This window comes from Eulemur rufifrons, chromosome 30 (genome assembly GCF_041146395.1).
Source record: "Eulemur rufifrons isolate Redbay chromosome 30, OSU_ERuf_1, whole genome shotgun sequence".
NCBI lineage: Eukaryota > Metazoa > Chordata > Mammalia > Primates > Lemuridae > Eulemur > Eulemur rufifrons.
This window is the reverse complement of record NC_091012.1, coordinates 89918151-90206508: the sequence shown is the minus strand read 5'-3', so window position 1 is coordinate 90206508 and position 288358 is coordinate 89918151. Positions and strand designations below refer to the sequence as shown.

The 288358-nt window shown below is 40.7% G+C and overlaps 4 protein-coding genes, 2 non-coding genes and 1 pseudogene across 11 annotated transcripts; 1 reads left to right on the top strand and 6 right to left on the bottom strand.

The window, feature by feature from the left end:
- Positions 1 to 3902: 3902 nt before the first annotated feature.
- Positions 3903 to 9476, bottom strand: RPS4X (ribosomal protein S4 X-linked). The gene is made up of 7 exons (XM_069464384.1): positions 9411 to 9476; positions 8354 to 8431; positions 7734 to 7914; positions 7293 to 7390; positions 5550 to 5721; positions 4672 to 4829; positions 3903 to 4072 (listed from the first exon to the last, which is right to left on the bottom strand). Exons 1-7 carry the CDS (start codon positions 9411 to 9413, stop codon positions 3971 to 3973), a joined length of 792 nt encoding a protein of 263 aa, XP_069320485.1. The 5' UTR covers positions 9414 to 9476; the 3' UTR covers positions 3903 to 3970.
- A 24668-nt stretch (positions 9477 to 34144) lies between these two features.
- Positions 34145 to 39620, bottom strand: CITED1 (Cbp/p300 interacting transactivator with Glu/Asp rich carboxy-terminal domain 1). 4 transcript variants are annotated; one of them, XM_069463800.1, is made up of 4 exons: positions 38293 to 38378; positions 37739 to 37859; positions 35402 to 35526; positions 34145 to 34767 (listed from the first exon to the last, which is right to left on the bottom strand). In XM_069463800.1, the coding sequence occupies exons 2-4, from the start codon at positions 37749 to 37751 to the stop codon at positions 34222 to 34224; spliced, it is 684 nt and encodes a 227-aa protein (XP_069319901.1). In that variant the 5' UTR covers positions 37752 to 37859; positions 38293 to 38378; the 3' UTR covers positions 34145 to 34221. The 4 variants fall into 4 exon arrangements, with proteins under 4 accessions (XP_069319901.1, XP_069319902.1, XP_069319903.1 ...); XM_069463801.1 differs by lacking the exons at positions 37739 to 37859; positions 38293 to 38378 and adding an exon at positions 39489 to 39620; XM_069463802.1 differs by lacking the exons at positions 37739 to 37859; positions 38293 to 38378 and adding an exon at positions 38930 to 39332.
- Positions 39621 to 60166: 20546 nt separating this feature from the next.
- Positions 60167 to 283487, bottom strand: HDAC8 (histone deacetylase 8). Of its 3 annotated transcripts, XM_069463047.1 has the most exons (11): positions 283296 to 283487; positions 282715 to 282767; positions 279949 to 280079; positions 279098 to 279239; positions 215314 to 215426; positions 211428 to 211505; positions 210711 to 210819; positions 186682 to 186854; positions 183610 to 183704; positions 84615 to 84720; positions 60167 to 60732 (listed from the first exon to the last, which is right to left on the bottom strand). In XM_069463047.1, exons 1-11 carry the CDS (start codon positions 283404 to 283406, stop codon positions 60710 to 60712), a joined length of 1134 nt encoding a protein of 377 aa, XP_069319148.1. In that variant the 5' UTR covers positions 283407 to 283487; the 3' UTR covers positions 60167 to 60709. The 3 variants fall into 3 exon arrangements, with proteins under 3 accessions (XP_069319148.1, XP_069319149.1, XP_069319150.1); XM_069463048.1 differs by lacking the exon at positions 211428 to 211505; XM_069463049.1 differs by lacking the exons at positions 279098 to 279239; positions 279949 to 280079.
- On the bottom strand, positions 138822 to 138962 carry LOC138379204 (U4 spliceosomal RNA). Its single transcript, XR_011231990.1, has one exon. It is a non-coding gene; the product is annotated as a U4 spliceosomal RNA (small nuclear RNA).
- On the bottom strand, positions 187568 to 187674 carry LOC138379235 (U6 spliceosomal RNA). The gene has a single exon (XR_011232018.1). It is a non-coding gene; the product is annotated as a U6 spliceosomal RNA (small nuclear RNA).
- On the top strand, positions 235260 to 235637 carry LOC138378595 (putative heat shock protein HSP 90-alpha A4). Its single transcript, XM_069463934.1, has one exon. It carries the CDS (start codon positions 235269 to 235271, stop codon positions 235635 to 235637), a length of 369 nt encoding a protein of 122 aa, XP_069320035.1. The 5' UTR covers positions 235260 to 235268.
- On the bottom strand, positions 266204 to 267310 carry LOC138378355 (keratin, type I cytoskeletal 18 pseudogene; annotated as a pseudogene).
- Positions 283488 to 288358: the final 4871 nt, after the last annotated feature.

Below are 288358 nucleotides of genomic sequence, written 5' to 3'. Positions count from 1 at the left end.
TAGGGGAGGAGGGCAAGCAGGGGAGTGGAGTGGAAGAAAAATGTTCCTGGGAGAAAAAAACAGTGTCCAAAGAATCTGAAGAGAGAAGGGAACAGGGTGAATTTGAGGGCCTAAAAGAAAATCAGAGACTACAGGAATAGAAGCACCATGGGGCGGGGGGGGGGGGGGGGGGGGGTTGTGAGGAAAACGATGAATTCAGTTTGGAATACGCTTAGTTGAGATGTCTGGGGACCTTCCAAGAGGGGATGTCTAGGTGACTATGTGGGTCTGACATCCAAAAAAGAAGTCATGGTGGTAAACAGAGAGTTGGGAGTTGTGAGCTACTGCTGTCCTTGTGTTGGGAAAATAGCTTAGGACCACACTGGGGAGGGCTTGCAAGAACAACCCAAGGAGTCTGGACTTGATTCTAAGGCACTGCTTTCAAACAAGAGGTTTTGAAGAGAAAGTGACACAATTCAAGCTGAGCTCTAGGGAGCAGGCAGCAGTGTGGGGAAGAGGGACTGGGGTGGCAGCAGAGAAAGTAGCCCACAGCAGAGGTGGCCGTGGGAATGGAGAAGGAGGGCCTGTGTGAGGGATACTGAGGTGGTACACTCAACAGGACCAGGGCAGCCTGCTTCGTCTCATACCAGCTGGAACTGGCTCATACCAGCTCACACCCCAGAGCCAACTGTCAAATTTTCAGGAACTTTCTGAGCCACTTGTTAAAACTAAAAGAAATCAATACTAACTAGGTAGTTTTTTAAGAGATGAGGTCTCACTACGTTGCCCAGACTGGAGCACTATTCACAGGCACAATCCCACTATTGGTCAGCACGGGAGTTTTGACCTGCTCTGTTTCCAACCTGGGCCAGTCCACCGCCACCAGGATTTTCTGATAAAATTGTATGTGGAGTGTGAGAAAAAAAGATGAATCATGGATGTGTCCAAAGCTTTTGGTCCCACTAACTGGCAAAACAGAATTTGCGATGACATGAGATGGGGACTATGGATAGACTGGTTGATGCAAGGCAGGGGACTGGAGGATGGTCTCACTCTATCTGTACCTGGTTTAGCAACAAGAACACAGGACTTGGATATCAAAAAATCAAAATGGCTCTGTAAACCATGAAGTACTACCTAAGTCCTAGCTGTCTGCATTACTCTTACTCAAAGCTGCGCTGTTATGCTGCTGACAGGGGTGTGAGGCCCAGCCTGCTGGAGGCAAAGGGATATAAACCAAACCCAATAAAGTTCTGTTTGCTTCATTCAATCTGTCTCATCTCAGGACCATTTGTCTGCCTCCCTGCTGAGATGATCTCTAAGGTTTCTTCCAGCTCTAAGATTTTATGAATCAAAATGGAAGCCTTAAAAAGCCTTACAAAGACATGAGCCATTCAGTTTATTTGGAAAACTGTTCCTTTCGATGATATAGGCTCCACTGGCTAAGTCCACTATTATAAGCTGGTATTAGGATGGAAATCTTCCCCACATTGGGGCTAGGGGCAAAAAAAAAAGAAAAGAAAAAAAAAAAAAACCTGTTCTAGTTTAACAAATAGATTTAAAGAACCAAAACAAATTTAAAATGTTGTTAAACATTAAGTCTCCTGGTGATGCGAGGAGACTGCAGCCAAACACACTCCAGCTGTGTGAGTTGGCTCACCATTTAGCATCTAGGAAACCACTGCATTTGTGGAAAGAACCAACTTTGAGGCTTCTCATTTTCCACATCTGCTTTGGTTTCTTAGCTAAAATTCAAATCATTTTTATCATTTGCTGAGATGAGATTCAGAACAAAGCTAGAAAGAAGCCAAGTGCAGCCAAGGGTGTGTTGAGCAGGGTAGCAGCAAGAGCTCACCATCATTCAGGGACCCTGTGCCCGGGTCGCTGGTTCCTGCCCTCTGGCCTTTTATATTATAGTTTCACCTGCTTGTTTCTCAAAGGTACCGTTAAGATTACTTCTGACCTGGTTCCTCATCAGAACCGGCTACCTGGATGAGCTCCACTCGCTTGGCAAGAGAGAACCATGCTTAAGCAAGATGTCTGGCAAGCCCACTTTCTTTGCAACCCTCTCATCCCTGATTTGGTTGGACTGAATTCCTACAGAAATTCCTTCTCCTGCACAGGCAGAGGTCCTGTGACCCTAGTTTTGACTGCTCTCAGGCCCCAGCCTGTACTTTGGAGTCTGCAATGTGGAAAACAGACAAGCCCTGTGGGGCCAAATCTGGGGTGGTGACCCCTGGGCATGCCTGTCTTTATCTGATTAGTTTGGACATTGCTAGTTCTGTGGCAAGACGGAGTACTCTAGCTCCTGACTCCAAGCCCAGGATGCAGCCAGGGGTGGAGACACTGCTCCAAGCCACAGTGCCTCAGCAGGCTGTTAAAACATTGCTGGACTATAGGCCTGGGCACCAGGGACAGCCATTTCACATGCCCAGCTAAATATGCAAAGTGACTTCACATGTTTATCATGTCTCAGATAAAGATGTTCAAAACTGATTTTCTCCCTTAAACCTGTGATGGTGGGATTATTGAGCTTGAGCAGTCTGCTGCAAGTTAAATGCAGTGTTAAATGAAGCTGGAGAGATGCAGCAACATCTATAGTGCAGTGGCTCTTAACAGAGAAGCTGCTTTCCAGGGGGCATTTGGCAATGTCTGGAGTCATTTTTGTTTATCACAACTGGGTAGGGGATGGGTGAGTGGTGGGTAGAGGCCAGCAACCTTAAACGCACAGGACAGCTACCCACAACAAATTATCTAGCCCCTAATGTCAACAGTGTCAAGTTTTAAAAGTCCTGCTTTTAAAGGAGGGCAAGAATGATTTTGTTTTTAGCAATAAGACACACTTTATAGGGTAACAGGAACAAGAGAGCTGGTTGAGGTTGAAATCACAGATGTGGTAACTGATACTCTTAAGAGATTGAGGAAGCGGTACAACAGCAGGCCCCATGAAGCAGGGGCACCTCTTCCTGAGACTGACAGGCAAATGACATGATCCTATTTGGGGAAGCAGGGACAAGTTGACTTTCTGCATGGTTTCTGGTTTGCCAAGTCCTCTGAGGAACAGTATTGAGGACTGCAGTGGCAGCTGGAGAATGATAGAGTACCACGTTCAAGAAGTACACTGCTGGCTGGGTGCGGTGGCTCATGCCTGTAATCCTAGCACTCTGAGAGGCTGAGGTGGGAGGATCGCTCGAGGTCAGGAGTTCAAGACCAGCCTGAGCAAGAGAGACCCTATCTCTACTAAAAAATAGAAAGAAATTATCTGGACAACTAAAAATATATAGAAAAAAATTAGCCGGGCATGGTGGCACATGCCTGTGGTCCCAGCGACTCGGGAGGCTGAGGCAGGCTTGCTTAAGCCCAGGAGTTTGAGGTTACTGTGAGCTAGGCTGACACCACGGCACTCTAGCCAGGGCAAAAGATCGAGACTCTGTCTCCAAAGGGGAAAAAAAAAAAAAAAAGTACACGGCTTTGCAACGTCAATAGCTCACACACTTATGACCCTTGTCTGCAGCTGGAGATTTTCACCCTGCATTTGGCAAGCTGAGAACAAGAGTGGGAAAAACAGATGAGCCAGGCTTGTGGGTGGGGCTAGTGCAATAAAGACAGGAGAAAGAAAATGAGGGCATTTTTTTTTAAAGCCAGGAGAACTTAACAGGGTAGAAGGACCTCACCTGGTCTTGGCCAAGGGAGAGATCAACACTCTGGCTTTCTTGGCTCTCTCTATTCTTTGGTTAGTTGCCGCTCCTTTCCCAAGTCTGGTGTGTTCTACCTCCCACCACTGCCCAAGAGCAGCCCATAAAAGACTGAGGAAGACTTGGATCACAGGCTGCCTAAGCATGCCTGAGAATTCAATCACTTTTCATGTTATAAAGTGAAATAGCAGAAAACTAAATTTTTTAAAAACTCACAAAACCAAGAGGCAATGAATCAAGCTGTAATCTTTTAATTAAGTACAAACAGCCTTTTATCATGTTACCTAGAGACCATTTCAGCCACTGCTCTGTTTGGCCGCCAGTCTCTTATCCCTCTCTTCTGCAATGGTGAGGCGAATACCTTTTCCTCGGGGAAGAGAAATCCACGGTTTGTTGCCCTGGAGGAGAAAACAAGAGAATCAAAACCTACACATCAATTCCATTAGCAGCTTGGTACATGCTACATTTGTCATCTCATTTAACAGAACTGAAGCCTGTTTGTGAAAGCTCTCACCATCAGCTAGGCAAGCATAAAACACTCAGATGCTGGGTTTACACCAGAGGTACCCACTGCCTGGGTTGCTGGGGTCATTCTATGAAACTTGCTGTACACCCTTCATAATTAATGTCTTAGCAGCTTATTGTGTGCATAGCAGACACTCAATATTTATTGAGGCACATCAAAATTAAGTAGTGTCTAAGGCTGATCATTAATTTCTAAGAAAATACAACCACAAATTATTAAAAAACCTAACTATATACAAGGTATATTCATTTCATTACTAGCACTTCCACCAACCAAGGTGATCGGGTGTTCCCAGGTACCCCACTGACTGTGACACTGAAAAAGCCAAGTTTGGCCCAGCCCAGCTCTGCGTGACCCCTGAGAAGCTTTGCATTAGGCTAGGCGGAGCCAGCTAGGAGCCTAGGTGCTGCAATCCCAGCAGCATCTGTCCTTACATGTTTCCCTGGGCTACAGAAGGGAAATCAGACTTACTTTGCCAATAACAAAAATGTTGGAGAGCCGAGTGGCAAAGCTGTTGCCATTGGCATCTTTCACGTGAACCACATCAAAAGACCCAGGATGTCTTTCTCTGTTGGTGATTACACCAATTCTTCCCAGGTTAGCACCTCCAGTCACCATACACAGGTTACCTAGGTAGGAAGAAATCATCTGCTTCAAGCAAAGCACCATGCAAATTCACAACAAACCATTTTAACAAACGACAAGCAGCTCAGACACAGGTGTAAACCAAATTTATTCATCCTTTCCCCCATTTGAATTTATGCCTATGGATCTGTTGCCCAAGCCAGGACTCTTGAGGCTCTCTTAAGAAATGTTTGTTTTTATACCAGACAGACCTCATCTCAGCCATCTGGAATATTCTGAGCATTTGGGCCTCTGGAAGTAAAGATACTATAAACCTGGAGGTTGGAGCAGATGGCTTAATAACAAAAGAAGAAAAACCATACTCATACCCAGGCACTGTGTGATTCATAATGATCAACTGAAAAACAACAACAGAACAGTTGGGTATGGTGACTCATGACTTGGGAGGCTGAGGAAGGATTGCTTGAGGTGGAGTTCAAGACCAGCCTGAGCCACATAGCAAGATCCTGTCTCTACAAAAAATAAAAACAGCAGGTCTTGGTGGCACACACCTGTAGTCCTAGCTACTCAGGAGGCTGAGGTGGGAAGATCACTTCACTTGAACCCAGGAGTTCAAGGCTACAATGAGCTATGATCATGCCACTGCACTCCACCCTGGGCAACAGAGCAAAATCCTATCTTTTTTAAAAAAACAAAAACTCAAAACCCCAGCTCTTATACTTCGGCCTAAAAGAGGATAACCAGGTAGCACAGAGGATGCTTACCAGTGTCAAACTTGATGAAATCAGTAATCTTGCCAGTCTCCAAATCAATCTGAATGGTATCATTCACTTTGATGAGTGGATCAGGATAACGGATGGTGCGAGCATCATGGGTCACCAGATGAGGGATTCCTTTTGTGCCCACGAAGATTTTTCTCACTTTGCACAACTTGTACTAGAAAAATACAAGGGTTAGCCACATTCAGCCTAACTCACATGCACTATACTCGAGTAGATAAAGTAGGTCTTTCTGGCTTGAAAACACAATTAGCAGCTAAAGGCAAGAATCCTATATGGGATCCATGGGCTTCCTGAACTTAATAATTGTGGCCCTGATTTTTCTTCCCACCCTCCACAAATGTATGCTGCATACAGCCCCTTTTCTAGACTACTCTTCCTAACATTTGTTTTCTTATCACTACAACCCCTCCATGTTAAGGCATTGAAGAGCCCCACTATTTCCCTAACAAGGACACTGTAACTTCCAAGCTGGTCGGATGACTGCCACCACTGATTGTCCTCCTCCAATATAAATCCCACTCCAGCTTGCCAGGCTTTTAAAGCCTCACGGGGCCCTCAGAATTCTTCCCAACTCACTCTAATCTCTAACATGTGCTCTTTCTTATCTTAATGGCTCCCTCTACATCACAACTGAGTTTTGTCTAACAAACAGCAATTGCATTACCAGTTCATCTAATCAACAAATACTTCAAAGCTTTTCAATTTTGGATCTTCACTCCAATATCCTTTAAGCAAATCAAATCACCACAGATGCCATTGGACATGCCCTCCAGCCTGCTGATAACAAGGGCAGTGCACAAGGAAATTAGGAGTCGCAGCAGCCAATCGAATTAACCTTCATTTACAGCCAGTAATTCAAGAAGCCCTAAACTTTTGTGTAAACCATCACAACAAACTGGATTAAATAATCAAAGACTGTAATCTTCTTTCTTTAATCTCAATGAGTGCCTCAAGGATTATGGTTTTCTGGCCCCGTATCCTTTTTTTTTTGAGACAGAGTCTCGCTCTGTTGCCTGGGCTAGAGTGCCGTGGCGTCAAGCTCACAGCAACCTCAAACTCCTGGGCTCAAGCAATCCTTCTGCCTCAGCCTCTCGAGTAGCTGGGACTACAGGCATGCACCACCATGCCTGGCTAATTTTTTTCTACATATATAATTTTAGCTGTCCAGATCATTTCTTTCTATTTTTAGTAGAGACGGGGGTCTCGCTCTTGCTCAGGCTGGTCTCGAACTCCTGACCTAGAGCAATCCTCCCGCCTTGGCCTCCCAGAGTGCTTAGGATTACAGGTGTGAGCCACTGCGCCCCGCTGCCCCTTATCCTTAAAGGGCCCATACTTTAGGTACCCATGAACAAGTTCCTAGAAATCATTCTCCTTGCCTCTAAAAGAGACAACCAGGAAGTCAGTATTCAACTGGAATTCATTTCTACCAAAAAAAAAAAAAAAAAAAAATCTGTTGAGAAGTTAACTTCAAGTTGGGGTCACTTAGACATCAAGCAACAGATTGCTCTACAGCTATTAGCAAGACTTTTAATAACATGACAAGAAAATTGTACATAAAATACAATCTCAACAAATTGTTAACTGGTTATTTCCAAGTATGAGATTTTAAGTAATCTTAATCTACCTATCTCAGTGCAATAAAGCAGCCCACGTGTTCAATGCAAGCTCTAACTTAGAATTAAGTCATTTTAGCGAGTAAAGACCCAGTTTGCTTGCAACACTCACCTTGGCCTCCTCAGGTGTGATACGATGAACAGCAAAGCGACCCTTGGTGTCATAAATCAGACGGAAATTCTCTCCAGTCTTGTCAATGCTGATGACATCTGATACCAAACAGTAACTAAAGTTACCACACAGTGACCCCCCCACTACCCCATGCTGAGCAACAACCACAGCTCTACAGAAAAACAAACAAAACACCCCAAAACCCTTGTGTGCTTCCCATTTCAAACACCGAGTATTCTAAAGATTAATGATGATGGCTAGATAATCCTCAATGTTTTGAAACTTTTTATGTCTCCACATAAAATTTAAGGTCATGCTTCATTTCTTAAAGGTTTCACAGGTCATGCTACAAAGCTTAGAGTCATGATCAGCATAGTATTTTGTTACCATACTCGCTTCCCATTAATCAATGTCCCCAGAGTACTTAAAACTTCCACCTACCCATAAACCCAGCAGGGTAGGTTATATCAGTTCGGACCTTGCCATCAATCTTAATGAACCGCTGCATGCAGATCTTCTTCACTTCATCTCCTGTCAGGGCATACTTAAGCCTGTTTCTTAGGAAAATGATGAGTGGGAGACACTCTCTCAGCTTGTGGGGACCGGTGGATGGACGAGGAGCCTGTAAAATTAAAAATGATATATTTTTAAGAAGAATCACTGTTGGGATTCACTCAAACCCACCTACCAGTCCTGAGATCCATTAACTAAGACACCAAGATGGCCCATTACACCCTGACTTGGGTATTTACACAAGAGGTACAGGAAGCTTAACAAAACTTTTTCGGACCTTAAAGTTTTACAGCATATCCCCCTTTAGTCGACCAAGCTCATCAAGAACTAACTTTTGAATCCTTTGTCACGTAAAGGTACCATGTGGTATGTGGGATAAATGCCAGATGGCACATGGCCTAAAAGCCAAGGATATTCTTCCCCAGCCCTGTCCCCAGATGAGTTGAGGGAGGCATTTAAAATAGTAGACACAGCAAGAAACAAGAATACAGTAATCAGGGATGCCTGACACATAAAGGAACTTACAATGTGTCCCTTAAGGTACTTACAAACACACCGGTCAATTTATCCAGCATCCAATGCTTTGGAGCTGCCACACGCTTCAGATGTTTCTTGGGACCGCGGGCCTGAGAGAAGTTTTAGATTGCAATACAATGAGATGATTTCAGGTTTCCTCGAGAACAGCTTACAAAACCTAGTGTGTAACTTCTTGAAAAGTACTGCTCTCAGTGTCCTCTTCGGCAAAATATGCACGTTAAAAGCATACAGCTCCGATGAAAGGCAGAGAAGTAAATGCACACATGGTATCTAGCAAATACGTTAAGCTCCATAATCTTCAACGAGCCTTCTCACTGTACTGAGGTTTATTGACTGCTATCTTTCAGAACCCTGCTTAAGTATTTTCCTGTTACTGATTAAAAGTGTCTGCTCACAGAAGTTAGGTCCTTTCCAGAACACCATGCTAGTAAAATGGCCAGGAGGACACAGCCAGACAGCAACAGAAATGGCCCAGAAGCCCATCTGTGCTCCTATTTGTTAATAAAAAAAAAGTTTCCGCAGTACAAGCGTCTGGTTTTGACCGCGCCCGACCTCGGCACAACCACGTGTGCTGCTCCCTTGTACGCTAAAGCCAAAAGCTGATACCAACTTTCACTTTAAACAAAAAAAAAAAAGGAAGCCTTTTTAATGCTGTGTACAGATGCTTACCGGCCACACAACGTAAAATCAGGCCGTGCCAAAAAGACAATGACGAAGAAAACGCATCTCCGCCAAGCGAACTCAGCGTCACCCGTCCCCAGGTCGCAGTCTGCGCTCCCGGCCCACCCGCGGCTCTGGCCCTGGAGGAAAAGCCGCTTCTCCCGGGGCCAGAGGATGCGCGGCCGCGTCCGAGACCGAGGCCTTACCGGCTGCGGCACCGGATCTCCACCCCACGCCAGGCCGGCGTTCGCCCCTTGCCCTGGAGCCCGCCCCGGCCTATCACGGAGGCCGCCCTCCCTTCGCCCCTGTCCGGCCATCCCTCGCGGGGGCTCCGGGACCTCGGGGAGCCCCAGCACCGGGAGGATGGAAGCGGATACATCCCAAGAGCTCACAAAGCACCGGCCTTACCATGGCTGCGCTAGGAACGGAAAGAGGACCGGCCTCTTCCGGTGCTCGGAAAAATCAGGGTCGGAGGCTGCGCGCGCCGGGTGCTCAAACGCCCCGCCCAGCGCAGCGCTTTCCTGGCTCGCGGGGACTCTATCTTGCCACCTGCTGGTGGGAGGTCGGAGGTCCAGACCTGGGGAACCGCCGCCGAAAGAGGGCGTCTCCTAAGGGGCAATTTCCTCCCTCCCCTTTTTCCACCCTTCCTCCTCCCGTACTTGCTGAACGTCTCTTGTGTGCCTGATTTTGTGCTAGGTGCTGGGAATACAAATATGAACTAGACAAGATTTTTGCCTTCAAGGAGAATTCAAAGTGAGGCTGCTTTAAGTCCCATGTACAGATGATTATATAACCAATAGAATATGTTTTAATAAATATTTAATATTATTTCTTAAACATATTTTGTCTGTCCCTTCTTCCGGGTTCCCTCGAGCCAGCCAGCCAGTCCATACTAAGAGTTGGGAAGAGCCCACAACGGTTTTTTTCCCTCTTGGCTTCTCTGCAGACTGCGGAGGGGATGGGCTGTAGTGGGTGGGAGGTAGAATCCCTGCTTGAACCCTGACATCCTCCCCCTCGCTTCCTGTACAACGCGTTTGGCACGTCTCAGGGAAGAGAGGGGACATTAGAGATAATCTGGTTCTCTAACTAAAATATAGATCTGATCCTGCTATTTCCCTGCTTCTAAACTGCCCTTGGCCCTCCATTTCCTGCCCTGAGGGAGCAGGTCTGAGCCTGGCCTCATTGCTTCCCGCCCCCTATCCCAAACTTCAAAGTCCAAGCCACTCCAAGCTATTTTGCTCTGAGGGAGCTGGCTCTTTCAAGATTGCCTGTGGACTTGATGATTCCTCAGCTTGGAACTGCCATGAACAGCCCAGCTCCCCTCCTGGACACCACCTGATCCCACTTCTCAACCTTCCAGATGCGTCCAGCTCAAGCCTCTCTAGTTCTGTGAGCTCCTGGTCCCCTCGGGCAGGGTAAATCCCTCATTCTTCCTGCCCCAGAGCCCTCTGTTCAAACTTGGTGACAGCACTTAGTGCATTGGGTAACAATGACTAATTTACTTGTGTGTACTCCACTAAGCTGAGCATCTCCAGGACAGAGCTTGCCCTAATGCATCTGGGCAGGCCCTTTGCCACCTAATAGAGAATGTGGCACTGTGTCTGGCACTTGGTAAATGCTTGTTGAATGAATAAATTGAGTCAGCATCCCACTCATTGTACCAAGTCCTACTATATTATCCCTGAGAGCATCCAGCCTGTGCCTGAATTCTTCCTACTGTGGGATTAAGCTTCTAATTCATGAAGTTCCATTTTACAAGTTTCTATCTCTACCCTCCACTTCAGTCGTCACCAATCTGCAGAGGAGCAAGAGAGAAAAAAATTGTTGGCTTTTCTCAAAGAGACAGTATAAACTAGGAGGGCAGGAACTCCTCTTATTCTAAAACTGGGGTACGATCCATAATAAAACACATCATAAATGATTATGGAAAAGGAGCAATTAATTGGAGGTGGGGATTAGAGAGAAGGAGAAGTTGATGGGAGAATGGAAGGTTGGTTCTGAGGTTTTCAGTCTGGGGGCACTGGGAAGATGGTGGTGCAGCTAACAGAAATGATGGAATTGATTTGGGAGTGAGGGATGACCATAGGATTTCCTCTCAGGAGAGAATAGGAGAAATGGCTGGTTAGAGCTACAGATCTCCCTTAATCAAGATTGCACAGCCAGCTGGGGTGAGGGTGAGGCACTGGTCTCTTGCTTCCCAAATCGGTGGTTTGTTTGTTTTTATACCACAGGTTGTCAAAAGACATGAGGGAATCCAAGCACCTTTTTCAGTATGTTTTTTTCTCTATCAGTTTGTATTTATGCACAAATGACATTCTAACAACAATAAAGGAAATTTGGAAAGAGCTAAGTAAATCACAAGCCGTACCTCCCCAAACACCCTTAACACATCATCTGTATTCATTTGTTCCTGTCCCTGTTCTCATTCTGATCTGTCTGTGTGCATGCATACTTTTACATAATTTTAGTCCTAGCATACAGACCATTTTGTATTCTGCTTTTATTATATTAGAAACACTTTCCAAGTTGCTACATAATCTTCATAATTACTGTTTTAACAGCTGCATCATATTTCATTAAGTGGATGTCCCATAATTAATAAAAGTTCTCTATTGTTAGGCATTGAGTTTTCTGTACTTTTTCTTTATTATGAATGTTGCTAGGTGAACAACTTCTTTAATACAGCTTTTTCCTTCAGTTGAATGATTTCCTTACAATAAATCTATTCCTTTAACCAACATGTATTGAGTGCCTACTCTGTGTCATGCTCTGTATTATGAACTGGGGATGCAGAGATGATTCAGATCCAGTTCCTGCTCTCAAGGAACTCACATTATAATAGGAGAGGCAGGCTGAGGAGGTGGAGAGGAAAAGCTAAGAGACGCTCATCAGAGAAAAAGTGGTGGCATAGCAGATTGAAACATGGAGAGGGTTGCTAAATCTTAAGGATCTTGGACTTTAGTTTGTGAGTAGACAATGGGGAGCCATTGAATGATTTGAAGGAGGACAGTATCAGCTTTGTGCTTTAAAAAGATAATTCTGACTCCTCCTTGTAGAATGGTTTGAAGGAAGTGTGAGTGGGTTGGAGGAGATGGGCCAAGGTTATTTCAACAATACAAGCAAGAAACAGGAGGGTGAGACCCAGATCTGTGACTGTGGGGCTGAGAAGGAGGGGGCGGATTCAAAAGACACTGCAGATGGAGTATTGGCAGGATCTGACTGGGAAATGATGAATGTGCAGGGATGAGGGACAAGGAGATAATTAGGATGACTCCTGGGTTTCTGGCTTGGTGACTCAGTGGTGCATTCATTGGAACAAGGAGGAGGCAGAGGAGAATGTTTGGGGAGAAGATGAGAAGGTCAGTCTGAGACATGGGGCTGAGGGTGCAGGGACATCAGCCAGGAGATAAACGCACAAATCTCCCTGAACACAAATGATGTGTTTAGGATATTTACGGAGGTACTGTTTATGTCTTATAAACACAGTTCTGAGCTCAGTTGCATGATTTGGGCTAGAGACTCGGATGTGGGAGAATTGGTGCGTCTGTGATTAGTTCGTGGGAGCAGTTGGCAGTAACCCTTAGAAAGGGAGCACTATGTTAGAGTCTGAATGCTTTTATAGTAGCGTATGTGTAGTGCCAAAAACCTTTCTCAGAGGATCCTTGCAATTTTACTATACTTGTGCCAGCCTGGTAATTACTTATTTTTAACTTTTGCCAATGTAATTGTTTTAATCTGCACTAAAGAAAACCACTAGTGAGGTTGAACATTTTGCCATATGCTTATTTACTCATTCCATTTTCTCTTGTGTGACATATCTCTGACCAGTTATCTTCGAGGGACATGTTTTTCAGTTAGATTGGCATGAGTGCTTTATAAAATATAGACATTAATCCTTTGTCTTATTTGAAGCAGATATTCTTACCAATTGGTCACTTTGCTTTTGGTTATATTTTTCAGTGTACAAATTTTCAAGATTTTATATAGCCAAATCTGTTGATCTTTTCTCTTGTAATTTCTTCTTGTCACTTCAAAGCTTGGAAAGGTACTATCTTTTCAAAGATCAACCAGATACTCAACTCTATTTAATAACATATATTTAATTCTTTATTAACTTGAGGTTGATAAGGATAAATAAAATAAATAGATAAATAGAAAAAAAATTCTATTTCCCCCCAAATGTTAGCTAACTAATTTTCTCACTACAATATATTGAATGATCTTTCCTTTGTTAGTTTTGTAAGAACTGCTTTAGCATATAATAAATGAACTCATATAGTACATGGTTCTATTTCTGTAAGTGTGGGCATGGGAGATGAGTCTACAGTGAGGAAAGAACTAAGACATAAGTCCCTAGCATCCTGTTCCAGATTATCAAGGAGGACCTATATGAGTGGTTTATGGTAGTAAGTTGTGCCATGGGTGAAGCAGTCCAAGCCCCTGACTCCTCATCTTAAAGAGTAGCCCTGGCCGGGCGCGGTGGCTCACGCCTGTAATCCTAGCACTCTGGGAGGCCGAGGTGGGCGGATCGTTTGAGCTCAGGAGTTCGAGACCAGCCTGAGCAAGAGCGAGACCCCACCTCTACTAAAAATAGAAAGAAATTATATGGACAGCTAAAAATATATATAGAAAAAATTAGCCGGGCATAGTGGCGCATGCCTGTAGTCCCAGCTACTGGGAGGCTGAGACAGGAGGATCGCTTGAGCTCAGGAGTTTGAGGTTGCTGTGAGCTAGGCTGACGCCACGGCACTCACTCTAGCCTGGGCAACAGAGTGAGACTCTGTCTCAAAAAAAAAAAAAAAAAAAAAAAAAAAAAAAGAGTAGCCCTTCAGGCCTGGCACAGTGGCTCACTCTTGTAATCTCAGCACTTTGGGAGGCTGAGGCAGGAGGATGGCTTGAGGCCAGGAGTTCAAGACCAGCCTCGGCAACATATCAAGACCCTGTCTCTACAAAGAATAAAAAAATTAGCCAGGGTGGTGTGTGTACCTGTAGTCCTAGCCACTTGGGAGGCTGATGTGGGAGGATCACCTGAGCCCAAGAGTTCGAGGTTATAGTGAGCTATGATCGTGTCACTGTACTCCAGCCTGGGCAACAGAGTGAGACCCTGTCTCAAAAAAAAAAAAAAAAAAGAAAAAGAAAAATAGCCCTTTCTGCCTCAAATTCTCTGATCAACTTACTGTCAGCAATCAACTAACCAACACAGCCTACTGTTTCATATCTCACATTGCTGGGAGACGGTGAGGCAGAGTGGAAAGAGCAGAGTTTGAATCCGGCTCTGTCTGACCTTGAGTGAGTCATTTCAACTCTCTGAACCACAGGTCCCTTATCTGGAAGATAGAGATCATAATCATTACCCCTTGGTTTTTCATAAGGATCAGATATGATGTATCAAATGCATAGAACATAGTAGTGGCTCAGTCAATGAATTAATGCTCCAATTGCCTCCTGGTCGCTTCTGGCTACACCCTTCTTAAGCTTATTTTTAAAACAGCTTTACTGAGGAATACTTGACATACAATAAATGGCACATGTTTAAAATATACAGTTTGACAATTTTGACACATGTATACACCAAATGAAACCATCTCCACAACTAAGATAATGAATATGTCCATTACCACCAAAAGTTTCTTCATGTCCCTTTGTCCTCATGCCAGCCCCGCTCATCCCACCCCCATTCCCAGCAACCACTGATCTGCTTTTCTGCACTAGTGATTAATTTGCATTTTTTAGAATTTTAAATAAATGAAAAATCATACACTATATACTCTTTTTTTATCTGGTTTCTTTCACTCAGCATAATTATTTTGAGACTCATCTATGTTGTTTCATGTATCAATAGTTTGTTCTTTTTATTGCTGAGTTGTATTCTATTGCATGGATGAACCTCAGTCAGTTTATCCATTCACTTGTGATAGACATTTGGGTTGTTTTCAGTTTGGGGCGATTACAAATAAAGCTGCTATGAGCATTCATCTACAAGTACTTTTATGGACAAATGCTTTCATTTCTCTTGGGCAAATACCTAAGAGTGGAATGGCTAGGTCATATGGTAGGTGTATGCTTAACTTTTTAAAAAATTGCCAAACTATGGGGAAAAAAAAGAAAAAAATTTTTTTTAATTGCCAAATTGTTTTCCAAAGTAATTTGTATCATTTTACATTCCTATCAGCTGTGTATGAGAATTCCAGTTGCTCCACATCATTGCCAACACGTATTAAGGTCAATCTTTTTAAAAAATTTTTTTATTGTGGTAAAATACACATAACATACAATTTACCATTTTGATATTGTTAAATGTACAATGCCGTGGCATTAAGTGCATTCACAATGTTGTGCAGCCATCACCACTATTCACTTCTAGAATTTTTTCATCTTCCCAAACAGAAAGTCTGCACCCTTTAAACAATAACTCCCCATTTTCCTCTGCCTTTAGCCCCTGGTAACATCTATTGTACTTTCTGTCTCTGAATCTTTTCATTCTAAGTATCTCATATGGGTGGAATCATAAATATTTGTCCTTTCATATCTGGCTTATTTCACTTAACACAATGTCTTCAAGGTTCGTCTACATTCTAGCATGTATCACAATTTCATTTTTTATGTTTGAATAATATTCCATTGTATGTCTATACCACATTTTGTGTATCCATTCATCTGTTGATGGACAATTGGATTGTTTCCATCTTTTGGCTATTGTGAATATGCTGCTATGAACATTGGTGTACAAGCATCTATTTTAGTCCCTGCTTTCAATTCTTTTGAGTATATACCTAGAAGTGGAATTGCCGGATCATATGGTAATTCTATGTTTAACTTTTAACTACTAAACTGTTTTCCCCAGTGGCTGCATCATTTTACCAGCAATGCACAAGTTTCCAAATTTCTCCACATCGTCACCAACACTTACTATATTCCATTTTTGTTTTTGATAATTGCCATACTAATGGGTGTGAAGTAGCATCTCATTGTGGTTTTGATTTGCATTTCCTTAGTGAGTGATGTTGAGGATTCTTTCATGTGTATCATATTTTCTTTGGAGAAATATCTATATAAGTGCTTTGCCCATTTTGGAATTTTGTTATTGTTGTTGTTGGTGGTGGTGGTGGTAGTGGTGGTGAGTTTTAGGAGTTCTTTATGTATTCTGGATATTAATATCTTATCAGATAAATGATTTGCAACTATTTTCTCCCATTCTGTGGGTTCCCCCCCCCTTGAGTCCTTTGATACACAAAAGTTTTACATTTTGATAAAGTCAAATGTATCTATTTTTTCTTTCATTGCCTATGAAGCTCAGTCTTTTTAATTTTGGCCATTCTAATAGATGTGTAATGTTATGGTTTTATTTTACATTTTCCTCATGGCCGATGATGCTCAACATATTTTCATGTGTTTTGTTTAACCATCCATATATCTTCTTTGGTGAAATATCTGTTAAAATGTTTTGCCCATTTTTCAAAACTGACCTGTTTATTTTCTTATTATTGCATTTGAGGGTTATTTATATATTCTAGATGCAAATCTTTTATTAGATATGTGATTTGCATATTTTCTTCAAGTCTGTGGTTTGTCTTTTCATTTTTTAAAGAGCAGAAGTACTTAATTATGGTGACGTCCAATTTATCAATTTTTTTTCTTGTATGGAGTGTGTTTTTGGTATGGTATCTAAGAGATCTTTGTCTAATCTAAGGTCACACAGATCTCCAATAATTTCTTCTAGAAATTTAATAGTTTTAGATTTTACATTTAGGTCTATGATCCAATTTTGTGTTAACTTTTATATGTAATGCAAGGTATGGATAGAGGTTCATTTTATTGCTTATGGATAACAAATTGTTCCAGAGTCATTTGTTGAAAAGACAACTCCCTTCTGGCCACTTCAGGCTACTTCTTTTTTTTTTTTTTATTTCAGCTTATTATGGGGGTACAAAAGTTCAGTTTATATATATTGCCCATGCCCCCCCATCCCCCCTCTGAGCTTCAAGCGTGTCCATTCCCTAGACTGTGCACATCGCACTCATCATGTAGGTATGCACCCATCCCCTCCCCCCACCCCCCACCTCTGTCAGATACCCAATTGGTGTTCGACCCAGCAATCCCATTATTGGGCATCTACCCAGAAGAACAAAAGTCATTCTATAAAAAAGACACCTGCACCCGAATGTTTATAGCAGCACAATTCACAATTGCAAAGATGTGGAAACAACCCAAATGCCCATCAATTCATGAATGGATTAGTAAAATGTGGTATATGTATACCATGGAGTATTACTCAGATATAGGAAATAACGGTGATATGGCATCTCTTTTGTTCTCCTGGAGAGAGTTGGAACCCATTCTATTAAGTGAAGTATCCAAGAATGGAAAAATAAGCACCACAGGCTACTTCTTTATGATACTATAAAAGTTCATTTTAGGCCAGGTGCAGTGGGTCACGCCTGTAATTCTAGCACTCTGGGAGGCCAAGGTGGGTGGATCGTTTGAGCTCAGGAGTTAGACCAGCCTGAGCAAGAGCAAGACCCCGTCTCTACTAAAAATAGAAAAGAAATTATATGGACAGATAAAAATATATATAGAAAAATTAGCCGGGCATGGTGGCACATGCCTGAGGTCCCAGCTAATTGGGAGGCTGAGGCAGGAGGATTGCTTGAGCCCAGGAGTTTGAGGTTGCTGTGAGCTAGGCTGACGCCACGGCACTCACTCTAGCCCGGGCAACAGAGTGAGACTCTGTCTCAAAAAAATAAATAAATAAAAAATAAAAAAGTTCATTTTAATCACACAAGTCACAAATGATTATGTTCTTGTAAAATATAAAATCATTTTTTACCACTTTCAAACTCAATCATGCTTCCCCTCACACTTTCTACCAAGTAACAAGTCTAACAACATCCACTTGAGGTGAATTCTTCTAGATCTTTTGCTATGTGTGGATATATGTATCCATATATATCATATTATACATTTTGTTTTGTTTAGATAGGATCATCTTATATGTATTATTCTGAAACTTTTTTTTTTTTCCTACATAACGACACCTCTCCGAGCTCTTTCCATATCAAAACGTAGCATTCTACTTCACCGGTTAGGTGTTTCATAGCACTGTATTCTGTAGTGCCACTATACCTTCCTTTGTTTTACCATCTCCTTATTGATGAATATTTAGGTTGTTTCCATTTTTTTCTGTGGCTATAAACAATGCTGAGCATCCCTGGACCTGCTTTTGTTGCACACGTGCAAGTGTTTCTCTAGGTAGATACTGAGAAGTGGTTTTTATGCAACAAACACATGTATAATACTTATATGCTGAGTGCTGTTCTAAATGCTTCACATATGTAGATTCATTTAATCCTCACAACAACCCCATGTTTTTATCCTTGATTACAGATGAGGAAACCAAGGCACAGAGAGGTTAAGCAACTTGTCAAAGGTCACACAGCTAGTCAATGGCAAGGCCAGGATTTGAACCCAGATAGACAGGCTCCAGAATTCATTCTGCTGGGTCATAGGGTATGGGCATTTTCAATTTTAAAAGACCTGTCAAACTGCCTCCAAAGAGGCTATATAAATACCACTCCCCCCAGTGGTGTATTAGAGTACTCATTTCCTTCACCCTCACCAACACTTAAACCTTGAAAAATAGCATTTATTTGGTGATAATGAATAACAGCAACACTAATACTTTTGAACACTTACTACATTCTAACACTGTACTACACACTCTCTATGCTTTCTCTCTTTCACCTCACCTTGCTTTGCTTTTCTTCATAGTACAATCTCTGCTGATATATATTAATTTGTGCCTTTCTTAATGTTAACTCTATGAGAGCAAAGATTTTGTCTGTTTTATTAATTACTACCCTCAGTACCTGGAACTAAATGTTTGTTGACTGACTGACCGAATAAATGAATTTGAAAACCATTTTATACATGAGGAAATCAAGGCTTAGAGAGATTAAGCAACTCACCCAAACTCACACTCCCAGCATGGTGGAGCTGGGTGTAGAAGCCAATCTAGTTCCAATCTTCTCTGTACTCTCAAGTTTAACTTCCTGTGATCTGTTTTCCATTACTATAATTATGCTATTTAACAAATATTATATAAATGGAATCATAAAATACATCTCCTCTAGGCACTGGTTGTTTTTCATTCAGTATAATTTCCTTCATGTTCATCCAAGTTTTTAATTCTTTTTTATTGCTGAATAGTATTCCATGGTATGGATGTACCACCATTTGTGTAACTCCTGGAAGCATATCTGGGTGGTTTTCAGGTTGAGGATCTTAGGAATAAAGATGTTAGGAACATTTGTGTACAGGTTTTTGTGTGGACATAAGTTTTCATTTCTCTGAGGTCAATGTCCGAGAGTGTAATCTCTGGGTTGTATGGTAAGTGCATGTTTAGTTTTATAAATAACTGTCATATTCTATGTCACAGTGGATGTACCATTTTACATTTCTACCAGTAATGTATGAGTGATCCATTTTCTCTGCATCCTTGACAGCATCTGGCTTGTCACTATTAATTATTTATTTGTTTGTTTGTTTATTTATTTATTTATTTATAGTTGTATATCTTTATAGGGTCCATGTGATGTTTTGATACAGGCATACAAAGTAAATTGATCAAATCAGGGTAATTGGGGCATCCATCACCTCCGGCATTTATCATTTCTTTGTGTTAAGAACATTCCAATTCCACTCTTTCAGTTATTTTAAATCACACCCTAACTTATTGTTGATTATAGTCACTTTGTTGTGCTACCAAATATTATTCATTCTTTCTAACTCTCTAACTATATTTTTGTACTCATTAACCACCCCCACTTTATCCTACCCTCCCTGCTGCCCTTCCCATCCTCTGGTAACCATCGTTCTACTCTCTGTCTCCGTGAGATCAATTGTTTTTAATATTTAGCTCTGACATATGAGTGAGAACACGTGAGATTTGTCTTTGTGTGCTTGGCTTATTTAACTTAACATAATGTCCTTCAATTCCATCCATGTTGTTGTAAATGACAGGATTTCATTCTTTTTGTGGCTGTATATTATAATATTCCATTCTGTATATGTACCACAGTTTCTTTATCCATTCATGTCACTATTTTTTATCTTAGCCATTCTGATAAATGTGCAATGATATCTCATTGTGGTTTTAATTTATATTTCCCTAATAGCTAAGTGATATTGAATTCTTTTCAGGTACTTATCTTTTGCCCATTTTCTAATTGGATTGTCTGGATTTTTACTGTTGAGTTCAGAGAATTCTTTACATATGCTAGATTCTAGCCCTTTGCTGAATATGTGGTTTGCAAATATTTCCAGTCTATAGCTTGTCTTTTCATCGTCTTCACATGGGCTTTCACAGAGCAAAAGTTTTTTAATTTTGGCAAGGTCTAATTTATCAATTTTTCCTTTCATGAATTGTATTTTTGCTGTCAAGTCCAAGGATTCTTTACCCATCCGTAGGTTTTGAGGATTTTTTTTTTTCAAAAAGTTTTATAGTTTATGTTTACAACTAAATCAGTGACCATTTTGAGTTAATTTTTGTATATGATGTGGGGTTTAGGTTGAGGATGGTTTGCATATGGAGGTCCAATTGCTCCAGCACCATTCTTTGATATGGCCAGCCCCCCTCTTTTTTTTTATTTCAGCTTATCCCCCTCTTTTTAAATTGCTTTTGCACCCTTGTCACAGATCATTTTGGCTATACTTGTGTGAGTCTATTTCTGGGTTCTCTATTCTGTTCCATCGATCTATGTGTCTCTCCTTTCACCATTATCACACTTATTGTAGCTATACAATAAGCCTTAACATCAACTAGAGTAATTATTCCCACTTTATTCTTCTTTAACAAAATTATTTTGGTCACTCTAGTTCCTTTGCCTTTCCATATAAATTTTAGAATAAGCTTGTGTATGACTAACAAAGAACCTTGCTGAGATTTTGATAGAAATTACATTAAACCTATGGATCAATTTAGATGTTCTTTGATTTCTTTCATCAGTATTTCATAATTTTCAGTAAACAGATCCTGACCAAGTTTTTTTTTTTTTTTTTTTTTTTTTTGAGACAGAGTCTCACTCTGTTGCCCAGGCTAGAGTGAGTGCCGTGGCGTCAGCTTAGCTCACAGCAACCTCAAACTCCTGAGCTCAAGGGATCCTCCTGTCTCAGCCTCCCAATTAGCTGGGACTACAGGCATGTGCCACCATGCCCGGCTAATTTTTTCTATATATATTTTTAGCTGTCTATATAATTTCTTTCTATTTTTAGTAGAGATGGGGTCTTGCTCTTGCTCAGGCTGGTCTCGAACTCGTGAGCTCAAACGATCCACCCACCTCGGCCTCCCAGAGTGCTAGGATTACAGGCGTGAGCCACTGCGCCCGGCCCTGACCAAGTTTTATACATAAGTATATATATATTTTTTGGTGATGATGAATAATACCCTGTTTTTCATTTCAATTTCTGTGTGTTCATGACTAGTACAGGTATATAGAAATGTGATTGCTTTTTGTGGGTTTACTTATATCTTTTGACCTTACTAAACTCACTTATTAGTTCTAGGAGTGTTTTTGTAGATTCCTTGGGATTTTCTACATAGGCTATCATGTCATCTGCAAATAGAGAAAATTTTCTTTCCTTCTTTCTGATCTGCATGATTTTTATTTCTTTCTTTTTTTTTTTTTTTTCTTTGAGACAGAGTCTCACTCTGTTGCCCGGGCTAGAGTGAATGCCGTGGCGTCAGCCTAGCTCACAGCAACCTCAAACTCCTGGGCTCAAGCGATCCTCCTGTCTCAGCCTCCCGAGTAGCTGGGACTACAGGCATGCACCACCATGCCCGGCTAATTTTTTCTATATATATATTTTTAGCTGTCCATATAATTCTTTCTATTTTTAGTAGAGATGGGGTCTCGCTCTTGCTCAGGCTGGTCTCGAACTCCTGAGCTCAAACGATCCGCCCACCTCGGCCTCCCAGAGAGCTAGGATTACAGGCGTGAGCCACCGCGCCCGGCCGATTTTTATTTCTTTTTCTTGCCTTACTACAGGGACTAGGACTCTCAGTACTATGTTGAATAAGAACGATGAGAGGCTGGGCGTGGTGGCTCATTCCTGTAATCCTAGCACTCTGAGAGGCCGAGGCAGGTGGATCGCTCAAGGTCAGGAGTTAGAGACCAGCCTGAGCAAGAGTGAGCGAGACCTCGTCTCTACTAAAAAATAGAAAGAAATTATCTGGACAACTAAAAATATATATAGGAAAAAATTAGCTGGGAATGGTGGCGCATGCCTGTAGTCCCAGAGACTAGGGAGGCTGAGGCAGAAGGATTGCTTAAGCCCAGGAGTTTGAGATTGCTGGGAGCTAGGCTGATACCATGGCACTCTAGCCAGGGCAAAACGAGCAAGACTCTGTCAAAAAAAAAAAAAAAAAAAAAAGGAATGATGAGAGTGTATGTTATTGTCTTGTTCCCGTTCTTAGAGGGAAACAATTTTGTCTTTCTCCATTAAGCATGATGCTAACTGTTGGGTTTGGGTTTTTTCTTTCTTTCTTTTTTTTTTTTGAGGGGGGATGCTCTTTATGAGGTTGAGGAAATTCCCCTCTATTCCCAGTGTACTGAGAGGATAATATAATCAATCAATATAATTTACCATATCAACAGGCTAAAGAAAAACCACATGATCATAGCAGTTAATGAAGAAAAGCATTATCTTTGATTGAGTTTTGAATGTTGACCCAACCCTGCATACCTGGAATAAACCCCATTTGGTCATGGTGTATTTTATATATTGTTGGATTGGATCTGCTAATTTTTTTTTTTTTTTTTGAGACAGAGTCTCGCTCTTTTGCCCTGGCTAGAGTGAGTGCCGTGGCGTTAGCCTAGCTCACAGCAACCTCAAACTCCTGGGCTTAAGCAATCCTTCTGCCTCAGCCTCCTGAGTAGCTGGGACTACAAGCATGCATGCCCAGCTAATTTTTTCTATATATTTTTAGTTGTCCAGATAATTTCTTTCTATTTTTTTTTTAGTAGAGACGGGGTCTCGCTCTTGCTCAGGCTGGCCTCGAACTCCTGAGCTCAAACGATCCACCCGCCTCAGCCTCCCAGAGTGCTAGGATTACAGACATGAGCCACCACACCCGGCTGATTTGCTAAATTTTTGTTAAGAATTTTTGCATCTAAAAAATTCACCTCACCTAAATTGAACTTCTTGCATATTTCCATCACTGACTTTGATTGTCTTTCTTTCATATCACTAATGGAGTTGGAATAAAAGAGTTGTTTGGCTATCTCTGTTAATGATGGTTGTGTTTAAGAATGTTCGTCACATTTGTGTTGCGATCTCTTATGTTATAATTAGATCAGAGACTGGTAGCATATTTTCTCTCTCCGAAAGCGCCAGTGCCCAGAGTCTGCTCGGTAATAAAATTACGGATCCAGATTGTTCTGAGAGGTGAAGATACTTGCTGCTGACAGAGGTGCAAACGAGATCCGTGTGGGGTTTATGGTGCGCACTGGGTGCTGCACAGACTTGTCAAGGTTCGCTCCGTCCTCTGGGCATCCAGGAAAGGCCCTGCTCTCCGGAGCGTTGTATATAGTGTAGCAAGAGTATTTATACATCTCACCAATCAAAACACAGCTTTATTACCTCATGCGAACTCATACAAACCAATAGAATTTGAACATGTTCTGTAGCTTGGAGTGCTCACTTACTACCTCTGAACAATACTCAGGGCTATAGTTTGTCTCTTTCTTATCTTTTTGCATCTTGTAATTAACTCTTTGTTTCCCTTCATAAAATGTAATATACATTGTAATCTTTTAAAAGAAAAATCAGGGTTGCATTTGCAACTTTTAAAAAACCGAGAGTGGAAACATTGGGTCTTAATTTAACACAGGATCAGTAAAACTGTTGTAAACACTGAGAAACATTTTGAATGTTCTTCATCTTGTTACTAATCCATGCAAAAAAAAAAAAAAAAGCGGCGACTAATTGTGATGCATTCGGATTTCAGTATTCAGTACTGTATATCTCACCCTGTGTAATGGGGACCCTCTTTCTCTCTTTTTGTATTGTATGCGATTCTGAAACTGATTGAGTCATGAAAATAATTTGTGGCGGTGATTCTAATGTATTAAAAACGTTTCGTGTTCCTTTCTAACTGGATTACACCCTGGATTGAAAAAATCTTCCTCATGGTAGTTATATGTAGTTTCAAACATGAATAAACTTTTTGCTTTCATGATAAAAAAAAAAGAATTTTTGCATCTAAGTTCAGGAGAGATATTGGCTTTCTTTTGTGTGTTGTCTTTGTCTAATTTTGTTATCAGAGTAATACTTGGGAAATGTTCCCTACCCTTACTTTGTGTAAAATTAGTGTTAATCCTTCTTTGAATATTTCACGAAACTCTCCAGTGAAAAAATCTGGGCCTAGAGATTTCTGGGAGTTCTTTTATTATAGAAATCCAATTTCTTTAATGGTTATTGGATTATTGAGATTACCTATTAATCTTAATAGAGTTTTAATAGTTTGTGTGTTTTGAGGAATGGATCCATTTCTTCTAAGTTGTCGAATTTATGAGCAGAAGGCTGTTTATAGTGTTCCTTTATCATTTCTTTAATGGCTGTAGGATCTGTAGTGATAGCCTCTGTTTCATTTCTGATATTGGTAATTTGTATTTTCTCTCTTTTTATTTCTGTCAGTCTTGCTAGAAGTTTGTCTGTTTTCCTGCTTTCAGTTTCATTGATTTCTGCTACTATCTTTATTATTCCCTTCTTTCTGCTTGATTGAAGATTATTTTGCTCTTATTTTTCTTAGTTCTTCAGGTAGGAATTTAGAGTATTGATTTGAGACCTTTCCTCTTTTCTAATGTAAGCATTTAGAGCTATAAATTTCCCTCTCTGCTTTAGCTGCATCCCACAAATTTTGATATACAGTATTTTGATTTTCATTCAGTTCAATAAATTTTCAAGAAATTTCCTTTGAGACTTTCTTTTTGACTTATGGATTGTTTAAAAGTACGTTGTTCAGTTTCCAAGTGTTTGGAGATTTTTCCTGTTCTGTTATTTATTTCTGGATTGATTCCATTATAGCCAGAGAACACACTCTGCATAATTTCACTTCTTTTAAATGTATTAAAGTTTGTTTTATGACCCAGGATATGATCTATCTTGATCAATGTTCAATGAACACTTGAAAAGAATGTGTATTCTTCTGTTGCTGGGTGAAATGTTCTACGAATGTCAATTAGATCCTCTTGGTTGATGGCATTGTTGAGTTCTTCTGTATCCTTGCTGAATTTGTTTAGTTGTTCTATCAGTTGCTGAGAGAGGGTGTTGAACTCTCCAACTCTAATTGTGGATCTATTTATTTTGCTATTCAGCTCTCTCAGTTTTTGCTTCATGTATTTTGAAGCTCTGTTGTTTGATGCATACATATTTAGGATTGCTAATGTCTTTTTAGCAGATTGATCCTTTTAACATTATATAATGGTCCCTTTTCCCCCAGTAATTTTCTTTGCTCTGAAGTCTACTTTATTAGTAGATATTAATATTAGTAGATATTAATATAGCCACTCTTGCTTTTTAAAAATTAATGTTTGTATAATACATCTCTTTTCCATCTTTGTACTTTCAACCTACATATGTTGCTATGTTTGAAGTGTGTTTTCTTTCTTTCTTTTTTTTTTTTTTTTTTTTGAGACAGAGTCTCGCTCTGTTGCCTGGGCTAGAGTGCCATGGTGTCATGGTGTCAGCCTAGCTCACAGCAACCTCATACTCCTGGGCTCAAGTGATCTTGTGCCTCAGCTTCCCCTATAGCTGAGACTACAGGCATGCACCACCATGCCCAGTTAATTTTTTCTATTTTTAGCTGTTTGGCTAATTTCTTTCTTTTCTTTTCTTTTTTCTTTTTTCTTTTTTTTTTTTTTTTTTGAGGCAGAGTCTCGCTTTGTTGCCCAGGCTAGAGTGAGTGCTGTGGTGTCAGCCTAGCTCACAGCAACCTCAAACTCCTGGGCTCAAGTGATCCTCCTGCCTCAGCCTCCCGAGTAGCTGGGACTACAGGCATGCGCCACCATGCCCGGCTAATTTTTTCTATATATATTTTTAGTTGTCCAGCTAATTTCTTTCTATTTTTGGTAGAGACGGGGTCTCGCTCTTGCTCAGGCTGGTCTTGAACTCCTGTCCTCGAGCGATCCTCCCACCTCGGCCTCCCAGAGTTCTGGGATTACAGGAGTGAGCCATTGTGCCTGGCCTGAAGTGTGTTTTCTATAGACAGCATATAGTTGCATAATGCTTATTTATATGTTTGTTTATTTAGAGACAGCATCTTGCTATGGTTGCCCAGGCTGGATTCAGCCTCTTGAGTAACTGGAACTACAGTTGTGTGCCACCATACCTGGCTGGGTCATGCTTTTAAATCCATTCTGCTTACCTCTTTCTTTAAATTGCTATATTTAGTCTATTTACATTGAAGGTAATTATTGACATGTCAGGGCTTATGTCCCCTATTTTTTATTTGGTTTTTGTTTGCTTTCTCTGTTTCTCATTCTTCTGTTCATGTTTGCTTGACTTCTTGTGAGTTACTTGAATATATTTTAGGGTTTCATTTGGATTTATATATGATTCAGAGTATATTGTTTTGTATAGTTTTCTTAGTGGTTGTTGTAGGTATTTTCATATGCATACATAATTTATCACAACCTACTGGTGTTCAAGTGAGTTCAGATTGAGTAAATTCTGTTAATCTGTCTTCAAGTTCACTGATTCTGTCCTCTGTCATCTCTATTATTGAGTCCATACAATGAGTTTTTAAAATTCAGTTATTGCTTTTTTCAAACAGCATCTACTTTACAGTTTTATTTTTTGATATATGTAGTTTTTAAGAAAATGATTTATTGTTTGACTCCCCACTAGAATTTAAGGTACAGCAAGGAAGATATTTTCATCATTTTTGTACAGTCTTGTACTACAGTTTCTAAACAATGCTCGGCACTAAATGAACAGTTGAAAATATAAATCAATTAATTTTAGATAGATAAAGTGCATGTCACTATTTATATGAATCAGTTCATTAATGTCTAATTTTTCTTTATATCTGTTTTATTGGCTTTTATACTTTATTAGAATTACCATTGTCTTATATCTATAGGTACATAGGAATTTTTTAAAACTATTCTATCACTAATGCTAAAAAATTCAGTTATTTTTTTACTCCATAATTTCCATTTAGTTCTTTTTCGTTCTTTCTTTCTTTCTTTCTTTTTTTTTTTTTTTTGAGACAGAGTCTCACTCTGTTGCCTGGGCTAGAGTGAGTGCTGTGGCATCAGCCTAGCTCACAGCAACCTCAAATTCCTGGGCTTAAGCGATCCTCCTGCCTCAGCCTCCCGAGTAGCTGGGACTACAGGCATGTGCCACCATGCCTGGCTAATTTTTTTTCCATATATATTTTTAGCTTTCCAAATAATTTCTTTCTGTTTTTAGTAGAGACGGGGTCTCGCTCTTGCTCAGGCTGGTCTTGAACTCCTGATCTCAAACGATCCACCCGCCTTGGCCTCCCAGAATGCTAGGATTACAGGGGTGAGCCACTGCGCCTGGCCCATTTAGTTATTTTTTATAGTTTCTATTTCTTTGCTGAGATTTTCAATTTTTCATATATTTCAAGTGAATTTGTAATTGATTGTTGAAAAGCTTTAAAACCCTTGTCAGATAATTCCAACATCTGATTCATCTTGGTATTGATGTCAGTTGATTGTCTTTTCTCATTCAAATTGTGGCTTTCCTGGTTCTTGTTATGATGAGTGATTTTAGATTAGCATCCTGAACATTTTGGTTATGTTAGGAGACTCTTGATCCCATTTAAATCTTCTATTTTAGCAGGCAGTCATCCTGTTTAGGTTTAGCATGTAGGTTCTGGTCTACTTTTGTAGGCTGTAGTTCTAATGACAGTTTAGTTTTCTGAGCCCATGCAATGTTATTTTGGTCTGCTTTGTTTTCCTGTTGTTCCTGGGGCTCCTGCTCAATCCTTGCTGGTTCTGACTATGGGGCAGAAGGCTCTTCTTCCATGAGCTGCCTGTTTTTGCTGGGTGATCTTCTGGGGTAGGGGGTTGCTGATGCATAGTGGGTCTTCTAATGCCATTGGGTGGAGGGCAGGGAGGCACATGGTGTTGCTGCTGCTACTGCTGCAGACAAATTGGTTTGCTTGCTGGTGCCCCAGTTCTCGAGTGGGGACTGAGACAGCCCGGGCTTTGCTACTGCAAGTAGATCAGACCATCCTCTGGGGCTTTGGTTGTGAAGCAGAGTTTAGGTCTCCCCACTAGGTCTCTGTCGGGCTTCCTTTCCCAGTCTTTTGGCCAGAAAGAGTAGACATTTCTCTCTCTCTCTCTCTCTCCTCTCTCTCGGTGTGTGTGTGTGACTGTTGTTTTCAGGTTACATACCTGTTTGGCACCTGGTCTAGGGATGTACTGGAGATAAAAGAAAACTGAGGAAACTTGCCATGTTATCATGCCTCAAGTGTTGAAGTTCCTAGCCAGTCCGCCCCCTTCTTTCCTCCTTTCAGAGTCCTTTTATCATTGCTTATTGAATAATTTTCTATGGTTTATAGTTGCGTTTGAAAGAGAGGAGCAGGGAAAAGTGAGTATGCATCATCTTGTTCCAGAATCAAAAGCCCCTAACATACTTTAAAATTGCATTTCTCTTATTATAATATGAGTCAGGTTGAGCATCTTTTGCTAAGTTTTTAAATCATTTTAATTTCTTCTTCTGTATCTCATTTTCTGTGAACTATCTATTGATATTATTTGCCTATTTTCATATTGGTCTGGTGGTCTTTGATGTATTGGTTTGTAAGGGCTGTTTTCATATTTGCTATGAGTTGCAAGTATTTTTCCTAGTTTAATGTTTATCTCTTGACTTTGGCTTTGTTTATGGTATTTTTTGCCATGTAGTTTTTTTATGCAGGTGAATATATCAATCTCTTCCATAGCCTCTGTGTTTTGTGTAATTCTTTAAAAGGCCTCCCCATTTCAAGATTTTCTTTTGAAATTCTCCATTTTTTCTTCTAGTACTTTTATGATTCATTTTTTGTTTTTAAATCTTTGGTCCATCTGGAATTCATTTTTGTGTGAGGTAGTGTATCTAGTTGTTCCAAAGCGTTTATTGAATAGTCCATCATTTCCTCACTGCTTCGAAATGATGTTTCTTGTTTTTTAAAATTTTATATTGTGCTAAAAACACAACATAAAATTTACCACCTTAACCATTTTTATGTGTGCAGTTCAGTAGTGTTAAGCATATCACACTCTTGTGCAACAGATTTCTAGAACCTTTTCATCTGGCAAAACTGAAACTCTATCTATACCTATTAAACAACAACTCTCCATTGAAATGTCACTGCTTTATCATAAACTAATTTACTGTCTTCATTATTCTTGCCTGGACCGCTGTAACAGCTTTCTAGCATCACCATAATTCCAATTTGTCATGCACACTATTGCCTGATTAATTTTCCTCAGGCAAGCTCTGACCACAAGACTCCTTTATTTAAAACCTTCAGGCTGGGCTCGGTGGCTCATGACTGTAATCTCAGCACTTTTGGGCCCAGGAGTTGGAGGCTGCAGTGAGCTGTGATTGCACTAGTGCACTCCAGCCTGAGTGAAAGAGCAAGACTCTGTCTCTATATAGCAGCACAATTCACAATTGCAAAGATGTGGAAACAACCCAAGTGCCCATCAATACATGAGTGGATTAATAAAATGTGGTATATGTATACCATGGAGTTCTACTCAGCTACAAAAAACAATGGTGATCTAGTGCCTCTTGTATTATCCTGGATAGAGCTGGAGCCCATTCTACTAAGTGAAGTATCACAAGAATGGAAAAACAAGCACCACATGTACTCACCATCAAATTGGTTTCACTGATCATCACCTAAGAGCACATTTAGGAATAACATTAATTGGGTGTCGGGCAGATGTGGAGGGGGAGGGGATGGGTGCATACATACATAATGAGTGCGATGCGCACTGTCTGGGGGATGGACACGATTGAAGCTCTGACTGGGAGGGGGGGTCAAGGGCAATATACGTAACCTAAACTTTTGTACCCCCATAATATGCTGAAATTAAAAAAAAAGAAATAAAATTAAAAAAAAAAAAAACGTGAGAGGTCCTCCCTCATACTGCAGTTGAGATTAAACCCCCCATTACACTCTTTCATAGCAGCCTGTATCTTTTCTTCCTATCACTTCTCATGATTTGTAATTTTAATTGTCTGCATGATTATTTGATTGCTGTCTACCTCTTTGCTAAACCTGAAGTTTCATGAGAGTAAGGACCGTGTGCTCACCACATATTCCTAGTGCTTAGTGTTGTGCCTGGCACATAGTAGGTGCTCAGTCCATGTTTGTGGAATGAGAGGTTGTCCCTCATCTGTGGGGTAAAGTAAAAATTACTGCAGTATCTGATTCCAAACTACCTTCTCTTAATCCTCTGCCCTTGGAGGAAGTCAGGCTGCTGGACTTTCCGCCCATCCCTGAGAAAGCCATGGGCTTTCCAATGTTTCATTCTAGTTTTACACCATGCCTTGATTTTATCATTTTGTTTGTGCTCCAGTTGCCCCCCTGCCTGGAGGCCATGCCCTCCCCTCAACCCCCACCGCACCTCCAGCACTGTTGCCTTATGGAAATCCAATTCATCCTTCAAGCCTATAGATATCTCCATCAACTGAACTGTAAGTTCCTTGAGAGCAGGGACAGTGTCTCTCTTTCTCCCTAGGATGCAGCACAGCTCATGGGCTCTAGGAGGCGCTCTTTGTTAACATCTCCATCTGTTCCAGGCTGCAAACTCCTTGAGGGTAGGCAGTGTTCTTACCGGTGTGCATCAGGCCTCCTAGTCCCCAGGGCCTATCCCAGGCCAAGACTTGGAGTTGGCTACAGGAATCTTCTGGTAATCTAATGACTGTATGTGTCTGGTTGTGCTGTTAGGGGTCTGAACATGAAATGGCGGGGCAGGGACAGAGCCTTGCCTGCCTTGTCCCCACTGTGTTCTGTGGAGTTTCCTTGGCTTCTTCTCCCCCAAGCAGGGCCCTGGCTCTGCCTGCAGGATGCCCTCTGCCTCATCTGCCTCCAAGCTCTCTGGAGAGGAGGCTGTTCAGTTGGCCATGCTTCTGGCCGCCAGCACCCGGAGGCAGGGTTGCCATGCCAAAGTTCCTGCTCTCCCCCCTCATTCAGAAGCACCTTCTCTAGCTGTGATAGCTATTTTAGGTGTCAATTTGACTGGGCTGAGGATGTCCCATAGTTGCTAAAACATTATTTCTGGGTGTGTCTGGGTGTTTCCAGAAGAGATTAGCATTTGAGTCAGTGGACTGAGGACAGAAGATCGCCCTCACCAATGTGGTGGGCATCATCCAATCTGTTGAGGGCCCAAACAGAACAAAGGGGCAGAGGAAGGGTGAATTTCTGTCTGAACTGGGACATCCATTTTCTCTTGCTCTTTCACATCAGCACTCCTGGTCCTTGGGCCTTCAGACTCAGAGTAAGACTTACACTATCACTACTCTTACCTTCTCAGGCCTTTGGAAACTGGCTTTCTTTGTTCTCGAGCTTGGCAAACCGTGGGACTTCTTGTCCTCCATAATCTCGTGAGCCAAGTCTCCTTTCTCTCTCTCTCTCTGTCTATATTTTATATATATATACACACACACACATATATATAATATATGTATATCTTCTCCTGGTTCTGTTTCTTTGGAGAGCCCTGATTAATACATAGTAGGTGTCCATACCATTCTCTGCTACCACCTGCCTCCCAACTGCATACCTGTCACTTCCACAATTCCAAGACAGCCCCTTCCCCTTATGAAGGCACTGGTCCCTGGCTCCAGCCTCTCTATACCCCAAAAGCTACTGCCACCCTGAGAGCTCCAGAGCTCACAGAGATCAGGGGTGGCAAGCTGGGGATCAGGCACCAAATCCAGCCTGCTAACCTGTTTAGTTTTTCCGGAATCATGTTTTTTTGACAGCCCCAGCAGGGGACGGACCCCAGGAGCCTCCAGCCTTTTAGGATTCAGCTCCTTTCACATCCTGCCACTCTCCTTCACACCCCACCCCTGTGCCCACATGCTGTCCTTGTGTCTTTCCAAGCTGTGTGAATTCTTTTTTTTTTTTTTTTTTTTTTGAAGCTCCTGTCTCTCCCCTGCTGCTCGCTATGTGGATTCTGAGCCCCAGCGGCTGACCACAGCTCCCCTCCTTCCTCTTCCCTTCCTGCCTCCCCCAATCCTGTTCTTGTGTTTTTGTCCTCACAGACTCCAGGCCCTAGAGCCCCCCTCCTCTCTCGACCTTCTCCCAGGCTTCCTTTCTTTCCTTTCCATTTTCCTATCCCTGCTTCACCAGTCCCCTAAAACCCATCTCCCTATTTCCAGCCTTACATGAATCTAACTATCCGCTTTTAGTGGAATCATCCTAAAAATCAAAGCTGGTTGATTGTTTGCTTTCCTACAACCTCCAGAGATTTTCCCTGAGCTGCAGGACTTGGGGCACTGAGGATGCAGGCATGCTCCCAGAAGGCTGTGCCCTCTGCCTCTTGCACCTTCTCCAGCTTCATCCTCTCCTACCCCCTCCACCTGCCTGCATGCTCAACTCCTGGGTTTTAGCCACTGTGGCCCCTTTCATGAAGCTGCACCTGTGTAACAGCTGTTCCCCTCACTCATTCTTCCCTTGGTTGATTCAAGTCTTATTTTAAAACCCAATTCTTTCTATAGGTAGATATGTCTTTATGGAAAGGCATAGTAAAGCCAGCAAGGAGGCACCACAAGCAGATAGACAGTTGCTACCTCTATGTTGGACCAGAGGCAATCAGGATTGAGGGAGAGAGTTGGTCAAAGGGTACTTTAGCCTTATCTAATAAAGTTTCTACTTTTTACAAGGAGATTGTATCATGTATTTATTACCTGTGAGATATAAAAACAAACAAACGAACCAGTTCAACACCAGGAAGTTTTCCCCAGACTTCCCAGGCAGATGGAGCTGTTTCCTTTTCTGAGATGGAATAGCACCTTCCCGCTGCGTTCTAGGAAATACTGTTTTGTTGTGCTTTGTTTGTGCCTATTTCTCCCTGAGATGCGGAGCCCCCTCAAAGGTACAAATATGGTCTGATTCATGCTCCCAGTGTCTAGCAAAGTGAATGGCCAATAGCAGGTATTTAGGGGGCACCAAATCCAATGAAGCACCTTTGCTAGTTGGCTCTTTTGAAAGAGCTCACTATGGAGCAGGCCTGATGCTGGTCCTGGGGGGCCCTGATTAGTCGTTTTCAGTGTTCAAGGAAGAAAGTCTCCAAGGGTCTGAAATGTGGACAGAGTCTCCAGGCCATTGGGCTGTGACAGCATGAGGACAGGGCTTTATCAGGGCCCTACAAGGCCAAGATCCAGTGCAGTGCCACTGCCTCCTCAGCAGTTAATCAGAGGGATGTATCTCCGAACACTGAACTTGTCAAGCCCAGTCCTGATGTTTCTCTAAGCTGGAGAGGCCAGCTTAAAGAAACAGGGGGAACCAAGGAGGTAGGAGCCAAGGGACACTCTGAGCTTCTCTGAGTGCCCCAGGCTTAAGAGGGCTGAGTAGCTGTGTGAGGGGCTTGAAGAAGGCACCTTGAATCCCACTTTAGTGATGGGAATTTGTAGCTTTCACAATTTTCCAGAGAAATCTGAGCTCCCAGGTCTTAAGACCCTTCTTAGGTCCTATTCCACATAGGCAAAACTTGGGGCAAGAGTGGGTGGGGGTGGCTTTTAGAGTTGAAGTGTGTACCATGTAGCCAGGGATGTCTTTAGACTTGGATGTACAAGTGACAAGGTGGCAGAAGATCTGCATCACTCTCTTCCAAGAATACCTCCAACCAGCCACTGTATTCAACTCTGAGCAGAACAGTGTTCCTGTGGTCTTAGGGCAATAAGCCTAGGTACTTGGACTCCTGAGAACAGGAGTGGTGGTGGCAGCGGGAATTCGGCGAACAGCCCTCTCCACCCCTCACTCTTCCTCCCCTCCCATTTGGCCCCTTGCCAGCTAGCTACCTGCAACCCCACCCTGGGCCTCAGAATTGCTAAAAGGACATCTGACCACACTACACACCTTTAGATCTCAATGAAGGACACCTCTAGTTGGCCCATCTCTTTGTAAGTAACTTTTATTTTTATTTACAACAGAATTGGTGGCTTTATTCCTCCATCTTTACGGACATTGGCATCAGCAGCCATACGGGAAGTCCGAAGTGAAGTCAAACTCATTCTGCCCCAGCCACAGCTCTGGAAGCTCATCAGCTCGGTCCAGTCCCAGTTCCACCACCAGCGACATCAGCACCTCCTCATCCACCTCCTCATCCACCTCGTCTGAATCCATGATAGGAGGACTCTGGGCACCGGTAGGAGGAGAGAGTGACTCTGCCCCTTCTGCCTGAGCCCCAAAGCCCCAGTTTGGAAGGGGCTCTGCCTCCCCAGGCTGGTCGGGAGTGGCGGCAGCCATCTCCTGATACTGGCTATTAAGTTTCTGCAGCTGCATACTGGCCAACAGGTGAGGGGCAGGGTGCAGGTTGAAGGGTGGGGTTTTAGTGGGAGAGGTGGAGGTAGAAGAGCCTATCGGAGATGGAGATCCCAAGGGACTAGTGGGAGCCCCACTGCCCTTGATGGTTCCATTTGAGGCTACCGGGGGGTGGTAGTGCAGAACGGCCACTGCTTTGTGATCTTTCACCCCCAGGTTAGAGTAGGCCAGAGAGCTCATCTCTTGGTTGGCATCCTAGAAGACAAAAGAAAGCACACCATAGTACCCCTGTTCTTGGCTTGTCCCTTACCATTTATCAAACCCAGAAGGCGGAATGCAAAAAAAAAAAAAAAACCAAAAACAAAACCAAACCAAACCCAGAAGGCTCCCATCCCACATGCACTTTATTTGGGGCTGGAGGTGAGGAGGTAGCAAGAGGACCCCCTGGAAAATTAGGGTCCTAGCTCAAGTATCCTTTTGCTACTATGGCTCTGAGCACTGAGGTCAGACCCCAGTTCTAGTGCTGGGGCACCTGCCATCCTAAGTGGGTTCACTGCTTTCATCCTCTCCTCCCCCACCCTCCAACTCACCATTCTAAAAAGGGCATCTCTTTGTCCCTCTTCTCAGCCTCACTTTAATCTCTTCAACAGAGTGATCTTGTTCTGGTTTTACTTCTCTGCTCCCTCCCCTGCCATCTCTCAACACCCCTAGTGGGTTTAATTTGACCACATTTAGGCAGAAGCTATTCTCATTCTCCCCAGAGAAAGCCCTGCTGTATCCTCTCTGCTCAAGGACACTAGATATCACACCTAGGAGGATCTAGCACATGACCCCAGAAAAGTTTCTTTCCCTGCCTCAGTGTCTCCATCTGTAAAATGGCAAAAATTACCTCCTCCACAGATGAGGTGCCACCCTTGACATCAAGTGCAGGCCTTGACATTGTTGGCATTTCAGAATCTTGGCAGAAGTTGGATAAATTGTCAGGAGATGATGCTGCCAGCTGGCACTGTTGTCCTGTATGTGAGGGAGAAGACATGGTTAAGGGCAAAGAAAGCACTAGCAAAGCCCGAAGCAGGGCAACCCCACGTGGCTACAAGGCAAGGATGGTGACAGGGTTAAACACAAGACCAGAGACCATCTGAGCAGAGGGAGGAGATCAAGCTGGAACTTTTGCCTGAGGCAGGAAAGGTGCTGCCCAGGCAGCCAGCTACCCTCACTGCCAAGAGGGGACACACATGACTGTTTCCTCATGCAAGTGATTTGAGTCCCAAGTTAGGTGTGTGGGGGGGTGGGGTGGTGATGCTGTTCCTGGTTCTGAGGGCAGAAATGTCCCTGAGTAAGTAGCACACTGTCTCAATGGGCTACTAAGCATCTGGGCTGGAGAGCTGGGCCTCCATGGGCCTGAAAGAATGTGGGAAGAAGTCAGGGCAAGGAAGACCTAGAAAGCTGGAGGCTGCATCACAGGTAAAGGACAAGCAAATGTCGTGGGGCTCTAAGCCCTGCCTTGGGCATGCCTGCAAGAAGTCAGGCTGGTCAGGGTAGTCTGGGGGCTGAGGCAGCCAAGGCCAGACAGAGCAGCTAGGAATGTCTCACTTTCTTGCGCGTCTCAAGCCCCCTCCAAGACAGCCCCAGTACTGGGCTTTCCCAGGACACCTGCCCCAGAGCTCTGAGCCCAGCCACACCCATCTCTAGTAATAGGGGGAAGTATTCTTTCCAGAGGGAAACTGAGGCAAAGAGATTCAATCTTTTTCTATTTGGATAGCAGTGGTTCTGGGAGCAGGATTTTGCACTGCTATGCCCGCATGCCTCACCTGATCACTGGCCAAATCATCATACCTGGAATGACTCAAATGGCTTTCAAAGAAACCATTCCCCAGCTCAAGTGCCAAAGGATAAGGAAATGAGGGCAAAAGAATACCCCAAAACCAGAAAATAAAAAGCTCTGGAAAACTCAAGTTATTTTCCTAGAAGCTTTTTTTTTTTTAAAGCCCCATATATTCTAGCCTTAATAATCAATGAGAGATATAGAATTTCATACTTATAAATACCCCCCAGTCCAAAGAATCTTGAGGACCTTAAAAAGAATCTCTAATCTTTCCAAGGAGACTAGAATTCTCCATGACCCCCTCCCGCCTGAGTGGTCATTAAGAATCTGCTCAGACGCTTCTAGAAAGTGGCCACTTACTACCTCTCTGCACCATCTTAGCACCACTTACTTGGAGGGGGGAGGCAAGAAAAATAGAGAAAGAAAGGGGGAGGGGAAAAACCATGATGGGGGAAAAATCAGTTGCTAGGTCCTGCACCACTGCTTGATTGGAGCCCTGTTCCTTCTAAGACAACCCTAGAATATTTGAAGCAAGTGATCACCAGACAAGGAGTCTAACGCATGTCATCTTCAAGAGCCCTAGTACCATCAGTATCAAGCAATTTTCCTGTCCTAAGAAAAATGTCTGGGGGGCCCTGCCCATCTTTTCCCGTTCTTATCCAGCCTTCCCTCTCCTTTGCACCTCGAGGTACACGAATGCATAGAAGAAAAACAACAGCAACAACAATAACAAGAAAACAAAAGAGAAAAAAAGGAAGAGAAGGGGAAAAAAGGAGAGATCGAGAGAAAAAAGTATCTCTGTTCCGATATCAGTTTGTGGGGAAGGCCATTTTACCGTGTCTCCCCCGCTTCAGGCTAGGAGCTCCCCTGGGAGGTACGCTGTCTCCATTCAGATCTGTAGCCTCCCTTCATCGCCCGACCACCCGCCCTGACCCCCCGCCGCCTGGGTCTGTGCTCCATAGGCGCTCAGTAAATGTTGATGAATCTGCCTAAAGAGGCGATCACATTTCGATTGGTATCCCTTGGCCTTGCTTCTCCAATTTTCTGTCCTTCCCCAATGCCCCCTAGTCCATTGGAAGGCAAAAGGCGGCAGCGCGGAAACGTCCCAGCCCGCTCTCCAAGCCGCGAGCTGACCACTGCGAAACGGCTGCGAGAGGCGGCTGGGAAACCCAGAGCAACAAGTGCCTCTTCGCCGGCTGGTGCCTCGTGGATCCCTAGCCATCATCAGTTCCCAGTCCCGCTGCCGGCCCTTAGCAGCCCACTTGTCCTTGGGCGGGCAGCCCCCTCCCGCCTAGATGAGGGTGGGAAGGGGAGAGGAAAAAGATAAGGGAGAGGTAGGTGTGGAGGAGGGGCCCTCATCTTTTAACCTGTTGGGGGACCAAAAGTTAAAATGGCACCAACCGGATGGCTCCATCTCGATTGCTATTTTCTCACTCAGAAGGAGGAATTTAAAAATCCAAACAGTACTGCGGCTTGTCTTGGACGCGCTCTAACCAGACCAGTCAGTCTCGCCACCTGAAAACTAAAGGCCCGTTGTTTGCGGACAGCTCGGCTGCCCTCCTCGCCGCATCCCAGATGGAGCCTCCAGAGCTGGGGTCGGCCGGGAGCATCCCGGCACGGTGGGCGCGAGCACCCGGGCCACCAGGGCCCCGAGCGTCCTTTCCCGTAAGTGCTGTATCAGGAACTGATCGCAGGGACAAGGACGGACAGGCGGGAAGGGACGCGGGGTCTCGGCCTCAGAGGCGAGTTTGGGGGCCCGGGGTGTTTTTGCGCGCGGGGACGCACTCCGGAGCCGCTGGCAGCCACTCCCGCGCCTCACCGACACTTACTGAGCGCCCGCGGAGCACCCGACGCGGCCGCGACCCGACCCTACCCCCAGCCAAGGCGCCCGCGGTCAGTGCTACAACCCCACGAGGAGAAGAGTGAGAGAGACCCGGAGAGGTGCGGTAACTTGCCCAAGGTCACAGCGCTAGAAAGTGGCAGAGCCGAGATTCGCAGCCACGTCTGACTCCAAGTCCGGCGCTCCACGAGGCAAGGACTCAGAGCGCTGCTCGGCCGCCCTCATTTATAGAGAGAGGGGTGTGTGCGCTGGGGGCGTGTGTGGGCGTGTGGGGGGAGGGGAGGGGACGTCGCCTGGGTAGTAGACGCAAGTTGCCCGAATTTGCTAACTTCCATCCCGCAATTCCGCTGAACTCGGCCCGAGAGCCCCTCTTGCCTCCATTCCCCGAAGGAAACCCGAGCTTTGTGCAGCACCGGAGCCGGAGCGTCCAGATGCGGTCCGGGCGATTAGCAAAGTAGGTGGAAGCCAAGCTGGAGAAAGCGCGGGCGCGGGGAGAAAAGGTGCTGCCGTCTCCCAGGGAGAAGCGGGTGCCTGGCCCGGCGGGCCGGCAGGCGGGCGCGCTGGCCAGCGAACCGGCGCGCTGGCGGCGAGCGGCGGCAGCCCCTCGCCCCCAGAGGAGAAGCTTTCAACAGAAAACAAGTCTTCCAGAACCCCCCTGGCCCGCCTGGCTGCCGCCCGTTCCCCACGCCCGCTCCACGGGAGTCTTCGGCCCCGCCGCCCAGCCCAGCGTCCTGCCTGGCGGCCCGGCTTACCTCGGCGAAGCCGCCTGCCCTGGAGAGAGGGAAGCGCGGAGCCTGGTGAGCCGCGGGAGAAGCGGCGGAGCCCCTTGCCCCTGGCACGCACGCCGCCGCCGCCGCCGCCACCGCGAGCCGGTCGCGCTCAGTGCCCGCGGCCGCGCGGGTGGCCACCCGACCCCGGGGCGCCTGGGAAAAACACGCACCGCTGCGCCGCGCCGCCGCCGCACCGCACCGTGCCGCGCCAAGCAGCCCCGGCCCGAGCCCGTGCCCGCCCGCCGCCCGCCCGCAGCTTCGGCGCCGGACTCCGGGGCGGTGGCGGTGGCGGCCACCGCGCTCCCTTCCCGGCGCGGGGGACCCGGCTCTCAAGCCCCCATTGCCGCCTGGAGAGCCCTGACGCACACGCAAACGGCAGCAGACTGGCCTCGGCTAGGAATCCCAGGAAGGACAGACCCTTTTTTCCCCCCCTTTTTTTTCTCCCCCCAATTTCCACGTCTTTATAACCGGCTTAGGGCATTATTAGCACATGTCCTGGCTCGTGGGCGAGTTGGTGACAAAATCTGAACTGGATACTCACGGAGGGCCCGAGCCGGTGCTGTGCCTTCCTCTGCCCTCCTCCTCCTCCAGGAGAACAGCCCCTCGCCGACAGGCTGAGAGAGGCAGCCGGGCGGAGCGAGCCTTCTCTCGGCAGCTCAGCGGTGCCCCTTCTGCAGCTGTGCCGCCGGGAACATTTTTTATAGCGGTGGCTGGCGCGTGTGGCCCTTTAAAGGCGCTCGAGCTGGTGCAGTCACCGCGGATCGTGTGAAAGCGAAGGGCCGGCTGGGGAACGGAATCCGCGCGGCCCCGCCGGTCCGGCAACCCTGGGGACAAGCCACGGCTCCCGGGGTGGGGCTGGCGGAGCCAGGCCATGGGCACCCCTTGCCCGGAGCCCTGGCCGGTACCTGGGCTTCTAAAGCTGTCCGGGCCCGGGGCCCGGGACATGGGCTCTCCCCACCGCCCTGCATGGACTTGCCCAATAAATTCCACTTAGTAATTTCACTGAGGCGAGGGAGAGTTGTAATGTCTGTTTTCTGACCTAAATCTAGCGGGTGGCCAGAGCGGGCTTCAAGGGGTTGGGGGGAGAACTTTGGGCTCAGGGAATGGCCCGGAGGAGGGGACGAACACGGGACGGGGCCGGCGGGGTATGGTCTTAGTTTTCTGCAGGGCTTTCTTGGAGCCTGTCTGCCCTCTTTGGGCTGCACCATCTCCCTCGCTGAAGGGCGGAGGCAGGGGGTCTCATTCCCCCTAAAGTCGCCAGATTCTGGGCAGAGCTTTATGGGGGGCCTATAGAGCAGCGGTGGCTTCCCTGAGCTGGGATTGGGTTCGACAGTTTCTGTCCTGTGATCATCCAGGACAGGAGGTTGACATGATGCGACGCCGAGAAATGCTACTGTACCGGACCGTGGGGCCAGGTGCAACTCTCGAGGCTCGCAGAAAAGCCAAGAACCGGCAGCGGGGTATGAAGAGCTTGCCCCAGGGTTCGCAGAGATTTCTCCTGCCTTCCCGCGATGTCAGGTTATTTTATTATGATTATATAATCATTCCCATCTAGCAAGAACAACATTTTGCATTTGGAACACATCTTTCTTGGGATGGGACGTTATCTTACAAATCCTTGCTGAAAAGAGGTCTGGGTCTTCACTCTTATCTCAATTCCTGTTCTTTGTGGCCAACAAATTCCCACCTCGCCTCTTACAAGAAGGCCACCAGGATTATCCCCTATCAAACTCCCCCCCCCCTTTGTTGCAGCCTTTCAGCAACAGCTACTCAGTTTACACTGTTTATAAAACACACTCTTAAAAAAAAGGTCCTGATGTTAAGAAAAGGGGGGGGGGATGTCATGAAGTCATTTTCACTACGTATGTATTCTGTCTTCTTAATTGGATTTGAAGACCTGAAGGTCTTTTTCTTTTCTTTTTTTTTTTTAGTAGCCCCACGTGCCCTGCATTTGCTCTTCTAACAAAGTTCTGTTTGTTGACGGACTAACCGGCTTACTGACATAAAGATGGGGAGCAAATGGAGGGACTGATCAAGCCCCTTCCTGGGCATCTGGAAATGCCCTGGACGCGTAAACCCATTTTCCAGCCCCAAAACCTGGGGAATGGATTTACCTCGTCTCCATTCCTTCCGCCTACCCCGCCCCAACACAAACCCTGGTAACAACTACACCCCACACGTCATCGCTGCACTTTCTCACTTTGCTCAAAGATTGTGGGCCCTGCGCAGTTTCCCTCTGGTAAAGGCTGGATCTGTCGGGACCCTAAAGCCCTACTGGGTTAGCATGTGAAATACACTCTCGAGCCTTCTTGCTATTTGCCTGGGGTGGAAAAAAAAAATATTTCTGTGGTGGAGAAGGAAGGAGCAGCTCTACGCTTTCGAATTGTATGTTGCCAATTTTGGACCCCTGACCTACCCTCCCCGATAGCCTCGGCTCAGGAGCGGGTATGGAAACCGCGGCAGCGTCTCCGCTGCAGGCTCCGGATCCGGGAGGTGAGGATCCGCCCTCCAGCTATTGGATGGCTCCCAGGCCAATTGTTAGAAAGAGGCATATGTTCATCTCGGCTTCTGGAGTGTCTCCGGAGCAGTTGCTCAACAGCCAGCCCCCTCCCCCATTCGGACCATTGAAGGGCAGAAAAAGGAGCGCCCTCCGCCACATTTCTCTGTGCCCACATGCCAGAAAGGGCCTCCCCACGGGTGACTTCCTGTCATCTCCATTGCCCACCTCCCGGGGAGCAGAAAAGAGAGGGGCTTCAAGCACTCAGCTTTGGAGCACAAAAGCCACCCCTTTCCTTTTGGGGGAGATGAGAGAGAAGATTAGTTGCAGAGGCTGAGAGGGAGCAAAAGAGACATTTGCATTTCTCTGTAAATATGCCCTCATCACTGACTTTCCAGTCGGCTCCACGCGAGCTCAGAGCTCTCCGCTGAACTCTTATCTCCAACTTGACAACTAGACCGCGAGCTTGCGAAGCAAGCAGAGGACTGGGATGGTCACCCACCAAGAACCTTCTGTATGCCAGCATTGGGCCTGGCATGTTCCCATTCATCATCTCATTTTATTCCCAAGACAGCCCTGTGAGGTAGGGTTTACCAAAGGTGAAGCAGAGTCTCAGAGAATTGCCCAAGTTCACACAGCCACGTGGCTGGGTGTTTGAATCCGGGTCAGACTGACTGCAAAGTCTTTACTCTCACCCCTAATTCCCCACTGCCAGGGAGAGTAAGGAGGCTGGCTAGAATGTAGGCTCAGGAGTCTATCTGGCCTGGGTTTAAATATCTATTCTGCCATTTACTAGCTGTGTGGTCTTCGGCAACGTGGCTTCATTCTTTGGGCCTCAGTTTTCCCATCTGTTAAATGGGGATAACAATGGAACCCACCCTGTGGAGTTGTAGCAATCATAAGGAAAGGCGTAGCTTGTTTGGTGCCCGCATTGTAGTAAGTGGCCAATAAATGCGGGTATTGTCCTGGGCCTTCTGATTCTTTTCTTTTTGCCTCCTATCTCTGCCTCAGCTCACACACTTCAGGTTCTGTAATACTTGCTGACTGATTAATTGAAAAACCAGACTGACAGGAGATGAAGGAGGTCTATAAATTCAGAAGGGAGGGAGAGGAAAATGCAGATTTGTTCTCAAAATCCCACCCTCCAGAAGCAAGGGCTGCCTGAGCCATTTGAGGGGAGTAAATTCCGGACCAATAAAAGATGGCCACTTTTCACAGGTCAACCTATAAACTTATGGAGTAGTCTCCAGAAACATATACTCAATATGTGTGTGGAAAAGTGAAAAAAGCACACGTTTCTGTTCAAGAATGCTTGGAGCCGAATTGTTTATAATAGTGAAACATGAAAAGCAACCTAAATGTCCATGGTAAGGAAGTGTCCTTTGGTAGCTTCACACACACACACACACACACACACACACACCCCACATACACAAAAACCATGTAACAAAAGCATTTGTATTCCCTTGATGTTTTGAAATTAAAAAAAATCCTGATTTAAAAAACTCTTTATTCATGGGAAAATGTTCACAACAAAATATTAAATAAAAAGATGCTGGGTACAAAGTTGCATAAATATGATACCGAGTTGCAAAGGGCAAAAGGGTACAAAATTAAATACCCACTATGTTTCCAACCATATATGAATATGTGTATAAAGCAATGGTCAGGAAAACACCAAAATGATAACAGTGCCAGGAAGGTGGTAAGATTATGAGGGATATTTTTTCTCTTTTCTCCATGTTATGCAATATTCGTCTTATGAGTAAATATAAATTTATAGTTAATAAACTCCATAAATAATATATTCCCACTTTTGTTAAAATTGTATGTACACAGAAAAAATATTGGAAGCAAATACACCAAAATGTTAACAATCATTATAATTGAGTAGTGGGATTATGGGTGATATTTTTCTCTTCCTTTTTAAAAAATATAATCATATTATTTTCCTATAATTAAAACAGATTCATAATTTTAAAAGTGCATAATCAGGAGGATCCCACTTGGGTTAAAATTATGAATGTAAATTGAAAAAAATGGGAAGAAAGTATACTAAATATTAAGTTTTTAATATTAGGTGGTAAGGGATTGTGGGTAATTTCCTACTTTATTTTTCTGTAATATGATTTTATTATTTTTACAATTAAAAGAAAATGATACCTAAAAATAGCATATACAATATTATCTCTCTCTTGTTAAAAATGAATGTGCTCCAAATGCTGTGAAATCAAGAAAAAAATGAATATGTGCATAGAAAAAATAATAGACTACTTCAAAATGTGGTTGTTTCTGGGTGGTGGGGTTATGAGTGAGTTTTGTTTTCAACTTTATACATGATTTCTTCATATTCCAAATTTTCTACAGTCATCATGTATTATGCTTTACTTGTGAAAAAATTATAATGCACTTCAATAATGAAGTATTTATGGGAAAAAAAGAACATGTCTGGGTGGGGTTTGCTTTAAAGTATTCTGGTGGGGGTTGGGGAGGAAGCGGATGGGCGGATGGGCGATAGAAATTGAATAAGATGATAATTGTTGAAGATGGGTACATGGGGCTTCATTATAATGTGTTCTTTACTTATGTATATGTTTAAAAATTTCCATAATAAACATTTTTTAAAAGCAATTTTTGCATACATTACCTCTTTAATCTTATGCCACCCCTGTGGGGTCAATTATTTCCATTACAGAGAAAACTGAGATTCAAAGAGGTGAAGTCACTTGCCCTGGGTGCACAACTGGGAGGAGAGACAATGGGCTTGACCTGGGGGTCCTTACTCCAAGCCCAGGGCTCCTCAGCATTATTCAGTTGCTGCTGCTTTTTTATTTAATGATTAAAAATAGGCTGGGTGTGGTGGCTCAGGCCTGTAATCCTAGCACTCTGGGAGGCTGAGGCGGGTGGATCATTTGAGCTCAGGAGTTCGAGGCCAGCCTGTGGAAGAGTGAGACCCCCATCTCTACTAAAAAATAGAAAGAAATTAGCTGGAAAACTAAAAATATATAGAAAAAATTAGCTGGGCATGGTGGAGCATGCCTGTAGTCCCAGCTACTTGGGAGGCTGAGGCAGAAGGATTGCTTGAGCCCAGGAGTTTGAGGCTGCTGTGAGCTAGGCTGACACCACGGCACTCTAGCCTGGGCAACAGAGTGAGACTCTGTCTCAAAAATAAATAAATAAATAAATAAATAAAATAAAAACTGCCAAAAAAATAAAAATAAAAAATGATTAAAAATAATTAACATTTTGTCTGATTATTATAAATGTTTTAATTGTTCGATGCACAGAATTTGGAAATAACAGAAATAGCACCTAGAGGAAAACATAATAATCAACCCAACTGCATCGTATTTAATTAACCCTTTGGTGTCTGGCCATGCAGACTTCATCTCAGTTGCCTTTTACTCCTGACGTATTGTGTGCTGCAAACACCTTCTCAGTAAGAGTGGTTAATCATTCCGGAATGAAGCTGCAACTGTTTGGGGCCCTTTCACGTGTTGAGGCTTGGGAGTTGGTGGGTCCTGCCCACCCCTATCCTCCTCCCCCTCCCCCATTATTCCCCTGTTCCCCTATCCTCCTCCCCCTCCCCCATTATTCCCCTGTTCCCCTATCCTCCTCCCCCTTCCCCATTATTCCCCTGTTCCCCCTTCACATACTTCAGCCTGGACCACAATTCTCTTTTCCTATATCCCTCCTTTCCCCGTACAGTCACAGGAATGGAAATCCATTTGGGGAAGTCCCAGTGGCCCTTCTCTGCTTTGCCCCATGTGGAGACCCTGCCCAGGAGCCCCCTTAGGATGCTTTGAGTCTGCAAGCACTGCCAGTGTGCTTGTGCCTCCACTTCCCCATCTGGAAGATGCTAGTGAGAATAGCAGACCGGTCAGCCCCTGCCAGGGAGTGATGAGCTAACGTCTGTAGTGCTTTCCAGCCCCTCAGAGCAAGGTGCTGGAACCTTCCCGGCTCTGCGCCTGCCGCTGCCAGCCTGAGTGAGCGCCTGGGCCTGGCCGCCCAGAGTAGAGGGAGCGGCCACATTCCTCTGCCCCAGGCCAGAGGGCTTGGACAGGCACTCGTTTTTGCTCCTGTGTTCCAAAAAGAAAAAAGAAAAAAAAAAAAGAAAAAAAAGAAAAAAAAAGAGGAAGAAGAGAAAAGAAGATGAAGATAAAGAAGGGGGAAAAGATCACTTACTAGAGGAAAGGACCTGGAGAAATAGAAAACTGAGAACAGAGAGATTAACAAGGCATCCTCCGGCACCCCAGGCAGCCACCTAGATTCTAGCCCTGGTTTCTTGTTTACTGGAGTGGGGGTGGGGTGGGGGAAGTTTGCTCAGAAAGGGCCAAAAACTGGGTCCAGTTGAATTGATTCCCTACTTGCTTTCCTGTTATTTATGCATAATGGGAAAACCGCAAATATACAAACAGCCCGGGCCTCGCGTATCCCTGGGCACTATCTTCATGGCTGTGCCCATTCCAGCCTTCAGAGATATCATTCCAGTGTAGGCCCTTTCTCTGCGCTCCCTTCTAGCATTAAACTTCATAAGAACCTTGGGAAGCCAGCACTATCACGCCCATTTTAGAGAGAAAGGAATGGAGGCACAGAGATGTGAAATAAGGCCAAGATGGCCCAGCTAGTGGCAGCAGAGCTGGCAGACACAGCCAGGTCTGACTCACTTCTGTGGTCAAACTCTCTCCTCTAGGTGACCTGCTCCTCTGTTATCTGTGTCTCTGCTTTTCTTTCTTCTAGAATGGATGTTCCACCACACCCATTGCAGTAAGTGGTCAACACCCACGTGGCCAGAACGTGAAGCATGGCCCAGGTTGAGGGAGATTCCTGAGGGAGGAGTGCAGTAGGGGCTCGGGCAGCATCCTCTAGGGATGAGCCTCCAGGTGGGAGGGGCTGCAGCCTGGGGGATGGGGAAGACAACCCTGGAAAAAGTTACCCAGGGAAAAGCCCAGGGCTCAAAGGCAGGGAAGGAGAGAGGTGCTGGTGTAGGGCCGAAGGAGAAGCAGCCAGGCAGGCCCGGACCTGGGTATTCGGGTGTCAGCAGTGAGGCTGGAGGCCTTGGGAAGGTGTGAGGCTTTGTGGGGGAAGAGAAACTCTGCTTTAAGCATGTTTAGTTTAAGCTGTTGGCAGAACATCCAAGTGGAAATAGCTTGCACACAGCCAGGAATATAGGACTGGAAAGAAAGTGAGGTTGTGTCAAAAAGAGCAATCGGCAGGATGACTTTCGGCCAAACTGTGGGGAACTTTCCCCTGCCTCTGTCCACTGCACAGAGAAGGGCTTTTTCCTTAGGGTCCCAGGGACAGGGACACTGGCTTTTCGCAAGGCAGCCCTCCCTCCTCCGCCCCTCCCCACCCCCTCCAGCCAGGCACAATCATGGACACGTGCTTCAAATTCCTAAAGGGCAGTGTGAGGGGATCTCAGGCCATAAATTTCCCTATGCCAGGGAGTGACAGGAGCCTCAACTCACTTTGCTAAATACATTTTGGCGAAACCTCAGGCATGACAGGCCTTCCCTGGTTTCACTTCAGCTTCTAGAACACAAGCTTTTAGGGTCTTGTTTGCTTTCCCTTTTCGGCCACACGCCATTCTCAGGCCAGCACAGTGTCTCCCAGCTTACTTCATCCTTAGAAAGATGAGGCCGCTTCAGTCTGGCCCTGCTCCCTTCAGCAGCAGGCTGAAACTGCTTCCCTTGCCTAAGCCCTGAGTCCGTGTCGCAGCCCTTTGCCCCCTGTTGCATCTCCATGCTCGCGGCATTTCCCTGCACTCCGGGTTGTTGGGCCCTGCCCTCCTAGCGTCCCGCTCCCATCTCAGCTAAAGCCTCACCTTCCACTCACCCATGACCCCACTTTGCCTCCAATCAGAGTCTCGGCTGGTGTGGAGAAGTCTCCGAGCTTGGACCACTAGCCCCTAGTTCCTTTCTTGGCCCTTAACTTTGGGGCTATCTGAGTGAATGTGGTCAGGATTCACTCCACTTGCACAGCCTGAGAGACTGGAAATATTTCCATGGATCCCCACAGCCACAGAGACTTGTCCTTCTGGGGATTGGCAATCAGAACTGGAGATGGATTGAGAATCTGGAGTATCTCAGGGGGTCAGGGTGCAGGCTCTGCTACCAGGCAACCAGAGAGGACCACAGGCCTGCTTACCCAAAGTCCCTCTCCTGCCTAGATGCAGAGACAGTACCTTAAACTAGCACATATAGTATCCGTATACTAAGTACAAAACGGCACCCCTTCTGGAAGGAGCAATTAGAAACAGGTGCTGCTTCCTCGGGGCTTTGCACAACCCTCACCCTGGGATCCACAGCTTTGCAAGAGGAACACAAGCTGAATTTCAGGGCACAACCTGCACAAGCAGGTTGTGTTTGAGGCTCTACAAAGAGATGAGCCTGAACGACCACATGGCTTATGTTCCTCTAGCGGCCCAGCACCCCTAAGTACGCAACCAAGGGGAGTATTATTCCTACCAGCTCTGAATAATAACATCAATGAGAGCCTTCACTGAGCACTTTTAAGGTGACAGATCCTTGACGTTCTTAGTGCTCTGTGCTTAATCTCTCATCTAATCCCCACAACAACCTGAGGTATTAGACCAGTACTACTATCTCCTCAGCCCTATTTTACTGATAGGGAAATTGAGGCACAGAGATATTAAGGCAGCTTATCATACTTATACATCCTATATGTTTTGGGCTGAGGATTTGAACCAGACCAGCTGGCCCCCGAGCCTCCACCAGTGACCACTGGGCCTCACTGCCTCCTAAGTAATGCCTGTTGGGACTTGCCCGTTGTAGTTCATAAAGGTCTTTCCCAACCATAAGCAAGGTCAATTCTCATCCCTCTTCCTCACCCCCTGGACGGTTGTCACTGTGATTACCAATCCCATTTTATAGATGAAGGAGGGAGGCTCAGAGAGGTGAGGTGACCTTGCTGAGGTCACACAGCTAGCAAGTAAAGATGCTGGGGGCCAGGGCGGTGGTTCATGCCTGTAATCCTACCACTCTAGGAGGCTGAGGTGGGAGGATCTCTTGAGCTCAGGAGTTGCACTCTAGCCTGCGTGAGACTCTGTCTCCTCCGTCTTCAAAAAAAAAAACCCACAATGCTGGGATTTGAATCCAGTTCTGCCTGGTTAGATCTCCCTTTTCCCACTCTCTGTCTCCCGTCCCCTTCCCCCCAAGATTCTCTCCTTTCCTCAAAACTGAATGTCAGAGCTGGTGGGGACTGCAGAGATGCCCTCATCCGAACTTCTTACCCCGCGTTACAGAGGAGAAAGCTAGCACTCTATGGATACCTGGTTAAAGTCAGGGGGAAAAAGACAGACTGAGCAGGAATAAAATGTATTCAATGGACAGAGAAAGGAAGAACGAATGAGAGGGAGAGAAAGATAATGATGGAGAGAGAGCGAGAGAGAGTGCAGGAGAGAAAATATGCAGGCGCTTGGGAAGAAAACAAGGTAAGGAAAAGAAATCAAATGGGAAAGAAAAGGCCCAAAGTGGGGTGAAGGCATAAGTGACCGGCCATCTGGAAGCGGCACGGAGCGGCGGGGGCGTGTGTTTGTGGAGCAGGGGAGCTAGACCGACAGGTGCGAGGGCCCAGCTGCTGCCAGCCACAAACTGTGGGCCCAGCGCTGACTGGAAAGAAGGCATGGCCCCCACAGGAGCCCTCCCCAGGGGGATGTCAGCTAGGGGAACACGGGAGGAAGCTGCCCTCTCCTAGAGCGGGGGCAGACCCACGGCAGGCCAGGTAGAGCTTGCCTCTGAGCAGCTCCTGGGGGTTGGGGGAGGAAGTTTCCCCGGCTCTCTTTGGACTTCTCTTGCATTTTCTTCAAACCTCTCTCAAGTGTTACCTTTGTTTTGTTTTGTTTTGTTTTTTGTTTGTTTGTTTTTTGAGACAGAGTCTCACTCTGTCACCCTGGCTAGAGTGCCGTGGCATCAGCCTAGCTCACAGCAACCTCAAACTCCTGGGCTCAAGCAATCCTGCCTCAGCATCCAGAGTAGCTGGGACTATAGGCACATGCCACCATGCCCGGCTACTTTTTTCTATTTTTAGTTGTTTGGCTAATTTCTTTCTATTTTTAGTAGAGACGGGATCTCGCTCTTGCTCAGGCTGGTCTCGAACTCCTGAGCTCAAACAATGATCCACCCGCCTCGGCCTCCCAGAGAGCTAGGATTACAGGCGCCCCTGGCCACCAAGTGTTACCTCTGGAGTGTGGAATATGGATGATGTCCTGCTGTGTTTGAATCCTAGGCTGCCTGGCCCTGGCCTAGAGCAGCTTGAGGGGATTAGTAAATGTCCATTCATGCTACCATCAGCTGAAACCCAGTAGGAATAGGTGGGGCAGAGGAAATGGCTGCCACCTCCCACCCAGCTCCAGGCATGGGCTGGTCTGGTAGTGACAACATGGGCTCTGCCATCAGACTGACCTTGGTTCAAGTCTCCAAGCTTCCACTTCCGACCTGTGTGACTTTGGGCAAGTGACTTTGGCTCTTTGGGCCTCAGTTTCCTTAGGTGTAGGGTGGGGGAAATAAGAATGCCTACCTCATGAGGCTGTGCCAGGGTTGAATGAGATAATGTCTGTGGCTATAAACTCTCAAGTGCTGTACACATGTGAGTAATTACTCTTCCCTGACCCCTGTTCCCTGCTGCTTGGGGGATGGAGTCAGCCTTCCAATCTGAGTCCAGTTCCAAGCCTGACTTCACCTCCTTGGCCCTGTTTTCCTCATTGTCACATATGACTGTGTGGGAAGTCAGGCCTCCTGACCCACCGGGGTGGGCTCAGGGCTGGCTGTTCTTCCCACACGGTGTTTCATTCAGGCCACAAATATGAGCTGAGTCCCTACTTGGCCCTGCTTTGGTCACCAAGGCCTCAGAGGGGCCAAGGCATCATTGTGGCCCTCAAGGAGTTCCCAATGTAGTGGGGGAGATTGAAAAGCAGACAGTAATAAAATGAAGTGGGAGATAGCAGGAGGTGACAATCTGAGCTGAGGATCAGTATTCCACAGGTGCTGGGGACAGCATGGGCTCAGGCACTGATGGAAACTAGGAAAACAGCACAGGATGGGGTTTTGTGAGGTTACAGGAGCCAGACTTGGATGCCATGTTAAGAAATTCAGCACTGATGTTGTGGTCACTGAAGGTCACCTTCAGTGACATGGGCAGATATACATGGAGCCTGCTATAGTTGGTTACTCAGTAAAGCATGCTCATTGCCTTGACCTTCTCTCCCCACCTTATAGCCAGGATCCAAACCACTCCTCACCCCTTCCGCAGCCACTACCCTGGGCTGAGTTGCTCTTGTCTTGTATTATATGAGTGTCTCCTGTGCTGGTCTCTTTGCTCTCTGGCCCCTGTTTCTCGCAGAGCAGCCAGAGGGATCCTGTCCTCCAGTGGCTCTCCATCCCCCCCAGGGTAAAAGTCAAAGTCCTTACAGTGGCCCATATGACCTGGTCCTTCCTGCTGCTCCACTCTCCTTTCCTCCGACTCTCCCTTCGTTCCCTCGGCTTCATGCACACTGGCCTCGCTCTTTCTTGGATGTGACAAAGTGGTTCCTGTCTCAGGCTCTTTGTATTTGCTGTTCCCTCTGCCTGGAACACTCTTTTCCTGATGGCCACGTGGCTAGCCTCCTCACCACATTCAGGTCTTTTCTCACTGTCACCTCCTCAAATGGGCCTTCCCTGGGTAGCCTTAACTCTTACCTTGCTTGATTTTTCTCCATTGTACTTATCACCACTTGCCATATTGTGCTTACTATCTATCCAAACAGAGTGAGCACTTCATGAGGGCAGGGATTTTTGTGTTTTGTTCATGTCTGTTTCCTCAATGACTAACTAGTACTCTGTCTGGCAAGTGTAGACCATCAATAAAGATCTGTTGAACGAAGGAATGGTCTAGCTTCTGGGTGTTGGAGGGAGAAGCGGCAGGAGAGTCAGAGATGAGATGAGGCTGAGATCAGCCAAATGGGCTCAGTGGATTGTGAAACAGATTCTGCAGAAAAGTCCCTAAAAGAGAAAAAGATATGAGTAAAAGCCAACTGGAGGGTGGCAGAGGAGAACCCAGTCCCTCACGGACAGAGAGGGTAGGGTTGGAAGGATGGTGGTTTTCTCTCCCTCCAGCCTTCTAGGCTGCTGGCAACCCCAGGATCACGCCATGGGGCTCACTGGGGCGCCTTCAGAGGAGGTAGCCAGGGCTGGCAGGAAAGCTTCAGGGCAGTGAGTGGCAGTGAAGTGGGCCAGAAAGGATGGTCACAGCATGGAGAGGGGTAAGGGAGGGCACATGAGACGTGCTGGGTATAGGGCACTTGATAAGCCTTGAGAAAGGGCAGCTCCCACCCCCACCCCCATCAGCATGCAACTGTGATTTTGTGGTTTCTCTTCAGCCTGTCTCCATTCACGTACACATGGCACATTAGTCCCACTCGCTAGCTCACCTGTCATTCCTGCCCTTATTCTGCCTTTATCTCCACTTCCAACTAGTGCAAACCCATGCCCTCCATGCCACCCACAATGTGATTCCCAACAGAGCATTTTCAAAAGGCATTTAGGTGACTTTTGGGGGAAGATTCCTTAAGATTGCACCGAATGCCTAAGAGCTAGCCTGAGCTCCCGGGAGAACCAGGAGGGCTTATAGTCACTGCTGTTCCCTTTAACTCCTCCCAGCATTTGCTGAGGTCCTACTACATGCTGGACCTGAAGAGACAGGAAAGGTCTGGAATGCAGTGGAAGAGAGAGTTAAATAATAACTTATTATTAAACATCTAAAAACATGCCCAATCTCACTAATAAAACCAAAGAGATGAAAATTCAAACAATGAGGTATTTTTTCCTCTTAGATGGGCAAAGGCGAAGTTGTAGGGAGGGTGTGGGAACAGCAACAGTCACACAGTTTTAGCAGGTCTGTGAATTGGGACACTTCTGGAAATCAAAACCATCATCTTTTCTGTGTGTGTGTGTGTGTGTGTCTGTGTGTGTGTGTGTGTGTGTCTGTGTGTGGTTTTTTTGTTTTTGTTTTTGTTTTTGTTTTAGACAAAGTCTTACTCTGTTGCCCAGGCTCGAGTGCCGTGGCATCAGCCTAGCTCACAGCAACCTCAAACTCCTGGGCTCAAGCGATCCTCCTGCCTCAACTTCCCAAGTAGCTGGGACTACAGGCACGTGCCACCATGCCCGGCTAATTTTTTCTGTTTTTAGTAGAGACGGGGTCTCGCTCTTGCTCAGGCTGGTCTCGAACTCCTGAGCTCAAACGATCCACCCGCCTCAGCCTCCCAAAGTGCTAGGATTACAGGCCTGAGCCACCGGGCCCAGCCTCATCTTTTCTGTTCGTGTTTGTTTTTAATGTACACGTCCTTTGACTCAGCAGTTCCACTTCTACAAATTTATCATAAGGAAATAGTACAACAAATGTGCAAGGGTATAAGTGAGAGGGTCTTCACTGCAATGTTTTGGGTTTTTTTTTTTGAGGTGAAATTAACACCACAAAAATTAACAATTTTACACAACACAAAGAAAAGACAAATGTTTGAGGGGATGGATATTCCAATTCCCCTGATTTGATCATTACACATTGTATACAGTTTTCAAAATACCACATGCACCCCAAAATATGTACAACTTGTATGTATCAATTGAAAAAAGGAAAAAAAAAAGAAAATTAACCATTTTAAAGTGAATCATTCAGTGGCATTTGGTACATTCACAAATGTTGTGCAAACACCAGTGTTATCTAGTTCCAAAACATTTTCGTTACTCCAAAAGAAAACCTGTACCTTTAAGCAGTTATTTCCCATCTGCCCCTCTGCTCAGGCCCTTATAAAAACCAATCTGCTATCTGTCCTTATGGACTTGCTTATTCCGGATTTTTCATATAAATGGAATCATACAAAAAGTGACCTTTTATGTTTGGCTTCTTTCACTTAGCATAATGTTTTCAAATACTGTCTTAAGTATAGGTGCTTCGTTCCTTTTCATAGCTGAATAATATTCCATCATATATCTATGCCACAATTTGTTTATGCATTCGTCCGTTGATGGGCATTTATTTGGTTATTGTAGCATTTATTTGGCTAACTTTTGGCTATTGTGAATAATGCTGCTATGAACACTTACGTATAAATATTTGTTTGAATACCTGTTTTTAATTCTTTTGTGTATATAATTAAGAGTAGAATTGCTGGGTCATATAGTAATTCCATGTTTAACTCATTGAGGAACCACCAACTGTCTTCCACAGTGGCTGCACCATTTTACATTCCCACGGCAATGTAGGAAGGTTCCAATTTTTCTACATCCTCATCAACACGTGTTATTTTCTGTCTTTTTATTGTTGCCATCCAAATAGGAGTAAACTGGCAACTCATTATGGTTTTGATTTACATTTCCTTAATGTCTAATGATGTTGAACATTTTTTCATGTGCTTGTTGGCCATTTGTATATCTTCTCTGGAGAAATGTCTAATCAAGTTCTTTGCCCATTTTTTAACTGGGTTGTTTATCTTTTTATTGTCAAGTTCTTATATATTTTGAGTACTAGGCCTTGATCAGACAAATAATTTGTAAATATTTTCTCCCATTCTGTGGGTTGTCTTTTTACTTTCCTGATAATGTTCTTTGCAACAAAAAAGTTTTTAATTTTGATGAAGTTCAATTTATCTATTTTTCCTTTTGTTGTTTGTGCTTTTGGTGTCATATCTAAGAATCCGTTGCCAAATCCAAACTCATGAAGATTTACCCTATGTTTTCTTTTAAGAATTTTATAGTTTTAGTTCTTATATTTAGGTCTGTGATCCATTTTGAATTCATTTTTATATATGGTATGAGAGAGTTTCAACTTCATTCATTCTCTTGCATGTCGAAATGCAGTTGTCTTAGCACCAGTTGTTGAAGAGACTGTTCTTTTCCCATTGAATGGACTTGGCACCTCTGTTTAAAACCAATTGGCCATGGATGTATCAGTTTATTTCTGTACTCTCAATTTTGTTCCATTGTACCTATATGTGTGTACTTAGGCCAATACCACACTATTTTGATTACCGTAGCTTTATAGTCTCAAGGAATCTTCCTGCCTCAGTCTCCCAGTAGAGTAAGCTGGGACTACAGGCGTGCGCCACCACGCCCGGCCAATTTTTCTTTTCTTTTCTTTTTTGTAGAGATGGGGGTCTCAGTCTTATTCAGGCTGATCTTGAACTCCTGGCCTCAAGTGATCCTGCTGCCTCATCCTTCAAAAGTGCTAGGATTACAGACGTGAGCCACCATGCCCTTCCTCCTCTGGAGTATTTTAAAATAAACCCCAGATATATTATTTCACTTGTAAATACTTCTCTTTGTATCTGTAACAGATGAAGATTTAAAACACACACACACATATACATAGCCATGCTGTCATTGTATTTAACAAAATTATCACTAATGACTTAACGTCACCTATCCCATGCCCAGTGTTTCCTCACTGTCTTAAAAACATCTTTTTACAGCTGGTTTGCTTGAATACTGTCCAGTATTCTGTGTTCCAGCAACACTGAACTGCTGTTGCTTCCCTAAATTTCCTGTACCTTCTTGACTTTATGCACTCCAGTCCCTTTGCCTGGAATGCCTCCTCTCATGTCTGGCCCAAGATTCAGTTTGAGTGTCACTGCCCGTTCTCGTAGCCTTCATGATTGCCTCAGTCTAGATTGCCTGTTCCTCCTCTGTGTCCCATAATATCCAGAGTATGAGGCATTGCTTTGTCTTATTACATAGTGCCACCATTCCCTAATTATGCATTGAATGCTACTTGGTGCCCCGTATAGTGCCAGGTACTGGGGATACAGCAAAGTTCCATGGGAGGGGAGGTGGGGAGGAGGGCGATGGTGGAGAGGAGAGAGAGAGGGGGGGGAGATGAGGATGGAGGGGGAAGAGAGAGAGAGAAATAGTGGGAATAAATAACAAACGAATAAGATAATGATACATGGTATTTTGAAATTGGGAGGGCAGCGTGGCTATGTTAGATGGGACAGCCAGGGTATTTAATTGAGGCTGAGAACTGCATGAGGAGAAGGAGCCAGTCTGGGGAAGATCTGGGCATTCCAAGGAGAAGGACTAGCATGTGCAGAGACCTTGAGGTGAGAGACCCTGTCCTAGAAGGCTCTATTTATTATGTCTGTCTTTACTTCTATATGTGTAGATCTCATCCTTTTTGTAATCACAAAACCCTTTTGAGTGTTGAGAATCTGGTAATAGCTATGGCTCCTTGCCCCAGAAAAATGTGCAAATGCACAGCCATTTGTGTGCCATTTTCCTAATTCCTGAAGCCAGGGAATCTCAGGAAGTTTCCCTAACCCAGACAAGGTTCACATTTAGGGCAGAAACAGTGTCTACTACCACTAATAGCTAACATGCACTCTACCATGTTCTTTTCTGCATTCTCTTTGGCCCCTTGCAACCACCCCATGAGTTAGGTACAGGCAGAATCCCCATTTGATAGATAAGGAGACTAAATCTCAGAGAGAGGGAGTTACTCGGCCAAGGTCACAGCTAGTGAGTGACAGGGAGGGGGCTTAAACCCAGGCAGTCTGAGGCTAAAGTGCATATGTTGCACTCCAAGGCACAGTTTTGGGCCCAGCACTGAGCAGGAGGTTTGGGGACCTGCCCCTGGCAAATGCAGGGGAGGGGTAGCAGCAAGAACTTTCTGTGTAGGGCTTTAGAGATGTCCAAATACGCTGGGTCTAGAGGACTGCTTTTTTCTTTCTTCTGCTTGTCTAGTCCTTCTCCTTTTCCTCCTTTTCTTCCTCTTCTTCCTTTTTCCTTTTTTTGTTGAATAACAATACTTGATTTTCTTTTTTTTTTTTTTTTTTTGAGACAGAGTCTCACTCTGTTGCCCAGGCTAGAGTGAGTGCCGTGGCGTCAGCCTAGCTCACAGCAACCTCAAACTCCTGAGCTCAAGCGATCCTCTTGTCTCAGCCTCCCGAGTAGCTGGGACTACAGGCATGCACCACCATGCCCGGCTAATTTTTTCTATATATATTTTTAGCTGTCCATATAATTTCTTTCTATTTTTAGTAGAGATGGGGTCTCGCTCTTGCTCAGGCTGGTCTCGAACTCCTGAGCTCAAACGATCCGCCCACCTGGGCCTCCCAGAGTGCTAGGATTACAGGCGTGAGCCACCGCGCCCAGCCTGTACTTGATTTTCTTATAAAGATTTCTTTCTGCCTTTTAAATATAGAATTGGAAATGTACTGCTCTGTGACAGTGCACAATGAACACAGCAGAGGCAGATCCGCTCTCCCCAAAGGTAAACTGGCTTGGGAATTTCCCGTTGGCTTTATTTTTATTTTTAAATTTTATTTATTTACTTTTTGGGGGACCAGGTAATTCATTCACATGGTTCAAAATTCAAAAGGTACAAGAAGGAAAATAGAGCAAGTCTCACTTGCTCTTACTCTCCTGCTACTTGCCACCTGGTTGCCCTGCCTGGAGGCAACCGAGGTGTCCCAGTTTCTTGTGTATTTTTCCAAAGACGTTTTATGCAAATATATGCATATCCAATATATATATATTCTTTTTAAAATGGTTATTTTCTTAACCCTTGAGTTATACTTACAGCCTAAACTTCTCTGTTGGTCTCCCTGGCCCTGGTGAGTGCTTCAGAGACAGGGAAAGCCTTTGGGTCTCCTGGACGCACTGGGTTTTCCTCAGAGGTAAGCCTTTCCTGGCCCATTTCTATGTCTTCCACCTCTGATAATTCATCAACCACTCACAATCTCACACCCATGAGGTGCAAGAATTATTCACCGCATTTTATGAGCAACGAAACAGACCCAGAAAAGTCCAGTAACTTGCTGAAAAGCACACAACTAATGAATGTCGTTGTGTGGTGAAGGCCCAGGAGCAGCATGTGGCTCGGTCCAGTTTGGACTTTGGAAGCAATAAGAATGTTGTTTACTCCAAAGTCACAGTTTAAAAATATTCTAGTGGCACTTGTATGGGGCCCTGGAAAAAGCAAGGGAACTTGCAGTTCCAGCTGGGTTTGCTTCCTGGCTCTGCAATTCACAAAGAGGAAATGTACTTCATTGTTTGTAGCCTCAGTTTCCTAATCTATGGGGTGGGGATGATAATGCCCACCCAGCAGGGTGAATAGTGATATGTTAGAAGTAAAACAGACCTGCAAAGTGGGGCATTTGCTGATGCTTACCCTGCCATTGTTATTATAGTTACTGTGGCTAGCTCCTTGAAGACACAAAGGGGAGGGTGTGTATGTGGGGATGGGCAGCAGTTTCCCAAAGGGAAGACAGGCTCCGGGCTCCCGCCGGGTACAAATTGGCCCTACCCTCAAGTCAACTGATCCTCAAAGACCCTCTGCTGGCCTAGTGAATTGTAAATCAGGAGCCCTCCCAGGCTGATACAGCTTCCCAGGTGGCTTGGAGCCTCCAGGGCAATTAGAATAGCCCTACAGCCTGAGCACAGACTCTTCCTCTGTGGGTGTCTTGAACTGACTTTGATCTGTAACTTTGCCCTCTGCAGATCAATTCTTTTTTTTTTTTTAGCTTATTTATTTTTCTTCTTATTAAAGTAAAACGTGCTCACTAGAGAAAATTTGGAAAATATTAAAAAGTAGAAAGAAGAAAATGAAACCATCCTTATACTTTTCTCTTCCACAAAAGCACACCTCAGTTAATATTTTGGTGTTATTTCCTTTCCGTCTTTTTTTCCCCTATTCACTTAAGAAGATAATTCTGGGCAGAGCAACTCATAATCTGTCTTGCTGGTTTTGTGAATGTTGTGGTTACCTTTGGGGTATTTCAATGTTAACTTTTAAATATTTAAAATTATTCCTAGTTTTATCTATGGGATTTTTTTTTTAAGCCCCTAGCATTTTCAACAAGAATCCAATCAAAAGGAATCCTGGAAGCCATTGAGGTAGTGCCCTCTCTCGGGAGCAGGCCCTACCTCTGGGAGGCCTGGAGTGGGTCAGTGCCACAGCTAGCTCTGATACTTGTCGGGCCAGAGCTGAGGCCGGAGCTGAAGCAAGAGCTGGGGCTCAGACAGGCAGTGTTGGCCTGGCGAGGAGAGGTGGCATTGGCTCCCCAGTGAAAGAGGGCTCCCCTTGTGCCCGGGCGCCCTCTGCCACTCTCCACCACCACGTGGCATATCCTCACCCAAGTGCATTGCCATTGAAAGGAAAATGGGGCACCAGTTATCTATCACTCTTTACCAGGTGGTTGCCTTTCAGGGCTGAGACACTCACAGAGATTTGGGTGACAACTTTGGGAGTGTGCCCCCTCCAGAGGACTGGGATAGGGGAGCTAAGCAAGCTTTGGAGACGGAGCCAGCAAACCTTGGCAGGTGGTCTCCCATTTGCCGGCTTCCTGGCCTTCCCCAGCTCTGACCTGTCCCATTTAGTGCCTCCCCACTTTTCTATTTTTTAAAAATTCCCCTTATTTTTGGTATAAGTAAAACGGCCCTTAAGTCAAAAGTGTGTAATTAGAATAGTGGGCATTTGAAGTGACTGGTATTCCTAGCCGACCAGATGCCCTGATGTTGTTTAATAAAAGCTTGGCTATTCCCATCCCAGGACACGTTCAAGGCTTTTTCCACTCCCTTCTGCGGAATGCCCTTCCCCCACAACTCACCCTACAAGGCCTGGCTCAAATATCATCCCCTTAGAAATGCAAGGGGGGATGCCTCTGTTGCAGAATGAGTTGCGCCCTCTTTTGTGCTCCCATCGCTCTGGCTTCATGTTGGTAACAGAGCTTGAAACGTGTTGGGATCTGCCTCTTTTCCTTCTTCCTTACTTTGTCTGGGAATTCCTAGACAGCCAGGACCAGAACGGGGCTGTGTCCTTGTCCCCCATCCCAGTCCCAGGAGTTGAAGAAGGTTCATAAATATTTAGTAAATAAAATTACAAAATCATGATATTTGGTTGCCCCTTCCTCGTCCTCATCTCTCTTGTTATCCCCCATCTCCATCTTTCCATTTTGCCATCTCCCCCAGAGGTTAGGGTAACATCAACGCATTACAATCACATCCCCTTTTCAATATGTGTGCTGATTGTCTACACTTGGTGGGGGGAATATCCTGTCGATGCATGGAAATGACCCTTTTATTTTGTTTTATTTTTTGAGACAGGATCTCACTCTGTTGCTTGGGCTAGAGTGCAGTGGAGTCATCATGGCTCACTGCAACCTCAAAATCTTAGGCTCAAGTGATTCTCCTCCCTCAGCCTTACAAATAGCTGAGGTTACAGGCGTGCACTAACATGCCTGGCTACTTTTTTCTTATTTTTTGTGGAAATGAGGCCTCTTGCTATGTTGCTCGTGCTGGTCCCAAACTCCTGGCCTCAAGCAATTCTCCTGCCTCGGCCTCCCAAAGTGCTAGGATTACAGATGTGAGCCACCGAGTGCCCAGCCGAAATGCCACTTTTAGATCTGACATGCCAACCTGCCTTTCCCATTCCTAAATCCCCCCCCTGGGCAGGGGCAGCTTCTCCGCAAGGTGCCAGCAAACCCCTCTCCCAGGTTGCAGTGCAGGTATTCCCATGTGCCTTCCCCCTCCCCCCCATGGACAGGCATCAGAGCAGGGCTTGGGGTGGGACACACTAGCTCCTCAGCGGGATCCAGCACTCAGGGTCAGCTTCCCTGGTGGGGCCAGAGCAGAGGCTGGAAGCAGCAGGGTTATTGATACTTCAGCAAGAGGAAAAGTTCAGAACCATGTGTACTGTCAGTGGCAGTTTACAATGAGGACAATGGGACAGAGAAGAGTTTTTCAAAGATTTTATTAGAAAACAAAATAGGTACATAATCCTAAAGCAACAACAGTGAACTTTTCCCCATATCCCAGTTTGCTGATCAGTCCTCTCTCCCCCGGGGCTCTACTTGGAAGGTCCTGAGGCCCGAACCCTGCCTCTCAGCTGTCGCTTGACACACAAACTTGTGACCAAAGCTCCCTGCTCTCCTCCTGCTTCTGATCTGTCCCCTTTAAGAAAACAAAAATACCCCTCCTCCCCAATTCATTCAAAAATAATTTTCAAAGATTATAAACTGCATTTGTGTGTTTTCAAAAATAAACACTTTAAATGTTGGGTATCTCCCTCTTTACCTAGGCCTAGTCGAGGACTCTGGGGTGCCTGCCTCCTCACCCTAGGAGGCCAGCTGCTACTTGGTGCCCCTTGGAAATTTTCAGGAAGTAATTTCTTCCAAATTTCCCCTGAAGTCACAAATTCCACAAACTGCTCCCATAAACACGCTGTCTTCATTACAGGCATTGCTTCTCAGCTCTGGAAACCTGATCTCTTCTTGTCAACTAGATCACATGCTTCAGATTCCCTGCAAATAGGAGAGAAAACAAAATTCAAATTCAGGTAACATATGTGAATTATACCCCAATAAAGCTGTTAGGAAAAAAAGTACTTGCATTTTGGGGCTTGTTCTCTGCTGCTTTTTGGGAACCCTGTGACCTCACCATATGAACAAGCCCAGACTAGCCTGCTAGATGATGAGAGACAAATGGCCCAGATACCCTTGTCACCCCAGGAACCACCAGCCAACTACTGGACATGTGAGTGAAGCCTTTGACAGCAGCTGACTGCAGATGCTGGGTGCATCCAGCCAAAACCAGAAGAACCATCCAGCTGAGCCCAGATCAACTGCCAATCCAGAGTAACGAACTAAAAAAAATGGTTGTTTTAAGACACACACACACACACACACACACACATTCAGGTAATACTTTTCAGAGTTCACACTTCACTAACTGCATCAAATTCCCCTCCCCTTCCGTCTCCCCTTAGCAAGGCACAACCCTCCTAGCATTTTCTCTTGTGAGTACATATGAAGTATGGATTGAAGGCTTCCCCCTGCCCTCAGCCCTAAGGGTCTTTGAGAGAAAAGCGATCATTTGAAATCCTACAGGACTGGACTCTAGGGATGAAAAGTTTGCTTACTTGGTCCCTCCACAGTCTTCTTGCTCCACATCCCCAAGTAAAAACACTGGGCACCAAACCCTACTGACCATTTCTCCTCTGAAACAGGAAGAGTGCTCCATGAGGGCAGAGACCTGGGCTATCTTACTTTTAGTTGATCTCCAAAGTCTAGCACACTGTCTCACACATAGTAGGGGCTCAGCAAATGGATGAATGAATGGATGAATGGAAGGAAGGACGGAAAGAAGAAACAAAGTACTTGCCTATCTATTTTTATTTTCACTTTTAAATTAACCTACAATAAAATTGATTTTTTTGTATGTGCAGATCAATGATTTTGAAACACATGTATAGATTCAGGACAGAGAAGAGTTACATAACCCCCCAAATCCCCTTGTGCTATCCTTTTGTAGTCATATTCTCCTCCCTCCCCCACCAACCTGGCAAACACTGATCTGTTCTCCATAGCTGTAGTGTTCTTTTTGAGAATGTCATATAAATGGAATCAAATAGTATGTAACCTTTTAAGATTGGCTTTTTTCACTCAGCATAATGCCTTTGAGGTTCATGCAAATTTTGCATGTATCAATAGTTCATTCCTTTTTTTTGTATTTAACTTTTAATTTTTAAGTAATTATAGATTTGTGGGAAGTTGCAAAAAATAGTACAGAGAGGTCTTATGTACCCTTCACCATGTTTCCCTAAATGTTAACATTTTACATAATTATCAAAACCAGGAAATAGACATTGGTGCAATTTACAGATCTTACAGATTTCACTAGTTTTACATACACTCATTTGTATATATATAAATGTATAGTTATATGCCATTTTATCATAAGTGTAGATTCATGGACCTGTACCACACTCAAGACACAGAACTTTCTACCACCACAAAGATCTCCCTCCGGCTACCCCTTTATGATTACTCCCACTCCTCCCCCCTCACCACTCCCAAGCCCTAACAACCATTCATCTATTCTCCATCCATCTCTAAAATTTGGTTTTGAGAATGTTATATAAATGGAACCATGAAGTATATAAACTTTTGTGATTGCCTTTTTTCACTCAGCACACTGCCCTTAAGGACCATCCAGGTTATGGTGTATATCAAGTTTATTGCTTTTTATTGCTGAGTAGCATTCCATGGTATGGACGCAGCACAGTCTGCTTAACCAGTGGAAGGATATCTGAGTTATTTCCAGTTTTGGGCTATTATAAACAAAGCTGCTATGAACATTCATGTACAGGTTTTTGTGTGAACATAGTTTTCATTTTTCCGGGACTAATACCCAAGAGTGCAATTGCTGGGTTGTACGGCAGTCACATGTTTAGTTTTATAAGAAATTGTCAAACTGTTTTCCAGAGTGGTGGTGCCATTTTACATTTTCACCAGCAATGCTTGAGGGATCTAGTTTCTTGGCATTCTTGCTAGCATTTGATGTTGGTTTTTATTTTGGCCATTCTGATGGATGTATAGCCATATCTAATTGTGATCTCAATTTGCATTTTTCCAATGGCTAATGATGTTGAACATCTTTTCACGTTCTCATAGGCTGTCTATATATCCTCCTCATGTCTTGTCTTTTGCCAATTTTCTAACTGGATTTTTTTTTTTTTTACTGTTGAGTGGGGAGATACACACACACACACACACACACACACACACACATATATACATACTTTTTTTTTTTTGAGACAGAGTCTCACACTGTTGCCCAGGCTAGAGTGCTGTGGTGTCAGCCTAGCTCACAGCAACCTCAAACTCCTGGGCTCAAGCGCTCCTCCTGCCTCAGCCTCCTGAGTAGCTGGGACTATAGGTGCATGCCACCATGCCCTGCTAATTTTTTCTATTTTTAATAGAGACGGGGGTCTCACTCTTGCTGAGGCTGGTCTTGAACTCCTGACCTCAAGCGATCCTCCTACCTTGGCCTCCCAGAGTGCTAGGATTACAGGTGTGAGCCACTGTGCCTGGCCTCTCTATATATTTTAGATACAAATCTGTTGTTAGATATATGATTTGCAAATATCTTACCTCACTATGTAACTTTTCATTCTTTTAACAGGGTCTTCTACAAAACGAAAGAATTTTGATGAGGTTCAATTATTTAGCATTTTTCCCCCTGTTTTTGTATCATGCTTTTGGTGTTTTTAAACCTCTAAGTTCAAAATCTCTGGATCATCTTTGATTCTTCATCTCTTAGTTCACGCCTCCTCCACATCTTATGAGTTGCCAAGCATAACCTCAAGATGTCTCTCAAATCTGTCCCCTCCTTTCTGTTCCGCTGTCTCCACTTTAGTCACATCTCTTATTACTCAGGTCATTGCAACAGCCTTTTAACTGGTGCTTCTGCTTCTGGAGCTGTCCCCCACACAATTGCTAGCTGTGATCACATCCCTTCCCTGCTCCAAAAACCTCAGCAGCTCCTGACTGTCTATGAATGAAGTCCAACTCCTTAGCTTAAACAGGTCGCATGCATGCTTTCCTGTTTCTACACCTTGGCTTGAGTTGTTGCCTCTGATGAGGACAAGCTAAAGGGGATGCTGGTGCTGAAGCGAGGGTCCTTCCATCCGTAAGTATATAGTCAGAGCTTGGGGAATGAGCGAATACATAGTAAACAAAATTCGATGTCAAAGCATTCCAACAACACATGTTCACACAGAGGAAAGGTGGGTGCTGTATTCCCTGCTGCTCTGTCTCACTCTCCAGTTACATTTGGAGGCAATTAAGAAAAACAACAGAAATAATTTCCACCAAAAGTTGAAGATGAGCAATGTTGAATTTGGGTAACAGTAAAAATGCAAGCTTAAATAATGCCCATTGTTTTCCCTTCACATCCAGCTTTTGCAGCAGTGGGTGGCAGCCTGAGAAAATCCTTAAGGCCAGTGTGGGCTGGGGCCTGGGGAAACAAGGAGTTCAGACCAGAGGGGGCAAACTCAAATGCCTAGAGAGGCCAAGAATATACTGCATGTAAAGCGGGCCGTGGGCAAGACATATGGAGCCCCCTTGATTCTTTTTTCGTTTTCCTACTTTGAATCATGACATGAGTATAAGAAATAGTTTCCTTTTTTCTCAACTCTACTACAAAAGAAAACAAAACCAAAACAGTGTAAGTGGAATGGTAAACGGAAACTCACACCTGGCCTAGAATAAAAGCTACAAAAGGGAGTGGTGGGGCCTGTGGCAAACAGGAAGGTACATGTTTGCAAAGTGGCCATCCTTTTCAGACTGGCTTCTTTCCCTTAGCAAGATGCATTTAAGTTTCCTCTATGTATTTTGTAGCTTGATAGCTCCAGGCATTCACCACATGCAGGCATGTGGGCCCAGTGTGACCAGATCTTTCCATTTTCCAAGAGAAGCCCAAAATTCACATTTTAATGCAAAGTTTCCACAGTGTTAAATGTGGGAGATTGATTGAAAATTTTAAAGAATATTGTGTGGGGTATCGATGTGAGGGGCCAAAAAAACAATTTTTGAGGCAAGATGTGGCTGGCTCATGGGCTCCCAGTTTGTGATTTCTGGTTACTTCTGAGACAGTCTTGATTTATACCTAAGGCACTCCATATCACTCTCAAATATCCTGGTTTGGACAATAAGTTCTGTTGTCACCTACCTCTGATATATAAGGAGTACTGAACTGGGACTCAGATGGCCTGGGTTCTATTGATCCATCAATTGACTCATTTGTTCATCCATTTATTCAATAGGCATTTATAGAGTGTCTACTCTGTGCCAGGTACTTTGCTAGGTGCTGGTGATTCCTCTCGTCAGTGTTTCTTTTTTTTTTTTAATTAATAGACTTTATTTTTAGAGCAGTTTTAGGTTTACAGAAGAACGAAGCAGAAAGTACAGAGTGCTCTCATATATTCCCTTCTTTCTTCCCCTGCAGGCAGTTTCCCCTATTAACATCTTGCACTAGTATGGTACATTTGTTACAGTTGATGAATGGTGATACATTTTTATTAACTAAAGTCCACAGATTACATTAGGGTATAGTTCTATGAGTTTTGAAAAATGTATATGTTTTGTATCTACCATTACAGTATCATATAAGAATAGTTTCACTGACCTAAAAATTCCCTGTGCTCCACTGATTCATCCCTCCTTTCCTTCCCCTGAAGCCTGGCAACCACTCATCTTTTAATGTCTCTGTAGTTTTGCCTTTTCCAGAATGTCATATGATTGGAATCATACAGTGAGTAGCCTTTTCAGACTGGCTTCTTCCACTTAGCAAGATGCATTTAAGTTTCCTCCATGTCTTTTTGTGGCTTGATAGCTTATTTCTTTTTGGCACCAAATAATATTCCATTGTCTGGATGTACCACAGTTTATTCATTCACCTACTGCAGGACATCTCGGTTACTTCCAAGTTTTGGCAATTCTGAACAAAGCTGCTATAAGCATTCATGTGCAGGTTTTTGTGTGGACATGAGATTTTAACTTATTCAGGTAAATACCAAGAGGATTGATTGCTGGATCAAATGAGAAGACTATGGTTAACTTCGAAAGTAACTCTTGAACTATCTTTTCAAGTGGCTGTATCATTTTGCATTCTCATCAGCAGTGAATGAGAGTTCCTGTAGCTCTACATCCTTGTCAGTATTTGGTGTTGTCAGTGTCTTGGATTTTAGCCATTCTAATAGGTATGTAGTGGTATCTCATTTATTTAATTTGACGTTTCTTAGTGACACATGATATTGAGCATCTTTTTACGTACAGTCTCTGACTTGCGATTTTTCAACTTTATGATGGTACGAAGCACACTCCTCAACAATGTCTGGATAAACCCACTATAAGTTGAAGATACCGTTGGTTAAAAACATACTTTCTACTTATATTTTCAGCTTACGCTGGGTTAATTGGGATGTAACCCCCTCATAAATCAAGGAACATCTCTACTTTCTTGCCATCTGTAGCTCTTCTTTGGTGAGCTGCCTATTCATATCTTTTGCCAATTTTTAAATTAGGTTATTTTCTTATTGTTGAGTTTTAAGAGTTCTTTGTATATTTTGCATACACTTCCTTTACTGGATATGAATTTTGCAAATATTTCTCCTAGTCTGTGGCTTGTCTTTTTATTTTCTTAATCTTTAGTCTTTTTAATGTAGAGCAGCATCATACAATAGAACTACTCAGATTATGGAAATGCTCTATATCTATCCTGCCCAATATAGTAGCCACTAGTCACATGTAGCTATTGAGTACCTGAAATATGCCCAGTGCAATGAAGAACTGAATTTTAAATTTTATTTAATTTTAATTAAATTTAAATAGCCACATGTTGCTAGTGGTGACTGTATTGCATAGTGCAGACATAGAACAGTTCTCTTGTGCCTTTTTTCCCCTTCATGACATTGATGTGGAGGTCATTTTTATTTCCTCCTCTCTTTACAGCCTTCCTTTGCAGTCCATTGGCAAGTCCTATGGAGTCTACCTCTAAAACATATTCCAAATCCACCCACCTCGCTCCATCCTGCACTATAACTTCACTCCAAATCCTCTTACGGATGATTCTAATAGCCTCAAAACTGGTCTCCGTGCTTCCTTCCTTGTCCCCTACAACCTATTCTCTATATAGCAGCTAGAGTATTTTGTTAATACATAGGTCAGACTGCATCACTCCTATGCTCCAAATCCTCTAACAGCCTCCAATCACACCTAGAATAAAATCAAAGCTACTCACCTGCAGGATCTGGTCCCTTGTTTCCTAGTCCCTCCTTGCTTACATGGGTCTTCTTTGTGTGGCTTGAACACAAAAATCATTTTCTCCTCTTAGGGCCTCCCCCTTCTTTGTACTTGCTGTTCCTTTTGCCTGGAATCCTCTGTTCCTGGATAATCTCATTTCTCACTCATCATCTCTGTCACCTTGAGTTGGGGTCTCAACTCAAAAGTCACCTCGGAGAGGTCTTAGGACCACCCAAGCTAAGTAGCTACCTCTTTTCCTTTTCTGTCACATGATTCTGTTTTATTTTCTTCAATCCACTTAACACACTGAAAATATCTTGTGTGCTTATTTGCTTGCTCTCTGTCTCCCCTCACAGACTTTATGTGGGCAGGGACTTTGTCTGTCTTGCTCATTACTCTACTGTTAGCACCCTCAACAGAGCTTGGCACACTGTAGGTGCTCAATACCTATTCATTTAAGGAACAAATATCTGGAGAGCTACAGGGAGGCTGATCAAGCACTTTCCCATTCAATACACAGAGGCTTAAAGCTTGGTCATTGCTCTTAAAGACCTTATAAAGGTGGCTGAGGTGAGCAAACATACGCCAACAAAAGGAGAATCAATGCTATCAGGCTAGGTGGCAAATGAGTTCTGAAGACAGTGTCATAGCTGTTTGGAGGAATGCTGGAGTGATCCCAGAACCCTTGAAGGCTGAGTGGCACCACAGAGGAACAGAGAAGTGAATTTAGGACCACTGAAAAGTGTTTCCAAAACTACTGTCATATAAGTACCTCTTCTAGGAATGTTGTCATATCTTCTTAACATCTGTATTAATAGTCATCTAATATTTTTCTTTGTATCAACTCACTTTTAAAACTTTAATGTCTATTTTGGCCTCATCTATCATAAGCAGAAATAATAATAATAAAAAAATAACAGACTTGATATGCTTTATTACATTTTAAAACATACATCAAAATAAATAGGGCTATTAAAACAAAAAATGTCAGCTAGGCACAGTGGCTCATGCCTGTAATCCCAGCACTTTGGGAGGCTGAGGTGGAAGGATTGCTTGAGTCCAGGAGTTTGAGACCAGCCTGGGCAACATAGTGAGACCTCGTCTCTACAAAAGTAAAAAAAAATTAGCTGGGCATGGTGGTATGTTCCTGTAGTCCCAGCTACTTGGGAGGGTGAGCCAGGAGGGTCACTTGAGCTCAGGGGTTTGAGGCTGTGGTGAACTATGATTGCATCATTGTACTCTAGCCTGGGCAACAGAGAGAGACCCTATCTCCAGAAAAAAAAATTCAAAATGCCTTTGTGTCACCTCAAATTGTCTCTCATACAGAGGAACATGAGGCACAATTTGAGAAAAAATCACTGTAGGGTTCACTCCTGGGCAGCTGGTGCCCAGGCTGCTCTCCCACCGTCAGCCTCCAGTATCTGAGAATCTTGGATGGTGCGTGCCCCAGCCTTCCAGCTCCCTCAGCCCAATCTGGTCCACTTCTCTACCCATTTATTGTCCAAGGCTTTACTCATGTCTACAGTGGCCTAGGCCCTGTGTGGGTGCTGAGGTTGCAGAGAAGGACGAGACACAGTTTTTGCCCTCAAGGAGCTCTCAGTTTAGTGAGGCAGACATATATGGAGACAAGCACATCATAGTCCATAGCAACAAGGTAATAAAATACCAGTATGGGCCGGGCGTGGTGGCTCACACCTATAATCCTAGCACTCTGGGAGGCCGAGGCGGGAGGATCGCTTGAGGTCAGGAGTTCAAGACCAGCCTGAGCAAGAGCGAGATTCCATCTCTACTAAAAAAAAAAAAGGAAAAGAAATGATCTGGACAGCTAAAAATATATATAGAAAAAAATTAGCCGGGCATGGTGGCACATGCCTGTAGTCCCAGCTACTTGGGAGGCTGAGGCAGAAGGATCGCTTGAGCCCAGGACATTGACGTTGCTGTGAGTTAGGCTGATGCCACGGCACTCACTCTAGCCCAGGTAACAGAGTGAGACTCTGTCTCAAAATAAATAAATAAATAAATAAATAAATACCAGTATGTACAGAGTGCTGCGGCAGAAAAAGAGAGGGCATAAGAAGCTTCACAGAGCAGGGGGCATCTTGAAAGGCAAAGAAGGGAATGTTCTGGGCAGTAGGAACAGAGTAGGCTGTATAAAGAAAACTGTAAAGTTTTTGTGGCCCGGATGCAGGATGAAGGTCAAGGAGGGGGCAATGAGGCTGGAGAGTTGGCCAGAGGCCATATCGAGGCCATGGCCTTATCCTTGAGGTCGTTGGGAGCCTCTGAAAGATTTTAAGGCAGGGAGGGGATCTGGTGTGATCCAGAGCTAGAGCAAGCTTTCCAGCTGCTGCCCCATCATGGCCTGGTTTGAGGGTCTCACTTTCTACCTGGGAACAATGGCATTACGAAGGATTTCTGTGAAACCTTGGGCATGTGCTGATATGGATGGCTGATTTAATTTTTAGCTCTTAATTGTCAACTGCATTGCTTGCCTTGGAATGTCGATCCCTCCTGTCATCAGAGAGCCTTTCAATGACAATTAAGTATAACCACCAATTACCACTTGTCTGCCTCTGACCTGAGTTAGAACCTGAGGTTGTGGATTAATCCCACTAGGCTTCTGGCATTTACAGGATATCAGCACTTAGAAGATATTATCCCAATGGTTAGATGCTCTCTGGTCTGAGCTTGCAAGGCACTACTGCAGTCTCAAACGGAATTGAAGCAATTTCTAAAATAGCCTATGATTCATTTTTTCTCCCCTCCTGTGCCTAAATCTGCTGGCTCCATGTGGAGGGATGGGCACAAGTAACTGTAGAGGTGACATCACAGGAGTGGGCTGCTTGCCTGCCAGCCAGCTTGTGGAGTTGGGCCTCGGCAGTTGTCTATCTGCTGGGCTAAGCAGTGCCTCCCAGCCGTTTTGGAGTCGCATCTCCCGGGTTCTTTGGTTGATGTACCTTCTCCACATTTCTTTTTCAGACAAAAATTCTGGGTTGAGAGATCCAGGATAATGGGAATAGCAGCAGTAGGAAGAATAATACAGCCTTACATCTGTATAATACTTTAGAGTTTTGAAAGCCATTTGCTCCATTTTGCTCCACCCAAACACCAGTGGGAAATGGAAGCTGGGATTTTTGGCTTGAGCTGGAGACAAACTCTGGCTGTCTTACACAAAAGAGCTAAATGCTAACATCCCCCATTCACTTCAAGGCACATCATGATTAGCCCTTGGACGCCCCCAAAAGGTGAGAGAGACTCCCTTCAGCTTCTGGGTGCTTCCTGGAAGATGAATTCTGCAGGACAAATTGCCTGGCAGGCACAGTCTATTAACTATGCCATCCTAATTGAGCCAGCAAGTAGTGCCAGTCTCAGCACTGCCAACTCCTTCTGCACACCCTGGTTTACAGTCCCAGTGGTCCCAAAGACCTTTACCGGAGCCAAAGGCATGGCCGCTAACTGTGGAGCCCTGAAGGTAGGGTGTGTCATGAATATCTGGAAGTGCCAACCACTGCCAGAGTAGCTCAAAGGCCTGTGAAAGGAAAACCCACAATTCAAGTCACACAGCCATCACTGTGGATCCTCAAGTGAAGGGTCACTGAGCCCAGCCAAGAACAGCTGAGGAGTGAGATGGAAGGATTCTTTCTTGGAGGAGCCATACAAATAGTTCTGTGGAAGTCTCCTATTTGCTCTGTGATCTTTCAACACCTGGGCCCAGCATGGCTTGGTGTCCGCAGTGCTCTATTGCCACAGTTGACCTGAGAAGTCTCCCCTGACCTAGCTCCTCTCCCGTGATCTTCTCTAGAATCATGGCTTCCAGGCTGAAAGCCAAAGGGGTGGCATACTCTTGCTTGGCCCTCTTGGTTTTAGATTTCAGCGTCATTATGTGTAGGGGAAGTGGGATGGGGGATGGAAGCAGTGAGCCACAGATGTGCAGCAGCATTATGAGAGAGTGGCAGGTGCTCCTGCTGTTGCTGCTGCCATAGCAGCCACCATCACCACTGGCACCAAATGAATCCAGAATGACCTTGTGTAAGACCATAGGTGCTGGTCAGTGCCATGAAAACGTCACCTGTGTAAACCAAGATGCTTGCACTTGGGCAATTCTGTCTGTTGGAAATCTTGGCGGGGTATAAAAGTGACCCTTCGAAAGTTGAATCTGTAAACCTATAGGCGGAGAGTGACTGTCAGAACAGAACATCACCATCTTCAAAGCAGAGAGGCCTCCCAGAACTTGTTTTCCAGCTCACAGAGGAAATGTGTGCCTACGAAAGTAGATTAAGGATCACCATCTCAGCCTATTTTAGAGATGTGAATAAACATCTTGGCTTGGGACTGTCTCCTCTCTGGTTGACTGATTTTTCAATTGATTTGTATTTATTAGCTAATGAAATTAAAGTTGTAAAAATGATAACAGAAACACAATAAATCTCTCCCACAACTGGCTGTTTCTATGTCACTATAGTGCATTCCTCACTTTGATTACTTCAAAGTCTATTATTTTGTTTTCAATTATTCTGTTTTTCTGGCACTGGAGAAAATCAATTTGTTTTATTTTCTCTTATTCATGCACTCAATTATGCTCTTCGGGTACATTTAATCACTTTGATGTTTTCATTTTATGGCCCGTCTCTAGGCACTTCAGCTGCATTGCTGCCAACGGGCAAGCAGGACTAATTTGCATGTCACAATAGACTTGAAATTCTAACTCAATTTAGAAATCTTTATGAAATCTCCCTCCAAAATATGCTTGGAGCTGCAAAGAGGTAGAGGGATGTAGGCAAACCAGGAGCCTAAAATGATGCCTTCTTTCCTCAAAAGACTGTGAGCTCCTTCGTGGCCTGATCATGGCTTGGACATGTCCCTGTCCAGCTATAGCAGAGGAGTCTGTGGGATGGGCTATCTGCAGAGCTGCCTCTGGAACTCTGTGGTGAGAATCCTGCAGCAGCTGCCCTCAGTGGCAAGGCCAGGGAGGCTGGGCCCACTTACTCTGGCAGAACCTCCACTCAGCACTGCTGGATTTGGCGGCTGCACTCAACACAGCACCTGAATCTCAGTTGGTTAAAGGGCCTCGGGGTAGACTGAGAAAATTGTCAACAGTTAGGCATTCCAGAACCCTGAGTGGTTTACCTTATTTTCTTTAAAAATTTCCAACCTTCCCTTTGCCTCTTGATCATTTTAGAGCTAGAAGCTAGAGGGGAATGAGCAATACAATTGCTTTGGGCATGTACTTTGGGCACACGAACAAAAAAATTCTTAATTAAACACACTAGAGGCCTCCAACAGCTCTTCAAAAATTCTTGGTTTGTTGTAAGCAACAATCAATCAGCAGCTCCACCGGGCAGAAGGAAAATGCCATATTTCCTCTTCTAAGCTTTGGGTATGACCCTGAGCTTCTCAGTGCAATTCCAGCTTCCCCACTTACCTGCTATATGACCTTGTACCAGCTAATTAATTTCCCTAAGCCTCAGTTCTCTCATCTATTAAATGGGGTAATAAGATTATCTACCTCAGAGACAGATTTGCTTCCTAAACTTTAATACTGTCAAGAGTTTGGCCATATTCACATACCACTTATGTGGAAAGTTTTCTTATATAGATTCACTTTTTTTTAAACACTTTGTCTCATCCTAAGCAATAATATCTATGAAATAAAAGAATTTGATGTGATGGCTGTATTTCTAATACACATTAAAATATATACATTAGACACACTAAATCCATTCTTGCTGGGTCTTTGATCCTGTTCTTCTCTTCATCTAGAATGTTCTTCACCCCAATTTTTGTAAAGCGTCTTCCCTTATTTCATTAAACTCTATTCTCAAACGTCACCTCTTCAGAGAGGCCTTTACTGACCATTCTATCTAAAATAGCACCTCCGGCTGGGGGCGGGGGCTCACGCCTGTAATCCTAGCACTCTGGGAGGCCGAGGCGCAAGAATTGGTTGAGCTCAGGAGTTCGAGGCCAGCCTGAGCAAGAGTGAGACCCCGTCTCCACTAAAAATAGAAATAAATTAGCTGGACAACTAAAAATATATAGAAAAAATTAGCCAGGCATGGTGGTGCATGCCTGTAGTCCCAGCTACCCAGGAGGCTGAGGCAGGAGGATTGCTTGAGCCCAGGAGTTTGAGGTTGCTGTGAGCTAGGTTGATGCCACGGCACTCTAGCCCAGGCAAGAGAGTGAGACTCTGTCTCGAAAAAAAAAAAAGTATAAAAAAAAATAAATAAAATAAAATAGCACCTCCCCTGAATTTATCAGTAACCAACATTAAATATTGATTTATCTGTTTATTGTTGATCTTCCCTACTAGAACATAAGCTTCATGATGGGCAAAGACTTTATCTGTCCTATTTACTTCTGGATTTCCAGTGCCTGGAATAGTGCCTGGCACATATTAACACCAAATACATATTTACTCAAAGAATGAAATATTGAAATAGAAAATTAGCCTAGCAGGCTCCTCTTCCACCCCACCAGGGTGGTGTCAGGGGAGGCAGAATAGAAAGCCAGGACTTCATCCCTGCTCATTGGCAAGGAGGCCCACCCACTGCTGTGTCAGTAGAGGCCACATGGGAGAAGTTAAAAGGTGCCACTATCATTCCTGGCCAGAGTTTTATCAGTGAAGTTTTAGCTGGGAGCTTGAATTTCCACTCCTGCCCAGCAGTAACGAAGTACCCTTCTTCCCCCCAGGGTGTCAATGGTGGCTGAGTAGGGAACCTAGACTTTAACGCCCCCACCTGGAGGTAATGGGGTAGTGTCCCTCTCCCCTGCCAGCAAGGTATCAGAGGAAGCCTGCTAAAATGGAAGATTTAAATAAGATCCAGAGTTTCATGACCTCATACCTAATATGTTCAGGATACAATAGGAAATCACTCATCACACCAATAATGGGAAACTCTCAACTTGAATGAGAAAAAGACAATCAACAGATGTTAGAAATATTTGAGAAGGAATTTAAAGCAGCCTTCATAAAAATACTTCAATGAACAATTAAAAATATTCTTAAAACAAATTAGAAAAGGGAAATCTTAGCAAAGAAATAAAGAAAAACTAAATGGAAATTTTAGAACTGGAAAATACAATAAGTGAAACAAAAAACTCAACAGATGGGCTCAACAGCAGAATGCAGGAATAGAGGAAGAATCAGTAAATTAAAGATAGAATAATAGAAATTACCCAATTTAAAAAAAAGACAGAAAATAGACTGAAAAACTGAGCAGAAACTCAGGGACCATGTGGGACTATGATAAAAGATCTAGTATTCACATCATCAAAGTCCCAAGAGGGGCTAGGTGTGGTGGCTCATGCCTGTAATCCTGGCATTTTGGGAGCCTGAGGCAGGAGGATCACTTGAGGCCATGAGTTCAAGACACTATCTCTACAAAACATAGAAAAATTAGAAAAATTAGCCCACTGTGGTGGCCTGTGGTCCCAGCTATTTGGGAGGCTGAGGCAGGAGGATGGCTTGAGTCCAGTGAGCTATGATGATGCGTCCCATAAGGAGGGGAGAAAGAGGGTAGGACTGAAAAAATATTTGAAGAAGTAATGGCTAAAGATTTCTCAAATTTGGCAAAAGAGATAAGCCTACAGATTCAAGAAGCTGACTTAACCCCAAACAGAACAAACCCAAAGAATCCATGCCAAGACACATCATAATCAAATTCCTAAAAACTAAAGAAAAAGAAAAAATCTGGAAATCAGCTCAAGAGAAATGAAATCTTACCTAAAGGTAATTGACAATTCATTGATAATTCAAATTACAGTGGATTTCTCAAAAACCATGGAGGCCAGAAGGAAGTGGTACAATATTTTTCAAGTACTGAAAGAAAATAACTGTCACCCAGAATTCTATATCCAGTAAAAATATCATTCAGGAATGAAGGGACAATAAAGATTCTTAGAGGAAGGAAAACTAAGAGAATTTGTTGTCAGTTCACCTACCCTAAAAAAGAATAGCTAAAGGAATTTCTTGAAATGGAAAGAAAATTATTAGAAAAAAAGGAATCTTGGAACATTAGGGAGGAAAAAAAAGAACAATGGAAAGAGTAAAAATATATGTAGATAAAGTAGATTTTCCTTTTCCTCTTGAGTTTTCTAAATTATGTTTCATAAATTGAAGCACAAATTATAACACTGTTTGATGTGGTTCTAAATATACATAGAGAAAATATTTAAGACAGATATATTATAAATGGGGGAAAGAAAGTGACTTAAAAATTGATAGGGTTTTATACTTCACCCACACTGGTAAAATGTTGACGCTAGTCATATACCATGACCAAGTAGGATTTATTTCAGTTATACAAAACTGAATTAATATTTGAAAATCAATTTAATTCACCATATCAAAAGGCTAAAGTGAAAAAAAATCACATATATATCAATATTATTATCAACTGATGCAGAAATAGCATTTAACAAAATTCAATACTTATTCATGATAAAAATAACTCTCAGAAAAACTAGGACATATAGAGGGTACTTCCCTACTTGATAAGGAAAATCTATAAAAACCTACATCTACAAAACCTACAGCTAACATCATACTTAATGGTGAAAAACTGGATGTTTTCCCTCTAAGTTCTGGAACAAGGCAAGGATGTCTAAAATCACCACTCTTAAGACAAGAAAAGGAAATAAAAGGCATAAAGATTAGAAAGGAAGAAACAAAACTGTCTCTATTTGCATATGAATGATAATCTATGTAGAAAATCCCAAGGAATCTACAAAAAAACCCACTTAGAACAATAAATGAGTTCAGCAAGGTCCTAGGATACAAGATCAATATACAAAAATCAATTGTATTTCTATATATTAACAATGAACATATGGAAACCCAAATAAAAAATACAATTCTATTCACAATAACTCAAGAAAATATAATGTATGAAACTTGTTCAGGATCTGTGTGCTAAAAATTACAAAATGCTGATGAAGAAAATCAACGAACATCTGAAAAACAGAGAGATATACCATGCTCATAGATTGAAAGACTCAACATAGTAAAGATGTCAATTCTCCCCAAATTGATATATAGGTTTAATGTAATTCCTACCTAAATTACATCAAGATTTTTTGCAGATATAGACAAGATTATTCAAGCTCATATGGAAAGGCAAAGGAACTAGTACAGCTAAAACAATTTTGAAAAAGAAGAAACTAAGAGGATCACTCTACCTGATTTTAGGATTTATTATACATCTACAGTAATCAAGTCTGTGGAGGAAGAGACACATAGATCAATGAGCAGGAGAGAAAACCCAGAGAGACTGAGGCAAATGCCTTAGAGTGAATGGAAATTTTGGAAAGGAAGGCTGTTCTAGGGAGGTACCTGGATTTTCTGCTCTTCTACTAGACAGAAGAGGCTTTACATTGTGCGTCAAGGGATGGTTTGCTTTTCAAGACACATGGAAACACCCTAGAATCCCTAGAGGTATCTAAGAAAAGAAACAGATCCTAGGACATAAAAAATACTCACCTTCTAATCCCTTATATTTTCAGGTATCTGCAGGTGTGGTGACCAGATTTTGTAAACCAGGAATTGGAACATAAGGTCTGACAAAAGACTATTGTCTATGTATCAATAAAAAAAATTTAAAAAAATCTAGTGCAAATGCAGATTTCTTATCAAAGCTAGCAAAAACAAACACATTGATGCAAAAAAAAAAAAAAAAAAAAAACCCCACAAATCTAACATGTTTTACTTTTTTCCCTTGACTACAAAAACAATACACGTTCATGGTAGAAATTTTTGAAAAATACATAGAACAAATAAAAATTACTCATAATTCCAATCCTAGATAACTACTGTTAAAGTATACTACTTTGGTAAAGTGCCACCAAAGATAACTACTGTTAACATTTCCTTCTAGTGCTTTTCTGTGCATATCCACACACTCACTCATTCACACACACTATATATATAGTTACAAAATTGAGACTACATGGTATTAAACGATTTTGTATCCCACTTTTTTCGCTTACTGTTGTAATCATGAGCATATTCTCATGTCATAAAATTATCTTTAAAAATTTGCTTTTTAATTGGCTATAACAAAATTTTTCATATAGATGGACTATATGGAATTAGTACCATACCTCAAATTTAATATATCAAAACAGAACACATCAAATATATGTATCTGTAAAACTATGCCCTACGCCCTCCCGATAGCTTCCCATCCTAGCTGGTATCCAGGCTGGGAATCTCAGTCATTTTTATTTCTTCCTTTCTCCTTGATGCTCTATAAATGACCTACCTCCAAGTGCTGGTGATGATACTGTCTTCATAACAGGAATGTGGGGAGCCATTCCTCCTTAGCCCGTCACCACTGTTCCCACCCAGGCCCTTGCAGGCTCACTCTTGGACCGCCATCACGATCCATCCCAAATACCACTGCATTGTGTTGTGTCCTAATTCCAGAACCTAGAATGGCTCCCACTTTACTGTATCCAGTATGGACTACTGAGCCTGAAATTCAAGGGAACCTGTGGTCTGCTCTGGTTTCCTCATTCTTCTGAGTTTCCCTTGCTTATGAGCACATTCCCACTTAAATCTACTCAAATCCTCTCAGCCTTGCAAGAGCAGTCTTCCTAAAGTTCTACTGCCTGGTTTCTTCTACACAGTGTCAGCCCTCATTATATCCTGATCTGTCCAAGGGGTTAGTTTTGTCCCCTCACCTAGATTTCTCAACTATTTATCAGAAGCAGAGACCATGTCTTGAACTTCTTGTGTGTCTCCCATGGCACCAAGCACATGGTGGTGCTGGGGTAGGAGGGTTCAGAAATATGTGTTGATTAATTGAGCTGAGCTTTAATGTGGAGATACAATCATACCTCTTAAAATTTGACTTTGGGAGCCCATGTAGGGTGGAAAGGGTTTACTATGGGTAACTGGAAAAAAGCAGATGGAAGATGATGAGTAGGCTTCAGAGGGCAATGCTGCCAAGGGGAGGAGGCCACCAGGTCTGGGTTCAAATTCCATGTTCACCACTTACTTGTTACAGGACTACGGGATTGTTACACAATGTCCTCGGGTGCCAGTCTCCTGCCTCACAAGGAAGTTGGGAGATTAAATGAGATTGTGTATGTGAAGCACCCAGCACAGGGTGTTGTGCTGTATGCTTTAATAATAGTAGCTCCCACTTCATGGATTTAGGTAGAAATTTCAAGTCTTCATAAAAATGATCTGCCAAGAGTTTTCTTTTCTTTTCTTTTTTTTTTTTTGGGAGACAGAGTCTCACTCTGTTGCCTGGGCTAGAGTGCCGTGCCGTCAGCCTAGCTCACAGCAACCTCAAACTCCTGGGCTCAAGCAATCCTCCTGCCTCAGCCTTCTGAGTAGCTGGGACTACAGGCATGCGCCACCATGCTCTGCTAATTTTTTCTATATATTTTTAGTTGTCTGGCTAATTTCTTTTCTATTTTTTAACAGAGACAGGGTCTCGCTCTCGCTCAGGCTGGTCTCAAACTCCTAAGCTCAAAGGATCCACCTGCCTCGGCCTCCCAGAGTGCTAGGATTACAGGCGTGAGCCACCGCGCCCGGCCTGCCAAGAATTTTCATGGTTGGTTAAAAGCTGCCACCTAAGTTACTGTAACTTTGGGGAGTAGCCTCCATTTTTACTTTGGAATCTGTAAAACTTTTAGCATGACATTTTAATAACTTTTTTTCTGTTTAGCAACAACAACAAATCTTTCTGGCTGGGCGTGGTGGCTCATGCCTGTAGTCCCAGCTACTCGGGAGGCTGAGGCAGGAGGATTGCTTGAGCCCAGGAGTTTGAGGTTGCTGTGAGCTAGGCTGACACCACGGCACTCTAGCCCAGGTGACAGAGCGAGACTCTGTCTCAAAACAAAACAAAACAAATCTTTCCATTTCTTATCCTCTTTAGTGAAGCAAGAAAGAGAGGAATCTGCTCAATGGGGAAGCCCAGGCTGGCGGTAGGCTCCTGGAAAGGACCGCAGGGAGATGGAAAGGAATAAAGACAGGGCAGGGGACAGGAAGAAGAGAGAAGGGACAGACATCACAGATATTTTCACCGGAAATCTTGCAAATTGGCTTAGGGTATTCTCCATGATCCTGCTCCAAAATCCTTCCAAGAAGCCCGTAAGCAAACGGTCAGTCTGTCCTTGGGACCAACCCAGCCTTTCAATTTATACTCATGGCTTCTCGGGAAGCAAGAGAAGGTGTGGAAGGAAGCTGAGTTTGCAATGTAGAGTCTCACCACACAGGAGCGCTGCTTCGAGCTTGGGACTCTAGTAGGCCTTGAACATGCCCAGACCTGAAGCCCCAAGTGCTAGCCCCTAGAAGAATATCAATCCCAGACTTCAGGCTGCCAGATGAGGTACTGCTGACACCCAGCACAATAGTTCTTCCAAGAATATTACCAGCAGATGTGCAAAGGGTCTCAGCTTGGGGCTGTGGAACTGTAAATGGCAGACTGGGGCTGGTGGCCACAGCACCCTTCAGGCAGCAGGAGCTGGGTAAGCTGGCTGCTTCTACCTTCTGTCCCTCTCTTTTCCTTTTCTACTCAGCTTGAAATGGAGCTGGAGGCTTCAGATTACAGCATGGTGGGGCGTTAAGAAGGGCTAAGAGGCCTATGTCAGGGGCCAGAATTTCGAGGGTTGCCCACAGCTGTTTTCCTCCCATTTCTGGGGAGACATGAGATTTCAGATGCTTTGGATCAGCCACATGGAAGGAGCTGGGTGTGCAGTGTGGGGTGGGAGGGTTTATCAGGGTTTACTAGAAGACAGGGGATTATTGGATTTGACAGGGCAACGCTGCCAAAGAGAGGAGGGGCGCCAGAAAGGTCACCCAGCCTGACTCCAAAGCTCCACTTTGGACAGTCCTGGGTTCAAATGGCTGCTCCACTACTTATTAGCACAGTGTGTGGCACATAGTAGGTGCTTAGTAATTACTTGCTGAATGAATAAATAAAGATGGCCTTGGCCAAGTCACTTATCCTCTCTGAGCCTCAGTTTCCCTATCTGCAAGATCAATTAGTAGCTATTATTCTTATTATTTCACCTGTGTTTTCTCCCCCCACACCTGTATCAGTTTGTTGGCCCATCTGCCCCACCCCTGCCTTGGAGAGGTTGCCATACTAAGCCTCCTTCGTTAAGGGTCAGAAAGGGCAGATGTACTCAAGGTCTTTCTTTTCCCTCTTGTGTCCTCCCCCTCCCCTCCCCTCCTCCTCCTCCTCCTTACCTCCTGACCACATTTGCTTCTTTTTGTCTCCAGGCAAACTAGGGATATAGTTCTGAGAACTCAGAGCAAGTGCTGAAACCTCCATTTATAACTCCAACACACACTCGCAAATGCACAACTCACCCTCCTCCCTGCCCCGCTCCACAGAGCGTTGGGCCTGGGCTGCAATGTGGAGCTCGGAGCCCCCTAGGGACCCCTACTTGATTCAAATGTCATTAGTACCAGAAACTAGAAAACCTCCTACCTCTCCCCCTATTACCCCGTGCAGAGCTAGCCAGGCTTGGGGAGTTAGCCCCCTCCGGGGATTAATCACATGAGCACTGTTCCAACTCTGGAAGGTTCATTGTGAGCCAATTCTTCTGTAGTACATTAACCAAAGGAAAGGCAACCAACTTTGAGCGTATGAAGATGGTGGGAGGATGATTTGACACTAGTAGTTATGAGCTGAGCTGAGCCCAGCTCTCTAACCCGCACTTCCTTGTGAACAATGACACATACCTTCAAGATAGCTCATTGGCATGAGAAGAGCTTTTCCTTGTATGAAACTAACAGCTTGAATGGACTCTCCATGGTTTTATTTTTGTCTTCTTTTTCTCTCAGAAAGACTAATGGGCGGTAAAGATGGGATAAGATGAGGTCTAAATTTGCCTGTCCTTTCAGTCATCTTGTGGCATGTGGAATGCATCTCTATAACATCTCTAAACCTTCTCAGGTTTGATTTCCAATAGGCTAAAATCTCATCTTTTGTGCTTCTAAGGGATGCGGTGAAAAAGAAAAAGCCAAAGTTCAAAGCTTGAACAAATCCAACTAGACATGCTGGCTAAACTCCCTTGCATAGAGAGGAGCTGAATCCATCCACTCCCTCATTGTCATCTCACCTCCCCAAATCAATCCGTGTCCCCCCACCTTTGTTTTTAATAAGGTGGGGATGGGGGAGGGGAGGCCCAGTATGGGCAGCTTCACCGAGGTTTTTATATGCAAGAACAAATGACAGTCTTGTAGACAGGTTCAGGAAAATCTTTTAGAATTCAGAAAATTCAGCAGCCTTTCCACACTGACCATTGTCATGGCAACACACTATCTGATGGCAGCATGCGTCACCAGGCTGGAGGGGCACAGTATCAGTATAGCAGGTTAGTCTGGCCATTTTTAGCAACATTTGGACTTCTTTCTAGCCTCATTTCTTCTAGGGTTTAGCTGAATTTCTTTTCGGTTCTGAGCTCATGCGCTCTGCTAATTTGCATGGCTAGAACACAAGACTTTGTCAAGTGAAAGAGATGGCTAAATGGAAAATCTGAACATTCCTAGTATTCTATAGCTGCTCTACTTGCTGTCTGCCCTCCCTGGCTCCTCCTCACCCACTCTTAGCCACTTAGTTTCTTTTATTCTCCCCATCAATTCTTTCCTACACACAGCATTACCTCCCCCAATCCAACAACTGTGACTCATCTACCAACCCCTGTACTCTCACCATATTCTTTTTATTTTATTTTTTCTATTTTCTCATTGTAACATACAACATTCTAGGATCTTAGGGTTGGAAGGATCCCTAACAATAATTTAATCTAATCATCCTCCCCCAAGGCAGGAGCCCCTCTACAATATGACAGCCTAGAGATTGTCTAGCCTCTACGTTTATATCTCTAGTGACAGAGACCTCATTCCTTTCTGGGTGGTCAGTCCACTTTGGAAAGCTCTAATTGTTAGAAAATATCTTCCTTCTATTGAATAAAAATCTGCCTTTTTATAATATCTGCCCATGTGTCCAGCTCTGTGCCTTGTAGCCACATAGACCCTTTCTATGCCCTCTGCTCCTGGATAGCCTCTCAAAGATATGAAGCAGAGACCACATCCCCTAAGTCTTCTCTTCTACCCAAAGCCCCAGCTCCTTCAACCAGACCTCTTGGAGCCTGGGCTCTAGTCTTCTCCCCAGCCTGACTGACCTCCAGGAACATGTTCCTATTTGTCTAGAGCCCTTTTAAAGTGAGGTCGTTACTGCATCAGCATCTCTTGGAGGCCACCTTGCCCTGGTGACTCATACTAAACTCTGTGTCATCTGAAATCCCTAACTCTTTCAGACAAGATGCTGCTATGCCATGTCTTCCATTTTGAATGTGTCCAGTTGCTTTTGAGGATACAATTCCTGGTCTATATGTTTCTCCCAGTTTAATTTCATTTTTTTTTTTTTGAGACAGAGTCTCGCTCTTTTGCCCGGGCTAGAGTGCTGTGGCGTCAGCCTAGCTCACAGCAACCTCAAACTCCTGGGCTCAAGAGATCCTATTGCCTCAGCCTCCCCAGTAGCTGGGACTACAGGCATGAGCCACCATGCCCGGCTTATTTTTTTTATGTATATATTTTTAGTTGTCCAGCTAATTTCTTTCTATTTTTTTTTAGTAGAGACTGGGTCTCGCTCTTGCTCAGGCTGGTCTTCAACTCCCGAGCTCAAATGATCCTCCCGCCTTGGCCTCCCAGAGTGCTAGGATTACAGGCGTGAGCCACCGTGCCCGGCCTTTAATTTCATTTTGATACAACCTTTGCTTGAATCTGTTAGGATCTTTAAAAACCTTGATTTCCATGTCCTTGAATATCTATTATTTTTTCACCAACACTTATCCTAGCGTTTTTTTGTCAAGTCTCTTTTTGACTTATTCCTCTTTTAGGTTTCTTACCTTTCCTAGTTCTCTCCCCTTTGTATTACCTTCTTTATGTCTTCTCTTGCTTGTCACTTCCATTTCCTCAATAGTGAGATGTCACCATTCTCTGGAGCTACGTGCCTGGATATGTGTGGAGGGCAGCAAGGCCATACACATATCTGCACATATGAGGTGTGAGCAAGTAGCTGCAGAGGCTTGTTTAGTTTTCTCTGTTTCTATTGCTTTGTCTGTGCTATACCAGAATTTAGAGCCTGGATGGGGGAAAATGGCAAGATTGAGGGAAGAGGAATAAGAGAAAGTGGTCCAGGATCAGTCCCGAGGGACATAGGAAATGTGTCCTGGGTCTGAGGGGAGCAGGAGAAATTAGGGCAGGATGGTTGGTGTTCATCAGGGGTGTGGCACAGTGAAAAGGACTGGAGAAGCCCAGGAACTTCCATTTTGGATTTTTAAGGATTTTGAAGGCCTTAAGGGTTGGACAAGGGAGGAGGATTTGGTTAGGAAGTGAGGACTTGTGGGGTGGTCAGTAGTCATTGAGAGGCTGGAGGGAGATGGCTTGAAACTGTAGGGTTGGGGGAAGGATGAGGGGCATGGGACACCTCAGAAGGGGCAACAAGCAATGCTGTGAGTATAACCTTAAGAGTCTACGACTTATTAGCTTAGAAAACTTTCTCTGGTGAAAGGAACCCGGGACATGGAGACTTTGCTATTGCTACAGACTGGGCCCTGCTAGTTAGGTAGGGGTCTTAACATAACCCTCAGCAAAGACCCTCAGGACACAATGTGTTCCCTTGGACTATCTCCAGTATAGAACAGACCTCCCTTTCATGTTGGATTATATTCTAATGAGGGAGTCAAAGGTAAGAGAACTGGTGGTATCTTGGTCATTTTACGAATAAACATGGGAATTTCACTCTCCAGGATGGGCAATATGATACCCTTGGCTTCTTAACTCTGGCAAATAATTACTATAGGAGCCAAAAAAACACACACATGTACATACAAATTCAAACAGAAAAGTGGGTGCCCAAAAGACTTAACATGAATGGTAGATGAAGTGAGTTGTGAAGCAGCAGCTGGGGTTGGGAGTGGGGCCCTACTGGAGAGCCGAGGGCAGTAACCTCAAGCAGCCAGTGGACAGTGGGATCAAGAGGGCAATATCCTGGCAACTGTCACTTCCTCTCTACCCTGAAGCCAGAATGATTCTAGGGCAGCCTTAGGGAAGGGAAGGAGGATAGGGCAGCAGCCCGGGCTCCATTGCTCTGGATGACACAGTGGAGCCTACTCCTGGGGCATCAGAGTCCCTGACTACTCGTTATAGTTCTACAATCTCTCAAGGCCCTACCAGACCAAGGAACCACAAATACTGGAACAAGATGTGTGCGAGCCTCCCCAACCCCCTCCAAATCTGAATCGACTTGAACTTCCCTCATCTTAACGAGGGTTTCACCGTTGGCCTTTTGAAGGAAAAAGGGACCTAGGGCATACTTTAGAACTGGTTTTCCTCTGGAGGTGCCTGAAGTTGAAACTTTTGTCCTTCTGAAGGTGACATTAGCCAGCCAAATGACAATCCCAACCAGAGTGGCCAGTGTAGAATTCCAACTACAAGCTGTCAAGCCAAGAAGAGATTTCCTTTCCAAGTCAGTGAAACAATAAGTCACCAAAAGACAAATGGTATTTGAGGACGCCCCCACTGACGGGCCACCACAAACTGGGTGGAACAAGGAGGGCAGGCCTCGAGGAGTGGTACTCACCTTTGATGTAGTTGAGGATTTGCTGGATTCGGCGGGGCTCATTGCGGTCTGGCCGGCAGCTTGGCGTGATTTCCAGCACATAATCAGGACCATATGCTGTGAAAAACTGTAAGGAAAAGGGAAAGGCCAAAAAACAAACTAAAGCACATAAAACCTCCAATCCAACCACATACAAACAGGACAATCAAAAGAAACTCGCCACTACTGACAAGGCGAGGGAGGCGGGCTTGGGCAGAGCAGGATGATATAGCAGGAAGCCCTGCCCTGGTGGTATCACTCCCCTTGTTCAGACCTTCAATGACAGTCCACTGGGAAATTTTTTAGCTTGCTGTTCAAAGGTCTCTCTGCTCAGGTCTCAACTTTTCTCTCCAGCCTTAACTCTCACTGCTGCCCTGTTCTCTGGCCACATTAGACTGCTCGGTGCTCCCCCCAATCCCACCACGCTTTGTCTTCTCTTAGTATCTTTGCCATTGCTCTTTCCTGGGGCCTGCAAAGGCCCTCCCCCAGTCCCTGCTGCCTGTGAGAAACCTCCCCATCTTTCCAGGTGCAGCTCAAGTGTCCCCTCCTTCACAAAGCTGTCCCTCATTCTCCCCTAACCCTCAGAGCATTCTGTTGGTACTTCTCTCAGGGCCCTTGTTCAAATAGACAGGGCTTGCCTTCATGTCACATGCAGGTCACTATGCTGGCTGCAGCGGGGGCTATAAAGATGGATGGACCTCCTCTGGGGTCCTTTAGGTGTTCAAAAGCACATTCTGCATTGGATAGAGATTTTTCACCAGTGATCTGATTTCCCCCTACTGGATTCCCAGCTTCCTGAAGGCAGGCAGCACCGGTGTCTTACTCATCTCCTTGGTCCTCGCAGACCATGGCAGCTTTGGTTGCCTTGAATTCCCTGGCCCAGGAATGGGCAAACAAGTCTAGCTTCTCTACTTTAGTTTCCCTTTCTCTTCAGTAGAGTTTATTTGTTTTTAAACTCAGGGAATCAAAATAAAGGTTTGTGGATTCTATTTCTAGCTCTCTAGATGACTCCTTGTGACCTTTGTTAAGTCACAATATCTGATTCAGCTTCTCTGGTAGGGCCCACTTAGGGAAAAACACTCTATGACAAAGGGAATCATTCAATTGAGATAAGTCTTTGAATGAGAAATATGCAAAGCTACTATTTCTGCTTAGTTTTTAACAGAAATAGTATTTGTGCACACTCTCTGGAGAGGGAGCATATGGTCCTTAACATTATGTGCTTTCAATAGTGATATTGTTAGGTGGGAAGTAAATCAGGGAAATTCAACTTCCATGAAAAAAAGTGGTCCAGAGGGCATGAGAAAAGGGATCTGGATATGTCCTGACTTTGACGCTATTCAAAGAGCTTCTTAAAAATAATCCAGGGTTATTGCCATTGCCACCAAATTATCCTTGTTAAGAGTCTAGATGTACATCTGGCACCGTGGGAGATGTTATGGAACAATTTCTAGGGATTCTAACAGTGTCTTTGTGGGATCCATGGGAGTAATTTTATGGAGAGATGGCTTTTGCACATCCACAACAGAAAACTCTACGTTTAATTGAAAGGAAAATGTTCAAGACCGTGCCAATGCTTATACTGCCCTTTGTGCGTGTGCACACATGCACGTGTGTGTGTGTGTGTGTGTGTGTGTGTATGTGTGTGTGTATTGACTTAGACGGAGAGAGGGACTTAGGTTCTTCCTGCTGGAGTTATTACTCTCTGATGCCTGAAGCCCTGAGTTCTAGAGAGAGAAAAAGGCCTTGACTAAAGATCATCTTTACCAAACCCATACGTGGAACGGACAAGAGGGGTTACCTGGGGGACACATCCATAACCAGCCCCCACCCCAGTCATGCTTAAAGAAACTTGAGAGGCTTGTATTTTTAGCCAAGGAAGTCCCCGTCAGTTCAAGCCTGAGGACCTTGTGGGGTTGGCTCTGGAAGAGAAGGCTTCAAACAGGTGTGGTGCTCTCTCCTTAGGCGGCCTCTTCTCCAGAGCATATCAAGTGGTGCACTCATTTCATGGGAGTGGAAAGACAGGCTTAGAGAGCACAGCAGAAGAAAGGCAGCTGCAATGAAGCAGCCCCTCTGGGAGACCCGAACCCTTGGCATCAAAGTGCTATAAAAATCAGGGGCATGGTGCCTAGCTGAAGTATAGGAAGAGGGAATGTTCTGCCTCCATAGGCGAAGATGACACTGCTGATCCTGTATCAGCAAGACATGTCATGAGCTGCTTGCTTAGGACTGTTTGGAATAACATATCCTCACTTGTGAGTGCCTACTACGTGGCCACCCACACTGTCCTACTTTAGTCCCCTCACTGATCAAGAGCACATGGTTGCAAGATGGTCAGCTGGGGCCAGGACTGACTGCCATGTGACAGAACTCAGGTCTGTTGGGATTAAGCCTCTTGTCCTGGCTTCATTAGTGCCTGGCTTTAACTAACTGAACCATACAGTGGGCAAAGTCATAAATAACCTATTCTTTGCTAAAGCAGGTTGGCTACAGGTAATAGCCAAGTCTGGGTTCCTAAACTTCTACCCACCTTTGCCAATCAAATATTATTTCCAGGTTGTGCTTATTTGCACTATTAGGCTAGGAGACTCAGATGGTTTAAGAAAGTCCCTGTTGTCAGCCAGTTCCACATGGCAGCTGGCTGGCCCCAGCCTTGGGAGGCTCTGCTTGCGGCTGTATCTAAGGCAAAGGTGGTAGCCTGTTTTCCCTCTCTGGCTCTGTCATGACATTACTCTGTTTCTGTGTTATATTTTTTATTTTTACACTTGTTAAATCTTTTATACTGGAGTATGAACTCTGCAAAAGCAGAAACTTGTGTTCTGTTCTCTTTGCATACCCTGTATAGTCAGACTCAAGTCATCACGCTTCCCTTAAATGTATGTTGAATTAAATTAATTCACCAAGGGTTTAGCTTGCTGTTCAGTTAATTGTGTGGAATAACTCAAAGAGTCAACCCATAGCATCCACAGCTTTTCTAGACTCTTGAGGCAGCATGGTGAAGTGGAAAGAGCACTAGCTTTAAAGTTAGGGAGAGCTGGATTTTGGGGCCTGAATTTAGCTATGTGCCTTGGGTAAGCTTCTTAACCTTTGTTCATCATTTCTATCCAAGGGATGCTAAATGCTGACCTGATTGGGTTGTTAGAAACTAGTGAGAACATCTACAGAAGGGCCTAGCACAGGGCCTGAAACATAGTAAGACTTCAATAAATGTGAATTCCCAAAAATAAAAAAATAAAAAAATAAAAAATAAATGTGAATTCCCTTCTCCTGGGGCAAGAGGCCCGTGCCTAACCATGTGACTCATTCATACCCTGAGGGATGTCAGGTGAAGTGCTTGGGGCTGAGATTTAGAAAGAAGAGCCTGTTCCTTCTGCCAGATCAAGGCCAGTGGCTCCAGTGTCCCTCCCCATTTGCTTGAGCCATTAACTCAGCCTAAGGCCTGTGGAGAAACTGACTTCTCTCATAGTTTCCCATCCTACAGTCCTGCCACTTGTTACTGACTGGTGAGGTGGAAAGGAAATATGATCATGTAACGCAAAAGAGATGTTGGGGTGGAGGGATTTGGCCAGCACTAGAAATAGCTTGAGGCCCCACCCTGAAACTGCCCTCCAGCCCTGAAGAGGAAAGAAAACGGGCAAGCAGCAATCCGTTCCCAGACAGGTGGAGCAGGGGATGAAAGAGGCCAGCCGACCTTCAAGGGAAAACGTTGGCTTTGATCTTAGAAAAGGAAGGAGGGAGGTGCTAACCCCTCTCCACCCTTTCCCCTTTCCCCCTCAGCACTCCTTTTGCTTTTTGGGTTTCAGTTTATATACTTTTGAGGGGAACATGGTCCTGGGAAGGGCGCAAAAGGAAAGTAGGAGATGGGGCAGAGGATGGGTGTGGAAGGTCATGGCTACTTTAGGGTAGACGGTCCCCTCTCAACCCAATAGCTCTAGCTCCGTCCAGCTTAACTCAAACACTCCTTTCTCGCTCACTCATCTTCAGCTCTTGCTCACACAATGACAATGGTATACAATTAGTATTTGGTCAAAAAGATATTCAGAAGAAGCCTCAGGGTTGCTGTTATTCCTCCATAACTATGTTTAGTCACAGGAAATCAAGCCACAAACCCGAACCAGCCAAGCCAATCATTTAATCCTTGGCTCAACACTTAGTGAGTACCTACTATATGCCTGACTAGGTTAGTCATTGGGGTACAAAGACAATAAGGCATGCTTAATAGGAAGGATTGTTATAGAGCAGTGTGATGAGTGGTATAATAATACTAATATTAAAAATCATAGTGATAACAGTTAACATTTATTAGTGGCCTATTATGTGTCAGGTACCTAAAGTATGTAAGCACTTTTAATGGACTAAGTAAATTCTCACAACCAACCCATATGGTAAGTACTATTATTGTTTCCATTTGAAGATGAAGATCTAAAGCACAGAACAGTCAGATAAATTGACAGAAGTCACACAGTTGGTACGTGCAGAGCTGAGATTTGAACTCAGGTCATTCTGGAGATTAGTACCAGCTACTGTAGCCTATAAACTACCCCAGAAGAAGCGACTGTGGGAGGTAGAGGGGAGGGATCCCCAACAGCCTGGGCAAAGGCAGGGAGTATGAAACAGCACAGCACATTTTAGGCACCAAAGTGAATTAGATGTGGCCAGGAGGCAGGCATGCGTTTCGTGGTATGCCCTGCTAAAGCATTTGGACTTGTCCCAGACTAGAAGTTCCATGAGGACAAAACATTGTTTTGTTCCCTGCTCCATTGTCAGTTCCCAAAACAGTGCTTGCACCTAGTAGGTGGCAAATATTCATGGGGTAAGTGAGTGGAAGCTTGGGGAAGCAAAAAAGATATTGCAAACTTTTAAATGAAGGAATGAACAGGTCAGCTGTGCATTGTAGAGGGCTCAGTGGCTACAGTGTGGAGAATGTACTGGAATTTGAAGGGAGGAATGCAAGTAGGGATACCAGTTAGAAGGCTAGTGCTGTAGCCCTGAGGAGTGGTAATAGGGCTTGAACCAGGATGGCTGCGGGAGGAATGAAGAGAGAGAAAACTTTCAAAGATAGCATTGATAGGACTAGACAGTGAGTTGGATGTGGGGAGTATGGAAGAGGGGAGAGGCAAGGATTTTTGGCTGTGTGGGAGGAGCATGAGCAGGATGAGGGATACAGGTGGAGGAGAAGGTTTGGGGGTAGGGTGTCTGTGTGCGATGGGGGAGTTCAGTCGGGGGCATGTTGAGCGTCAGGATTCTGATGATCTAGTGGTCTGTATGATAGCAGGCCTCGTTGAGGACAGAGATTGAGCCTTTAATACGATACGTGATACAGATTTGGGAGTTACCAACGACATAAAGCCAGGGAAACCGACGAGATTGCCATGGCTGGTGGGGCGGAGGGCAGCTTACTCCAGAGTGAGAAGAGAGGAGAGGCAAGGACAGAATCATGGGGAAGAGCAACACCTCAGAGGTGGGCAGAGGGAGTGGAAACAGTTCTGGCAGCAATTTGAAATCTGCAGAGAGGTTAAAGAAGAGGAGGGCTGAAAAGCGTCTTCTGATTTGTCGGCTGGAAGGAGACCTTTGCTGCAGCAAAGAAAGTGGAGGGTGTGGACAGAGGCCTGACTGGAGTGGGCTGAAGATTCTGCTGGGAGGAATTGGAGGTGAGAATGATGAGAACACAGTAGTCTCCCTTTATGTGCAGGGGATGCGTTTTAAGACCCCCTGTGGATGCCTGAAACTGTGGATGTTACTGAACCTGATTGTGGTCAATCGGAACACTTTTCTGTTTGTGTCTTCCACCCACAAAGTTAATGCCTTTTCCTTCTTAACTAGGCATTTATCACACACTGTGGCCATAACTTTTGGAGTACGAGGTGCAACAGCAAAATCAGCACAAATTTCTTTTTCCTTCTTTGTGATTTCATGGATAGAAGATTTGTTCTTTTTTTTATTTCTACTTTTTTTTTTTTATAGAAATGGGGGTCTCGCTCTGTCACTGAGGCTGGAATGCAGTGGCATCATCATAGCTCACTGTAACCTCTAAGTCCTGGGCTCAAGGGATCCTCCTACGTCCGCCTCCCAAGTAGCTGGGGACTACAGGCGTGAGTCACTGTACCTGGCTCGGAAGATTCGTTCTTATAGTAGACTTTAGCAATCTCAGCATACGATTTTTTTCTTTCCTTATTAAGTCGAGAACTTTTAACTTGTCACTTAAAGGAAGCACTTTATGGTTTCTCTTTGGCATATCTGAATTTCCACATCACTACTCTTGTGCTTTGGGGCCATTATTAAGTAAAATAAGGGTAATTTGAACACAAGTACTGCGATACCATGACAGTCAGTCTGATAACCGAGACAGCTACCAAGTGACTAATGGTGGGGAGACGTTGGACAAAGGGATGATTCACGTCCCAGGCAGGACAGAGCAGGACAGCATGAGATTTCATTATGCTACTCAGAATGGTGCACAATTTAAAACTTACAAATTGTTTTTATTTCTGGAATTTTCCATGTAATATTTTCGGACCATGATGGACCATGGGTAACTGAAACCAAGGAAAGTGAAATTGCAGATGAGGGGGTGGGGACTAGTGTACACTGCTTTTCTTTTTTCAAGGAGTTTGATACAGGGGTGGGGCTAGGGTAGAGTGGGTGTTTTAAGGTGGTAGGGTCTTAAGTATATTTGCAGGCTGAGGGAAAGAGTCCATAGGATAGGAATCAGAGACAGCCTAGTAAGGATTTAGAGTTAGTTATGTCTGTCCTTCTGGCCAATTAGACAGAGATGCAGAAGGGAAGAATACTGTTTTCTTCACATTTATATTACCTACAGCTCCTAGCATAAGGCCTGGGAAATAACAGGTGCTCAATTCATGTTGTTGATGAATGAAATAAAATGTGATTGGGATTTTGAGGAGATCCACATTCAGTAGGGAGAATTAGGGCCTTGAAGGATGAGGGTGATTGCAGACAGGAAGGGATGGGGTGTGTGTGGCGGGGGTAATCAGAGGAGGAAAGAGACTGAAGGACAAATTTGGGAACCAGCAAGTGCTGTAAGTGGGCTAAAGTTGGAGAAGGAGAGCATGGGAAGCCTTGACTCCCATGTTGAGGAGACAGGACTTGATGTGACAGGCACTGGGGCAGGGTCAGGACTGGAGCTGTGCCTTATGAGAACTGGGAACAGCACAGAGAGGCCGAGTGACCAGTGTGGAGGCACCTACAGTAGTCCATGGGGGCAATCAGGGCTTGAACCAGGGTGACCGCTGTGGGCATGGAGTGGACAGGAAAGAGACGGTGTGAAGGTAGACTCAGCAGGACTTGGCAATTGGTTGGCTGTGGAAGAAAAAAGAGAGCAGAGAGAAGTTGAAGTTCACTCCTAGATTTTGAGTCTGGGTGAATGGGAGAATCTCAGTGCCACTGACAAAAGCTGAGGTAAGTTAGCAGGAAGAGCAAGTCTAACTAAGGGAAGATGATGGGTTTGGGTTTAGTTGGGTTTGAGACGACAGGAGGGCATCTGGGTCACAATGTCTAACAGGTAGCTGGATATGTGATGATGGTTTGTGGCAGTGAGGTCATGTTAAAGTTTATATAGTACTTAACATACATAATACAAATTTGAAGCATGAAATTTAAAAATAAAAATTGGCTGAGGACTAAGGTAAAAAATTAAGAGGAAGGTCTACATTTAGAAGGTAGTCAGGGGATAAAAATATCAGTGAATAGAAGGAAAAAGAGCAAGTGAAGTGGAAGAAATAGAATAGTAAAGTGAAATCTCCCAGGACCTTAGGGATGAGAAGCAGCATAAGGAAGATGCTTAAAGTCATACATCTGCCATGCTGGCAATATGGCCCTGCGGCTAAAGTAGCCTCCCTCTCTCCTAGTCAGTTAGGGATACAATGATTCTGCTTCTGTCCAGCCCCCTTTCTATAATATTCCAAGCAGCGCTCAAATTTTTTATTGTTAACTCAAAGTCAACCTTTCCCTAAAAATTATATTTGATTCTATCAGGACAAGCCCAAGGTCACTGCCAATCTCTTTTACAGACCCCTGAGGCTTTACTCCGTCTTTAGTTGGGGGAGTTGTGCCTGTGATTGTAATGTGGGCCTTGGCCAGGAAGAGCATTTCTTGTCCTGAAGTGCACTTTGAACAGAACTCATCACAGCCAGAATAACATGGCACTAGCACTTTGAACCGTAATGATGGTTCTCCACTTCTCCTATATCATCAATTACTTCATCAAAGAACATGGGCCCAACCATGATGGAAACAAAAAAGCCCTCTTTTTCCCAGAAAAACATTTTTGTTTACAGGAAATTCAGTTATTACATATGTCATTTATGGTACATTTTAAGGACATAAAATTGCAGTGGTATTATTGGGAGTAAATTTTATTGCTGTGGCTTTACAACACAAACAAAAATAATAACTCCATTAGTTGTTGGATTGAACCGGCAGGAAGTGGCACATCAAAGGTATTGCTAGCAGGCAGGGGGATGGAGGATTAAGAGCATCCAGAACATGACCAAGAGGTCAGGGAGATATGGGCTATTGGAGATAAGATGTTACATGTGGAGGTGGACATAAGGATGGCAGAAAAAGTGAATTCTTAGTTGTTGGAATGGAAACCTGGTGTCCTGTCTACACTACATCCATATCCTACCTGTGGAACTCATCTTACCTCCTGAACACAGAGCTGGTACTTAGGAACTGCTTGATGGTGAGGCTTATACACCAGTGCATAGTTGTACCAAGAACTGATTGAGTGGATGAATGAATGAATGATGAGGGCACAGCAATAGCTTTATTATTCAGATGTTGTTTTTTTTTTTTTGAGACAGAGTCTCACTCTGTTGCCCAGGCTAGAGTGAGTGCCGTGGCGTCAGCCTAGCTCACAGCAACCTCAAACTCCTGAGCTCAAGCGATCCTCCTGTCTCAGCCTCCCAAGTAGCTGGGACTACAGGCATGCACCACCATGCCCGGCTAATTTTTTCTATATATATATTTAGCTGTCCATATAATTTCTTTCTATTTTTAGTAGAGATGGGGTCTCGCTCTTGCTCAGGCTGGTCTCGAACTCCTGAGCTCAAACGATCCGCCCACCTCGGCCTCCCAGACTGCTAGGATTACAGGCGTGAGCCACTATTCAGATGTTTTAATGGTATTTTAACTATTGGCATAAAAAAAGATTATTAAGCAAAATAATCAGGTAAACCAGGGAAATGTTATCTTACTTGAGCATCAATTATATTTAAGAATATGCTCAATATTAACACATCTTATTTCATTAGCTCAAGTACTTAAAGGCTTTGTGAACACATATGTGTAGCCCTTTTGTATATCATCTAATTAGTAGTTTTCCTGTTAGCTAATCCACAGTAGTGTGTGTGTGTGTCTGTGTGTGTATGTGTACACCTGTACACACATGGGAACATGTTCTATTGGGTGCTGAGCATCATTCTAGGCCCTGGTGGCAAGCTGAATACAAAAAAAGAATAAGGTCTGGTAACTGCTTTCAAGGAGATAATAACTAAATATAGAGAGAAAGATATTTCATATAATTACAGGAAAGGCAGAGGAATAAATGCAAGCTAAACTGTGTGGTATTGGTTAGAGTACAATAAAATGCATTATGATCTTGGGCAAGTTAGGTGACTTGCCCAAGATTATGATGCTAATACTATGTAACATAGTAATAGATGTGAACTTGAATCAATGGCTTTGGACTTTCAGCCCAGTGGGCTTTCCACTACATAATGAAGCAATAACATAATGGCTAAAGACTGAGATTTCTGGAGTCATATGGGATGAGCCCTAAATCTTTGCTCTACCGTTTACTAGCTGTGTGACCTTAGGCAAGTTGCTTAACTGTTCTGTGCCTTGATTTTCTTGTTTATAAAATGAGGATAATAACAGAATCTACCTTATAGGGTTCTGTTCTAACAATAAATGAGTCAATTCATGTAAAGAACTCAGAACAGTGTCTGGCTCATTGTAAGTGCTTGGTAAATGTTATTATTAAATGCTATTGTTCTTGTGCTTTATCAACTGTACAGAGAAACGGAGTTCTTAATGTAATGGACAGTAGTAAAACCGGATTTCCTTACAAATGCCTTTGAGGACCAAATGAGGGTGAATTCTGAAGAGCTTACCCTATATCTGAAAACCCTGAAGCCAGAAGAGGGGCAGAGAGATCAAGAGGAGAAGGAACCCAAGTAAAAGTGACTAAAAAAATGGAAGAGAGGAGGAAGAAATGACAAATTGGAAGTGGTGGGAAAGACAGGCAGGGGGACAGAGGTGGTAGAAAGGAGGAGAGGAGAGGAAAATGGGGGGTGGGTTAGACTGGGGAGGGGAGGAAGGAAGTATAGAGGAGGAGGCAGGAGAGACAAAGGCAGGGTGGCTGTCACTTCACTAGGAGTCTCCCTGCAGGCCCATGTTTTCCTTCAGGGTGTGGTTTCAGGGGGTTTGGGGAAGGGCCCTGGCCAAGACTAATACCTTCTCCACATCACTGTTGATCTTCAAGTTTCCACTATTAGAGAGAATTCCTCCGTCATAAATATGTGCAGGGCCAACTGTGGTTATACCATATGTCTCTGCTAATCAAATGAATATTTTGGAAACAAGCCTACATATGAAGCTTTTTCACATCGAATTTTCCTTAAGCCAAGGGTGGGGATGGAAGAAGGGAGAGTATACGGCTATTGCTTTACCTGGTTTGTTGTTGGACAAGCACTAAGATGACTTTGAAAACTGATTCTACTGGAGGATTAGTAAGTATTGCCTTGGCATGATCCTTATACTATTCCTGAAACTGCCCTCTCTCAATCCCTTTATTGCTAGACTTCTTGAAATCTCTCTTTTCTTCACCACCTTGACTGCCTCATTTCTCAGACATGTCTACCCAAGGCAGTCTGGCTTCTTCTCCACACCTCCATTGAGCCATTTTTTAGAATGGAGATGGCAAAGAGATTTCAGCTTGTTGGCAACTCTGATTGGTAGCAGTTGCTTGGACTACTGTGTTGAGAAGAATTCCGAGGCTGTGTCTAGGTTCAGTGGGAAAGTGTGCCATAATCAATTTGTAATGTACCCACAGGAGTACACAGTAGGCAGTGTGGGGGCTGGAGGGATGTAGTCATATGTGCCCTATAATTGCTATTCCTGCTTTAGGAGACCAAGGGTGACCTCCTAATTGCCCAACCTAAGGTCTTCTTTTCAGTTATCACTCATCCTATTTGATATCTCTCCAGTGCATGTTATCAACCACGCCCTTCTTTTTGACACTATCTTCTCCTCATCACCACTGGTCTCCCTGTTCCCTCTCAGTCGCGTTCCCTGGATCCTCTGCCTTCATCTGTCTCTGAAATGTAGGTGCCCTCAGGTTGGACCATCAGCCTCTTTTCTTTCTCTCTGCAAGAGTTCATATTCTCTTGTAGATTGTAGATTCATATCTCTACACATGTCTGTGTAGAGATCCTACATTTCTGGGTCCAGTTTGTCCCCAGCCTCTGACTTGCATTTATAATTGTCTGCTGGACATTTCCACCTGGAAAACTTGAATTTTCAGTACTTTATGCTTAATGTGTTCCAAGTAGAGCTAATTCTGCATAAGTATTTCCAAAGAGAATGCTCATCTTCTTTTTTGTTCACTCAGCACCACAGGTGAGTCCCAACATGTAATAAGCTCCTCAGCAAAGATTTGTACTTACTACCCTGAATGGGTTAACGTGCTTGTGCTTTGTTTAGAGGCAATGGATTTTGTGCTTTCAAAATACCTAAAATGACATGGTTTAGAGGATCTCCATTTCTGTGATATTCTCACTGTTTGATGAACAATAATTTTTTTCTCAATATTTGTCAAACAAAGAAAAACATATCTAACTGTGTGCAAGAAGGTAGAAAGAGGCATAGGGATTTTTGGATTTGGGATGCTCAACCTATATTTGAAAATACTTACTGGTTATCTGATGGGGCAGGATGTAGCATGGTAGGTGCTAGGGAGACAATGATGAAGCAGATACAAGGTTTTACAGTCTGGTAGGGAGTGCAGACAGGTACAGGAGTAACTGATGGGAGGAATGTCAGAGGTGAATCATTTCTCTAGGGCTAAGGGAATTCTTAATTCTGAATGTGGGGGCTGGGTAATGCGTAAGGCTTCATGGAGGAGATGGGAGGCAGTTGAACTGGCCTTGAGGGATGGATAAGATTTAAATAGGAAAGAGAAGGTACGAAATGCAGAAGAAGCAGAATGAGGACAATGAAGATACATTCTAAACAAGTCATCAAAAATTAATTCACAGGGACAGAACAGAGTACTGGGTCAAAATCAGCACCCACACAGCCTTGTAAGCAACTTTCTTGTCTTCTCTGAATAATGTATCTTTCTTTCATGATGGACAATGATAGATTGATGGGCTTGGCAGAGAGAAGGAAAAAGACATGGAAAGACTTGATACTCTATCAGAGTAGGATTTATCTCTGATATATCCATCAGAGAGGTTACTTGGGGGCAAACTGGAGTTGTGTTTGCTTACAACCTATTGATTCATTTGTTCACTCATTCATGTGATACCAACATTTCCTGAGCACTCCTGTGTACCAGCTCTGGCCACAGGTGAATGAGACTCAGCCCCTGCCCTCAAGGAGTGGATGGAGAAACAGCTGTGCAAATGAGCAATTATAATGCTCTGTGGCAAGTGCTGTAATAGACGTGCAGGCAAGGAGCTCCTGTAGTCCAGAGGGACGACAAAGCAAAATCAAGTAATGCATTCTGAGTCAGCTTCTAGCTGATTTCCCTGTCTTCCCTCCTTTCCCAAGTTTTCCATCAGAAATTCAGATCTGATCATGTCATTCCCCCTGCTTAAAAACCGTGGTCAGCTCCCCACTGACTGACTACAGGACCGAGTCCAAACTCTGAAGGAGGACAAAGGCCTTCAGTCTGGCCCAACCGACTTCTCCAGCTTAATCTCTCACAACGGTCCCTGCTATAGCCCCTAATCTGTAGCCACACTGACGTGTGCTGTCTCTTCCCACTCCTCTTTATCTGGCCAACTCTTTTGCTTCCCTTGAGCCCCTGCTAACTGTTGCCTTTCTGCTGTGCTGTTCCCAGCTCCCCCAGATGCAGTAAGTTCCTCCTCTGTGTTCTCACAGCTCATGGCTAACCTCTTTATGCTAGCTCTTACACGTCTTAGTGTAACTGTTTTTTTTAATTTTTTTTTTTTTTGAGACAGAGTCTCACTCTGTTGCCCAGGCTAGAGTGAGTGCCATGGCGTCAGCCTAGCTCACAGCAACCTCAAACTCCTGGGCTCAAGCGATCCTCCTGCCTCAGCCTCCCGAGTAGCTGGGACTATAGGCATGTGCCACCATGCCCAGCTAATTTTTCTATATATATTTTTAGCTGTCCATATAATTTCTTTCTATTTTTAGTAGAGATGGGGTCTCGCTCTTGCTCAGGCTGGTCTCGAACTCCTGAGCTCAAACGATCTGCCCGCCTCGGCCTCCCAGAGTGCTAGGATTACAGGCGTGAGCCATCACGCCCGGCCGTAACTGTTTGTTTATATGCCTGTTTTCTCCACTGGGCAGTGTTCTCCTCAAGGGTGGAGACTGGGCCTTATTCTTTTTTTTTTTATCCCCAAGATTGGGTATGGGCCTGGCACATAGTAGGCGCTCCATACATTTTTGCTGGGTGAATGAATGACTCTGATATGTGGCCAGTTGGGCCCGGTCATTGTCAGCAGGTGGCATTACTTAACGTGAGAGATGCATAAAAGATGAAGGGCAGCCAGAGTAGCTGAAAAACAGGCAGCTCTGGTGACATCATGAAAAAAACAAAACAAAACTGGAGAAGGCTGAGACAACACTCCCACTCACCCACTCACACTTTAACAAATGACTCTCGCTTCTAAGCAGCCCCTTTTTGTCTGTTCTCCCATTCACTTTTGAAAATCCAATCACTGAAATGATTCTAATTATTCATGGTCAGTGACATATTCAGGAAACACTTAGTTTACAAGCAATTAAAATACACTAAAATGGATTTATGCAGGTTGAACCTGATCTTGCTAGTAAGAAGGGAGTAAATGACATATCTTGGAGGGGTATTTGCTCTCCAAGGTAGCTCTTTATTACTCTTTATCTACTATTCTAGTTTGGTGCCAACATGGCAAACATCCGGAGGTACTTCTGAGGGCAAGGGTACTGCGAACATAGCAGGGAGCCCGTTCCACAGTCGTTCTACAGTCATAGATTGGTGCTTCCTTGTGGCCAGCTGTCCTGTAAGTGTGTGAGTGCCACCCAGGGAAAGGCTGGCTCAGCAGCAGGCAGCACCAGACAGCACGAAAGCGCCCCAGCACTGTGAGCAGGGGCTTGGTTTCCACTAACACTGGAACCACTTGGAATCATTTAACCCTTCAAGTCTCAGTCTCCGCATTGATCAAATGGGGACAGGAATTTCCACCCCGCCAACCTTAAAGGGCTGTATGTGAGGATCACAGAAAGAAATTTTGTGAAAAGCTGTAGAGGCTAGACAAATGAAGGGGGTTTCACTTTCATTACAAAAACTCCAACTTGTGGCTGTTGGGCCCCTTTGAGGCTCTATCTGTGGCCAACACTCATCAACAGATTAGCAAAGGCACACTTAGGCTCGTCCCCTAATAGTTTATTTAAGAGTTCACACAAGGATGATTCATTGCCTTGCCACACTCAAACCAACAGTGTTTCAATGTCCCTCTACTGAAGACAGCAGTCCGCAGCTAAACAAACACGTCATTCGGTTGAAAACAGACATGGGGCAGCAAAAGCCTAGCACATGGAGTTCAGGTGTCCTCAAAGGTTTTGTGCCATGCTTCCCCACAGAAAGCTCTGCTTTCCTGGGTTCGACTCTAGGGGAAAAAAGTCCTCCTTTTGCTGCTCCAAGAAAACTGGAATAACATATAGCTAAGCCATTCAGTGGGCCAGTGTGATTGGTACAAAATGTAGAATGAAAAAAATGAGATAGCATATTTCAGCATCAGCTTTTCAGCTAAGTTCAGAGGACTGCAAAAAGGCCAAAAGGCGGCACAAAAACAGGGCAGAAAATCAAAGGTCATGACAAACCAGTCAACTGGAGTGATGGTCCACCTTGAGGTCTGACCTTAAATTATTAAGGCCATGAGATACATTAATGGAAATTCGTTACCCCTACATCTGCAAAAGGATCCTGGGTTCCTTCACGCTCTGTCACACCTCCCTGCCTTTCCGTTCACCATTCCCTTTGCAGAGAATGCCCAGCCCTCCCTTCTAAGCCTAGACCTACTCAGCTTTCAAGACCCAGCTCAAATGTAACTCTTTGAAGTCCTCACTGACTCCTCAAAGGCAGAGCTCCTCGTTCCCTCCCCTGTGCCTCCACGAGGCCTTTTACAGCCCTCTGGCCCACTCTGGCCTCTTTGTTTATATGCCCTTCTTCTCCACTGGGCCGTGAGTGCAGCTCTTAGGAGCAAGAACCACATGGCACAAAGATACTTTCTTAGCGCAAAGCAGGACACAAAATGGCACTCAATCAAGGCTGGTGGAATGAATGAGTGAGCAAACATGCACTGAACTCGTTTATTGGATCTGGACGGGATCCAAAGGGAAGTTTCATTAGGCAATGATTTGATATGTTATACATGCTTCTTCAACACTGGTCTACCTGATTAGTGACTACCTCGATGCTGGCAAACAACAAGAAATCTGCTGGCAGAGGCATAGCCTGATGATACACAGATGAGGCAAGGCCTGCGGTGGCTTCCTGGCCCAGGCTCTCAGCTCATCTCTCACAGCTCACAAACACGAGCTGGAAAAGTGCTGCTCCTCCCACCCACCTTTCAACTCTCCTGTGCTTGCTTCACAGGAAGTTGCCCAGCAGCACAGACAGCATCGTTTAGTACATTTGAAAATTGAAAATGCATCCATTACCAGAGAGGAATGCCTAACGGATGGAGCCTGACCTGGCCAGGGCTCTCACGGAAGCTCCGGCTCAGCATCCACAGCCTCTGGTTCTCCTTCTGGTTCTGCTAATGATGAACTCGATGACTTTGGACATATCGGCTCATTTCACATTCCCCATCCCCAAATGTGGAAAATAATGAAGATGTTGCATGGATTGAGTCAATAAGAAGCTTGACTGAGATCCCTGTGGACAGGGGAAGCAGCGGTTGATACCAGCAGAGCCTGCAGGGTTATGTTGTTTTGGTTGTTTCTGTTTGTAAGTGTGAATTGCTCCACCTCAAGCCCAGATGTGCAGCCCATGGAGAGTAAGGGCAGGCAGGCGGGCACCTCTGGCCTGGGCTGCAGCACAGCCAGCACACCCGGCAGTGGATGGGACAGGACGGGATGGGATGAGATGGGGCAGGGCTGGGTGGAAAGGGATGGGATGGGACGCTTAGCTGTGGACTTGCCAACAGCTGATCTCCTCCTCCCCAGTAGGGACCAGGAGCAACAAGCTCTGAAGGCTGTGCCTACTGGAGCTGTTTAGTACTGAAATCAAATAAAATTCGTGACAAAGTCAATCTGACACATCTTTAATGATACACATAATGATTATTGTGCTGTACTGTAATTAGACATAATGGTAAGCAGCTCCCAGGAATGGCTGTAATTACGATTACATTTACACAGCTGAACTAAATATTTCTGAGGCCAGCCAGGATGGGGGTGGGGATTGCGGGTGGTTGGACAGGAGGTAGAACAGAAACCTGGTTGCAAGGTATTTCTCTGCTTCTCCTTCTCCCCACCCTACCCCAAGGCAACAGTCCCTCCACTCCTTATTGGGGAACAGAAAAAAAGATCTGATGAGAGGGTTGGGGCTTGAATTGCTAGCTCCTTTCTCCAGCCAGGGAGAGGTCATGCTGGAGCTTCTAGGGTTAGGGAATCTGGGATGTCCAGAGGGGCTTCAAGCTGATTAGTCCCCATTTTTCCGTGAGGACCGAAATCCTACCAGGTAGCCTTAAGCCTAAAAAGCATATGCCTAATCCCCATGCCTTGTTTGGAGCCTGACTTGAACAAATAAATGTAAAAGATATTTTTGAGACAATTGGGTAAAATTGAACAGAGATGGGTATTAGATGATATGAAGGGATTATTAATTTTGTTGAGTTTTATAATGGTATTATGGTTAAGAAAAGGTCTTTATCTATTAGAGATACATACTGAAATATTTACAGGCCATCAGCTGTGAAATGATATGATACCTGGGATCAGCTTTAACATTCTGGAGGAAAAAAATGGAGGATAGAAGAAATAAGAATGGTAGAATGTTGACAATTGTCGAAGCTGGGTGATGTGTACATAGGGGTTCATTATACCCTTTGCTTTATTTATGTTTGAAAGTTTCTGTAACAAAAAGTTTTAAAAATCATATACCATAGACTAGTCTGGAAGTGAGTCATACATTAGTGAAAATTAGTTTAATCATGTTCCAACACTCAGCAGGTGAAGGCAGCTAGTAGGAACAAGATTTTGGATGAGCACAGCCAGAAGGGTGGGCAGGTGTATGTTAGAACACGAGCCACTTTTGGGGAGTGGGAAGTCCTGGATGGAGTGGAGAAATGTGCGTGAGGAATGGGGAATGTTGAACTGTCAGAGGATGGTCTGAAATTCTGGGAGAGAAGGCAGGAAGCGAAAGAAGAGAAGAGACAGAATGCAATAGGTGCTTATGTCCTTGTATTAGGTCCCCTGCTAGCCTGTAAGCTCCTGGAGGTTGCAACCTGTATCTTGATTGTCTGTCTCTATCTAGGGCTCCCAGGGCATTAGTTTATTCATTTTATTTCACTCATTCATTTAAGAATATTTAGCCGGGCGCGGTAGCTCATGCCTATAATCCTAGCATTCTGGGAGGCCGAGGCAGGAGGATCGCTTTGAGCTCAGGAGTTCCAGACCAGCCTGAGCAAGAGCGAGACCCTCATCTCTACTAAAAATAGAAAAAAAAATAGTTGGACAACTAAAAATAGAAACGAAAAATTAGCTGGGTGTGGTGGTTCACGCCTGTAGTCCCAGCAACTTGGGAGGCTGAGGCAGGAGGATCGCTCGAGCCCAGGAGTTTGAGGTTGCTGTGAGCTAGGCTGATACCACGGCACTCACCACGGGCAACAGAGTGAGACTCTGTCTCAAAAAAAAAAAAAAATATATATATATATTTATTGAGAGCCTACTATAACCACGCAATCCAAACACAAGCATGTGCTAGGCAAAGGCAATACAGCAGTGAACAAAACAATGTCCCTGCCCTCAGGGAGCTCATATTCTAATGGGAGGAGACAGACAGTAAATAAACAGGTATATAACATGTCAGCTGGTGATAAGTGCTGCAGAGAATAATGAAGTAGGGTAAGGGGGAAAGGGAATGCTGGGTAGTTAGTTGCTCAAGACCAAACTTGCAGGGCACTTGGGCCTTTAGGAGATTTTTCAGGTCTCCTCTGCAACCTGGCTTTCAGTCATGTTGGGCTCTGTGCTATTTGTTCCTAGGGTTTCACCAGGGGCTCCTGGTCCTCTCGGAATGTATATATACTTTAACCTCATTCTTGACTTAATTCTCCCCTCCTACACCTGACTAATCCACATTTCTCTTTTGAAACCCTCTCCAGGTACCACTTCCCCCAGAAAACATTCACAGGTGCTTCCCTCTTCCTACCTCCACACTATCCCCTGGGTCTTCTCTGCTTCCACAGCACCCTTGCATAATCTCTATGACAGCACTCACCAATGTGGATTTTAATTCTCTTCCTGACTAGATGTTCAGCTCTTTGAGGATAGTGAGTATGTCTTTTTAACTCTATATAGCACAGGGCCTAGAACACAGTATATGCTGTGTATGCTTGATGAATACGTGAATGAAGGGATCAATGAAAGAATGAATATGTTCTCTAGCAGAACGTCAGAGACTTGGGAAGCATCTCATTCTAAATCAAATGCTGGGGAAATGGAGTTGCTAGTGTGTGCTTGGAAACTAAAGGGAGAGAGGAGATCAGTATCCTTGGATATGTTTTAAACTCTGTGATGAAGATGTTAATAATTCACATTCAACATTTATTGCATACACTTGGGATCCTGACTGCCTGGGTTTTAATTTTGGCTCTACCATTTGCTAGCTGTGTGATTTGGGGCAAGTTACTTACACTGAAACTGCCTCAGTTTCCTTATCTGGAAAATGAGGAGGATGATGATACTATGTATTAAACGAGATAAAGTTCTGCAAAGCTCTTAGAATAGTACCTGGTATACAGTAAGTGCTATATAAGGGTTTGCTGTTATTTATTACCATGAGCTAGTGACTATGCTAAATCCTTTATTTATTCATTCATGTATATTGAACACCTGCCAGTTCTAGGCCCTAGAGATAGAGTGCATTTGTGGAGCTTGTATTTGACCTAACTTTATCCTCACACAATACAAGGGAGGTAGTGTATATATCCCCATAATATGCAAAAGAAAAGTGAGACTATTAAATAACTTGTCCAAGGTCACAGAGCTCATATGTTGAAAACTAGGATTTTATCTCCAGTCTGTGCAACTCCAAAAATCATTTCTCCAGACCAGGGATCAGCAAACTACGGGCCCATGGGCCAAATCTATCCCTCCACCTTTTTTCCCCTTGAGATATCATTTGCCCTTTTAGAGTACACGATTTAGTATATTCACAAGTAGTATATTTACAAGGTGTGCAACCACTATCTAATTCCAGAATATTTTCATCACTCTAGAAGGAAACCTCATACCCATTAAGCATTCATTTCCTATTCCCTCAGCCACTGGCAACCACTAATCTATTTTCTGTCTCTATGGATTTGCATATTCTGGACATTTCATATAAATGGAATCATACACTATGTTGCCTTTTGTGTCTTTCTTTCATTTAGTATAACATCGTCAAAGTTCATCCATATTGCAGCATGTATCAGTACTTTATTCGTTTTATGGCTGAATAATATTTCATTGTATAGATACATATTTTGTTTATCCATTTATCAGTTGATGGACATTTAGGTTGTTTCTGCATTTTGGCTATTATGAATACTACTGCTATGAAAACCTGTGTACAAGTTCTTACGTGAATATATGTGGTTATATACCTAGGAATGGAATTTCTGGGTCATTTGGTAACTATTTAAATTTTTAAGGTACTACCAGACTGTTTTCCAATGTGGCTGCACCATCTTATATTCCCACAAGCGATGTATGAGGGTTCCAATTTCGCTACATCCTTGCTAACACTTGCTATTGTCTGTCTTTTTTATTATGGTCAAACTATTAGGAGTGAAGAGATATCTCATAGTGGTGTGGGATTTGCATTTCCCTAATGAGTAGTGATTGTTGCACATTTCCTCATGTATTTATTGGCCACTTTTATATTTTCTTTGGAGAAATGTCTATTGTCATCCTTTGCCTATTTTTAAACTGGGTTACTTTGCTTTTATTATTATTATTATTACTTTTCTTGAGACAGAGTCTCACTCTGTTTCCCGGGCTAGAGTGCCACGGCGTCAGCCTAGCTCACGGCAACCTCAAACTCCTGGGCTCAAGTGATCCTTCTGCCTCAGCCTCCCGAGTAGCTGGAACTATAGGCATGCGCCACCATGCCTGGGTAATTTTTCTCTATATATATTTTTTAGCTGTCCATATAATTTCTATTTTTTTAGTAGAGACGGGGGTCTCACTCTTGCTCAGGCTGGTCTTGAACTCCTGACCTCGAGCTATCCTCCCACCTCGGCCTCCCAGAATGCTAGGATTACAGGCGTGAGTGCTTTTATTATTGAGTTCTAAGTGTTTTAAAAATGTATTCTAGATACAAGTCCGTTATATATTATTTGCAAATATTTTCTCCCATTCTGTGGGTTGTTGTTTTTACTTCCTTGATAGTGTTCTTTGCAGTATAAAATTATTTAATTTTGATGAAGTCCAATTTATCTATTTTTTTCTTTGAGTTAATTTTTGTATATGGTATGGGGCAGAGGTCCGATTTCATTCTTTTGCATGCGGATATCTAGTTTTCCTAGCAGCATTTTTTTTTTTTTTTTTTTTTTGTGAGACAGAGTCTCGCTCTTTTGCCCGGGCTAGAGTGCCATGGTGTCAGCCTAGCTCACAGCAACCTCAGACTCCTGGGCTTAAGCAATCCTTCTGCCTCAGCCTCCCGAGTAGCTGGGACTACAGGCATGTGCCACCATGCCCGGCTAATTTTTTTCTATATATATTTTTAGCTGTCCAGATCATTTCTTTCTATTTTTAGTAGAGACGGGGTCTCGCTCTTGCTCAGGGTGGTCTTGAACTCCTGAGCTCAAACGATCCACCCACCTCAGCCTCCCAGAGTGCTAGGCTATTTGTTTTCTATATGTCTTATGCTTCTTTTGTTCCTCTATTCCTCCATTACTGCCTTCGTTTTTATTAAATAGGTATCTTCTAGTGTACCAGTTTTATTTTCTTGCTGTTAGTTTAAATATATAAATGTATTATATACATATGTGTATATATGTATGTGTATGTATATGTGTGTGTGTGTGAGAGTGTGTGTGTATATGTACATGTTTATTCCCTCAGTGGTTCCCTGGGGATTATAATTAACACTTTAACTTCTAACAATACGGTTTGGATTAATATCAACTTAACTTCAGTAGTATGTGCTATGGTTTGCATATGGTTTGTTTGTTTCCACCAAAACTCATGTTAAAGTTTGATCCCCAATGTGGTGATGTTGGGGGGTGGGGCCTTGTGGGAGATGTTTGGATCATGGGAATGGATCCCTCGTGAATGGCTTGGTGTCATTCTTGTAGTATGAACTCTTGCTCCAGCAATACTGGATTAGTTTTCATGGTAATGGATTAGTTCCCACAAGAGTGGGTTGTTATAAAGCCAGGATGCCCTTTGCACATATCTGCTTTCCCTTTGACCTTCCACCATGTTCAGCACAAAAACCCAGAGGCCAAGCAGATGTTGGAGCCATGCTTCTTGAACTTCCCAGCCCGAAGAACCATGAGCTAAAGAAACTTCTTTTATTTATAAATTACCCAGCTTCAGGTATTCTGTTATAGCAGCACAAACTGGACTAAGACAGTACGCAAATACTTTGTTCCTACACAGCTCCATTCTCACACCTCTCCTTTGTGTTGTTATTGTCACACAAATTACGTCTTTATACATTGTGCACTTATCAAAGTAGATTTATAATTATTGCTTTATGTAGCTGCCTTTTAAATCATATAGGAGAAAAAAAGAGTTATAAGGAAAATACATTTGTACTTTTATACTTACTTATGTTGTTACTTTTACTCTAGTGGTCTTTATTTCTTCATGTGGATTCAAGTTACTGTCTAGTGTTTTTTTTCATTTCAGCCTTAAGGATTCCCTTTAGTATTTTTTATGGGGAAGGTTGAGTATTTCTTATACCAATGAATTCTCTCAGTGTTTGTTTATCTGTGAATATCTTAATTTCCCTTTCATTTTTTGGTGAATAGTTCTGACAGATATAGGATTCTTGATTGACATTTTCCTTTAAGCACTTTGAATATGTCATCCCATTGCCTCTGGCATCCATGATTTCTGATCAGAAATGTTAATCTTATTGAAGATTCCTTGTATGTGATGGCTTGTTTTTCTCTTGCTACTTTCAAGTTCTCTCTTTGGCTTTGGCAGTTTACTATGTGTCTCAGTGTGGATCTCTTTGAGTTGATCCTACTTGGAGTTTGTTGATCTTCTTGGGTGTATAGATTAATGTCTTTCATCAAATTTGGGAAGTTGAGCCATTATATATTTAAATATTGTTTCTGCCCTTTCTCTTCTCTCTTTCTGGGATTCCCATTAAGTGTGTGTTGGCATGCTTAATATTGTCACACAGGTCTCTGAAGCTCTGTTCATTTTCCTTTTATTCTTTTTTCTTTCTGCTCCGTAGACTAGGTAATATCAATTGATCTGTCTTCAAGTTTGATGATTCTTTCTTCTGCCTGCTCAGATCTGCTGCTGGTCCCCTCTAGTGAATTTTTATTTCAGTTATTGTACTTATTCTTATTTTTTTTTTTTTTTTGTAGAGATGAGGTCCCCAGGCTGGTTTCAAACTCCTGGGCTCCAGCAATCCTCCTGCCTTGGCCTTCCAAAGTGCTGGGATTACAGGCGTGAGCCACCATGACCAGCCCAGTTGTACTTTTTGATTATAGAATTTATATTTAGTTCTTTTACAAATAATTTCTGTCTGTATCAATAGTCTTTATTTGGTGAGACATTTTCTCATATTTTAATTTTTTGTACATATTTAAAATAGTTCAAGTCTTTGTCTAGTAATTCTAATGTTTCAATGTCCTCAGGGACAGTTTGTTGATTTTTTTCCCCCTGTGTACTGGCAATACTTTCTTGTTTCTTTGCATATCATGTATTTTTTGTTGAAAACTGGACATATAAAAAATTATGTAATGTGGCAACTCTCGGAATCAGATTCTCTCCCTCCCCAGAGTTTACTGTTATTGCTGGTGCTGTTTATTTGTTTTCTGAATTAATTCTGCAAAATCTGGATTCTTTGTCATGTGTGGTTGGTCACTGAAGTCTCTGCTTGATTAGCTTAGTGGTCAGCTAATGATTGGACAGAGATTTCCTTAAATTCCTGGAGTCAGTAAGTCTTTCAGTCTTTACCAAGATGCTGTGTGTGTGTGTGTGTGTGTGTGTGTGTGTGCATGTGTGTGTTGGGGCATGCCCTCAACATTCAGCCAGGCAGGTGACAACTCTGCCTTAGTACTTCACTTGTGCAGAGCTTGAAGGTCAGCCAGAGGTGAGAACTTAGGCCTTTCTCAGGTCTTTTCTGAGCATGTGCGCAGCCTTCTAGATTCCCAGGAATGTGTTAGAGCTTTTCAAAGCCCCTATGGACATCTCATTCCCTAGCATTTACTTTTAAGCTTTTGGGTTAGCTTAATGTTTGCCCCGTTTGTTATCTACTACTACAGGCAGTTTTGAAGTTAATCATTTGTCCCTGATTGTTTGTGACAAATACCCAAAGAAAAATTTTTCCACACTGAATGTACTCTTGAATCACATCTAATAAAGAAAGCCTTGCAAGTGGGGTCTTCCAAGGAACCACCAGACAGGCAAAATAATAATTCTCTGGAAATGAGGCTTAGAAGGAGCTCCAACACTATTCAGCCCCCTCTGGTGGCTGCCAGGCTGCCAGTTTTCACCATGATTGTAGGCTATTTTCAAGGCTACCACTTCTACCTGTTTTTGTAAATAAACTTTTATCGAAACACAACCACACTCATTCATTTACATATTGTCTATGGCTGCTTTTGAATATGACAGTAGAGTTGAATAGCTGGGACAGATATCATACGATCTGAAAAGCCTAAAATATTTATGATCTGGCCCTTTATTGAAAAAGTTTGCTAGTATTGCTCTAGACCAGTGCTGTTTGATAGAAATATAATGTGAGCCACATATATAATTTAAAATTTGAGTAGCTACATTAAAAAAGTAAAAAGAAACAAGTGAAATTAATTTTAAGAACATATTTTATTTAACCTACTATATTTAAAATATTAACAATTCAACATATAATCAATCTAAAATTGTTAATATTTTACATTTTTTCTTACTAAGTCTTTGAAATATGGTGTTTATTTTACACTTGCAGCACATCTCAATTTGGACTAGCCACATTTCAAATGCTTAATAACCACAAGTGACTAGTGGTTACCATATCAAATAGCATTGCTCTAGATCCTTGCTACTCAAAATGTGGTGCCTCGACTGGCAGCATTATATCACCCAGGAACTTGCAAGAAAGGGATAATCTCAGGCTTCATCCTGGACTTACTGAATCAGAATATGCACTTAACAAGCCCTAGGTAATTCATACGCATATTAATGTTTGAGAAGTATAGCTCTATACCATTTTGCTATACTGCTTCTCTTTGGGATAAAGGCCCAGATATACCCAAGGTATTATTCTAATATAAAATATGTCCCTTTGGTTAAGTTGTCATTCTCTTCATAGACCATGGTTGAATTGTCTGAAAATGAATCAACTAAGATGACAGTGTGCTAGATTCTGTACTAGGCACTGTGGGGTTTGCTGAGCTGAAGAGGACATGGTCCCTGTTTTCAGGGAACTTATAACTGCCCAATGATGCCTGGAGAATAATACTCTGCACAAGAAATCCAGTCTTATTCTTCACTAAAATCCTCTAACCAACTTTTCCATATCAAATGTAAATGTGGCAACCAGGCACTGGATTGCTCAAGCAGGCATTCAACTCAAGAGGTTCATGGGACAGAAACAAAACAGTTTCACTCCATTTGAAATTGGCTCACGGCAACGGTCTGAAGCAAACACTCAAGCTTTAGGACATGAACTCAATGGGTTCTTCTGAAAGGGTAGCAATCCTGTGTTTGTATAACAGGAAAGTTATAACATTCATCATGCTCAGATTCAGGAACTGTGCACTCAAGTCAAGAGAAACCTGACAGTCTGATTTCCAGGTTCCAGTGACTTAGAATAGGAATTCCTATTTAAAGCAAAGAAAATAAGAAATGAGGAAGTGCCAGTCCTTGTTTCTCTGTGTAGGTGTTGACAAGCTATTAAATCATTAGGCTGTCCCTTGCCAGAAGCAGCAGAATAAATCTTGGAAGTTGACAAATGGTCAGCAGCTCTGTGTGTGCCTGCACACTCAGAGGCACACACAAAGGGCACACTGTTTCCCTTGGTTTATCTCCTGGCTGTGTAAATATTTCATCTGACATTTGGATTGGATTCTGAGCTAGTTTCCCACCAAGCTGATGGTTTTTTAATCTGCTTTCATCAGCCTACAATAAACTGTCTAACCTGTCTGCACAGTGCAGTGTACTCTGCCCACTGGCAAACAGAACAAATGGAACCAGGAGATCTCTGACATACTTTTCTCAGATGTCTGAAGATGAGGAATTGCACCCAAACTCTGCCCAAGCCAGAAACACGAGCTATGAGGCACTTGCCTCATCCCGTTATACCAGCACCCGTGAGCCCTTCCCAGACTAGCCCAGTGCCAGCAGGTCACAACACATAACTTGGGCCTGCCATCCTCTTAAGACAGATCTTTGGCTCAGCACAATTGTGCCACTGCCAAAGATGAGGATAGCTGTAATCTCATTCATTCTGGGTTGTATTAATGCTGGCTTCTCTTCAGTTCAAGATGAGTTCCTTCAGTTGTCCAAAATGTAGGAAACGCTATGATAACCTAAACCACAAATTACTGGCTCGGAAAGTTCCTATGCAGTAATAAAAATAAAGGAAGTAGTGATACATGCTACAACGTGGATGACCCTTGAAAACATTGTTAAGTGAAAGAAGCCAGTGATAAAAGACCACATATTGTGGAATTCCATTTATATGAAATGCTCGGAATAGGCAAATCTATAGAGACAGAAAGTAGATTAGTTGTTGCTAGGGGGTGAGGGGAGAGGAGACTGACTGCTAGTGGGTATGGGATTTCTTTTAGAGGGGATGATAACATACTGGAATTAGGTAGTGACAATGGTTGCACAACTTTATGAATATACTAAAAAACACTGAATTGCACACTTTAAATGGGTGAGTTGTATGGTATGAGAATTATATTGTGATAAAGCTATTTAAAAACAATTAAGAGTCATTAAATGATTTTTTCCTTCTCCCTCTAAAAAAGCTCCTATAGATCTAGCTCAGCTTTGCTATTCTGTATTTTACTTATAGGAGAAAGTAGCAAAGGAAAGGCAAGTAAGCCAGTACTAGGAAAGCTATGGGATCAGAAATGTCTACCCAGTCTACTGCTACAGCCCCTATCATTCATTTATCCATCTATTGAAAGTCTGCTATGTACTAGGCACTTGGGATATGGCGTGAATAAACTCTGCCCTTTCTATTAGGAGCTCAGGATAATACTCTTTTTTTTTTTTTCTTTGAGATGGTCTCCCTCTTTTGTCCCAAGTAGAGTGCAGTGGCCTGATCAGCAGAGCTCACTGCAACCTCAAACTCCTGGGCTCAAGCGATCCTCCTGCCTCAGCCTCCCAAGTAGCTGGGACTACAGGCATGAGCCACCACACCCAGCTAACTTTTTGTTTCTATTTTTAGTTGACTGGCTAATTTTTTCTCTTTTTAGTAGAGACGGGGGGGGGGTCTCACTCTTGCTCAGGCTGGTCTCGAACTCATGACCTCAAGCAATCATCCTGCCTTGGCCTCCCAGAGTGCTAGGATTACAGGCGTGAGCCACCTTGCACAGCTGATAATGATATTCTTAACACTCACCCTGAGACCCTCTGGATTCATGAATTGTCTTCTGAATCATCAATGATCAAAATGTATTAATTACAGTATTAGTGTTATTTGTATTCTAATTTTATTCTTTTTGAAATTGGAAATTCATGGATGATATACTTCTCTAAAAGTTTCTATATCTGAAGTGTAAACCACGTTAGGTAATTTATACTAATAGTAAAGCAAAATATTTAAGGAACAAGGAAGGATGCAAACTTCCTGTTCCCCTAAGGTGTTGTAAGCAAGAATTTTTGACAAAAATAGCCAAACCAGAAAGGTGACAGCATGTACTTCGAGGTTTCCTCCTTTAGAAAGAATTGCTTTGTGAATCCACAGGCTTTATTAAGAGGTAGCCTTTTCCTTTTTGTCTCAATGTAGATGAAGACACATATCTGCTGGTAATACTTCTGGTGTTAGTGTGGGGAAAGCTGGTACAAAGGAACTCAATTGTTCATTTCTTCAGGCAACGTGTTGGATGGAGAAATAACGTTTGATCTTTGGAATCAGGCAGGCCTGGGTCTGAATCCTAGCTCACGTTTTAAATTCAGGCCCTCATCGTCTCTGAACAGCTTCTGAGCTGCTCTTCCTATCTCTAGTCACATCCCTCTCAAATTCATCCTTTATACAGCAGCCTGAGGAAACCCAAAAATACAAACTGGATCTTGTCACTCCCTTAATATAAATGCTTTAGGTACACCACAGCTTTGATATGAGGGTCTAAGCTCCTTAGCATGATTCAGAAGAGGTTGGCTCCATAGCCTGGCCTCAAAATGCCTCCCTAGCTGCATCTCTTAGCATTTCCCACCTTGCAATTTTCACACGACTGTTTGAAGTTGCACACAGACACCCACATGCATCTACTCTACTCAGGCTGTTACACTCTCCTAGAATCACTTTATACCCTTCTGTGCCTGGTTAACAGAATCATTCTTACATTCCTTGCAGGTGGGCAGCACAGCTACTAAAAGCACAGGATCTAGAGCCAGATGTTAGCCTACTTCCCTTGACTTTGGAAGCTAGATTAAAGGCAGCTGAGAGGCTATTGATAGTAATTGCAGAAAGTCCATTAAGTTCTAACATAAGCTACTTCAAAATTATTTTGTTAAAAAATTTAAGTAACATAGGCATACCGTTCAAAACTCCAAAGGTAGAAAAGGATATTCAGTAAAAGAATAAGTCCCTCCTGTGTCCTAGATACCCAGTTCCCTTACCAGTGTTTTTATGACTCTTTTGAGAGACAAACTGAATACGTCAGCATAAAAATATCATTTTAACACAATATAGTAACAAACTCTACATAGTGTCCTATACATGCTCTTTTCATTTAGCCATATTATCTTGGAGATCCTTTCACATGTATTATATGTAACCAATCCTCTACTGGTAAGCATTTAGATTGTTTCTAAACTTTTATAAAGCTACTTTTTCAGACCTCTTTCATTATTGTTGCAGTGTTCCTACTTATCAGACGGAAAATTCTCGCCCCCCAAATCTCAGTTCGTTTACTTTTTTATTAAATATTACATTTATTGCGATTGTTTTCTAATTACAAAGGCAATATATTTCATTTGTAGAAAACTTTGAAAATATAAAAAAGCACAAAGAAAAATGATCATTGATATTTCAACACTGGCTAACATTTTTTTTTTTTTTTTGGGGACAGAGTCTCGCTTTGTTGCCCGGGCTAGAGTGGGTGCCATGGAGTCAGCCTAGCTCACAGCAACCTCAAACTCCTGGGCTCAAGCAATCCTCCTGCCTCAGCCTCCTGAGTAGCTGGGACAACAGGCATGCGCCACCATGCCCGGCTAATTTTTTCTATATATATATATTTTAGTTGGCCAGATAATTTCTTTCTATTTTTAGTAGAGACGGGGTCTCGCTCTTGCTCAGGCTGGTCTTGAACTCCTGAGCTCAAACAATCCACCCGCCTCGGCCTCCCAGAGTGCTAGGATTACAGGCGTGAGTCACCGCACCCGGCCAACACTGGCTAACATTTTGATGAATGTTTTTCTAGTATTTTTTTCTATTCACATATCCATACTTTACCAAAGGTCTACTCTCAAATTTGATGGGGAAATATGTGATAAAACATAGTAAAAAAGAATAATAGCTTACCATATTTCAGTCACTAAAGTATCTTCTCCCATTAATCCACACAACAACCCTGAGGTAGGTACTATTCTCTTCATTTTACAGATAGGGAAACCAAGGCACAAAGAATTGCTCAAAGTCACCCAGCTTGGGGTTGAACCCAGATTTATCAGACCCTAGTCATGTTCTTACCCATTGTACTCCACTGCCTCTGCCAGGTCCACTAAAATTGAAGAAGCACAGACTCTATGACCCAGAAATTCCATTTGCAAGTCTGTGCTCTACAGAAACTTGCACATGTGTCCAAGAGACAAGTACAAAAATATTTATTGTGATGGACTGTGGTGGCAAACAGCACCAAAAATCAGGACCAATCCAAATGTCCATAAAGATGTGAATGGCTAAATAAAATACAGAATATCCATATGATGAGATACTATTAAACAGTTAAATGGACTGAACTGGATCTATGTGGATAGATCTTCAAAATAACATTGAATGAAAAAAGCAGATTGCAAAATGGTATGTACAGTATGGCACCATTTGTGTCAATTACAAAAACCACTAACTGCGCCCCCCCCATTCCAAATCTTGTTTCTGATCACTGTGAGAATGGACTGGAAAAATGCATATCAAATTCATGACGATGGATGCCTTGGGGGCTTTGGGAGAGGACTAGGACTAGGGATGAGGGTCACAGGATAGTCAACTTATCTATGATAATTTGTTTTTAAAAAAGACTTAAAGCTAAGAAAAAATCTTTTTTTTTTTTTTTTTTGAGACAGAGTCTCATTTTGTTGCCCAGGCTAGAGTGAGTGCCGTGGCATCAGCCCAGCTCACAGCAACCTCAAACTCCTTGGCTTAAGTGATCCTACTGCCTCAGCCTCCCAGAAATCTTAACATGTAATTTCTGAATGGTGAGAATAAGTACATTTGTTATATTCTTCTCTGCTACTATATTTAAAAAATAGTACCAGCTAATGTTTACTGAGCACTTACTATGTACCAAGCACAGTTGTGTTTCATGTGGATCAACTCATTATATCCTTACAAGCATCCTATGAGGCAGGTGCTATATTAGCCCCATTTTACAGATGAGGAAACAGACACAGAGAGGTTTAAATAACTTCCCTCGGTCACATAGCTGGTAAGTGATGGAGCTGGAGTCCAAACCTGGGTGTATCTGGCTCCAGGAACCCTGCTTTTACCCTATATTGCCTCTCCTCTTCTAAAAATTCTCAAAATCAGCTGGTCCGAAAGTAGTGAGTTACCTCTTGATCAAATGAGTTATCACTTGATTGTTCATAGTCAGTTACAGATTGAACTCCTTGTTCTATGCTTTGCGCCCTTCTCACTACTACACTTGACTAATCTTTAAAAAAAAAATTCTCAAAATCTAAGCAAAATAGCACAAAACCAAGTCCCTAATTGCTGAGGGAATGCAAAGTGGAGGAATGAACACAACTGTGCATTGTTGCCCTCAATGCCACTTTCTCTTTCTACCTGCTATATTAGCCCAGGGGTGGTGGTGAGGGCTCCACTCAGGAGCAGAGCTAGTTCCAGTTCAGAGTAGAACAGCAGGGACCTTTTTTAAGGGAACGAAAACCAAAAAACTCCACTCCTCCTCAAAAACAAAAGAAAAACAAAATGACAGGTAGAGAGCACAATGAGATAGGCTCAGTTGTGGACATTATAGGACACACCCTCAATTTGAGCCTGTGTATGAACTGGAGTTCCCAGGATTTAGCTAAGCCTAGTTCCTTGGCTACAAAAGGTCAGGCAAGGAGGAGCTGGCAGCCAAGTAGGGTAGAAAAATGAGACTGGGAGGAAAGAGGGAAGTTCTTTGGCTTCCTCCTGGGGCTGTTCCTCTCTCCCTACAGAAGGATGTGGGTACATGGTGCTTGAGGAGTGGAGTAGTAGGAGAAAAGGGAAGAATGGAGGCAGGCAGGGAGGTTTCTGTAGCTCTCTTCCTGCTGAAGCCTCTGGCTTTAGTAGAGTAATTCCCTTGCTTCCTGATATCATCATCAAAGCATCTCCCAAGCTTCAAGTAAATGACAGACAGGGAAACAGTGCTCTGCTGGAAAGAGTCTAAAAGGCAACAGTCAGTCATTCAAGCAACAACCACTGAGAGCCTGCGCAGGGTAGAGGTGAAGAGCTCAGACTCCAGAGCCAGCTTGCTGGGGTCTGAATCTTGGCTCTGTCACTTATTCATTCTGTCAACTTGGGCAAACCATCTGTGCAATGGGGATAATAACAGAGTTGTAAGGATACAGATGAGTAAATGCATCTAAAGCCCTTATAACAGTGACAGGCACATAGCAATCACTCTTTGAGGGCTTGCTATTATCATTATCATTATTATTATTCTTTCTGAGTACTTACTTGTTTCCAGGCACTGTGGTGGGAATTGGGGATGAAGGGAAGGATCAGACACAGTTTTTGCCCTTGAATTTAGTTTAGTTGGAAAGACAGATGAGTAAATGAATTACAATACAATATGATAAGGTCTCAAATAACTATATGTCAGGTACTATAGATTTCAGAGAAAGGACTGATAAACTATGGAGGGGAGTGGTGGCAAAGCAGGACTTTACAAACAGATGATATGGGAGTTGAAGCTTGAAGGAAGAGTAGGATTTCATCTGGCAGTCAAGCGGGAGGAAGGACATTCTTGGTTGAAGGAATATTTTGGTCAAAGGCATGGCTGGAACCATGGTTTAAGGCAGGGGCAGGATTAGCATAGTGGGAAAAATAGATTAAGGCCCCATCTAGAAGGATCCTGTCTTCTCTGCTAAGAATTTTGGACCTATAAGTGCTAGGAGGGTCTGTCTCTTTCTTTCTGTATGAAGTAGGTAGATAACATGATTAAATTTGCATTGTTCAAAAATAACTGACATGAAGGATGGATTATGGATGGCAAACTGGAGGGAAACCAGTTGAGTTGCACTGATCTTCCTATCCCTTCCCCACAACTCCTCCTCCAGTGTTTCTTTTATCAATTAACCATCCACCCAGTTGCCCAAGAAAGACCCCTGGAGTCCTTGGTGACACTTTCCTTTCCTTCATCCCTATATCTATTCCATCAACAAACCTTGTTGGTTCTACTTCCAAAATGCATCTGGAATCTAGATGACCACAACAGGCTCCTAACTGGTCTTTCTAGTTCTACCAGTGCCCCTTTCTAATCCTTTGTCTACACCATTGCCTGAGTGTTTTAACACATATACACACACAAAACACACACATTGCTATGGACTGAATTGTTCCCCCCTCCTTCCCACATGTTGAAGCCATAACCCCTAGTGTGGCTATATTTAGAGCAAAGAATTAATTAAGGTTAAATGAGGTCATGAGGGGCTCTGATCTGATAAAATTAGTGTCCTCCTTATAAGAACAGACACCAGAGAGATCACTCATGTTCTCTCTCCATGCATGCACTGAGGAAAGGCCATATGAGAATGTGGCAGGAAGGTGGCTGTCTACAAGCTAGGAAGAGAGCCCTCACCAGAAACTGACCATACTGGTGCGTTGATCTTGGACTTCTCAGACTCCAGAATGTGAAAAAAAAATTTCTGTTGTTTAAGCCATCAGGACTATGGTATTTTGTTATGGCAGCCTGAGCTGATGAATACACTTAGTTTTAGCTACATTATTAAGACTTGTTTATATAGTGTCTTGTGTAATTTTTCTCTAATTGGTTGTTGGGTGCAGCTTCTGCCTTTCCACTAGTCTGTAAGTTCCTAGAAGTCATAGATCATGCCTTTTAAATTGCTAGAAGCACCTACAACCAAGTTGGGCACACAGTGGTAGGAGATAAATGCCTATAGAAGGAACACATACAACTGGACAGAGTGACATGCTGAGTGTTCATAGCTAGAAAAGGATATTGAAACTCTGGATTTGGTGTTAGCTTTGTCACAGATGTCCAAAGTGTCTCTAAACAAATTAGCATATTTCTCCCTGTCTATCCATTTGTTTCTTCATCCGTGTTGTTTCTTTTCACCCTTCTGGAGTTTTAGTGAGGCTTAAATATGATCTAGTATTTTCAGAGCCTTTGTGAGGAAGCAGAGAGCCTAGGTTTTTGTGTTAGAAAGACATGGATTCAAAATCTAGCTTGGTCACTTACTAACTCTGATTGGAGCACTGACCTCATGTGAGGTGCTTAATGTACATTGATGCATTCAATCTTCACAGGCACCCTACAACATGGATATGAGGACCAGCATTTTAGGGATGAGGAAACTGAGATTCTGAGAGATTGGGGAAATTACCCAAGGTCACACTACTAAAGAATCAGAACCCCAAACTATTTAGCTCAAAAGCCCGTGTTTTTTTCTACCATGCTACAGGCTCCAAAAGAGGACAAAGCTTAATGTCTAGAAAGAATAACCCTATACCAGATTTAACAAGTCCCCATTCTCTGAGGACAAAAGTTCTTGCCTTTCTTTGGGGAAACAGGAAGTTGCCACCCTAATATTTAAGTAATGTAAGAGCAATTAGAATCACATTTTCAAAAGGGACCATGACTCCAAAGAGATTATGAACTATTTCACTAGACTGAGAGTGTGAAAGTACCATGGGGGCAGGGATGTAGCTGTATTATTTTTCCTTTTATTATTATTTTTAATCGACACATACTAATTGTGCATATTTATGGGGTATAATATGATATTTCAATACATGTATACAATGTGTAATGATCAAATCAGGATAATTAGCATATCCATCACCTGAAATATTTATTATTTCTCTGTGTTGGGAACATCCCAAATCCACCTTTCTAGTTATTTGAAAACATACAATAAATTGTTGTTAATTATAGTCACCCTATAGTGTATACTTATCTTATTTACTTCTGTATTCTTAGAACCTAGCACTGTGCGTGGCGCAGGGAGGCACTCAATGATTATTTTTGGAATGAATTTACCCAGTGTAGCTTGGGTGCTGAAAGATACTATGTTCTATGGTCTGGTATTGTGGCCATTAAAAAGGTGTAGCTACAGAGGTTAGGCCTGAATGAGCCAGTCACATAGCCACCAATGTTTAGAACTGAAGAAATATATTTTTGTACATTTCAGAGTCACAATGAAACAAGATTCCCTGATGGGAATTTTCCCAAAGACTGGATCCAGACACCCAATAAAAGGGTTACAAGTGTACTTCCATATAATTTGCGAATGGTTTATGTCTAACTACATTCTCTGTCATCTATTCCCTGGTGATTTTCAAGGAAAAAATTTATTAGTACCCTAAAGATTATTGCATAATTTATAAAAATAATAAAAATTTATCTTCTCTTTCTTGAAAAAAAAATAACAGGCAGTACCACATTTCGCTGTCAAGGCTGTTCAGAGCAGACAACTCATATCTTTATTATTGCCATATAAAGTGTTTGATCAATCATATTTAGGTCCTACTGTAAAATTTAAAATGTGAGGTATACCTATTCATATTAGCCAGTATCACTAACATTCCTAAGACACTAACCCCTATGTCATCAACATGAAGACTGTCCTGTTCAAATGGCACTTTTTTGATTTCAATTATATAAAGGCCCTTGAAGTAGAAGTCAGGCTTAGTGAGAACTCTAAGGGCAATTTTCCCTGCTTCTCATAAACATAGTGAAGGTCCAGTGGCAGAGTCACTCTTCTCTAGAGAGGAGACTGGGGTGACAGAGAGCAGAACTGTGAATACTTATTCCTAACTCACGGGCAGAAGTTTTGCTTTGTAAGCTGATCCTTGACAGAGCAGTAATTTATAAATGGAAAGAGATAGGGGACTCATCATTCAGCAAGCATTTATTGAGAGCCTGCTATGTGCAAGACACTAGATAAGCATCATAGCTTAATAAGGAGAGCTTTCAAATCTATCAGGGCTTTTCTTGTCATTGCCTTAAAATATCATGTCCTGTATTTAAAAATGGCAATGTAATCATAAGGAAAACATCCAAACTCAACATTAGTACAACTTATATTTGCCCTCTCAAGTGATGGTAAAAAGAACTCTTTAAATGCTTTAATGAGCTTTTGCACACGCTGTTCCCTCTGCTTGGAATTCTCTTCCCCCTTTCCTGTCTGCCTGGTGAAATCCTACCCACCATTTAAGATATAGCTCAAATGTCATCTCCTTTGTGAACCCTTCTGATACCTCCTGAGCGAATTAATCATTCCCTTCTACACACTCACAAAGCTCTTTGCAAGGAACCTCTACTCTCATACTCTATTGTAATTTTTTCTTTCTCACACTCTACTCTGAGCTCTACAAATCAGGGCACAGCTCTGATTCATCTTGGTATCACCAGCACGCTGCCTGTATATAGTAGTAGTTAGTAAATGCTGAAATTCCCCGGCCACTTTGAAAAAGAAATCTATTAACACATTACAGAGAACTTTATAGAAACCTAACAAGGCTTTGCACATAGTATGTGCTTAATAAAGGTTTTCTGACTTTGAATGTAGTAAAAATGGTGCTACTCTTGGGTCAAGTCTATAGATAGCAATTCTTGCTGGCCCCTTCATGGTGCCATAACAGCAGGCACCAGTTCTATACAGACAGAAATCCTTGTGATGTTCCAGGTACTGAAGGTTATACTTGTCCCAGACCATCCACCCCTGCTGGCTTACCAGACGGCACAAAATGTCCCATTACTAATTACTTCTTGGGGTTAAGGCATTTGCTACAGAAGTGCCCTGTTGGATTGCTTTCAGACTGAGGAAAAATATACCAGAAGCCACCTGAAAGACTTCACACCTTTCAGAGGACCTGGAGATCATTCATGCCCCCCTCCTTCCAACTATAATCTGTGCTCCAGAGAGAACTCAGAACACAGAAGGTTCTAAAATGAGTCAAGATCAAGCACAATCTAAATTGTACCTTGTAATCAGAGTAGACAATCCCTACCAGCTTAGAATTATAACTTTGCTACTTGTAAAAGTGCTGTGAGGCACAAATCTAAAGAAGGTAAAAAATCAGTATATATTATTTATATCAAAGCACTAAAAATTCCAAACTTTGGATTTTAATAATAGCCATTTGCAAAATCCTACTCTCTTTTCTCTGGGTGTGGGGAAGTAAAACCCTTTTTCCATTCTGAAATGCGATGTGTAGAAGGGAACTCATTTTTTAAAAGGTCTATGGGAAATATACCTATCTTGTAGCCCTTCAGTATATAGTCATCAAAGACTTTTTCTTTTGTGGCCAACACAGGCAGAAAATGGTTAATTAATCCTATGTTAGCTAGAAACCAGTTAGGCAGATACCAGATTCCCTAAGCATTCTATTAATAGTTAAGAGCAATTGAGGTGATCTTTCCCTAATTTTCAAAAACCAGGATGTTTTGTGACTCATTGATTACTTCGGGAGTTCTTATTTATTCCACGTAGGTAGTTTAATAAATTAGGCAGAAGATCAAAGCTAAAATCTATTAAATTTAGCTGAAACAAAGATTAGTCCTGCTTCCAAATCATCACTAGTGCTGTTTGAACAGTAAAGTGCTCAAGAGCCCAGAGGTAAGCAAAATTTCTCAGCACAATCCGCTTCTACCTCTGTTAGCTTGGGAGGTATGGGGGTGAGAGAGGGACGATGCCAACACAAATGGAATTGTACAGTGAAGAAAGCACAGGAGGGCCAGAACAGTGGGTGAAAAGTTATCTTACTTCACTTAGACTACCATATTAAAACCAGATGTATCTAAAATGTTGGATGAGAAAAACTGGTGTTACTGATAGCGTGAACAAACCTTTTGTGCTCTCCTCCCAATACAGTATCATTACAGGCTGCCAGAGGTGTCATTTTCTTTCATTCCACATGTAGCACATTCTCAACAAGTTAAACCGTTTCTAATCTTGTGTAATTAGATAGGTCTCGCTACATCCCTCAGTTGAAGGATTTTATGAGCTGCCTTGTTCTGTCTCCCTTTTGTGACAGCTTCTTTGGGGCTGGAAACTAACATTTGCTAACATTTCTTCTCTTCTGGCACCTGTCAGCTGGATGGGCTCTGGGAAAAGGAGGATGGGGAGGGAAGGAATGTAGCATCTCCCCCACCCTATGCCCTTGTATTAAAGCCATCTTTGTCTCTACGTAGGGATTACTCTGTTCTGGAAAGTTCTGTTAAGTACACATTCAAAATAAACAATGGGCAGATGGGTGAATGGAATGATGAAGTTCTTGTTTTTAAATTTAATTTTATCACAAATTTCAAGTTCCTTTGTTTACTAAACATAGAGCCTGGGTTAGGTACTAGCCAGAGGCGGAAGTGCTTTAATACAGCCCAAGGTTGACCCACCCTGCAAAGTGGATGCGGCTTGGCTTTTGAATCTCACCATCCAGCTAATCTGGGCACAGCCCCTCCATTGGATTCAGCGACTCCAGTATGACTGCCTTCTCCTTACTTCACAGCAGAGTCATGAGGAGTCATCAGATATTTGACATCAGAATCAAAGGCTACCCAAACACAAGGGCTTTTACGCCAATGCAGAAATAATAATCGCATTTTGGAATTGAGAGCTTTTTGTTGAAAAGGCTTTAAAGCTATCCCCCTTCAAGAGCTTTCTTAGGGTCATTTCTTGACCATTCTATGATGCCTTTGTGAGGTCCCTGGCTGGCAAATGCTCTCCATGTGTAGACAGGGAAATCCAGAATTAAGGCTGATTTCTTCTTCTATGCCTTGGGACTTGTACATGATTGATTATATGCAGGGCCTGACCTCTCACCACAAAATTCTGTGGTTTTTGTCCAATAATGAGGAAAGACAACTGAAGGAGTGCAGTATACAAAAGAAATGAGTGAGTGACAGGGCCACCTGACATCCCCTAGTACTTTACAGTTTATAAATCGCTCTCAGAGTTGCCCTTTCATGGATAGGCAGCATACACTCCTATTTCACCAAAGCAACTGGACGGTGGAAATAAGAGCCAGGGTGCTGGCACAGTCATGGAGGCCCTGAATTTCTCACGCTGGGGGCGGGGCAGCGTGTGGGTAAGCACTTCGCCTTCCAGGAATAGTACTGCTCTGAGACTCCTCTGTAGACTGCCTGGAACGGAGATTAAGCTCAGGGTTCTCTTTGCATTCCATTTAGCAGTTTGCTCATGCTTTCACTACAGATCAGGCTCAAGAATTCCTCTGCCAGCTGAGAATCTGAATGTTGCTTTGGCTGTAAGACAGTATCTTATTTATTCTCATAAATCCCCTCCTCCTCTTGTCCCTGATTATTTTCACCCTAAAATGGAAAGGGGGGCAAATTATGTGAGCATTTGGGTGCTGGACTGCAGCCACCCTTGGCAATCTTTGTTAATCTTTGAGATTCTCATTAGCATTGAGTAAAGAACAGTGACTCACCCAGAGTAACACATAGTCCCTCTTGCTTTTAGAAAAGAAGTTCCTCAAAAGTGCTGCTAAGAAAAACAAAACAAAACAAAACCAAAACAAAACAACTCTAGCTCAAAGGGAAAAAGTGCTAAGAGCAAAAGATTACTTTCAACAAGGCTAGAAGATTTGGAAGAAGGAGAAGGTAATTATCTGCAAGTGAAGTAAAAGTGGTTTGCACATTTTAGATTTCCTTTCCAGTTCCAAATTTGAGGCTTAAACATCTTTTGTCCAGGGGAAGTCAGGAGGTGAGGAAGTTAGGTTACCTCAGCCCCAGCTCATGATTTGAAATTTCCCAGGAGCTATGAGCAGTTTGCAGTTCAGCACCCCTGGCAAGAGGGGTGGAAGGGAGACAAAAATTGGGAAGAAATAAAAGTGAGAAGCAGCTGGCACAAATGCAGCCTAGCCCTCCCCTCATTCTAGCCAGCTGTATAGACAGCTGTCCCTTTAATTTAACCCTTAGTCCATCCCCAAAATGACAAAGCTCATTTTGCACACAGAAGTCTCTTCTAGTAGGTATTGCGGTTGTTATAAAGCACAGGAAAAATGTATAGGTAAGGGAGGTTATGTGAGGAAAACTTGAAAAAGAAATTTTTTTCCCCTCAAAATTTGTGCACAAGGAAGAACACATAAACAGGGCTGCGTACAAAGAGATAGGAACCACTGTAATCAAAGGCAGTCTGGAGGAGGAGGACAAGCTGCACAGGCTTGAAGGACAGTTTTGCTTATATTAATACTTCTATTTATATTCTCAAGGCTAATTGTGCAAATGGAAGTTTCTTATTCAAGAATGGCCATTTGTAGATGCACATGGGCTTGTTTTTCTACATTTCCAGAGAGCCAATTTGGTGATACTTTCAACAGCTCTGATCAATAGGTAGGAGCTTAATTACTCACTAATCTGGAGATTAGGAGTGTAAATATGCAAACTGTTTTCCCCTCAAGTGGACTTAGAATAAGAATCCTTGGGTGTTCAGGCTGGAAGCAACTGTAAAATATGTTCTAGTTAAACCCTGAAGAGGATTGAGGAGGAATTTGAGCCTGGAGGAGCTCATGCCCAGGGTCGCATGAGCTAGTGGAAGATACTAGTAGAAAGAAACTAGGTCTCTCTCCACTGGCCCAGTGGTTTCTGTCCACCCTCTCACTCCCCACCTTCAGATACTCCCAAATGTAGCCACCATGGCAAAGTCTGTTCATTTTTCTCCTGGCTATTTCAACTGCTATCCCATGACAATGCTGGCAGGCTCAGTGACTGAGCACACCCTTGATCATAAGAGTGGGCGTGCTTATTCCTGTACTCCTGACCTAGCTGGGGAAGAGCCACACTGCCGTCTGCAGCCTTTCCTTGGCTCTAAGGGGCAGGGTGGGGAAACCAAGGAGAACTGTACTTCCAAAGGCAACACTGCTGCTGTGAAGGAATGTAGCTGCCTAAAAGGATCTTTTAAAAAAATAATTATTTAAACCAACAAAAAATTGTATATATTTATGGTGTACAATATGACATTTTAATATATGTATACATTGTGGAATGAGTGAATCAAGATATAATTATATCTCTTGGGGCTGGGGGAAGAGTGGGTAGATGTTGGTCAAAGGGTACAAAGTTTCAGTTAGACGACAGGAATAAGTTTTGGAGATCTACTGTATGGCATGGTGATTACAGTTAACAATAATGTACTGTATACTTGAAAATTGCTAAGAGAGCAGATTTTAAATGTTCTCATTATAAAAGTATCTTTATCTCTTCTGCAGGTCCCAGTCTGAAAGACTTAGAAAGAGAGAATTCCTCTCCATTCTTCATTTTAAACGTGATGCAATTGATACGTACAAAATGCTTAATATTAATATATGTAAATCATTTGTATGTCATTTCTACACATAAAATACTTAATATATATGTAAGTTATGAAGCCTAATAATAGAATAAGCACCTGTGAACCTACTGTCAACCTCCAGCAACAGAACATGACCAGTACCATTGATGCTCCATGTACGCTTCCCCCCTCCCTAGGGGGTACCCTGCGTGTCTCCCAGAGCTACCCACTATCAGGAACTTTTAAAAATCACTTCCTTGAATTTCTTTATAGTCTTCCCACACATGAGTATCCCTAAGCAATATACTTTTTAGTTTTGCTTGGTTTTGAACTGCAAATATTGGTATCATACTAAATTTTTCTTTTCTTTTTTTTTGAGACAGAGTCTTGTTTTGTTTCCCAGGCTAGAGTGAGTGCCATGGCGTTAGCCTAGCTCACAGCAACTTCAAACTCCTGGGCTCAAGCAATCCTTCTGCCTCAGCCTCCTGAGTAGCTGGGACTACAGGCATGCACCACCATGCCTGGCTAATTTTTTCTATATATTTTTAGTTGTCCAGCTAATTTCTTTCTATTTTTAGTAGAGACGGAGTCTCGCTCTTGCTCAGGCTGGTTTTGAACTCCTGACCTCTAGTGATCCTCCCGCCTCGGCCTCCCAGAGTGCTAGGATTAGAGGCATGAGCCACCTCGCCCGGCCATCACTAACACTTAGTATTGTTTAAATTACATTATTTTTCTAATCATGGATTAAAATGGAATCTCATATTGGTTTTTTTTTGTCATTTATTTTGGTTTTAATTTACCTTTCCCTGATTACCAAGGAGGTTGAACATTCTTTCATGTTTTTTGGTCATTCAGATTTCCTCTTCTGTGAAAATCTTGTTCATATCTTTTGTCCGTTTTTCTTCTGGATTGCCTTTTATGTATTGGTATATAGAACGTAGTAGATTCTGAATGTCAGTTATATGAGTGCTAAAAATGTTCTTACACTTTGTGGATTATTTTTCACTTTATGGTGTTTTTGGTGAACAGAGGCACTTCATTTTAACATAATTGAATTTATTACTCTTTTATGGTTAGTGCTTTTTGTGTTTCTTTAAAGAAATTCTCCCCTATCCCAAGATCAGAGAAATTTTCCTGTATCAGTGTTCCTCTCTGTGTGTGGTTGTGTGTGTGCGGGGGAGGAGGGAAATAACTAGCATTTGGGACAGGGCAAGTAATGTGGGGCTGGCTCTTACATCTAGGGACACCTAACATCAGTGGCCCCCGGGCACTAAATGCCTTTAGCACTATTCTTGTCATTATAACAACCCAACACACCTCTATACATTTTCAAATGTTGTCTAGGTGGTGGTACTGCCAGTTGAGAACCACTGAATTATATTTTCTTCTAAAAGTATATAATATATCTAGAATTGAATCTTGAGTTTGGTGTGAGGTAGGAATCAATTTTTTTCTTTGTGATAACCAATTTTCCCAAAATGATTAAAGAGTTCATTCTTTTCCCCACTGATCTGCAATGCTACCTATCATATATCAAATTTCCAAATAGGTATAGGTCTATTTTTGGGTTTTCTATTGTGTTCCATTAGCTCATTAACCCCTGCACCAATATTACACTGTTCTAAGTATTATAGCTGTATGATAAAACTTAATATCTAATAAGAGTAAGTTATTTCTATCTTCTTGCTCTTAAAGAATGCTTTGGCTTTTTTTTTTTTTTTTTTTTTTTTTTTTTTTTTTTTTTTGTTGAGACAGAGTCTCACTCTGTTGCCCAGGCTAGAGTGAGTGCCGTGGCGTCAGCTTAGCTCACAGCAACCTCAGACTCCTCGGCTTAAGCGATCCTACTGCCTCAGCCTCCCGAGTAGCTGGGACTACAGGCATGCGCCACTATGCCCGGCTAATTTTTTCTATATAGATTTTTAGTTGTCCATATAATGTCTTTCTATTTTTAGTAGAGACGGGGTCTCGCTCAGGCTGGTCTCGAACTCCTGACCTTGAGCGATCCACCCGCCTCGGCCTCCCAGAGTGCTAGGATTACAGGCGTGAGCCACCGCGCCCGGCCTGCTTTGGCTTTTTTTACATTCCCATATAAATTTTAGAACCCAGCTTGTCAAATTCCATGAAAAACTCTGTGGGATTTTGATTAGAATTACAATGACTATATTGATTGATTCAGACTATATATTGATTGTAATGGATATCTTTACGATATTGAGTCTATGAACAGGACATAGTTCTCCATTTTAATAAAGTTTTATAATTTCCTCCATAAAGCATCTCTGGCACATCTTTTGTTAGATTTATTCCTAGACACCTTATATTTTTATTCTTACAGTATCTTTTTCAAGATAGCTTTTTTGATTCTTCTTCTTGTATAGAAATGATATTTATCTCTTTACATTATCTCTTAAATGTATATCAATCAGACTTTTCCACTTAGCTCCATCAAAACTTCTCTTGGCAAGGCCACACATGACTGCACTGTTGCCAAGTCCAATGGTCAATTCTCAGCCCTCATCTTACTTGATTTCTCAACAGCATATAATACAGTTGGTCCTCCTTGAAATACTTTCATCACCTGGCTTCAGGACAGCATAGTTTTTTGATTTGCCTCTTACTTCACTGGTTATTTTCTCTCAGTCTTCTTTGCTAGTTACTTCTCATTTCTCCAACATCTTGATGTTGGTCTCGGGGATCAGTCCCTAGACATCTCTACACACATTCCCTTGGTAATCCAATCCATTCTCATATTTTTAAAGTCTATCCATATGTAAACTCCCAGTTTTGTAATGATAGTCCAACCCACTGTCAGGGTCCATCCATGTTTGCTTGCTTGCTTGCTTCCTTCCTCCCTTCCTTTTTTTATTTTCTTTTCCTTCTATTTCTTTTCTTTTTCCTTTCCCTTCCTTTCTTTTATTTCTTTCCTTTTCTTTTTCTTTCTCTTTCCTCCCTTTCTTTCTCTCTCTCTCTCTTCCTTTCTTTTTCCCTCCTACCTACTTGACATCTCCAACTGAACATGTCCAAACTGAACTCTTTATCATCTGAAACTGTGCCTCCCACAATCTTCTCTATCTCAGTTCCTCACTCCGTCATTCCAGTTGTTCAGAACAAAATCTCTTGAGTTGTCTGACTTCACTACACATATAATATACAGAAAATCCTACTCACTCTACCTTCAAAATATATACATATTCCTATCACTTCTCACAATCTACACAGATAGCATCCTAGTTCAAGCCACTATCATCTTTTAAAAAATAGCTTTATTGAGATATAATCTATGTACCATACAATTCACCCATTCAGAGTGTACAATTCAATGTCTTTTAGTATATTCATGGGGTTGTGCAACCATCACAATGACCTAATTTTAGAATATTTTGGTTTCCCCTAAAAGAAAGAAGTACTCATTAGCAGTCACTGTCCATTGTCCCCCTTCCACATGTTGCCCTAGGCAACCACTAATCTAATTTTGATCTCTATAGATTTGCCTACTCTAGACATTTCACGTGAATAGAATCGAATGATACAGTGTGTGGTCTTTACTTCAGATCTTTCCTCTTTATTGTCAAGTAATTTTCTATTGTATGGATATACCACATTTTATTTATGCATTGATCAGTTGATGGACATTTGGGTTATTTTCACTTTGAGTTAATATAAATAATGCTACTATGAACATTTGTGTACAAGTTTTTGTGTGGACATATGTTTTCAATGGGTATATACTTAGGAATGGAATTTTTGATCATAACGTAACTCTCTGTTTAACCTTTTGAGGAACTGCCAGACTGCTTTCCAAAGCAGCTGTACTTTTATGTTCCCATTGGCAATGTATGAGTGTTCTGTTCCTTCACATCTTCACTATCACTATCTGTCATTTTGACTGTAGCCATCCTCGTGAGTGTGCAGTGGTATTTTATTGTGGTTTTCATTCGCATTTCTGTAATGACTAAGGATGTTGAACATCGTTTCATGTCCTTTTTGGTCATTTGTATATTGTCTTTTGAGAAATGACTATTTAGATTCTTTGTTCATTTTAAAATTGGGTTATTTCTCTTTTATTATTGAGTTGTAAGAGTTCTCTACATATTCTGAATACAAGTCCCATATCAGATATATCATTTGCAAACATTTCTTCCCATTCTATGGGTTGTCTTTCCACTTACTTAAGATATCACTTACAGTAGAAAAGTTCTTAATTTTGATGAAATCCAATTTATCTATTTTTTCTTTTGTTGCTTGTGTTTTTGGTGTTGTACCTAAAACCACTGTCTAATACAAGGTCATGAAGATTTACATCTATGTATTCTTCTAAGAGTTTTATAGTTTTGGCACTTACATTTAGGTCTTCAATTCATTATGAGTTAATTTTTATATGTGGTATAAGGTACAGGCCCAACTTCATTCTTTTGCATGTGGATAACCAGTTACTTAAGCATCATTTATGAAAAGACTATTCTTTCTCCACTGAATTGTCTTGGCACCCTGATTCAAAATCAATTGACCATAAAGATGAGGGTTTATTTCTGGACTCTTAATTCTATTCTGTTGTTCTATATGTCTATCTTTATGGTACAATAACACTGAATTGGTTACTGTGGCTTTGTAAGTTTTGAAATCTGTTAAGTAATAATGGCCCCATAGAATTGTTGGAAAGTATTCCCTCCTCTTCTATTTCTTGGAAGAATTTGGAAAGATTTCTTTTGATTATTCTTTAAATATTTGGTAGAATTCACCAGTGAAGCCATCTGGTCTTGGGCCTTTCTTTGGTGTAGGCTTTTTGATAACTAATCCAATCTGTTTAATTATTGTAGACCTATTCAGATTTTCTAATTCTCCTTGAGTCTTAAGTATTGGCCTTTTGTGGCTTTCTAGGGATTTGTCCATTTCATCTAGGTGGTGTAAGTTGTTTGCATACAATTATTCATAGCATTCTCTTATAATCCTTTTTATTTCTGTAAAATCAGTACTAATGTTTTCATTTCCATTTCTGATTTTATTAATTTGAGTCTTCTCTTTTTTTCTTAGTCAACCTACCTAAAGGTTTGTTAATTTTGTTGATCTTTCCAAAGAACCAACTTTTGGTTTCATTTTTTTTCTATTTTCTATTTCATGTATTTCTGCTTGAATCTTTGTTATTTATTTTTCTTGCTTTGGGTTTAGTTTGTTCTTCTTCTTTGAGTGCCTTAAGGTGGTAGATTAGGTTACTGATTTGAGATCTTTTTAACAGGAATTTATAGCTTCAAAATTCCCTCTGAGCACACTTTAGCTGTATTCCATAAATTTTGGTGTGTTGTGTCTTCATTTTCATTCATCTCAAAGTATTTTCCAATTTCCTTTGTGATTTCGTCTTTGACCCATTGATTATTTATGAATGTGTAGTTTAATTCCTGCATATTTGTAAGTTTCCCAAATTTCCTTCTGTTATTGATTTCTACTTTCATTCCATTGGATCAGAGAACATACTTTGTATAATTTCATTCCTTTTATGTTTTAAGGCCTAGCCTATGGGGCATTTTGGAGAATGTTCCATGTGCACTTGAGAAGAATGTATATTCTGTTTTTCAGTGGAGTGTTCCATAGAGGTATGTCAGGTCTAGGTAGTTTATAGTATTGCTAAATTCTTCTATTCCCTTGAGCTTCTGCCTAGTTATTCCATCCATTATTGAAAGTAGAGTATTAAATTCTCAAATTATTGTTTGTCTATTTCTTTGTTCATTCTCTCAGTTATTGCATCATGTATTTTGGGGCTCTGTTGTGAGGTGTATATATGTTTATAATTGTTTTCCTGATTGGATTGATGATTTTTATTATAGTTAAATGTCTTTTTCATCTCTAGTAACTTTTTTTTGTTATAAAGTTTTTTTGATACTAGTATAGCCACTCCAGCTTTTTATAGTTGCGATTTCCATGGCATATCATTTTTCATTCTTTTACTTTAAACCTATTTGTATCTATGAATGTATAGTGTGTTTCCTGTAGACAGCATATTGTTAGAGCTTGCGTTTTTTAAAAAAAAACCCCACCAGACAATATCTGCCTTTTGATTGAATTGTTTAACCTATTTACAATTAATGTTATTATTGATATGTTTGTATTTACACTGCCATTTTGCTTTTTGTTTTCTATATGTCACATGCTGTTTTTATTCTTTGATAATATTCTTTTGTATTAGGTGAATATTTTCTTATATAGCCTTTTTAATTCCTTTCATCATTTTTAAATTATTTGAGTGATATGCTTAGTGGTTCTCTAGGGCTTACAATATACATCTTAATTTATTATAATGTCCTTCAGATTTATACTGACTTAGTGCCAGTGAAATAGAAATACTTTATATAGCTTCATTGCCTCCTTTTTTGGTATTATTGTTATACATACATAATATATACTTATATCTATATATGCTACAAACCTAACAATATATTGTTACAATTATCACCTTATATAATTTTGTCTGTTAAAAATACTGAGAGAAAAAAGGAGAGAGAATATATATTTTTAGTGTTTGTTGCACTAATATTCTTATTTACTCTTCTGGTTCTTTTCATTTCTTCCTCTGGATGTGAGTTACCATCTGGTGTCATTTCCTTACTCCAATATAGCTTTGCTCCCATCCCCTTCCTTTGTGCTGTTATGATTAAATATATTATATTTCTACATGTTTATAGTCCTAACAATACAGTCATATTCATATTGTTCTATGAAATTACTTTTTAAATCAGTCAAGAGAGGAAAGGGGAAGAAATGTGCAATAATATCTTTTCTAATTAACCACATAATTACCTTTACAAGCATTCTTTGTTTTTCCATATCGATTCAAATTATTGTTATTTGTTTCCATCCTGAAGAACTACACTCAGTATTTCTTTTAAGGAAGGTATGCTAGTAATGAATTCTCTCAGTTCTTTTTTAAATCTGAGAATATCTTTATTTTATTTTTATTTTTGAAAGATATTTTTGCTGGATATATGATTCTTGGTGCCATGTTTTAAAAAAACTTTCAGTACTTTATATCATCCTACTGCCCTCTTGTCTCCGTTGAGTCTGATAGGGAGTCGGTCTTATTCGCTTATATGTGATGAGCCTTTTCTCTTCCTGCTTTCAAGTCTCTAAATTTGACCTCTGTGTTTACCTTACTTGGGATTAATTGAAATTATTTGGTATATAGATGAATGTTTTTCTTCAAATTTGAGAGGTTTTCAGCAATTATTTCTTTGAATATTTTTTTCTGTCCTTTTCATGCTCTCTTTCTAGTATTCCCATTATGCATATGTTGATATGCTTAATTGTGGCCTACCTTTCTCTGAGGCTCTGTTCATTTTTCTTCATTCTTTTCTCCCCTCTGTTCTTCAGACTGCATAACCTCTACTGATATATCTTTAAGTTGGCTGATTCTTTCTTCTGTCAACTCAAATCTATCTATGAGCCTCCTCTAGCAAATTTTTCATTTTGGTTATTGTAATTTTCAACTCAAAGAGGTTCTTCTTCTTCTTTTTTTCTTCTTTTTACAATTTTCATTTCTTTATTGACATTCTATATTTGTTGAGATATTGCCACCATACCTTTCTTTACTTATTTAAGCATTGCTACCTTTAGTTCTTTGAGCATACTCATAATAACTGCTATGAAATCTTTGTCTGCCAAGTCTACTATGTGGGCTCCTTCAAAGACAATTTCTTTCTTTCTTTTTTTTTTTTTTTTTTTTTTGAGACAGAGTCTCACTCTGTTGCCCAGGCTAGTGTGCCATGGTGCCAGCCTAGCTCACAGCAACCTCAAACTCCTGGGATCAAGCAATCCTCCTGCCTCAGCCTCCGGAGTAGCTGGGACTGCAGGCATGTGCCATGCCCGGCTAATTTTTTCTCTCTATATATATTTTTAGTTGTCCATATAATTTGTTTCTATTGTTAGTAGAGACAGGGTCTCGCTCTTGCTCAGGCTGGTCTCGAACTTGCTCAGGCTGGTCTCGAACTCCTGAGCTCAAACGATCCATCTGCCTCAGCCTTCCAGAGTGCTAGGATTACAGGCGTGAGCCACCGTGCCCGGCCAAAAGACAATTTCTATTGTATATCTTTTTATTCCCCTCTGGATATGAGTCACACTTTCCTGGGGTTTTCTTTTTTTTGCATGTCTTGTAATGTTTTGTTGAAACTTCAACATTTTGGATAATATATTATAGGAACTCTGGTTAGTGATTCCCCCACCCCACCCCAGGGGTGGTGGTTGTTAATTGCTAGGTCATTTATTTGTTTAATGACTTGACTGAACTTACTCTGTGAAGTCTATCCTCCCTGCAGTGTGAAGCCACTGATGTCCCTGCTCAGATTTTTTCCCTTTTTTTTTTTTTTTTTTGCTTTTAGCCCAACTACATAGGGGTCACTCCTGGGTTAGCACAAGCCCTTTATTGTCAAGGTTGTGTGTAAGCCTCCTAAACCAGTTAGATTTTTACCCTTTATCATTAAGTGTTTATAATTTAGAGGCTACTGTCACAGTTCAGGAGTTTATATTTTTTTGCTCCTTGTTCAACCAGGGACTAATAGTTTGGAGGTTTCCTCTCTGATGGCTCCTGAGAGGGTACAGCTTGGGGCATAAGCACAGTCTTCTTGACTACCAGGGAGGAGGGTGATTTTAATTTTAAGCCTGGCTTCCTAGGAGTCACTCCTGGGTCAGAGTAGCTTATTGTTCAGCCAGTGTTTAGTTAGAAGTTGTGTTTTTAAGCCCCTCACACCAGTTAAGCTTTTGGCCTGTGTTGATGTGTCAGTGTGCAGTTCAGGGAATGTTTTCAAGTCTGCCCCATGACCTACTCTGAGGGGGTGCACTCCTAGCACATGTGCACGACTTCTCAACTCCCAGAGTCAACTATGACACCAGGAGGCCTATTCTTACTTCTGGCTGCTCTGCTATTTTACTTGTGTCATGGAGCTACCAGTCAGTCTCCTCTTAATTGTTCTTCACCACAATTTCCATTTTTTTTTAAGAATACCAGGAGGCATGGAATTCTCCACTCTCTGTTCCAAATAAAGTCAGTCCCGTCAGGCAGAGCTAGGTGTTCTTCATCCTTATGGCCTACCTTTCTTCCCTGGGCAGAACTCCTGTGTCACTGCTCCAGAACTGCACATAGCAATTCACTTTTTCATGAGTGATACTCTGCGTCTATGAGTGGGCACTGGAGGGTGGTGGCAGTCTCTGGTCCTCTTTGATTGCCTCTCCTGGTGTGGAACCTCTGCCTTATGGGTAAGCTGAGGTGGGGGGTGATCAGGGCCTCAGTATTCTCAGTTTGTTGTGCCTAGGGTAGAGCTTCTGCCCTATGGGAGGGAGCTGGATGGAGAGGAGAAACTTGGTTGTTTTGGCCATGCCTGCTTGGAATACTGCTTCTGCAATACAGGGCTGGGAGAGATGAGAAACACTAAAAGCCTGTCCCTCTCTCGGTGAAACCATAACTCCAGACTGGGAAGTGGGGGGAGAAGGAGCCCGTGTCGTCTTGGCTGTACCTGCCCAGAGTAGTGTGTTTGGGTAGAGCTTTTGTAAAACAGAGTTGTGGGAGTTGTGGTAAAAGACTAGGTCATGACTCAAATGCCACAGACTCTCATTGTTCTTTCTGAAATTTAGTAATTTGTCTTGAATGGATGTTTCTCCATTTGCTATATGCCCTTAGGACAATTTCCAGAGACTTTAATGATTGTTTTTTAAAAATAATTATCACCAGTTATATTGTTGTTTTGGATTAGGTCTTCAGAGATCTTCTCTCTGCCATTCTGCATGTCTTTAACCCATCTTCATTTTTTACATGGATTATCGAAACACCCCCCTGACTGGTCCCCCTGTTTTCACTCTTGCCCTTCTGAAGTCTATTCTAATGTGGCAGACAGGGTGATCACATTAAATGTAAGTTAGTTTATGTCATCAGTCTGCTCAAAACTCTCTAATGGCTTCCATTTTTTTTTTTTTGTCAGAGTAAAAACCAAAGTTCTTAGAATGGTCTATAAGGCCCTATGCCTCTGTTAAATCTCTGATCTCATCACCTACTTCTCTTCCTCTTATTCATTCTGCTCCAGACACATTGTCCTTGCTGTCCATCCAACAAGTGAGGCATTCTCCCAATACTGCCCTTGTGTGGTTTTGGTGTTAAGGTTATACTAGTTCCATTGAATAAGCTGGGAAATGTTCCATTTTTTCCCCTACTGTTTGGAAGAACTTTTAAAAGACTGGAATTAATTCTTCCTTAAGTATTTGGGAAAACCATCTAGACTTAGTATTCTCCTTGTGGAAATATTTTTAATTACTGACTGAATTTCTTTAACGGTTACATAACTAATCTTTTTTTTTTCTTCTTGCATCAGTTTTGGTAGTTAACTTTTTCTAGGAATTTTTCCATTTGGTCTACATTTTAAAATTTATTGACATGAAGTGATTCAAAATACAGTAGTCCTCCTTATCCTTGGTTTTGCTTTCCATGGTTTCAGTTACCTGTGGTCAACCAAGGCCTGAAAATATTAAATGGAAAATTCCAAAAATAAACAATTCATAAGATTTAAATTGTGTGCCATTCTGAGTAGTGTGATGAAATCCTGAGACGTCCTGCACCCTTCCACTTCACCCTGCCCAGGCCATGAATTATCCTTTTGTCCAATGTATCCACACTAATTAGGTACCCTCCTGTTAGTCACTTATTAGCTATCTCAGTTATCAGATTGGTATTATCTGCAGTTTCAGGCATCCACTGAGGGCTTTGGAACATACCCTCCAGGATAAGGGGAGACTACTGTATTTACTTACCAAAATTTTGTCTTTTTTTTCTGTTTTTTTCTCTTTTTGACTTACTAAAATTTTAATTTACTACATTTGTAGGACTATCCCCCTTTTCCAACAATGTGTTTTGGGTCCTACTTCTTTTTTTCTTAATCAATATTTTCTGAGGTTTGTCAATTTGTTTATCTTTTTAAATACAGTAACTAATTCTTGGTTTTGATGATTTTCTCTACTTACCTTTGTTCTATATTTTATTAATTTTTGCTCTTGTGTCTGTTATTTCCTTCCTTTTGCTTTATTTGAATTTATTCTATTGTTCATTATCTAACAAGTTGAATGCTTAACTCATTAATTTTCAGCCTTTTTAACATATTAATTTAAGGCTATAAACATTCCTCTAAACACCACATTAGGTGCAATGTCCAAGCTCAATTTCTAAGTATTTTCTAATTTCCACTGGAATTTTTTTTTTTATTTCAGCATATTATGGGGGTACAAAAGTTTAGGTTACGTATATTGCCCTTGCCTCCCCCCGCACCCCCGGAGTCAGAGCTTCAATCGTGTCCATCCCCTAGATGGTGCACATGGCACTCATTATGAATGTATACACCCATCCCCTCCCCTCCACTGGAATTTCTTTTTCACCCGAAGGGTTATTTAAGAAGTGTTTTAAAATTTCCAAAAGGTGTATTTTAAAGAAAAAGCTATGTATTTGGATTTATTTATATTGTGTTATTTTGTGCTATATGTTCCATTTTTGCCATATTTTGCTGTGCTGTATTTTTGCTACTTTTTGACATCTTTTGAATAATTAAAGTTTATGTTTCCTCATTCCATTTCCTCTCTGTGGAAGATACTCATTCTTTTTTCTATTCTTTTAGTGACATTTTAGTTAAAATATCTCAACATTTTAACATGCTTACTTAATTTAATAAAGTCTAGAGTTAATTAATATATTTAATCTCTTTTCAAACAATATGGGGACCTTAGAATGCTTTGACTGTACTCATAGACAATATGAGTTGCTATTGTGAAGCCTTTAAATTCTGTGCTTTTTGTTTGTCTTCTTTTGACCCCACAAGTTATGAATTATTATTTATTTTTATCAGTACCTAATAGTTGTATATCTTTATAGGGTACATGTGATGTTTTGATACAGGCATACAGTGTGACTTAATCAAATCAGGGTGATTGGGGTATCCATCTCAGGCATTTATCATTTCTTTGTGTTAGGAACATTCCAATTCCACTCTTTTAGTTATTTTAAAGTGTACCCCAACTTGTTGTTGATTATAGTCACTTTGTGGTGCTATCAAATATTGTTCATTCTATTGAACTATCTAACTATATTTTTGCACCCATTAACCATCCCCACTTTATTCCCCTTCTCTGCTACCCTTCTCAGCCTCTGGTAACCATCATTCTATTACTACTCTGTCTCTGTGAGATCAATTGTTTTTAATGTTTAGCTCCCACATATGAGTGAGAACATGTGAGATTTGTCTTTCTGTGCTTGGCTTATTTCTCTTAACGTGATGTCCTCCAGTTCCATTCATATCGTTGCAAATAGCAAAATTTCATTCTTTTTTGTGGCTATATAATATTCTCTTGTGTATATGTACCACAATTTCTTCATCCATTCATGCATTGATGGACACTTAGGTTGATTCCAAATCTTTTTTTTTTTTTTGAGACAGAGTCTCACTTTGTTGCCTGGGCTAGAGTGAGTGCCATGGCGTCAGCCTAGCTCACAGCAACCTCAAACTCCTGGGCTCAAGCGATCCTACTGCCTCAGCCTCCCGAGTAGCTGGGACTACAGGCACGCGCCACCATGCCCAGCTAATTTTTTCTATATTTATTTTAGTTGTCCCTATAATTTCTTTCTATTTTTAGTAGAGACAGGGTCTCGCTCTTGCTCAGGCTGGTCTCGAACTCCTGACCTTGAGCGATCCACCCGCCTCGGCCTCCCAGAGTGCTAGGATTACAGCCGTGAGCCACCACGCCCGGCCTTCAAATCTTGGCTATTATGAATAGTGCTGCAATAAACATGGGAGTGCAGGTATCTTTTCAATATACTGAATTCCCCTCCTTTGGATATATATCGAACAGTGGGACTGTTGGGTCATATGGTAGTTCTATTTTTAGCTTTTTGCGGAAAATCCATACTGTTCTCCACAGTGGTTGTGCTGATTTACATTCCTACCAACAGTGTATGAGGGTTCCCGTTTCTCCACATCCTCACCAGCATTTGTTATTGCCTGTAGTTTTGATAAAAGCCATTTTAACTGGGGTGAGATGATATCTCATTGTAGTTTTGATTTGCATTTCTCTGATGACTAATGATGTTGAGCATTTTTTCATATACCTGTTGGCCTTTGTATGTCTTCTTTTGAGAAACAACTATTCATATCCTTTGTCCATTTTTTTTTTGAGACAGGGACTTGCTCTGCTGTCCAGGCTAGAGTGCTGTGGCACAATCATAGCTCACTGCAACCTCAAGCTCCTGGGCTCAAGTGATCCCCCTGCCTCAGCCTCCCGAGTAGCTGAGACTACAGGTGTGTGCCAGCACACCTGGCTAAACTTTGCCCATTTTTTAAATCAGATTATTTGATTTTTTTCCTATTAGGTTGTTGAAGCTCCTTATATATTCCAGTTATTAATCCCTTGTCAGATGGGTAGTTTGCAAATATTTTCTCCCATTCTGTAGGTTGTCTCTTTACTTTGTTGATTGTTTCCTTTGCTCTGCAGACACTTTTTAGCTTGATGTGATTCCATTTGTCCAATTTTGCTTTGGTTGCCTGTGCTTTGAGTGTTTTACTCAAGAAGTCCTTGCCCAGATCAACGTCCTGAAGTGTTTCCCCAATGTGTTCTTTTAGTAGCTTCAGAGTTTCAGGTCTTATATTTAAGTCTTTAATCCATTTTTTTTTTATTCAGTCTCTGTAGAGACTGTCAAAAATTGCCAATGCCGACTATATTTCAAGTCATCATGGTTCGGTATTGGGAAAAGTTTTCAATTAGCAATAATCGCGCCTCAGATAAACCTCACTGGCTATGGTACTGCCACTGCACAAAGCTAATCCATTTTGATTTGATTTTTGTATATGGCAAGAGATAAGGGTCTAGTTTCATTCTTCTGCATGTGGATATCCAGAATCCCCAGCACCGTTTATTGAAGAGACTGTCCTTTCCCCTATGTATGTTCTTTTTTTATTTTTGTATTTCAGATTATTACAGGGCTACAAATGCTTTGTTTACATATATTGCTTTTGCACTGCCTGAGTCATCCAATATATGTTCTTGGCACCTTTGTCAAAGATAAGTTCACTATAGACGTGTGGATTTATTTCTGGGATCTCTATTCTGTTCCATTGGTCTATGTGTCTATTTTTATGCCAGAATCATGCTGTTTTGGTTACTACAGTGCTGTAGCATAATTTGAAGTCAGGTAATGTGATTCCTCCAGTTTTGTTCTTTTTGCTCAGGATGGCTTTCACTAATCTGGGTCTTTTGTGGTTCTGTATAAATTGTAGGATTATTTTTTCTATTTCTGTGAAGAATGTCATTGGCATTTGATGGGGATTGCACTGAATCTGTAGATTGCTTTGGGTAGTATGGACATTTATGCAATATTGATTCTTCCAATCCATAAGAATGGAGGATCTTTCCATTTTTTTATGTCCTCTTCAACTTCATTATAGAGATCTTTCACTTCTTTGGTTAAGTTTATTGCTAGGTATTTTATTTTATTTGTAGCTACTGTAAATGGGATTACTTTCTTGGTTTCTTGTTCAGATTGTTTACTGTTGGCATATAGACATGCTACTGATTTTTGTGTGTTGATTTTGTGTCCTGAAATTTTACTGAATTTATCAGTTCTAATCAATTTTTTGTGGAGTCTTTAGGTTTCTCAAAATATAAGATTGTATCATCTGCAAACAAGGATAAGTTTGGATGCCCTTTATTTCTTTCTCTTGTCTGATTGCTCTAGCTAGAACTTCCAGTACTATGTTGAAAAACAGTGGTGAAAGTGGACATCCTTGTCTTATTCCAAATCTTAGAGGAAAGGCTTTCAGTTTTTCCCCATTCAATATGATACTAGCTGTGGGTTTGTCACATATGGCTTTTATCATGTTAAGTTCCTTTTGTACCCAGTTTTTTGAGAGTTTTTATCATCAAATGATGTTAAATTTCATCAAATGCTTTTTCAGCATCAGTTGAAATGATTATATAGTATTTGTCCTTTATTTGTTGATATGATGTATCACATTGATTGACTTGAGTATGTTGAGCCATCTTTGAATCCCTGGGATGAATCCTACCTGATCATGATGAATAATCTTTTTAAAGTGTTGTTGAATTTGGTTTGCTAGTATTTTGTTCAGGATTTTTGCATCTATGTTCATCAGCGATATTGGCCTATAGTGTTCTTTTTTGTTTTGTCTTATAAATTATTAATATTACTCACATGTTTTACTTTTTGTCCTACTAAGAGTTCTTTCTTGTATCTCAGAATTTGCTTTTAGGATAATTTATTTAGTGGGGAAGTATTGGTGGTAAACTCTTTAAATTTTTTAATATTAAAATGCTTTTATTGTGTCTTTATTTTCCAAAGATAGTTTCACAGAATATATAATTCTAGGGTGAAAATTATTTTCTCTCAGCACTTTCAACATGATATTGTAATCTGGCTTCTGTTGTTACTTATTGAGAAGTCAACTATCAGGCTAAATTGTTCTTTTGTTGATGATCTACTTTTTTTTCTAGCTTAAGATTTTGTCTTTGTCTTTGGTGTCCTCTACTATGATGTATGTGGACACTAATTTTTTTGTATTTATCTTGTCTGAAATTTCTTAAGCTTCCTGAATCTGTGGATTATTTGTTTTGAAAATTCTGGAAAAATTTCAGCTATAATTTATTTGAATGTTTCACCTTCCTATTATTTCTTTCTAGAACTCTAAAGAGATAAATGTTGGACCTCTTTGCTCTATCCATGTCTCTTAACCACTCCTATTTTTTCCACCTCTTTTTACCTCTGTGCTTTATTCTGTGTGATTATTTTTCAGACCTATCTTTCAGTTTACTAATTTCTTTTCAACTAATATATAAACTCTTCATTGAGGCTTTTATTTTATTATTATTATTACTTTTTATTTTTTTCTTTAACTCATCCTAGCTCCTGTGTAGTTTTTTTTTTTTTTTTTACTTTTTTTCTCATTGAGGCTTTTAATGTCAATTATTTTTCATTTGTAGGTACTCTATTTAGTTCTTTTTCAAACCTACCAGGTCATTTTTGATCATCTCTTGCTCTTTGATCTATACTTTTTTCTTTCTTTCTTTTTTTTCTTTTGAGACAGAGTCTCACTCTGGTGCCCAGGCTAGAGTGCTGTGGCGCCAGCCTAGCTCACAGCAACCTCAAACTCCTGGGCTCAAGCGATCCTCCTGCCTCAGCCTCCCGAGTAGCTGGGACTACAGGCATGCACCACCACGCCCTGCTAATATTTTCTATATATATTTTTAGTTGTCCATATAATTTCTTTCTATTTTTAGTAGAGACGGGGTCTCATTCTTGCTCAGGCTGGTCTCGAACTCCTGAGCTCAAACGATCCACCTGCCTTGGCCTTCCAGAGTGCTAGGATTACAGGTGTGAGCCACTGCGCCTGGCCTTTTCTTCCTTTCTTTCTTTTTCTTTTTTCTTTTTCTTTTTTTTTTTTGAGACAAAGTCTCACTCTGTGCCCTGGGTAGAGTACAGTCGTGTCATCGTAGCTCACAGCAACCTCAAACTCCTGGGCTCAGTGATCTTCCTGCCTCAGCCTCCTGAGTAGCTGGGACTATAGGCACATGAGACCATGCCTGGCTATTTTTTCTATTTTTAGTAGAGATGGGGTCTTGCTCTTTCTCAAGCTGGTCTTGGACTCCTGAGATCAAGCAATCCTCCCACCTCGGCCTCCCAAAGCGTTAGGATTGTGTGAGCCACCATGCCTGGCCTGTATTCTTTTATTTATTTAAACATATTTAACATATCTATTTTATATTCTGTATATGATAATTTCAATACTTAAAAATCTTTGAAAAAAAATCTTTGTGGGCTTGGTTATATTTTGTCTTTTTTTCTCTGTTGACTTCTTTTTACTTGTAGTTAGTTTTCTTATGTAAATTATGATTTTTGATTGTGAAGTAATGCTTGTCAGAACTCTGTGGGATTTCCATAAGGTCTAGGAATATGGGTACATTTTTCCATGAAAATTTCTATCTGATTTTCTCTGGCATTACAGATATAGGTCTAATCTAAATTAAAATTCTTGGCTTGTGGCTTTTTAGGCCATTCATATAATATATATTCAGGCTCCTACCCAGTTGCAGGCTGTTGTCACAAAATTTCAGGGAGATTTTTCAGTTTTTTTTTTTTTACTTTTATCCAAAGCTAAAGCTAAGAAAAGAAATTTTCCTTGCTGTCTGTCCCTTCCTCCCAGTCCTGGGCCTGTGCTATCTAATACAGTAAGCCCTAGCCACATGTAGCTAGGGGTTACTTTAATTTTAACTTTAAGTTTAAATTAATTAAAATAAAATTTAAAAATCCAGTTTTTCAGTTTCACTAGCCACATTTAAGTGCTTGAAAGCCATATGTGGCTAGTGGCTACTATATAGGACAGTGCAGATACAGAACATTTCCATAATCATAGAAAGTTTTATTGGATAGTGTTGCTCTAGAGCATCTGAAACTATATAGACCCCACAGGTGTGTGGTGGCTTCAGAGCTAGGTTACACCCTTGAACAAATTTTTGTCAATCTGTGTCTTAAGTCTGTACTCCACAAGGACCATGTGGCAGATAGAATAATGACTCTCCAAAGACGTCTAAATCCTAATTCCCAAAACTTATGAATATGATACTTTATGTGGTAAAAAAAATATTTTGCAGATGCGATTAAGTTAAGATTCTTGAGGTAGGGAGATTATCCTGGATTATATGGGTTAGCTCAGTGTAATCACAAGGATCCTCATAGGGAAGCAGGAAAGATAGTCAAAAAGGTAGTATGGGCCAGGTGCAGTGGCTCACGCCTACAATCCTAGCACTTTGGGAGGCTGAGGGGGAAGGATCGCTTGAGCTCAGGAGTTCGAGACCAGCCTGAGCAAGAATGAGACCCTATCTCTACTAAAAATAAAAAAATTAGCTGGACGCCATGGCATTCACTTGTAGCTACTTGGGACATTGAGACAGGAGGATCTCTTGAGCCCAGGAGTATGAGATTGGAGTGAGCTATGATAATGCCACTGCACTCTACCCAGGGCAACTGAGTGAGACTCTGTCTCAAAAAAAAAAAAGGGGAGTGTGGTGATGGAAGCAGAGTTGGAGTGATGCATTTTGAAAATGGAAAAGGAGTCATGAGCTAAGGAATGCAAGAGGCCTCTAGAATCTGTAAAATGCAAGGAAATTGATTATTTCCTAGAGCTTCCAGAAGAAGTGTAGTCTTGTGGACCCATTTTAGACATCTGACATCCAGAACTGTAAGAGAATAAATTTATGTTGTTTTAAACTACTAAGTATGTGGTGCTTTGTTACAGTAGCAATAAGAAACTAATACAAACCATGAAAGTGGCCAATTAAGAAAGTCTCTGTTAACGATCCCAAACCCAGCAGAAGGCGAGAAATTATTAAGATCAAATCAGAATTAAATGAAAAGGACAACAAAGAAACTATAAGGGAAATTAATAAAACAAAAAGTTGGTTCTTTGAAAAGATAAACAAAATAGACACACCCCTGGCTAGACTAACCAAGAGCACAAAACTAAAATCTCTAATAACCTCCATTAGGAACATGAAAGGAGAAATCACAACCGATGCTACAGAGATACAAGATATCATCTATGAATTCTACAAAAATCTTTATGCACACAAACTGGAGAACGTGGAGGAAATGGACAAATTTTTAGAAACACATAGTCTTCCCAGGCTCAACCAGGAAGAAATAGAGCACCTGAACAGACCAATATCAAGAACTGAAATCGAAAAAGCAATAAAAAAACCTTCCCAAAAAGAAAAGCAATGGTCCAGATGGGTCCACACCTGAATTTTACCATACATACAAAGAAGAACTGGTGCCCATCCTACATAAACTATTCTCCAATATTGAGAAGGATGGAATTCTCCCCAACACGTTCTACCAAGCCAATATAACATTGATACCAAAACCTGGAAAGGACGCAACAAAAATAGAGAACTACAGACCAATTTCTCTCATGAATATAGATGCAAAAATTTTCAATAAAATACTAGCAAATCGAATCCAAGTACTTATCAAAAAAATAATCCACCACGACCAAGTGGGCTTCATCCCAGAGATGCAGGGGTGGTTCAACATACGTAAATCTATAAATGTAATTCACCACATAAATAGAAGCAAAAACAAAAACCATATGATACTCTCATTAGATGCAGAAAAAGCATTTGACAAAATTCAACACCCTTTTATGATAAAAACGCTTAACAAAATAGGCATTGATGGAACCTACCTAAAAATGATACGAGCCATATATGACAAACCCACAGCCAACATCATTCTGAATGGGGAAAAATTGAAAGCACTCCCACTTAGAACTGGAACCAGACAGGGCTGCCCACTGTCTCCATTACTTTTCAACATAGTATTGGAAGTCCTTGCGAGAGCTATCAGGCCAGAGAGCAGAATCAAGGGAGTCCAAATAGGGAAGGAAGAGATCAAACTCTCACTTTTTGCTGATGATATGATGTTATATCTGGAAAACCCCCAGGATTCAACCATGAGACTCCTGGAATTGATTAATGAATATAGCAAAGTCTCTGGCTACAAAATTAATATACACAAATCAGAGGCATTTATATATGCCAATAACAGTCAATCAGAAAACCAAATTAAAGACTCAATACCCTTCAAAATAGCAACAAAGAAAATAAAATATCTAGGTATATACCTAACTAAAGAGGTAAAGGACCCCTATAAGGAAAACTATGAAACACTGAGAAAAGAAATAGCAGAACTTGCAAATAGATGGAAAAATATACCATGCTCGTGGATTGGAAGAATCAACATTGTGAAAATGTCTATACTACCCAAAGTGATCTACAGATTCAATGCAATCCCTATTAAATTACCAACATCATTCTTCACAGATGTAGAAAAAATAATTATACACTTTGTATGGAACCAGAGAAGACCCTGTATAGCAAAAGCAATTTTAAGCAACAAAAACAAAATGGGAGGTATTAATTTGCCAGACCTCAAACTATACTACAAGGCCATGGTTCTTAAAACAGCCTGGTATTGGCACAAGTTCAGGGACACAGACCAGTGGAACACAACAGAAAATCCAAATATAGAACCATCCTCATATAGTCACCTAATTTTTGACAAAGCGGGAAAGAATATACTCTGGGGACAAGAATCCCTATTCAATAAATGGTGCTGGGAGAATTGGTTAGCCACTTGTAGAAGACTGAAACAGGACCCACAGCTTTCACCTCTCACAAAAATCAAATCACGGTGGATAACAGACTTAAACCTTAGGCGTGATACAATCAGAATTCTAGAAGACAATGTAGGAAGGACTCTTACAGACATTGGCCTAGGCAAAGAATTTATGAAGAAGACCCCCAAGGCAATCACAGCAGCAACAAAAATAAATGAATGGGACCTGATTAAATTAAAAAGCTTCTGCACAGCCAAAGAAACAGTCACGAGAATAAACAGACCACCTACAGAATGGGAAAAAAATTTTGCATACTACACATCAGATAAAGGACTGATAAGAATCTATTTAGAACTCAGGAAAATCAGCAAGAAAAAATCAAGCAACCCTATCAAAAAGTGGGCAAATGACATGAATAGAAACTTCTCGAAAGAAGATATAAGAATGGCTAACAAACATATGAAAAAGTGCTCAACATCCCTAATCATCAGAGAAATGCAAATCAAAACCACAATGAGATATCACTTAACCCCAGTGAGAATGGCCTTTATCAAAAAAACCCAAAACAACACATGTTGGCGTGGGTGTGGAGAGACAGGAACACTAATACACTGCTGGTGGGACTGCAAACTAGTGCAACCCTTGTGGAAAGCATTATGGAGGTATCTTAAACAGATTCAAGTAGACCTGCCATTTGACCCAGCAATCCCATTACTGGGCATATACCCAAAGGAAAAAAGGTCATTCTGTAACAAAGACACATGTACCCGAATGTTTATAGCAGCACAATTCACAATAGCAAAGATGTGGAAACAACCCAAATGCCCATCAATACATGATTGGATTAGTAAGCTGTGGTATATGTATACCATGGAATATTACTCAGCTATAAGAAATAACGAAGATACGACATCTCTATGGTTCTCCTGGAGAGAGTTGGAACCCATTATATTAAGTGAAGTATTCCAAGAATGGAAAAACAAACATCACATGTACTCACCAGAAAATTGGTTTCCCTGAACATCACCTAAATACACATCTAGGAATGACACCAATCGGATATCAGACTGAGGTGGGGGGTGGGGGAGGGGATGGGGGTATGCCTACACAATGAGTGCATTGAGCACCGTTTGGGGAATGATAACACTTGAAGGTGCTGACTCGGGAAGGGGGGGTGGGGAAAGGAGGGATATATACCTACATGATGGGTGCAACGCGCACTACCTGGGGAACAGACACGCCTGGAGCTCTGACTTGGGGGGAAAGGCGGTACATGGGCAATGTATGTAACCTGCAATTCTGTATCCCCCACAACAATAAGATGAAATAAAAAAAAAAAGAAAGTCTCTGTTTTAATATACCAGAAACCTGTGGCTGCCCAATGTCATTGAGTTATCATTCTTACATCTCATTTCCCCTTCTTACATTTCTATTTGGCTCTGAGGGTCCAGGGCCTATGGCAAGCAGAAACTTTAGAAGAGCAAATGATAGGGGAACCTACACTTTCATTCATTTGCTGATAAATATAATATAAATATATACTGAGCGCTTATCATGCCCCAAGCACTCTTCTACGTGCTTGACATACATTAGTGAATAAAAGAGAAAAACTCCTGCCCTGAAGAATCTTCCATTCTAGAGGAGGGATCAAATTGATAAATAATAAACCTAATAAGTATGTAAATTACACAGTATATTAGAAGATAATTAGTGCTATGGGTGAAAAAAATAGCAAAAGCCTGATTGGGAGTGGCCAGGGAAGGGGGAATGGGCAGCGGTAGGATTAAATATGGTGGTCAGGGTAAATCTCATTGAGAAAGTAACAATTGAGCAAAGACCTGAAGGAAATGAGGAAGTTACTTATGTCAACATCTGGGAAAAGCATTCTAAGCAGAGAAAACATCCAATGTAAAATATGAAGGAGGGGGTATGCCTGGTACATTCCGGAAACAACAAGTAGGGCAGTGTGTTAGAGGACAGAGTAGTAGGAAATGAGGTTAGAAAAGTGATAGGAGGCAGATCACGTAGGGCCTTATAGGCCACTGCAAGGACTTAATCTTGGTATTAAGGAGGACCGCTGATTTTTAGGGTATACAAGAATACAATTAGCATAAGACTCAGAATATAGAGGAAGAGATACAGCTATTAGAGAATGGATGAATTTCTAGATGCTAAGTGGTAAGCTGACTTTCTTCTGAGTACCACATTTTTACATCCATTTGCTTCCTGGACTTTTCTACTTGTATATTGGTGACTCAAACTCAAATTGCCCTAAAAAAAAAAAACCTCAAAATCTTTCCGCTTCCTCCTCTTCTGTTCCCTGTCCCAGTTAACGGTATCCCAAGTCAGAAATCTTGTAGTCATCTCCTGGTTCTGTTTTCTCCTGCTCCACCATGTCTAACTAGACTCCGAGTCCTGTCAGTTTTACTTTAGAGTTGTCCTCTTCTCTGTTCCCTCTGCCTTCATCTTAGTTCAACTGTTCATCTCTCAGTATACCATTGTAATCACCTCCATGAGCCTACAATCTACCAACTTCACTGCAGCTGCCACAGTGCCAAAACTGATCAAGTTACTCCCTCTTTTAAAGATCTCTACTGGCTCCCTAATGCTTATAGAATCTTGTCCCAATCTTTCCCTCCAGCCTCATTTTCCAATATGCTTCTCTACCTTCTCCATGCTCCAGCCATCCTGAACTTCATACTGTAATCCAAGCACATTCTGCCCTATCACGTGTACCTGAAAAACCCACACATGATAGCCATTATTTTCACTTAACAACAGGTTCCTTTTTCTAAGAATGCCTTTACTCCTTTCTTCAATTGGAAAAACACTTAAAAACCCTTCTAGTTAATTCAAATGCCACTTCTTGTGTGAAGTCTTTCTCAATTCCCTCGATAGGGTTTTTATTACTTTCTATGTACACCTCTAGCATTCTGTATATATAGTGTCTGTAACACTTAATACAATGCATTGTGATTATTTGATTACAGGCCTGTCTCTCCCATCAGTCTGTAAGCTCCTTAAGGGCAGGGACCATGTCCTACTGATTTTCTTCATCCCTTGTGGCTAGCACAATGCCAAGCCCAAAGGAGATACTCAATCCTTATTTGTTGAAATAATCAATGAATGACTGAAATGATTCAGGACAAATATCTAACTGTGCTAGTCAAGAAAAAATAATAGAAGGGACAGAATTTCAAGCACAAGACAGCTGCCCTAAACACTCAGAGGAAGGAGGGGTAGCTCTGACTTTACCGAGCTACAAAAATGCAAAAGATGGAAGGTGTGGGTTAGGTTACAATGGGAGACAAGAGTAAACAGGAAGGGCTGGGTGGAGCTAGTTGAGGAAGTGCTGTGAAGTCACTGCCCAAAGTTTAGATTTCCATTTCAGTGAGTAGGGAGTTGCTGAAGGGTTATTAGAGACACAGGTGCATTGAAGCCATAAAAATGGCCTGCACTGAAAAGCTGGAAGGAGGCAGGGAGGCCAGCCAGAAAGCAGTCACAATAACCTGGAGCCGACTGGGCATGGCAAGCCAAGGCAGGATATTTGGGGAGGTGCAACACAGGATTTGGTGAATGACTGCACATGGGAGAAGACATAAAAGTAGTGAGAACTGCTGAAGATTATGAAAGGTAGAGTAGGTGCAGAGAAAGAAGATGAGACCAGTGGTTAGGAAATCAGGGTTCAATTACAGTACAAAAGTTACCTCTTACCAACCTGGCCTCTCTGTGCCTTCCTTTCTAGGCAGTAAAACTAAGAGGTTCTACATTCAAATGATTCACAAATCTGTCAATTCTACCTCAAAAATATTTCTTGAATTACTCTCTCCATCTTCCTTGCCACCACCCTAGTCCAGGTCCCCATCAGTTCCCACCTGGACAACTAGACCAGTCTATACAGTGTATCCTCTCTTGTCCCAGTACAATACAGTCTCCGCACAGTAGTCAGCATCATCTTTTAAAAATGTCGATTAGATGATATTACTCCTCTGCTTAAAAATTCTTTGGCTCCCACTGCACTTAGGGTCAGATCCACGCTCCTTAACCTGGCCTACAAAGGGTCCCACATGATGAGGCTGCTGCTTGCCTCTCTGATCCCATCCCAGCTTACTCTCCCCTCTCACTCAATACACTCTAGTCACACTGGCACTTTTGCTTTTCCTTGACCATGGCCAGCTCTTTCCCACCTTTTTATATGCTGTTCCCTCTGCCTGGAATGCAGCTCTCTGTCTGTTAGGGTTCTTTCACATCTTTCATACTTCAAATCTAGAGTTGACCTCTTCAGAGGGGTCAGTCTTGACTTCTGTGTGATCGGTTTATTTTCTTCTTAGCATTTATCACAATCTATACCTATTTTAATGTGTGTTTAATGTTAACCTCCCTTTAGATTACAAGTTCTAAAAGGCGGGGACTAATCAGTCTCACTGTTGTATCTCTAGTATCCAGCATCTAGTGAGAGGTCAACAAACATTTGTGAATGAATGAATCAATGAATGAAAGAGGCAATGGAAGCAGAGTCCACCAAAAATGTAGTAGTGAAGAAAGAGGAAGGAAAAGAGATTTTCAAAAGAGTTCCATTGAGAGGCCAGGCACGGTGGCTCACGCCTGTAATCCTAGCACTCTGGGCGGCCGAGGTGGGAGGATCACTTGAGGTCAGGAGTTCGAGACCAGCCTGAGCAAGAGCGAGACCCCATCTCTACTAAAAATAGAAAGAAATTATATGGACAGCTAAAAAAAAAATATATATATATATAGAAAAAATTAGCCGGGCATGGTGGCACATGCCTGTAGTCCCAGCTACTTGGGAGGCTGAGACAGGAGGATTGCTTGAGCTCAGAAGTTTGAGGTTGCTGTGAGCTAGGCTGATGCCACGGCACTCTAGCCTGGGCAACAGAGCGAGACTCTGTCTAAATAAATAAAAAAAGAGTTCCATTGAATTCTGAGAACAGCATTATCTAGTTTCCCTCAACTTGTAGTATAAAATATTAACAGGAGTTGCAAACCGTAGACATAGGACTCAGGCTCCAAATCAGGGAGAATCTCAGAAACTGGGGCCAATGGAATTCAGTTCAATTCACCAGAAATTTGTTGAGCATTTCCTATGTAACAGGCTCTATGCTGGGTGTTTGCTATGGGGAATATAAAGATGAACAAGTTTATACTTCAAGAAACCAGAAATAGGAGATACGAATATACAAATGATAATAAAAGGCAGAATTTAATCAAACAAAGGGCTCTGGGGATTCAGAGGAAGGAGTTTAGGGAAGGCTTCAAGGAAAGTTACTCTGACCCTAAAATTAACAAGTTTCAGTCCACAATGAAATAAGAGCACAGACATTCCCTTCTGCTCTTCCTCCAAAAATACTACTTCTTTTTTTTTTTTTTTTTTTTTTTTTAGACAGAGTCTCACTCTGTTGCCCCGGTTAGAGTGCCATGGCATCAGCCTAGCTTACATCAGCCTCAAATTCTCGGGCTCAAGAGAGCCTTCTGCCTCAGCCTCCCGAGTACCTGGGACTACAGGAATGCACCACCATGCCCCACAAAATTTTTCTATATATATTTTTAGTTGTCCAGATAATTTATTTCTATTTTTAGTAGAGATGGGGTCTCGCTCTTGCTCAGGCTGGTCTCGAACTCCTGATCTCGAGCGATCCTTCTGCCTTGGCCTCCCAGAGTGCTAGGATTACAGGTGTGAGCCACTGCACCTGGCCCAAAAATACTTCTTAAGAATAGGATGGAAAGCAAAATATTTTTGAAGACGACTTTTGAGGTGCTGAATTAGAGGGGAAATAACTAGGGTTGGGAGTTTTAATAGTGGGGCTCTGCCACTCACTATTTGGGCGACCTTGGACACTTTGCTCATTTCTTTTTACAAATGGTTATTGAAGGCCTATTACATGCCAGGCCCTGTGTATTAAATCATTTATCTTTTCTAAGTTTCAGTTTTCTCATCTCCCTTGAAATTCAGCAGTCTAGATTTCTGGTTCCCAATTGGTGCTGAGTACAGGCTTGCAGGTATTCCTTTCTTATGTTGCCCAGGCTGAAGTACAGTGGCTACACTGTGGCCTTGAACTCCTGGCCTCAAACGATCCTCCCGCTTCAACCTCCTGAGTAGCTGGGACCATAGGAACACACCACCACATCCAGCAGGCTTGCAGGTTTTCCTTCCTGCCTAAGGGTAGCACCCACATTTCTGCACTAGAGCAACAGACTGACTTTTGGTAATATCTTACAGGCACTTTGGATAGTGTCTTTAGGATAGTGCACTTAGAATGCAATTTGGCTATTTATGAGATGGGGAAAATGGATGAGTAAGTTTAAGAAATGAAGCATAAGGGTTTTTTTTTTTTTTTTTGGCACCATTGGATGAGCAAATTTTGAAGTGGTGAATAATGGGCCCTGCCTGCCATGGTAACTCATTGTATATTGGGAAATGGAGATATTAAGGTGTCAAGAAATGACCACACTAAATTGTTACTAATGTTAAGATAAACTGTAATGTGGGAAATTGTAACATGACTGTCTCGAGGTAATCCCGTAAAGACAGATGCTTTAGATGACTGGCAAATTGAGATGAGTGGAGAACAGAAAATCTGTCAGTGTGTCCCCAGGAATGATCATGGAGAGGGTTGTCTATTACTAGATGATGGCATCTTTGCTTCTTTAGACAGAACTATTCCTAGAATGGAGGAGGGCAATTTATCAGGTACCTAGGTTTGATTAAAAAACAATCTCTGGAGAATATCCAACTCCCTTTGTTCTAATTGTGTGCTTGCCAAGCAGCCTTCTGGTTTGTAAATGGTTCCTTGACCGGAATGACCTGCCAGCCAGGAGGGTCTTATGCAGATGATGAAAGCCCTGTCTTGCCAAATACATCGCTCACTATAATGACCTCCTTGAGTTCTGCTTTATAATCAGTCTCTGTGATTTTGGCAGCATGGATTCACTCCTCAGAGACTCCTCAACCCATGATGGGACTGAGAATGGCAGAGAAACGTGTAGTGGCAAAATTACAGAGCATACTGGCCTGGGGTTTCAAGCACGGCTCTCCTATGAGGTGTGGCCTGAAGCAGCCACTGGCTTTACCCATTAAATTACAGCAATAATAACCCCTTACATTTGCTCAGTGCTTTTAACTTTCAAAGCACTTTCATATATGTTATGTAATTTTATAATTTTATCTATTTTACCTTCTTTAGTTCATAAAAATACATTTGTAGAGCAGAGGCAAAGACACCAAAAGAAGCAGTAACTTCTTTACAAAGCAGTAACATTGTCAATGTGTTGAAAAAAATCTGTCTATGATGGGGCTTTGGCAAAATAAATCAAACTAAGGAAATAAATGTAGTCAGAGTCTAGACTGCAATAAGGTGATCCCATCATTTGGAGATAGGCTTAGAATAATTGTGAGAGTGAAATAACACAAAGGCATGGTTGTAGATGTATTGCTGATGGAGACTTGGGAAATACCCAGTGTAATAATCAAGGTGATCAGGGCATATCTGCAGGACTAGAATGTGTTCAAAGAAAGTTGCAACCTAATCAACTTACTGTAAGCTGTGTGAAGAATAATGTGTTAAGGAAAGGTAGTGTACAAGTTATTTGAAAAAGAATTAGATAGTAAACATATGTTACTGTTTATCTAACACCTCCCACCCCCAATTGTGTAGAGTGGTGGAGAGGGATTGGAGAGGGAGGTGTGTCCATTTGCACAGTGGCTGGAAAGCAGATGGAGTTGGGTAGACCATGCATATGATGGACACAAACATTGTGGTTCCTAAGGATACAGGCTTGATTATGAAGCAGACTTCTGTATGCATGGGCTTCACCATTGCGCTTCCTTCACTCTGACTCCATGCTCATCAAGTAACTTTCTGACCTGCTATTTCAGTTTCCTAGGTTCCTTGATCCTGGAAAAGAAATGTACTTAGAGGAGATAAGACTATTGTGTGGTTACCTGACAGGTATATCTGTAAATTAATATAATTGCAATATGTTTTATATGTGTCTTCCCCTCTATTTTATTTTGAAAACTTTCAAATCTATAGAAAAGCTGCAAAAACAGTAAAATATTTTCACTTACTGTTAAACTAAATTTACCAATTTGCTGATGGATATCCAACTGCTTCAACACCATTTATTGAAAAGGCTGTCTTTCCTCCATTGAATTGCTTTTGGACCTTAGTCAAAAATCAGTTGGCCATATTTGTATGGGTCTATTTCTGGGATCTCTCTTCTGTTTCTTTGATGTGTCTATTCCTTTGCCAATGCCACATAGTCTTGATACTGTGGCTATATATTAAGTCTTAAAATTGGTAGAGTGATTCCTCCTACTTTATCATTATTTTATAAAATTGTTTTAGCTATTCTAGTTCCTTTGTTTTTCCATATGAATTTTACTATAATCTTGTCTATATCTTCAAAAAATCATGCTGGGATTTTGATAGCAATTGTGTTAAATCTGTATATAAATTTCAAGAGAATTGACATTTTTACTATGTTGAGTTTCAATCCATGAACACAGTATGTCTCTCCATGTAGTTAGATCTTCTTTGATTTTTCATCAGTGTTTTGTAGTTTTCAGTGTACAAATTTAGTACATGTTTTGTGAGATTTATACCTAAGTATTTCATTTTTAAACCAATTGTAAATAGCACTATTTAAAATTTTGATTTCCATGTGTTAATTGGTAGCACACAGAAATATGTTCATTTATAGTATACAGAATTAATTTTTGTATGTTGATGTTGTATCCTGCAACCTTGCTGAACTAATTTATTGGTTGTAGGAGGTTTTTGTATTAAATAGATTCTCTGAGATTTTCTATGTACACAATCACGTCATTTGCATATAAGGACAGTTTTATTTCTTCCTTTCTGTTTTGTATGCTCCCGAGATGCTGCCTGCTGTGTCTTTCAGATATGAAAAGCTGACAGCAGAGACACTGGTATTTTTTTTTTTTTGTAGTATATTTGTCTGGTTTTGGTATCAGGATAAGACTGGCTCAGTAAAGTGAATTGGGAGGTGTTTCCTCCTCACCTATTTTCTGGAAGATTGTGTAGAATTAGTGTGAATTCTTCTTTAAACGTTTGGTAGAATCTCCAATGACAACCATCTAAGCTTGGAGAATTCATTTATTGGGGAGTTTTTAAATTACAAATTCAATTACCTTAATAGCTATAGGGCTATTCAAGTTATTTCATATTTTGTGAGTTGTAGTAGTTTGTGGTTTTGAGGAATTAGTCCATTTCATCTAAGGTTTCAAATTTATGTATTTAGAGTTGTTTGTTGTATTTTGTTAGTATACCTTTGATGTCTGCAGAGGCTGTGGTGATATCCCATTTCATTCCTGATATTGGTAATTTGTATCCTCTCTGTTTTTTTGTCAGTCTTGCAAGAGATTTGTTAATTTTATTGATTTTTTTTTTTTTTTGAGACAGAGTCTCACTCTGTTGCCGGGGCTAGAGTGCTGTGGCATCAGCCTAGCTCACAGCAACCTCAAACTCCTGGGCTCAAGCAATCCTCCTGCCTCAGCCTCCCGAGTACCTGGGACTACAGGCATGCGCCACCATGCCTGGCTAATTTTTTCTATATATTTTTAGTTGTCCAGCTAATTTCTATTTTTAGTAGAAACAGGGTCTCGCTCTTACTCAGGCTGGTCTCAAACTCCTGAGCTCAAACGATCCTCCCGCCTCAGCCTCCCAGAGTGCTAGGATTACAGGCATGAGCCACAGTGCCTGGCTTTTATTGATGTTTTCAAAGAACAAACTTTTTGTTTCATTGAGCTTCTCTATTACTCTGTTTTCAGTTTCATTCAATTCTGTTCTCTATTATTTCCTTCCTTCTACTTGCTTTGGGTTTATTTTGTCTTCTTTTTCTTGCTTGTTAAGGTGGCAGCTCAATTACTGATTTGAGACTATTCTCTTTTTAAAATTAAGGATCTAGTGTTATAAATTTCCCTCTTAGCACTCTTTTAGCTGTGTCCTATAAATTTTGATATGCTGTATTTTCATTTTAATTAAGTTAAATATATTTTAAAATTTTCCTTGACATTTCCTCTTTGACCCATGGATTATTTAGAAGTGTGTTCCTTAGTTTCCAAGTGTTTGGAGATTATCCTATTATCTTTCTTTTATTGATTTCCTGTTTAGTTCCAATTTGATCAGAAAATATACCCTGTATGATTTCCTTCTTTTAAATTTGATGAGGTTTGTTTGATGATTCATGATGTGATCTTCCTTTATTTTTAAATAATTTATATAGTAATATGCTAAAATATGTAAGACATAAAATTTGCCACTGTGACAATCTTAAGTGTACAATTCAGTGATATTAATTAGAACATGGTGCAACCATCATCACTATCTATTTACAAAACTTTTCCAGTACCTCAAACAGAAATTCTGTACTCATAAAGCAATAACTCCCTAATTGCCCCTTCTCTAAGCCCCTGGTAGCCTCTAATCTACTTTCTGTCTCTATGAATATGCCTATTGTAGATATTTCATATAAGTGGAATCATACAATATTTGCCTTTTTGGGTCTGGCTTGTTTCACTTTGCATAATGTTTTTAAGTTTCACCCATGTTGTAGCATATATCAGAACTTCATCCTTTTTATGTATGAATAGTATTTCATTGTATGGCTATACCACATTTTGTTTATCCATTCATCTGTTGATAGATATTTGGGTTGTTTCTACCTTTTGACTATTTTGCATGATGCTGTAATTAACATTGATATACAAGTATCCGCTTTTGATTCTTTTGGCTATATATCTTGAAGTGGAGTTGCTGGATCACATGGCAATTCTATGTTTAACTTTTTGAGAAATTGCAAACCTGTTTTCCACAGAAGCTTCACCATTTACATTCACATTCCCCACCCCTACCAGCAATGCACAGGGTTCCAATTTCTCCACATCCTCACCAACACTTGTTATTTTCCATTTTTTTGACAACGGACATCCTAATGGGTATGAAGTGGTATCTCATTGTGGTTTCTAACCATTTTTAAGTTGACTTTTTCTTGATTTGGCATTCATTCAGTTGCTGTACACGTTTGACTGTTTTCCAGAATTCCAACAAAGTTGTTTCTGATGGTTTCTGCTTGTTTTTTTATGTTTCTATGGGGTAATAGGAGCTTGTAGTTGCCTACTCCACCATTTTCTGATATGGTTTAACTTGGTATGTTCCATGAACACTTGAAAAGAATGTGGATTCTGTTGTTATTGGGCGGAGTGTTCTATAAAATGTCAATTAGATCCTCTTGGTCGATGGTGGTGTTGAATTCTTCTTTATCTTTCCTGATTTTATGTCTAGTTGTTCTATCACACCCACAATAAGAACAGATAAACCAACTTCTTCTTCCCAATGAGTGTCAGAAAATTTAAGGTAGCTTAGGGAAGGATGTAAGTAGGGGTTTCTATGAATTTTCAAGAGTTTGATTTCTTTCAATTGCAGGTCCATCTTTGTCACTTCATCTCCTACCATCCCCTTAGATGTCCTATAGACACAGTAAACTATTTATAGTTCCATAAGAACCTGTGTTCTTTTACTCCTCTGTGGCTTTGCACATGCAATGCCCTTCCTTGGCATGTCCTTCCCCTTGAGTACTTTTAAAGATTCTGCTAAAATATTATCTCCTTTGTGAAGCTTTCTTTGATTGCCTAAGGCAACTTGAACATGTCTTTCTTTGGAGGCTGATTTACCATGAAGCTAATCATAAATCCTCAAAGCCTCTCACTGGACAGACACCTCCCAAGGTCCTGTCAGAGGTTGTATCATTGTTTTTTACAAGGTTATATACTTTTTTCTAATATGCAAAGTAAAGTATTTAACTACATTTGGTTAAGTCTCTTTCCAGTCTGACTTTTCTTCCATCAGACTTCCCCCTTGGGTTGAGTGCCACTGGAATGGCAAAGAGGAAGTTGAGTCTGGGTTTAGTGAAACACATTTATGTGGTTTGCAGTCACTTATTGTGTATAGTTAACTTATTGCTAATGGTGTAGGAATGGTCCCATAATCCAATGTCCTCACTTATCCAGCATCCTTACACAAAAAGGGCAGAGCCAGAGGTAGTATTATGATATGAATGTATCCTATGGCATCTGATCTTAGATATATTGGGTAGTAGAGGAGAAACAAAGTTTAAAACGTACAAAGTTCAAAGTTAGACCATGTAAAATTCTTCCAATCATCACATTAAAATTGTAAGTGGGGGATTTGGGTTTTAACAATGCCTAGTCAAAATGAAAGTTTTCTCCATTTAAACATATAGTCAATGGGGGTGTGTGTGGATAATGACAAATTACTTGACGGGTACAGTGGACATTTATTTGGGTGATGGATACCCTAAAAGCCCTGACTTGACCATTATACAATTTATGCATGTAACAAAATTGCACTTGTACCCCATAATTTTATATAAATGAAAATATAGCCAATAATGTAGCATATATAACTATATACAAACGATACTATTTTTATTTTTTCATAGGAATTGTGCAGAATAGGATTTATCATATTAATAATTCCTATTTTTGAAGGGCCCAAATCTCCTAGCAGTATTATAAACCATGAATATGGCTGTGTGTGTGTAGTCACATGTTTTATGCATCCCATCTGCTATAGACTGAACTTTGTTGCCCTAAAATTCATATGTTGAAGCCCTAACCTCTAATGTGACTGTATTTGGTGATAGAGCCTTTATGAGGTAATTAAGATTAAATGAGGTGGTGAGGGTAGGGTCCTAATCCAATAGGATTGATGGCCTAAGAAAAGGGAGAGAGAGGGAGAGAGAAAAAGAGAGAAAAAGAAAGAGAGGGAGAGAGAGAGATTACTTTCTCTCTCTGTGTACATTCACAGGATAGGAAAGGCCATGTGAGGACATAGAAAGAGGAGAGTCCTCACCAGAAACTGAACCCTGCCAGACCTTGACTGGGACTTTCAGCCTCCAGAAATGTGAGAAATAAATGTTTGTTGTTTAAGCCACCTAGCCTGTGGTATTTTCTTATGGTAGCCTGAGCAGATTAATGTACCATCTATCAATAATAAAAAACACATTTTGATCAAACATGCTAGGGGATCCAGTGCATTATTTTTCTATTCTTTATATAGAAAATGACATTACAAAATCATGGTCAAATGAAGAGGTGATTAGAGCATATGTAGCCAAAAAATGTAGGAAAAAAGTACTATAGATGCATCATGCATTTAATTAATAAAACACACATTAGAATTGTTTTGGATTTTATGTTGTTTGTAGTACCTTTCAGCTTTTTAAAATCTATAAATTGTTGCAGTTTCTTTTCTTATTCTAAATATTCACTTGTACCTAATTTTATATTCATAATTTTATATTCTTTTTCTTAGGTAGCCCCTTGTCCCTGCCTGCACAACTGTGTAAGTTTGGGCCTACAAAACCCTGGATCTGTCAGTGCCTTCTATAACAACATTTAAACCAATGACTCTATGGCTGTGGCCCCGCTTTCCAGAGCAGGAATAGAGTCTTCTTTACCTTTGTTTTTCTAGTGCCTGGCAGAATGCTGACACATGGTAGTCATTTAAAAAATGATCGTTGGTTGAACTAATGAACCAAAAAATGGGGACAAAGAACAGAGGATATATGCTAATTAGTGGAGGAAGTGAGTGGTCTGGAAGATTAGCTTGGAGGATTTGAGAGAAGGAACATAGAAGAAAGAGGGGAGTGTCAAAGTGACCAAAAAAAGGCTAGTTCCTTTTTAAAAATGGTGATTAACTTTACAGTCTAAGGTCATCCGAGGAATAGAAAATGGCTGCCCACTGATACAATGAGTCTTAAAGGAAACCAATCCTTTAGTTTCAGAATGGGAGTAACAGGGATTTCCTCTCTTGCCCAAGTATCTTCATTGATCATCCCTTACTCCCCTCTCCTATTCACTCAGTAGCTGGGGCCTTCAGCCAATGAGTTAACCTCTTTGAGATATAGTTTTCTCTCCTATAGATGTAGATAAATACCTCACAAGGTTGTTATGAGTATTAAATGAAATAAGGCCCATGGAAGCATCTAGCAAAGTACCTGGCATGTAGTAGATGCTCAATAAATGTTTGTTTCCTTTCTTATTTTTTTGCTTCTTTTCCATGAGGTTTAATTCCCTTTAAAGAGGCAGAGTCCCCTCACCTTCCTTTGCCCTTGTCCTTCTGTTGTATTCCTCTAAGGAGACATTATTTTCTTCCTTACCTTGGAAAAAACCCTATTTCTTTACAGGGATACTCTTTCTCATTTGGAATTTCTTTCCTGGTTATTAAAAAAAATCCCAAAGTTTATAAAGCCGATGTGTGATCTAGCAGGAAATATAGACATTTTTTACATCAATAGGAAAGGACAAGGAGTCCAGTTTCAATTTGTGCAGACATTTTGCCACCTTGGCATGTGCTTAGAGCAGAAACAGGAAAGCAGTTAAGTGATGGTCTCTAAAATGGTTTTTAATTAATTCCTTTGATTTTGCCAAATGGTACAATTTGAAGGGTATTAGGCATAAAGCATCTGGTAGATTCCCAGTGCCTGAGTGTATCCCCTGTTATGTTCCTAGTTGGGCTAGGTAGAGATGCTACCTCCACACCAATGTCAGAAACCCTTATTTCAGAAGGTATACTTCCTGGAGGTGCATGCCTGTGAGAAGTGATTGTGGGATAGTGTCCCAGAAAGGAGGAGGTGCTTGTTGCAAAGGCCAGGACAGAGCATGATGCAGCCAAATGCTTTTGAGTCCTTTAAAACATCATAGCTGCTGCATGGACTGCCAATTGTCCCATTCAGAAGTGGGCAAAATTCAGGGTGAATTTTGACCCCTGCTTCATGGGGTATGTGTGTAGATTGGAGCAAAAGAAGATTGGAGTGGGCAATAGGGCCTTATCTAGCAACCAGCTAAGAACTGAAAGTGAGAGCAAGTGAGAAGAGGTTGCTCCTCCCTGTCACAGTCACCTGCTGCCACTGCAGTAATCAATACCCCCTTTCTCCAGGTATGGAAACAAGGGATTGGAATCTCTCTATTTCTGTTGCATACATTTCACCAACAGTTGGCAGCTCCATCAGTTGTAGGAATCAGCTCCCCAAATAGGCTGTACTCATATGTTGTGAACATCTTAAGGAAATATTCTTGGTTTATTAAAGTCAAGAAAAATTGCCCAGACATTGACTTCTTTCCTACTTTTGGATGCAAACTATGTTTACTTTTCATCTTTTCTTTTTTCCCCTCATTTTAGAGAAAGGGTTATTTTGCTTCCTGTTCAGGAGTAAACCCCTGACCTGGGCTCTGAATTTTACCCTCCTGCCTCCTTCTCTGGAACCTTGAACTCTTGATTACTTCCTTTCCTCTCAACAACCTTAGACATCTCTCACTTCATTACATACTTACTTCTCAGTTAACAAACCTGCACAACTTGTTTTCCTTAAAACAAATAAATACTTTTTCTTGAACCTATTGCCCCTTGCAGCACTGTCTAGGAAAATAAAAGCAAAAGCTTCTTTGTTGTTCCTCTTAAAATGTCATCTCCTAATTTCCTGCTACTTTCTTTCAGTGTTAGAAACTAAAAATTGGGTTGTGAATAGCTTTACAGGAAAGCCTTCTTTCACTCTCTCAGGCACTATTAGTCACGCCTCCACTGTGTTCTCATAGCACATATGGCTATTATCATACTTAGCAACTTGAATGGTAGTTTATCTGTTTACCTGTATTGCCATTTATTTCTTTGTATTTTTATCACTTCTGCTAAACCATGAGTCCCTAAAAGGAAGTGAATTGGCCTTGATCTCAGTGTCCCCAGAAAAGAATGCTTCATATTAGGTGTCCAGTATGTGCTGAGTGGGAGAGAAGGGGGCTAACAGCTGTTGAAGCATGACCATGTACCGATTTTTCTGTGAGCCAGATGCCATTATACTTGTTACAGATGAGGAAACTGAAGTTTATGAGTTCAAGGAGCTTGCCTAAAGTCACATAACTATTTGATATCAGATCTGTAATTCAAATTCAAATGTGTCTGATTTCAAAATTCTGCACCCTTTCTACCATGCTGCCTCCACTGTCTTACACTTTGAGCTCAGGTTCTAGTCCTACCAATTCTCTTGTGCCTTCATCCCACTGTTTCTGCTCTCTGATCTCATGGAGACACCCCAGTCTCCTGATCCTGTCTTCTCCCTGTTTGTCTGCCTTCTCTTGGCCGCACATCCAGCCTAGACGACATGATGATATACTTTGAACCCTCTTTCACCATCACCTTCATCACATTCTGCCCCATCTGCCTGGAAAAATCACCACTTCAGGTCACCCGCTTCCACAAATTGCCTTCTCCTGTCTGTCATGATTGAAGAAAACTGTGTCATTGGACAGACTGGTATCATGGACTGAAATCCATGGTTTTCAACTTGAGATGCACTTTGCAGGCTTCTTCATTACTTTTTCACTTATCTCTGGTCAGCTCCCTCTCCCATCCTCCTGAATTACTGTTCCAACATTTACCACTTTCCCCAACCCTCCTTCTGACCTCTGATCCCCTCACTCTTGGACATTTTGGATAGTTTTTATTTTCTGTCATAAACAAAGCTAAGATGAACATTCTTGTACATACTTTTTTCCCACTTGATCAAGATTTTTTTCTTAAACAGCAAGCTTCTTGATAGAGTTAGCTCTACCTATTGCTGCCATTTTCTTTACTTTTTTTTTTTTTTTTTTTTGAGACAGAGCCTCACTCCATTACCCTGAATAGAGTGCCGTGGCGTCAGCCTAGGTCACAGCAACCTCAAACTCCTGGGCTCAAGCGATCCTCTTGCCTCAGCCTCCTGAGTAGCTGGGACTACAGGGGCACACCATGATGCCCGGCTGATTTTTCTGTCTTTAGCAGAGATGGGGTCTTGCTCTTGCTCAGGCTGGTGTCAAACTCCTGACCTCAAGTGATCCTCTTGCCTCAGCCTCCCAGAATGCTAGGATTACAGGCATGAGCCACAACGCCTGGCCTTCCTTACTTTCTATTCACTACTCAGCCTACTATTATCTGGCTTCTGCCCCCTCCGCTTTGTTGAAATTCCTCTCATCAAGGTCACCAATAGCCTCCATTTGGCCAAAAATCTAATCCATACTTGAGAGTGAGTCCTAGTTTATTGAATCAGGTGCATTTGACACATCTCAAAATTCTCTCCATCTTTTAAACTTTTGACTTCTGGTTTTCATGATCCTACTCTGGTTTTCTTCCTATAAATATTAGCTAAAACTTATTAAGCATTTATCAGGCACTATACTAAGGGCTTTACATGTATCACAAGTACATTTAATCTTCAAACAACTGAGGCTTAGAAAGGTGAAGGAATTTGCCCAATGTTACACAGCCAGTATGTGGCAGAGCCCGGAGGATATAAACCCATACAGATTGGGTCCCAAGTCCATGATTTTAACCACTGTGCTATAATGCTTATCCTTGTGAACATCCTTTTCCAGTCTTCTTAGTGAGCTTGTTTTTGCTCGTTCCTTCGACACCAAAATTCTCTAAGATTCTCTCATTGGCCCTATGGTATCCTTCTTACACACTGTACATGGGTAATCTTATGCTCCCTCATGATTTTAACCACATCCTACGTATTTTTAATACTCAGACCTATACCCAGTCATTACTTATCCTCTGAACTTCAGACTCTCATATCACATCTTGGGTGATGTGATTCACCTGGGTTTTCCATTGGCACCTTGTACTCAACATAAAAAATGGTTCACCTCCTGTATTTGTTATATAATAACATCATCCAGTCACCCAAACCAGAAAACATGGTGACAGCCCAGATTTCTCCCTCTCTTTTGCTTCCAGAATCCATTAAATCACCAAGTTTGTGCTAATTCTACTTCCTAAATGTTTCTTAAATCTTTCTTTCGTCTCCATCCCTACTTCAAACTCTCTTCATCATTTGCCTAATGTATTGCAACAGTCTCCAGCCTGGTCTCCTTAAATCATCCTGAGTCATCTCATTAAAGCACAGATCTGACCATGTCAATGACCTTCCATGACTCAGTACTGCTAACAGGTACATTTTCAGTTCTTTAGCATGTCACTTAAAACTTTCTGTGGTTAATTAAGTGCATGGGCTCTGGAGTTAAGCTGCCTCATTTGAATCTCGCTTCTGACAGTGTATAACTTTGGGCAAGGTACCCACTCTCCCTCTGTTTCAGTGTCCATATTTGTATTGTAATGGTGAGGATTAAGTGGAATGCACTTAGTACAGTGCCTGGCATATAAGTGCTCAGTAATTGTTAGCTACTGTCAATATTATGTATCTAGTTTCATCTCTTATCATTCCCTGTCCTCAGGTTTATGTTCTAGTAATATTTCACTATTTATAGTTTCCTGAATACATCATGCTGTTTCATGGCTCTGTGTCTTTCTATTCCTGTTTCCTTCATCTCTTACGCTTTCACACACTTGCCTGGCTAATACTCGTCTCAGTCGTTAGCTCAGACATCATCTTCAGGATACCTTCCCTGACCTCCCACTCCCTTGGCTCAATCAGACTAATTGGCTCTCTTCTGTGACTTTATAGACTCTGTGACTTAGCACTTAACATAGCCAATTGAAGTTGTCTGTTTATATGTCTTGTTTCCCCGCTAGGCTGTAAGCTCTCTGAGCAAAGAGATCTGTCTTTTACTTCTCTGTACTTTCAGCACTTAGCACAGTGCCTAGCATACAGTAGGTGCTTAATAAATTTGTGTTGAACTGAGTGGCTTTCCTCTTCACTGCATAACTAGTTTGGTATCCACATCTGTGGCTCACTTCACCAAGAATCTCTCTGTTTCTCTTTTACCAAGTTGGTCTTTCCCATTTCAATAAATCACTCCATTGTCCATCTAATTGTTCAAGTCAGAAACCTTGATTCTTCCCTTCCCCTCCTCAACATTTACATCTGATTCATAAGCATGTATGTCAATTCCATCTCCAAAATATATCATTCTTTCCATCTCTACTGCCACCACTGTCATCTATCAATTAAAATCAGTCTCCATACTTCCATTCTTGCCGCCACTCCCCTCAACAGCCAGAGTAGTTTCAAAACGTACATCATAGCCTGGTACCTCTCCTGTTAAAAGCCTTCAGTGGCTTCCCACTCTATTAAAGAATGAGATCTTTCCTGCTTTGTCAAAAATTAGGTGTCTATATAAGGATGGTTTTATATTTGGATTTTCTGTTGTGTTCCACTGGTCTGTGTCCCTGCACTTCAAACACTGCTGGTGGGACTGCAAACTAGTGCAACCCCTGTGGAAAGCATTATGGAGATATCTTAAACAGATTAAAGTAGACCTGCCATTTGATCCAGCAATCCCATTATTAGGCATATACCCAAAGGAAAAAAGGTCATTCTATAACAAAGACACATGTATCCGAATGTTTATAGCAGCACAATTCACAATTGCAAAGATGTGGAAACAACCCAAATGCCCATCAATATATGATTGGATTAGTAAGCTGTGGTATATGTATACCATGGAATATTACTCAGCTATAAGAAATAACGAAGATACGACATCTCTATGGTTCTCCTGGAGAGAGTTGGAGCCCATTATATTAAGTGAAGTATCCCAAGAATGGAAAAACAAGCATCACATGTACTCATCAGAAAATTGGTTTCCCTGATCATCACCTAAATACACATCTGGGAACGATACCAATCGGATATCAGACTGAGGTGGGGGGTGGGGGGAGAGGATGGGTGTATGCCTACATAATGAGTGCATTGCGCACCGTTTGGGGAATGGTCACGCTTGAAGGTGCTGACTCAGGAAGGGGGGGTGGGGAGGGGAGGGATATATACCTACATGATGGGTGCAACGCGCATTGTCTGGGGAACGGACACGCCTGGAGCTTTGACTTGGGGGGACAGGCAGTACATGGGCAACGTATGTAACCTGAAATTCTGTATCCCCCATAATAAGATGAAATAAAAAATAAATAAATAAATAAATACTGCTTTGGAACAGGAAAAAAAAAAAAAAAAGAATGAGATCTCACTCCTCATCATGGCCTACAGGGCCCCCAGGGGCTGGTCCCTGCCCATTCCATGTCATACGTCTTGTCTCTCATTCACTAGCCCTAGTCACAGTAGACTTCTTTCAGTACCCAAAATATACCAAGCTCTTTCTTGCCTAAGCATCTTTGTACATGGTTGCCTACTCTGCCTGGAACACTTGCCCTCTAGTTGTTGTTGTTTTAACCTGCCTGACTCCTTCTCACTCCTCAAGTTCTAGGCTTACATGTGACATTTTCAGAGAGGCCTTCCCTAGAGACCTAATCTAAATCCCTTTGATAGTCTCTATCTCCGCACTCTATGTGCTTTTTTTGTGGCATGTATCTCAGGTTATAAGTCTTTTGACTTATTTTTTACTGGTGCTTTAGTCTTTCTTCATCACTTATAAGTTCCATGATGTGGGAACCACATCTACACTGTTCACCATTGTAGCCCCAGCACTTGGCAGAGTGTCTGGCACGTTGTTAGCATTCAATAAATAGTCACTGAATGACTTCATAAGTCATCATTCAATCAATAAAGCAGGGGGGCTATATAAACATTCTTTTTGATCTTTTAGGTAATAAAATTATACATATATATTTTTTTGAGACAGAGTCTCACTCTGTTGCCCAGGCTAGAGTGCCGTGGTGTCAGCCTAGCTCACAGCAACCTCAAACTCCTGGACTCAAGCAATCCTACTGCCTCAGCCTCCCGAGTAGCTGGGACTACAGGCATGCACCACCATGCCTGGCTAATTTTATATATATATATATTTTTTGGTTGTCCATATAATTTCTTTCTATTTTTAGTAGAGATGGGGTCTCGCTCTTGCTCAGGCTGGTCTCGAACTCCTGACCTCAAGCGATCCTCCCTCCTCGGCCTTCCAGAGTGCTAGGATTACAGGCGTGAGCCACCGCACCCAGCTAAAATTATACATATTGAGCTAGTAATTTAATTATTGAGATGAACCCATCTTGCTCAACCCGGTTGAGCAGTTTTGTAGGAGACCTTAACCAACCAAGAAAAGTATATTCTTTAAGAAAGGTGGGTTCTTAGGCCCTTTATGCTTGTGAGTGACTCAAGAGTGATGATTGTAATTACATAACCTAGTGGTGCTCATCAGGGGCAATTCTTCCCTGCCCCCCAGGACATTTGGCAATGTCTGGAGACATTCTTGGTTGTCAAAACTGGAGGAGGGATGTACTACTTGCATCCAGTGTGTAGAGGCCAAGGATGCTGCTCAGCATTCTGTGATATACAGGATAGCCCCTCACAACAAAGAATTATACCACCAGAAAAGGCAATAGTGCTGGGGCTGAAAAGCCAAAAGAGAAATAGGACTACCTACCATCTACTTTGTTAAACATAATAGAATGGTCAAATATAGGTGTTAGTGTTCTAGAGGATCTGTAAAACTCAATAATGAAGTGTTAATAAGCTCTCTTATTTCCTAAGATTTACTTCTGTTCCTTAGAGCAGATCTCTGTTTGTTTTAAACAAAGAGTCCATTGATGTGCTGTAGGAAATTGCTGAATGTTTTGAAATTGTATGCCAAATTGTGTGTATATATGTACTTATCTGGGAGGAGGAGCTATGAGATTCTCAAAAGGGTCCATGACTACCCAAAAGATTCAAAACCACTGGTATGGGGAGACCTTTATGTTTCTGGACTGTACTTTTTTTAAAAATCATGTTTTGTGGAATGAATATTATGCAAAATGTTTAGAAATGTGTCCTGAAGGGGTATCCTTTAGAACTGTCTTGGGAGGCAGGCAAGTGACAGCTCAGCTCAGTTTCTTCCTAGTTGTCAGGATAATACCAGTTTCTCTGGGCTGTTAGGAGACCATGTGAGGTAATTTACATAAGCCCTACTGAAGTGTTAGGCACACAATAGGTACCCACTAAATGTTAATTCTCTTCCTTCTCATATAGTTGCTGTGAGCATTGAATAAAATAATGCTTTGAGAACTAAATGAAATAATGGGTGGCACAATGTCTGGTCAGTAGTAGATGTTTAATAAATGTTTATTTTTTTCCCTATGTGTTCCTTACACCAAAATCCTGGGTCCTGTCACTGAAAGTAGGAAAAAGAGGGTAAGTCCCCGAATTGGACAGATTTGGGTTTGAATTACAACTCCGTTATTTTACTAGTTGATCCTGGTCAAGTTACTTTCTGAGTCCTACTTTTCTCATTGGTAAATGGGGGGTATGATGCCTACTTCCCAGGGTTGCTGAGAAACATATATGAGATAATATACATAAAGGACTTAGCAGATAGATACACCAGGGATATAACTGGTGCTTAATAAATGTTAAGTTCTTTTTGCATTAAAACAGTTCCTAAATCCTACTTATATGAAGCTTTCTAAACACAATAGGAGGATACGTTTGCTGAATGACTGGTACTATGACTTTATCTAAATATAAAACTCAAATATACAATTTCTAGTATTTGTCTTCACTCATACTCACCTCCACTCATATAAGACAATAATATTTCACTTTGATATGTTTTCAATGTTTCATTCCAATAGCAAGGGCTGTCAGGCAAAGCCACATAGCACCCAATACAGCACGATGTTCAGTTTTTTTATTTATTAGGCATTCACTGGGTATCAAATTCTCAGCGCTGAGGGACTAAGAGGAAACTGGTCCCTAGTTGTGAGGAGTTTTACCAATGTTTATTAATAATAATAACATCTAAAATTTATTGAGTGTTTACTATATGCCAGCCACTGTTCTAAACAGTTTAATTCAACCAACACATTTAATCCTCACATTAATCTCCATTTTATAAGTGAGGAAACTAAGGCATATAATGAACAGTGAGTCTTGACTTCTGGCTTCTGGCAATGATGGAATAACTTCTATCAGACTAATACTTATGATAAATTGTTTGAAGGTATTAGAGAATAATCGAAACTAGGCAGAAATAGGGGGAATTCAACCCTTGAAAGAAGGCAACCACACTGGATGAGAGTCACATTTAAATGTATTTTGTGTGGTGGGTGGTAGAGCTCAACCAGAAAGCTGCAGGCCTATTAGCCTGAGGAGTCAAAGCACAGAGTTCAAGGTCACCAGAATCTTGTAGGACCCAAAATCTACAGGCCCCAGTAAAAATTCACTTATTATACCAAGAATCAGAAAAATATCAATTTGAATGGGAAAAGACAATCAATAAATGTCAACATCAAGATGACACATATGTTAGAATTATATGACAAGGACTTTAAGGCAGCCATTGTAAAAATGTTTCAATGAGCAATAACAAGCACACTGGATACAAAATGAAAAACATAGAAAGTATTAAGAAAGAGAAAACATAATAAAGACCCAAATGGAAATTATAGCTGCTTCTTCCCCCCCTGCCTTTTATAGAGATGAACTCTCACCATGTTGCCCAGGCTGGCCTTGAACTCCTAGGCTCAAGTAATCCCCCCACCTCATCATCCTGAGTAGCTGGGATTACAATACTGGAATCACACACCATTGTGTCCCCTACATGGAAATTTTAGAACTGAAAAATACAATAACCAAAATAAAAAACTTACGGGATGGGCTAAATAGAAGAATGGAGATGACAGAGAAAAGAATCAGTAAACTTGAAAACAGAACAATAGCAATTACTCAATCTGAACAATGGAGAGAAAATAGACTGAAAAAAAAAAATGAAGAGTCTCAGGGTCCTGTGTGATAAGAACAAAAGCTTGAACATTTATGTCATCAGAGTTCCAAAAGGAGAAAGAAGGTGGCATTCAAAAAGTATTCAAGGAGATGGCTGAAACTTCCCCAAATTTGGTAAAAGACATAATCCTACAGATTCAAGAAGCTGAATGAACGAACCCTAAACATGATAAACCCAAAGAAATCTACTCCAAGACAAATTATAATCAAATATCTGAAAAATAAAGACAAAGAAAAAAGTCTTGAAAGAAGTTAGAGAAAAATGATGCATTACTCACATGGGAATAATAATTTGAATGACAGTGGATTTCTCATCAGAAACTATAGAGGCCAGAGATACACATATTTGTAATTAGAGTCTCAGAAAGACAGGAGAGAGAAAGTGGGGCAAAAAAAAATGAAGAAATACTGGCTGATAATTTTCCAAATTACAGATCTAATATCCCTAATGAGAAAATCCAAAATATAGGCCAGGCAGGGTGGCTCACACCTGTAATCCTAGCACTCTGTGAGGCCGAGGTGGGAGAATCGCTTGAGGTCAAGAGTTTGAGACCAGCCTGAGCACTAGCGAGACCCCGTCTCTACTAAAAATAGAAAAAACTAGCCAGGTGTGGTGGCATGTGCCTATAGACCCAGCTACTTGGGAGGCTGAGGCAGGAGGATCGCTTGAGCCTAGGAGTTTGAGGTTGCTGTGAGCTAGGCTGATGCCACATCACTCTAGCCCAGGCAACAGAGCAAGGCTCTGTCTCAGAAAAAAATAAATAAATAAAAAAAATAAAGGAAAAAGATAAAGAGAAAATCCAAAATATGATATTTTTTGAGTGCTGATATGACATGCAAAGGAAATTCTCATTGGAACATTTTGGATTTCAGATGTCTGGCTGGATTAGGGATGCTGAACCAGTAAATATAATGCAAATATTCCAAAATCCAAAACACTTCTGGTTCCTAGCATTTTGGATAAGGTATACTCATCCTGTGTATCAGAAATAGCAACCCACAGATCTAAGAACTCAGGGAAACCCAAAAACGATAAATATAAACAAAAGTACACTGAGGCATATCATGGTCGAAGTTCTGAAAACCAAATATAAATTTATAAAGCTAGAAGGAAAAAAGATACACTATATACAGGGAAACAATGATAGAACAAGACTGACTTCTATCAGAAACAATGGAAGACAGAAAAAAATAAAAGCTATGAATCTAGAATTTTATATCCAGCAAAACTATTCTCTAAAAATGAAAGCAGAAAAAAATGAAGGCAGCTAAGTAAAGGACTTGAGCCTGTGGCCATGAGGGAAAAATTACTTTCCCTCTAGAAACAATTGGAAAATTGACAAAATATAGGAAACATCTATTTTCAGAAATTGGACAATAAGCAATACAAGATAGTGATCCCTCAAGAGAAAAGAGATACAAATGAGGTGAGTCCTATCATCCCCTAGGCTTTCTGCCTAGAGGTAATCCCTGGAAGGGGGAACCCAAACAGAGCCTGGCGATCTCACTAAGTAGAGGAAATAGAGATTGGAGTTCAGAAAGGCCAAGGTGGTTTGACATTGTGGAGATGGAGCTAAGCCAAAAAAGAGTAGAAATATGCACAGAGGTCCTCTTGAATTTTTTGATGAATACCAATATGAACATGTACAGGGTAAAATTTCATAAGAACAGTCCAGAAAAACTTACAGGGAAATAATTACTGAGGATTTATAAGATGAACAATTCTAGAGCTCATAAAGGGCCAAAGTGGAGAGACCTCACTGAATATATAGGGTATCAATAGAGACATCAGGTAATACTTTCAAAGTGGGCTAAATTAGCCCTAGAATAAAAAGACTATGCAAGAACTACTCTAAATGAGCTGAAAAACAAACCTTGAAGGGATCAAACTGATCCACAACAGCTATCAGAAAAAAGTACAATAATCTTGAAATCAATTTACAAAAAACTCCAGCACTTAACAATGTAAAATTCATGATGTTTGACATCCAATTAAAATTTACTAAGAAGTAGGAAAATGTGACTTATAATCTGCAGAAAAATCAGTTAACAGAAATAGATCCAGAAATGACAGAAATGATGGAATTCGTAGACAAGGACTATAAAACAGCTACTATAAATATGTTCCATATGCTTAAGGATATAAAGAAAATATACACTCAATGAGGAGAGAAGTGAAAGATTTTTTTTCCCCGGGCTAGAATGCAGTGGCATCATCATAGCTCACTGCAACCTCAAACTCCTGGGCTCAAGCAAATCTCCTGCCTCAGTCTCCTCAGTAGCTGGGACTGCAGGTGTGAGCCACTGCACCTAGTCAGAATATATTTTTAAAAATGGAAATTCTACAGATGAAAAACAATATTTGAAAGGAAAATTTCACTGTATGGGACTAACAGCAGGTATGCTGCAGTAGAAAAGATCAATGAACTTGAAGACAAAGCAATAAAAACTCTCCAAAATAAATCATAGAAAGAAACAAAAGACTGAAAAAAATGTAAAAGGTCACAGTGACCTATGGAACAACATAATTGGTCTAATTAGGTTTAGCTGGAGTCCTAGAAATAGAACAGAAAAGAAGTAACAGAAAAAAATTAATGGCCGAAATATTTCCAACTTTGATTAAAAACTATAAACCCACAGATCCTAGAAGCTCAATGAACCTCAGACAGGATAAATACAAACAAAATCACATGAAGCCATGTTATAATCAAGCTTCTGAAAACTAGTGATAAAGAGAAAACTTAAAAGCAGCCAGAGAAAAAAGGCACATATTATACAAAGGAACAAAGATAAAAATTTATCACAGACTTTTCATGAGGAAATATGCAAGCAAGAAAACAATGAAATGACATATTTATAGTGCTAAAAGAAAAAATTATCAACCTAGAACTCTATAATAGTGAAAATATCTTTCCAAAAGTAAGATAAAGGCCAGGCGCAGTGGCTCATGCCTGTAATCCTAGCACTCTGGGAGGCTGAGGTGGGAGGATCGTTTGAGCTCAGGAGTTCGAGACCAGCCTGAGCAAGAGTGAGACCCCATCTCTACTAAAAATAGAAAGAAATTATATGGACAACTAAAAATATATACAGAAAAATTAGCCGGGCATGGTGGCACATGCCTGTAGTTCCAGCTACTCGGGAGGCTGAGGTAGGTGGGTCCCTTGAGCCCACGAGTTTGAAGTTGCTGTGAGCTAGGCTGACGCCATGGCACTCTAGCCTGGGCAACAGAGTGAGACTCTGTCTCAAAAAAAAAAAAATAAGATAAAATAAAGACTTTTTTTAGACAAAGAAAAGCTGAAAGAATTTGTTGTTAGCAGATCTATAAGAAAAATGAACTGAAGTTGTTAGAATGCAACTTGTACCAGACGGAAACCTGGATCTACACAAAGGATTGAAGAATTCTGGAATGGGTAAATATAAAAGATATCTTCTTATTCAACTTATAGTTTCTTTAAAAAACAATTTAGGGCCATATTGGAAGCAGCAGGTCCAGCAGTGGCTGTCTATGTACTGAGTTGAAAGGAGTGCCACTGAAGGCCAGGGAGGAGCAAAGCGGGCTGTCAGCCTGGTGGCAGAGAGTAAATGGAGAAACACAGAGCAGCCAAAAGGTGGTACAGCCCAGTTGGGGATGCAAGAGGTGCAGTCCAGGGCTGCTCACAGCTGGTGCATTCTAGCCGAATCATTGCGTACCCTGGCTGATATGAGTAGCTGCCTGGCTTCCCTGAAACCCTTGCTAGGACCCATACAACAGGTGCCCCTATTATGAGAACTTTTGCCTGGCTGGGCTCTGGGTCTTCTCTTCCATCCCTTCCTTCAAGCTTCTCATTCTTCTCTTCTGAAATCCTGGTACTATGACCAATGGTCAGGCTCCCTGACTGCACTGGACAAGAGGGACATGGAAAAGCTGTTTTTAGTTATACCTGCTACAATCTCTGTAATTTTGTTATTGTTTAATAAGCCATTATTTTGAAATACCAGAGTTTTACTTCCACCTAGATAGAAATAGACAAATATGGATAGGTAGATTAACAGAGGGAGATTAAAAGATTTGCTTTCTAAAACCAGAGCTATAACATCTATGTTTACAAAAGCTGAAAAAGATTAAACTGACACATCAGTAAGGGTTCTGACTCATGGAAGGAAGGGATTTACTTCAAAGAAACTGAGTGAAATTGTAAATAAGTAATGAAATATGATCAAAGTTATCTTTATAATGTCATTAATTTATCTTATAGTGTCAAGTAACAGAACATTTTTGAATAGTTTCAAAGTAATTCATTGTTTAAATTGTAGCATCATTTTCAGACCATTCATTCATAGTTAAAGGAAAAGGAATTGAATATATTAAGTGTAGACATGATGAGCTCATTAAAAGCTAAAAATTGTTTGCTGTAGTTTTACAAAATAGAAATGGAAATGCCATTGAAGCATCTTATAGGTAAGTTATTGTACTGCATTGGTTGGAGAATTACACATGATAGCTTAGAGATTAATAAAGCCTTAGACAGTTGACATTGTTCACTGCCTACTGGGTGAAAAGTTAGTAAAATAACTTAAAACACTGCCTTTTCTCAATGATACAGTAACTTGTTTATTTAAACATTTAGCTGTAAAATAAAGACTTAGTTAACATCTCATTTGCAGAATTTTACTCTCACCTTACAAAGAGACAAATCTACAAATGTGGCTGGACTTGCTGTTGTGCTTGCAGTCAGTCATGTGGTAACAGCATCAACTAATCTTTGAAGACCTTCTTTTATGTGATGGTTGGCAACAAACACGAGTAGTGCTAAAATATTCAAAGTGCTTGAAAAACTTGTTTGAATCTCATGGTTTATGCTGGAGCAACTTTGCTTATATTTGCATGGAGGTGCAAAAGCAATCGTGGGTAAAACTACTGGCACCATGGTACAAATTAAGGTAATAGTACCAAAGTATATTGGCAGTTATTGTATTCTTTACTGCCATGTACTTATAGTGAAAAAAAAATCCAATTTCACTTAAGAATGTCCTTGATAAAGCACTAAAAATTATTAATATTATTAAATGTTGATGCTGGATTTAATATTGTATGTGACAAAATAGAAGGTATATATAAGATGCTTCTGGTCTAAACTGTACTGTGGTAGTTGTTTTGAGGAAAGCATGTCTGCTAAGTTGTGAGCTTAACTAGCTAAATTTTTCATGGAACGTTTTTGCTTGAAAGAACAAAATATAGTCAAATCATGATTAAATACTTGGATATCTGACAAATATTTTCTCAAAAATGAAGTGAGCCTATCACTGCAGGGTAAACAACTGACAGTATTTGTTGTCAATGATAATATTCACATTTTCCAAGTGAAAATTAGAATTTTGGAAAACTTCATTCTGCCACTGGGAGCCTGACAGCTTCCCAAAACTCAAACTTTTTTCCAATGAGATCAGTGGTGGTATCAATGAATGTGGTTTTTTGATATTGCATAAGATGTGTTAACATTTGGAATATTTGTATAACTTAGTGAACCAATATATTCCAAATAACCAGAATGTATAATATGGGTCAAATATCTATTCAAAATAGAAGATGACCAATGAATTTTAATGTAACAGTACATAAAAAGTTCACTGATATGGTTTCAGAAACCACACTGCATTAACTTTTAAGAAACTACCATTTACAAAGTTTTAGTGTAGCATCAAAGAATACTCATAATTATCTGAAAAGGTATTAAATGTTCCTCCTTTTTCTAACTACCTATCTATGTGAAGCTGGATTTTCTTCATATATTAATACTTCAACAAAAACAACATATCAAAACACATTGAATGTAGAAGCAGGCATGAGAAGTCAGCTGTCATCTACTAAGCCAGATGTTAAAGAGATGGGCAAAAGTGTATAACTGTGGCATTTTTCTCATGAAATTTGGTTTTCTCTTGGAGAATACAGTTATTTTTCATCAAAACATGGTATTTGTGCTAATATGTACTGGATCTATTGTTCTGATTTTAAATGAATTAGTAAATATTTAAAAAATTAAAAAACATAATTGTTGAAAGCAAAACCAATAATAATGTATCAAGGGAGTTATAACATGCAAAAATAAAATACATGACTACAATAGCACAAAGGAAGGGAAAGGGAAAAATGGAAGAACACCACTGAAAAGGTGTTCTATATTATATGAAGTAATGTAATACTATTTGAAAGTAGATTTTGGTAAATTAGAAATGCATACCGTAAACCACAGAGCAACCACAAAAAAATCAAAACAAAGAATTATAGCTAATAAGCAAGTAAGGAGATAAAATGGAATCATAAAAAAATTCATTTAATTCAAAAGAAGGCAGGAAAAGAGAAAGAAAAGAACACAAAACAGATGGGACAAATAGAAAACAAATGAGAAGACAGACTTAAACCTAAATATATAAATAATTTTTTTAAGTATAAATGGTCCAAGAACCCCAACTAAGAGGCGGAAATTGTCATACTGGATAAGAAAGCATGACCTAACTATATGCTGTCTACAAGAAATCCACTTTAAATATGAAGACGGAGATAGGTTAACAGTAAATGGAGAGAAAAAGATATATTACACAAACCATAATCATAAGGAAGCAGGTGTGACAATATTAAAATCGGATAAAGCAGGCTTCAGGACAAGGAATGATATTCAATATAAACAAAGATATTTCATAATAATAAAGGAGTCAGTTCATCAAGAAGATATAACAGCCCTAAGTGTGTGTACATTTAATAACAAAGTTTCAAAAATATATGAAGCCCAAACTGACACAACTGAAAGCAAAAGTAGCCAAATCCAAAATTGGAGATTTCAACTCTCTCAGAAATTGACAGAAAAAGCAGACAGAAAATCAGTAGGGATACAGAAGATGTAAACAATACTCTCAACCAACCTGACCTAATTGATAATGACAGAAAATGCCGCCCAATAATAGCAGAATACACATTTTTTGTAAGCTGCACATGAAAATTTACCAAGATAGATCAGATGCTAGTCTATAAAAAATTTCAATAAATATAAAAGGACTGAAATCATGCAGAACATGTTCTCTGAGCACAACAAAATTAAATTAAAATTAAAAATAAATAATAGGAACATATCTGGAAAGTTCTCACATATTTAGAAATTGATTTAAGACAATCTATACTTCTAAATAAGTCATCAAAGAAGAAAATATTTTAAACCAAATGAAAATGAAAACAACATATCAAAATTTGTGGGATTCAGCTAAAGCAGTGCTTAGATGGAAATTTATAGCTTAAAATGCTGATATTAGAAAAGAAGAAAGGTTTAAAAATCAGTGAATTAAGTTTCTATCTATGAAACTAGAAAAAGAACTAAAAACAATACAAAAGAAGCAGAAGGAAGGAATAACAAAGTTATAAACAGAAATAATGAAATAGAAAAGAGAAAAATAAAGTCAATGAAATTAAAAGCTAGTACTTTGAAAAAAATTACATGTCAGTAAAATTGATAAACCACTAGTTAAAATGATCAAGTAAAAAGGAAGAAATCACTAATATCAGGAATGAAAGAGGGTATATCTCTATAGATTCTATAGACATTTAAAGCAATAATGATAGAATATTATCAGTAAATGGGCAAATTCCTTGAAAGACAAATTACCAACATGAAAATAAGAAGTAAAAATCTGAATAGCCACAAAACTACTAAACAAATTAAATTCATAATTAAAAACCTTCCCATGAAGAAAATTCCAGGCTCACTGGTGAATTCTATCAAACATTTTAGGAAGACACAGTATCAATTCTACATAAATTCTTTCAGAAAACAGGAGAGGAGGTGATACTTCCCAAGTAATTTTATAAGATCAGCATTGCCATGATATCAAAACCAGACAAAGACATTACCAAAAAGAAAAAAAAAAAACCCACAATAGGTGAATATCCCTCATTCACATAGACACAAAAAGACACAAAAAGCCTTGATCAGATTTCAGCAAACTGAATCCAGCAATATATAAAAAGTATAATATACCATGACCAAGTAGGGTTTATCTCAGGAATGCAAAGTAGGTTTAACATAAAAAAATCAGTATAGTTTACTGTACCAACAGAATAAAGGAGGATACCAAATGATTGTTTCAATAGGTGAAGAAAAAACCTTTGACAAAATTCAATACTCATTTGTGAGAAAAAACTCTCAGTAAATTAGGAATAGAAGGGAGCTTCCTTAATCTAATAATGGACATTTTTGAAAAAACCTACAGCTAAGGTACTACTTCATGGTGACAGATTAAGTGCTTTCCCTCTATGACTGGGAACAAGACAAATATATTCACCCACCACTTCTACTCAGTATTGCACTGGAGGCCCCAAGCAGTGCAATAAGGTAAGAAAATGAAATAAAAGGCATTAAGATTGTACAGGAAGAAGCAAAACTCTCTTTATTCACAGCTGACATGTTTGTATATATGGATCATGCTAAGAAATCTGCAAAAAAAATCTACTAGAGCTAATAAGTGAGTTTAGCAAGTTTACATTAGTCAAAATCAATATAAAAAGTCAATTGCATTTCAATATTCTGGCAACAAACAATTGGAAATTGAAATTTAAAAATACCATTTACAATAACATGAAAATCATGACATACAGTATTTAGGGATAAATTTAAGAAAATTTGTGCAAGAATTGTTTACTGAAGAGTATAAATTAAAATTTGGAATTAAAGAAGACCCAAGTAGATGGAAAGATATAGTAAATTTATGGCTTGAATGATTAAATATTGTTAAGATGTTATTCCTCCTGAAATCAGCCTATAGATTGAGTGCAATCTACAGATTATACTGAAAGACTGTTTTATATCAGTAACATATGCTTGTATATAAATTGACTTAATTCTTTTTAATGGCTAGGTATATTCCTTAATATGATTAAAATATAGTTTATCTAGTCAGTCTATAAAAAGTAGTCTGATTAAGTAGTGTAGTGCAAATATTTTTTGTTAGTAAACATACCCAATGATACATATGTGTGTGTGTGCCTTTATCTTAGATCATGGGATCTAAATAGTATTACTGGACTACAAAAAATTCTTATATATAATAGCCCAGGCGATTGTGCTAAATTAGCCATGTCCTGGTCTTTTTACGGGACCATGTCACCTTTAGGTTTTCTGTATGGTAAAGATACCTTGGCCAATCATACATGCAGGCTCCATTCCTCTCAGCTTTCTAGTTGGGCTCAAAACTCTTCTTCCAGCTGGGACTGCATCCTTACTGCTTGCTTGGCTGGCCAGCCTGGCTCTCCAATGCCTGGGTTGAGACTAACTCCCTGATCACTGGCCATATGGCATCATTGGTTTTATATCTCGTGAGGGCTATGCTTGAAGTCCCACCTATAATCACTTCTAATATTTGTGCTGGGATTTTGCCTTCCCAACTCCCTTCCCTGCATTGGTAATCTACTGTTTTCTCGTGGATCCACCTATTTCCTATAGCTGGGATACCTGGGTACTTCTTGAAAAAGAATAGGAAATTGCTTCTGGGGTTAAATTGCATTCCCAGAGAAAGGCTATATTATGCTTCCAATTCTTCCATCTTAAAAATAGAAATTTCCCAATGTGAATGTTGAGACACTTATTCAAACACTCATTTATTCAGTTGTTCACTTAACGAATGAACACCAAGTAGATGGGTGATTAACACTCTGCTAAGCACTGAGGAGGAACATAGACAACCAAAACACAGATGACCAAATGAATAATACAGACTATAAGTGTTTTAGGAGTATACTTTAACCTCTTAACAAGTCTGCCTGTCTCAAGTCTCTCCCCTTTGTGATCTATATTTCATGCTCTATCAAGTAACCTTTCTGAAAACCAAAGCTACCCAAAGATTCTGCAATGAGACTACTGGAATTGATAAACACATTCAGCAGTCTCAGGTTACAAATTCAATGTACAGAAATCAGTAGCATTCCTATACTCCAACAACAGTCAAACTGAGAACCAAATCAAAGACTCAATACCCTTCACAACAGCAACAAAGAAAATAAAATACCTAGGAATATATTAAACTAAGGAGGTAAAAGACCTCTACAGGGAGAACTATGAAACACTGAAGAAGGAGACAGCAGAGGACATAAACAGGTGGAAAGCCATACCATGCTCATGGGTTGGAAGAATCAACATTGTTAAAATGTATATACTACCCAAAGTGATCTACAGATTCAATGGAATCCCTATCAAAATACCAATATCATTTTTGACAAATGTAGAAAAAATAATTCTGCACTTCATATGGAACCAGAGAAGAAAAGCAATCTTAAGCAAAAAGAACAAATTGGGAGGCATCAATTTACCAGACTTCAAACTATACTACAAGGCTATAATAACTAAGACAGCATGTACTGGCACAAGAACAGAGACATATACCAATGGAACAGAACTGAGAACCCAGATATAAAATCATCCTCATATAGCCATCTAACCTTTGACAAAGCAGACAAAAACATACACTGGGGAAAAGAATCCTTATTCAACAAATGGTGCTGGGAAAATTGGATAGCCACATGTAGAAGACTGAAACAGGATCCTCACCTCTCACATCTCAGAAAAATCAACTCACGATGGATAACAGACTTAAACCGAAGGCATGAAACTATAAGAGTTCTAGAAATAAATGTTGGAAAAACTCTTATAGACATTGGCCTAGGCCAAGGATTTATGAAGAAGACCCCAAAGGCAATCACAGCAACAAAAAATAAATAAATGGGACCTGATCAAATTAAAAAGCTTCTGCACAGCCAAGGAAACTATCACAAAAACAAAGAGACAACCTACAGAATGGGAGAAAATATTCATGTTACACATCCGATAAAGAGCTGATAACTAGAATCTATATAGAACTCAGGAAAATCAGCAAGAAAAAAATCAAACAACCCTATCAAAAAGTAGGCAAAGGAAATGAACAGAAACTTTTCAAAAGAAGAGATAAACTAATGGCCAACAAACACGTGAAAAAATGCTCAACATCTCTAATCATCAGGGAAATGCAAATCAAAGCCATAATGAGATATCACTTATCCCCAGTGAGAATGGCTTTATCAAAAAGTCCCAAAATAATAAATGTTGGCAGGGATGTGGAGAGATAGGAACACTCATACACTGCTGGTGGGACTGCAAACTACTACGACCTCTGTGGAAGGCAATATGGAGATACCTCAAAGAGATACAAGTAGAACTACCATTTGATCCAGCAATCCCATTACTGGGCATCTACCCAAAAGAACAAAAGACATTCTATGAAAAAGACAACTGCACTCGAATGTTTATAACAGCACAATTCACAATTGCGAAGATGTGGAAACAACCCAAGTGCCCATCAGTACATGAGTGGATTCATAAAATGTGGTATATGTATACCATGGAGTTCTACTCAGCCACAAAAAACAATGGTGATCTAGTGCCTTTTGTATTATCCTGAATAGAGCTGGAGCCCATTCTACTAAGTGAAGTATCACAAGAATGAAAAAACAAGCACCACATGTACTCACCATCAAATTGGTATTAACTGATCAACATTTAAGTGCTCATATAGTAATAACATTCATTGGGTGTTGGGCAGGTGAGGGGAGGGGATGGTTATATACACACCTCATGGGTGCAGTGTGCACTGTCTGGGGGATGGACGTGCTTGAAGCTCTGACTTGAGTGGGGCAAAGGCAATATATGTAACCTAAACATTTGTACTCTGGTAATATGCTGAAATACAAAAAATAAAAATAAATAAAAAACAAAGCTCATCTGTTTTTATAGAAAAACTGTGTAAGCTCTTTTAGTATAGCATTTAGGGCTCTTCATAATCTGGCCCCAATTTTCATTCAAGCCTTCCTATTCTCTTTCAAAATCTTGTTGAAATATTTCCCCTATGTTCCTCATCCGTCCTGGATTTGAGCACATTGTGCTGTCATTTTTGTTAGATGGTGAGATTTTCTTTTTTGAGATGGAGTTTTACTATATTGTCCAAGCTGAACTTGAACTCCTGGGCTCAATTGATCCTCCCACCTCACTCTCCCAAGTAGCTGGGACTACAGATGCGTGCCACTGTGCCTGGCTAGATGGTGAGATTTTTGACGGCACTGGGTTAATCTTGTTAGTCTTTGTAACTCTGCATCCAGAGATAGGGCCTAGTAAGCAGTAGGAGACCAATGAATATTTGTTAAGTAAATGAAGTAATAATAAATAAACAGAAGGAAGAGCTCAAAGGGGCTTGGTACATTTAGGTAAGGGTTTTTGAAAGGCACAGGCCTTGAAGCTGGACCTAGGAAAACAGTAGAGAACTGGGGAAAGGGCATTTGGAGGAGGAGGATTATTATTCTAGGAGATGGAGGAACAAAAGCCCAAGACACAGAACAGAGAGTGAAGAAGTCAGCCAGGTTGCAGCTGACTGCTGCAATATACCTTTTCAACTGCTAGATTTCTCAATCATATTTTCAGCTCCTGGAGAGCAGGGTATTTTGTGTACTCCTTTGTATCCCCTTTCTATTTGATGTACAACTCCATAGTCACTGTTCCTACTAACTACCTCATGGTTCTTTTTCTTCTCTGTGTTATAACTATCTATGCATTCGCATGTCTCCCTAGCACTTGCACCATCCCTCTCCTCCCAGCTGCTTGAGGTAGAGGATAAGGTTTTATTTTGCATCTTCCAAGATACCTCGCATAGTGCCTGGCACATGATGGGTGCTCAGCAAATATTTTTCATCTACCATTTGTTGATCTAATTTCAGAGTACCATAAGGATATTTGTGTGCAACTGTGTATTGTGACACAAAACTTATATATGCCTTCATACTGTGTAGTCTATTTTTGGCAATTTTCATTAAAATGTTATCTTATTGTACCTGGAAGACTGTCATTTCAATTTTATTCTTTGTTCCTTATTGGATGACTCACATCTCTTAAACCAGAAGGATATGACAGAAGGGATTCACAAAGGGTTTGGACAAATTTATGAATGACATATCATAAATGTCTGGGTATAAGACGTCAGGAGCCTGCAAAGGGGAATGAGAGAACTTGCATTTCAAAAGTGCCTATTAGGTGCCAGGAACTATGTGTTAGGTACTTGACAGACATTGTATCTCATTTAATCTTGCAGAGTATTTCAGTATAAAGACAGAATACCTCTCTATCTATAAGGACAAGCTCACATCCATTCAGGCACATAGCTTCTCCAGGTACCAGAGGAATATTTACCTTTATTAAAATTTATCAATCTTTTACACAGATGAATCTTTGGATTGCTTTTGCTTCTTAGGAATAGAATATTCATTCTCAATTCATGCTTCTATAGCTTAAAACTCCTTTCTGACATAACTTGATCAGTTTTTAAAGTCCCAGAGCTTTAAATTACAATGCAATCTGAGATATTCCCACAGCAATAACAGTGATTACATTTGTTCATAGCACTTACCTTTGTATTTCATTAAGCTTCCAAAATACTGAATAAAGGTAAGCCAAGTCAAGAAAAGAGACTTCTATTAACCCTGACACCAGCAAATTGTCTCAAATTATAGTGTGTCTTCTATTTGTATTCTAGACATATTGAATGGTTTTTCTAAGATACATATTATACCTTACCAGAGGTTAGAAGAAAATTGGTAGAAAATTAGTTTAAGTTGTTCTAATTTTTTAAAAATAATAGCAACTTTAAAAAGCATAATGCTCCCAAGTATACAGCTTCTGCATCTGGCAGAAATCATAACATTAATCTTTGGGAAATAGCTTGAAAAGGTGGAGTTCCATGTACTGGTTTGTTATTTTAAGTTACCCAGTCTAAGGTCTGTAGCTATACATCCTGATTTGTGATAACATGCTTCCTGTTGTGGTGGGGGACGGTGGGTAGGAATAAAAGGGGTATGCCTTTGGATTAAGGATTAACAGCACACTTAAAGGTCCCAGACAGCTTTCTATTTACTTGTTTTGGGAAAACTAGAACAGACATCTTTGCTTTGGAAAATGTAAAGCCCATCACTTATGACTAAAGAAAATGGCAAGGGCTCAAATGACATGTTTCACATTTTGGATGGTCCTGTCCCAACCTCTGTGTTCCACAAATTGCTAGAAAAACACCAGACCTGTCTTTGTAGTGATTATGTATTTCTTAAATTTTATATTAGTCAAAAGAAAACTGAGAGACCAGGACTACCACCAAAGAACATGTGCTACATACCACCTATGGGACTTCTAAAAAATACATGAGAACCCAGCTTACACATTTTAAAAATAGCCCCTTCCTTTTTGAGGGGATGAAATACGCACATATTCCAAAGAGTTCTTTGTGTGAACAGGTGACTCCTTCCCACAGTCTCTGTAATTAATTGAGAAATTAAAGTTGCTTGGCCTTTGAGATCTCTTGTAAAAAAAAGGCAGAAGGTCTTGGATATTTTGGAACAAGAGTCCACTATTCTGCCAAGACAGTATGTTATTGTTATTGAAGTGTCTCTCAACAAAACAGTATTGAGTGGTGAGGACGTGATTTTGATTAGGTGGAATGACTCAGCTCTTCCCCTTAAAGAAGAGAGGACTTGTCAGAGCCTTACTTACCTCATGATCTGGGATCTCAGAGGATAGTGTTTTCCCTAGGATGACCCCGGTCAAGTATGTCCAGCATCGAGCCGTGTTGGCAAGGTTATAGCCTCCTGTCTCCATCAAGAATTGTGAAGTTAGGAAAGAATAGTCACAAAACAGCAGGAGAGGGAAAGGGGGTAAGGAAGGAGAGAAAAATGTTTTAATAAAAGGGCTAAAAAAACACAACTCCAACTTGCAGAATTTCACCTAAATATCAATTTATGATTTTCTTTTTTGTAAAGACAGGATCTTACTATGTTGCCCAAGCTGGACTCAACTCCTGGGCTCAAGCAATCCTCCTGCCTTGGCTTCCCAAAGTGCTGGGATTACAGGTGTAAGCTACCATACCCAGCCCCTTTATGATATTTTAAAACTACCTAATAGGTAGTCTTTGGTGGACAATCAGATCATGCACAGTGTAGAGCTGAGAAGTCCAAGTTCTATAAAGATTAAAGAGACTCTCATAAAGAGACTCTCATCTTCCAACAAATATGCACCCGAGGAATCCAAGGTCCACAAATTCCAACAAGAGACATTGGCAAGACTGGGATTCCCAGAAGCCAGATCTCTTGATGTGACCTACCCAATGGAAAGAGTTCTGTGATGAATTTTGCAACAATTCTATAAAATGACTGCTGGATGTGATTTGTATTTTAAAGCGATTGGCAGATCTAGCCCTAAAAGCATCCAGGAAAGAGAAAAGGAAAATGCTGACAGAAACAGACTTCCTTCTTTTAATATCAGCATTCCTTTTCACCACAAAACATAGGCCTGGTGGTAGAGATCAAAGAAAGTGAGATGAGGAAAGGACTGTTGATTGACACTCTGACCCATCTCGTCAGGTCCTGTCACAGTCACCCAGCAGTCATATTATATTGGCTAATAATCAGCATATTTTTGTGCTGAATAGATGTGCTCTGCCATGCAAGCACTAGAACAGTGGCCTTTAGCTAAATTCCAACAGTGTAAGGGTAAAATGGAATGATTTCCTAACCTCAATGCAGCCTAAGGGAAATAGAATCTGGTCTATTTTAGGTAGGGTGACCATACAAATTATCATCCAAAATGGTATACTTTCAAAAGTAAAAGAGGACACTATTAATCATCACACTGGGATAACATGTATAAACGGGGACATACGATCACCCTTTTCTTAAGCGTTTCTACCACTTGGAAGGTCAGGGATGCTGGGGCTTTTAGAGTGTGTCTTTTAGGCTTCAGTGGGGTCCACTGTGTGGGCATCTCTACTGATTGTCTATGTGTTAATAGTAGCTGAGAATTTCAGTTAAATTGTATAGGTATTACTTTAAATATTCCTGACATGGAAAAACGTGAATTTACAAGATAGACTGATTTGGCATGATTATTTAATTTCAAAAAGAATCATTATAGGTTTTGCTTAAGTATGAGCTGTCTCTGGTGTACATATAATATGACTTGATTTGCAAAAGTTTGATTAATGCACAAGGATTTTCAGGAATACACATATTATATAAGAAGAGTTATATATTCAAAAGCCAAAACTTTGGGCTGAGAAAGCAAAAAAGCTTTAGAAAATGCTAACAGGCTCCTTAACTAAAGGTTGTAGCCTCAAACAAAAGATGTATGTTGTAAAAAGGTATTTTCTTTCCCCCTAGCTGTACTTGTATCATAATCACCATCCTTAGTGCCTGCCATCAAGGAAAGTAATATGTCATGTAGTGCTTATCAATTTTATCTTTTTCTTGAGTTAAAGTTAATATATTTCTTGCCAGCTTTTCATAAGAGGTTGTCTCTTATAAGCACCTTTAATTTTGATCCCTCTAGGGTTTGAGGCTGTCAAAATACCAGGCTTGTGCATTTGTGTTGAATGCTCACTTATTTACACAAGGCCGCCCTATGATTTCCCCTAATTTGATTTTTCCAACAGGTTGACAAAGCAACCAACTATTAGCTCTTCTATAATGTATGCATTTTAAGCTCAATCTGTGTGACCATGTTATTTTAATACATAAGTGCATTCATCCAATGAAATAAAGATTGTTCCTGGTAGGTAGACAGAGGAGTCTAAGCAGGGCATCTTCAAAGGTCATTGTGAAAAGTTCCTTTCTCAAATGTATAAATGCTTCTATTGAACAGACCCAGCTTTCTGTTGGTTAAGTAATACAATTATTAGTACACACTAAAGGCAAGAATGTCCAAGAAACTCTTTGGATCTCTCAACTTTGCTTCAAATCCATGCTTTTTGAGGGGAGGATCATTCTTGAATTCAGCTTAGGTATTTGATTAATTCACGTGTTTGCTACTTATATGTGAGTTGAGTTAGAATTTTAGTAGTATGTTTCCAAAAGATGATTATTAGAATGAGAATCAAAGACTACATTGAGAGAAGATGGATCAAAGTCTATTGGGGTTAACATCCTCTATTCTTTTTTTTTTTTTTTTTTTTTTGAGACAGAGTCTCACTCTGTTGCCCAGGCTAGAGTGCCATGGTGTCAGCCTAGCTCATAGCAACCTCAAACTCCTGGGCTCAAGGGATCCTCCTGCCTCAGCCTTCCAAGTAGCTGGGACTACAGGTATGCGCCACCATGCCTGGCTAATTTTTTCTGTATATATATTTAGTTGTCCAGATAATTTCTTTCTATTTTTAGTAGAGACAAGGTATCACTCTTGCTCAGGCTGGTCTCGAACTCCTGAGCTCAAACGATCCACCCGCCTCGGCCTCCCAGAGTGCTAGGATTACAGGCATGAGCCACCACGCCCGGCCAACATCCTCTATTCTTAAGATCTGATGTAACCTTTAACCAAAGGACCTTTGCTCCAGGAATTGAAACTTAGACTTCAGAGGGCCAAGGAGTCAATGCACATGCCAAGCTGAGGAGAAGTGTGTCAGAGTACTTCCTCATATTGAACTGTGGAGGTGGCAGATTTCATTGACTCAGGCTTCTGGGCCACAGGCAGGTTGGTATTATCCAACCTGAGAAAGCCAAGTGTTCCAAGTTCAGTGCCAATGGACAAAATGTGGAGGAAGGTCAACAAATTCTATTGGTAACCTTCCTTTGTACTCACCTCCTCCCAAAATGAGTGTTGCCAATTGCCACTGAAGGATGTATTTAAGACACTTGCCAATTCCCACAGGAGTCATGTTAAAGGAGCACATGGGATCTCCAGCTATTGTATCAGCTCCCAGCTGTAAGACCACTGCTTTGGGATTAAAGGCTTGGTATACTTCCTTTAGTATGCTGTAAAAAGGAGAAAAGATACAAAATATCAGAAAAAGATAGGCCAGTTTTGTCTAGGGGTAGTGGTAGTGGTGGGGTGAGTTGGAGGTATAGTTGAATCAGGAAATAGTTGAAGAAAAAAATCATAACCTGTCAAACTCATCAAATTTTCTATCTAAAATGGGTGAATCAGACTATATAAAAATGATACTTCAATAAACCTGACTTACAAAAAAAATTCCCCCTACCTCGACCCTCACCAATGAACAAATTTGCCCTTCTGTTTTAAAACTCAGACTTCCTTGAAATATTCATGTTAATTTAACTTCAACAGCCATAGGACATAGCATACACATTTACTGCATTTTAAAATCTGGGAAAATAAGACATATGCATTAAATAGTTATTAAAGATTCTTTCTGATAACTTAAGATTGTGATCATACTTGGAGTTTAACACCTGGTTATCAGTGGGGGCTGGGGATGAGGAGTATATGCTTTGAAAGCATAGATTTTATCAGCTTACTTTTTATTATGCAAAAGGACTAAAGGGTTATGAAATACAGTCCTCCCCAGTGCATATGTAGCCAGGGTATTATAAGGAAGGGAACTGTAACACCTGATCTAAAATTATAAATCTGAAAACACTCTAAAGAACAAATTGTAGTGGGTAACGAGTATAATTTTGGGTAGAATCATTCAATGCTATTCAATCAACCTAACTGTTTTTTTTTTTTAAATATGGAACGCTTCACGAATTTGCGTGTCATCCTTGCGCAGGGGCCATGCTAATCTTCCCTGTATCGTTCCAATTCTAGTATATGTGCTGCCGAAGCGAGCACCTAACTGCTTTTTTTGATAGTTAGAAACCTTATAGATGGAAAGGAAGATGTCAATGTGACAGATGACCTTAGTCAGGATTCCAATATTATCATTAATTGAACATTGACAATGTCCAGAGTGCATTCCTAGGAGTTATAAGGTCCCTACTCTCAAGGGGCTTACAATCTACTTTCCAGACAAAACATATACCAGTCCTCAAGGGCCTAAGTAACTCTTACAGAGACATATAAACAAGTGCAAATTAACATGCTTCAGAGTTGAGAAAATACAGAGTCAAAAAGTGATCAAAAATGTTGAGGTTAATGACCCCCTCATAATCAACATGTCAAATTACACCAGTGCAGCAAAACCAGAAAAATCCCAGATCCTTCTGAAACTGCAAAAGGAATTCAGGAACATAAAATGCTGTCCTCCCAAATTCATATGTAACTAGGGTATTGAAACTATTGAATAGTGCTCAGCCACAGAGGCATTCTTTGACTCAAAGGACTGTTTTGTTTTGATTCCTCATCTACACAAATATTGAGTCATCGTAGAGATTATAAGAATATTATAAACATTATGACATATGATCCTTAATACAAGGATACTTGGGTCTATTCTCTCTTTCATGTGCTTATCTCCTGGGTGCAGAGGGAAGATAAGCCACCTGAATAGTTTAGACAAGATTTATTGAACATCTACATGTACAGAGCACCCCATAGCTACTGTTGGGAGACACAGAGGAAGGTGTGATGTGTGTTCTAAAAAGGTTTCTAGTAAGGGAGAGGAGAGGGAGGCAAGCAAGACTAATGTTCTCTTCATTCATTCTTTCCCTCACTTACCACACATTTACTGAATGCCCACTGTGAACTCAGCATGTAACTGTACCAGATGCTGCAGGAATAAAGATGAATATGGCACAGCTCCTATCTTCATGTAACCCAGAATAGAGGGAAAGACACAGACTATGTCAATAAATAATTAAAGTACAATGATAAATGAAGTATCAGAGATGGCACAGAGGAGGGAGTAATCAACTTTTCCAGAAGATGTTAGAAAAGGCTCTACAGAGGTAACTCTTGACTTAGGTCCTAAAAGATGAGAAGAACTACAATGAGCCAACTCTCAAGATGGCTAAAATGAAAACAATGGTAACAACAATTCCTGGTGAGGATGTGGAGAAATTAGATCACTCACATATCTTGCTGGTGGGAATGTAAAATGGTATGGCCACTCTGGAGAATAGTTTGGCAGTTCCTGTCAAAACTATTCATAAAAATAGACTTACCATATGACCTAGCAATTGCACTCATGGGCAATTTATTCCATAGAAATTAAGACTTATTTTCATGTAGAAACTTGTACATGAATATTTATAGCAGATTTGTAATAGCCAAAAACTGGAAACAACTCAGATGTAGCTCAACAGGTACATCCATACCATGGGAATATTGCTCATCAATAAAAAGGAACAAACTATTGATACATGCAAAAAATTTGGATGGCTCTCAAGGGAATTATGCTGGTGAATAAGGCCAATCTGAAAAGAATATATATTGCATGATTCCATTTATATTACATTTGTGAAATAGTAACTATAGAGATGGAGAATGGAATAGTGGTTGCCAAGGGTTAGGGATGGGTGTAGCTATAAAGGGGTAGCACAAGGCAGCCTTTTGATGGTGGTATAATTCTGTATCTTGATTGTGGTTGTTATGAAAGGCTACATGTGTGATAAAACTGCATAGAGCTGTTCTCTCTCTCTGCTCTCCCCCCGCTGCACACACAAATGCATGTATAACTGGTGAAATCTGAATAAGCTCTATGGATTGTACCAGTGTCTATTTTTTTGATTTTGATGCTGTACTGTAATTGTGCAAGATGTCAACATTGGAGGAGGCTGGAAGAAGGAGGCATGGGACTTCCCTGTACATTTCTTTGGAACTTCGTATGAATCTGCGATTATTTTGCAATAAAAGGTTTTTTTTTTTTTGAGACAGAGTCTCACTCTGTTGCCCAGGCTAGAGTGAGTGCCGTGGCGTCAGCCTAGCTCACAGCAACCTCAAACTCCTGAGCTCAAGTGATCCTCCTGCCTCAGCCTCCCGAGTAGCTGGGACTACAGGCATGCACCACCATGCCCGGCTAATTTTTTCTATATATATATTTTTAGCTGTCCATATAATTTCTTTCTATTTTTAGTAGAGATGGGGTCTCGCTCTTGCTCAGGCTGGTCTCGAACTCCTGAGCTCAAACGATCCGCCCACCTCGGCCTCCCAGAGTGCTAGAATTACAGGCGTGAGCCACCGCGCCCGGCCAAGGTTTTTAAAAAATGTATAGCAGTCCATAGGCACGTGGGGTGAAGATAGGGGAGTTGGAGGCAGGGATGGTTGTAGGGGCTACTGGTGGGGGACAAGGTTCAGAGAGGGAAGTGCATATGCAGGAGCAAGAGGGCTTGAAACAGGAAGCGGTGGGATGAGGCCAGAGAAGCAAATGTGGGCTACAAATGCCAGGCAGGTGAATGAGTTTGGACTTTTGCTTAAAGGATATGAAATGTTTCAAACGTGTGTGTGTGTGTATGTGTGTGTGTGTGTGTGTGTGTGTGTGTGTGTTGGGGGGGGGCGTGATTACATTTCCATTTTAAAGATACTAGAGTCCTAGTGTAGTATACCTACTCTAAAGGTTGATCAGGGCTTTTGCAACAATATAGGCCAATGACAGCAAGGATAGGGAGGAAGAGATGGATTTGGGAGATATTTCCAAGGCAGCATTGCTAGGGTTAATGTAGAGTGACCCACAAGAAAAGCATATGCATATAACATTTATGAGTGTTTGGTAATTGGGAGAAAGAAAAGGATAAAGGCAGGCAGGTGTTTCTGGAATAGTTGTTTTAATTATAGCCAGTTAGGGAAAACGAAGGAGTTCTGATAAAGAGGGCTCTGGATGTGTAGAGAAAAGGTTAATTATAATAGAAGCTTTGAAAAAGGTAGGGCATTTTATACATAGTGCAAATTTCAAAGCAACTGAAGTAAGGACAGACAGCTTACAGAGGGCTGGATGGTGGACATTCTTGAATTCAAGACTGGAAGTTTTCATTTGGTTTGATAGTCAAATGGGAGCCACTGGATAGGTATGAGGTAAGTACTGACATTGCTAAAAAATTATGCTTAGGAATATTGCTTTTTTGCTCGCATGTAACGCCAAAGTGAGAAAGTCTGGAGGCAGAGAGGATTGACAAAAAGGGTATCGAAGCATTCTAGGCATGAAGGCAACAGGAAGCAAGGTAAGGTAAATTTGGAAAAAATTTACAGAGCTAGGTGACTGAGTAGGGATGGAGGGTCAAAGGAGAAAATACACTGTGCCCATTCCTCCAGAATTCCCAGGAGAAGAAAAGTTAACCTTTTCAAGAACTGCTAGACTATTTTCAATAGTGGCTACACCATTTTACGTTCCCACCAGCAATGTATGAGTGTACCAATTTCTCCATATCCTTGCCAACACTTGTATTTTCTGTTTTGATCTATTTTGAATTAATTATAGCCATCCTAGTAGGTGTGAAGTGGTACCTCATGGTGGTTTTGATTTGCATTTTCCTGATTATTACTGAAGTTGAATATCTTTTCATGTACTTATTAGACATTTGTATATCTTCTTTAGAGTAGCAATATCTATTTCAGTCTTTGGCCCATTTTAAATGGGCCAATATATTAAGAGTTCTTAATATATTCTAAATGAAGTCCCTTATCAGATATATGATTTGCAAATATTTACTCCCATTCTGTGGGCTATCTTTGCACTTTCTTTTTTTTTTTTTTTTTTTTTTTTTTTTTGTTGAGACAGAGTCTCACTTTGTTGCCCAGGCTAGAGTGAGTGCCGTGGCGTCAGCTTAGCTCACAGCAACCTCAAACTCCTGGGCTTAAGCGATCCTACTGCCTCAGCCTCCCGAGTAGCTGGGACTACAGGCATGCGCCACTATGCCCGGCTAATTTTTTCTATATAGATTTTTAGGTGTCCACATAATGTCTTTCTATTTTTAGTAGAGACGGGGTCTCGCTCAGGCTGGTCTCGAACTCCTGACCTTGAGCAATCCACCCGCCTCGGCCTCCCAGAGTGCTAGGATTACAGGCGTGAGCCACCGCGCCCGGCCTGCACTTTCTTGATAATGTCCTTTGGAGCACAAAAGTTTTTAATTTTGACAAAATCCAATTTAATTATTTTTTCTTTTGTTGCTTATGCTTCTGATGTCAGATCCGAGAGACCATTACTTATTGAAGGTCATGAAAAGTTAAATCTGTGTTTTCTTCTAAGAGTTTTATAGTTTTAGCTTTTACATTTAGGTCTCTGATCTATTTTGAGTTAATTTTTGTACATGGTGTGAGGTAAGAGTCCAACTTTATTCTTTTGCATGTTGATATCCAGTTGTTCCAGCATCATCTGTGGAAAAGACTATTCTTTCTTCCACTGAATGGGCTCAGCACCTTTATGTAAAATCAATTGACTGTAAATGTGCTTTTTTCTAGACTTGGAACTCTGTTCCATTGATTTATATATCTGTCCTCATGCCAGCACCATACTGTCTTGATTACTGGAGCTTTGTAGTAAGTTTTGAAGTTGGGAAGTGTGAGTTTTCCAATTTTGTCCTTTTTCAAGATTGATTTGGCTCATCTGGGTTGAATTTCCATATAACTTTTAGGATCAGCCTGTCAATGTGTGCAGAAGTAAGCTGTGATTTACAGCTCCATTTTGACCATGCCAAATCTGTCATCTTACCTCTTCTATTCCCTATCTCTGTTAATGCTATCCATTTTTTCAGTCACCCATCTTCAAAACTATGAAGCCTTTTTTTTATTCCTCCCTTTTCCTGTTCCTGTTCAATTACCAGTCTTTCACCAATCTCTCTTCCATTCTTTCCTCTCCACTCCCACTATTGTACTCTAATCTAGCTCTTGTGACTTCCTTCGTGGATCACACCAATAGCTTCCTAAATAGTTTCCCTGCCTCAAATCTCTTCCCTTCCCAGCCCTTTACACAACTACCATCAGATTTTCCTTAGGGACAGTTTTGATCAAGTCACTTCCTTACTCAAAAATCTTCAATGTCCCTCGGTTGTCTTTAGATAATGCTTAAAATTCTTAGGCTATGATCCAAAGACCTTCATGATCTGACTCTGGTCTAATTTTTAAATCTTATTTTCTTTTTTTGAGTTTTCAATTTTTATTTTTATTTTATTTATTTATTTTTATCTTTTTTTTTCTTTTCTTTATTTCATAAATCTTATTTTCTGATAGCTCCTTAACCTATATTATTCTTTAGGCAAACTGAACTCTCTCCATTGTTTACCTCACTCACCTTGCATTTTCCTGCAAGTAAGCTTTTTGCCCTGTATTTCCTTGTGCCTGAAAGTCACCTTTGTACATCTTTACCTCATAGCCATTCTTTAAAGCCTAGCTCAAATTTTATCTCCTCCATGAATGAAATGATAATAATGACAACAGTAAAATTTATTGAGCACTTTATTTAAAACAGAGCACTGTTCTATGTACTTTATATGAATTATCTCATTTAACCCTCATAACAATTCATAAATGGTATGGTTTAGATATGACTTGTTTGGCCCTGCCAAGTCTCATGTTAAAATTTGATCCCCAAAAGTTGGAGATGGGGCCTGGTGGGAGGTGTTTGGGTCATGGGAGTGAATTCCTCATGAATGGCTTGGTGTCATTCTCATAGGAGTGAGTGAGTTTTTGCTCTTAGTTCTAGTGAGACCTGGCTTTTTTTTTTTTTTTTTAGACAGAGTTTTGTTCTGTTTCCCGGGCTAGAGTGCTGTGGCATCAGCCTAGCTCACAGCAACCTCAAACTCCTGGGCTCAAGCAATCCTACTGCCTCAGCCTCCCAAGTAGCTGGGACTACAGGCATGTGCCACCATGCCCGGCTAATTTTTTCTATATATTTTTTACTTGTCCAGCTAATTTCTATTTTTAGTAGAGACAGGGTCTCGCTCTTGCTGAAGCTGGTCTCAAACTCCTGAGCTCAAGCGATCTTCCTGCCTCGACCTCCCAGAGTGCTAGGATTACAGGTGTGAGCCACTATGCCTGGCCTGGTTGGTTTTTTTTTTAATTATGTAAAAGCATGTTTAATCATTTAAAATGGGATGTCTGTACTAGCAAAGATGTGAAATCAACCCAAGTGCCCATCAATTCATGAGTGGATTAATAAAATGTGGTATATGTATACCATGGAGTACTACTCAGCCATAAAAAAGAATTAATACCTTTTGCAACAATCTGGATGGAACTGAAGACCATTCTCCTAAGTGAAGTGTCTCAAGAATGGAAAAACAAACACCACCTGTACTCCCTATTAAATTGGAACTAACCGATGAACAATGCACATGTGCACAGAGGGAAATGAAACTCAGTGGAAATCAACCAGGGGAGAAGGGGGAGGAGGGGAGGGGCAAAAACCTACCCAATGGGTACAATGAACACTATTTGGGTGACGGCACACCTTTAGCTGGGACTCAAGCATTATAAAAGCGATCCATGCAACCTAAAACATTTGTACCCCTTTAATATTTTCTTTTTTTTTTTTTTTTGTTGAGACAGAGTCTCACTTTGTTGCCCAGGCTAGAGTGAGTGCCGTGGCGTCAGCTTAGCTCACAGCAACCTCAAACTCCTGGGCTTAAGCGATCCTACTGCCTCAGCCTCCCGAGTAGCTGGGACTACAGGCATGCGCCACTATGCCCGGCTAATTTTTTCTATATAGATTTTTAGGTGTCCATATAATGTCTTTCTATTTTTTTAGTAGAGACGGGGTCTCGCTCAGGCTGGTCTCGAACTCCTGACCTTGAGCAATCCACCCGCCTCGGCCTCCCAGAGTGCTAGGATTACAGGCGTGAGCCACCGCGCCCGGCCACCCCTTTAATATTTTGAAATAAAAAAAGAGATCTGGTTGTTAAAAAGAGTCTGGCACCTCCCTCCCCTCTCTCTTGCTTTCTCTCTCACCATGTGATCTGCACGCGCAGCTCCCCTTTGCCTTCCACCATGAGTGGAAGTAACCTGAGTCCCTGCCAGCAGCAGATACTGGTGTCAGATGCAGACTTCTTGTACAGCCTGTAGAACTATGAGCCAAATAAACCTCTTTTCTTTATAAATTACCCAGCCTCGGGTTTTCCTTTATGGGAATACAAATTAACTAGGACAATAAGAGAGGTATTATTTTAAATTCTATTTTATAGATGGGGAAACTATAACACAGAGAGGTTAAGAAATCTGTACAAGATCACACAACTATTAAGTGGCAGAGATGGTTTTCAAACCCAGGCAGCCTGGCATCAGAGTCCTGGCTCTAACCCACTACTATATACCTGCTTCCACAACTTACTGAGCTACTGTGCATCAGGTACTGTGCCAGCCTCTTCACCCACATTAGTTCATCTAACAGCAGCAGCAGCCACAGCTTTACTAGGAAGAGTGTTGATCTTGCCAAGCAAGCTTTCATTTTATTATTCCCTCATTTTAAAACCTTCAGTGGCTCCCCAAATGCTTACAGAATATGGTACAAATTTTCGTGGATAAGAATTCCAGCTTTTCCATGATGTGGTTCCCACCCACTTTTCCAGTCTTCTTTGCAACTTCTCCTGCTCATGCATTTTACAGTACAGCCAAACTAAACCATTGCTATCCTTTGTATATAGCTTAGCCTCTCCTGACTTTGATCTTGCTGTACCCTCTGTGTAGAACATCCTTTCCTACAATCTCTGTATATTCACTTGACCCAGATTTTATAAACACACATACACATTCACACACTTCACACACTTTGTAAAAATATAGTAATTAGCTACCCTTTAGAACCCAGATCAAATGTTACCTCTTCAATTAAGCCTTTTCCTGAAGTATTTTCTCCCTTTGAATGCCCACAGCATTCTATCTCTTATGGTTCTTACAACTTTCTATGTTTTATTTTATTCAAATGTGTGTGAATATGAAAATCAACCTCTATCTTTCTATCTATCTAACATTTTAAAATTTCTGCTAACTTCCTTGAGGGTCGAATCAATACTTTATACACAGTAGGCATTCAATAAATAGTCATTAAATGAATAAATGAATGAAATATCACTCCAGATTGCTTTTGGGAAAGTTCCCCTAACCACTGTAACAGTACTGTTTGCTACACTGCAAATCATTAATTTTAGGTTTTGTGAAAGTATAAAATCTCTTACCCAGAAAGGAGGGGGAGGACAGGCATCTCATTACACTACATTAGTAACTTCCCTATAAACACACAAGATACTCATTTGAAATGCAGTTTTCTTGACGAGAAACCAGATCCTTCGGTATTCAGTAGTCTGGTTTTCAGACAAGGCTATGCAAATGAGGAAGAGAAGCTGCGGCAGCTTTTTCTACAGGCCTGGATTTGGGGGCGGGGGTCGGTGCTGAGGAGGATAAAAGCCAGGGGTGATGACATTAATGGTGCTTTTAGATAACAGAAAAGCCCAAGAACAAAATTGTAGAGTTAATCTCTTTTCTTTTATTCCAGCAGTGTAGACCACAGCTTCTAACTATGTGCCCTTGAGATCACTCAGTGGTGCCACTTTACCTTAATAACAGGGGCTGGATGTGTTTTGTTTGTTATGCAGATAATTAAAATCCTAAAAGATTCATCTCAGGGCAATGGGATGGATGCCACAGTGATGGCGTGGCAGTTACCCTGGTAAGTCTGGTTTCCCCAACATGTCCCTCGAGCCAGACCTCTGATGGGTACGTGCTCCCAGCAGGCTCCATTTCCTGACTTTCTAGCTTGTGTATCAGCCTAAACCAGCCTTGTCATCTTCACGTTTTCCAACAAGCACTCTCAGCACCCTCTAGAGACTCCTTCAATAGAGTTTGAAGAAATGAGAAATTCAAAGTTGAAAAACCAAGAAGGGTAGGATGCAGAGGGAGAGAAGAAAGAAATATTTGCTACTAATGCTTTGAGCTCCCAAAGTCAGCCTGAGAAAAGTTATTGCCAGCAGCAAAACCTCTTTCTAAGATATAAATTTTAAACCTATTGCATTTGATAGGATTCAAAGGGGGATTGTGTTAAGGACCCAAAGTATCACTAATCAGTCCCAAATGGGAGCTGTTCAACTTTTCATAGGTATGCTTTCTCTAAATTCACTCAATCCTATCTCAACTCAGGTACTGCTGACTCATTCTGCAACAACTCAACCTGCTAGGGGACGCAGCATATGGTAAATGCCTCAGTGACTCCTGAATATCTATTACAAATGGTTCAGAGATGCAGGGAATTGTGGAGGGGGGTGGTGGTGCTGGGGATCCCTGCAGTGGAGGATGATGTGTCATTTTGCTGGGGGCCATAGGTGCTTCTTGGAAATATCCAAAAGACATTCAATTTCCTATAAGTTTCTTTTTCTGCTTTTAGCATCAGATAAGCTTTACTGGTTCCATAAACAACTAAAATATGTAAAACAAAAAATCCAAACCCATAAAATAAAAACAAACCTCAAACCCCTAAACCAACCAACCAACCAACCAACCTACCAGCAAACAACCTCACATCCCTCTTGCTGTTTTAATTTTCACAAGGTAGTTTCTTAACATTTTAAAGGGGCATCTTTTCTCTCACTGCTGAGTCCATTAGATAGAAACATAGATTCTAATTGGCATCTCTTTCTAACACGCTTTGTAGTAAGTAATTCTACTCATCAATTATATGTCACCTTGGCAACAGAAAGGGCTGTGCACTATTTTTAGCATAGTATTACTTATCTCTTGCTATACCTCTTGGAAGTAAACTATTCTCATTCACACAAGGGAAAGTGAGTCATCCAGAATTAAAGGACCTTACCAGTGGCCTGGAGTGAATCGTCAGAGCTAGAATTAGAACACTAATTCTAATTCGAATTCAATGCTCTCGTCACTAAATCCCAATGCTCTCTGGCTCTCTTCATTTTGAAAGGCCAGAAGCCCCAGCAAGCAGAGTATACATTATCTGGGCAAGGGGTAGGGTGGGTGGAGAGGCAGGCTGGTTTGGAGAGTTAAACTAAAAAACAAAACAAAATAGAGGAAGACTTAAAGAATATGAATCCTAAGGCTAGCTGTGGTAATGGACCTTTATTTGATCTGGGGTAGGTAATTGCACTATGCTCTGTAATCACCAGGACTGCTCATAGTGCAGATTGCATTCTGCTTTGTGTCACATCATTTGAGCATATATGTCTCATCTGTCCACCTTTGCAACTCCCATAGCACCTAGTTCAGTGAGAACGCTAGACTTGGAGTCAGATGAACTTGGACCCAGTGTTTGTGTGGCAACTTGGACAAATCACCTCTCTGAACCTCAGTTTCGTTCTCTGTCAAACAACAATAATACTCTTTCCCTCACAGGGTTATTGTGAAGATTAAATGATATAACATTTGTGAAAGTCTTCTCCCAGCACCAGGCGTATAGTAAGCACTCCACAATGTTGAATGAATAAATGAATGGCCTTAAGTCAGTCCCTTTGAGTGCTATGTTAATTCTTTCAGCCCACTAGGATACTGGTAAGTTCAGCACAGCACACCAGAGCAGTGACTTCCTGAATAGTACTCTAATGGTCTCCAAAGGCAGAGAGAAATTTCATAGTGTCACTGCCCGGTTATACCTGTTCTGGGAATACAGTAATTCATTTTCCAGTGCTGCCAATCTATTACCTTTCACCAAACACAAAATTCACTTTAAGAAGGGGCAGAAATACAAGTGCCTTTCTGTTATATAGAGGTTGGGAGAATATATTATTAAAATTGAAACCGACTTCTCTGATTTCTTAGGCAAAAAATCAGATTGGAAGCCAAACAGCTATTTGGCCTTTGCAGACCCTGGATAGCGATGCCCTTGGGGGAAAGGGGAGACCTGGAGTCATTCCAAACTGTAGTTACAACATTTGTGTGTATATTTACTGCTCTTGCTGATGCTCTCTGCACTTAGTTTTTACTCTCTAAGCCTTGAAGAATTCACAATTTACCCAGAGTACAGTTTAATACATATGGATAGAAAATATAGGCCTATATCTCTGTTTCTCATTTCCTAATCATATTTTCTACCCTCCATATATAAGTGATACTTCTTCTTTTTCAATTCAATTGCTTGGCTATTCGAACTTAGGTGGACAATAATGATTTGTTAACAATAAACATGCCCCTAGCCCTTCCCTCACCCTTCTTTACCCCTGAGGGCCTCCCTAAGATTCAAAGCTGAAATCCTGCCATATAGTTAGCACCTGGCGCAGCTCATCAAAATATAATATCCTTTCCCAGATGATTGGAAATCTCTGCAATGCCGTCACACAATGAGGTGTGCAAGAAAGAGTTTGGGGATTGATTTTCATCATTAACTTGATATTGCATGGTTTTTGTGGGACTTAAAAAGAAATGCATTTTTATTACTTTTAAGTACTGCACACAGAGAAACTCCAGCTCATCATATTTTAACAGTTATTTTGCTGGGGCAGGATGTATTTTAAACATGCCTATGTTAGAGTGTCTGGTGGATCATTTAGGATCAGTGTCCTGTTGCTTGATGAAATCCAGATCACTTCAATGAAATCCAGATGGGGAAACTGGATCTCTGGCAATGGCTGCCAGATCTTCTCCATATGAAATCTCTCTAGTCTGTATGCAAATTCAAAACTCCGTATCCTGGAAATCCCAAACCAATCAAGTGGCGCTCCGCTTCTTAGTTACTGGACTAAACACAGGGAAGCGATTCATTCTTCCCTGAGGAAATAAGCATTTCTTACATACATCTATCTTGGCACAAAAAGGGCTGGCTAAGCGAATTAATAGTGTAAACAGGACTGCACTGGGGAATGTTTGTCCTACTTAGGAGAATAAACTTTTTATGCACTTTGTGCACATCCACTTACATACAAATAATTGATATGCTAATTACAAATGATTCTTAAAGCCCCTTCCCTGAGGTGCTGTACTGTGCTGTTAGTCTAGTTTGAATTACTAGCATGTCCGGTGCTTGAAAGTAATAAAAATGCATTTAAAAATATCCCATGATTCAGACTGGCTTTCCTCTAATTAGGCTGAGTTAGTGAGGCTTGCCTATATTTAGATAGGACAGATATTTTTCCACTTCACCACTAACATATTTAAGACGGTCCCCCACCCCTCTCCATGCCCCCCCATCCCTCTCCATTCTCCCCAGGACACTTGTGCATGGAGCTGGCATGCACAAACCCCTTTGCCTCTGGCTCACTACATGAGGGCACTTGCATCATCTGTAGGCAAACAAGCTGTCATTTGCTTCTTAACTTGTTAGGTGGTTATTTGATACAGCTTTTTTTGAGGAGTTTTGTTCTTTAGTCCTTCTTTAAGTACCAATGGGCATGACTCTTTCCTGATAGCACAATGGATAACAGTGCACACAGAGCAAAGTCCAGCCAAATGGAGTGTCAGACTTTTCCATCAGGTGCTGGATAGTAGATTTAACTAAATCACTGTACAGTCCATGTCAACAGAACACAACGGGGCAGCTCATCAGTCCTGGCAGCTGCTAGGTATACGCAACATCAGGCACAGTTGTTCACAGCCACAACATGTTGAAGCATATTCTAAACGGTAGTTCCTCTAGGCTAGACTGAAGGGACAGAGTAGTGACTAAAGAATATAAGAGGAGGATTAGGGCAGGGGTAGGAGGGGCTTGGTGGAGAGCAGAGAGAGGAATAATAAGAATTTTGATGTTAGAACATCCTATAAAACACAGAGTCAAGTTTGTGATTCTTTTCATGGCAGCCCTATGTTAAAGGGTGTAATTCTCAAGATTTCCATTTAGGAGCAAGGTCTTCCTGTCTCTAGAGAGTTTCAGAACATGGTCTAGCACCAGAAACTACTCAACTGCTGCCAAAGAATCAGGTCATTTTCTCCAGGGGGCAGTGATCAGTCAGCACTAAGACAGCAGGGAAGATGTACATCAGAGGAACAGAACAAACCCACAGAATTCCAGAAGATTGTCATCCTTGATGCAAATGAAAAAATATCACCTATGAAGACCTGTTTCCTTGGGGTAGGGAAGGGGGGATGACATGGTGGCAGTGTAACAGAGGGAACGGCCTGATAAAGGGTAAAATGTTTTACAAGTTGTCTCTTTAAATACCCCTCCAACTCTTTTTGGGAAATAAAACCTGCATTCTTGCCCAAGGCCAATGATCAGAGGGGCAGGGGAGTGTCCTTTGTACCACATGAGATGGCTCAAACAAACTGGGCAGAGGTCACAAGATTGTCTTCACCAGAGATGCCACAGTTAATCAGCAATAGCTCAAAGCTGAAAACTCCCTTTACAAGCTCTGTATTTCTCCTTATAGATAGGACAATGGTACTTTAAGATGAGAGTCCACCATTCTCCTCATTTGCTGGCAAACTGATAAACTTCTCTTTCCTTTTCCTGAAACCACTTGTCTTCATTCTTCTGATGCGGCCTTGGGGACAAGTGCTGAACTTTTGGTAACAGCAGGGCTACTTGGTGTAGTTCAGGAATTGGTTATGAAAGACATGGGTTGAGAGGGTAGGAGAAGAATATTATAAGAATGGTCCCTCTAACCATCTGAATTTAAAGCCTTAAGGATTAGGTGAGGGAAAACCCCAGTTCTCCACTGCAACCTTAAACAAGTCTAGAGGGCTGGCAAGGTGAGCTCACTGACTGAGGGTTCAGGACAACTCAGATAATGAAACACAGTAACCCCCTCCTCCAAATTAGCCTATATTCAGAGGCTCTTAATGCCTTTTGAATTTAATATGTTAAAAGACACATCAAACTAGGAATAATAAATGAATGGCCCACTTTGGCCTCATTTCCACCTATGGTTAACATTAACAGTGAATTTAATTAGTGTCTGAGTCATCCATTTTTCAGAAACAACAGGTAATTTTACATCTGCCATACCACAGAGAGGCAGGATAGAAGTTTATAAAATAGAACAAAAGCATTTAACACAAATACCTTACAGAAGGCTGAGTTCAAAGTGCAAGGCTTATAAAATGAATTAGCAGCTTCTTTCACCTTTATCATTGGGCCAAAGTGAGCTAGTGATTATCAAGGTAGTGTAGCTGTGATCAACTGAAGTGAAGTAGAATAAGTTTGTAAAGAATTTTTACCGGCTCTCAGATTGTAATGAAAATGAGGATGAAAATGGAAAGCTATATAACTATTTGTTCTCAAATGCAAATTTCTAGAGAGTTCACCCCTTCTCATCAAATGAAAGAATTTTTTAAAATTTGTATTGCTTAAGATATTTATGTATGAATATGCTTTTGGCACATTAAGCCAAAAGGAGTAAATTATAATTGTTGGATTGTCCTTCACTAGGGGTCTACCTGCTTCTAAAACTGAATGATAAGGAGTCTGAGAGTCCCAGGTAGAAGACAAATTTTAAATGACTTATTATAATGAAAGCAAAACCTATCATCATTAAAACATCTCTTCTTTAAATATTAACATTAAAAGTGAATAGTAGGCCGGGCGTGGTGGCTCACGCCTGTAATTCTAGCACTCTGGGAGGCCGAGGTGGGCGGATCGTTTGAGCTCAGGAGTTCGAGACCAGCCTGAGCAAGAGCGAGACCCCATCTCTACTAAAAATAGAAAGAAATTATATGGACAGCTAAAAATATATATAGAAAAAATTAGCCGGGCATGGTGGTGCATGCCTGTAGTCCCAGCTACTCGGGAGGCTGAGACAGGAGGATCGCTTGAGCCCAGGAGTTTGAGGTTGCTGTGAGCTAGGCTGACGCCACGGCACTCACTCTAGCCTGGGCAACAGAGTGAGACTCTGTCTCAAAAAAAAATAGAAAATAAAAAATAAAAGTGAATAGTGGTATATGTATACCATGGAGTACTACTCAGCCACAAAAAACAATGGTGAACTAGCACCTCCTGTGTTATCCTGGATGGAGCTGGAGTCCATTCTACTAAGTATCACAAAAATGAAAAACAAGCACCACGTGTACTCACCATCAAATTGGTACTAATTGATCAATACTTATGAGCACATATAGTAATAACATTCATTGGGTGTTGGGCAGGTGGGAGGAGGGAGGAGGGGATGGGTATATACACACCTAATGGGTGTGGTGCACACTGTCTAGCAGATGGGCACACTTGTAGCTCTGACTTGAGTAGGGCAGAGGAAATATATGTAACCTAAACATTTGTACCCCTGTAATACGCTGAAATAAAATAAATAAATAAAAACACCAAAACAATAAAAGAAGTCAATAGTGAAAGGAAACATTTCCCTTAAATGTCCTTCAGTGATGTCCCTTGGTTCTAATTTTATTCAATTAGTACTGGTTGAATAGCTTATGGTGTGGATAGAGAATCTCTACCCTTTATGCAGATATGGCCTTCTGCAAGCACCAAGAGTAAAAATTTTGCCTATAGTTGGAAAAATGTATAATATTAAAAATATTTAGCCATACTACTATAAAAAAAGCACATGAAAAGGATGTGAGTCCATGAGAATATCTCTATAAAATGACATGTGACACTATTCCCTTTCTAAAGCAGGAAGTCAGAATCTTCTCCATTGAAAATGAAAATGAAGGGAAAAGAGGATTTATAGAATCTCTATGTTTCCAAACTTTAATTAGGAATTTAAAACCTAAGAAGTAAATTCTGGTGATATTTATTCTTGTATTCTATCCATAAAATTACAAATCAAATCCTCAGTATTAAGAGATTCTTTTTTTGGAAAAAATCTAAGTTGCACTTTCACAAACACGATTATGTATGCTATAGATCATGTGGTTCATTTGCAAAGTTAAGTGGTTTCTTTTCTTCAGGGATTTTCTGCAATCTCCTGAGATAAAATTTTCCAAAAAGTCTTGTGGATGGTAATTTTTTCTTTGTTTGCGACAATTAAATTTCATATTTCCATGTTACACTTTAGGGATGATATAGTCAATGGCTAAGAGGCAGACAGAGGTGGGTTCAAACTCTGGCTTTGCCACTTACTCATGGTGTGACCTTAAACAAGTGAATCTTTTCTCCAGTTTTCTCATTTTTAAAATGGGAATAATAATACTATTTTTGTAGGTATTGTAGATTACAGATTGTTACAAGGATCAAATGAAGCAATGTAAATGTTTAGTGCAATTCCTGGCATAGGTAAGTGCTCCCTAGGAGCTAGCTGCAGGGTGTAGGAGCCTCATCTGTCTTGTTTACCAACACCAGTGCCCAGTACAGTACCTGTCAAAGTGTGGAGTGTCTACCCATAGATACTCAATATATTTTCGCTGATTGCATGAATAAAATAGTTTCATTACATTTAAAGATACACACATAGTAATGCATGTCAAATGCTAAGCACAGCACCAGGCACAACAATAAACTATATAACTTGGTAGTTCCTCCTCCCTTCCTTCGTCTTGTTAATTAAAACCCTATAAAGTGATCTGAAGTGCTCCATTCTTTCATAGGAAGGTCAGAGAGGCGAATTTTCACCAGACCCACAGGAACTGATCCTATGCTTAAAATATCACTGACTTATATTTCAGAGGCAGTGCCAGAGTCTAAGGAAAATTCTTGTGCAATAAACATGTACTACAAAGATACTACAGTAAGTAGTGATGTGTTTTTTTCTCTTCCTTGTTGGGTATCAGTGGGGCTCAGTATAGCTGGACAAAAAGATTCCACTGAGGAATTAAAAACTTAGGCTTAAATGAGCTATATTCCTTTAATGACCCTGCTGTTGTCCTAAAGAACAAGTTCTTTCTGGGTAGGCTACTCTGGTTAGCCCATTAACAGAATTAATGTTCCAGAAATGCAGTTGAAGAACTATAAAAGAATTATTTAAAAATAGAAAAGTGAAAGTCTTTATTTCACCCTCATATACAAAACTTAGTTTTGCAGGATACAAAATTCTAGGCTGGCCATTATTTTGTTTGAGAAGACTGAGAATGGGTCCCCAATCCCTTCTGGGTTGTAAGGTCTCAGTTGAGAAGTCTGCAGTTAGTCTGATGGGTTTTCCTTTGTAAGTTACCTGATACTTTTGCCTTATGGCTCATAGGAGAGCCTCTTTCATTTTATTTTGGCTAGTTTGATGACCATGTGTCATGGAGTTTGCTTCCTTGTGATGAATCTCCCAAGAGTCCCTTGAGCTTCTTGTACCTGTATATCTAGATTTCTAGCAAGGCCAAGGAAATTTTCCTCAATTATTCCCTCAAATAGGTTTTCCAACCCTTGTGTATTTTCTTCTTTGCTCTCAGGGATGCCTAGTTTTCTTATGTTAGGCTTATTTACATAATTCCATATTTCTTGTAGGGTTTGCTCATTCCTCTTGTTTCTCTGCTCTATCTCTGTGACTGATTTGTTTAATTCAAAGGTGTTGTCTTCAAGCTCTGAGAGTCTTTCTTCTGCCTGATCTAACCTATTCTTAAGGCTTTCCACTGTGTTTTGTATTTCCTTGAATGAATTTTTCTTTTCTAGTTTTGTTTGATATTTCTTTAATAATTCAATTTCTTTAGTGAATTTTTCATTCATTTCCTGCATTGTTTTTGTGGTTTCTTTGTGTTGGGTTTCTATTTTATCTTGTATTTCATTGAGCTTCCTTACAATCTATGTTCAAAATTCTTCATCTGTCATTTAAATATTCTGATTTTGGTTGGTATCCATTGCTAGAGAGCTGGTGTTCCCTTTTGGGGGTGTCCTGTTGCTCTGATTCTTCATACTTCCAGAGTTCTTTTGCTGATTCCTCCTCATCTGGAGTAGCTGTTGCTTCTTATTTTTGGATTTTCTTTTGTTTAGATAATGACATATCCAGTTTCATCTCTGAGCCAGTAGTTGGTACTTGTGGGTGAGACTCAACCACACCCTGTGTGACTGAGTAAATGGTATAAAGGGCATGCAAATTGACCTCCCTGTCAGTAGGTAGTGCTTTCCAGAAGGAACAACTGCTGGTGGGACTGTAAACTAGTACATATTCTATGAAAAGCAGTATAGATATACCAAAGAACTAAAAGTAGAACTACCATTTGATCCATCAATACCACTAATTGGTATTTAGCAAAGGAAAAAATTACATTCTATAAAAAAGACACCTGCACACAAATGTTTACAGCAGCACAATTCACAATTGCAAAGATGTGGAAACAATCCAAGTGCCCATGAATACATGAGTGGATTAATAAAATGTGGCACATGTATACCATGGAGTACTACTCAGCCATAAAAAATTGGTGAACTAATACCTCTTATATTACCCTGGATGGAGCTAGAGACCATTCTTCTAAGTGAAGTATTACAAGAATGGAAAAACAAACACCACATATACTCACCATTAAATTAGAACTAATCGATCAACACTTACGTACACATATGGAAATAACATTCATTGGAGATCAAGCAGGTGGGGGGCGGAGGGGATGAGTAAATTCACACCTAATGTATACAATGCACACTATCTGGGGGATGGGCACACTTATAACTTTGACTCAAATAGTACAAAAATAATTTACATAACCAAAACGTTTGTATCACTGTAATATTCTGAAAAAATAAAAAAAAATAGAAAAGTATAATATTTCTTTCATAAAAGGAAGGAGGTAAGATATTAAGTTGTTTTTTAAATTTCTGGGGTCTCTGATTGAATTTTCCTTTTGGTCAATGGTCTTTGAAGGGGGAAAAAGTTTCTTTCAATTTTGAGCTATACAATATAAGCAGAACTCAAGGTAAACAGAACTCAAGGTAAATAGGCCAAGGACCAAATATAAGTAGATTCTTACTTTAATGAGTTCATTAAAATAAGGTTATTCCTTTGGCAGGGTCAATAGCTCCAATTAGCAAGGTTTTGCATATAAAGACTGCTACTGAATGAGAACTCCAGTTTAATAGAGTCTTTCATGAGTATTATTCATTGAGAAGTCTGTTTAACAATATGTCTTCCTTTGGTGAAATATTTATACAATGTCTGTACTTAATTATCTTACAAACTTGAATAGCTGACTATTCTTAATGTGATTTTTTACAAAACTTTTCAGGATGCATATACTGTGATGACTTCATACATATTATGAGCATCATATATATAATTTTCCTGTGAGATATATGCTAATCAGATATTTAGGAAGAATACTTCCTTACTGTTAGGGCTATAAAATGATGGGTAGTATAAGAACTAAGAAGTATCAGCACAACTCTGAAATTTTTTACTCAAACTCCATATATGTCATGGTAATTCAGAGTAGGAAAGTAGTTGGGTCATTTATAAGATTTGAGGTCTCAGAGTGGTGCCCTACTATTTATCAAACCCTCCCTTGAGCCAAGAGCAAAGCAATACTTGTTATTGTCCTTCCCTCTCACAGCCCTTAACTATAAATTCTCCCAAATTCATCAACACAGCATTTTAGGTAATAAACATGAAGACTATCTCAGAGTGAATTCAAATATACTTAGAGAGCAAACAGGTTATACATAGGCAGAGCAGTATTTCCTCTTCCGGGTGACAAAGTATGGGAACTAGCAAACCTTCCCTTTCACAGAATATCCTCCCTCTCCTGGCAAACTTTGTGGGTATATGTGTGTGTGGCATGGGGGTGGGGTCGGTAGGCCTTCATGTAAATCAAAAATATAATATACCTCTGTCATCTCTATTCTGCTGTCATAAGCTTCCACTTGAAGGAGTCAGCAGCTTGCTTATGAGAGCAATGTCCGTGGTCCTTTATGCTTGTTAAAACAGGGCTCTACTTGTAATACCAACTCTGGTAGCTCCCATGGAAATTATGGGAAGCCATTGGGAATTAGTGGCCGTTGCCCTTAGTATTCAATGATCTAAGGAGATCTAACTGTGACATTGTTATTTACATAAAATGGGACCCAAGGTCTTTTGGTTCTAGGAAATGTTCATGTAAAAATTCCATATCCAGTCTATTACAAAAAGAAACTCTAAGCCAATTTTTTAATAAAGGAGTACTCAACCTCAAGTTGAAACCATTAAGTTTCTCCTTCACTAGCTGGCAAAGTAAAAAAGGTTATGGCAGGAGAAAAGGGTATCTTATTTAAAAAGAAAACAAGGAAGGAAAAAAGGAAGGAAGGAGGGAGGGATGAAGGAAGAAGAAAAGGAGAATAGCTTAAGTAAATCCCACAGGGAGAGGCAGTTTAGGAGCAAACTAGCAATTGGGCGGCAAATAAAAATGAGAGCATCTTGAAAGTGAACCAGCAATAAAAGTTCCTTTATATATCACAAATAAGGAATGAGCCACAGAACCAGTGGGATCATGGAACAAGAAGGATGAAAAGGAGACAGTAGATATACTGAATGACTTTAAAAAAGAGTAAGCCATTCCCATGTCTAACATATCCTTTGAGGTAGGCAGAAAGGTCAGGGTAATGATGGCAAATGTGTAAGAGACTCTGGTTCCAAGCCACACACCAGAGTAGTCAAAAGCATAGTGACTGGGACCGAGTGATAAAGTTACCAGAGCTGGCCCTCTGCAAAACTGCTTAGTTGGCAAAGATTGTTTTGGGTTTTTGTACCCCTTTCCATGTACTGCCCCACTACCCATCTCTTGCCCCTCTGAATATTCAGGGAGCTCAAGTTCTAACACTTTCAAAACCTGCTGTCAGGAAGGGTTCTGTAAAACTAAACACCTATGGCAGAGTAGGGGTGATGAGGAGAAGCTGTGCCCAAATTTCATTTTAAGGCCTATTTCTAACTAGAATAAAAGTATGTTTCCTGTTAAAGGAATTTCAGGTATTAGTCCAACAGATGGGAGAGATGTTTGGGCCAGGAAGCCTTTCTGGCACCCGCCCTGACCAGACTTGACTTCTGAAGGAAATCAAAGGAAAAAAATCATTGTACCTCTAATGAAAACCTGGATCCTGTTACTCTGGATGATCACTGTGTGGATTGCTGGTGTGGCTCCACAGGCAAAAGGGGCCCCCAGAACTATAAACTGATGAGTGTCTGGTTCTTTAGTAGGCAAGCTGGAAGAATCTTTAATAAATGCTAGCCTCCTGTACACAAAAGCCATCAATCTACTAGGGTGCGGGTGGCCAATATGGTTTCTGTAAAGGGGAATCATGTATAATCTTCTAGAGATCTTTTCCTTATGGCTCAACTTACTCTTTTTTTTTTTTTTTTTTTTGAGACAGGATCTCACTGTGTCACCCAGGCTGGAATACAGTGGTGCTATCATAGCTCATTGCAACCTCAAACTCCTGAGCTCCAATGATCCTCCTGCCTCAGCCTCCCCAGTAGCAGGAACTACAGGCATGCACCATGCCCAGCTAATTTTCTTTAAATTTTTTGTAGAGATGGGGGTCTCACTATGCTGCCCAGGTTGGTCTAAAACTCCTGGCCTCAAGTGATCCTTCCACTTCGGCCTCCCAAAGTGCTGAGGTTACAGGCATGAGCTACTGTGCTAGGCCTTAAATTTACTTTTAAAATGCTTCTAATTAAGTTTGATACCAAGGCTAACATGAATTACCATGGGATTTAAACTATTTTACAATGATGTAGTAGGAACTGGTTTATGTGGGAAAAAAAGAAAATATAGGGGAGAAACAAACATTTTTCTGACTGAAGAAAGATAAATAGTAGACCTCCTTGGGGATGGACACTGGGAAATCCTCAAATCTCTATATAATACTCAGCTTTTCCAGGCAGTGAAATGCCAAGTTGATGGAGGATAAAAGACAATCTCAGGAGGCTTCATGATAGGCAGATGAGTTTCAATAGGGACACATGTAAGGCGATCTATTTAGGGAGGGCTACATATAACAAATTATACTTGCAGGATGATGAGTGCTGACCTTTCAATTAAGATCCAGGAAAGAGCTCTAGGAAACCCTGTGGACAGTGTACCGAAGAGAACAACCTTGCCTGCTATGACAAAAAAAGGGCAACAAAATGTTGGGCACTGTCAAGAAGGGGATTAAAAGAAAAACAAAACAATTCTCCTTTTACACAGAACCACAGGACATCTTCATTGGTAGAGTTACATAAGCAGCTCTGATCTGTACATCTCAAGGACAGAACAGAGCCTAAGGGGAATAAAGAAGGGCAATTAAATCATCAATGGAAGGCTCCAAAAAAACAGTAAGTGTTTTCTAGTCTGACAATACAGAAGTAGCTAGGGGACATGATCAAAATCATGAAGAGGCTAGTGCTGCTGAATGACTGAATGATGACTTGGCTGCCAAATCTCTTGAAATAAGAGGCACTTCTGAAGCATAAAGTTTTTATTTTTTAATAGTTCTACTTTGTTTATACAACTGCCAGTGATGACAGCCAGAGCAGGCAGACTCCTTTGGGAAGTCACTGTTTTCTACCAAAGGTTGGGAGAAATCTGAGTTGAATGGGGGAGGGGTACCTCAGTTCCCACTACTTACCTTCAGCAATGTTCACTGGCTGACTTCTAGTCAGACCCGCTTTCTCTGCTGCCATTTTCAGCAGTGAATTTGTGCCTGACCAATCTCAATTTTTATGAATATGAGTTTAGTGCTCTCCCCATTCCGTAGGGCTTTTCAACCCCAAAGGTTTATACATTGGCACCAAACTGTCTGCCTGCAAGTGTCTGTAATCTTAATCCTTAGTGTAGAAAAAACAGATTTCTGACTCCAATTTTAACACAGTGGATAGAATTCAAGAACCCATGATAAATAAAAATAGTCAACTCTCTAATATTCACACCAGTGGAGAGGAGCACAAGTCTCCATAATGAACCCTGCTAGGCTAATGAAATTGCACACATGCAGGTTTCTTTAGCTAAGAAAGTAGCAGACAAGGGATTCCCCAGGACAGCCTATGAGCTCTGTTCTTGGGATGGCCTTAATAGTACTAGATAGCAGGTCAGATCAAACCTGGAACATGGCTCTGGTCTAACCACTTGACTCTCCCAAACAGGGGATGGCCAAATAAGCATAATGAGCAGTATACAAAAGCTATGTGGGTATATAGTGGTTTTCTTTTTCACATTATTCCTTGAAAATAAGAATTCTGTGACATGGGGGCAATTTCATCCTGTAGAAATGCAATCCACTCATTATTGGCTCAGTGTTACTGCTGTACCTTTCACAGATGTGGTAATATTTCTCATCCTGTATGCCATCCTGAATGGGCACATTTATACTGTAGTACCGTCCCTTCCCTAGGCCAACATCAGACACATCACCTGTTCCTGTAAAAGAGAAGAACAACATAATTAGCTATTAAGGATATGAGAAACTAGAAAACTTAAAGGATTCTCTGATAGGAATTCATAAGACCAAAAAGGTCAATTAGGAGAACAATCCTGAGTTAGTGATGGTTTCTAAGGTATTAAATTAAGACAAACAATACGGAGAAGTAACTATTACAAACAAGATGTTGGAGAAGCATGCAAACCTTAAGGAAACTGAAAAGCCTTAGTTTCCATCTTATTGGATCAAATAAAAAATAAGAGATTAACTCCTTTGCTTGACTTTTCATGCTTCCTAGGTTGATGTAATATCAATATATCTTTGCAATTACCAGGATGTTAGGAGTTACATGGGGTATCTGATAGTATATAGTAAGCATAAATGATCTGTCTATTGACAGTCCATAAAAATCATCTGGCAGAGAAAAGTGTTATTGTCATTACTCTTGTTATTGTCACCTGAAGTGACCTGTGTTAAAATTTTGCATAGAATAGCACCAATACGGTATTAACAGCATGGAACTCTCCAAATACAGGATATAAGAAATGTATAGAAGAACCGCAGTGTTTATTCAGCAAATGTAATACTGAGCACATAGATCACTTGCCTGGGAAAAATCCCGGGGAGAATTTGTGCAGGGACACAGTCATGACTTTGGAGGTGAAACTGAAGGCATCTTGTACACCTACCAGAGAAACAAACATCAGAAGAATCACTTCATCATATATCTGAAAATCTGGAAAGCAGTAGTCGGGGGGAGGGGAGATGAGAAGGCAGCAATAATAAAGCCAACATGGTGAGGAATAAAAGTAATATAAACTTATGGTCTCTGTAATTATAAGATGAGGTAAAATTTTGGCCCCAAGTGAAGTTTGGGGGTTACTTTTCAAATTCACGGCAAACTATAACCCTTTCCAAGCAATGGGATGTCTGGGTTCTCTTTGATAACTTGTTCTAAAAGTTGAGGAAGGCTGAGAGCTCAAAATGAGGCATTATCAACAGAATTGAATAAAGCAAATTGGCACCATCTTGGAAATTTTATGTTTTGTTTTGTTTTGTTTATGCGGTTCTAAATTCTTGGGATTTTTTCAAAGAAGTACGATGTGATAATCCTTTGAAAAATATGACCAATACAAACATTAGGCATTAAATAGTGAAAACCTAATTATAAAGTGCCTCTCTATAATGTAGATTTGGTTATAAATGCAGGTCACCCAAAGTTCTATGTGTACTAAGTAACTTATAGTACTTCTTTCTGGCTTAAACAAAGAAGGCTGAAAACAGGCCATGACCTTGTCTCTTAATAGCACACTTATAACAGAGTTTTAAAGCCTGAAGAAAGATGGGGGAAAATCTTTTCTAGAAAGGGGTCTCCCTTCCACTTAAACGGTGTCAGAAACTAATTAGAGGCCTGGGAGATACTATAAAAGCTGGGATTTAAAGTAACCTGTACAAGTCACTACTTACATAGAAATACACACTGCCCACCTCTACTCCTTTCCTCTCAAAATCACATGTAGTCATACTAAGTTCAGATAATCAGTCTATATAATGGAAGGACTATCGGCAATCTCAGGTACTATCCTCTTTTCTACTCAAACAAAGAAATTGTCTCTGTGTTTACTTAATGTTTTCAGTCTTCATTAGAGGACAACAGAGACCTTAAAAAAATATTAACTCTATTTGTATATAACAGGTATGTTTGAATTTCCCAAGCCTTATATTTTGCCCTAGGGAGGCAGTTAAAACCAGTTAAAGGCTCCAGGCACAAAGCATGAAGTAAACAAAATAAAACAAAACAAAATAAATGAAAATAGCATTTCAACTTAGAAACTGAAGTCTAAACAAGGATAATTCATGAAAATCCTGATTATTTATCCATCCAGAAATGTTGTACCAATTTACATTTCAACCAGTCATGTATGAGAGTTCCTATTTTCTCACACCTTGACTTGTACTGGCTATTATTCTTTTTAATCTTAGGAAGAAAGAATGTTCTTGTTCTAATTTGCCTTTTTCTGAGTATTAGGGTATTGAGCACCTTTTCATAAGTTTGGTAGCCATTTGTACTTCTTCTCATGGGAAATACCATTAGGCATGGTTATAAAATCATACTTAAAAGAGGACATAGACAGATAGGTGGAGGATATGGACTTGGTGGGAAAGAGGAGAGTGGTTAGGTAGATGGAAAAAGGTGAGAACAGGGTAGGAGTGGCCAGTGAAGCCACCACAGGATTCCAGTTATGGAATCATGGAAGATTTAAAATAAACCAAATGTGTAAGAGTTTGGGGGTGGGGCAGGGGTCACTGGAAGGGAGGTGCTGAAGAGGGGAAATAAACTGAAATGAAACACACCATAAAAGTTGGCTAAAACAGGAAACTCTAACGGGTGTAGAAATAACATTGCAAATGGAAAGAACGGTTTCAGGTGACAGTCTTATTTCATTCTTATGTGGCTCTATGGAACTGATTCTATTCTTGAACTCTGATACTAATAGTTTGAATTTCATAATCAGCCATTCATTCAACAAATACTTAACTGAACTACTACTATGTGCATAGTACTGTTGGTTCAAGGCATTGTATAGGACAGAAAGAAGTAAACAACTTGATCTCTGTTCTGAAGGAACTTAAAGTTCCTATGGGAAGAGAAGACATAGACACATAAAAAATTAATTAACAATATAAGACAATATATAATTAAACATCAAATTGGCAAAACAATATAGGACTTGAAAGGAGGGAGAGAACACTTGGGCTGGAGTGGTCAGGGTAAATTTGCTACTCTTGGAACTTGAACGAATAGGTAGAATTTGGGGGAGGAGAAAGCAAAATTAAATTAGGAAAAAGGGAGGCAAAGTCAGGGAGATGGGAATAGTGAGATATACCATGAATAGTGAGACATGCTCATCGAGTAGAGTAGCCTGGATAGTTGGTAATGACAGATACGGCTGGAAAGATGGGGTGAGGCCTATTTGAGGTAGGCCTTGAATGACAGGTAAAGAACGTGGACTTTACTGTTTTTCAAAGAGTGGCCTTAAGAACAGCTGGGGTATTGTTAAAATGTAGAGTCTTTGGTTCCATGGCAGACCTACTAAATCTAAATATCTGGTGGCTGTGGCCCAGCAATCTGCACTTTAAAACAAACTTCTCCAGATCATCCTGATTCAAGTTTGAGAACCATTGCTCTAGGCCAGGGGTCAACAAATTAAGTGGCTAGATAGTCAATATTTTAGGCTTTTGCAAACTATTAAGGTCACTATTGCATAAACATGCAATTTTTTTCCTTTATAACCCTTTTAAAATGGAAAAAAAAACACTCTTAACCATTCTTAGATCATTGGCCATACAAAAATAAGCCACGGGTCAAATGTTGCCCCTTGTTATAGGCAATAGGAGCCTTTGAAGGTTTTTGAGCAAGGCTGTGTTTTGTACTCACTGAATATGCAGATATTCAACAAGCATGGTTCTCGAAGTGGTATGTTGGTTGTTTTAATCCTCCTCTCTTCTGTTACCTTTAATTTTCTCTCATTGTTCCATGGTAGCCTCCATGCATGTAAAGCTCCCTGGGGAGGTTCTCCCCACAGTTTCTTCCTTCCTTTTTTGTTTTGGAAGCAGAGCTGACTTGAATCTCAGACACATATTATTCTTTTCCTCCTTATGCCTTGATCATGTTATTAATAGTTTGTCTCAAAAAAAAAAAAAAATCCCTGGAGAAGCAGCAATCACTGATTTGGGGGAGGGGAAGGGATATCCTTAACTAATAATTTACTGGATAAGTTCCTAGATGAATGGAAATACTAGGCGTCACAGACAGGATTTCTCAAAGAAACAGAATATGGCAACTGTCACCAGAGCTCTACATTCTAGATGGAAAATACATAGGAGGGTTGGATAAGTCCTTTCAGCGGAGTCTTCTAAGAGGGGGGGGGGATTAATGAGTTAAGGCAAACTGTTAAGAGATTCTGCTATTAAAAATTAGGGGAGATGTCCTGGGATTGTGCAGGACTAAATATTTTAGTAACACAAAGAAAATGGCACAGATTCTGATCACTACATGGGTTGGTAGCTTATTGATGAAAAATTCAGAATGTTAGCCCATCATACATCCATTTTATCTTGAGAGAAGCATCAGTGAGAAGAGATAAGGCTGTCATCCCTAACCACAGATTTTGCTTAGAATCAATGGAAACAGCCTGAGGGAGGGTACTGAGCACAGGAGTAAACACTAGGTAAAAGTTCCACTTAACATTCTCTACTATAGAGCTTCGCTATAGGAGGAGAAAAGAGGAAATTATAGGAGCCTGGCTTGGGCAGCAAAGCAGAAATTGCATCAGCTAGAGGAATCTCTATACTACCTACTTTAGAATTCTCAATTAGGAAAATTTCAATTGCAACAGACATTTCTCCTTTTACCAGTTGCCTAGAAGCAGCTTAACTGATAAAAACCTGCTGTCCTAGCAGCAAAGCATCTTTGAAACTGAAGGGCTTACCATCTCCATGGTGCAGATCCAAATCCACATAGAGAACACGGTCAAATTTCCGTCGCAATCGTAATATTCCCAGGACAGCATCATTGAGATAACAAAAACCAGATGCTTCATCTCTGCAAGAAAACAAGTTGCTACAGCCAACAGCCAAAAAGCAATCCAAGGGTGTCTTTACGGCCAAGGATCTAACCCTTTAGATCTAGTCTTTTAAAATTTCCCCTTCCTTTAAGAAAAATAAAAATCTACCTACAAAGATTATGCAGTAAATGGCTCAGAATGATCAGGGAATGGAGTGTTTTGGTAAAGAAAATATTCAGGTAAACTGGTAACATTTTCCATGCAGGGTCCCAGGTTTTCAAAGCATTGGAACATTGTAACTATATTGAACAAGACAGAACCTTTCTCTGAGGATTTCAGAATCACTTCAAAGAAATTTGTAGTACCCTGGGTCATCAAAATGAACACTGATTAACACAGTATACTTAAGAAGGCTAGATTCTAGAAGGGGCCTTTTCAGACAATCTTGCTCAGCCAGATGGAGAAGATGTTGGAGACTGGATTCTCTGTACTGACTCTAAGACATAACTTAGAAGTTTTTTTTTTTTGAGTAAGTCTTGGCACTTGTTGCTCATAAAAGCTGAGTGTCAAATGTACAAATGCACAACCTCCTGGGCAGTACGTGTGCCTTTCTGTAAATGTAATTATTACAATGAAGGGTAAAGTAGTCTTTTCTAAAGTTATTTTGTTTCCTTCAGTAGAATTGTCTTCATGGACTTCACTAGTGTTCTCTAACTTTGTTGCTGTTGGTGATACCACATCACTGGAACCTCTTGGTCAATGTTAACCTGCTCTTTTATTACACTTTCATTAAATCTTGCTGATTAGATGTAATAGAACATTCTTTATCATCAAGAATGCATTATAATTTATTTTTAAGGCCTCATCCTAAATGCTTCATTTCTTTTGCTTCCACAGACCTTTCAAATATCCAACCCATTTTTTCTAAATTCTCCCTGAAGTTTTATTAATATGTGAAATAGAATTCTAGGCATAAGCAACAGTTAAAATGGTATCTTTGCTACCATGAGACTGTGAGGTCTTTCAAGTGCCTACACAATATATAAGCTTCTTCATGAAATCGCTTCCATAATAACATCTCATATTCTAAACAATGCCCTGGTTCACAGGCTGAACCAATGAGACAGGTATATTGGCAATCAGGAAGTTGGCAAAAATACCTCTAGATACTGATTTTGCTGCATGAAGGTGAACTCAGCAATCATCTAGCCAAAGAATAGCTTGGCTTTAGGTATACAACCAGGAAGAAAACAATTAAACAAAATGATTTGATCATTTATGAATTCTCTGTAAATAACTAAATATGTGACTTTGAAAGTTCTTGGAGGTGAATGTTATATTCCAATTATGAAAAGCTTACATTTTATAAGTCTACTGCCTTAGCACATCAAAAAAAAAAGAGATAATCTGTGCTCCTACTAAACATCAATAACTTTTGGGTAGATGGGACAGAACACTAAGTGCTAGGCAAAAAGAGGAGGATGATGGGGAGGAGGAATACAAATCAATACAAGGCATACTTCCTTCCCTCAGAGAACCTACAATTAAGTTAGGGAGACAAGTCATAAGCACAGAAAAACAAAAGCCAAAACCCAATCATCTAAACAAAAAAAGCGACTGGAAATAATATGGCATACAAAGGAGAATACAGAGAAATTCTATAGACAAAATTGATAAAGTAGACTCATCTCATTGACAGTACTAAACTTTATCTGAGCCCTGTGCTTCTGGAAAGCACTGATGGTTAAGAAACCCTCCTCCCTTTTGTGTTCCAAGAAACAGTGAACTGCAAAGTACCACGTTATCCTGACATATTCCTTGTGTGAATGTCTAACACTTTCCTACTTCTGGATGGTATCACCAAATGAGATTATAAAATTTCTTAAAGGATCTCTATTCTCATTGGCTTATAGAAATAATAAGTGTTTAGATAAATAGAATATTCTTAAAATTCCCAGAAAATAAAGGAAATGAATTTTCAAGACTTTCAATGTGCTAAAAAAATGTATCCCTATAAAAACAAAGTCAAATGTTTTAAGAATTCAAGTTCACATAATTTAGGTAAATCTTTGGCAAATAAGACTAATTTAGCAATTTTGGTTTACTAAAACTAGCTATGTATTTTCTGATTTATCAGTGTTAGGTATAATACACAGGTAGATTTTTATTCTACTTGGGCATGTTCTTCCTAAACATATATAGATTTACTGATTGAGTAAGCTAATATTACTCTATTAAATGCTTAAGATTATGAAAAATGAAAATTTGTTTAACCAAGTTGAATCATTATTCTGACAAACTTTATTTCCACAGTAATTATGTTTTATAATATATCAGCTTGAAGATAATTTATAAGATCTTTAGGTAACTAAAAAATTTGGGCTGATACTAAAGCAGATTAATTAATGAATATTCATTAGCTACCTAGACCATTCCCCAGTAAGAGAATGCTGAAACATTAATTACCATGTATAATTTTGGGTTGATGTGCTTGTGCTTATTTTTACATGTTACAAACAGGATATATGTATATGTGTGTGTGTGTATATATATTTGGGTCTATTAATGAACATGTTCTTTTTTGCCACTTAGGGAAGTTGTACTATAAAGAATATGTATGGATATAGAAAACTGTAGAGAATTCATAGAGAGGGAAATTTATTTGTTGAGGTTAAAGCTGGCTAAGGTTTGATGAGTTTATTTATAAAAGTTACAAAAAGAACTTTAGTATCAAATATATTGATGCAAAACTAGAATTTGGTTTTCTCACTGTTAAAATGACAAAAGTTTTTTGGATTATTGGTTTGTCCTTAATAGCAGGTTGTAAATGTTTTGCTTTACCTTCTGAATAATCTTCCCTAATAACAAAGATTCTGTAATCTTTGTAATCTTCTATGGTTTATATTGACTTTATTATGTCCTTGATTATTTAAGAAAGCAAAGTCTTCCTGCTTAGGAAAGAGCTAAGGATTTTTACAATCATGTTACTTCCTATGTTTACTTTTAAAATCTTTTTATTGTCACTTTGGTAAAATAGAGAGCCAAGCATTATTTTTCAATGATTCGTGGTCCTGTCTTAATCATGTCCCAGAAGGCCCATGGATAATCACAAAGGATTTGATCTTTCACCTTGTAAAAAGAGAAGTGCTAAAAATAATTAGGTTTATTTGATATGTTACTATTGATGAGTTACATGGGAAGAATTGTCAAATCAGAAGAGATGCCTTTTCTAGCTTAAATTGGTATAGGTAAAATGTTACTTATTATTATTTTTTTTAAAGATGGAGTCTCACTATGTTGCCCAGGCTGGTCTTTTTTTTTTTTTTTTCCCCAGGCTGGTCTTGAACTTGTAGCCTCAAGCAATCCTCCTGCCTTATCCTCCCAAGTAGCTGGGATTACAGGTGTGAGCCGCTATGCCTGGCTGTATAGGTAAAATGTTATTAACATAGACATTTCAGGCCGGGCGCGGTGGCTCACGCCTGTAATCCTAGCACTCTGGGAGGCCAAGACGGGTGGATCGCTCGAGGTCAGGAGTTTGAGACCAGCCTGAGCAAGAGTGAGACCCCGTCTCTACTAAAAATAGAAAGAAATTATATGGACAACTAAAATAAGCCGGGCATGGTGGCGCATGCCTGTAGTTCCAGCTACTCGGGAGGCTGAGGCAGTAGGATCGCTTAAGCCCAGGAGTTTGAGGTTGCTGTGAGCTAGACTGACGCCACGGCACTCACTCTAGCCCAGGCAACAAAGCGAGACTCTGTTTCAAAAAAAAAAAAAAAAAAAGATAGACATTTCAGAAATTGTAAGCTGTATGGGAAGTTTCTACAAATTCATCAGTGCCCTCACTGACCAAGGATATCTTTCTATTTGTTGGAGTTCTGGTGTTGCTTTGCCAGATATTAGACAACTACAGTATAGTGTTTTCAGTCATAATTTTAGCTTTTTTTTTTTTTTTTTTTTTTGAGACAAGGTCTTGCTCTGCTGCCAAGACTGGAGTGCAGTGGCATCATCATAGCTGTACCCTCAAACTCCTGGGCTTAAGGGATCCTCCTGCCTCAGCCTCTAAGTAGCTGGGACTACAGCACACACCACCATGCCTGGCTAATTTTTTCTATTTTTTGTAGATACGGGGTCTCACTATATTGCTTAGGCTGGTCTCAAACTCCTGGGCTCAAGGGATCCTCCTGCCACGGCCTCCCAAAGTGCTGGGATTATAGGCATGAGCTACCATGCCAGGCCAATTTCAGGGTTTTTTTTGTAGTGTTAACTTGTTCTCAACTTTGTATTTTATTTTGAATCTACTAATAGCACCTTCCTAGTCATTAGTTTTCAATTGGGGATTCCCATCTCTTACCTGTGAAATTTTATTAATGTACAAATATTTAAGACCTATTCCAGATTGTTGAATCTCTGTACTTGATATTCTTGATATATTCTGGGTATATTCTAACAATATGCTTGGTATATTCATGGTATATTATGTCAGGATTATTATATATCTGAGTTATTTTTTCTCTATAAAAGATCATGTTCAGACATTTTTATAAATTAGATACAATACCTCCTCTTCTTTTAAAATAGGGTTAATCATTATGTTCATAGATATTTTGTCTAAAATTTTTTGGATTGACTTTTATCTTGTTTTGCATGCCACAGAAACAACTACATTTCCTTGTCAGTTGCAGTATTATTCTTATAATGAACTCTCATCAAGTTTTTCCCTTTTGAAAATGATCAGTAATAAGTTAACCACAGCTATTGTAAGTCTTTTATCATCTACAGCTAGAAAGCTTTTTATGTTTTATTCTGATGCTTCCCTGAAAGCATTTGCAATCAGCTACAAGCTAAAGGGCTTCATCTTAAACAAAGAAAAACTCTCTCAGAGCCATGTGGAAAATAACTATGCCTGGTACTTCTGTGTACAGGCTTATGATGAGATGGTTTAAACAACTTTGAGACTACACTAGTGAACTGAGTCAGGATTTTGAGAACTCCAGTTGAGAAGTAGGTGGGTTAATAAGACTGCTAACTCAAGGTTGAGTGGAACAAGAGCTAATTACATAGACCTGAATGAACTGATGAGGGATGATTGTGGGTTTTGTTTGGAATACTATTTTAATATTCTATTTTCTGGATACATAAGAAACCTGTAATATTTTCCATCTCTCTTTTCTCTTATACTATATATAACTCTTAACTGTTTAGTAGACCATGCTTTTGTAAACAGAAATGAACCATTTATAAATGATGTTATTCCCCCTGCCTGGGTTCTTCAGAAACTCTCGCTGAGTGTTCTTATTTTCATAGCAATATAATTATCTGCATAGGTTCAATAAAAATCTGTCTGTCTTCCTTGTGCATATGATTGGAAACATTGGTATGTAACCAAGGCCTTGCCTGGAATGTCATATTTGTGAATGATGCTCCTTGAATCAGATATGATCAGACACTTTTAAGGAACTAAGACTGACTTTATGGAGCCAATGCATACAAAGCTCTCTTGGGAAAACTACCTTAGGACCTGGCTTATAGGGTTCCCAGCCTTACAAGTGAATAAGGAAGGTTATTTCCTGGCAGGCCCTGGAAGCTTGGGATATTTTGGAGACCAAAAAAAGAGAACAATTCTCCCAAATGTATAGGTACTACAGGTAAAATCATCTTAGCTTGGCTTCCCAGCCTCAATAGACTTTTAAAATTCCAAACTGAGATTCCTTATGAAAACTTCCAGCAGAGCAAGCTTAAGGTCTATCTGGTAAATTGCCATTCTATGTAGATAATCAGGTTAAATCTAATGAGACCTAATTTTTATTTTAAAATATTTTTGATATAAAATTCATGTAACATTAATCATTTTAAAGTATACAATTCAGTGGCATTTAGTACATTCACAATATTGTGCAACTTTTACCTCAATCTAGTTCCAAAACATTTTCATCACCTCAAAAGAAAACCTCATGCTCATTAAGTAGTCACTTTCTATTTCCCTACCCTCAGCCTCTGACAACCACCAATCTGTGTTCTGTCTCTATGGATTTATTTATTTTGGATATTTCATATAAGTGGAATCATATATCATCTTTTATGTCTGGCTTCTTATGCTTAGTATAATGTTTTCAAAGTTCATCCCTGTTGTAGCATATATCGGTACTTCATTCTTTTTATGGCTGAATAATATTCCACCACACATATACATAAATACTCCTCCCCCCACATTTTCATGAACGGATATTTGTGTTGTTTTAACTTATGGCTATTGTGAATAGTGCTATTATGAACATTTGTGTACAAGTATTTGTTTGAGTACTTGTTTGTAATTATTTTGGAGACATATACTTATAAGAGGAATTATTAGGTAATATAGAATTCTATGTTTAACCATTGAGGAACAATCAAATTGTTTTCCATAGTGGCTGCACCATTTTACATTCCCATGAACCATGTACAAGGGTTCCAATTTCTCCATATCGTCACCAACACTTGTTATTTTTCAGTTATTTTTCTTGTTGTTAAATTCTAGCCATCCTAGTATGTATGAAGTAGTATCTCATTGTGGATTTGATTTGCATTTTTCTGATGACTAATGATGTGAAGCATCATTTCACATGCTTGCTGGCCATTTGTATATCTCCTCTGGAGAAATATCTATTCAAGTCCTTGGCCCATTTTTTTTTTTCAAGAGACAAAGTCTCGCTCTGTCACCCAGGCTAGAGTGCAGTGGTATGTTGATCATAGCTCACTGCAGCCTCAAACTCCGGGGCTCAAGGGATCCTTTTGTCTCAGCCTCCTGAATAGCTGGGACTACAGGTGCATGCCACCATGACCAGCTAGTTTCTTCTTATTTTTTGTGGAGACAAGGTCTCACTATGTTGCCCAGGCTGGTCTCGAACTCCTGGCCTCCAGTGAGCCTCCCACCTTGGGCTCTCAAGTGCTGGGATTACAGGCATGAGCCACTGCACCTGGCCTCTGCTAATTTTTTAATTGGGTATTTGTCTTTTTGCTGTTGAGTTGTAAGAGTTCTTCATATATTCTGCATACCAGACCCTTATCAGATATATGATTTACACATATTTTTCTCTCATTCTATAGGTTGTATTTTCACTTTGTTAATAATGTCCTTTGAAGAGCAAAAGCTTTTAATTTTGATGAACTCCAATTTATCTACTTTTTTCTTTTGTTGTTTGTGAAACCAGTGTTATTTTGAGTTCAGGAATAATTTTTCTTTGAGATTATTTTTGGTCAAAAACGGAGTGACTGTAGAGAGAAATTTTGTGTTTTAATGGAAAACTCTGCCTCATCTATAGCACATTATTCCAGAATATCAGGCTCTAGCCCTGTTCCTTGTCTTTGAGCTATTTTTTACCTTTTTAAATAAATTTCAGGTTACTGATGGGTATGCAGACTTTGTCTTGTCTAGTGGAGATAAAATTGGCTTCCGTTTTTTTCTATGGCAAACTAGTTTTGGTACCTACTTGTAAATCAAACTGGATTTATTTTTACCTTGCCCAATTATCAATATTTGCCAAATTTTCAGTTCTTCCAGGTTTATTCAATGTCTAGCTACTAATTTTCCCAATTGTTTTTCCTCCCACTTGACTCCAAGTCACTGAGAACTAAAATTTGACTGCTCAAATCCCTATTAGGACCTTAGGTTGTCTTGCAGCTTGCCCTGTTATCTAGGATCTGAAATAGCCCTGTAAACTAAAGCCCAATGACTTGATATAAACCTAGAAGAACACAGCACTGCAGCAGACCATATATGACTGGAATTCTCCCTCAACAAGCTACTGCCTAGACTACTATGGAAGTCTGTAGAAATGCTTGGATCATGCACATCTTTATATGAGAGGTAATTGTCGTACTCCATTTAGTGTTACTATAGCAAAATACTGGTGGCTGGGTAATTTATAAAGAAAGGTTTATTTGGCTCATGATTCTGGTGACTGGAAAGTACAAGATTGGGTAGTTGCATCTGGTGAGGGCCTCCCTCATACTGCTTCTACTCATGGAGGAAAGAAGAAGGGGAGTGAGTGAGCCTGCACAAAGAGATCACGTGGCAAGAAAGGAAGCAAGAGAGAGAAACTGAGGATTCCAGACTCTTTTTAACAACTAGTCTATTCCCATGAAAACAAGAACTCACTCACCCCTGTGGGAGGGCATTAATCTATTCATGGGAAATCCACCCTCATGACCCAAACATCTCCCACTAGGCCCTACCTCCTAGCACTGCCACATTGGCAATCAAATTTCAACATGAGTTTTGGCAGGGACAAACCACATCCAAACTATAGCAGTAACCAAGATGGTGAACAAAAAAGATCACCAAGGCACTCAGGGCTTAGCTCCATGAGTGGTGTTGCAAAATGTAATGATTTTCTTGGCCAGGCATGGTGGCTTATGCCTGTAATCCCAGCACTTTGGGAGGCTGAGGTAGGAGAATCACTTGAGGCCAAGATTTCAAGACCAGCCTAGGCAACATAGCAAGACCCCATCTCTCTAAAAAAAAAAATGAGCCAGGCATGGTGGTATGTGCCTGTAGTCCCAGCTACTTAGGAGGCTGAGGTCAAAAGATCCCTTGAGCTCAGGAATTCGAGGCTACAGTGAGAGCTGTGATCTGGGTGACAGAGTGAGACCCTGTCTCTAAAAAAAAAAAAAAAGTTTTCTTCCACTGATATCAGATGTCTTGGAATCCGTTATCCATTTTACTGGTTACCTTCAGGATTCAATTCTTGCCTCTTTACTATAACTTAACCTGTTGTATTAATATTTCTTTTTTCACTTTAACCATCCTTCTTTTAAGATGCCTGATCTCTAGGACCCTAAAGCAAATGACCTTTGCCACCACTCTGAACAGATCGTTCAACTTGTTTTACAGGAACACCACTAACAAGAGTCCTCGAGAGACTATTTGTTAGACCTCTGTTTCACCCCACTGAGGAGGTTTATGTTTGTCTCTGAGTTGCTCAGTGATGAATGATATTTGTCTAACAAAAGAGAGAAATGATAGTATTGAAGTTTATCTGAGTCCTGTGTACCCCAGAAAGAAGTGATGGTTAAGAAATTCCTCCCACCCTTTTGTTTTCCAGGAAAAGTCTAACCACAAGTTACTATCCTACCTTGGCACATTATTCCAAGATAAGACCCATCTCCATCCTTACTCATGACTCCCATAAGACTTGCAGATGATTCCCTTGTTTACCTGCCTCTATAAAACCCTAGGCCTCCTTCCTTTTCTTTGTACTGGTCCTCATTAATGAATGTTCTCCCTATTGCAATAGCTGAGTAAAATAATTTCCTTACTTGTCTGGTGCATTTTGTTTTTCACATCATCAACACAAATGTGTTCATGGAAGAGACTAGGTTCAGCAAGTATTTCTGAAAACATATTTCTGAAATGTGTCTGCAGCTTTGTGATTTGGCAATTGTTTTGTTTTTGTTATGTTTTGTTTATTTTACCAAATATATCTAGCTTCTTAAATGCCCTGGTGAAGTATAAAGCACAAAGTCAATCTTTAAAAAAAAAAAAGCGCAGGGCTCAGTCAACTACACCTGCTTATGTGCATTGCTGTTTTTAGGTCCATTAAAGGTCAGGGGCTCTTGGATTGCAACATTAAGACATTTATGTAAAATATCAGGTGGCTATCTCACCCAGGCAAAGCCAGATACACTGTTCAACAGCATAATTGTTACTGACAAAGATTTTGTGACAATCTTCTTTTTATCCCAGTTCTGGTATCAAAAGTTAGCATTAGGGTGTTCCAATGTTTTCTTATTTGAACGTTTCTAAGACTTGCTCAGATATCTATTTTCTCTTTCAGTGTTAGCATACCTCTTTATAATTCTTTATTTTCATTACAGCTATTTGGTATGATAGTATCATTTGGCTTTCCTCTGTTGTTGGCAAATAATAAAAAAAAATAGCTAACATTTATTGAGTGATTACCCTGTACCAGGAACTGTACTAGGTGGTTTCAATATTGTTAACTCAATACATTTTCACAAGAACCCTATGAGGTAGGTCCTATTATTATTCACATTTTACAAATGAGAAAACTAAAACATAGGGAAATTAAGTAACTTATCCAAGGTTACACAGCTAGTAAGTGTCTGAGCTTGAATTAAAAATTTTTTTAAACAATTTTATTCAGGTCTGCTATGGTTTGAATGCTTACCCTCTCCAAAACTCATTGAATATTAAACTCCAATGTAACAGTATTAAGTGGTGGGGCCTTTGGGAGGTGATTCAGTCATGAGGGCTCTGCCCTTATGAGTGGATTAATCCATTCATGGACTAATAGATTAATGGGCTATCAAGGGAGTGGGTTAGTTACCATGAGATGGGTCTGTTACAAAAGCCAGTTTGACTGTCTCTTGTGAGCCCCCATGCCATGTGATGTTCTGAACTCCCTTGGAACTCTGCAGAGAGTCCCCACAAGCAAGAAAGCCTTCACCAGATATGGCCTCCTTGACCTTGGACTTCCTAGCCTCCAGAACTGTAACAAATAAATTTCTTTTTCTTTATAAATTACCCAGTTTCAGGTGTTTGTTTATAGCAACAGAATACAGACTAAGACAACCTATGACTGACATACAAAAATCTGTACATAGTTAATATATACAAGTGAATGAGTTTGGATATAAGTATTAATATATATCCATGAAATCATTGGCACAATCTATGTCATAAACCTATCCATCACCTCCAAAAGTTTTCTCTTGCCATCTTTATTATTTGTGATAAGAACACTTACCACTTGCTCTACCCTCTTAGCAAAATTTAAGTATACAATACAGTATTGTTAACTATAGGCACTATGATGTACAGTAGATCTCTAAATGTCCATCGATTGATGAAAAGATAATGAAAGTGTGGTATACAAAATGGACTATTATTCAGCTGTTAAAAAGAAGGAAATCCTGCCATCTGTGACACCATGGATAAATCTGGATGACATTATTTAATGCTAACTGAAATAAGCCAGACACAAGGACAAATACTACATGATACTACTTATAAGAGGAATCTAAAATAGTAAAACTCATAGAAGCACAGAGTAGAATGGTGGTTGCCAGGGGTACAGGGGAAGAGAAAAATGGAAAGTATTTGAATTTGGATTTAGGCAGTCTGACTCCTCAGCCCACAAGCTTAATCACTATGCTAAAATGTTTCAGTACTCTATCTATATCTGTTGCTTCCCCAGCCCCCTTGTTATTGTAACAGAGGGAACAGCCTGAAAAAGGGTAAAATGTTTTACAAGTTATCTCTTTAAATCCACCCCCACCTTCCTGGGAATTAAAACCTGCATCCCTCTGCCCCACGTCAGTAATCAAAGGGGCAAGGGAGTGTTTTTTGTACCACAGGAGATGGCTCAACAGAATTGTCTGGGCAGAGGTCACAAGATTGTCTACACTGGAGATGCTATAGTTAAACATCAATAGCCCAAAGCTGAAAATTCCCTTTAAAAGCTCTGTATTTCTGCTTATAGATAGGACAATAGTACTTTAAGACAAGAGTCTGCCATTCTCCTCATTTGCTGGCAAATTAATAAACTTCTCTTTCCTTCTCCTCAAACCACTTGTCTTCATTCTTCATTTGGCTGCAGGGACAAGTACTGAACTTTCAGTAACAGAATTTGGTGTCTGTGGGTGGGCCCATTGGTGTCCCGGTGGAACGGCACCCTGTGACTGCTAGGAGAGTCAAGGAGCAGCCCCGGGTCAAGCTGAGAGTAGGAGGATCGCCTTTTTGGTTAAGACAGTGAAGGACCGCCCCAGCAGTTGCTGGAACTTGATTAGCTCTAGGGCACTCCCATTTCCCTTCTCTGAATTAGAAGCAGCTCCGACCAACTTTAACTTCGTTGAGGAAAAGGAAACGGATTTGGGAAATGTCATAATGCCTTGGTCATTTGTTTGAGTAAGTTCCCTGGTGTGCATGCTGAGACCCTTGACTCCACCCATTTTGGGAAGGTTTCAGACCTTCTTGCTCTGTGGCAGGGCATTTAGTTTAGATTTGTTTGGAGGCATTGTATGGGGGTGGAAGTCACGGTTGAGTGAAACTAGGGAAACTGGGGGATTCATCCCTTTTTGGATTTGGAGCTCATTTGTACAGTTCCTAGGGAACCTGAGGAATTCATTCCCTTTTGGATTAGGAGATGTTGGTTCCCATTTGAGAATTTTGTTTTCATTTGGATGGTTCCCATTTGTTGGAAGGCCTTGGCATTATTGTTTCATTGTCTGTGTTTGTTGCTACTGAGTTTTGTTTCAACTAGGGAAACTGGGAATTCATTCCCCTTTGGATTGGGAGATGTTAGTTCTTGTTTGAGAATTTGGTTCTCATTCATCCAGTTCCCATTCATTTGGTAAGGCCTTAGCATTAAGATGATTTATATTGGGAATTCCCTGTATTGTCTGCTTGTCATGTTGTATTCATCATTGTTGTTTGTCAACATGGGAGGCTCTGTTTTTATTCCATCTGAAAGCCCCTTGGGGGAGAATCTTGGCTGAATGGCCAACTTACAGCTATAAGTCTATGTCTAAAAGAGAATGATGTTACTGCAACCCAATGTATGTGCTGGAGTGTGAGGAGAAGTGGCTGTTGAATGAAACCTTAAATTATGATACTATCTTACAAGAGGAATTATTTTGTCAAAGGTCAGGTAAATGGGACAAGATCTCATATGTAACCAGGTTGGATCCCATGAGCCTTTTATCTGCTGCTCTGACCACTGCAGGCCTTTGTGATGCTTTGTTTTAGCTGGACAGTCAGATTCACCTGGTCTACACCAGTTCTAAGTTGGCTGCTGGGAGCCTGCCAAAGTGAGGTGCCACGTGGAACTATGGCTCCTGAGGCAGACCCAGCAGGAGAGGCCCAGCAGCTGCAGCCCACCAGCAAAGTGGAGTAGCAAAGTGGAAACAGGGTGAGTGGGGAAAGGCTCAATGTCCAACTGCCACCATGGGCGTGTGCATGAGATGGCTGGGAGGCACTGGAACCTACTGGGCTCCCTGGGGGTGGCCACAATACCTGCCACAGCTGGGGCGATCCATGGGAGGGGCCCAGACTGCATTCAGAGTCACCATCTTGGCACCATGCCATGAGGAGGCTGGGGAAAGTGCAACTAGTACTAGTTCTTCAGTCCCATGCCCACTAGGTTATGACTTGGGGGTGGGAATTGTCTCTCCTTCTAAGACCCTGCAGGGAACTCAATTTGGCCAGAGGGCACCCACAGCTGGGGCAGGGAAATTTCCATTATGACAATATCAGATAGGGGGCTTGAATGTACAAGGACAGCTGGCAGGGTCCTTTGAGACAGTCAAAAGGAAAGGGTGGAAAAAGTTGCCCCAGATTCATGTACAATCAGTGTGCTTTTTGTAAAAAGAAAGGACGTTGGAAAGAACATTGCCCAAAATTGCAAAGGGTTCCAGATAACAAGAAACTCCTAGGAGAGCAAAAAATTTTTTTTTTCAAGATTCAGATGACGAAGGAGGGGGCCTGGGGCCTCCTGCCTCACTAGTGGCTCCAATCCAAATGTTTCCCACAGGAGCCCCAGGTGAAACTGACAGTGGGGACTAGATTGGTGCCAAGCCACATGGGCATAAGTGGTCCAGGCTGGGCAGCGGTGAGGCAGCTGTCAGCAAGTGACAGCTGAGGAACACGCTGCAGTGGGCCCAGGAGGTAGATCCTAGAAAGCCACAGCCAGAGCTGGAGCCACTCTCACCACTGCCTCCACCACAAATCCAGCGGACCTGGGCGAGCAGCGGGAGCAATGGGAGCTATTCCAGAAGTGGCAGATGCTCACCTCTGAGGGCTCCACCAAGCTCCTGCTGGATGAATAACAAGGCCTGGTGAAACATGTAGGAGACTGCCACTGTGGAGCAGTTCACGTTAAAGTTTGAGCCTCAACAGACTGGCACATCGTTACAGCATTTGCAAAAAAAAAAAAAAAGCTACGAAAAGTGAGTAAGGCTATATAGGCTGATGGGACCCCGGGACATGCAAAAAAGTTTAAATTCCCCATATCAGTGAGTATAGATTCATAAAAGATATACATGCCATTAATGATATTGTACAAATGAGTATGAATAGTATTCAGTCATATTTGAATGACAAGATCCTGGGACTAGAGTGGCCTCGCAGCACTGCGGGACTATGTTGCCTCAGGGGTTTAAAAAAGGCTCTCCTGCCCTGTTTAATGAGGGCTCAGCAGGGGACTTGAAGAACCTGCAATTGGACAGATTTGCAAACAGCAGGTTACTTATCTGGGATTCCAAATTAACAAGGGAACCCGTGACAACTGCACGGGTTCCTAGGAATGACAGGGTTCTGTCACATCTGAATCCCAAACTTCAGACTAATAATAGCAAAGCCCTTATATGAGGTCCTTAAAGGGACAGATATGGAGTCCCTGATCTGGATCAGAGACTGTCAAATTGCCTTTAAAAAACTAAAACAGAGTCTTATGACCACCCCCACTTTGGGGTTGCCTGACTCACAAAAAGAATTTAAATTATATGCTCATGAAAAACAAGGAATGAGCCTTGGAGTAACACATACCTTTTCAGGCTGGGTAGACTTATCCTACCCGGTTGGAGAGAGCATCTGAAGTTACTGGAATCCTTCTGAAGGAACTCACTCTGAGATGGCCTCCTACCAGAAGCTGCTGGCCCGGGACAGGGCCTTTGCTGAGTTCCTGTGTGCGTACACCAGCACAGAGCAGGAACAGGCCTCAGAGGATAGTGGGATGATGGGCAACTGCAATCCAGGGAAAGAGGCCAAGCAGATGGAGAATGGCATGCTGGTGATGGACGCCATAGGCAGGCAGCTGCAGAGACAGCTCAGCAGCTCCTCCTTCTACAGCAGAGATGTCAGAAGACACCACAACATGGCCAAACTACAGAAAGCCAGGGCCAAAAAGGAAAAGACATAGAAGCTGATAGCAGATAGGGAAGGTCAAGCTGTCTGTGTCCTGGGACTACATAAGGCCATTGGACTGTTCATCTCCTTCCTGAGCATCTTGTTCTTCTTGCACAACTACATTACCACCTTGGCTTCTCTAACTATTGGCTCAGTCTCTGGACAAATGACCCCATTGTCAACAGGAGCCAGGAGCACACTAAAGTCTGTCTGAGCATCTATAGAGCCCTGGGTATTTCACAAAGTTATCACCGTGTTTGGCCACTCTATGGCAGTATCCATCAGGGGTGTGTGTGTGTGGGGGGTCTTTGCTTCTTGCCATCTATACTTGAATCTGCTGCAAAATGTCCTGTGGTTGTCCATGAGCCTCTTTGAGTGGACCCCCACCTCCCGTGGGAACCTGGTGAACTGCTTTTCCAAGAAACTGGACATTGTGGACTCAATAATCCCACAGGTCGTCAAGATGCTCATAGGTTCCCTTCCTCCATACAGAGTGATAATAAACCCTCCTTTATATTGGAGGTAACCCAACAAGTTAAACAACACTCTACATCTAGAATAGAAATTACATGCATCCTGAAATTGATACAGGAAACCCATCTAAAGTGAGATAGGGTGTTGCTGCTTGCCATCCTCTGGATAAGGATAGCCCCTAGAAACAGGCTTAAGTTAAGCCCCTAAAAAAATAGTTTATGAGAGACCCTTCCTAGCCCTGTGAGGTAAGTATGGTACTATAACCATGACTGAAAAAAAAAAACAAACAAAAAACAATAAAACAATATGTCAAACATGTGGGTCAGATACTAACCACTATGCATGAGTTTGCCTCTTTCAGGTGCCTGCCCCAGTTGGAAGCAGAGAAGTGGAAGAGACCCTATGAAATACCTCTAACAATTAAAATTGTCGGAAGTAAAAATCTTGGGTCCATCATACCAGAGTAAAGAGATATTCCATGAAAAAAGAGGACCCAAGACCCCAGTGGATCGGCCAGCCTTTAGGCAATCTAAAGTATCTGTTTGAAAAAAATAAAAATGTTGATATTTTCTTTAACCTTTCTTTGGTTATTTGTTCTGTCTATAGGATAGAGAGACAACTCCTTAATGAGACTTTCCCTGGGCTATCAACTCTTCTGCTGATCTGTCTCACTATTGGGTTTGTCATCCTAAACCTCGTTCAGCACAAGTATTCCTGTATGTGATTTCTGAATTTGCAAAAGCAGATCTCTCAGATCATATATAGGGTACAAATAATAGCTCCGCACTCAGAGTTCCCATATTTCTTTCTTGCCGAGCCCTGTATCAGCCATTATAAATTAATACAAGGCGACAGCAAGGACCCACAGTCCTATTGGTGTCTTAGATACCAAGTGGGATGAAATCTGTCTTATCAGGTATCCTCCATTTTACCTTGTCAATCCTCAGAGTTGTAGTTATTGCTTAGGCCCCTTTTCACCTGGTAATCTGCTACATTCTTTATTTTTGTAAATCTACTGCCAAAGCATTACAATGACATATATAAGTATAAACCTTCCATCTAAAACATTGCCCCAATTCAGCAGGAAATAGCTTGATGACTACTTTGCCCCTCCTCTCATAGATATGGAAGGGTAAAATTGACAGTGGGAAATATGTAACAGAGGGAATGGCCTGAAGAAGGTAAAATGTATTACAAGTTGTCTCTTTAAATCCACCCCCACCTTTCTGGGAATTAAAACCTGCATCCCTGCCCCACGCCAGTAAACAGAGGGGCAGGGGAATGTTCTTTGTATCATAGGAGAGGGCTCAACACAATTGTCTGGGCAGAGGTCATGAGATTATCTACACTGGAGATGCTATAGTTAAACAGCAATAGCCCAAAGCTGAAAATTCCCTTTAAAAGCTCTGTATTTCTGCTTATAGATGGGACAATGGTACTCCAAGACAAGAGTCTGCCATTCTCCTCATTTGCTGGCAAATTAATAAACTTCTCTTTCCTTCTCCTCAAACCACTTGTCCTCATTCTTCATTCGGCCTCAGGGAGAAGTACCAAACTTTTGGTAACATTATTTCTTCACCTTCTCCTTCATGTCTACTCCCCTTTTACCATTTCAATATTGTAATAATTGTTGAAATCAGTCTATTTTGTTGATTTTTTTCACCTCTTTACTTGTCTTTTCCCATTTACCACTTTACCACTTTTTTTGTGTTTGCCTATATCCCCTTTGCCATTTCCTGAATGTTTGGATATAAGAGTTTTTTGGTTACTAAAATGACCAACCACAGGTCCTTTTTGTAATAACTTTTATCTCCAGATTTCTCCTATAATAACCTGCTAAACTTTAATCAATTCAGCTTTCAGGTTATTTGGATTTGGGATAAATGGGTTTTTTAAATTCCCCCAAAAGGCAAGTAAATGACCCAGGGCCAAATTCACACAAATTGACTTTCCAGTGGTCCTTTCTGCCATAAACTCAATTTAGTTACTGACCTAGCATCTTTGGACTGAGAATTTATACAGGAACATGTGTGAAAAATGATTAGGTCAATAAGGCCCTACTTGTTAACAGAAACAATTTCATTAACTATGTATCAAAACTACCAAAAATGCTACCCAGGAAATAAAATAAATGCGACAGCAGCATAACTCTACACAGTTCTCACTCTCTCAACATCATCTGGCATGATAAGCAGTCACTACTGATGACAAATGAAGGCTTGGAAAATTAAGGAACAAGGTAATATTTGCCTGAAAATGAATCAAGAAAACTATGGGTCAATTATGGTGAAAAGTGCCAGAAGGCCACTTTTAGGATCCACAGGCCATGTTTTCCTTTGGATAATTATATCATCCAAGGCACATAAATGGAAAATGTATAAAGTAGTTCTATTTACCACCAAGAATCTTAAATAGTTCATCAGCAGAACCTAACATTTGCACTACAGAAGAGTCCAAATGGTGAGTGGGTCCCTGAAAATTGCTGTAAGATTAATTCAGCTAGGGAATAAATTGAATAGACAGGTCATGATGAACTAAATTCACTGGTTGTTTCCTTTGGATGTGCAAGGTCTCATTTTTTCTGGCTCTACGCTTCTTTAGCACATTTTTCTCAGATGACATAGGTAGAATTTTCCTGCTCTAAAATATGTTTTCATTCAGTAGAATGTAGGTTAGCAAATCAAAGTCTTCACTTGGCTAGTGAATTTTTCTTTTATGTACTCTGCTTTTAGGGAAATAAGCAAATAATAAGAAACCAAACAGGTTTCTAAAAGCAATTTCCCACAGTACACCTGGGTTCAGCACAGATTTAGTCAATATCCTCCATCCCTAATGATCTTATCCAATAGAAACTAGGATACAGAAACACAGGATAACTCTTAGTGATAGCAGCAAGATTCAATCAGGTCCAGTCTATACTGTGCTTACTTAGGCAGAAATGTATAGGTACATTTTTAAAAGAGGTTAAAGAACATGGATAAAACAAAGAAACAAAAAAGTCTGTCTGGTGTAACTGTCCACTAAACCAGAAAATTCAATTAACCAGAATACTTCATTTCTCCAAGCACTCTGGTTAATTGAAAAATATCACTTTTTATTTTAAACTCTCATTTGATGAACTTAAAAACCTCAATGTTCCCCTCTATCAACATCTCTAATCATCAGGGAAATGCAAATCAAAGCCATAATGAGATATCACTTATCCCCAGTGAGAATGGCTTTATCAAAAAGTCCCAAAATAATAAATGTTGGCAGGGATGTGGAGAGATAGGAACACTCATACACTGCTGGTGGGACTGCAAACTACTACGACCTCTGTGGAAGGCAATATGGAGATATCTCAAAGAGATACAAGTAGAACTACCATTTGATCCAGCAATCCCATTACTGGGCATCTACCCAAAAGAACAAAAGACATTCTATAAAAAAGACAACTGCACTCGAGTGTTTATAGCAGCACAATTCACAATTACAGAGATGTGGAAACAACACAAATGCCCATCAATACATGAGTGGATTAATAAAATGTGGTATATGTATACCATGGAGTTCTACTCAGTCACAAAAAACAATGGTGATCTAGTGCCTCTTGTATTATCCTGGATAGAGCTGGAACCTATTCTACTAAGTGAAGTATCACAAGAATGGAAAAACAAGCACCACATGTACTCACCATCAAATTGGTATTAACTGATCAACGCTTAAGTGCATACATAGTAATAACATTCATCGGGTGTTGGGCTGATGGGAGGGGGAGGAGGGGATGGGTATATAAACACGTAATGGGTGCAGTGTGCACCATCTGGGGGATAGACATGCTTGAAGCTCTGACTTGGGTGGGGCAAGGGCAATATATGTAACCTAAACATTTGTACCCCCGTAATATGCTGAAATAAACAAATAAACAAACAAACAAAAAATCCCAATGGTTCAGACATCAATACCAGGTAGAGGAATTAAATGTACTGTCTTTCTCCACAAGAAAAATAACATTTTATGTATAATTGATAGAAATTGTGCCTGTTCAACCTTTCCAGTTAAATAGAGAAAACACAAAAGCACTGGCAAAAGCAGATATCCCAGGCCTAATACATATGTATTTGTATTTCTGCACCTGGTCCTGGCACACTAGACGAATGTCTCAAGAGCCAAAGACTTTATGTGCTTGCATCCCCAAACTATGTAAGAGATCCCATTAAATTGGCTGGAGTTTATATTAGGTGTGGATAGGAGGAAATGCCATTGTGTTCAGTGGACTGATTACAACCTCTGCCAAGTCAGGAGAGAGAGAAGAGTGCTTGCTTTAAAAATGTAGGGAATGCTTTCAGACTTTCTTGTTTCAGTTGATGCAAATCCAAGGTAATTTGTGACATACAAGAAAAACATATGGATGCTCCTCTAATATCCTTTTGGCCATAGGATTAAGCCTCTCTACAAAGTTTGACCACATATTACTGAAATTGCTCAAAACTTGGATTAAAAACGTCTAGGCTGGACAGCAAACATGGAAAGAATTATGAAAGCTCAAGCCCTAAGAGACAACTCGATGATGGGTTACATGGCAGCAAAGAAACACCTGGAGATAAACCCTGACCATTCCATTATCGAGACCTTAAGGCAAAATGCAGAGGCTGACAAGAATGACAAGTCTGTGAAGGATCTGGTCATCTTGCTTTACGAAACTGCATGCCTGTGTTCTGGCTTCAGTATGGAAGATCCCCAGAAACATGCTAACAGGATCTACAGGATGATCAAACTTGGTCTGGGTATTGATGAAGATGACCCTACTGCTGACGACACCAATGCTGCTGTAACTGAAGAGATGCCACCTCTTGAAGGAGATTATGACACATCACGCATGGAAGTAGACTAAGCTCTCCCTGAAGAATGACTTGTATATGTGTTGAATACTTCATTCCCTCCGATAATACATTTTCAAGGATTTTTTTTCTTTATTTTTAACATTTAAAAAAATCTGTATGGCATGACAATAACTACTTTAAGGGGAAGATGAGATTTCTTTCTACTTCTAAGTGTGCTACTGTGATACTTTAGGCACTAAAGCAGAACTAGGAATGCTTTTCTGGTTTCACATTGGCTTATTTTAACAGATTGAGGTAAAAAGTGTTGTAAGATGTATCTAACTTCTGTTAACTTTGTGGCCTAGAGTGTTTAGCTATCAAGCCAGATTCCTCAGTAGACCAAATCTTCTGTCACTGAGTATTCCAAGATATATCTTGATGTTTAGAAGAAAAGTATTTGTTAAAATGAGTTGAGTTCATCTTCTAGAATCTACTTTTTAAACTTTTCATCCCCTTGTAGTTTCTGCATGTACTACTAGTCCTCTAGAAATAAGTATGTTTAAAGTGAAGCAACTTGATGAAACTCTACACAAGGCTTGTTTTCCAAAGAAAATGTATTGTTTAGAGGAGCAAAATTATAAGCCCTACCCATACGTGTTGTAAAGCTGTTTTGAAAAGTGAGACTTGTGAATGGAAATGTAGTGCCTGAGTCACAAATACAGATAAGTTAAAAAGTTAAAAACAAAACAAAACAAAACAACCAAAAACAAACATCTAGGGTCTTGTCATGTTATATCTACATTAATTATAACACTAGGTAGACAACATAAAATTATGGGCATTCTTTCTAGACTTTTTCTGCAAACAAACAACTAGATAAGTTCTGAACGATTATTCATAGTAAGAATATATCTATATTCTACCAGTGGACTGTGACTTTCTAGCAAAATGGTAATGATTTCTACCTTATAGAAAAGGAAATTTTATGAGGTACCTCTTATATTTACAGGGAGGTATTGTGCCAAAGTCAGGAAGTAAAGTGGCCTTTCTTGGCACTCCTAGGCCTGGTTGAACAAAGCTTAGAATCATTTTGGCCACTGGTAAAGTATAAACCTTGAAATACTACATTCCCACAAGTCCTCAATAGTACTGTGGCCTTCTCGTGATGCCTCAGTCTCAGGCAGTCTGCCTAAGAGGGGACACTGTAGGCAATCAACCTGCATTTGGGGCTGAGGACTCATTCAGTGCTCTGCCTTTGTGCTAGGGGTGTGGCCAATGCAAAATGTCCTAGGATCCTGCCCTTGAGGAGTTTACAATTGAGTTGAACCAAGCTGTAAGACAAGATACATATTTTTAAAAATCCATAAGATGTACATGATTAAGTATTCAATTATATGGAATAGCCTATGCTTGTCCATGCCTTCAACCACCAAGCCCTAACCTGGAAGCTATCTTCTAAGAGGCTCAGAGGACTTATGATTTCATGAATTCTCATTAGCTCCATGTGAAGTAGGGGAATAAAAGGCTATTCTTCTTTTACAACTGGGAAACAAATAGGATTTCTACCCCAGGTTACTTAAGGGAATGGCCAAATGCTGCAGAACCTCTAGCAGTCCTGTACTCCTCCCACTGTCCCCTCCTGGGTCACACATTTTACACTGCTCATTAGAACTTCCTAAAGCACAACTCTGACAATATCACTGCCCCGCTCAAAAGCCCCTCAGTGTGTCCCTATGCCTATAGGAAGAAAGGTCTTTCCTTTAGTATAGTATACAAATCCCTTCATAATTTTTTCCCTGCCTACTTCTCAGGCCTCTTTTCATTCCCTTCAAGTACCCAAAGCTTAAACACACCAAACTTTTCTCTCAGTCCTAAATATAATATGTTCTTCAAGCCACTGGGCCTTTGTACATGCATAGCCTTGGACCTTCAGAGTGACTTCCATCTCTTCTGATCACCTCCTACTCATCCTTTCAGACCCAGCTGTGAAGGCATCCCTGAAGTTCTAACTTCCTTTCCCAGGCAGAGAAAACTGATCCCTTTTTTTGTGCTCCAGCAGTTTATTCAAATCTCTACCATAGTAGTTCTCAAACTGGTTTGCGATGATTACTTCCTATACCTGTCTCCTCCACTAGACTATAAATTCTTTGAGAGAAGGACTGCATCTTATTCATCTTTATATTTTCAGTACCTAGCATAGTTCTTTTTTTTTTTTTTGAGACAAAGTCCTGCTCTGTCACCCTGGCTAGAGTGCTGTGGTGTCAGCCTAGCTCACAGCAACCTCAATCTCCTGGGCTCAAGCAATCCTTCTGCCTCAGCCTCCCAAGTAGCTAGGACTACAGGCATGCGCCACCATGCCCGGCTAATTTTTTCTATATATTTTTAGCTGTTCAGATCATTTCTTTCTATTTTGTAGTAGAGACGGGGTCTCGCTCTTGCTTAGGCTGGTCTCGAACTCCTGAGCTCAAACTATCCGCCCACCTCGGCCTCCCAGAGTGCTAGGATTACAGGCGTGAGCCACCGCGCCTGGCCCTAGCACAGTTCTTGACACATGGCAGGCTCTCAATCTTTGTTTTCAATTTTAAAGACTTTAGAGGAAAATATTTGTATTATTTACCTTGAATCAAAGAAAAATAACCTTTAGATTATACATTTACAAATTCAAATGTGATAAACTAGAAAACCATTGGAACAGATCATTTTAAAAATAGACTGGTCAGTACCCAAATCAGGAAAATTTAAGTGTCCATGACCCATTGCTCAGCTGTCTCCCCCACCCCAAACAAACAGAGAAACAAATTATGGATTTAGGTAGAGGTTAGTTCTGGGTCTGGAACCTTGCCATTAGCCTTTTTAAATAAAACGTGATAGAATAGGGAGCTTTTCATTAAATATGTCCAAAAATAAAGTTAGATGTGACAGTGTTGTTTGGTAGACACACTTAAAATCAAAATGACTTGAATCAATTGCCAAAGTAGGTGGATATCACTAGGGTGAAATTTAATACTGAAACTCACAAGGTAATCCACTGATGTGAAACCAATCAGAAGGGTGGAAGATATGATGAAAAGTCATATCTGAAGTGGTCCTGAGTACTACAGTATAGCAATAGACTGGTTGGAGACCACACAGACTATCTTGATGTGGTACATCAAGATGAATCTATGAAATAAATAGCTTCTTCAACTTATAGATACTGCCTGAAACCAATAGACAAGGATTAAATGTAGAAAGAACCACTTGGTGGTACATTTGTCTTTGTAGTAATAAGGCACATGCATAAACGGTGATTGTTCAGCCTGGGCAACATAGTGAGATCCCATCTCTATAAAAAATAAAAATAAAAAAAGCCAGGCGTGGTAGTGTGCACCTGTAGTCCCCACTACTCAGGAGGCTGAGGTAGGAGGATCACTTGAGCCCAGGAGATTTAGGTTACAGTGAGCTATGCCTAGGTGACAGAGTGAGACTCTGACTCTAAAAAAAGATGGTGATTGCTGTCAGTAGGGTCATCTTTAAATATTGAAGACAGGGATAAAAACAGCATGAAGGAATATCAAGAGAGTGACTTCTTGATCACTGAGCATGTTCAGGCACAGGTTGGATCAGCTGTTTTCAAAATTTCTTAGGCAGCACAATGTTTTTTTTAATGAATTTTTTATCTTTGATATGTTCTTTTATTTTTAAATTAATAGACTTTTTTTTGAAGAGTTTTAGATTTATAGAAAACTTGAGTGGAAAGTACAGAGAGTTCCCATAAATTCCCCCTACTCCCAGTTTTCCCTGTTATTAACATCTTGCTTTAGTGGATATATTTGTTATAACTGATAAGCCAATATCGATACATTATTATTAACTTAAAGTACATAGTTTACATTATTGCTATTGTATAGTCTGTGGGTTTTGACAAATGTATAATGACATGTATCTACCATTGCAATATCATACAGAATATCTTCAGTGCAATACAAATTCTCTGTGCTTCATCTGTTTGTCTATCCTCCCCTCCTAAGAATTCCTTGCAAACACTGAACTTTTTTACTGTCTCCATAGTTTTGTTTTTTCCAGAATGTCATATATTTGGAATTATAGAGTTTTTAGCCTTTTCAGATTGGCAGATTTTTTCACTTAGCAGTATGATTTAAGGGTCCTCTACACTCTAGGAATAATGATGAAAGGATAGATAATACTCTATTCTCAAGGATCTCTCAGTGTAAGGGGGGGTATGTGGAACAGATGATAAATAGGTAAACAAACAAGAGAACAAACAACACATTATGATAAGCAATACTGCAAAAATAACACACAGGAATGTAATAGAGAGCAATGGGGAATGTGGGGCTTAGATAGGTCGGTCAGGGCAAGCTTTTCTGAGTAGGTGGCGTTTAAACAGAGACCTGAAAGGTGAAAAGAAACTCACCCATACTGAAATGGAGAAGTCTTCCAGTCAGAGGGACTAGCACTGTAGAAGCTCTGAGGCAGGAAAGAACGTCCCTGGCCTGTCTGACAAACTGAAATGTGGCCAGTGTGGTTGGAACACAGTTAATGAAGGAGAGTGGTACAAGAAGAAATCTGATGGGACCACAGGGGCTTGTAGGCCATGGCAAAGAGTTTGGGTTTTATTCTCAGTAAAATGGGAAGCCATTAGAGGGTTCTGAGCAGGGAAAGGATAGGATCTGATGTCCATTACCTTTTACTCTACAAAGGATATTGTATGAGCGATCACTAGCATGAGGCAGAATGGGCTAAAATGCATCAGGAGAAATTTGGTAAGACAGAAGGAAATTCAGAAGACAGAAGAATTATTGCCAAGAAAGGATAAAGAGTTTTATTTAATGGTATAAAGCTAACTTCTTGGTGTGATTTAACAAGTAGCCATAAACAGGATTTCTTTAGCTTACTTACAGCTGTCAGCTTTGACAATTTACCCTTAGTGTCACAGTCACTGGGAGAGCTGAGGCCCATATTTAAAGTCTTCCGACTCTCAATGCTCTTTTCACTAAATTAATTGCTTCTAATCGCTTACAACAAAGCAGTAAAAGAAGACAAAAGGCAGAAATACAGCATTTCCTTTCTTAAGGGCTCCTGAAAATTCCATTTTTCTCTGTAAGAACCTACCTGAGTACTTATGAGTAGGTTTAACATGGTTGGTTTTCTCTTAGTATCCTCACCTCAAATCCCAACTTTAAATGTGACTCCCCATTTTCTCTGCTTTCCAAACTAGGATGGCTAAGTGCTGATGGAAAAAGAAAACTGTATAACTGCAGACACACACTATTAAACATTTATGGTTCCCATCACAGGTGGGCCTTCAAAGATGCTCAGCAATTCTAATTGTCTCTTTCTCATTCCTTACAGTGGATATTACAAACTTACTAAGAACCAAGACCCCTGCTCAAAATTCCATCATGTTTACAATAAAATCCAAAGTCTGACCATAGTCTACAAGGCCTTGCATGATGTGGCCCCTTGTCAACTTCTCTGTCCTATGTCACTGTCTCCATTACTCTGTTCCAGCCACATTGGTCCTCTTACTGTTCCTCAGAAACAGCAAATGGATAATGCCAACCATCTGCAGTTATACAGTTTGCTTTTGAGGAACTGCCAAACTGTTTGCAAAGTGGCTGCACCATTTTATAGTCTCACCAGCAATGCATGTGGGTTCTAATTTCTCCATGGCCTCACCTACATTCGTTATTATCTTTGTGATTTTAGCCATCCCAGTGGGTATGAAGTAGGATCTCATTGTAGTTTTAATTTGCATTTCTCTGATGACTAATGACATTGAACATCTTTTCAAGTGCTTATTGGCTGTTTATATATTTTGGATAAACATCTATTCAACTCCTTTGCCCACATTTTAATTGGGTTGTCTTTTTATCATTGAGTTGTAAGAATTCTTTATATATTCTAGACACATGTCTCTTATCAGATATATGATTTGCAAATGTTTTACCATTCTACTGGTTGTCTTTTGACTTTCTTGATAATCTAGTTTTAGAACATTTTCATCACTCCAATAAGATCTCTCATGCCCATTTACAGCTAATCCCTGTTCCTATTCCCAGACCCAGGCAACTCCTAATCTACTTTCTGCCTCTACAGATTTATCCTTCTAGACATTTCATATAAATTGAATTATATAATATGTGTTTTCTATCTGACTTCTTTCACTTAGCATAATGTTTTTTAAAAATTAATAGTTTTTGGAATCATTTTAGATTTACAGAAACATTGAGCAGATAAGAGAGTCCCCGTATATCTTCTCCCCCCCCAATTTTCCTTATTATTAACGTTTTGCATTATTGTGCTACATTTGTTACAATATTGATACATTACTATTAACTAAAGTCCATAGTTTACATTAGAGTTCACTCAGTGTTATATAGTTCTATGACTTTTGACAAATGTATGATGTCATTCATATACCAGTACAGAATCATACAGAAGAGTTTCACTGCCCTAGAAATCCCCTGTGCTTTACCTATTCCAACCTCCTCCCTTGTCCTTCCCTTCCTTCCAAGCCCCTGGAAACCCCTAATTTTTTTTACTGTCTCTATAGTTTTGCCTTTTCCAGAACGTAAAAAATAGTTGGAATCATACAATACATAGCCTTTTCAGATTGGCTTCTTTCACTCAGCAATATGCATTTAAGTTTCCTCCATGTCTTTTCATGGCTTAATGGTGCATTTTAAAAATTGCTGAATAACATTCCATTGTATGAGTGTAAACAGTGTTTATCCATTCACCTTCACCAAGATGGACACCTTGGTTGCTTCTAGATTTTGGCAATTATGAATAAAGCTTCTATAAACATTTGTGTGTAGGTTTCTGTATAGACATATGTTTTCAACTCAACTGTGTAAATAACCTAGGAGCCCAATTGCTGAGCATGTTTTTGAGGTTCATTCATGTTGTAGCATGATCAGTATTTCATTCCTTTTTTTATCCCTGAATAGTATTCCATTATATGGTTATACCACATTTTATTTATTCACGCATATGATAGACATTTATGTTGTTCCACTTTTTGGCTATAATGAATAGAGCTGCTATGAACATTTATGTGCAAGTCTTTTTTCAGAGGTATGTTTTCATTTCTATTGGATAGATACCTAGGAGTGGATTGCTGGGATATATGATAAATTTATGTTTAACTTCTTAAAAAACTGTCAAACTGTTTTCCAAAGTAGTTGTACCATTCTACATTTGCACTAGCAATATATTGAGGGTTCTTATTTCTCAACATCCTTGACAACATTTATTGACTTTTTGATTATAGCAATTCTAGTGGATGTGCATCTCATGGTGGTTTTAATTTACATTTCCCTAATGATTAATGACACTGTGCATCTTCTCATGTGCTTATTAACCATTTGTATATTTTCTTAGAAGAAATGTCTATTCAGATCTTTTGACCATTTTTAAATTGGGTTGCCTGTCTTATTAATATTATTGAGTTGAAAGAGTTTTTTGTACATTCTGTATACAAGATTTTTATCAGATATGCAATTTACAAATATTTTCTCCTAGTCTGTGGTTTGTCCTTTCATTTTCATAATGGTGTCTGTTGAAGCATAAGTTTTTAATTTTGATGAAGTCCAATTTATCAAATTTTTGTTTTATGGATCATGCTTTTGTTGTTACATCTAAGAAACCTTTGCCTCACCAAAGTCTCAAAGGTTTTCTCCTGTTTTTTTCCTAAAAGTTTTATAGGTGTAGCTCTTATACTTAGGTCTCTTATCTATTTTGAGTTCATTTTTGTGTATGGTATGAGGTAAGGTCTTATTTCATCTTTTTTCTTTTCCTTTCTTTTTTGAGACAGAGTCTCACTCTGTCGCCCTGGGTAGAGTGCAGTGACATGATTGTAGCTCACTACAAACTCAAACTCCTGGGCTCAAGTGATCCTCTTGCCTCAGCCTCCCTAGTAGCTGGGACTACAGGTGTGAGCCATGATGCCCAGCTAATTTTTCTATTTTTAGTAGAGATGGGGTCTCGCTCTTGCTCAGGCTGGTCTTAAACCCCTGAGCTCAAGTGATCCTCCCACCTCCCAGAGTGCTAGGATTACAGGTGTGAGCCACCATGCCCGGCCCTTATTTCATCTTTTTGCATGTGCATATCCAATTTTCCCACCACCATTTGTTGTAACTCATCTTATATTTTCATAGGCTTTAAAAAAAACCATTTTTTTCCAACTTTTTATTTTGAAAATTTTCAAACCTATAGAAGAGTTGAAAGAATAGTACAACAAGCAGTCATAATCTTTTGCCTAGATCCACCAATTGCTACTAATTTACCGTGTTTGTTTCTCTCTCTTCTCTTCCATACTTTTCACTGAGCCATTTGAAAATAAGCTACAAATATGGTGACAAATATGAGGACACTTTACTCCTAAATACTTCATCATGCATCTCCTAAGAAAAAGAAGACTTCTACAGTACCATGCCTAAGAAAATCCACATTAATTCAATAATATCATCTAATATATAGTCCATAGTCAAATTTCCCAAATTATTCTAAAAATATCTTTAATAATTGTTTATGATTTCCCCCCATTTCAGAATCCATATTGTTGATACATTGCATTTGATTGTTAGAGTTGATTGCTTTCTAAAATCTAGAATAATTCCTCTACCTTCTTTTGTTTATCATAATGGCTTTCTGAAGAATCCAGGTCAGTTGACTTGTTAGTTGTCCCGCACTCTACGTTTGCCTAATTGTTTCTTCATATTTAGACTGAGGGTAAACATTTTTGGCAAGAATATTTCATAAATGCTGCTCTGCACTTCTTATTACATCACATCAGGAGGCACGATGTCAGGTTGTCCTGCTATTGACAATGCCAAGTTTAATCACTTATTTAGCCTGGTGACTGCTAAATTTTCCCATTGTAAATGTGCATTTCCCCTTTGTAATTAGTAAGGAATCTGTGGGGTGATAATTTGAGACCGTGTGAATATCCTGTTCCCCAAGAACTTTTTGCTTAATAGTTTTAGCATCCATTTGATCATCTTTGCCAGAATTAATTATTATACTGGGGGGCTGCAAAATAGTGATTTTCTATTTTATCTTCCTTCTACATTTATTAGCTAGTATTCTGCTCTAAAGTTCTTTCTCCCTTTTTCCCCCTCTCTTCTCTCTCTTCAGAATATCATTATGGACTCATAGTTTTCTTTTTTAAAAAAACTGCCGTAACCGTTTCCATCAGTATTTGATAATTTCTCTCTGTCTCTCTTTCTATATATGTATACACACACACACACATACATACGTACATACATACATATATTTCCTAGCTTGGTCTACAGAAAAGGCCTAAAATCAATGCATGCCATTATCAGTGAATATATCTAATACTTAGACTATGGTATTGAAATACCATTCCCTACTAAAAGTAACCAGGGCTCCTAAGAGAAACAGCTGATTCCAGGGCTGGAAGAGGGAAGTTCAGAGAACAGGGGAAACCTTGTTCACCAGAAAACAAAGATGCTAAAAAACAAACAAACAAACAAAAAACCCAGTGGGGTCATATCAAAAACACATAGGAGCTGGCTTGAAGGCCAAACTTGGGACAATTTGAGCACTAAAAAGAAGTGCTTTTAAAATTACCCATGTTTACTATCATTCTTCCTCTCTCGCTCTCAATCTGTCTCTATCTCTCCTTTGTCTTTCTCTCCCCACCTTTGTTTCCTCATTGTTCATTTGCTCCTCAGTCAGCTCTTTTTACACCACTGAAAATATACCAGTGATATTTTGATTGCCAAATCCAACAGACCCCTTCTTGGTCCTCAACATACTCAACTTCGTTGTCATCAATAACCCCTTGCCCTCCCATACTAGGCTTTTTTCTCTTCTCATCCAATCAAGGACAAACAGTCCATATCCACATTTTATCCATCTTGGTATTGTCAGGGCTTAACCAGTAGGTGGAGCCCAACAGGCAAACACAAATGTAGTTCACTCTCTGGGACAGAAGCAAGCCACTTCACCTCTCTGAGCCTCAGGTTCCCCATATATACAGTGGGAATGATAATACCAGTATTAAAGATTGTTTCAAGAACATTTATGTACATATATACTGTGAACTCTAAAGACCATTCAAAAGCAAGAAATGAAAAAGTCTATAACATCATCTGTTTGGTATTTATTTCCCCCTCCCCTAAAGTTAAACTTCCCCTGACTCTGTATCCCCCTCAAGGAATTGCCCATTTCTTTCCTTCTGTTTACTACAAAATGTTTTGCTTTCTCTACTTCCTTATTTCTTATTTACTCTGCAACTATCTGTTCCACTGAAACTCCTTTCACCAGGCTCACCAATGACAGGCAATTTTTAATCTTCATTTTACTTGATAAGCATTTGACACTGATAAATATACACCTGTTCTTTCTTTTCTTTTCTTTTTTGAGATGGGGTCTCGCTCTGTTGCTCAGGCTGGAGTGCAGTGGTGCGATTATAGCTCACTGTAGCCTCCCAGCTCCTGGGCTCAAGTGATCCTCCTGCCTCAGCCTCCCCACTAGCAGAGACTACAAGGTGCATGCCATCATGCCCAGCTAATTTAACTTTTTTTTTTTGGGTAGAGACAAGGTCTCCCAATGTTGCCCAGGCTGGTCTCGAACTCCTGGCCTCAGGGGATCCTCCCATCTTGGCTTCCCAGAGTGCTGGGATTACAGGCATGAGCCACTGCTCCTGGCCTACACTGGGCCTTTCTATTGTTTTAAACAGAGTTATTGTCAGTGGTGTGCCAGAACCAGCTGGTGAGAGCTGATCACTAAATATGTAAGAATTTTGTGAGCCCTGGGGAGTATTTATATCATCAAAATTGGCAAGTACTACAAATTGGGGCTTTATTTTTTCAGAGAGCTGGTTTTCCAGCACAGTACTTGTTATTGTTTCTATAAAGCAATAATACTCAGTAAAAAATATCCAACTATTCAAACTTTAACAAAAAAATGCAATGACCTGGAATCTCACTACCCAAAAACAAACAAACAAAAACCCCCACTCTTTGCTAGGAAACAATGTTTTATTTAATTCGGATGTTGTTACCCTACTGCTTTATAACCTTTATATAATATGTTATGGACATCTTTCCATGTCAATAAGTGTAGAGCTGTGTCATTATTTTCAATGGCCATGTAGTATTGCATCGTGTCTATGTGCCTTAATAATTTTCCTATTGTTCAATATTTTAGGTTGTTTTTGCTATCATGATGCTGGGACCAACGTCATTACTGTGTATTTTAAAAATACATTTGTATCATTTTCTATCTCCTTTGGGGTAAATTCCCAGAAGTAAGATTGCTGTCTCATAGAATATGCTTAGTTTTCATTTTGATACATATTACTAGACTGTCCTCTGGAAAGTCCAAAAAAACTTGCATTCCCACCAATAAGTACACAAGAGTGTCTGTTTCCCCACAGCCTTGGTAACATTGTGTCAATCTTTTAAATCTTTGGCAACCTCATAGACAAACACCAAAAACACATGATTTTATTTTCATGTCTTTGATTGTCAGTGAAACTGAACACCTTTTTATAGGTTTATTGTTCATTTGTATATCTTTTGATAACTGCCTTTTCATGTCCTTTGACCATTTTTCTAATGTGGAAGACCTTTGCTTCTCACTCTTCACTTGAAAAAGTTTCTTTCCTTCCATTCCTTTCCTTTCTGGTTCTCCTCCTACAATGTTGCCAGTTCCCTATGTTTCCTTCTCTAGTTTCTTCTCTTTGGTTTGCCCCTTAGATATTGACGCTCTCTTCTCTTCTGCTATACCCATTTTTCCTCAGTAAACCCATCCACTCTTCTGATCTGAATTAAAATCTATAACATGAACAATCCCCATAGTGACAGTGACATCAATAATTAGCAAACATTTATTGAGCACTTTTTATGTGCCAGGTACTGTAATTAATGCTTATATGGAAAATCTCAGTTATTCCACACAGTAATCCTGTAAGGTAGGTAATATAATGAATCTTCATTTTACCGATAGGGAAATGGAGTCAGGAAAGTTGAACTGATTTGTCTAAAATTAGTATGTAAGAGTTTGGACTCAAACTCAACTTTTGTCCGATGTCAAGTGACTGTACCATTCACATCAGGGGTCAGCAAACTACAGCTTGCAGGCCAAATCCAGCTGGTCATGTATTTCTGCAAATAAAGTTTTATTGGAACACAGCTATACTCATTCATTTAAATATTGTCTATGGCTGCTTTGAGGCTACCATGGCAGAGTTGAATAGCTATGACAGAGGCCTTATGGCTTGCAAAGTCTAAAATACTATCTGAACCATTACAGAAAAAGTTTGTCCACCTATAATCTGAACACAGATAACTCCAAAAATCTATATCTTCATCACTGACCTATCTTCTAAGCTCTCTATTTACTTATTGACTGTACATCCCCAGCCCATAAGTACTTCAATCCTAATATGCTCAAAACTGAACTCTAAGGCACCAGCTCCTGCCATTCTCCACTTGACAGCCCATGCTCTAGTCCGGGGATGTGGCATGCATGCTGCCATTCCTCATTCTTATACCCATGGGAGACGTTGCCAATTGATCACAGTACTCTTTCCTACTAAACCCAGACAAGGCCTCAGAATATTTCTTAATACAGCCCTTCTGAAGGCCTGACCTGAGATTGGGAGTGGGAGGGTCACAGAAGGGGTTGTAGTCAAGAACTATTTAGGTGGTAGAATTAGCAGGATATGGTGATAATGGAGGCCTGTATATCTAGCTTTTGTCTGGGTAGATGATGATACCTGCGATTGGTAGCTACTACCAATCAAATGGAGTTAGCACATGAGATGAAACCTATTTGTCCCTGTAGCTTAGCTTCTCTCTGGAACCAGATCAAGCCCCTTCACAATTCCGCATCCCTGTGTACATGATTCTTTACCTCAGAATGCTACACTCTCCCTGTTCTGCCTGGTAACCCCCTTTTCCATGTCTGATAACCAGTTCAAATGTTACTACCATGAAGCCTTTCCCCACTACTTCATGTGGATTAGCTAGTTCCTACATAGTACCCTTACTAGTTCTGAACTCTCTCATAGCGCTAATATATAATACATTATACCATCTCTATATTTTCATAGGTTTGTCTATCCCACGAGACTGAGAGCTTTTTAAGAGCAGTTCATATATCTTAATTCTCTTTGCAAGCCTGGTGTATAACAGTATCCAGGACACAACAGATTATCAGTATGCTAGGCAGAAAGGAGGATAAAATCATTGCAGATATCACTACTCAGATAAAAACTTGGTACATAGTTTTGATTTCAGTGCCTTCTCTGTACCTCCCACTGCCAATACATAGGTCAGGCCTTCATCATTTGCATCTTGGATTAGTGTCACAACTTTCTTGCTTCTAGTATTGGCCCCTAACATTGATCTCCCACACTAATTCCTTCCTTCAACAAATATCTACTGAGTGTCTACTAAATGCTCTCTGTATTGGGCACTGAGACAAAATCACTGTCATCATGGAGCTTATGTTCTAGGAGGGGAAAATACAACCAGAGTGACCCATTTGCATGCAGCTTTGACCATGTCACTCTGTTTAAAACCTTTCTTAGCTCCCCATTGTTTACAGTCCAAACTACCTGCACATGGAGTATAAGGCCTTCCATCACTCTTCCCTTTAGGTATTCTAGTTTCATCTCTTGTATTTTGTGCTCTAGCAATACTGAAATGCCTACACCATTTTTTCTTGCCTCCCTCACTTTGCTTTTGCTGCCCCCCCTTTGTCTGGAATGCCTCTCTCTCTCTCTCTCTCTCTCTCTTTTTTCTTTTTACATAGTTAACTCCTATTTCTTCCTCAAGATTTTGCTGAGACGGCACTTAGCCTGGAAAGCCTTCCCTCTTTTCCCCCAGGTTAAGTGGGCCTTGTCAATGCTCCTGTAAGAACATACTGTGCACACCTCTCTTGCTGCACTTCTGCACCGCTGTTTCATGGTTTGTTTCTGTATCTGTTTTTCCTTCTAAGCTGTGCTCTTGGAGAGCAGAAACTGTCTTATTCATCTTGGTAACTCAAGGAACCTCAGGAAGTTCCTCCAGTGTATAGCACATGCTAGGCACTCAATAAATATTTGTTGAATTAAGAACTGTTACTTCCACATGTCATTCTCATTCATGCCCAGACCACTGCCGCATTCCACTCTTTTTTTTTTTGAGACAGAGTCTCACTCTGTTACCCGGGCTAGAGTTCTACATGTCAGCCTAGCTCACAGCAATCTCAAACTCCTGGGCTGAAGGAATCCTACTGCCTCAGCCTCCTGAGTAGCTGGGACTACAGGCATGCGCCCCCATGCCCGGCTAATATATTTTTAGTTGTCCAGCTAATTTCTTTCTATTTTTTTTTTTAAGTAGAGATGGGGTCTCGCTCTTGCTCAGGCTGGTCTTGAACTCCTGAGCTCAAACGATCTGCCTGCCTCGGCCTCCCAGAGTGCTAGGATTACAGGCGTGAACCATCATGCCTGGCCTGCATTCCACTTTTATGACCACTTGCTTACCAGGCATCTTTCTACGTCTCAGGTACCTCAAAGATACCATGACCAGCAATGACCTCATTGTTGCTCCCTGAAACCCTCTCTTCCTCCTGTATTCCTATCATCATTTCTCAAACCGGCAACCTTAGAATCAATTTTGATTATTCTGTCTTCCTCTCCCTGATTATTTTACTTCATAAATCCTCCGGCCCCTCCTTCCTATTTCCTCTGCCACTGCCCTCATTATCGCCCCCCTGGCTGACTGTACCAGTCTTCCTGCCTCTAGTCTCACCCCCTGGGTTTCATCCTCCACACTGCTGCCAGAGTTATTTTTGTCAAAGAAAAATCTGATTGTGTCACTTCCCTGCTTAATGATCTTTTCTGGCTTCCCACTGCCTTCAGGATAAAGTCCAAACACTTTAGTACAGTACACAAGGTCCTTAAGGATCCTTGTTTAAGTTTCCAGCCTCATCTCCTGCCACTGACCCATATAAACTTTCTGCCTCAGCCATACTGAACTCTCAACAGTTTTCAACGTAAGTCTTATTTTCTCTCGCCTTCCCACCTTTGCATGTTCAGTTCCCTTTGCCTTACCCTTTTCCTCTGCGTCTCAGGCTAACACTTCCTTGCCACTTAAGACTCAGCTCAAGAACCACAAAAGCCTCAATATTTCAAAAAAGTCTGCTCTGAACACAACACCTCCCCACAGCCCAGTCAAGTTTATTTACGTTCTTCCCTAATACCCTGTGCCGATTACTACTATGAATCACATTATGCTAGAACTCTAGTTTACTTGTCAGTCTCCCATTGACCATGAGCTTCTTGAAGTCAGGGATAGTGTCAGTGTGCTCTATCTCTATCTCCAGTGCCTAGCTTCACTGCTTGGAACATAGTAAAAATTCAACAACTGAAACAAATGTTTAAATATGTGAATGTCTTCTTAACTTTGCAGATGCTGATCTCTCTGCCTGGCACACTCTGCCTGGAAGAATCCTAGGTCATTATTGTATCTTTAGCATCTAGCAGAGTGCTTGACATAAATATTGAATGAATGAATGAGACCAGGCTGAAGTGCCAACTTCTTGACCTCTTAGCCCTAGGGTTAGCTGGTTGGTCCCTACCCCCATCTCCCCACAGCACTTTATATCTCTTTCTCTTTCTCTTAGAACACTTGCTACATTGCACTATTCACATGGCTATCTCTTTGCTATATTGGGAGCTCCTTGAGGACGGAATTTTGTCTCCTCATCTTTATCTCAAGTCCGTAGCACAGCACCAGCCCTCCAAGAGATGCTCAGAAAGTATTTGTTGAATGAATAAATGGATGAGAATTTAAGATTTAGGGGAATCTCTAGGAATACATGGCTGGCTGGCATGGGACTGAGAAAGTAGACTATTCTATGTGGTTGCAGCAGGCAGAAGAGCTAGGAAGCACAGTGGCATTATTTTAGCTCAATGGAAGAAATAATTTAATTAACTTTTAAAATGGCTTGAGCATCACATGGGCTGCCCCAGGGGGAAGTGAGCTTCTGGGGAGAAGAGGCAAGCAATCAGAAGCTGGAGAGTGCTTGGCAGTAATGCAGGAGAGGGAATTTCAGAAGCAGATAGGGTGGTGAAGGTGGGGTCATGGTTGGGGGTGATGGTGGTGGTGATGTCAGATGACCCCTGTGGTTCCTTCCGGAGGGGGTATCCATTAACCTGCTCCCCTCAGAGGTACCTGTGGACCAGGACACTGCTTCTCTACCAACCAGACCATTCTTAGCCAGCCCGGGCACACTTAGCTACGCACTATTTCTCCTCAGGGGGCAGAAATACCTTACTTATGTCCTTATCTTTAATAACTAATGAGATATCTGGCACATGGTAGGAGCTCAACAACTATTTGCTGAATTGTATCTGACTATCTAGATATGCCTTCTCTGCCTCAATATATATTTGTTGAATGAAGTTAATCTAAATTCTATTATGTGACAAGGTGTGGCTCACAGCATTCATTATTTACCTGGTATCTATTATATACCACAAGCAAGGCCACATACTAGGCATTGTGAGGGAGAAAGCAACATGGACCCTGTCTTCCAGGAGTTTACAATGTAGCAGAAGAGAAAAGCTATGAACACAATAAATGTATCACAGGTATAAAGTGCCTACCTAGCATAGTGCCTGCTATGTAGTAAGTACTTGTAGAAAGCTGAATAGTGGCCCCCAAAGATGTTAATGTCTTAAAACCTAGAACCTATGAATGTTACATTATATGACAAAAGGGACTTTGCAGATATGATTATACTGAGGATCTTGAGATGGGGGATTATCCTGTGTGGGCCCAAAATGTAATCACAAGTGTCCTTGTGAAGGAGGCAGAGGGATATTTGACATGGAAGAGAAGGAGGCCATGTGATAGAAGCAGAGTGAGGGAGAAAGAAGCTACACTGTTAGCTTTGAAGATGAAGAGACCATGAGCAAGGAATATAGCTGCAGACACTAGAAAAGGCAAGGAAACACATTTTCCCTAGAGCCTCCAGAAGAGATGTAGCCCTACCCAAACTTTGATTTTGGCCCTGTAAGACTCATTTCAGACTATTGGCCTCCAGAACTGTAACAGAATAAATTCCTTTTGTTTTAAGCTACTAAATTTATAGTAATTTGTTACAGCAGCAAAGGGAAACTAATACAACATTCAATAAATATTTGTGAATAAGTGGATTTTTTTTAAAGTTCCATGAAAGAGGTAAAGATACAGGGATTCCCTACCAAATGGAAGAAAGCATAAAAGCCTTGAAAATGTTCCAGAGAGTCATGGCTCACTTTTCCCTTAACTAGGCTGCCTTGAGATTGGTAGTGAAGTTTACCACTTGCCCACCATAGTGCTGAGAGTTGTTAGCCTCTTAGTGCCACTTTGGAAATCTACTCAGGGGACACTTCTAGGGCTCTTGGTTGCCTGAAATGTTGTGCCATGCAGCCCCAACTCCTGAGATGTAGGAATAAGATATAGCTTCCTTTTCAGTGGATTCTGATGGCAATTATAATCTACTTTAAATTGTTGAATATTATATGCTATTTTATGTTGGTTTTTAGTTACAGCATACATCTGAGTCTTATCCCTTTTATCTCATCAGATCCTTAAGGGCAGGGACCATTATGTATATATTGGGATCTTCCATGATACTATACATTCCCAGAGGGGCTCAGGAAATACTTATTGCTGATAATCAAGCCTTGAGTAGGGGGAGCAGGAGAGTGTTACCTTGTGCTTCCTTTCCTGGACCACAACCAGCTAGCTCACTTTATTCATCTATGTATCTACCTATCAATGAATCAATCGGACTTTAATTGTATTTTACCACAGGTCAGGCTTGGTGCATTCAGTGCATATAGAAGTATAAAAATACTCGGTTTCTGCTTTCAATGGCAAAAGACTGCTAAATTAACACATTATACTATAACATGATAGGCTAGAGGCAAAAACAAATACTAGTAAAACAGAGGCAAGAGGAATTAATTCTGTCTATAGGAATCAGAAAGAACACCACTAAGGTGACAATTAAGACATGCCTCAGAAGGAGAAGCAATTTTCCAGGAGGAGAAGAGGTGTGTAGGACATTGTAGACAGAGGGAAAATGTGGGAAGGCTCAGAAGAGTTGTGAAATGAAGAATCAGCTAGAGCTGATTCTTTTGTATATCTTCTTTTGAAAAACATCTATTCAAATCCTTTGCACATTTTTCAGTTGGGTTATTGTTCTTTTTACTGTTAAGTTGTAAGAGTCTTATATATATATTCCAGGTATAAGATTCTTCCTTATCAGATACATGATTTGAAAATATTTCCTCACATTCTATGGATTGTCTTTCTACTACCTGAAAATATCATTTGCAGCACAAAAGTTTTTAACTTTGATAAAATCTAGTTTATTTTTTCTTTTGTTACTTGTGCTTTTGGTGTTATATCTAAGAAACCACTGCCTAACCCAAGGTCACTAAGATTTACTCCTAATTATCTTCAAATAGTTTTATAGTTTTAGCTCTTACATTTAGGTCTTTGATATATTTTGAGATAATTTTCATATATGGTATGAAGTAAGGGTCCAACTTCATTCTTTTGCATGTGGTTATTCAGTTATTCCAGGACCATTTGCTGAAGAGACTATTCTTTTCCCTTTGAGTGGTCTTCATTTCCTTGTCAAAAACTGACTATGGATGTATGGGTTTAATTCTCAACTCTCCATTTCATCCCACTGATCTATATGTCTGTCTTTGTGCCAGTAACAGATTATTTTGATTATGGTAGCTTTGAGGTAAGTTTTGAAATTGGGAAGTGTAGTCCTCCAACTTTGTTCTTTTTCAGAATTGTTTTGGCTAATTCTGGGTCTTTTGCATTTCCATATGAATTTTAGAATCATGTTACTTTCTGCAAGAAAGACCAGGCCTGGATGGTTTCATTGGTGAATTCTACCAAACATTTAAGGAAGAAATAATACCAACCATCTACAATGTCTTCTAGAAAACAGAAACAGAGGGAACACTTCTCAACTCATTTTATGAGGTCAGTATTACCCGGATACCAAAATCAGACAAAGATATCATAAGAAAACTACAGACCAATGTCTTTTCCTTATGAATACAGACACAAAAGTCCTCAACAAAATACTAGCAAGCCAAATACAGCAAGTATATTAAAAGGATTATATACCATTACCAAGTAGGATTTACCCCAGGAATGCAAGTTTGGTTCAACATCCAAAAATCAATGTAATATACCATATTAATAGGATAAAGGATTAAAAACACATCAGCATTTCAACAGATTCAGAAAAAGTATTTGACAAAATCCAACATCTTTTCATGATACAAACACTTACTAGGAATACGGTACTTCCTCAACCAGATAAAGGGTACCTACAAAAATTCACTGCTAATATTATACTAAATGGTGAAAGACTGGATACTTTCCTCATAAGATCAGGAACAGACAAGGATGTTTACTTTCACCACTTCTATTCAACATTATACTGGAGGTTCTAGCCAGGGCAATTAAGAAAAAAGAAATAAAAGGCACCCAGAGTAGAAAGGAAGGACTAAAACTCTACTTACAGATGACATGATCTTGTATACCAAAAATCCTAAGGATTCTAGTAAAAAAAACTATTAGAAATGATTAAACAAGATTGCAATTAAGTGATTAAACAATCATTGCAAGATTGCATGATATGAGATCAAAATACAAAGATCAATTGTATTTCTACAGAGTAGCAATTAACGATCCAAAAATGAAATTTTAAAAATCCTACTTATAATAGCATCAAAAGAATACCTAGGAATAAATTTAACAAAAGAAGTATAAGACTTGTATACTGAAAATCACACAACATTGTTGAGAGAAATTAAAGATGATCTAAATAAATGGAAAGAAGTTATGATTCTTGAAATGCACCTTTTCAAGGGGCCTGTCCTAATAGAGTTAGGGATGGTAATTCCAGTACTTGATGTATGCTGATTATTACATGAAAAGATGAAGAAAACAGCTGATGCATTTTCTGATGTGGGAAGATGCCCTTTAAAAATTTATTCATTTCATACATTTTGGGTGTTTAGCTGCAATTAGCTAGAAGCTCTGAAATGTCTTTTTATAATTCTGTCCACCATTTTCTACAGAGCTACGCTTGTTGGAACTTCTGTAAATTTCCATGGTTGTTGGCAGATCAGGACAAGGGCTGTTTTCTAGCTGTAACTTTGACATTTAAGAGCACTCCCACCCAAGCCTGTAGCCTTCATGATCCAGGGTTATGCTTAACAAATTGCATTCTTACTTTCAAACAAGGTACATTTTTTTCCATATTTTCAGTACTAGCTGATCAAACCTCTTAAGCTGTTCCGGGAATGTGGTATTGGTGCTTCTATTGTTGCTTCATTAAATGATGCTATTTGTATCCTTATGGGTAATTTCTATGTTTAAGAGCTGGAATGGTTACAGGAGATCAGCAGGGGAGAAAAACTCAACTGACTGGTTTGAGGTGAGAGGCACACTAGAGATGAGAAGCAAGATGGCATTCCCAGAAATTGGAAATGGCCAAAATTTTCAGTGTTCTTTCTCTTTTTATATCTTTTACCCATCTAATTCTCATCTTCTTTTAGTACCCTTGTGTCTCTCCTTCTCTCTAAACTGTACTCATAAACCCGTTTTTATGTATTGTCCTACATGTAAATCTATACAGCTCATATGGTGCTACAAAAAAACCAGGAGAACAAAATTCTCTGAAATCTGCTCTTTACTTTATGTTGGTACATAGACTATGTATTGTAAAATGTTTATATTTTACAAATAGTAATAGTAAGGTAAACCTTGTAATAGACACATTTCTGAAAAGCCATGTGATAACTATTTGTAAATCAGATCTTGAATTTACCAGAGAAGTTAATTTAAGGAACTAAGTAGGTAAATTCTGTCATAGTGAAGACTCCTTCTATAAAATGAATGCTCTATTCAATATCCTTGTATCTATCAGTTTGGCAACCTGTACTCTTTTTTTATTTCCTGAGTTTTGTTAAATTGGAGCCCACCCGTACTTCATCTTTAGGATAGTGCTGAAATCCATATTAGAACACATTAGCTTTCTTTTCCTCTGTGCTGGGTATAGCGATCTAGGGAAGGAAAAATGAGCTAACAAGTCCTAGCTTGTGTCATTATAGCTTATGACTGGTTAACATATTACGTAATCAGATGTTTCCATGCCTAATGTACAAACCTTGTTATGATACCTTCTGTGGGCTCCCTTTCCTAACACTCCGGTCACCACTCCGGCAGCTCAGTTCACGTTGCTATCAAATACATAGCTCTCTTGTGAGAGCGGACTCAATGACTTTTACAGATCAACTTTGTGTGTTTGTAACTGCATTATTTCCTCTATCAATGAAGAAGACTGAAAAACCAGAAATCCTTCTTCTGTTTGATTTCATACTTATGCCCAAGTCCTCTTTGAGACTTATATTTCTGATGATAGAAACTGGGGTAGGAACCAGGAGACCCAGGTCTCAGCTTCAGTTTTTTGTCTTATCCTAAAGTCCCTAATCTTACCTACCTCCTTCACTGGAACGTTAGCATGCTAAGTTTAAAGGCACTTATAAAAAAAATCCAAACTATTGACTATTCTAATTATCCAACTCACAGTTTTTCTTTCATTAAGACCCCAACTCAGATTTAATACATATAGCTAAATAAATCAACTTTGTGCACACCTGCTTCTCTTCACATAAAATATGCATGCACACAAAATACATGCACCTGATTGTGGGAAATCAGAAATTAGTTCCACATAATGGATTTTCTTTTAACCACCCACTCTACATTTATAGTCCACTTTAAGGGCTCTGTGCCTAGAGTTGGCAGCTCTAGGAACAGTGAGATCAGTTTGTCTATAGTTGTTCCCAACCTTTTTTGGCTCTGGTACACCTACACTTGCTTCCAAAAATATACCCCACAGTCTGGTGCTCAATGGAATGAAAATCTTTCCTGAGCTAATAGAATATAAAACAGAGAAGGCAATGGACATAGTTTTGCATTTTAGGTACTCATAACAACACAGTGAGGCAAACCAGTGTAAATGATGCAATTGACCCAGAGCTGAAAGAAAGGGAGTTTTGGGCTGTTTTTTCAAAGATGGGATAGAATTATATTTATCAATCTACATTTCCCAGCTTGACCTCCCTTGTGACTGAGGATGCGCTTTTGAAGAGATGGCTGGCCAAGGGAAATGGTGCAGCTAGTGGTAGAATTAGAGTAAGTGAAAACTAACTGGTTTGTACAAGGACTAAAATCATGGTTTTGGCATGATTAACACTATATTCTAACTACCTGTGCTAACTAGCTACAGATATTGCCTGAAAGAAAACCTACCTTTAATCAGAAACAAAAACACACTCAAGTACATGACACAGATAAATCGTTCAGTCTCAATGACCTGTATTTGATGCTGAGCCTATACCAAAGTTGCCATCTAATGAAGTAAAAAGAACGTTTATTTACCTGAATAGTTCTAAAAGTTCCATAATTTTTACCATTACTCCCAATAATTAATTTTATTTCATATGAATGACTTGAATTCCAACTACTTATACCATGTTTCTTATAATTCACATGCATTTCTGAGAAATTTTTAGTAAGTATTGCTATTGTTCATTATGAAATAAATCTCGAGAGGCAAACAGAAGTCTCTAAAGTTCATTGGGGCATCTTCTCTATGGATGTATACCCCTCCTATACTTTTTATGGATGTATATACCTACTCAAGTTTTCTCCTATAGTAGGGATTCCTGCCCAAGGCATTAATAAGCTTTAAGATACTTTTGAGAGGAAGCTGTAATAATCTTAGAGAGATTTTGCTAAGTTTTCTGGAATAAAGTCTATAATTGCCAGTTGACTCAATCTACCTTGTATGTTTTATTATTACTGTTATAGTAAAGTACATCAGTCAAGACTAGTGATTTAGACTCCTCTCAGTTTATGCCTTACCTCAATTTGCCCCCAGTCTCCAGAAGAGTTTAAAGAGCCATTTTTACTAAATTCCAAAGACAGTACATAAAAGTCATGGAAAATAATGATTCTCAGAAGAAAACTTCACTGAATTCTAGTGAAGACCAGTTAGGAAGTGAATGCAGCTTACTAGCATTTCAACTAAATTTAGTATATCAGTTGTATAAGAATCTGCGTGGGCAGTTGGATTAAATATTTGAAAATATGCTGGGAAAAAAAAAGAAAGCTGAGTTTTATCTTGGTGATAATACAGTCATATTAAAGACAATTTGGGGTAGAAAATTACATTAAGGTAAAGCTGTGGAACAACATGTGGCTCTATTCAACCTATTCCCTCTTCTTTTTTCCCCACAGAGCCCTTGATTCTTATATTTAAACACTGAAATTGAAAATTAAGACTCTTACTACAGTTCAGACATTAGAAAAAAAAAAAGAAAGCAAAAGCTCAATTAGTTCTAGATACATATTTTGAGTTTTCACCTTCAATTTCCATTTAAGTTTTCTGAGAAAAGAGCATATCAGTATGGGTTTGGTGACTCTGGACAACAAATAGGCTTACTCTGCAGTGTACACTGTACTAGACAAATTCACCAATGCTATAGACACTTTCTCTCCTCTAGCAAGGACCAGCTTCAGGAACTGTTCAGATTTATCATAAAAATAGGTACTGAGAAGAGCAATAAAAATGGGTTGTATTTCTTAGGCTACTTGAAAAGATTCTATTAAATAGATGGAAAAATACATTAAAATACATATGATAGATGGGAAAATACATAATACTGAGTATTATGTCTAGTGTTTCTCAAAACTGTGAGGGTCAACAAAAACAAGGGAAGTCTGAGAAACTGTCACAGCCAAGAGGAGCCTCAGGAGATGTGACGACTAAATGTAATATATTGTTCTAGTGGGATCCTGGGACAGAAAAAGGATACTTTGTAAAAACTAATGAAAAAATAAACTATGAATAACTATAGACTATAGTTAATAATAATGTATCAGTCCATTAATTGTAACAAATGTATCATATTCATGTAAGATGTTAACAACAGAGGAAACTGTATGTGGTGTATATGGGAACTCTATACTAGCTGATCAATTTTTCTGTAAATCTAAAACTATTCTAAAAAATAATGTTGATTAAATTTTTAAAAAGGGTTACATTTGTCAGGCCATTTGAAATGATTCCATTAATGAAAAGTTCCTATTTCTGAGGGCCCAGTTTATGGGCCTGGATCAAGGGCAGTCAAAGACTGCAGCCATCAGATGACAACGGGACAGGGACTACTCCACACCCAGATGGTAACCCAGCTCAGCCACAACTCCAGATATCCAAAATCCCTTCAGAGAATTTCAATGGGAATGATGGATTATTATGACAATATGCAAAGCCTCTTTAACTTTCTTCATCCCAAACAGTCCTACAGTTCTAAAGCACATTGTGGACAGCAGGTTCACAAGCAGTGAAATCTCCATGTGCAAAGGCAGAGCTAACAATTCTGTAGGGTCCAGCAAACCCAGGGGAACTACATCCTTCATCAGTTGCCATCCCTGCCTCAGGGAGGGAGGAGCTGGTGGGAGCAGAGGCTTACCTGGGGTTTTAGTGACTCCTAGCTCCAGCCCTACAACATACACTGTTGTCTGACACTATTAAAGCACACAAACTCCAAGTCTGACTCTTTTCCTCAAGAATTGTGAATGTTATATTTATCAGTTAGGTTGATAAACCATCTGAAGGATGGTTTCTTAATGGAAATACTGACCATAATTAAATAGTAAAACAAATTTCAAGGTGAAAATCTGTTGATTCTAAATATTCATTCTTTCATTTAAATTATAAATATTTATTGAAGACCTATTGTGAGCCAGATACTGGGCTGATGAAAAGAAATTAGCACAGGAGAACATTCTGAACTGATGAAACAGTTTAGATGAACATCAGATCAATAAATAGAAATGTGAATGACGTGAATAGAATTTCATTAAGTGGAGAACATTCTTGATTTAACCTTGCACTCCCTCTAGTGGTCTCTTGGTTAAAGTGTGAAGCTTATATTAAATATCCACTGCATGGTAATTAATGTTCAATATGCTGGAACTCTGACGTTCTGACTGCTTATCTGACTTTGTGAGCACTTTAATCTCTGACTGCTATGTGGAATCTCTTTCTCTCTCTCCTGGTTCTGATAATTTTATAATAGCTATCAAGATGTGACTATTGATTCATTTGACAAATATTTATTGAGAACCTATCTTAAGAAGGCATTAACTAATCCTTCCAATTTAATAACTTCATTTCTCAAACATTTTTTCTTTTTTTTCTGTTTTTTTATTTCTGCATATTATGGAGGTACAAATGTTGAGGTTACGTATGTTGTCCTTGCCCCCCTATTTCCCAAACACTTTGACACTCAATAAGTCAACTGGTAACACCATGAGGGACATTCCCCCAAAGGGTCAGGAATTAACATTTCCCACTCATCTTTCTCCTGCCCATCCATTCTAACTTAAACACTTATTCATTCCCCAACAAATTTTTATTAAGAGTTTACTATGTGCCAGGTAGAGTTCTAGGCAGTTAAGTTGTAGTAATGAACAAAACAGACAAAAATCCCTACCTCCATGAGGGTTATGTTGTAGTTGAGGGGGCAGGAGGGTGAGACAGAAAATAGATATAATTAATAAGTAAATTAAGTAATTTTTCAGATGATCAATAGTATGGCAAAGGATAAAACAGGGAAAGGGCAATGGGAGGATTTTTAGGGTACAAATTTAAAAACGTGGTTAGGGAAGGCCTCACTGAGAAAGTCTTAAATTGAGCAAAGATTTCAAGGAGGTAAAGGGGCATGCTCTGGGGGAAGAGCATTCCAGGCAGTGGGAACAGCAAGGGCAAAGGCCTAGAGGTGGTAACATGCCTGGGATATTCAAGGAACGCCAAGGAGTCCAGTGGCTAGAGAATAGTGAAGAAAGGAAGAGAACAGCAGTTTTACCAGAGGAGAGGAGAAAAGAGGATATTGTGCAGGGCCTTGTAGGCCATGGTAGAGACTTTGGCTTTTACTCTGAGTAAAACAATGTAGTGTTTTGAGCATAGTACTGATGGGATCCCATTTATGTCTTAAAAGGACTGCTGTGTGGAACAGACCAAAGAGGAACAAGACTAGAAGCAGGAACATAATACCTGGGAGGCTGTTGCAATAATCCAAGAGAGAGATGATAGTGGCTCAGACTAGAGTTGTAGCATTGGAGGTAGTGAGAAGTGGTCAGATTTTGGATGTATTTTGAAGGCAGAGTTGATAATTTTTTATGGATTGAATGTGAGGTGTGAAAGAAATGAGTCAAGGGTGATTCCAATATGTTTGGCTTGAACAACTAGAAGAATAGGGCTGATGTATGGGAGGGAAAGATTAGGAGCTCAGCTTTGGACATATTAAGTTTGGGATACCAATCAGACACCCACCAACCAATCTACTCCCTTCCACCTTCTCCCACTATCTATTCATTTACCCACTCAAATTTCTCTGTCACGAATCCTTTCATACCTCTACATGTTTTTTTGGTGTGCCATTTTCAGGCTTAGAAACATTTTCCCCTACTTAGGCAAGAAACTGGGTATTTTTTACATTTCCTTTCTCTTTAAGCCCCAAAAACAGCCAGTTGATCACCACACTCTGTCAATTATGCCTTCAAAATCACTCTCAAATACTAGCCTTCCTTTTCACATCTGCTGTCATTACCTTTGTTCATACTTTCCCAATCTCTTCCTTGATCACCGAGCATAACAGCCTGATCTTTTTCCTTTATCAGTGAGAATGGGTGGAGTGAGTGGTCCAGCTGATCTAGGATCAGGAAGTGGTGGTAGAGGCAAGGGACAGAGTCTAAGGAAGAGTATAATTTACTCCCAGTCCAGGTACCTGGGCTTTCAAAGTAAACACATACCATTTTCACACTTTGGAGCTTGGCCTGGAGATGGTGCTACTATAATCACTCCATTACCACCCAGCCCAGAATTACATTAAAGAGAGAATGCTGAGGTTGAGCTGAGAAAGCATACCTATAATAGGATTATGACATCAAGGTCCCCACCCAAATATTTCTTGATCAACAACCTTCCCAGAGAATCAGGCAGTGGGGTAACCATGAGGTTGCTGGAAATCTGGCACTTCTTTCATGACATAACTGGTCTCTCAGCCTTAGGTCTCAGGGGTTAATTGGAGGGTACAAGGTAGCTGAAATACACCAGGGAAAGACTGGATGAATGATCATGGAGGAAGGGCATGAAGTTCAATGGTCAATGGGCGGATGACTGAATTTCACTTCAAAGGTTTCTGAAGAGACCTTCAATATTTGGCATGGGCAGATGGGTCTATGCCTAAATGAAATCTAACTGGTGTCTCACACATGAATGATCCAGTTAGTGCAATTCATATACAACTTAACAGCAAACACTTTTTGGTGCAAAGTATATGCCAGACACTATTCTGTTAGTTCATATAATAATCACAACTGCTTTGTGAGGTAGGTACTATTATTATCCCCATTTTATAGGTGAGGAAATTGAGGAAAAGAGGGATTAAGGAAGTTGTTCATGGTTACATAGTTAGAAAGTGACAGTGCTGGGATTCAAACCCAGGCAGTGTGACTTCAGAGTCCCTGCTTTGAACCGCTGTGCTGTGTTATGGTGAAGACTAACTGAACGGGTCCTTGGGTAGTCCATATTTGGGTGGCCCAGGTATTGACCAGACTCTGGGGTGTTGATGGTTTGAACAACTAGCCAGGGCAATAGTGGGGTCGAAATGATTTATGCCACGAAGGGAAGAGGCCTGGATGGAGGGGTGTAATGAGTTGTTATAAATGCATCCTGAGGAGTCTGGGGAAGAGGACCAATCATATGTGTTGGTGTAGCAATAGAGCTACCCCCTAGTACCTGGTTAATCCATATGGCTGCAGCTGGAGAGCAGATGGCTGTGGAACTTGTAAAAGGGGAAGATGGACAAGGCAGCAGTAGCTAGTGTGGGTTGGGTTAACAGGGTAAGAGGGATCCACCACTGATATGAAGGTGTTACAGATGTGGGAGGAGGGAAAATCTGCAGTGAAGTTCATTGGGACAATGTCTCAAGGGCCTGAAGGTTACCTTGGTCTGTCTTTGTCTCAACTGTAGTATCATAGAGGCATACTGGAGGCTAGGTTAGATATGGGGCAAGTAAAAGACCCCTTAGGCCAGTAGTTTTCAAGATGTACTGTGCATCAGAATCACCTGGGGAGGCACTGGTTAAAAAGAAATATTCTTAGGCTCTACCCCTAGAGGGTCTGATTCAGGAATCTTTATTTTAGGATTAAGATGTGGGTGGTCTGTAGACCATATTATGAAACATGCTTCATCAGATTACATACAAAGTTTGAATAGCTGTGTTGTCCTGTTGCAGTGGTGCCCATAGCCACAGGCAACCCCTAATCCTGTTAGAATGGGGCACTTTGGAACACAAACCTCTGGGCTGCCCCATGATGAACCTGGATCTGCCTGTTACCTATGCTGTGGCTGGGGTAAAAGGTTGTGACATTCTTGAGCTAGAACAGGATGGGTGCAAGTCTGCCTTGGCTGTTCCAGGTTATAATGGTTTAAACTCATGACCACAAGCTGCCTGTCTCAAAGAGGTATCTTACTATCTTAAAAGTGGCCTTGGGCCGGGTGCGGTGGCTCATACCTATAATCCTAGCACTCTGGGAGGCCAAGGCAGGAGGATCGCTCGAGGTCAGGAGTTCGAGACCAGCCTGAGCAAAAGTGAGACCCCCGTCTCTACTAAAAGTAGAAAGAAATGATTTGGAGAGCTAAAAATATATATAGAAAAAAATTAGCCGGGCATGGTGGCACATGCCTATAGTTCCAGCTACTTGGGAGGCTGAGGCAGAAGGATTGCTTAAGCCCAAGAGTTTGAGGTTGCTGTGAGCTAGGCTGACGCCACAGCACTCTAGCCAGGGCAAAAAAGTGAGACTCTGTCTCAAAAAAAAAAAAAAAAAAAAAAAAAAAAAAGTGGCCTTGATAACTAGGAGCTCTCATTCTCACTTGGGGTAATTGACCTTGGTTAGGAACAACTTCCTGGAGAAGTCGGTACAGGGACAGAGATCAAAGTACCCAGGTCCTTCTGTGACAGGACAACACCCTCCATTCCCACATCTGGATGTTGAAGGCATTAGTCAACAATACAGGCCAGGCCTGGGGTAGAAGTAAACAAGGTCTTAAGCTATTGAAAGGACATTTTTGTGTATGGGAACCAAATTCCTTTCTCTTAAGGAAAATGAACGATGGGGCAGTGAAGATGTAGAGGTGGTAGATGAATTGTCGGTGGTACCAAAGGATTGCTGAAATCTTCAATCATTCCAGGGAACTTCATTTCAGAAAGGCTTACATCTTATCCAGCACTATGTAAACTCTGGCAGAACAGAAAGTAGTCCAGAAACAACATTTTCACACTTTGGGATTTGGCCTGGAGTTGGTGCTACTGTAATCACTCTATCACCACCCAGCTCAGAAATTCTGTCAAGTCACATTAAGTAAATTTAACATTGCCCAGGTAGACAACTTTGGATTTAGAAGGTTCCAGATTAACAGAAAGGATTTTGGATAGTGATCACACTGAGGATGGGACAATCTTGACAAGGAAGAACTCTCTCCTTTTTATTTTCAGGAAGAGTCTCAAGGCCAACGTAGAGGAGATGGAGGATCTGATGAAACCTGCTCTAAGATGCTGTCTAAAGTTTTTGTTTTATAGAAGGCCTTGAATTTAGTCTCAGAGAGTACCTGCTCCTTTGGTAGTAAAGCAAGTCCTGGGTATCAGGGCTACCACACAGTCACCCTTGTTAATTGGGGTGGTCCCTCTGTCTCTTGGTAGGGAGTATCTTTATTTGCCTTATAGGTGTGAGTTAGAATCTTACAGTCAGAGGGGTGGGTTGAACAGGGAATTCTCTGTGATGTTTAGGGGTGGGGTAGGAGGGCATAAGGAATGCTGGCAGAAAAACTTTGACAAAGCAAAGGATGAGAGTCTTGAGGGAAATAATGAGTAGTCTACTCTGAGGCAGGAGTGGTGTATGGACAAAGGAGAATTTTAAGTGTAGTGGGCAACAAGCCATACTAGGGCTAACTTCAGCTGGACAGGCTGAAGTTGGACCTGCTGGACCAGAGACTTGTCTGAGACGTTTCCTAAGACACCCTGAGTGTAACTGAGTCTGGATATGATAAATGACTTTTAGCAAACACTATGTGCCAGGCTCTTTGATAAGTTATTTAATGCAATTATCACATTTAATCTTTATAACCCCATAATGTAGGTACTATTATCACCTCTAATTTACAAATGAGGACACTGAGGCACAGACAGGTAGTAATTGACGGAGCTAGCAGTTGATAAAGCTGGGATTCCCTATGTGACACTGAACCTGTGATATACCATCTTCCCCAGGTCTATAGGTACACACCTCATATGCTAGAGACTAGGACTGGTGGTGCCACAGGGACAAAGCCTGCTTTAGCTTTTAGCTTGTTCCTAAGCAGTTTTCTTTTTTTTTTCTTCTATTTACCTCTGAACTTTTTACTGGCCTCCTGCTCCCAAAGGTACCCTGCTCCTGCTGCCTCAATCCTTCAGAAGGTTGGTGTCACTGGTCTCAGACACCACTTTCCTGTCCACTATCCTGTGGGTGGCGGTCTTTTGCATATGTGCATGGAGTTCCTGCTGTCCAGGGAATCACTGAGACTGAAGTCCTTCCTGTCTTCCAGCAGGTGGCTGTAGATGGAAATCTCAGCCTCTGGCTTGACCTTGATGTTCAGCAGGGCCTTGTACTCCTGGCTGCCCCTCTGTCCAAGTCTATGCCAGCTCTGACTCCAGGTGCAGCAGGACCCCATTGAGCTGCTCCACCTGCATGGTATAGCAAGCCTTCACCTCCCTCAGGCTGTTCTCCAAGCTGGCCTTCAGATTTCTCATGGAGTCCAGGTCACTCTCCTAGGACTGGACTGTATGTTTCAGCTCCGTGAATGTCTCAGCAGCTCCAATCTTTGTGGACCACAAGGTGAACACTGTGGTGCTCTCCTCAATCTGCTGGGACCAGTATTTGTCCAGATCCTTGGTTTTTCTGAGCCAGCTTGACATATTGGGCTCAGATGTCTGCCATGATCTTGCTGAGGTCCTGAGATTTGGGGGCATCTACCTCCATGGTCAACTCAGATCTGGCAATCTGGGCCTGTAGGCCTTTCCCCTCCTCCTCATGGTTCTTCTTCATGAATAACAGCTCTTCCTTGAGAGACTCAATGTCTCCAGTTGCAGCTGAGTGACACTGATGTCATCAGTGACCTTGTGGACCCCATGGATGTCACTCTTCACAGACTGGTGCATGGCAAGCTCTGTCTCATACTTAACTCTAAAGTCATCAGCAGCAAGATGGGCATTGTCAATCTGCAAATTATGCAGGCATTGTCCACAGAATTTGCAAAGATCTGAGCCCTCGTGTCCTCGATGGTCTTGAAGTAATGCCCCCAGTCTCTGACCTGGGGGTCCCTTCTTCTCCAGGTATTCCCACATTTTGCTCACCAGCCTCCAATTATCAGTCTCAGGCTGGGCAGTTTTCTGATGGAGGGGCTGGTGCCTTATGGATTGGACATGTATTGACAGAGAATGATCTGGGCTGCTATGGTAAAACCTTGTTGATTTTGTCTGGTGATATGCCTGTTTTGCATGTGCCAGCATGGAATGGGTATGAGTAGCAAGAGACAGGACATGCCCTGCATGGAGGAATGAGGGCTCTGCATTGGTGGTAAAGTGATGTGGCTGACACTGAATCCAGCCTCAATTTTCACACAGTTATCTATTTGTTTGTAAAGGCTGGAGCTGGGGTGGCGTGGGTAGAGGAGGAGGTTTGGCTGCCTGGCTAACAAGTCATACTGTGTGTGGAGCCCTTTGGAGAACTGGAACTATAGTATAATTCACTGCCATTCACCCTGTCTGAGGCATAAGGAGGTAGAGCTCTTGGGAATACAGCTTTAGTAGCTTTGATCCTAACTGCCAGGTGGGTAGTTACTAAAAGCTGGAGGTCTAGTTTTGCATTCTTCCTAGAAAGCTTACCAAGACATATACCATATAGCTTTATGTCTCTACCTAATTCACTGACCGCAGGTAGAAGTCCCAGAAACCATTCTGTATCCCCCATAACAAGATGAAACAAAAAAAAAAAAAGAAGTCCCAGAAACCAACAGCATTCTAGGACAATAATCTCTCCCTCTCCTAGCAGTGAGACAGGTCAAAGGGGGTCCAGCTGGCATAGATCCCATGTTGCTGGCTGGAAGGCTGAAATATCACAGAACAAGAGGGCAAACAACAGAATTATGGGAGGAAGAAGGATGTGGTTGAGCTAGAGATGGGTGTCTTAAGTGACTTATCAGAATGTGATAAAGAAAGATATTGAGAGCTGAGATGCAAAACCAAACAGGGTAAGGGACACCTGAAGAGGCTGGTGGAAGGATGAGGACTAGCCAGTCAAAGTAAACAAACAAGATGTGATCCAGACACATTCTGGAGGTCAGGAGTGGTTTACATGGATAGGGTCAGTTCCATTTATAGGAATCTGGATGGGACACGATGACTTCCTAAGAGACTGATGACAAAAGGCAAAATCAAAGTATTCAGAGAGGTCTGTGAGCAACTGATGTAAAACAGTAGGAGTTATTTCACAGAGAAATAGAAGCCATTGGGAAGGCACTTCATCAGTTTGCTAGCAGGCAACCCCCACAGTCCTCCGCCATACCCATCCTTGACTTCTTTCCCTCTGGCTTCACGAGAGGTGGTTCTCATCTGAAAGCTACTCATCCCACTGTCTCCTGCCTCCTCTGAGACTTTGCTCCATGTCTTACCCTTCTTATATTTCAGTATTTCCATTTAAGCCTATAAATCTCTTAAAACCAACAAACCACCCATCAACCCTTACTTTCCCCTTGACCACTCCCCTCCTCTTTCCTTTCTTTCTCATTCAAACCTCTGGACAGACAGAGTAGCTTTCCTTTCCGATTTCCTTAGTTCCTACTTAGCCCTCAATGGCTTGAGGTGTATTCCCATCATTCTCCAGAGAGTTCTCTGACCAAGGTCATTAATGGCTGCCTTAATTGCCAAATATGACTGACACTTTAGTACCTATCTGGATTGGCCCCTCTATAGCACATGACGCTGTCGAGAGCTCTTTTCTTCCTTAAATTCTTCTGCTCCCCTGGGATTCCATGACCCCTTTCTATTTTCATTACGTGGCTAGCCCTGATTGTTGCTTTTCAGCTGAATTGACTGGAGCCTCTTTTGCTTGCCCATTACCAGTTGGTGTTTCCTGGGGTTCTGGGCTCTTTTTTCTTTTTCTCCTTACTCTCTACCTTTTCCCCAAGTAATCCCATCCATTTTCATAGTTTATGCCACCACTTGATATACTGGAAACAGACCTCAGTCTCCAGTTCCAGCTTTTACTTTCATCTCTAAATCTGGATATCCAGTCTCCCTGGGTATTGCCTCTGCTGCACACCACCACCTATTCCTATTTATTAAGGTAATAGTATAGCGGTTAGGTACCCAGGTTGAAGAATCAGATCACCTGGGTTTGAATCTCAACTTGGCCACTGACTAATCTTCAGCAAGTCATTTAACCTCTCTGTATTTCCACGTGTAAAATAGAGATAATAATTAGTACTCATTGCTTAATGCTCTTGTGAGGACACATGAGAAAAATGCACATAAGGTAGTGCCTAGCAGATAGCTCAACATATGTTAGCTATTGTTATTAATTCCTATCTTGTTTGGGACTCCACTTAAGAAAGCCAGAAACTTGAGTCATCTTCCTCATCTTTCATCTCCTCCCACAGCCACTTAATCATGAATACTTGCTTTTTTTAATCTCTTAAAGTTGTCTCAAATCAGCCTTTGCCATTCTCCATCCCTTAATCTCATTGCTCTACCTCAGTCAGGTCTTCACCAATTTTCAATGGGAGTAGACCTCCCTACCTCCAGCCTCTGCCTCTTTCAATCTGCCAGCTACAACTGCAAAGTTATTTTCCTACAACACAAATTTAACCATGTTACTTCTTAACATAATTTTTCAGTGGCTCCCCATTTCCTGCAGCAGAGTTTCTCAAAATGCATACATCAGAATCACCCCTAGAGTTTGAAAGCATAGGTTCCTGTGTACCATCCCAAACCTACCAAATCAAGATCTCTCAGAGAGACCTAGAAATCTGTATTTTTCAATTCAGTGATTCTGACAAACATGAAGCCCTTCGTGACCCATTTCCTATGTTTCTACCTCATCTTCTGCCATTATCCACTTTATACTTTAATCCTCCAGTGTTAGAGAGCTACATTTAGTCCCCAAATCTACCAAGCTATTTCATGTTGCTCTGCTTTTTGTTTTACACTGCTTTTTTCTTTTTTCAAACAGAGTCTGTCACCCTGGCTAGAGTGCAATGGTGTCACTGCAGCTCACAGCAACCTCAAACTCCTGGGCTCAAGCGATCCTCCTGCCTCAACCTCTAGAGTAACTGGGACTTACAAGCATGTGCCACCACACCTGGCTAATTTTTCTATTATTTGTAGAGATGGAGTCTCGCTCTTGCTCAGGCTGGTTTTGAACTCCTGATATCAAGTGATCGTCCCACCTTGGCCTCCCAGACTGCTAGGATTATGAGTGTGAGCCACTGCAACTGGCCTGCTTTTTAAATTTTATATCTTATTTTACATTATTTATTTTATACCTGCTTTTTAAATTTTACATCACTCTGCTTTTGTGCATGCTGTTGTGGCATTCTGAAATACCCTTTCCCCACCACCTCCTTGTCTCCCTGACACATCCCTTTTCATCCATTGAAGTCTTGTTTACCATCATCTCCTTAATGATAAATCTTACTTCACTTCTCTACAGCACTATTTCTCAATCATTTTTTCATTATCATGCTCCACCCTCACTGAAGGAACATTTTTTTTCCTTTTTTTTTTTTTTTTTTTTTGTGAGACAGAGTCTTGCTCTATTGCCCGGGCTAGAGTGTTGTGGCATCAGCCTAGCTCACAGTGACCTCAGACTCCTGGGCTCAAGGAATCCTACTGCCTCAGCCTCCCGAGTAGCTGGGACTACAGGCATGCGCCATCATGCCCAGCTAAATTTTTCTATATATATATATATATATATTTTTTTTTTTAGTTGTCCATATAATTTCTTTCTATTTTTAGTAGAGACGGGGTCTCGCTCTTGCTCAGGCTGGTCTTGAACTCCTGAGCTCAAATGATCCACCCGCCTCAGCCTCCCAGAGTGCTAGGATTACAGGCGTGAGCCACTGCACCCGGCCCGAAGGAGCATTTTTAAACAATGAGGAGCCTTTTCCTCATTGACCCCCACCAGGAAATTTTAATATTGCACATTACTATACATCTGTTTATGTGCTGTGGTCCTTTACAGGACTATAAACCACTGTAACATCTAAGTTTTTTCACCCCACCCCAAGAATCAATTTTTGCTCCTTTAGGGGCAATATCACTCCTGTTGCCAAAACATGCTCTCTAGTGTCAGACACTGCTATTCAAACTGGTTTTCTTGAGGTTCATCCTCAGTCTCTGTGATGTCTTTTCTGATTCTCTTTGTCCATTCCTTCTCAAGACTCCTTTGTAGGCTTTTCTTCTTCCATCTGCCCTTTAAACACTGGCATTCTATATGGCTCAGTATTTTTTTTTCCTTTTTATTTCACACATGCTTTCTAGGTGATTTTATCTATTTCCATAGTTTTAATTACAACCTATAATGCTATTGACTCCCAAATCTGTAAATTCAGTGAAGATGATTCTCCTGAGCTCTACCCTCTTGCTGTTCTAAGCATGGTCCACAGACTGGCAACATGTGGTACCACCTGGGAGTTTGTTAGAAATGCAGATTCCCAGGTTCCATCCCAGCCCTCCTGAATCAGAATCTGCATTTAAACAAGATCCCCAGATATTTCATATGCACATTAAAGGTAGAGAAGCCCTGGGCTGGACCCTATTATCAGCTCTCTAATAGACATCTTCAATTAGATTGTTCCATAAGCACATCAATCCTCACCCACTATGCTTCTTAGGTAATGGTAACACAATTTACTCAGTCTTCTACACAAGAAATCTAGACTACCCCTTCTTTATCATTTATATCTAATTGGTCAACATTCCTATTGATTCTATCTACCAAATGGGTCTTGAATTTATTCCTTCCTTTATGCTCATCATCACTGCTTTAATCTCCTCTTGGGTAGATTATCACAGTAAGACCCTAATAGATTTCTCTATCGACAGTCTCTCTCTCCTATTTAGCTGCCAACTATTGCTAGAGTCATATTCTTAAAATGCAAATCTAACAATGTTATTTCCTCCTGGCCAAAAATTCCTTCAGTGACTCCTAAGTTCAAGGTTCTTAACCTGGGATCCATACACATGGGCTTCAGGAGATCCTTATACTTTCCGAAATTATAAGGAAAAATTTGTGTATGTACATTTCTCAGGACAGTGTAAATAGCTTTCATCAGATTTTCAGAGGGGTCCATGACCAAAAAAGGTTAAGAACCAGTGACCTAAAGGATCAAGTCCAAGCATATAAGGACCCTTCACACCTCTCCAACCTCACTTCTGGCCACTGGCCTACAGGAGCTTGTGGTTCCAGTTTTAATGATAGATGTGCAAGTCCCCCCTTCCCCTGCAACTTTCACACCTCTGTGCCTCTGCACATGCTGTTCCTGGAATAAGCCTGAGGTTTACACACACAACTAGTAAGTTGTGGAGCCTGGATTTACATCTAGGTTTTACTTCAAAGTTCACAGTTATTCTACTCTACAATGGCTTGACACTTTACATTGTGACCTAGTACACACAAATACACATGCACGCACACAAATATCCCATAACAAGTTTCATGAAATCCACCTTGATATGAAAAAATGTTGGTTGTGCCCACTAAATTGATATAATGTTCCAATAATGAGTTGCAGCCCTCTGTTTGAAAAACACTGCACTAGACCTTTGCTGGTACAGGGAGTTCTCACTACTGAGAATTTATTATCTTAGCCCCAGTACTAAGGTTTTGAGGTTTCCTAAGGATACAAAAGCTGTTGCAGGATGAAAGTGTATGCTAGTGAACTGACCATTTATATCAGTACCTGCTCAAACAACTCCTTCAAACAATAGCATCTAACCCCATCCATCTGTTTAATCATTTTGCCTCTCATGGATTGTCAGATATACCAGTTTCAATTCAGTGCAAATTGGTCACAAAGTAAAATTACAAATTTTATAAAAAGATGCAGGATATCATAAAGTCAGCACACGAAACTGATGAGGACCTGGTAGACCAGTTCACAACTGAAGAGGAGAAAAATACAGATAATGATTTTAAAAGTGGTTCAAAAGAGAATAATTTGAATACCAAGTGATTAAGAAGCCACCCCTGTGAAAACTAATGAAACCCTTGAATATTTTGGCAAAATCAACTCTCTTAATGATCATGCTGCAAAAGTCTTGCAGGAAGTGAAATGTACTGTATTGAAATATCATGGAATTTTGTTTAAAAAACTAGGCCCCAAACAAAAACTATCAATCCTTGGTACATTCTTTGTTTGTTCTAAGAATTAGTGAATAGTTATACCTAGCACTCAATTTTATTGAATGAGATAAAATAAACCTATTTAAATGGTTTTTAGTTATTCAAGCTAGCATCCTAATCAAACCCTGCCCCTTCCACTATTTACTCTAAAATCTTGGTCCTCCTTTTAAATGAATTCACTAAGTGGCCTTCTGTCTGGTACCAACTGCCCTCACATGATAAGAACATCCTGTATACCACTTTGTTTCCTCAGTGCCCTCATTATATATGGGTTTTACATACAGGGAATACTGTATTTTCCGCCTGCATTTGGTTGTGGAACCTGCTTGGGACCGACTGTATTTATTGGGAAAAAAATCCACTTATACTGGATTTGTGCAATTCAAACCCATGTTGTTTAAGGATCAATTGTATAATATTTCAATTTCTCTAGTTATTAGTGATGCTAAATTTTTTCATGCTTGTTTACTATATGCTTCTTCTGTTGTGAATTATCTATTTGTATCTTTTGTCCATTTATCTGAGTGTTTTCAAAAATCAATTAGAATAGTTAAAGATTTTGGCCCTTTGTTGTATTTTCTGTAACCTCTTTTTATTTTGGTAAAATTTTAGCTGTAAAAGAAATATAATCTCATTACAGAAAATTTGAGAACTGGAGAAAAATATTTAAAAAAATTATCAATAATTCAGCCACCCTCAAAGGACATGAACAGAAATTTTTCAAAAGAAGACATAAGAATGGCCAACAAACGTATGAAAAAATGCTCAACATCTCTAATCATCAGGGAAAGGCAAATCAAAACCACAATGAGATATCACTTAACTCAGTGAGAATGGCCTTTATCAAAAAGTCCCATAACAATAAATGTTGGTGTGGATGAGGAGAGACAAGAACACTCATACACTGCTGGTGGGACTGCAAACTAGTGCAACCTCTGTGGAAAGCAATATGGAGATACCTTAAACAGATATAAGTAGACCTACCATTTGATCCAGCAATCCCATTATTGGGCATCTACCCAGAAGAACAAAAGACATTCTATAAAAAAGACATCTGCACCCGAATGTTTATAGCAGCACAATTCACAATCGCAAAGATGTGGAAACAACCCAAGTGCCCATCAATACATGAGTGGATTAATAAAATGTGGTATATGTATACCATGGAGTATTACTCAGCTATAAGAAATAATGGGGATATAGAATCTCTTATGTTCTCCTGGATAGAGTTGGAACCCATTCTACTAAGTGAAGTATCCCAAGAATGGAAAAATAAGCACCACATGCACTCACCATAAAATCGGTTTCATTGATCATCACCTAAGAGCACATTTAGGAATAACATTAATCCGGTGTCGGGCAGATGTGGGCAGGGGAGGGGATGGGTATATACATACATTGTGAGTGCGCTGTGCACTGTCTAGGGGATGGACACGTTTAAAGCTCTGACTCGGGGGTGGTGGTGGAGGGTAAGGGCAACATACGTATTCTAAACTTTTGTACCCCCACGATATGCTGAAATAATAATAAAAAAATTATTGAACATTAAAAAAAATTGAAAAATCAGCTTCACAGTTAAAGTGAGGGCATTGGCTGTGAAGGAATGGGATCCTGCAAGTTGTAATTGGGACATGTGGAAAGACCTCCATGAAGCTGAGAACCCCTAAATTCTTAGTCTTCTTTGGCAATGGATGCAACCTTCCCACCCATAGTGGGAGCATCTTTTTTCTCCACCCCAATTTGAGGGGATTAACCATGCAATGCCTTAGGAAAGTGTAATGGCTTCTCCTGAGGCAGTTTCCTCATAAAAGAATAATGATTCCTCTCCAGACCTACCCTCACTACCCCTCATTGCTCCTAGTCTTATAACTAGACTCAAGTCCTAGAAGGCACTGAAAGGTGAGGTACAAACCCTCATGAATTACATGAAGATGAGTGCCATAGTCCAAAGGAACTTGAGCCTTCAAATTGATACAGAAAAATCCAGGAAACACAGGTGGCCATATACAGATAAAGGTGAAAGAAACATATCCTTTCCTGTAAATTCAATGCCTGTGTAGGTTTTGATTTTAAAATGTAAAATTTAAGTCTTTATGAACTTTCACTTTGTATGGATGACATTATATAGTATAAATTCTCATCAAACTTAGATTTTTTATCATTAAATGTTTGGTAATTTTAGGAGCTTAAAAAAATAATTCAGCCACCCTAAGATAACCACTGTTATCATTCTCACTGGTCTTTTTTTCCCTTATTTATTTATTTTTTTTGAGACAGAGTCTCGCTTTGTTGCCTGGGCTAGAGTGAGTGCCGTGGCGTCAGCCTAGCTCACAGCAACCTCAAACTCCTGGGCTTAAGTGATCCTCCTGCCTCAGCCTCCCAGGTAGCTGGGACTACAGGCATGCGCCACCATGCCCAGCTAATTTTTTCTATATATATTTTTAGTTGTCCAGATAATTTCTTTCTATTTTTAGTAGAGACAGGGGTCTTGCTCTTGCTCAGGCTGGTCTCAAACTCCTGACCTCGAGCGATCCACCTGCCTCAGCCTACCAGAGTGCTAGGATTACAGGCGTGAGCCAGCGTGCCCGGCCTCTTTTTTCCCCTTATGTGTGTGTTTTATTTACAAAGTCATGATTGCAATGTACATACAGTTTTAAGACTTGCTTTTTTATGAAAATACATCAAGTATTTTTCTGAAATTCCCTGTAATCTTCATAATCATTTAAAATAATAGCATCATATTCCCTACTGTAGATTCACCATTGTTATTGCTAGACATTCATGTTATTTCAATTTTTTATTTTATAAATAATACTGATAAACTCCTGCATGAAAATAGTTTTTTTTCCATATTTTGAATTATTTTCTTAGGAAACATTCCCAGAAGTAAGATTACTAGATCAAAGGGCATAAATACACATTGGCTACCAAAATGCTTTCTTAAGGGGTTGAACAAAACCACACTCACTAGTAAATTGAGTACTATCTTTTTCAATTCTGTTAAATACAGGCTTAAAAAGAGGCTTACCTAGTTGTTTTAATTTGCATTTCTTTTAGTAGTGATGAACATTTTCCCGTTTTCCAGTTGTACTTAAACTCCTTTGTAAATTGTCTATTCATGCTCTTTGCCCATATTTCTTCTTAAACATTACACTGTAGGAATGCCTTAGATGATACAAACCTATCACACTTTGTCATATTTATGTCACCTAGGCTTTTTCAGTCTGTGTTTAGATTTTGTTTTTAAAATGGCCAAAAAACCATCAAATGTTACTTTGGTTTTAAAATTTTATACAGTCAGATTTGATCTTTTCCTTTGTGATTTTTTTCTATTACTTCCTAAGCTTAGAAGATTATTCCCTTTTAGAAGCTTGATAAATATTCATTCATTCTATTTTTTAAATTTGCTTTTTTATATTTAATTCTTCAATCCAGCTGCCACTTATTTTATTATAGGAGATGAGGGTGTAAATGCTACAAGCTGTCATAATACCATTTACTGAACATTCCTTTCCACTCCCATTCACCTGCAATACATAAATTCTTATATACAACTGGTCTCTTTGGGGAGGCATACTACAATATTATCTGTCTCATCTTATACAGTGGTACCAGTGTTTTCATTATTCTAGTTTTGTATGCTTAATATTTAATAGCATCAGTCCTCTTCTTTTGTAGAATTTTCTTTGAAAATCACTTTTAGCTTTCAAATACAATTATTTGCTGTCTTACTCCTAAGGGATAAATTTCCTCAGGGCAGGATTGATTTATTTCACTGGAATAGACTGCCAAGAATATTGTTAGTGGGTCAACAGGTGTGAACATTTCCTTCTGCTCTTAACACTTCCAAAATTTTCAAAAAGGGTTGTACCAATTTCATTGTAACCCTACTGGCACCTGGGTATTTTGAAATAAAGATTTTTTTTTCCTAAACTTGGTAGGGAAAAATATACTGTTTCAATTTCTGTATCTCTGCTTATTAGTGATAATAAACATGTTTGACATATAGTAGGTGCTTAATCAATGCTTGTTCAATGAAATAATGACATGTATGAATTGATACATATATTTGGAGATGGGGAGGTTTAAATAAATATGTGACTATAATAGGTAAATGCTGGCTGGATATAAGTTTGTGGGCTAAATGCTTGTATTCCATCTGCAAAGAGGTTCTAGAGATGCCAAGAACACCCTGGAATTCACACCTGAATTGGGGCAATCTCTAGAGACTCTTTGTAATTTACATTCACTGCAGATGTGTTGTTTCCAGGCAGGATCAGCTGAAAGCTGTCCAAAACAGTTAAAATGATGATATGTTGTTAGGCCTGCACCTGCATGCAGCCTCGAAGTGGCCATGAATTGGCTCAAGACAGAGTGTGCTTCCTTTGGCAGCAAAACAGTAATAAGAAGTGGCAGGTATCTGAGTACTCCACTGGAAATTAACCCAGGCCCTAGCACGCCTTCTGCAGTAAATTTAAATACATGGGAAACTAGATCTGACTCGTAGGAGCAGACATTTTCTATGAAGCCACATTACTTTTTTTCCCAACTTGCTAAGCCCAAGAGGACATAGAAGTCCTTGCTTCAGAAAGCTTGGTTTTCTGTGGCTTGAAGGAGAGAGAGTCATTTTTTTTCCACTTAGCGATCACTGTCTTTATTTTGAACTTAAAAAAAAAAAAGGAAAAGCTAACAGAAGGCAGGCTGTTTATCTTGGCTTTTAAGACCACATAAAATTCATTACTAAAACATTGGCTCCTTTTGCTCTATTGTCTAAGTAGTAAATTCTGGTAGTAAGCTTTTTCAAGGACTTCCTTGGTCATGAAATTTGTCAATTTGATGAAAAGAATTCTATGTTATTATCTTAACCTGCATGTGCTGAAATTGTGTGGTGTTTTATTCTGAAAAACAAAGTGCTGTTTTTCTCTTGACTCAAGAGCATCTAAGAGTATCAAAGCCATGGTCAATTGCATGAACAATTGATTTGTGAATGATGCATGGCAGTTTCTACCACAGTGGCTTCATTTCACTCAGCAGATTGATAAATTCTGAGTTTTAAAAATCCTTCTCCCCCAGTGTGAAGTACTACAGACATATCAAACAAGATGCCAAATGCTGAAGAAGGCCCAGCAATCCTCATCAGACAAAGTATCACTATTTGATGTTAACACAAAACTCCAAAAGGACTTTTCCTCTAACCCCAAGTAGCATCCAAGAAGACCCTTTTCACAAGCCTTTTCTCTTTGGAGAGACATCTAACTCTGGCTTGCCACTTTTCTTAGCGATGGCAGTATGAGCCCCCTTCTTGATTCTTTAGCCTTTTGTTTTAAATCTATTCTCATCAATTCTTTATTCAAAAATCCGTTTGCCACTTCTTTCAAGAACTAGCTCTAAAATTCACCTCTCCCAAGACTTCCATGATTCATTTCTCCTTACTACTAAGTCTCCTCAGCTCATACATATATTCCATTGGTACCATAATTGGTGTTGTTTTCTAATTATTATAATTTTGTTAATATTTCTAGAGTATATAATTCCCTTGAAGACAGGAAGATTTCCAGAAAGCTGAAAAGGAATTTAGAAACTGTCTAGTTAAATCCTTTGCCCTGCACATTTTACTGATGAAAAACTGAGGCCTAGGGAAGTTTAATCTGTCCATGTCAGTTAGCCAAGTTAGCAGAATAACTAGTTGTAGAGCCCAGGTAGTGTGCTTTCCGCTATATTAGGTCATCTTCTTCTGTTTCACTTGCATCTCTTCAGAAGGTAAGAGTGCTACTGTAAAGTGCCATATACACACATATCTCTCAGTAAATGTCAAGACAATAAGCTTAACAGTTTATATAACTGAGAAACTGACTCAAAGAAAGAGTCAGAAAGTAGAAAAGTCATTTTCTTACTTCTTTGCGTGATGCCACCCTCCAGACCAGTTAATTGCTACTTTGCACATTCCGTCAATCAGGCATTGGGCAGCTGTGATTGTAGCCCCTCCTACAGCTGCTGCATAGTCAAATATCCCTTCAGTGGCTGGGCAGTCATAACCTTAAGGCAAAAATAGGAAGAGCTTGTTAAAAGACTAACTGGAGAAAAAGGAGGAATAGGTTGAGGTGTGACAACAACATACCCTCCTAAAAAGTCACTGTGCTGATGTCAGCTCCAACCAAAACAGAAACATCTCCAATATTGGAAAAAGAATTTTTTAAAAGATTAGAGCTAGAAAGGATAAACCTTCATAATGAACTAGGCACACCCTCCAGAGGTAGAAATCATGCATGGAAGGTGATATGTCTTGTCAGTGGTCACACAGAGCCAGACCTGGGACCCAGGTCTCTTGACCCTCAGTCCAATGTCTTCTACTAAACCATGCTGTTTGTCTAGACTATCCTATTGGCCACTTATGATTTTAAAAATTCAGCTGTTTAATCAAGGATAAGGTGGAAAACGTAGCCAGAACATAAATCTGTACTCAAGTTAAAAGGTCACAGGACAGCTAAATCAGCATATATACAAACACACCAGATTTGAGCACTGCCATTAGGGCCTAGGCAACTGAAAGGTTTTTCTTCTACCCGACCCATCATTCAGATTTACTCAACTCATGTGGTTTGCTTGTTTAGTGAGTTATATGTGGCTAAACCAAGAGATTAAGATTGACATTTAACATTATTTCTTAATTAAAAAGTATTAAAAATCACTATTCAAGTTATTAAAAATTAAGTACTATAATCTACAGATGAGATAATGACTTTACCTAGCCCATATTCTATGGAGTCTGGATGATCATCATCGCCTTCTTGGCTGACCTTCTGGAGATGCTGCAGATACGCATCAGTGTGGAAGGTGGCCATCTCCTCCATGGAGGCCACTTTGGGCTTCACTATCCTAATAATAACAAAGAGAACAAAGAGAGGTGAGTGAGTCAGACTCACCCATATTCCAGAAGCTAGAAACAGGAGCCAGCAGTCTGAGTGGAAAATACAACTCCCAGCTTCAGGTTCCAGTGGGCTGAAGTAATAAATACATTCTGTTCCTCCACTACACTGTATAGTCTTTACTTCCTCACATCTATAGTAATGACTCCATTAATAAGGGGCAAGAGGTTAGATTATCCCTTGAGTTTACAGGTAGTAAAAATGAGTAATTATATTTAAGTTAAACAAATAGACAAGTATCACAAACTATACTCTGTGAGTTACAACTTTCCTGACAAGCTAGTAGGCAGGGATACTTTCATTTGAATCAGTTGGTGGTTGGGTTGTATAATCCTTTCAGCTGTATCTTTATTTTAATGACCAGCAGCGTTACCATGCATTTTGAATTTGGAGTCAGATTGGAGTTGGAGAACTGGGTTCCTGTTCTTAACCCTGTACTTACTAGCTCTATAACCTCAGGTAAGTTGAGTGTTCTGTAGCTCTGTAAAATGGAGATTTATGGGACTTACATGAAGATTAAAGGGTAACATACAAAAAGGCTTTGTGGATAACTATCATTATTAATATTAGAGTATAAAAAACAGGCAACCCAAAATGTAAAAAATTTCTATCCTTGGTCCCTCCCATGTCCCCCTGACAGGAAAGGAGAGAAGGGGCAAAATGGTTGAAATTGGGCTTCACTCAGAACCTTTCAACTTACTTCCTCACAAGGAGTGAATGAGGGAATAAAAGGAGGTAACCTAATGACGGGACTTGCCATCTCTAACCTCTAGCTGCCTATTTCCCATTTCCTCTTCTCAACCCCACAGCTGCCACTGTGCTCTAGCCCTTGCTACTTAAAGGGTGGTCTGTGGACCAGCAGCATCAGTATCACCTGGGAGCTTGTTGGCAATGCAGAATCTCAGCCTCACCTCAGACCTATTGAATGAGAATTTGTATTTTAACAAGACCACTTTTAAACAAGACAATGTATCTTAAGGTGATTCATATGCATGTTCAAGTTGAAGGAACACTGACCTAGGCCACAGGGAGGCAGCAGTGGGTTTTTTTTTTGTTTGTTTGTTTTTTGTTTCTTTGAGAAAGGGTCTCCTGTCGCCTGGACTAGAATGCAGTGACACCATCACAGCTCATTGCAATCTCAAACTCCTGGGCCAAAGCGATTCTCCTGCTTCAGCCTCCCGAGTAGCTGAGACTACAGGCATGCACCACAATGCCTGGCTAATTTGTCTATTTTTTGTGGAGATGGGGTCTTGTTCTTGCTCAGGCTGGTCTCAAACTCCTGGCCTCAAGCAATCCTCCCACCTCACCCTCCCAAAGTGCTAGGATTACAGGTGTGAGCCATTGCACTCAGCCAAGTAGTGTTTTTTTGTGTTTGCTGAATGGGAACACAGCTAGGAGTTTATCATGAATTAATATGACTATACAAGCTACTACTATCACCAAGGTGGCCAGAAGAAATCCTGTGGTCCAGTTACAAAAATTAAATATATAGCCAAGCCAGCCTCAAAAATTAAATATATAGACAAGATCCAAGGATTCTTGCTGCTTCTTTGAGAAAGCACATCTATACCATCAGAGTGAAAAATTTGCCCATTAAAATAAAAATTTCTACAATTTCTTGAGCCATATTTCACAGCCCTAAAAGCTCCCTCTTCTATCACCTTTCCATTTATTTTGTTAAAGTTAAAAAACACATACTGAAAGCCTCCCTACTTAACAAGGAAATTGGATAGTTTTGCTTTGTTTTGATATTTTGTCATAAAATATTTTTTCAAATGTTAAATAACTTTAATAGGAGGCATGTGTTACTGTGTTTACCATGTGGGTTAAAAATGGTTGAAAAACATTCCTTAAAAAAGGTACTCAAGAAATGATTTTGTTAATAATAAGCATAGAATCGAAAAGCCTGTTATACTACCTTGTAAGAGATAAATGAAGCATACCAGTCTAGCTGGAGTAGACACTCACCTATTTGGCCAGAAAATGTTATAAGTAATCCTACACATTGCAGGGTTATATTTGCTCATATAATGAGATCAAACACAGAAATGGCAATAAACAGCAAGCTCATGTTTTTGAAAGAAGCTGTTAGCTCTCTCTTGAGTTCTGGCTCAGTCTCAGCAGTTTGCTTTAGTCTTAACTCCAGGGTCACCCGTTAAAGTTTGGTAGTAGTGGTGAGCTGTCTAAAAGTCTTAAGTTGAACCCACACCCTCAGATCTGGCTCAGAACAAAACAAAAACAGAATACCTCCCAACTGAACACAGTTTTCTATCAGACAAGTTTTTAGTACCCAAATGTACTCACCTCAGAATCTCCACAATGTACCTATCCCTGAGATACTTCTCCTATTTCTAATGGACCTTAACTGCTTCATGCACTTTTTTTTTTTCAAGTTTTCTTAATTCTTCAAGAGCTTTCACAGGGTTACAGGCAAATTACAAAACACTGTGAATACTCTCAAGAAAAGCTTTTTCTTTTTTTTTTTTTTTAAGGACTACGTTCTCCCTAATTAGCCCCATTGTGAAGCAAGATAGTAAGGCAATGAACACCTAGCTTCAGGGCTACTGTCATGAAAGGCAACTTACCTCATTTGCTTATGCAGTGCATATGCTTCAATCAAAGAATGTACCATACTGGCCTAAAAACATTAGCATAAAAAAAGCAGAAAATAGTGTCTTAGAAGTTTAATTTAGCAAAATCCAGTCAACTTCATCATCCTGAACAAAGGAACTAACTTTGTTTTAACTCCCCTCAGATCTGTTCTAAACAGTTACAATACACTTGAAACAATAGAGATGCAGAGTCAAAATCACTAAGGTGAAAGCTACTGGGCCTTAGGCAGGTGATGGAACACTTTCCCCCTCGACGCTTATTTTCCCACGACTTCAGCAATTCCTTAGTAGTAGAAACTCCATTCCCGCCCTTCCCCCGGCCCCCAGCCCCCGGCCCCCACCCCCACCTGTCTATTGGACGCCCCGCGGAGACACACTGCGCTCTCAGAAACGACAAGGGAACACTTCCTTCTAGTACAGCTTTAGGTCTCTGATACAGCTATCTACATTTCTGAAGATTTCCCCCAGTCCAGTATCCTTTTCATTTCCTAATGCCTTCCCGTCCAACGGCCTCACCCCCAAAGCCCATGGTCTTTCATTGCCCTCTCTCTTACCCGTTTGGGGACCTTGGCCAGGGAGTCGCACATGCTGACATACTCTGGACTGTAGATATAAACCGGGGGCAGCGACTGCCCACTGTCCGCCGGTTCCTCCGGCTCCTCCATGGTCCACTTCCAACCTTTCCGGAGCCAACGTCCAGATCCGGGTTTTTTCGAACTCAGCCCGGGCTCCAGTTCCTGCTCCTCAAATCGGCCGCAGCGGTGCTCCCTGGTCAACATTCCCTCCTATTCATGAGATCGTCGGGGACACTATCCCCGCTCCCTATCCAATTGAGGGAATGGATGGGACTTCCCAGGCCAGAACCCCTTCATTTAGTGACAGTTCAAAAAAAGGGTCCGGCAGATATAAAAATCCAAAATAGCTGTCAATTAGGATTGATTTTTCATGGCACAAATAAATACGGTCAAAACTAACCATCCTTGTTGCCCTACGGGGCCATTTGAGATGAGGTCAGACCAGCTTCAGAGCATGCTGGGAGGTGTAGTTTCCAGAGGTTTGAGCAGCGGAAGAGACGGGGCTAATCACTAAAATAACCGCGATTTTGAGTTTTAGTGCAAAAAAAAAAAAAAAAAAAAAAAAAAAAAGAAAGAGAAAGAAAAAAAAGAAGAAAGAAAGAAAAAAAAAGGAGCCTCAACTCTTTATGAATTGTTTCAATCTGTAAATACATCCGTTTAAATATTTAAATACAGATACAATGTGGCCACCTAGAGCCCACCACCCAGCTACATCAGCTGCCTATCTTAAAGATGGTTTTTTTGGGGTGGGCGGACTAATGAATGGTACAAATGGTTTGAAAAGTTTACACAGTAAATTCTGTGATGCAACTTTAGTTCGTTGCTTGTCGTCACTATCCACATCCATGTGAGAGTTAACAATCTCAATAATTTACTCTGGCAAATCTAATAGTGCTTTCCCAAGAGGCTGGCTGGTAATGTGGAAATTGCTAGATTCCAATCAAGCAATGATGTCAAATGTACTCCCTGAACATTCATGTGGTAGAAAGGATGCAAGCAGATACTTTCAGTGGTGTTTGGAAACTGCAGCTCCTTTCCTCCCTCCTTTTGTTTCTGCAGTTAAACAGAGGTTAGAGGAATATTTTAGGTTTGGTGTGAGGGTCCACATTAAAGACTATCCTGAGGAAGTTTTAATAATCATCAGCATTTCCCGTTCCCGGAGGCCTCTATGATGATCTGATATAAATTGCCCGATGCCCAGGTCTCTGATTCTCACACCAACCTGAACTGACCTGCTAACAACCCTGAGACAATCCAACATTCTCACTGTCTTTAAAATCTAACTTGCTTTTTACTCTTTCAACATTTATTGAGCATTGTGACATGCACTTTGGATATATTATTTCATTTCATCCTTGGAACACTCCTACGAAGGAGGTTGGAATATGCCCATTTTATAGATGCAGTTTAGAGACAGAAAATAACTGTTCAAAGTCACGTACTGAACAAGCAGAAAAGCAGAAATTCAAAATCAAGTCAACCTGACACTGAAGTCTTTTTTTTTAAAAAGAATTTAAATTAATTTTATTTTAGTAATACAGCAATGCTTGTTGAAAGGTGTGACAATGCATAGTCAAAAGAGTCAGACTCACTGTGGTAAGTTAAATATTCCGTTTCAATCTAATTTATTCCCCAGAAGAGGCAAAACACTCCAAAATGACGATTTCTATTAGGCATGCTCCCATATCCACTAGCCTTTTTAATAGAGGAGCCAGTGACCACTGGAAGCAGAAGAAAGGCCCAGTGGTCGTCCACAGAGACTAACTCAGTATTTCACACACACGTCTTCTGTGCATGGTCACAGTGCCACTAATGTGGATTCCACAGGCAATTTCAGTGTCCCCAGAGGATGTTTTCTACCTTGTTCATTGCTATGCTTTTGGCACCCAGCACAGCAAGCCTGAACACATAAGTGTCAAAGATGTTGGTCTATGCCTTTAATACATTAATAATGTGTAGTATACATTTTTTTCAAGTGAAGACTAGCTTTCTAAGTTTCTAACACATATGAAGCCTTTGAACATTCCCTTTACTGTATAAACTTGATTCATCCAGGATGACTTTGTGTTATTTCTCTATTTTGTATTCTGTCAATACTTTAATATTCTAGAAATCTTGTTTGTTTGGTTTTGTGTTCTCTAACTAGAATGTAATCTCATGCTTCTTTTATATCTTCCCATACCAACTAGTTAAGAGATCTGTAGTCATTCAGTCATTCATCAAGCATTTATCGGACATCAACTAAGTGTACATTACAGCTGAGGATTCAAAGATGAATTACAATCTGATCTCTTCTCCCAAGGAATTTGCATTCTTGTAGAGAAATAGGCAATGCAGAATCAAATAATGAAATGTAAGATGCTTAGCTTACTTAATAAATAGGCTTTAAGTACTTAATCATTGGTATTTAATAAATGGTAACTAGAATTCTTATTTGGTGGCATTTGAGATGGTGTTAGAGGATGGACAGGATTTTTCTTGGTGAAGATGGGAGCCAGGGAAGGGCATGCCAACTAGAATGAAGAGCATGAGCAAAAACACAAAGGAAATTTCTAGTCTAGTTTAGCTGAAGGGGTCAGATAATGAAGGACTTTGAATACCAGGCTAAAGAGAATAAATTTCATTCTGTGAGGAATGTGGAGACACTTAGACAGAAATCTTAAGTTAAAAAGATTTCTACAGCAGCAGGTGTAGGATAGAATAGTTACTGAAAGACTAGAGATGGTTAGAGTGCCACAATGGTCCAGATAAGAAGTGACGATGATTTTAAACTAGGGTGGGGGCAATGGGAACAGAGAGGGAGAAACAATGCACACGGTAGGTTGAACAGGACTTCCTTACTACTTGGATATTGGTGAGAGGGAGGAAGAGAGTTGTTGGAAACACTAAAAAGTCTGGGTGAAGAGAAGGCTAGTAGTTCCAGTGTAAGAAAGAGGGCAATCAGGAGGAACTCAGGATAGGGTAGATTGCACATAGCAGTCTGATTTAAAGAGTGCTAAAAAGTGTTGTTTCAGAAATCAATGGGTTAAGCAATTACAGTGACACACACACACACATTTCCATATAAAAAAGAGATAGCTGAAGTCCTAAGAGAGGCTGAGATAGCCAAGGAAACATGGCTTTCTCCACCAGAATGTTTAATAGTCATACATAACTTAACATTTTAAAAACCAAACTTCTGATTTCCCCATCCAAGTGCTTTCTATCCCTTTCCAATATTTCATAGCTCAATAAAGATACCAACATCTATCTAGTTGCCTAAGCCAGAAACCTGTGAATTATTTGTATTTCCTCCTTTTCCTTCACCTGCAGAACCAATCAATCAGCAATTTCCATCAGTTCCACCTCCCAGACATGTCTTAAACACACTCAATTCTCTCTCTCTGCACTACCACCACCCCAATCTGGGCACTATTATCTCTTGTCTGGACTTCCTACAATATCTACCTGGTCTCTAGTACTACTCTTGCTGCCCTACAACGTGTTGTCTTTGCAGCCACCAGAGTGAGCCTCTAAAAAAGTAAATCAGATCATGTCACTAAAACCTGCCCCACACCATAGTGAGAATCTCTGAACTAGGAAGAAGAGAGCAATTTTTGGAAATTCTTGTTTGTGGAGGTTTGGAGGAGAAAAAGATGTCAGAAAGGAGACAAAAAAGGAATAGTTGGGTCAGACCAACTTAGTACAGTTTTGTAGAAATCAGGGAAGAAAAAAATTTCAAGAAGGAAAAGATAATGAAAATGTCATGTATTGCAAAAGGGTAAAAGACCCCTTTGGCCATTAGAAGCTCACTGGTGCCCTATGAAGAAAATAGGGGGTAGGGGAGGAAGCCAGATTTCAAGGGGTTAAAAAGTGAAGCCAACACAGTTAAGTGTAGCTTCCTCTTTGAAGAAATATGATTGTGAAAGGAAGGAGTTAGTCTGTCAGCCTGAGGGGACTGCAGGGCCCAGATTTTTTGTTTTAGGACAAGAGAGAACTGCACATGTTTACAGACAGAGGGGAAGGAGTCTGTGGGGCTACAGGAGTTGCTGAAAGGTAAGATCATGAAGGCTGGCAATATAAGGAAGAATGGGACTTGTCCTGGGCCTTCAAGGATAGGCAGAGGGCAGGATACAGACTGGCCAACTAACACTAAATTCTGAACTCTAATCAGATGACATAAAAATGGATTCTTTTATGTGTTCTTTCAGATCTAGCAACAGATAGCTGAACCCTTCTAAACTGGAAACAGTATCTTAGCACAACACATAATGTGGTAGGATTCAACTACAGAGAAAGATAAATTGTTGCACAATGCTCTGGAATTGGCAGTGTATTCCTACAGCAAATCTAACAGAGAGGCTGGATGCTTGCTCTATGATTAAGACAGAGCACAAATCATGCCACATTTCCCTAACCTCAATTTTCCATATGCTTCATACCCACATGGTTCTTAAACTGGGAAGACAACCCTTCCCAAAGCATTGGATTTGCAGTCGGAGGACTTGAGGTCAGTAGGTTGAATCCTGGCTCCACAACTTGGGTGACCTGGGAAAGTTACTTGACTCACTTTCCTCAACCATTATTGCTAAAGGTAATGTTTGAATCACCAAGGTCAGGTTGGGCTGTTCCACCTCTTTTGGCACCCTCCCGTTTTCCCCCAAAGGGAAAGCAAACACAGTACAAGGGCACTACCCCTTTCACTACTTTCTTTGCTCAATTCACAATCTGTCCACTGATGCTTGAACTATATTCAACATACTGACCCTTGTTTTCATACCACCCCCTAATGTCTTTTCCTCAGAGAGTGTAGTTGTTAAGAATGTGAACTCTAGAGTCAGACTGCATGGGTTCCAATTCTAGCTCTGCCACTTATTAGCTGATAGACTTTGGGCAATTTGCTTAACCTCTCAGTGCCTCAGTCCCTTACCTGTAAAATGGAGATGCCAACAATATCTACTTCACATGGCAATTGTGAAAATAAGATGGTCCATGCCAAGTGCCTTTATAACAATTTCTGGCACTTGGTAAGCACTCAAATATTTTGGTTATTTTATGCCAAA

What these genes read in the sequence shown, in the direction of transcription:
- RPS4X (XM_069464384.1), bottom strand. An exon ending in ATAAATTGACCGGTGTGTTT is followed by an intron (nt 7,915 to 8,353) that starts GTAAGTACCTTA and finishes TTAATTTTACAG; the next exon opens with GCTCCTCGTCCATCCACCGG. An exon ending in TTTCATCAAGTTTGACACTG is followed by an intron (nt 4,830 to 5,549) that starts GTAAGCATCCTC and finishes CTTCCTACCTAG; the next exon opens with GTAACCTGTGTATGGTGACT.
- CITED1 (XM_069463800.1), bottom strand. An exon ending in GCACCTCATCTGTGGAGGAG is followed by an intron (nt 34,768 to 35,401) that starts GTAATTTTTGCC and finishes TTTGTCTTCTAG; the next exon opens with GATGCCAACCAAGAGATGAG.
- LOC138378595 (XM_069463934.1), top strand. Translation starts at nt 235,269, where the DNA reads ATGGAAAGAATTATGAAAGCTCAAGCCCTAAGAGACAACTCGATGATG.
- HDAC8 (XM_069463047.1), bottom strand. Translation starts at nt 283,406, where the DNA reads ATGGAGGAGCCGGAGGAACCGGCGGACAGTGGGCAGTCGCTGCCCCCG. An exon ending in GGATCTGCACCATGGAGATG is followed by an intron (nt 211,506 to 215,313) that starts GTAAGCCCTTCA and finishes TTTCTCTGGTAG; the next exon opens with GTGTACAAGATGCCTTCAGT. An exon ending in AACACTCATTTTGGGAGGAG is followed by an intron (nt 183,705 to 186,681) that starts GTGAGTACAAAG and finishes TGATGGAGACAG; the next exon opens with GAGGCTATAACCTTGCCAAC.